This window comes from Rattus rattus, chromosome 2, assembly GCF_011064425.1.
Source record: "Rattus rattus isolate New Zealand chromosome 2, Rrattus_CSIRO_v1, whole genome shotgun sequence".
In the NCBI taxonomy this organism is placed as follows: Eukaryota; Metazoa; Chordata; class Mammalia; order Rodentia; family Muridae; genus Rattus; species Rattus rattus.
In genome coordinates this window covers 79,789,203-80,077,560 of record NC_046155.1, presented here as the reverse complement: position 1 = coordinate 80,077,560, position 288,358 = coordinate 79,789,203, and the positions used below count along the sequence as shown (strand labels likewise).

The 288,358-nt window shown below is 46.9% G+C and overlaps 4 protein-coding genes across 5 annotated transcripts; 2 read left to right on the top strand and 2 right to left on the bottom strand.

The window, feature by feature from the left end:
• Nucleotides 1-10,000: 10,000 nt before the first annotated feature.
• Nucleotides 10,001-43,482, top strand: Scnn1g (sodium channel epithelial 1 subunit gamma). The gene is made up of 13 exons (XM_032895635.1): nt 10,001-10,014; nt 13,345-13,693; nt 15,407-15,710; nt 17,097-17,287; nt 18,470-18,573; nt 21,449-21,612; nt 35,594-35,692; nt 37,676-37,793; nt 38,622-38,700; nt 38,783-38,840; nt 39,027-39,088; nt 41,828-41,903; nt 42,237-43,482. Exons 2-13 carry the CDS (start codon nt 13,377-13,379, stop codon nt 42,615-42,617), a joined length of 1,953 nt encoding a protein of 650 aa, XP_032751526.1. The 5' UTR covers nt 10,001-10,014; nt 13,345-13,376; the 3' UTR covers nt 42,618-43,482.
• A 76,622-nt stretch (nt 43,483-120,104) lies between these two features.
• Nucleotides 120,105-180,060, top strand: Scnn1b (sodium channel epithelial 1 subunit beta). The gene is made up of 13 exons (XM_032892746.1): nt 120,105-120,187; nt 157,235-157,553; nt 161,209-161,476; nt 163,742-163,932; nt 171,752-171,855; nt 173,538-173,701; nt 173,977-174,084; nt 175,708-175,825; nt 176,817-176,892; nt 177,287-177,344; nt 178,072-178,133; nt 179,042-179,117; nt 179,221-180,060. Exons 2-13 carry the CDS (start codon nt 157,243-157,245, stop codon nt 179,599-179,601), a joined length of 1,917 nt encoding a protein of 638 aa, XP_032748637.1. The 5' UTR covers nt 120,105-120,187; nt 157,235-157,242; the 3' UTR covers nt 179,602-180,060.
• A 6,361-nt stretch (nt 180,061-186,421) lies between these two features.
• On the bottom strand, nt 186,422-240,651 carry Cog7 (component of oligomeric golgi complex 7). 2 transcript variants are annotated; one of them, XM_032892743.1, is made up of 17 exons: nt 240,357-240,651; nt 236,859-237,007; nt 236,511-236,627; nt 230,742-230,910; nt 225,218-225,300; nt 224,081-224,203; nt 221,016-221,214; nt 216,007-216,134; nt 214,626-214,780; nt 207,232-207,348; nt 204,963-205,028; nt 201,062-201,248; nt 199,744-199,884; nt 194,542-194,625; nt 193,335-193,449; nt 189,113-189,256; nt 186,422-186,991 (listed from the first exon to the last, which is right to left on the bottom strand). In XM_032892743.1, the coding sequence occupies exons 1-17, from the start codon at nt 240,523-240,525 to the stop codon at nt 186,825-186,827; spliced, it is 2,313 nt and encodes a 770-aa protein (XP_032748634.1). In that variant the 5' UTR covers nt 240,526-240,651; the 3' UTR covers nt 186,422-186,824. The 2 variants fall into 2 exon arrangements, with proteins under 2 accessions (XP_032748634.1, XP_032748635.1); XM_032892744.1 differs by lacking the exon at nt 240,357-240,651 and adding an exon at nt 240,016-240,120.
• Nucleotides 240,652-243,217: 2,566 nt separating this feature from the next.
• On the bottom strand, nt 243,218-276,687 carry Gga2 (golgi associated, gamma adaptin ear containing, ARF binding protein 2). The gene is made up of 17 exons (XM_032892742.1): nt 276,567-276,687; nt 267,743-267,827; nt 266,264-266,339; nt 264,237-264,335; nt 263,183-263,306; nt 259,577-259,677; nt 258,412-258,492; nt 257,824-257,961; nt 254,254-254,335; nt 253,026-253,151; nt 252,284-252,373; nt 251,986-252,014; nt 251,570-251,703; nt 249,603-249,760; nt 245,967-246,136; nt 244,825-244,935; nt 243,218-244,252 (listed from the first exon to the last, which is right to left on the bottom strand). Exons 1-17 carry the CDS (start codon nt 276,664-276,666, stop codon nt 244,142-244,144), a joined length of 1,815 nt encoding a protein of 604 aa, XP_032748633.1. The 5' UTR covers nt 276,667-276,687; the 3' UTR covers nt 243,218-244,141.
• Between the last annotated feature and the right edge of the window lie 11,671 nt (nt 276,688-288,358).

Sequence of the window (288,358 nt, the reverse complement as noted above, 5' to 3'; positions counted from 1 at the left end):
AAATGACTGCTATGTAATTGAAGACACATGATTAAATAACACTGTGTTGTGCCCCACCCCCACTAAGCATCTATTCTTGAAATCTATCCAAGTCATTACATGCTTTACTTCCACATTTCATATCGTATTGAAGTTTGGTTAATTATTTACTTACCTGTTGAAAGATGCCTGAAACATCCATGGTTTACTGCTATTAAAGATGCTGCTAACATTGACATTCAGAAATTTGCCTGAATGTAAGTGTACATTTTTCTGCCCGAGGATGTGAATGCTGGATTTTGTGTTAATCAATGTGTAATTTCATAAGGAAATGTCAAACTCTTTTCCAGGGTGGTTGTATGACGCTGCACTGCAATCAGCAATGTATAGCAGATCCAGTCTCTCTGCATCTTTGCCTGGAAATAGTCTTTTAAAATATGTCCATCAGTGCTATAAATTTCCACTATGCATAGCCTAGTGGCACTCCCAGGTGTATTTTTGATTTAGCCACAACTAACCAGAGACAAACAAAGCCTTTTGTTGTTTTGTTTTGTTTTTCAAGAGAAGGTTTCTCTATGTATTCCTGGCTGTCCTGGAACTAGCTTTGAAAACCAGGCTGGCCTTGAGCCCAGAGCCCGCCTCTGTCTCTCAAGTTCTGGGATTAAAAGTGTGCACTTCCACACAAGGCTTAAATGTGGTCTTAAGTGTATCCTGTGCAACATGGAAGGACACTGTGATTTAGACATTGATCTAGGACATTGTGATCTAGGACTTAAGAGAGAACACGAGAGCCCCTATTAACTATCTGGATTTAGTTACAGGGGAAAGGAACTTAACAGGGACGAGCTTAAGGAAACCTGGAAAGTTTCACTTTAACAAAATTATTTCATCCTTTTCTGCCTGTAGCTTGTTCTTGAAGAAATAAAGTTTCATAGTTTCATAGATATGAGAAACAAAGTTGTAAAATCAAGGTTTTGAGAAATACATCTGGTGGTCAGGATGCCTATGACAAACTTGTGTCCTTCCTGAGAGACACATCTGACGTCAGGATGCCCAGTGATGTGATAAAATTTTGGTGATCAAGATGTTAAGGCAGTTCTGACTAAGCTAATTAAGACAAAACAAAAACAACTGTTCTCAGAAAGACACCTCCCTGTGGTAAATTCCTAGAACAACCTCAAGATGTCATCCTGACCCTGCCCGATCACCCAGTTCATCTAAGGGATGTGCCAACTTAGCCCTTTCCCAGTGATTCTCCAAGGCCAGGTGTAGGACTGGATAAGGAAAGTGACTGACTAAGCCAAGAACATCCCCTTGAGCAGGCCAGCCAATACCTGACCAGATCCTTTGTCCTGTGTACCACCAATGAGAATAAGCCAGCTAACCCTGTTGCTGAAGTCTGCCCTCTGTAAGGAATAAAAGTTGTGTGCTTTTTGAGTTCGGGGTTGCCTCTGCCTGCATGGATGAGCAACCCCACGTACGTGAATTAAAAACGTTATACTCTCATGCTATTGCACTTTATCAATCTGTGCTCTGTGGGTTGTGCTCCTGAGGTAAGGGCACTTCGGGGTCTTACAACATTCCCTGGGATTGAGGCCTTGTTTAGTTTTATTTTATATGCATTGGTGTTTTGCTGCATACATGTCTGAATGTCAGACCTCTGGGTGTCATGGGTGTCAGGTCCCCTAGAACTGGAGTTACAGCTAGGTGTGAGCTGCTGTGTGGGTACTGGGTCCTCTGGAGGAGCAGCCAATGCTCTTAACCACTGAGCCATCTCTCCAGTCCTGAGCTTTCCTCCTTCCAGGTTAGCATGTCCATTGATGATGTAGGACTTCCAGGTAGCATCTCTGACATTTCCAGGAGACATAATCTCAAAAAGAATTTTGCAAGACAGGGTTTCTCTGTGTAGCCCTGACTTTTCTGGAACTCACTCTATAAAGCAGGCTGAACTCAGAGATCCACCTGCCTGCCTCCCAAGTGTTGGTAGAGAAGGTATGCACCACCACACCCAGATAAAAAAAATGTATAAAGAAATGTTGCATGAGTGTTAAAAAAAGCAAGACATTTATAAACCCAGCCCGGAGGAGTAGGAAGAGAGAGATGGGTCCCTGAGGCTCAATGTTCTGGTTCAGTAAGAGGCCTTGCCTCAACATTAAGGCAGGGCTGACCGAGGAAGAAATCGACCTCTTGTCTCCACATGCATGTGCACACATATTCACACACATGTGCTCATACATACAGGCACATTACACACACACACACACACACACACACACACACACACCAATAAAGTACATCTTTGCAGATTTCAATAGAAAAACCACATTGTTTGAAAATGAATGAAAAATAAAATTTCAGAAAAATGAGCTTGCTTAGGTAATAAAAGTCTTATTTATATAACAACTTTTAAGTCTGGAGCAATGGATAAAATTGTTAGTAATAAGGTAATTTGTATTGGTGCATATACTAATTAAGCAATACTTTGATTTTGTCTGAATCGTTTAGCATTTTATGATTAATATTATTAAAAATTCAAGTACAGGAGATGGAAAGACAGATGGCTTAAGGTCATTAACACTTGCTGTTCTTGCAGAGGACCTGGGTTTGATTCTCAGCACTCACATGACAGCTCAACCACTTGAAACTCCAGTTCTGACGCCCTCTTCTGGGCTCCATGGATACTGCATGCCTGAGACACACAGACACATTAAGTAAAGTACCCACATACATAAAATATAAATAAATGAAGTATGCAGGAAAGTAGACTTGGGGATACATTTTAAAAATTCGAGTGCATTTCAATTTTTTTAAAAGTTGGAAGCCAGCAATATGGTTTAGTGGTTTAAAATGTCTGCTGCACAGGCCTGACAGCATGAGATCCTTGGTCTCCAGAACCCACATAAAGGTGGAAAGAAAGAATTGACTCCACAAGGTTGACATCTACACATATCCTATGGCATGTGCCCCTCCACACAAATTAAAATGAAAAAAAAACGAAGCCTAAAAGAGAGATGGTTGAAAAAAATCATTAATACTGATTAGAATAGCAAAACTCTCTTTTGATAATCTGGATTAATAGCTCTCTAAGAGATCACCTCAGAACATGACAAAGCTCAGTTGCTTGTGAAACCATAGAGACCCATCAGCTTCATTGGGAGACAAATAGCAGGCCAGGGATTGCATATATGATGTCATTTATGTTATGCATGCACATACTATGTATAATATGACACATATATGGCCAACTAGTCAACACCCCCCAGTGCCAACCAACCAAATCACTTGCAATTGAATGAGTGTTAGCCGACATTGTTTTCCCTTCAGAGCCAGAACTTTCTAGGCTACATTCTCACTCTGATCCTTAGAGCAATTAGCCACTTTTCTTTCCACTAAAATGCATCTCCCAGCCCCAGCCTCCTGTATGCCAGCATCTCCCCACATCCCCTATCCTCCCACCTCTCTCCCAACCACAACCTTTCCCTTAACCTCCATTTTCTCCATCTTCCTGTCCCGCTTTCTGCTGCTCCTACTTGCTCCCTGTTTCATCCTCCTTTCAACAGCACCCCACCTCTTTCTATTCAGCTGTACCTTTTCTTTCCAAACTGTAACTACAGTCTAATGCAGTGCAGTATGGCCTCAGATTTACTACCTGGCCAGACCAAGTCTTTAACACTCAGGTCTTTGTTGGCATCGACCCAAACCACAGGAGTCGTTCTCTAATCACAAGGGAATGAAAGCGGAAATTCAAAGAAGGGAATCCGGGAATGCCACAAATATAGAATAAAAAGCTTTCCCCCAAACAATGTAGATCAAAAGACAAACCACATGGGAAAATTGAGAGTGGTGAAAATGAGCCCACAGAACATCGAACGTAATGAGATGTGCTCAGTTATTAGAAGAAGACTTAACACTGTGAGAGCCTACATTAAAGAAAAGACTGGAAACGAATAATGTAACCATCTACCCTAAGACACAAGAAGAAAGGAAAGCCCAACAAGATGTGTAGGCTATTGTAAACCCTGACTATCTTCTCTCTCCTCAAACCTGGAAGGGAAAAAGTCTGAGAAGAGGAACAGGTCCAGCTGGTTTAAGGCAGTGGTTCTCAACCTGTGGGTCTCTACCCCTGTAGGGGGTTTAAGCGACCCTTTCACATGGGTTGCATATCAGATATTTACTCGATGATTCAGAACAGTAGCAAAGTTACAGTAGTGAGGTAACAGTGAACTAATTTATGGTAGAGGACCACCATGGGGAACCACACTGAAGGGCCACAGCATTAGGAAGGTTGAGAACCACTGGTTTAAAGGAAACTAAATGAGAACCAGAAAGGTGAGCCTGAGGAACTGAATTTGATCCCTGGAACCCACATGGTGGAAAAAGAGAGAACCTACCCCCTGCAAGTTGCTCTCTGACCTCTACGAATGCACAACACCACGTATGACCGCCACTCTGGTATCGACACACTAGCACAAACACAGACACCAAACAAAAAGTATTTGGAAAGAAACTAGATGGTAAAATCAATACTCATTATCCACAACTTCCATATTTGCAAATTCTTTGAATCACTGACATGTAGCTCTAAACTCAGTTCTGAGGTACTCACAGGGAGATGCACAGAGAGGCGTGCATTCCCCTGACAGGGATCAAAAGTGAGGACATCTTGTCATCGACTCTCATACTACATGCAAATGCTAATTTTATAGTCCCAGTAAGACCACTGTTTTCTGATTTTCACCCACACACTTGCTGCTTGCAATCCCCACCCCTGTGAAAAGGTGGCATTGAAGTTGAAGTGCATCTAGAAGATGTTGCTTACCAAGAAAATATCTTATGCAAACTCTATTCAGGGGTGAGTTATGTTCCTGTTTGTTTTGAGTTCAGTGTGAACAAATCAACTGTTTATAGTCAGGTATGGATTAGTTGATGAGAATGTTGCAGCAGAGGCTTTCAACAACAGAGCTCTCTACAGTTCACCTTGTGGAGATCATTCAGTATTGGCAACTCTATAGGTCATTAAATAGCACAGAGAGTTAAGAGCTGATCACATAGCCAGGTGGTGCTGGTGCACACCTTTAACCCTAGCATTCAGCAGGCAAAGGCAGACGGATCTCTGAGTTTGAGGACAGCCTGGTCTATGGAGTGAGTTCCAGGACATCAAGGGCTACACAGAGAAACCCTGCCTCAAAACAAACAGACAGACCGACCAAGCAAAAGAACTGATTGCACATTTCTAGTTATAAAGACGGCTTAACTGTGGCTGACTTTGTCTATGTTGACTTGATAGGTTGGCTAGGGGATGTCAGCTCAGCCCCTTCATCCTTCTCATCGAATCCATGTTCAGATTGTGAATGGCGTTTTGTGGTGACCAGCAACCCTTTATAGACCTCCTGCATAAAAGTCCCAGAAGCTGGGAAGCGCCTTGGTTGCTGTCCACGGTGCTGATTGCCTAAAGCCTGTTTCCTGCCAGTGAAGCCGCATCCACATAAGTGAATCTAAAGACCTTACTCCAGAGCAGGTGAGACAGCTCAGCATGTAAAGGTCCCTATGGCCAAACCTGACGACCTGAGTCTAGTCCCTGGGGTCCACATGGCAAAAGGAGAGAATCTATTCTGAAAATTGTAATCTGACCTCCTCACATGTACCACATAGCACTTAAGTGTCCCCACAGACAAAAATAAATAAGGGGTTAGAGAGATATCTCGGTGGCTAAGAGAACTTGTCACTCTTCCAGAGGACCTGAGTTTGAGTCCCAGCATTCATGTGGTGGCTTACAACTGTCTGTAACTTTAGTTCCAGGGGATCTGATGCCCTCCTCATCTGACCTCCACGGTACCAGCTACACACATGGTTACAGGCATACTTGCAGGCAATACACTCATATACGTAAAATAAAATAAAGAATAAAGAAAAACATATTTTAAAAATCAAAGACCCTGATTCTGACTCCCCAGTAATCAGTGTCTTAAAGAGACTTAGTTAAAGGTCAAGATTGGACAGATAAACTTGCTGTCGTCCTACCGGCACAAGATGATGTCCGCAAGAACCAAAGGCCGTTGTTCTAGAGCCAGGAAGAAGCCAGCTTGGGAGCAAGCTTCTTTATCCAGCAGGGTTCCCTCACTTGTGTCTAGGTCGATGTCTTCTAAACTACCTCACACACCTTTAAGTTGCTTCTGATTCTCCAGAAGCTTTGATTTCCCGATAGCTCTTGTAATCTCTAGAGACCCTGAACTCCTATACTTACCTCAAACCTCTATCTTTTGTAGAAAACAGTTTCAGGTAGTATTGACTTTAGAGAAGGAGACCCATGAGATCAGAGAAGCCAGGGGAATGGAGGATCTAGTGAGATTGTTGATTTTTGCGAGTACCAAAGGAAATGGGACTCAGCAGCTAAGGCATTTGCTGCCAAAATTGATGATCTGAGTTCAATTCCGCATAGTGGAGGGAGAGAATCTATTTCTGAAAGCTGTCCTCTGACTCCCATTTCTGCACGGTGGCTAGCATATGCCTGCCTGACTGCCTGTGCATGCGCACAGACTTATGTATTTGAATACTTAGTCCCCAGAATTTGGAAAGGATTAGGGGGCGTGGCCTTGTTGGTAGAGGTGTGTCACGGGGTGGGCTTTGCGGTTTCAAAGGCCCATTCCATCCCCAGTTAGCTCTCTGTGCCTCCTGGTGGTGGTTTTCTGAAGATGTGAGCTCTTGGCTACTGCTCCAGTGCCATGCTTTCCTGCCTGCGTTGGCCCTCCCTACTGTGATGGTCATGAACTCACCTCGGAAAGTGTATGCCCAATAAGCTACTTTTTTTCTGTAAGTTGCCTTGACCATGGTATTTTATTCCAGCAAAAAGAAAGTAGCTCAAACATCCTTTCATTGCAGCCTTTAATTTTTAAAATTAATTTATTCCTTTGTTTTGTTTCTGACCTGGAACTTGCTCTGTAGTTCCAGGCGGCCTTAGATTCATGGCTATTTTCTTGCCTTAGCCTCCCAAATACTGGTTACAGGTGTGACCCTCTCTGCCTTGTCAACACATATTCCTTTTAACAAAACAAAATAACACAGATGGATTGAAACACTTGTAAACCTATGTTGAGAAATAACCTCTTTTGAACATATATATTCTTTAATACATGTATGTTTTAACACATACTTACATGACAATTAAACACCATCTACTACTATTATTATGGTGCATATCCTATTTTACATCTCTACTCTTTTAACTATCCCTTTTGGTATGTGAATTACACTGATTGAGTACATTAACATGGGGAAAATCCCATTGGCAGGAGTTTATTCTGACATAATTAGATATATGCACGATTTTATACAAAGAATAATTTATATTAGTAAATACTTAGAGATAATATACCTAGCATAATAAACTGAGCAAGTGAGTCATTCGATGAAGCCACATGTGCACAGTGGCTAGGAAAGCTACACCTCAGGAGATGAGACCCACAGCCTCATGATATGAGAACAGATCGTGTGATGTCATTTTTTAAAAAATCTCAATGCATTTAGAAACAGTATATATATATACACATAACATTCAGACTGGAGAGATGGCTCAGTATTTAAGGGCATGCACTGCTCATGTAGAAGACCCAAGTTTGATTCCCAGCATCTACATCAGGTAGTTTCCAACTGCTTGTAACTCCAAGGGATTCAATGCCTTTCCTGGCTTCTGTAGGCACCTGAACTCATGTGAACATGCTTCTCTCTCTCTCTCTCTCTCTCTCTCTCTCTCTCTCTCTCTCTCTCTCTCTCTCCTCCCCCTCCCCATCTCACTCTCTCACACACACATGCAGACACACAATTTAAAAATCTAAATTAAAAAAACAAACCCCTCATCTTATGCAAGATATAAATGGTATTAAAGTTCTTCCCCACTGAAAACCTCTTGGACCAGCAGGCCTACACAATTCAAATGACCCTCAGCACAGTTGTCTCCCATATTCCTACTAGGTTGGCCTATTAAGCCCCACTTAAAGCATTCCATGACTTTCCAAATCCAAAGTCCCAAAATCCACATTCTTCCAAACAAAAGCATGGTCGGGCCTATCATAGCAATACCCCAGTCCCTAGTACCAACTTCTGTCTTAGGGTTTTACTGTTGTGAACAGATACCATGACCAAGGCAAGTCTTATAAGGACAGCATTTAATTGGGGCTGGCTTACAGGTCAGAGTTTCAGTCCAGTAGCATCAAGGTGGGAGTATAGCAGAATCCAGGCAGGCATGGTGCAGGAGAAGCTGAGAGTTCTACATCTTCATCTGGAGGCTGTTAGCAGAATACTTGTTTCCAGGCTGCTAAGATGAGGGTCTTAAAGCCCATACCCACAGTGACACATCTACAAGGCCACACCTACTTCAACAAGGCCATACCTGCTCTGACAAGACTACATCTCCAAATAATGCCACTCCCTGGACCAAGCATATATAAACCGTCACACACACGTGTGTGTATGTATATATTCCAAATTATAATTGTCTTAAGGTTTCTAGTATGACAAAACACCATGACAAAAAGCAACTTGGAGAGAAAAGGGTTTATTTAAGCTTACACTACCAGATAACAGTTTATCACTAAGGGATATCAGGGCAGAAATTCAAGCAGGGAAGGAACGTGGAGTCAAGAACTGAAGCAGAGGCCATGGAGGAGTGCTTTTTATTGGCTTACTCCTCACGGCTTGCTCCCTTGTTTTCTTATAGCACCCAGGACGACCAATCCAGGGTGGTACCACCCACAGTGAGCGGGACCCTCCCATCAGTCATCAACTAAGAAAATACTGCACAAGCTTGCCCACAGGCAAATCTTACAGAGGCTCTTGGGAGAGTCTCTCTTTCCAAATGAGCTAACATGTTAACAACAAACTAGCCAGTACAATGATTTTACTAATGTTTATTTAGGGAGGGACATGGGTTATTATGTTAATTCTTCACATGGGTTATTATGTCAGTTCTTCACCATGAGCATTTGTTGCAAAAAATTATAGGGATTTTAGGGGATTTTTCTTTACATTGTTCTTCAATAATGCTTGACATGTTTCTACCCACCAAAAGTGTGATCTTTGGTTGGGCAAAAGAAGCATCTCATGGGAAGCCAGAGGTCCATGCCACCCTGTTGACTCAGAGGGCAGCTGGTCTCAAATTCACTAGTAGCTGAGGATGACCTTGAGCCTCTGAGTCTCTTGTCTTACCCTAAACCCCAGATCTAGCACCATAAGTACCACAACATTCGGTTTATGTAATAGTGGGGATGAGCCCCAGGGCTTCAGTTACATTAAACAAGCTCTCTACCAACTGACCTACATCCTCAACTCAAGAATCTGCATTTTAACAAGGTCTGTAGGTGGATCTAAACACATTTGAGACTAAGATGTTTTAATATTTATTAACACCCTTTCTTTTGTGGGGCCATGTTTCTTCCCAGATCAAAGGGATTGTAACTTGGACACTTGTCTTGGATCCCTCACGGTTTCAGCGTTCTAAACTTGCTTCTAATAGTTAATTTGTGCGAGTCCTTAAAGAAAGACAGCTGACAGGCCCAAAGAATGAGTGGTCTGGTTAAATAGCTCCTGTTGCCCACAGTGGAACTCTAGAAGATGCAGAAGCAGCAGTAAGAGAGCTCCTGTGATCTGAGCGAGAGTGCGATGTGGACGCTGCAAAGTATCTTGGAGCTGTGACCCGCGGGAATGCAGCTTGCCGAGTGGCCTCTGGGAGGCAGCAAGCACGCACGGTGCCACCGCAAGACTGCGCAGCCCGGGTTGAGGCGCGGAGCTGATTCAGGACGGCAGGTGGCACTGCGGGGTCGCGGCTTACTCGGGGCTGAGACAAGTCGGGGGTGGCCTGGGGAAAACACCTGGGCAGGTGTGGGCGGAGTCTGAGTGAGGAGGAAACTCTAGGGGCGGGGCTTGAGCCTGACCCACGGGCGCTTCTGGCCGTGCCACTTGGAGATGCTTGGCTTTATGAGGCCAGAAGAGGAGCGTCTCCAGACTGTACACACGCCAGCCGTGACCCTTCGGATCAGAGAGGTAAGCCCAGCCGCGTCGGGTCAGTTCGATCCCGGGGTTCCAGGTACTTGAGCAGCCACAGGGCGTGGTGACTTCCAAGAAAAAAGATTATTCTGTCCACGGGTGGCGGGATGCTGAAACATTTCCAAGAGCTTGGCTCGGGATACAGAAGCTGAGCTGTCGCGTTTTCTGAGCCGGTGTGAGTGGGAGGAGCGCATCTCGGCTCTTCTCTGCCCAGCTCAACCGGCTTCCCAGCCTTGAAGAGCATGCATTGACCGCGACTGTTCTTTCCGCCGCGGGAAAGCTTTTCTTTAGAGGTGCCTGCTGCAGAAAGAAACAAGCACTTGAAGTGGGCTAGTTGAGGAGCCCGAGACTGCAGCGGCGCGATAGCTGGCACGAAGCAGATGGCTTTTGCCGCAAAACTGCGCCAGGTCGCTTCCCAAAATGCAGGGAGTCAGTGGGGTAGCTCTGTCCCAGGGCTTGAGGTTCTGAGGCTCAAGTTATTTCTGAATAGCACCGTGGCATGGCGGGAATCAAAACATTGCCTGATCCCGGGCTTTTGTGCCCAAAACTCTAGAATGAACAGAGCCTCGCAAACATGTCACCCCTCGCCAAGCTTCAGTTTCCTGAAGGGGACAGAGGCAAGGATGGGGGGCGGGTGAGAGGGAAGGGAGCAAGTGTGGTGAGGAAAATGGAGACCTGGAATTTCAAAGAATTCTTTCGTTCTTTCATACTGTGTGGCCTTGGGCAGATTACCTAACCTTTTTACACCTGTGTTTGCATCTCTGTGGGATGCGGATAGAAATGACACATCGTCTTGTCTGTAGTGAGAGTTAAATTAGGTGGAAACGTTGGAATAGGAATCCTGGGCACGGCTGTAACTGATATCTGCCATTATTGCTGCTGCAGCAGTTGTCACCTGCGACCACTATCATTAAGCAATGACATAACTAGTATGTGGTCTTGGGTTCAAATCCTAGCCCGGACACTTTCTATTATGACCTTGGGCACACTACTTAGTCTATCTGTGTGCCTCCGTTTCATTTGTGTAGTGGGGAAATTACAATATCTACCGGAGAAGACCATTGAGAGTATTCTGTGAGTTAACTCTTGAGATGAGTTCTGAGTGTATTAGCTTCAAAGTCCTCTACCAAAGAACCAGTTGAATCAAGTCCCACAATCTACTAGAGCGACAGCCTTGCTTTGCCTTAGAGTTGAAATATTTATGTGAACAATCTGGAGTCCCCTCTAGCATGACTGGCTGATCCCCTGCGGAAAAGGTGAATGGGAACCCCAAGAATCCAGAGTTCAGCTTTTGACAAACATCCAGCAGAGGGAATCATCTCCCCCCTCCCTCCTCTCCTTTTCTTTTTCCTTTTGCTTTTTGACAGAGTCTTATTACATAGCCCTGGATGGTCAGAACTTGATAGCTTAATATATAGACCAAGGTGACTTAAACTTACAGAGATTCTCTTACCTCTTTCTGCCTTCTGAGTGCTGGGATTTAAGGCATGTGCCACCATGATCCACAGCATTTTTTTTTTAAAGGATGACAACATGTAAAGCAAGGTAAATCACACTGCTTGCCAAGGGACTAAAGATTTTTGTCAATAAGAGATAGTTTTTCTCAACCTAGAAAAATCCCATAGGTCCGTAGGTGGGGCAGGTTATTGGGGTCGGTCTGGCTGCCTCTGAACGTCTTACCCCTGGTCTCCAATACCTTTCTTTCATACTATAATCCCCAAGCCACAAGCATTGTAAACTTGAGAGTCTTGCCTCCCAACTCCCCCCCCCCCAATCTTGGACCACATTCCAGTAATTCAGGATGGGAGGAAACTAATTCTGGTGGCCCAGAATCCTGTCTAGAGAACATGACACTGGACATCATTATGTTAAGCAAACTAAGCCATTCTCAGGAAGATGTTTTCTCTCGTATGTAGAACTTAGATTTAAGTGGAAGGGTGAGAGGGATTGGAAGGGGGACCATGAGTGAGTAGACAGAGATTGTGAGGGGAGTGAGGTGGAGGTCGAGGAACAGAATACATGCTGCATGAGAGCAGAATGGGGGGTTGTTTGGGAGGAGGAAAGGGCCCAGCAGGTGCAATGAGGGAGAGGACAGATTGCAACAAAGTATAATGACACATATGTATGAAAGTGGGGCAAAAAATCACCCCCACTATTTTTTATTGGATATTTTTATTTACATTTCAAATGTTACCCCCTTTCCCCTACCCACACCCCACCCCACCCCCATTATTTTATGCACCATCTTGAAAAAGACAAAGAAAAGAACATGATGGGGCCATCAAAGTCCCCGACTTGGTTGCAGACCCCGCGTAGACACAGGAGCCATGCCATGTATCTTGAGCAAGTGACTCCACCTCTCTGATACGGAGATAATAGCGGTATATCTACCTAACGTAGTTGTTGAAATATATAAACTACTGTATATTTATATACAGAGATTACATAATCATGAGGCTTGGTGATTGTATCCATGGTACGGTGATCTGATGTACAATGTACTGTACATTGCCAAAATGAACTCATGGCGTGCTATTTCTGCCGCTGAGATGCAACATACACAGGTGAATGTGTTCATTCATATCCCAATACTCACCCCAGAGGCTGCCACTGAATCAAGGTGCCTTCTCTAAATTAGGTAAAATCAGGTCAAATGACCTGGGCCCCGTAAATATGGAGAGGCCAGCAGTCATGGGGCTGATGTGACACCAGCTGCTATTGACCTCGGTAAGGAGAAGAAATGAAACAGAAATCATTTCACTTAGAAGAAAGCAACATGGAAGAGGGGCGGGGGGGGGGAACATGGTCAGAACAGAATCTACAAGCTGCTGGGAAATTGTGGGAGATTTCATCAGACAGTGACACCTTGCCTGACATGTGCTCTGTGCAGGAGGGACATTTCACTAGGCACCAGGAGACATTGTAAAACAGGAGGGCTGCTCTCAACAAGTGGCCAGTGGAAGCGATAAGGCACGGGTTATAGTGCCTCTCTGCCTGATAAGAGAAGTCTGGCTGGGTTGCTTTGAGGGCGCCTGCCCCAGGAACTCCAGGGAAAGGTCCTTCAGCCAGTCCAGCCAGTATGTACAGGTTACACCTTGCCCTGCACCCACAAGGCTAGGCCTGGGGGCCCTAAGAGGAGGAGGCAGTTGTGGTGGCCCAAAGCAAATATCCTGGAGAAGGGGCCAAGGGCTCAGAATGTAGCCTGTCCAGCCCATAGAAGAAAAAGGCCTCTAAGAACACATGGGTTTGGTGTTTCCCAGTCGCAGGCTCCAGAGATGGGCTGACAGGTCTGTGCTTGCAAACTCACTAACTCCTCTGTCCCTTCAGAACTCTACAGGCAGCAAAGTCCTGTCCTTACCATGGCGCCTGGAGAGAAGATCAAAGCCAAAATCAAAAAGAATCTGCCGGTTCGAGGTCCCCAGGCACCAACCATTAAGGACCTGATGCATTGGTACTGCATGAACACCAACACCCACGGCTGCCGCCGCATCGTGGTGTCCCGAGGCCGCCTTCGGCGCCTGCTGTGGATCGCGTTCACGCTAACCGCAGTGGCCCTCATTATCTGGCAGTGCGCCCTCCTCGTCTTCTCTTTCTACACCGTCTCTGTCTCCATCAAAGTCCACTTCCAGAAACTGGATTTCCCTGCCGTCACTATCTGCAATATCAACCCTTACAAGTAAGAGACTGCCCCGGCATACGGGAGAGGGAAGTCCGGCCTCTCATGGATGTCAAAGCCCCTCCCCCAGTGTGGCGGCACGAGCGCCACACCAGCCTGCAGACACAGGTTTTAGCGACTCGATTTGATCGCCAAGATCGATTTCAGACCTGCATGTTTTCAGTTCAATGTCTATGTCTGTGGCAAGTAGGCAGGGGAGGCTGCCTCACCAATTCTGTTTGGTGACTGGGCCTGAAATGAGGTTAGCACTCTGCACCCCTCGCGACTCCCCGCCCCCACATATGTAACCCAACTGAGTCTTCCCAAGTTCACTCTCTTACTCTCCCCCAAAGCCAGGCTGACTCAGAAGTGACACCCAGGTGACTTCCGGAAGCATCCTTGCTGCCCTGACCCCTCATCTCAGTGAGCTGAGCTCAGTAATTGAGCTCCCTGGGCTCTGAACAGGATCAACCCTTGGTGCTGCCCTGTTGTCAGTGGCAGGACCTGTTCTAAATGGGTCATCTGAGTCCTCGGAATTATGGGAAACTGATCTAAGAGAGCAGTCAGAAATGCAGCAGACTTCTTCAGAGCTGGGTGCAGAGAGTGGGGTGTAGAGTGGGAAGAGCAGAAGGAGCGAGACCGGCCGGAAGCTTGATTTGTTCAGAGGCAAGTATTTGAGGGCAAAGGTCAAAGCCAAAATCAGGCCCCAGACTCATGCTCTACCTTGAAAGTCTCCTCAGTCTTCCTTCTTTCCTCTCCCCATTCCCAGCTTTTCCTTCATCTTCCCCCACCGATATTCAAAGCATAATCATTTACTCAGCTTTTGCAACTTGTCAGACGTTTTCCTGGCTTCTGGGTCACAGCACAGAATAATCCTAACACATTCTTTGCCCCAGGGGACCTTATACTATGAGGGAGTAAAGTATTAACAAATATATTTATGCTACTACAAATAATAATAGTGGCCCTTTAATTGCCTCCGCACATATATATTTCTTTGAAAATTTTAACATTATTTGTATACTTGGAGACAGAGCCAGGCTATGCAGCTCACACTGGCCTCAAATTTTGATCTTCCTGCTTCAGCCTCCCAAGTGCTTGCACCGTAGCTATGTGCCGCCATCCCCAGATTTATTTCTTACACTTGTAATAAACAAGCCCTCCCCCCCTTTTTTTTTAACAATTTAAAAATTGCAAAAAGCTTCATCTTACAAATAAGCAGGCTGGGAAATTGAGACACAGAAAAGCTAAGAAACTTGTCTGAGGTCACAGTGGGCATTGGGAGGGAAAGCTTGAACAAGGCAAGAAGTTGGACTCTGAAACTGATATCCTTAGCTTCTATGCCGTCATGACCTCTACAGAAAGCAAGAGGCGGAGGGAAGAGAGAGTCACGAGAGAGGCTGGGACCATGTGGTATAGTGACACATTAAAAAAAAATCATTATACTTCATGGTTTTTGTTTGTTTGTTTGTTTTTTGTGAGCTTGGGTGTTGCCAAGGTGACAGTCCAATCTCTTGCATCCCAGCACTGGTTGGAGGAATAGATAGACATGGCAAAGGTGGAGAGTCAGTGGTCATTTTAAATGGGTCAAGTGATGAAAGCCCTCCTCCCCTTGGCCAAGGGACTGGTCAGGAGACATAGGGGTGACACGCCAAGATGGTCGACAACGTGAAGAAGCTACAGCACTGTGCTAGGGTCTTTCTTCTCCATGACATCGTGTTTCCACTTTGGTAGGTACAGTGCCGTGAGTGACCTTCTGACTGACCTGGACAGTGAGACAAAACAGGCCTTGCTGTCCTTGTATGGGGTCAAGGAATCTCGGAAACGCCGGGAAGCAGGATCCATGCCGTCCACCTCGGAAGGCACACCACCCAGATTCTTCAAACTGATCCCACTGCTGGTCTTCAATGAGAATGAGAAGGGAAAGGCCAGGGACTTCTTCACTGGCCGGAAGCGGAAAATCAGCGGGAAAATCATTCACAAGGCTTCTAATGTCATGCACGTTCATGAGTCGAAGAAACTGGTGGGATTTCAATTGGTAAGACTCACTTCCTCACAGTTCATGGGTGTGGGGGAGCTCGGGGAGCTGGTGGGCTCACAGTCTCTTCTTGATCATTACAGTCAATAGGCCAACTGTAAGATTTATACCTTGATGGGGTGAGTTGGTGGCAAGTAACTGAAACCAGCTCAAGCAGGCTTCAGCATGGGAAAGGTCTTAGGAAAGAGCCAGTGACTCACAAGGGCTTTTTAAAGGACAGAAATTTGGGGAGACCTAGTGATCAGAGGAACAAGAAATGCTGGGATTCATTCAGATACTGATGCCATTTTTACTTTTTCTGTTAATCCCTAAGATGCAGATTCAATCTTGGGATTCTACTTAGACGAGCTTGGGGAGTACCTGAGAGATTAGGGGAGGGGTGGGGAGCTCAAAGGAAAGAAAAACGATGCACAGATATCAGAAAGGGGAAAATAATTGATAGCAAATGCACTAGGGCTCCCAGGAGTACTTGCCTCCATGAGATGCCATGGCTAGACTTCTACTCTCCCTCCAACCCCCGTCCCATTCAAGCAACAACAGGAAGCAGCTATTCACTGAAAATGAACTCCATTTCCCTCCTGGCCAAAGTCTGTCATCACTGTGTCTCTCCATGCCACCACTAGAGCACGGACTAGGACTTTTCTTCACCTTAATAGCTTCAATGATGAGACTTTTGAATCTAGCAATGTTTTCTATCAATCTAAACAAATTTTCAACAAAGAAAAGGAGCCTTATCAAAACTACTAGGACTTCAACATCCTCCGGGTTCCATTCAAAGGATAGTCACGTGATTCTCTTGATACCAAATTCTTTGGACATTTGTCCCACCAGGTGACTTTCCAAGCCCAGGGTGATGAAAATGCCTGGAATGTTCCATGGCTTCTCTCTAGAGCCCTCAGAATTAAGTATTTCAAGCACGAGCCCTTCCAACTGCTTGCTATGTGTGGCTGGGTAGTTTGGTATTTCCAGCTAACATTCCTTCAGTGACATAGGCCATACATTAGTGCCTTGTCTGAGATCCTGCAAAGAAGTAACGTCAGAGTCTGGGCTAGAACCCAGATTTCTAAACTATGTCTATGATAAGAAATGAGAGCGTTCAATAGGAAGACAATGGCACTAATCGGCTAAACCCTAAATATATGAGAACCCTAAAAACTGATTGTGCTTCTTGTCCAATGCAGACAGTAGTAGGGAATCATAGGAACTGACCTCAGTGTCCTGCTTTGCTCTCTCTTTTATCCTTGAACTTGAAGTTGACCTCCTCAAGCTCCCAGAAGTGAGAGGAAACCAATCTTGTTCCCAAGGACCTACCCTGGCATCTGTAACTCACGTCAGCCCTTCTGATAGCGCCAAGACTGACAGGCTGGTGTTCCCTCTTCTTCACAGTGCTCAAATGACACCTCTGACTGTGCCACCTACACCTTCAGCTCAGGAATCAATGCCATCCAGGAGTGGTACAAGCTTCACTACATGAATATCATGGCACAGGTGCCTCTAGAGAAGAAAATCAACATGAGCTATTCTGCCGAAGAACTGCTGGTGACCTGCTTCTTTGATGGGATGTCCTGTGATGCCAGGTCAGGAGGGGACACTCTCTGAGAACCAGAGGCTCCAAGCTCAGGACCTTTCCATGCCTCTGGAGCTCACCTGTAGGCCTTGAGAACACTCACTCTACCCTTTGGAAAATCACTTACAAGGGAGCTAGGTTTCAGGAACACTTGAAAAATGTACCTGACATGGAATCATAATATTTTTAAACCCATTAAATCTCCTGTCCACAATACAGGGTAGGCAATAGCATGCATGTAGCTTTGTATATTACTGTGATATATACCTATGTCTGAGATCCATCACTCTGATACAGAAGAAAAAGAAAAGAAGGGAGGGAGGGACAGAGAGATGGGGGAAGGAAGACAGCCAAGTGTTCATATTGTGCTCATTCTGCTTTAAATATAATAATCAGACTCCTGGTGGTGACTATGAAGTCGATGGGACATTACGAGGTGATCCCTCCAGCACGAAGGGTTTAACTATCTTCTTTTTTTAAATTCTAAGCCCTTCTGGCCCTTCTATATGTTAATATGCATATTATTCTGTGCAAATGTTGAGTGATTAGGATCATCTCACCCTGGGGGTAAAGGTTCTGAAATTACATGATGGCTATAGGGTGGGACTCCTTCTCTGATAATCATTCTCATAGGGTTGAGCGTTTGAAAAGCTCCAAGTGTTGGCTTAGAAATTCAAGGGTAGAGGGATTTCCGTATGGGCATGTGACATGAAGAATATTATGTCAGGGCTGAGGATAGAGTTCCACTGATTGAGAGTTTGCTTACCATGCACAAAGCCCCAGGTCCCACCCCTGGTATGGTGATGCACATCTCTACTCCCAGCACTCAGGGGATGAAAGCAGGAGTATTGGATGTTCAGTGTTATTCTTGGCTACACGAGGAATTTGAAGTGAGCCTGAGACACATGAGACCCCATTTCAAAGACAAAATAATATCAAATCAAAATAGAGACAGTGGAGAAAGGATTAAGAGGGAGAATAAAAGCATAGTCTTAATTCTACACCAAGGCTTGCCAACCCAATTAAGGGCCTGTTCTTTTCATCTGAGGGAAAATGGGACCAGTGAGCCACATGCTCATCCATTATCCCAAAGGGAAGCTTTTCCCATCAACACAATGCTTCCTGACTTCAACTGAATACACAAGGGCAAGCCCCAGCCCAGCTCTTTCTGAACCTTTCTCTTCCTCCATAGGAACTTCACACTTTTCCACCATCCAATGTATGGGAACTGCTACACATTTAACAACAAAGAAAATGCCACCATCCTCAGCACCTCCATGGGAGGCAGTGAGTACGGTAAGGAGGCCTGCAAGGAAGGAACCATGAAACACGAGTAGCTATCTTGACAGCAGCAGTGCAAGTGGGGACGCTTGCGCCTCCCACCCTCTCCACCTAGCCCTAAAGCAAAGGCATTCTTTCCCTCTCCTGGTGCACACCCCAGCATCTGTGGCCATTCTTTTCTTCGTGATGGGCGTTTTCTTTTCTGACTTCTTTATCTTTGGGAGAGCTACAGGGACACTGCTGGGCTTCCTTCAGCTGACAAACCACTCTTGCTGGGGTGACTAATTCTGGGCAGGTGGCGTCTAACCAGGGCTAAACCCAGATGGGCTGAGAGGAGATTAGGCGGGCAGACACACCTTTAGCTTAGCTAAGATGACAGATTCTGGAGCCAAACCCCAGCTCTGCCTCGCACTGTGTGACCTTGGTTGCTGTCCTTAGACTATAAACTGAGAATAATAGCAGTAACTCCCATACATGCTGTTCAGAGCCCCTAGAATAAGATCTGGGATACACTCACACTACCATAACGAAATGCTATCGTTTGGGTGGCATCATCAATAGACAGTAATTTCTCAGAATGCTAAAGGTCGGATGTTCAAGGTCAAGGTCCTGGCGCTTGTGGGTTCAGATGAGACTTCTTTCTCTTTTTGGTCACAGATGGCTGTCTTCTGCGTGTATCCTCACATGGCCCTTCCTCTGTCTCTCCTTTTTATAAGGACACCAACCCTATCCGATTAGAGCTAGGACCTTAGGACCTCATTGAACCTTAGTTAATGTCCTATCTGTTGTGATGTCTCTCCTTTTTATACGGACACCAACCCTATCCGATTAGAGCTAAGACCTTAGGACCTCATTGAACCTTAGTTAATGTCCTATCTCCAAGTGCATTTACACGGGAGGCTGGCACTTCACCCTGTGAATCTGGTCTAGGAAGGGTACACACGCCAGCCACACACACACTGTGCAAACAGCCGTCACTGACATTGCTGTTGCCGTCACCACGATCCCTTTATGACACTTCTATTTTTTTGGTAAGGAAGGTAAGAATGTGGCTTGGTTTCCTCATGAAAAGATATCCTCTGGTCCTTTTCCGTGCTGCTGAGCATCCAACCAAGAGCCTTGCACGTGGTGAGCAAAGCACTCTGCTGCCACACTATGCTCCCAGTTCAGAGATAGTCTCACTGGAGAGCCCAGGATGGCCTCAAACTTGTGAGCTTCCTACCTTGCCTCCTGAGTACTGACAGTTCAGGCATGTGTGCAGCACCATGCCAGGCCAAAGGGAATTCTTGAAAAGTTTAATGCAAATAGCACTTGATTTGTTACACAGATATGCTTTCCTCAGGAATAGCCAAGCTCCATTATAGGGGAAATCTGCACTCAGAATGCTGATTTCAATAACTGTGAAGCCTGTCCCCTTTCCAAGACCATAAGAAGCTATGACCCAGAGAGCATACTGAGGTGGCAAGAGGCTGGCTGGGAACTGAGTAAAGAGGGGGCAGAGTCTTGGCTCTGCTGTGTGGCTTCCAGTTCACCACATCCCTCTCTGGGCTCAGTTCCCTTATTTACAAATAGAAGAGGTTGGGATTGCTCTGACACTCTCATCTTTCAAGTCACACAAACCACTCATCCACTGGGTCATTAACCAAACATATATTGTTTGCTATTTGCTGGCTCCAGTTTGAGGAGTTAGAGATAGAGTGGGGAACAAGAGAGTTGTCATTCCTGCTTTCAGGGAGCTTGGGTTTCTGTGGAAAGAGAAACTGGGAAATGATAAAGCATGCAGGGAAACGATCTAATTATAATACCAATGAGAGGTAGGAGGGGGAGGAAGCAGCAAAGGCAGAGAGTGGCTGGGCTCAGGAGAGGGGTGTAAGCTGGGAAAGAGGGGCTCAGAAATACAGAAGCAGTCTGGGACCTGGAGAAGAAAATGAATCCACGGTGTTCTAGAAAGTTAAGTAAGGTGTGTAAGTTACTTTTCTGCCGCTGTGATAAAGCAACATGGCCAAGACAGCTTACGAAAGAAAGCATTTAATTGGGTGCTTACAGTTCCAGTAGGTTGGAGTCCATGGTAAGGCATTGTGGAGGCAACAGCTGAGAGCTCCTATCTTGAACTGTAAGCAGGAGGGAGAGAGTTTATTAGAGACGGCAGGAGGTATTTGAAAGCTTAACCCTGCACCACCTCCTTCAACAAGACCACACATCCTAATCCTTCCCAAACAGTTCCACCAGCTGAGGCAATGGATCAAGCATATGAGCCTATGAGGAACGTTCTTATGCAAGCTACCACAGAAGAGCAGTGTGTTTGGAGCTGATGCAGAAAGGGAGGGGGTGGGATAAGTTGAGGGTAGAGGCTCAGATTGGGCTACAACTTCATAGCCTTGAGAGTGACAGGCAGGGCAGTCAATGGCATCCCCCTTATCCAGAGAGATGAAGCTAAAGGGCTTCAAGCAGTGATCTGATGTCTTGCATAGAGAGTAAGAGTAGGGGAAGGAAAGGGGTTAAACCAGCAACCAGATACACCATCACATCTTAGATCTTCCCCAGCTCCCCTCTATGAGCAACCACAGCACTGCAGGTACCTTTGGATGCCCAGCAGAACTTCCTCTGCCAACAACCACACACTTACGTGTCTCAGCCAGTTCCTTTACATTGAATAGGAACTTACTCTTAGCCAGCACTGTGACTGTGATTTGTGTTTGAACCACTGCTTTGAACTTGCGATTAGCAGATTGAACACAACTCCTACTGTCCTGGAGATTCCAGCCTGGTATTCACCTATCTAGTATGCTCTGAAAGTCCCTGGATCCTGGATTGGAACCCCCGCCCCCATCCCCTGGGGACTGCTTTTTTTCCCTAGCCTTTGACCACAACAAAATGCTCTATCTCCCAGGGCTGCAAGTCATCTTATACATAAACGAAGATGAATACAACCCCTTCCTGGTGTCCTCCACTGGAGCCAAGGTGCTTATCCATCAGCAAAATGAATACCCCTTCATCGAAGACGTGGGGATGGAGATCGAGACAGCAATGTCCACTTCCATAGGAATGCACCTGGTAAGCTTGTGTTTAGAGAAAAGGACCACTTCTTGTTTTGAATGATGGCTAAGGAGGTGCTGCTAACGGAAAAGGATACTGCCTTCCACAAGAGCAGGAATCTGTGCTTGCCAGTGGCTACCCCACTGGTCATTCCAGGAGTCACGTTCAAGTTCTTGTTTCCATCTTCTATGCACGTTAGCAAGCAAAGGATGACACCTAGGGGAAGAACCTAGGGAGATTCTCTTATTAAAAACCAAACAAAGCAGCAGCCATTATGGAACCAAAGTATTAGGCACTCACTACAGATTTGTCAGTCATGTAAAGAGAGCAGATCACATCCTAGGATACAGACAGACACATGAAGGGCACAGCAGCAACCGCTTACAGGCCGATATAAAGTCACGGGGTTTTCAAGGGTCTGCAGCCCATGACACTCCCAGCAATTTCACCTCATCTACCAAGAACCCTTTCTACCCTCAAGCCTTTGATCTTCTGTAACCTGGAACCAGGCATGTCCTGGAACCCATGCACCCATCAAAAGAAGCATACATGGACCCCAGACACCAACCAACATAGCTTATTATTTCACTCTTAATCTTGGCCATTCTGACAAGAAGACATTATATCCACTGTAGTTTTTCTTACATTTTTCCTTGGTGGAGTTTTTTTTTTTAAAGCCTGTGAGTGTGCTGGAAAAACTAGATGATCTATTTGTGTCTTTATTTGTATCTATGCCTAACGGTTCACTGTAAGCTCCCAGCCCTGGTGCCTCATAAACTTAGTCTCCAGAACAATGGTTCCCCAATCCATTTGGCTGTCAGGGCCAGATTTTCTAAACTAGGATCTTAGGATGGTCATGAGTCAGTGCTATTAGGAAATGTGGCTTAGAAATGTACATGATTCTCAGCCAGGGGTTAGAGGTGATGTGGTCGCCATCCGAGATTTGATTGATACCTGTCATTAATTCATCTAACAGTTATTTTCTGAGTACTTTCACAAGTGCTACATACAGGGGAATCCAGAGGAGAGAATCAACAGTGAGTAACTATGCAGAGACAAACTATAATCACTATGTGCTATTAAGGCGGAAAGAGGATGGGCATAGCAGTCTGGGTCTAAACCTTAGAACATCGATTGGAAGCCAAGGCTGAGAAGTTCCAGGCCTGCCTAGGCTTCATGGAAAGGCATTACCTCCAAAAACAAAACAAAAGGCAGGTAGTAGGAGAGTTTTGGAAGAGCATATCCAGGGTGTCTTGGTCAGTGTTCTTTTCAAATGCCTAAAACTGGATTGTTTCTAAATAGAGACTTCTGTCTGGCTTGTAATTTGAAGCTGGAAAGTCTGACACGGCCACTGATAAAGAGTCTTCATGCTGCACTGTAATAGAGCAGAGGTCTCACAGAGTGAGCTCTCTCGCTCAGGTTGTTCTTCCTTTTCTTATAAAACTACTAATGCCGTCATAGGGACCCACCTTCATGTTCTTATATCCTAATGATCTCCAAAGATCCAAGCCCCAAATGTTAATAACATGTGGGTTTTGGAATTACACTTCTAACACATATATTTGAAGATATATATTGGAACTTTAGGATTGGGGAAGGTGAAGTTCAGGGTATGCTACTCTGAGGAAATGGGATCTAAGATTCATGAGGAAGTAGGATGGCAGTGGTACCCAGGACATCTGTTGCTTCAATGTGATGATAAGAAAACCATTCTGAGAGACGTCTAGGGATACCGATTCTCTCAGATTCACATCGCTTAGGACCTTTGTTCCAATGTACAGCTTAGGTTACGTGAATGCCGATTTCCCAAGGAGACACAAACATACTTGACTGTTCAGCAAGCTCAAGTGAGGAACTGAAAGACCTGGTGTACCACTAATTCGTTCACCAATAAGCTGAAAGCTCCCAACAACAGTGACCACTTCCATCCAACCTTCCCCATGCTGTTTTCTGTACACCCTGAAAACCACCTGCTCTTTGCCTCTTGCCTGCCTCTCTCTCTCTCTCTCTCTCTCTCTCTCTCTCTCTCTCTCTCTTTCTCTCTCTCTCTCATAGTGTCTGCAAACAGTTACATTAAGCAAGCTTGCAGAAGTTCAAAAACAAATGGATTTCACCCACCCTCTGGGTCTCTGTTTTGAGCTTGGAAACACCCACCATACTGTTAAGCAAACACGCTCTATACCGATGGTGGGTAAACAAGGATCTGGTTGAGTTTTCTGCTACACCTGTAGAAAATCAAAGCCATACAGCAGGGCCAGTCAGCCAGAGTATGATTGATGACCATGCGGAAGAACAACAACAACAACAACAACAAAGACAAGGATTACTGAGAGGTCAGCAGGGAGTCACTAAGAATAAATCCAAACGAACTGGACTTCCTTTTCCATTTTTCACGTTTATTTGTTTGTTTACTTATTATTTGTTATGGCTGGGTGTGCTAAGCTGATAGACAGACTTAGGGAATTGGTCAACAAACTTTTTCTTGTTTTTTAAAGGCCTATAGGACTTAGCATGTCTAAGACTCTGAATACCAAAAGATGAACCTAATCTTTAAGACAGGAAGACAAGGGGTTGGGGATTTAGCTCAGTGGTAGAGTGCTTGCCTAGGAAGTGCAAGGCCCTCGGTTCGGTCCCCAGCTCCGAAAAAAAAAACCAAAAAAAAAAAAAAAAAGACAGGAAGACAAAAATCAACACACCTGAGCTTGGAGGCAGCTTGCTGGTGGAGCGTTTGCCTGGTGTGCACAATGTTCTGGGTTCTAGCAACACACAGACACAAAGACACACACACACACACACACACACACACACAAATGATTGATCAATCAACATGCATCTGCTACATAGTGCTTATGTTTGGGGAAACCTGGACCCTGTCTGTCTCATACCCAGTCTCAGATCTTGGAACATAACATATCCACAGTAATTCCTGGGTAGATGAGTGGATGGAAGGAAGGAAGGAAGAAATAGTGGGTGGATGGATGGATGGATGGATGGATGGATGGATGGATGGATGGATGGATGGATGGGTGGGCAACTGGAGGAGTGGATAGCCAAACAGAGGCTATTGAAAAAGCTTCCCAAACAATGAATTTTTGAAGAGAAATGATGGCAAATGATGTCAGGAAGGGCTAGTCCAAATAGAGAGCAGGGCAATTACAACAGGGTCATGGGTAGGATGTTAAGCCACACAGTAAAGCTTTGGATTTTTTTCTTCTTCTTTTTTATTGGATAGTTTATGTATTTACATTTTTAACCTTGAAAGCTGGACACAGTGGCACATACCTGTAATTCTAGAATTCAGGAAGCTGCAACAGAAAGAGTAGGAGTTTGAGGCCAGCCTGGCCTCCATAGTGAGACTTTGTTTTTTAAAAAGATCACTTTGGTTAAAGTGCAATCATTATGCTGGAGACAGCACATTCACAGCAGTCCCAGAGAGAAAACTCTAAGGACCTTCACTCAGTAGGACCATCGCTGTGAAGGTGAGGGGACTGAAATGTACAGGCACTGTTAAACCAGAAGTGTTTGACAATTGACAGATACCAGAAAAGCTGGGGGAGACTATATGGATATTGGGGTCCTGGGTGGTCTGTGGGACGGGTTAATGTCAGACTCAGAATTGAGGAATAAAATAGGAAGTGTGGAGAAGATGCAAGACTTGCCCATCTTACTGCGTCTCGAGGACAAAAATAAATGAAATTAAAATGCCCAGTAAGGAGGCTGGAGAGATGGCTCAGTGGTTAGAAGCACCAGCTGCTCTTCCAGAGGACTCGAGTTTATTTCCCAGCAACCCACATGGCAGCTCACAACTGTCTGTAACAGTTCCAGGACATCCGGCATCCTCACACCCACATACATGCAAGCAAAACACAAATGCCCATAAGATAAAAATAAATAAATTATTAAAAAATATCCAGTAAATAGATGCTTTCTTTGAACCTGGAGCTCAGAAGAAAATTTAGGGGATAATCCTAGATTCGGAAATAAATGCCATCATCCAAGACCTGAAACAGAACCCTGAACATGAACTGTTTAGTAGCTGAACAGAAAAGAAGAATAGAGAGGCAGACGCCAGGAAGAATCTGTGTCAGGTAAATAGGAGGGAGCACCAGGAAGGTCTGCCAAGTGCACCTGAGAGGCATTCTCTGAGTTTGGAGACCAAGAGGGCATTGGCGCTCTTTGCCAGGAGAGCCTGCAGAGGAAGAAGCAGAACAGAAACTGGAGTACAATAGGTTAGCTGGTGAATGGGAGTTGAGGAAGTGAACGAGGGTGGATTATTCACACCATGAAGCTGTAGGGTTGAATCATGAAGCAGAGAGATAACTTCACTATGTTGCAAACCCAACCATAATTTCAACTTCATCTTCAAGTTGCCCATAAATTCTTTTCACAGGGCTATGTGTCTCAGGGACTTAGGATTCACAGGGTCTGGCTTTACACTTTTGTGATCTAATCTGTGTACCTCAGTGACCTCACCTGTAACGGGATGTGAGAAAGCTGCTGCTTTGGGACTGGTGAGAGTTCAGTGAGTTCATGTCTGCTAGGCACTTGAATTACGTGCACTACATGCTTGGCAAATAACAAATGCTCGGAAAAACACACTAGCATTACTGTGCATGTTTTAAGAGAAAAGGTGTGGCCAGGCATGGTAATGAGTGCTTGCAATCCCAGCACTCAGGAAGTGGAAGCAGTAACAGATTCGGTACCATTCTGGGATACATGTGGAGACTTGTTTGAGGGGCTGCAGAGATCTTAGGGAAGGCTTATCTTTATAACAACCCCTTCTTTTATGAGATAAATACACAAGATGATATATGTCTGTATTACTATAAGCAATATATCATTGTATCATATATGAAGGATATTAATTTTGCATATATAAAATTAGTTGTATATGTTGAAAACACATTTCCTAGTTTGTGTTTCCATTGAGTTTCTTACAGGATTTTTGAATGAAAACCACCGACTGTTACACAGGCGCGGCCTCTGTTTCCTTTCCTTTGTCAGTATGTTTATTGAGGATTTTCCCTCTTCGATATCAGATACTGAAGTGAATGTTCTTCCGGTTACTTTACCACTTCATTTAATACTTTACCTACTTTGGTTTTTTTTCTGCAGGATGTAAAGTAGAAACTGAGTATTTTTCTTTCTCTAAAATTTTTTTTAATGTCTTAGATTCATATTTTGAGCAATTTGTTTCCACCATTAATTGGGAGTACAAATTGTTTTGCAACACAAAGAAACATTTAAACATGTCACAAAATACAAAGAGTTTCCTTTCTTTAACCTGTTTCAATTACGTTTCTCATTGAGACAAAAAGCACAACATAAAGACAAAAGCAATATAAAGAAGGAAGGAGTTAACTGGGCCTCACGGTTTGAAGATCCAATCTGTGGTGCAGAGCAGAGCAGGAAGTAGCTGGTTACAGAGCTAGGAAGCAGAGAGATGAATGCTAGTGCTTAGCTCACTTTTTATCTGTCTCCTTTATCCAGTCTGGGACCCCAGCCTAGGGGATGGTGCTGCCCACATTCGAGATGGGTTTCCCCATTTCAGCTAAAGCTCTTTAGAAACATTTTCACAGATACCCACAGAGGTGTGTCTCCTAGGTAATTCTAAAGGCACTCAAGGTGACAGTCAATATTCTCCATCTTGCCACCCATAGTTGCAAGTAGAGAAAAGCCCTGCAATTGTCTTTTCCAATTTTTAAATTTGTTGATTTATGTTATTAAAATGAATATTTTTTTCCTGAACATACTCTCCTGTAACCTGTTTTTATTTCCCCAAAACTCAAAATACATCATCGGCATTTTCCGTGGCACTAGATAGTCCTCCACTTTTAATGACAACATTAAATTTTGTTGTATAAATGTTGACATCATGGTATTATAAGTTTCTATGATATTTAGTTGTCCTGTAGCATTGGAAAAAAAATTGCTTCTAAGGCTCTTTACTGATACCAAAATCCATGGCACAGTATTTGCATACATTTCCCTATATGCTTTAAATCATGTCTAGATTACTTATAATATTCAATATCATATAAAACTATGTAAATCATTGAAAAATCTATAGATTTTTGTTATAAATGCATAGTCTTACTTGGGGTTTCTACTGCTGCTATAAAATAACATGACGAAAGATAATTTGGGGGAAAGGGTTTACCTCATTTTTTTAGCTTCACACAGGGAAGTCAGGGCAGGAAGTGGAAGGTAAAAGCTAATGCAGAGGCCACGGAGGAATGCTACTTCCTGTTTTTTCTTTTCATGGCTTACTCAGCCTGCTTTCTTTAGCACCCAAGACCACCTGCTCATGGTGGCAACACACACAAAGCCTGGGCCCTCCCACATCAATCAGCAATTAATAAAATGCACCACAGACTCGTATTTAGGCCAAACTTATGGGGCACATTCTCAATTAAAATTCCCTCTTCCCAGATATGTCTCTAGCTCTGTCAGTTAATATAAAAACCAGCCAGCAATGCATTTCTTCAAATATTTCATACTCTTAATTGACTCAATCCTTTGGTGATCAATCTGGTCCCTATATAGAATGAGGTCACATTTGCATAGGGCCTACACCCTCTAAATATGAATACTATGTAGATATTATATTCATGGTTGTGCTGTATTATTTAAAGAATAATGACAAAGGATCAGCATATGCAACAGAGATACAGTTTTATTTATTTTTAAAGATTTGTTTACTTGTGTGTATATATGCGTGTGCATGTGTGTGTGTGTGTGTGTGTGTGTGTATGTGTGCATATACAGGTGTCTATGGAGGCCAGAAAGTGTCAGGTCCCTTGGAGCTGGTGTTTCAGGCATCTATGAACTGTCCAGTGTAAGTGCTTGGATGTGAGCTAAGGTCCTAAGACAGTATGAGCTCTTAATAACTGAGCCGTCTCTCCAGTCCTAAGATAAAGTTTTAAATCACATTTTCAACTGACTATATATGTTACTGTTTTGTTCTGTCTGTCTGTCTGCCTGCCTCTATCTATCTGTCTGTCTATCTATCTATCTATCTATCTATCTATCTATCTATCTATCTATCTCTCTATCTATCTACTGTATTGGTGTTCTAGGCAAATTCTCTACCAGTAAAGCCACATCCCCATGTCTTTATTACTATCATCACTCTTACATTTATTTTGAGACAAGCTCTCACTGTGTGGCCCAGTTCAGCCTTGAACCCACCAATCCCTGCCTCAACCTAAGTACCATCAAGGGTAGCCCATACCCAGGCCCACTGTGCATTTTACGGTAACAAGTTCAAAGGCTGCATTCTCTGTAATGGAAGGCCCCCTGCTGTTGCAGTAAGTCCCATCTATGGACTGAAGTGAATCAAGAGGCAGGTCGAATTTGAAAGGTGAGCTGAGGCCAGGGAAGGAATGCTTGAGTCACCAGGCAGTGAGGACACCGATGGGACAAGATCTGTAATTTAGACAGGTGAATGCAGGGTGGTGGAGGAGGAAGAGAAAGTGGGGTCAGGAGAACAAATGGGTGGCTCTCAATACTCCCAATGAGGTAGGAAGATGTCAGGTCAGATAGGAATAAGAACGATGAAGACTCAGCTGACTTGAAGATGCCTCTCTGTATCTCCTGATGACAGAAAGCAATGAAGGAGAAGGTTTTAAAATGGAACTTAGGTTTCTAGCTTGAATGACTGGACAGACTAGAATGCCATTAGCTAAGGTGAGGTTTTAGGGGGTGGGAAGATTCTGAGCTCAGATTTAGTATCACTTAACTTTTGCTTCTTATGGTCCATCTACAAAGCCAGTGGCTCCAAACAACCACCCAGTATTAGGTCAGTCTGTGGGGTGGACAGTGCACTGGGTTCATCTGGGAAGTTTCTTTGATCCAGACCAGACTGTGTTGACCTCAACCTGTGATGTTCGTAGCATGTAGGGTCCAGTGCTAGGTCTGCTGGGTCACCTTGTGTCTCCTCCCTGTGGCCTCTCCTTACCAGATGACTGGCTTTGACATGTTCACATGGGTGGCACAGTCTTCAAGGTCAGCAAGAGAAGGCTAATTCTGATGTGCATGCACTTTTCAAGTATCTGCTTGTGTCAGAATTGTTCATAACCATCGGCCAAAGTGTGAGTCATGTGACCTACTCAGATTCAACCTGTGGAAAGCAAACTATCTCTTTATGAGATGGCAAGACTTGGCTAATTTGTTGCAAGCTCCCACAGACATGGTATATTTAAGATATTGGGGGGAGGAGGCTATGATTGGATTGTAAAGTGAATAAACAAATAAATAAATAAATGTAATAAGGGGGAAACCTATAAAAAGGAGCTCTTGTTAGCATATATAAGCTGTGAGAGAAAACCTAAAGTTGTTGCAGTTTGCTCATTGTGGGAAAAATGTATTTGTGGACCACTGGGGCAAAGATTACCAGTGGTCAATTAGGTCTCCGCAGACAATATATCTGGCGAAGGTAACTTAAGGATAAATGGGTTTATTTTGGCTGGAGGTCAGCTTTGGGGACACCAGTCACTTGTGCTGCTGTGCTGGGAGAGAATGAGTCATGAAGGGACTGCACACATACTCTAATAATTAAAACTGACCTTTGTGTCGAAGCTCTGGACTAAGCACTTTCTTAGCACTACCAGTAAGCAGGGGCAGAGAACAAAGAGGAAGGACCCTTGACTGGAACCACAGCCCTCTCTTAGCAGCCATATGTGAAGCTCTCTGAGATTGCGATATTGAGTTTTCCCTGGCAAAATCTCACGTGTTCCATTTCTAAAGGGAAAAAAAAAAAAAACCCTCAGGTCAAATACATTTCCCATCACAGAACAGGGCTTGGCACCGGTACCAAAACCCTTCTTCAGAGTAAAATTAAGTAAATAAACAATTTGACTCACAAAAAGTCCTGAGAGCTAGGAAAGCTATACCCTGAGTCACCAGGTAGGGGACACACATCTGCAATTCTGGCACTCAGGGGGCCAAAGCAGTAGGATTACAGGTTTTAGGCATTCCCAGGCTGCATAGTGAGACCTTGTCTCCAAACTAAAATGAAAGGAAATGGTGAGTAGGGGACAGGAAGGCAGGAGTTTGCTATTCACAATCCCTGTCTCTCCAGTTAAGAATTTGGAACCCACTGTGATGTCATGTGCTACCTGAGACAGGCTGTTCTTCCTCTCCAGCAGCCTGTGCAATGCACTATGAGGAAGGTGTTTTCTTTGGGACTAAGCAACATCTTATTGTACTTTGTTTTATTAGAAAGTCAATTTTATTAGATGTTCAATGATTTGGCATGATATCTTCCTTACTTTTCTCCTTGCTGTGGCAAAATACTGACCTCATCTGCTCCACCTCCGGGCACTGCCTCTTGGGGAGGCGGAACATGGGGAGTTTGACTGCACTTACACCACACAGGGGCGGGTGCTTGGCTGTGGGGAAGCACCAAGACACTGTTTGGGGGTGGAAAAGCACAGTCTGAGATGTGGGAAAACCAGAGCTGGTTTGGGCATCCCCAAGGCTGGGACGGGCCAAGAGGACCGTAGGGTTCTCAGACTCTTGGACTCCAGGCACCACTGGGAGTCTCAGAAAAAGCAGAGAACGGAGTTGGGCCCACTGGTGAGGGACAGTGTCTAGCTACGAGCTGTGGGGGATGGGAAGCTCGTGCTTTCCTATCGGTGATTGTCCTTAGCTTGGCAGAGCCAGGTTTGGTGTTTATTGTGGCTGGGAGCACAGGGGCCCTCACAGAGAATTAAGCTGCGGCTCTGTAGGTGAATACCTTTTTCATGGCTCCCCACGGAGGATCTCGATGAAAATGACAGTCTATGGTTCTAAACAGTTTATTGATTGTTCATGGTGGAAAATGGATGCATAATGTACCACACCCATTTCTCAGGGTAGCTTGAGATTAAATACCTTTTGCAGGGAGGAATGTCTGGAAAGGGAAGCTTATTGGCTAAGCCCTCTGGGCCTCTAGGTACCTCATTAGCATGGAGAACTGTTTTGCGCCTACGTGACCATAGGACACATTTCTTTTATGTGTGGGAGCATGGCAGGTGTTCCAAGCCAAGAGTCCTGCAGGAGTGAGGAGTCACCTAAGCGTCAGATGTGTGACCACTGAGTCTCTGCTCTACTGTACCAAACTTCCTGGCATGGTTTTACATCCCACAACCAAAGAAGGCAATGTAAGAATGAAACAGTTTATTTGGGCTCCCAGTTTGAAGATACAGTCTGTGACGGAGGCAGGAATGCCAGGTCCCATTCTGTCCTCTGTCAGGAGACACAGAGATGAACAGAGCGAATGGTGTGGCTATATTCAGATGGTCTTTCCTCCTTAGTTAAACACCCCTGGAAATATTCTCACAGACGTACCCAGAGATGTGTTTTCTAGAGGATTCTACATACTGTCAGGCTGACCATTAAAATTAACTATGCAGCACAGGTAAGAGATTACCGTAAGCAAATTGTAAATTATTCTTAAAAAAAAAAAAAAAAAGGGAAACCAAATAATTCAGTCAGGTAGCATGGTTGAGATCTGAATTCAGATTTACTCCAACCCCGAGGCCCCCTATTTCTAACTGTATAGCTAGTGAGCTTGTCCCTGCAGTTTGCTTAGGGGTGATTTGCCATCGGTCATCATGTGATTGCTGCAGAGTCCCCAGGAGGGCTCAGAGTCCTACACCTTCATAGAAGATGCCAGAGGCAGGGTTGGGTCTTGGATGCTGCTTCTCTGAATGCCATTTCAGACACATCCTCCTGGGAAGAGGTGGGCTGAGGGCATTCCTTCTATAAAAGAGAACATCTTTTGTCCCCAAGAAGTCCAGTTCTAAAATGTACGTGGTAGAAACCGATCGCAGTCTTGCTTTGGGTGGGCTGGGAGACGCTTGCTTACAGCTCACCCTTCTGTAGGGCCCTGTGACAGACGTAGGCGTTGCACGGTTTTGACACAGGCAGCAGGAGACACAGCTCCACCCTGTGCAGCCTGGGTGAAGCCAGGAGCTTGACTTTCAACACAGAGCAGGATCTCAGGACCAGTCGGTATGAATCAGATTTGGGGGTGTGGCAGGGCACGCCTGGCAAAGCTCTTCAGGTGAGTCTCTGCAAGAAAGACCTCCACCCATTAGAAATGAGGGAGGAGAAAGCCCTGAACTACCCAAGGCTCCCCAGGGGATAAGCAGCATTACAAATTAAGACCACCGGGTCCTGAGACATCATTTGGATTCTACGACGTCTATGCTTTCTGAGGACTCGTGGATTGCCCGAGTCCCAGCCACCTTTGCTGACCTCACTCAGTTCACCTAAGCACAGACCCCCTTACCTGGATGCGAGATGGTGTTCTTGTTGTAGCACGCAAGTAGAGCCTATAGCAGACTGGTTCTGTGGACACTGCCCTCCAAGATTCTAAGGAACTTGCAGCTTGGAACACCCCGCAGGGTGACAGGGACTAAAGCAGTATTTGGACAAAGCTACTGTTTGGATTCTCTGTACCTTATTTCCCAGCCCAGCCTGGCCAAACACTAGAATCTCTGCATGGATTTGCCATTTGGTTTTTAAGCCCATGGATTCTGCACTGACTGGAAACAAGCCCATTTGTTACTAGTGTATTAGTGAAAAGAGCAGGTCGCAGAACCTGCATGTCCGTCCATCTGTCTGTCTGTCTGTTTGTCTGTCCATCGGGGTAAAGCAGTCACTTTTTCCTTTGCTTGCTTCTGCTGTTCCAAAGTTTCAGAGTGAGCGTGGCCAATTGCCTTTCGGGAACTCACAGTTAATTGAGGGAGACTAACGGGTCAGCAGATGAATTACAAAACAACCACAGGGGAAGAGCACCCTGTGGACGGGGCCTCCGGCCTGTTTCTGTCTATGAGCCATCCCGTGCCTCTTTATCCCTGATCTACAACAACGTGCATGGGTGTGTGGGTGCACACACTCTTTCTCACAGACTGTAGACCCTCGCTCTAGGCTGGCTACAATTTCTGTATAGTTCTTGTTCCCCTTCAGAGATGTTCTCTCTCCCCATCCTTATGTTTTTGTCCATTTGGTGGTGTTTTTTTTTTTTTATTTGTTTTGTATTTGTATTTGAGGGTTTTTTTTTCTCCTTTTTTGTTGTGTCTGGGTTGTTTATTTGCCTTGGGACAATTAAGCTGGAGGCAAACTTGGTTGGATAAGGTCTTTGACTTTTGAGTGGGAGTGCTGCCACTACCGTTATGATCAGGCTGGCATTCCGTTTTCCTTAATTCTTCTAAGAAACTCAACATCCAGAACCAGAAGGCAGGGAAATGGGCCCTGCCATGGGGACAGGAACCTCGGGCATCTCACACCCTCCACACTTCTGCCTGACCTTCCAGTCCCCCTTCCAACAGATAAACAGATGGCTCCTTACCATTCAGAAAGCTGGATCCAGGTTTCTTAGCAGGGTGGTGGTTTTGCCTTAACTCCTTCTCTGATTTGTCTATCCCTGACGCCTGTGCTGGGAATTGAACTCACACAGGCTAGACAAGAGCTCTACTACTGAGCTACATTCTCAGACCCAGAGATTTCTCTTGCTTGCCATGTTCTAGGCACCATGGCCCTTCTTACCTCAGTCTTTGCTGCTCCCTCTGCCTGGCACTCAGCCCCCACTTCTGCACAAGGCCAGCTCCCTTCTACCATTTTATATTGAGTTAACCTAACAAAGGTGCCTTAGGGAGCCCTGTAGGGAAAGCTGGTGACATGGTCCATGTTTCCAGTGTCAGTCTGTTGCTTCGAAAACAAACAAAACAAAACAAACCTACCCTGAGCAGAAGCAGCTGGTGAAAGGAAAGGCTTATTTGGCTCCTAACTCCAAGCTGTAGTCTATTATTTCAAAGAAATGGAGGAACCCGAGCATGAGTCACATGACATCCAGTCAGGAGCGGTGAAGAGGGCACGCACCCTACAGCCTGCTCGCTGCTCAGTCTCCCTCTCCACTCTTCTGCTGTCCTGCGGCCCCAGTCAGGAATGGTACCACGTACATTGAGGGTTAGTCTTCTTACTTCAAGCAATGATCAAGACTCCACCTCCCCACCCTCATAGCCACAGACCCACCGGATAAAGACAATTGCTCGCTTGAGATTCTCTTCCCTGGTGCTGTGAAGCTATGGCAAGTTGATATTTAAAGCCAACCATCACAGGCCATAAAAGAATTTACCAAGGCATAAAAGCAGAGAAAGAGAACTCTTTCTCTGAAATACTTTGCAAAAGTACAGTGAGTAAGGTCCCAGAGAGGGCCCACATCACTCAGAAGAGGTAGGGGCTTTTATAGCAGACAAGTGGGAAGTTATTTCATTTACACCATAAGTTACCAAAGGACTCTTTCTTAGAGACCTTACTAATCAGTCTAAAAGGTTGAATGTCTCACCCTCCCAAGTCTCTCTACCCAGTGTCCTTGAGCATTATCCAAAATTATCTCATTTTAAGAATTGGAGTGCACGTGTGTACAAGTGTGTGTGTGTGTGTGTGTGTGTGTGTGTGTGTGTGTGTGTTTGCATGCACGTGTACTCGAGTGTTGATGAACATGCCACAGGACACAAGTAGAGGTCAAAGACAACCTCAGGGATTTGTCATCTCCCAGGTAGATGCACCACAAGCTTCCAGAGAGTCTTCTGTCTGCCTCCCATTTCCTGGTCAGGGTGCTAGGATTACGGACACAGGCTCTACTGTGTCCAGCTTTCTGTGGATTCTCAACTCAGGGATTTAAGCTCAGGTCTTCACACATATGAGCCAAACACTTTACCCACTAAGCCTCATATCTCCACCCCATTTCATCGATGAGTAAGCTAGTAAGACAAGGTGTCTCACTGGTGCTCTAGCTGTCTACCCTTCCTGCATATATGCTCAGTGAGAGCAGGGTACTTGTCAACGTTTCCCATTGTGGATTTCCCGGGGTCTACAATTGCACCAGACACGTACTAGGTAATTGATAAACTTAGGTGAGGAACTAAACAATTACTTAGCTTCAGGGGAATCCTCCCATCTGGGTCCCTAGGATGACATAGATGACTGTGTGCTCTTACCATTGCAGACAGAATCCTTCAAGCTGAGCGAACCTTACAGCCAGTGCACAGAGGACGGCAGTGATGTGCCCGTCACAAACATCTACAATGCTGCCTACTCCCTCCAGGTATGGCATGACAGGGCCCCTCATCTCTGACTTGTGGCCTGGATCCAAAAGATGAAGTTATATCTAGGCCAAGGTGTGCCTGGGACCAGGAACTAGGGTGAAGATATCTGGGGTTGGTCCAAAGACCTCAGGTACAAACGACGCCAGCTGATTCCAGTCTTCTTCGGTCCTCTGTAACCAGAGCTTAATTGATTCACTGAGGTTTGTGTGGAACACAATGTACGAGGCAGACAGGTCTGATGCTAAATGGGCGTTGGCAAAGGACAGGCGGAAGGGAAACCTTCAGCAGGAGACACTGGGTGAGGGGTCAAAAGATTGGTTTCCAGGTACATTTGTGCCCTATGACTTGGAGGAGTCGTACCCCTTGACAGTCAATGCTGGGATCAGTGTGAGCTGATTGGGAGCTCCTGGACTCCTCCAGGTTGCATGCTGATTGTTCCAGTCAGAATGATATTAAAAAAACTAGGAAATGCCATAACAAAACTCCATATTTCTAGCTTCTCCTAAAGAAGGAGGGAAGGAGGAGGAGGAGGAGGAGGAGGAGGAGGAGGAGGAGGAGGAGGAGGAGGAGGAGGAGGAGGAGAAGTAGTAGTAGTAGTGATCTGGGATCTGGGAGTCCATATCTCAGCAGGACAGACCACAGGAGGAGCCATCACATTGAACAAGCTATAGATTGGCTGATAGACACAGATCTGCCCCACCCCCACCTAGCATAAGACATCACTGGCTCTAATAGCATTGCAGTTTTCAACCCTTAAGTCCAATGAGTGGTGGACTGTTACAGCTACTCTCAGAGACTGGAACTCTGAAGTCGGCCTCCTATCAGGATACTAGAATGCCCATAGATATCATCTTGGCAGAATAAAAGGACCAAAGCAGGGGATGTGGGGGTGAGTGGGAGAGGAGGCTAGAAAGATGGCTTAGGCAGTAAAGCACTTGCCTCAGAAAGTCTCAGACCTGGATTCAGAGTCTCAGAACCCACCCAAAAAGGCAGATAAGTGCTTGTAATCCTACCAGTGACAAGATGGGACATGGAGACAGGTGGGTCCCTAGAAGCTCACTTGGCCTATGTAGCAAATGAAGTTTCAGGCCATTTTCTCCCATGCGAGTGCTGCATGGAGGTGAATGGGGAAAGCAGAGCAACTCCTAATGCACACAGTCCTAACAATCCAGTCAGCACTCACGTTCCAAGTCCTCCACACTGGACTCTCAGGATTATGACCACGATGCCCAGGAAGCTTCTAGTATAGGGGAGGGGCTTCAAAGCCAAGGTGTTCAGATTTAAATCTCAGGGTTTTTGGAGTTTTGTTCTTTTTGTTTTTGTTTTTTTTGTTTTGTTTTGTTTCGTTTCATTTTGTTTTTCTTCCCTGAGACAGGATCTTATTTTGTAGCTCAATGTATCTTTGAACATACTATGTAGTTCAGGCTGGCCCACCAAGTTGCTATGCTCCTGCCTCTGCTTTCTGAGTGCTGGGATTATAGGTGTCATTACCGCACCTGGCCCAAATGTCAATTTATATCTCTATTGGGTGTAACCTCAGGCAAATTACTTAAATCTCTGTCTTTTTCCCTTTTTTGGAGAAGTACAATATTACTTACTGCACGAGATTGTGCATGAAAGACATGAACACGTTAAAATGTGTGTCCTTGTCACTCAACTTTACCCAGGGCATCTTTCTTATGAACTCATTATGAGGGGACAGGGTAAAGTCCACCTGATTATAGCAGGGATCCTTGTCAACAAACCCTTTCACACTCACACTTGTGAGTATTACCTCTTGGCTCAGTTCTGATGGAGGGTAAAAGGTTCCACGCTGGAAAAAACATGGTCTTTACATTTTTTTAACCTTTTCTTTAATTTTGTATGTATATGTTGTGGACAGTGTGGTCAGAAAGGGTTTTGGAATGAGAGATGAGCAGGCAGGGAGTTCCCGGCCTCTACCTGCAAGGAGGTTAAACTCATTCCTTGGTATTCTCTTTCAGATCTGCCTTTATTCATGCTTCCAAACAAAGATGGTGGAAAAATGTGGCTGCGCCCAGTACAGCCAGCCTCTGCCTCCAGCAGCCAATTACTGCAATTACCAGCAACACCCCAACTGGAGTAAGTGATCTCTCCTCCAGCCTTGCACACCCCAGGATGGGAATCAGCTTGGCCACGCAATGGCTTGCCCTGTCAATGAATGGCTTGCCCTATGATGCTCTTGAGCCCCTGTCTCTATTGCCTTTTGCCTGAAAAGGTGTTAAAGGCCCTTTACATCACCAAGCCTGGCTTGGATTGTACTTTTCAATTCTGTACTGAGTGCTACATCCCAGTCTGTGCTAATAGCTTGCCCACATAGTCAACTCTAAAAGGCACTATTGATAGTACTCTTTCACAGAACAGAGAGCCAAGGTTCAGAAAGATTAAGTCACTTACCTGAGGACACACAGACAGGAAGTCACAGAACTGAATCTAAGGGCTGCCTAACCTCCCCTACCCCTCATGGTGTTTCTTTGTGTGGTTGGTTGGTTGGTTTTGGTTTTGGTTTTGGTTTTGGTTTTGGTTTTTTGAGACAGGGTTTGTCTGTGTAGAACTCACCATCCTAGAACTCTGTAGACCAGGCTGGCCTTGAACTCAGAGATCAGTCTGCTTTTACTTCCTGAGTGCTGGGATTAAAGGCATTCACCTCCACACCCAGCTCCCAACTCATATTTTTCACCAGGAAATGATACCATTTCCTGACATCACAAACCAGCACTAGTCCCTTCCCAACCACCCCATCCCCCGCTCCCACTTGCTGAAAAACAAAAACAGCCCATAGCATCTGTAAAAGGTGTAAACATAAATATAAAACATAAACATAAAACAAGATGGTGGAGGTTCCACAGGTGACCCTAAGAAGGGCGCTTTGTCCCCAAAGTTCATACCACCTTCTACTCTGTCCCCCAGTGTATTGCTACTACCAGTTGTACCAGGCCTTTGTCCGGGAAGAACTGGGCTGCCAATCAGTGTGCAAGCAATCCTGCAGGTGAGTAGACCTGGAGCACTGGGGCAGGTAGGACTTTGCTAGGCCAGTGGCTTGTCCTCACTCCGTGCCTTTCTCCCCGCAGCTTTAAGGAATGGACACTGACCACCAGCTTGGCACAATGGCCGTCTGAGGCTTCCGAGGTAAGCTCTATTTCCATTCCCTGACACCCCCTGGAGCCCTTGGTGTCCTCATCCATTCTACAATGGGGGGTGCATAGTTCCTGGGTGGATACAGCAACACAGCCAAGGCCAGAGACAGGTTGTGTATGTGGCTGAAGAAGAGGGCAGTGGGTAGCCTTAAGCCCGGTCTTTCTTTCTCCATCGCAGAAATGGTTGCTGAATGTTCTCACCTGGGACCAAAGCCAGCAAATAAACACAAAGCTCAACAAGTAAGTTTACCTCCACCCAGCTCCCTCTGCCTCTGTCTGCCACAGACTCTGGGCCCTGAGCTTGCTTCCTCATTGCCGAGCCTTCAGCTTTTCGTTCATTCGATCATTTAATCAACAAATATTTACTAAGCTCCTATCGTGAACCAGGCCCTGCTCTGACTTTTGTTTGACCACGATCCACCATACGAAATACGTCTTGCATTGTGGCCCATGGGTCCATAGCTGGAATGAGGCAACAGTATTTCCTTGTGATGTACAAAGCACTTGGGCTGATTTTCAGATGGCACACAATGCTGTGGCCAAAGCTACTGTTTATAGTTCTCTTCCCATACCCTCCAGGGATCTGTTCCACATCTCCCCATGAGTACCCACATCCCTGAATGCCCAAGTCCTGCATGTGAAATGGTACATGTTTGCATATGACCCACCACATCCTCTCATCCGCTTAAGTCATCTCTAGAGTACCTGTGATGCCCAATGAGATGTAAACACGATGGAAATATAGCTATTAGGTTGTTCAGGGAACCTGAAGAAACAAGTCTGTGCCTGCTCAATCTAGGTGTAATTATTTCTCCTCTCCAAAAAATTCCCCTCCATGGTTGGTTGAACATATGTGTGCAGAACCAACAGACACAGAGGGAGGGTGGGTTTCCATCCTAATTGATCACCATACGCCAATCTGATGGGTTTGTGCCCATACCATCTCAACTGGCAAACATGTTGGATATGCCTTTCCATATATTCTGCTGTTTCTTTGTCTTTTTTCTTGACCTTTTTGTTTTTGTTCTGTTCTGTTCTGTTTTGTTCTGTTCTGTTCTGTTTTTGACAAGATCTTATGTAGCCCAAGTTGGTTTCAGTGAATGACCTTGAACTTCTAATCCTCCTGCCTCTACCTACCATGAGCAATCATGATCATGCCCAGCTTCACCTAGTCTACTCAGTTATGTAGCAGTTACCACCACAGCCCATTAAAACTTGCTTTGTGACCTGCTGGTGTGTCCCACCTTACATAAATAATCCTTTTACCTTTCTATCTTCTAATCCTACTTGGACCTTTTTCACAAAGAAATCCATTTCTGAGATTATCTAGGCTAGAAATCAGGAATCTCAGCAGATGGGGACAACGATGGGAAAGACTGGATTCACCTCTGTAACCCACACCATATAAATCCACACTATGGCCATTACTATGTTCTCCCTTAGGGTTTTTGCCCAGTAAAAGCCAATCCGGTCTCCAACCCAGAACATCCCCTTAAAGCCAGGTGGTGTGTGAGTTGTTGGGAGAGTGTGTGGCCATCCAGGTGACCAAGCACTTGGTCCCCCATGGGACTTGCAGTGTAAAGGTAAAGATAGAATTAGCCCATCAGTAATCCCAGAACTTTGGAGCCAAGGCAGGAGGGTTGAGAGAGTTCATGGCGAGCTTAGGCTATTCCTTGGGAAGCTGTCTCAAATAAACATAACTAAAGAAACAACAACCTAGAGCAAGACTGAGCATTTGCAGCCAGTGCAGATGGGTGAGCCCTAGCCAAATCTAGCTCCATAAAAGCCATCCTTTATTTTCAGCTTTCCCTGAGAGATGAAATGTGCAATGAACATGTAGCGTTCATTCTCTCATCACATCAGATGGCTACGTAAGAGGAAGGGCTGTGAATGGGCATGAACTTTCCAGTTCTCCACTGCCCTATCGGGAGAGAGTTTAAAATGGTAGTTTAGGGCATGGCCTTGAAGCCGAGTGGGTCCGGCTTTGAACCTGCTCATTCAACAGCTAAGCAGAGAATGAACCCAATCTGGGTCTCTTTATCCTCATTGGTGTAGCAGGGAGATGATTAAAGCACAGCTCTGTACCTCAGAGCGACATTATGAGAACTGCATTCATTCACTCATGGGTATTCCACCAGTGTTTGGCGACACTGCAAATGCTAATAGGCGTTAGATGCTATTGCACTTATGATCACTGGAGTCCGCCTACATCTCTCACTTGCACCACCTACTAGTCTCCTATATGATTCTGCAATTACAACCAAACAATTACCAGTGTCAAAATCTGATGCAAGGGTGGCTATGTGAACTGGCTTCCTCTAGGGGTTGAGAAACAGTTTTTTTGTTTGTTTGTTTTTTAGTGAATAGATGCCCTGAGATCCAGGTCTGTCCTAGTGTTTTCTATTGCTTTGAAAAACACAATGACCCAAAATCAAGTTGGGGAGGAAAGGGTTTATTTGGCTTATAATTCCATACTGCTGTTCATCCCTGAAGGAAGTCAGGACAGGAACTTCAACAGGGCAGGAACCTGGAGGCAGGAGCTTATGCAGGGGCCACGGAGGGGTGATGCTTGCTGGCTTGCTTTGCCTGCTTTCTTATTCAATCAAGAACTACCAGTCCAGGGATGGTACCACCCATCATGGGCTAGGTCCTCCCCGCTTGATCATTAATTGAAAAAATACCTTACAGTTGGACCTCATGGAGACATTTCCTCAATGGAGGTTCCTCCTTCTCTGATGACTCTAGCTTGTGTCAAGTTGACGCATTAAACCAGTCAGTACAAGGACCAAGTAGGACACGCACCCTGGGATATAGAAAGAGACCTGGGGACCAGGTTCTAATAGTCTGAGGAAGTTACGAGCACAGGTCATGATAGAGGCTTGGGCAGGAGGGGAATGACAGCCATGCTGGGAGCTAGCCACCTGGCAGGAAGCCAAGCCTTCCCACCCACCTGAGCCCCACCTGTTGGAATTTCTGCAGGACTGACCTGGCCAAGCTCTTGATATTCTACAAAGACCTCAACCAAAGATCCATCATGGAGAGCCCAGCCAACAGTGTGAGTAGTCTGTTTATCCAGTCACAGGTCCACCAATATGCCTGTCTACCTGGTCTAAGGGTACAGTCAATTTGTAAGGATCTAACCTGATGTAGTTTTGCTGCCAGAGGGCAATCAGGCCTCAGAGAGGAAGTCCCAAGTGAAAGGAGACAGGCCTGTAGCTGAGACCAATTGTGAAAGCCCTCTCCTGTTTTCTAAGACAGGGTCTCACTAGGTGAGACTGTCCTTGAACTGGCAATCATCCTTCTGCCCTTGCTCCCTGAGTGCAGGATTATCACATGTGCCATACCTGGGAAAGTCCATCTTGGTGTTACATCATGGTTTCCCTTGCAGATCGAGATGCTCCTGTCCAACTTTGGTGGACAGCTCGGCCTGTGGATGAGCTGTTCGGTCGTCTGTGTCATTGAAATCATTGAAGTCTTCTTCATTGACTTCTTCTCTATCATCGCCCGCCGTCAGTGGCACAAAGCCAAGGATTGGTGGGCCCGTAGGCAGACACCGCCCTCCACTGAGACTCCCTTCAGCCGGCAAGGCCAGGATAATCCAGCTCTGGATACAGACGATGACCTGCCCACTTTTACCTCTGCTATGCGCCTGCCTCCAGCCCCGGGGGCCACGGTGCCTGGCACACCACCCCCCAGATACAATACCTTGCGCTTGGATAGAGCCTTTTCATCCCAGCTCACAGACACTCAGTTGACCAATGAGTTGTAAGACAGGATTGGGAAACAATCACAGTTTGAGGAGGCTCTCTTCCTGACACAGATGGCCCTCCTATCCTTGCTCTGTCTTTCGATACATGACTAACAGCCTGCTGTGAACCAGATAGGGCATGAGAATCCACAGAAGAACCTGATGGGACCTGCCCCAACACTCATAACTTCCAGAATGAGCTATATGCTACAACCTGGACTTGGCACTTATGAGCTAAAGAGCTAGCGGTAATGGCCTGGGCCAACAGTGGGCTCTTCACAGATTCCTGAGAGAGAATCATGCTTCAGAGCCCCAAAATCAGGAGTTTACCCACGCTAACCCTGACTTAGCCTGTGGCTCAAGCACATGATCTTGGGTAGCAAGGCCAGCCAGCTATTGCCTGACGTGTGTGATAGAAGAAATTAGCACCATCCTTGGATCCTAACAGTTGGTTGCTGACCTCAGCCATTGACATTGGGACAAGGTGTTCTCTGTGGCCTCAGACAGACAGTTGGCCCAGAGCCTGGGGATCATGTTTGGAGAGGGCACAGTAGGGTGTGGTAGGATGTCCCCACTCTGAGAGCAGGGTGGGGCAGTAGAGAAGAGCCAGTTAAAGGGCATAGCTGGACACTCCTGCCAAATGGTATTCCCACAATCTCAGTCAAGTGGTATACTTTGAGTTGTACCAAGCACTTACATAAGTTACTCTAGGGCATACCAAACACCAGCCTATAGGCCCAATCCTTTATTTTGTCTTTGAACTGAGAGTATGTGTATGTGTGAGAGTGTGTGTATGAATGTGTGTATATATTTCTGTATGTGTTTATAATTTTTATATAGCTAATATATACATTTATCAAAAAGATAATATTTTGTGACTTGTGAAAATTATATGAGATGCGAATGTTACTGTTTATAAATAAAGTTTTGTGGATAGGCAATCGTGCCAATTTATTTATACTTTGGCTGCTATGAAAGCTGAATTAGCATAGTTGGGTAATTAAAACATTGGCCAGCTCCCAGGCTAGTCCAATAAGGGTGTATAGCAACTAGGGCAGGTTATTTGCTCAAGATGACTTAGCCAGGAAGTTGCAGATATGGGGTTTGAACCCAAGAAGCCTGCCATGTTGTGATGAGCACCCTCATCCCCATCCTGAATGCAGTTCCTGTATGCATTAAATGTGAAGCTGATGTCACTTGGGGTGGAAAAAGGAGGAGGCTTAGCACCCAGGACCTAGACTAGAAGGAGTTCCTTCATGCACAGATCAGAAAGACTTGGAGACTCAGTGTCACACAGGGACAGAGACTGGTAGATTCCAGAGTCCTCATGAAAGAGGTCTGTGGGGACTCTACAAGACACGGGTTCCACCCCTCCCCATGCCTGTGCCTATAGTCACCACCTCTACCACTGGTTCTCAGGGTCAGCTAGCAGGAGAGAGGTCGTGATGAGGCTAGGTGACATGGCACTCCCCTGGGGAAGTGAGCTGATGCAGCCAAGCATCCAGGGCATAAGCCTGTCCTGGTGGCCACAACTGGTGCTGACAGGGAACATGCAGCAGACGCTCCCTGGGGCATTGCTCAAAGGAGAGCTGGGGACTGTGTCCTGAGATTTGTGGAGCTGGCCGGCTCCATCTGGCATGATGTCACCAGCAGGAGCATTTCCAGCAAGGCTGGAGTTACTGCTGGGTGTGTCAAAGGTAAGGCCGACAGCATCTGGCTTAATTGTCCTCTAGTAGATGGGCACGCACACTTCTTGGCTGCAGCCATCTCCACGCCTGCTTGACTCCCACAATGTTGCCTTTTCTCCTTTTGCATTCACCCTTCCAGGACAGGTGCAACTGTCACCACCTCTGCCAAGCTTTCCCTTGTCCCGAGAGGTGGAAGCTTTTAACATCACACACCATTCACCCCCTGATAGAAGCTTTCATCCACTCATGTCTGTCATTAGATCATGAACTGTATGAAGGCAGGAATATCGTCTGCATACCCGGACTCAACATGGTGTTGACATTTAATTGTATGAAGCTCATGAGAAAAATGACAATTGGGCTGGCAAGGTGGCTCGGTGTTGTTAAGGGAGCTTGCTGCCAGGCTCAATGACCTGAACTTGACCTCCAGAATACACATGTGGAGGGAGAGAAAGGAATTGCTCAAACTTCATCTGACCCCCACACGTTCACCTCGGCATGTGTGTCCATACAAAACAAATACATGCAATTTAAAAAACAATAAGAATGACATGGTTTTATTTGCTGGAGACTCTGCACAGCGCCTCGCACACATCAGCCTCTGTCGTGCTGGCCGACGGATGCCCTTGCAAATAAACGGATGCCCAGAGATTTCTCTCCCAACCACACATCTAGGGATTCATGAGCCCCACACAAGGGTGCCTGAGCCTTGGCCACCCGCCACCCTGTCAACCGCCTTTCACTCAGAAGCTGCCTCTGAAGAAACCATCACTGGTCTCTGGCTTTAGGTCCAGGGGCCTTCTGGCCAGATCATAGTGGGAGGACAAGTCCATGACCCATAGAGCATCTCCAAGTGATTCAGAGATTCCCTGGGAACCTGCACCCCAAAGGTCGACATTAAATAAAGACTCAGGTTTTCCCAGACTGGAAATATAGCTCAGTTGTTAGACAGCTTGCCTAGCACGTAAGAGTCCCTGGGTTCAAACACCAATGAAGCCAGGCATGGAGGCACATACAGCCCCAGCCACACTCAGCCACAGAGTAAATTCAAGGCCAGCCTGGGATATATGAGACCTTGTCTCAAAGAAAGAAAATTTAAGACCCAGGCTTGTCAGATAAAAAGTCAGAAGAGAGGTAGGAGTCAGACACAGAAGGCTTGACAGATGTGAGAGTTAAGAGTGTGGACTGGTTCACCATGGAGGGAAATAGTCAACTTCCTCAGTCAGAAGAGGAAGAGAAGCAGCAGCTGCAGCAGGCGCAGTTTCAAGAACAAACAGCAAAGCAGCGTAGGGCTCCCTACCCACCAAATCTCTCCTTTCCATGCTTACTCCAGGACATGCAGGGGGGTGTCTCCAAGAGACAAAGGCGGCGCATGGTGCTTCCCACTCAGATATTTCCCCACCACTCTGGCTACTTTTCTGTACTGTATCTAGGACAAGAACGTTAAGTGGCAGGACGGCTTCACCGCCATGCCTGCCACACACTGTTCTCCACTCAATTATCCATCCGTCAAGACTAGCTACAGATATATCTACCCTTGACCTAGCAATCTGGACTCTCACAAGGTATTGACTAGCAGAATAAACATTCCATTTGCAACTGCGCAGAAAACGAATCCCGTTCTGGGAAAATGGTCTTCAACTTTATGCTGTTGATCACTTCCTTCATGCGAACGTGTGTGTGTGTGTGTGTGTGTGTGTGTGTGTGTGTGTGTGTGTGTGTGTGTGTGTGTGTGTGAGAGGGGGGGGGGGAGTGGGGTGCACATGTAGGAGGCCCAGAGTTTGATGGTCAAGTGAATTCCTCAGTTGCTTTCTACCTAATTTTGAGAAAGGATCCAGAAGGCATAAGCGGAAAAAAAATGTCACACACACACACACACACACACACACACACACACACACACACACACACACACACACACACACACACGATGGGATTCTACTCAGTCACAAGGAAAAATGAAATCTGTAGGAAAATGGATGGACCTAAAAAAAATCAGATTGAGTGTGGTAATTTGGGCTTAGAAAGACCAACACAGTGGTCCATCTCATGTGGGGATCTCACTTCTAACTGTTAGATCAGCACCTTTAGGTGGGTAGGTGGACAAATGCTCCTTGGGACTGGAGAGAAAGGGGCTAAAAGGAGGAGTCAGGGAAGGCAAACCAACAAAGTAAAAAGGGGATGAAGGGAGCGGAGAGATCACGTGGAAACCTGTGACTTCACAGGCTCACAAGCTTCATCCCAGAAGTAAGAACCCACTTTGGTTCATGATTAGGGCACCTGTGCCATCATGAGGTGTGGTGAATGCCTATCATCCCAGGGCTGGGATTGAGGGCTGCCTATCCAGACTCTGCCTCCAAGAACAGAAACAAAGAGAAGCCATCAGGGTAAGGGACAGTGAGCAGCAGAGCTGTGGGAAGAGAGACCACCCCCAGGTGCTGTGTGGGACGGGCAGGCCCAGGTACTGCCACAACCAGGAGAAGGTGTTGGCTAAGGGAAACAGTTTATTGGAGGAAAGATATATTTTCACTCACAGTTTCAGAGGGTTCCTTCCAAGGTTGACTGGATCCGTTGCTTTGGGCCTGAGGTGAGGCAGAACATAGAAGCCTGCAAGACAGACAAGAAACGGAGAAAGGGAGGTGCTTGGGACAAGAGACTTTTCAAACGCTTACTCCTATAACCTACTTTTGCCAATCGGGCCCCACCCCCTATAATTTTCACCTTTTACCCATGTCCTGTCACCAGCTGGATACCAAGCTCTCACTCAACACATGAGCCTATGGAGGACAATTTATCTTCAGAGTAGAGCAGCCAAGGAGTCATTCATGCAGATAGATTTATCCTGGAGAGGAATGTCTTGGGCAGAACGAAACACCAGTACTGTCAAAATTACTTTTTTTAAATAAGAGAATATCATCCATTCATTAAAAAGGAATGAAGAGGGGCCAGCAAATTGGGTCAGCAGGTGAAGAACTTGACAACAAGCCTAAAGACCCGTGTTCAATTCCCAGCACCCCAGACAAGGAGAGAACTGTCTCCAGCAAGCTGTCCTCTGACTTCCATGCTGATGGCCCTTCCTCACATAAATGTTATTTGCAAGAAAGTACTTACATATGGGTGAATTTCAAAACTATCATCACAGCTGTAAAAGCCAGCAGACATAACTGTTTGTAGCCATTTAAAAACAGACTCAAAAACAGGCAAATTCAAGAGAGTCAGAACAAATTGACAGCTACCCAGAAGAAATGGGTGCTTATGGCTTAGTGGACTTGGGGTTCCCACAAGGGGATGTAAAACATTTTGAAACTACACAGAGGCAGTGTTTGTAGAGCATCGTGGTTGTGTGGGATGCCTCTGAACTTCAAAAGGGTTGACTTTATAGAACACGACTTTTACCCTAGTCAGATACTCAAAGGAAATTTAAGAAGGGACATGAACACACATCTATAATCTTAGCTCTTGGGAGGCAGGAGGATCACAAAGTTGGAGAGAAGGTTGGGCCATATAGCAAAGCTCTGCCTCGTATGCATGCATGTATGTGTGCATGCATGCATTCATTATGCATCTGTATGCATGTATGTATATGTGTATGTATGCATTTATGTATGCACGCAGGTACGTACATATACATGATGTATACATGTATGTAACTGTATATTTTAAAAGTGAGCTGACTTAAACAAATACTACAAATGAGAGAGTAAACAGAACAATATGCCCTGATTACAGAAGCCTAGAGAGTAGAAACTTCTGGGTGACTGAGGGGTGCAGAGGTGTTCAGAGACACAGAGGGCATGTGGATACTGGCGGGTGAGTGGCTGTTTCTCATCCTGAATGGCATCACATGTAGGTGCATGCTCTCCTGTTAGATGCCACAGAAATCTTCTATGCATTCTGCTACAGAGCATGGATTTGCACAACCTCAGAGGTCTCGGGGGCTGTAGGCACAGCTCAGTCTATAGAGTGTGTGCCTTACAGCCATGAGGATGGAGTTTAACTCCCAGAACTCATGTAAAAAAGCCAAACATGGTGGCTCATGCTTGTAACCTCAGCTTGTAACCTAGGGAGGCAGAGATGACAGGCAGATCCCTGGGACTCACTGCTGGTTAGGCTAATGTACTTGGAGAGCTCTAGGCTAGTGAGACACCCTGTCTCAACAAACAAACAAGGTAGATGACTCTAACAGAATGACACCTAAGGTTGGTCCTCTGGCCTCAGGTGTGCATGACCACATACACACACACACACACACACACACACACACACACACACACACACAAGGCACAGAGAGAGGGAGGGAGAACAACCCACATATTCATCTCAGAAAAGAAAGAAAATTTTGTGGATGGATATGCAGGCAGGCATTATGTAGGCCCTAAAAGCAGCTGGCAGTCAATGAAGAACGCTAGAGACAAGCACCCCCACCCGCTGCTTTGTCCCCTCCTCCTCCAGAAAAGCAGTCCTGAGAAATAGCTGTATATCCGTTCTCTGGGCCCTGGGAGCATCTCCTGCCTGTCGGAGCTCTGGCTCATACAGCCTCCAGTATATCCCAGCAAACTGAAAAACTGTTCCAGCCCCTTCTGTCCCAAGGCAAGGCCAGCCCAGGGTGGAGAGTGGCCTGGACCAGCAGGATTCCTGAGACACGTGCTGTAATTGCAGGCTACCAGCTAAAGGAACCTCATTGTGTCTAGCTGGAATCGAGCAGGAAGAGCAGATAAAACCGACCCGATTGTTCCTTTCCTTCTTTACCTTCTCCTTGCTTCTGGAAAATTCCCAGGGGATAATTCCAACCTCCTCTCCTAATATCTCCAGCCAAACCTGCTAAGCGTTTGTTTGGCAAACTCTGTAATCCTGCAGCTCTGCTTGCTGACTGCCTGCCCCGACTCAAGGATGGACAGCGGTCTTTTGTTCTTTTTTTTCCAGGGTGGATTTTTTTTCCAGTTTTTAAAAACATCATTATTAATTACCTTGTTTATCTGCTTTAAATCCCAATAAGTCTTCCATGGATATCAACCAGGCTTGGTGTATCAAGTTGCAGGAAGACTGGGTGCATCATCTTCTATGGGGGCTAGACAAGACAGCCCAGTTAGGGAAAAGGGGTGCAAAGGCGGGCACCATAGTCAGACAGCCCTGCTTCCACTTAGGAGTCCTACATGAAGACCCAGCTACACAACTCTTACATGTAGGGGCCTAGGTCCATCCCAAGTATGCTCTCTGGTTGGCAATTCAGTCCCCGTGAGCCCCTATGCCTTTTGTTTGTCTTAATAACATTATTAAAAATATTTTACTTGTATCTACACAAAAATAATAAATGTTTTAGTAGATACCTGTTCTGGAAAAATTATAAGAACCTAATTTAGCTTGAATTAACAAGGCAATCAATGGTATAATTTTTGGCTTTCATCACTGGAAAGCCCAATGATGTCTAGCATCAGGTACTGCTGGATGCAGAGCGTCAGACGTGAGCTCAGAACTTCACTTCCCTCTTCTTGCCTGTTTTCCTTTCTTCACCTTAGCTCCATCCTCAGGCATATTCTCCCACACAGCGTGTCAAGACGATGTCATAGTACTCGCATGTGGCCACCTTAGCACCCCCAAAGAAAAGCAGATTCTCCCCTTAAACAGTTTCAAAACCCAGACTTACTGAGTGAGCTGTATTCGTGCATTTGTGTCACTGGCCCTTTCCTGAGTCAAACAGAACAGCTCAGGGATGAAACCATGATGGGTCAGGCCTGGTTTCTGCACTTACTCTGAATAGGAAGAGGGGAGACCCTGAGCTTTAAAGGAAACATGGGAAGAGGGTAGGTTAAGGAGTGATTTTTCTAAGAGCCTCCAGTGTTTGGCACAGGTAACAGATACACGGGACAGATAGAGAATGGGAAAAGGAACAAAGCCAGAAGTAGAAAACACAGGCTACTGTTACTCCATGGTACTCCACAGGTCCCCATAATAAGTCATGTCGGTCATCTTTTCATACCACTCTAGCTTGGAGGAGCTCTCAATCCAAGAACATGAAAGCAATTGAAGTGCAGACCTGAGAAAGCAGAGCAGGGACATTGGCCTGAGAAAATGCCAGCCTTGTAACACCACTAGGTCTCCATCAACCTCAGAGCAAACTTCTAAGGTTTTTTTTCTTTTTTTTTTTTTTCTTTTTTTCCGGGGCTGGGGATCGAACCCAGGACCTTGCGCTTCCTAGGCAAGCGCTCTACCACTGAGCCAAATCCTCAACCCCAACTTCTAAGGTTTTTAACCTGCAGCTACTCATCTATAATCTATATACCCATCCTCCCTCCTCCTACCCATCTATCCATCAATGCATCCATCCATCCATCCATACATCCACTCACCCATTCAACTATCCATCCACTCAACCATCTATATATCCATCCTTACATCCATCCATACATACATACACACACATACACATCAATACACCTTATACACTTACCCAACTATCTACCTATCCAATAATTATCTTTTAAGTCCTGAAGTTGTGCTATCTGGTTCAAATCCAAGTTGTAACGCTTATAACTATGTGACTTGGGCAAGCTATTGGATAAGTACATGGCTCCAACTGTGGTACATAAGATTACTTTGAGCCAGGTCTAGTGGCTCAGGCCTCTAATGCTCCCTGAACAAGAGGCTAAGCAGAGAAGTGCAATTTCGGGAATTGCCTGCACTACAAAGTGAGGTTTAAGGTCAATTTAGCTAACATCAATGTCCTGTATTTAGAAAAGAGAGGAAGGGAGTGAGGGATGAAGCGGGGTAGGGAGGGAGGAAGGGAGGGAAGAAAATAAAAAAGATTGGAAATACATCATAGTGATAGAGCACTTGCCCAGCAAGCATGAAACATAAGGTCCACTCCCAGCATCTCAAAGCACAATAATGAATAAAAACACATACTTATATACAATAAAAGAAAGAAGGCAGTTACTAAGTTCTTTGCTGAGGGCAGGGCTCATGAAAGATCACTGGATGAGTTTTCTTTGTGTGTATGGGAGAGGAGTAGGTCTGGGTGTGTTTGCAGGTTGGTGCATGCTCGAGTAAAGGTACATGTGTACACACGTCCACAAAAAAGTCAGAGGTCAGCCTTCAGTATTGTTCCTCAGGGGTCACCCATCCTATTTTTTTTGATACAGTTGTGTCTCATTGACCTGGGGCTCACTGATTAGCCTAGGCTGTCTGGTCAGAGAGCCCTAGAGATCCACCTTCCTCTGCCTCCCATTACTGGGATTATGTACCACCATGCTTGAATTTTTACTTCTATTTTTATTTGTGTGTGTGTGTGTGTGTGTGTGTGTGTGTGTGTGTAATATGCATATGTATGTGTGCAATAGTGTTCAGGCTCACCTGCCTGTGCTTGTGTGTGAAAGCCAGAAGAGAATATTAGATATTTTCCTCTATGGTTTTCTACATAACCTTTCAGACAGGGTTTCTCAATGACCTTTGACTCACCTATTGGCAGTCTTGTTGACCAGTGAGTTCCAAGATCTTCCTGCCTCAACCCTCCCCTCAAATCCCAGGGTTACAGAGCCATACCACCACACCCAGCTCACTACATAGATGATAGAGATCTGAACATAGGTCCTCCCGCTTGTGCAGCAAACGCTGACAGACAGTCATCTCCCCAGCTCCATGCCTGGGTGTCTGTATGGAGCTGCAGACTGAACTTGGGTCCTCATGCTCAGTGACAAGCACGCGACCAATTGAATCATCTCCCAGCCCTTGGCAGAACTTTTTAGTGTTGAGTTTCTGTTGTTAACAGACACCTTAACACACACCAGATGTTGGTAAAGCAACTTACAGGTTGTTTTAGGCAGACCACTATTTTCTTTCTGTATTGCTTCAGGCAGATTTCAGGCACAAGAACTGTTGGGATCACAGTATATTCTGAGACTTTCTGATTTGAGAATTGGGTGGATGGAGGAGAGGAAGAAGAAGGAAACAATATTTAATTATTTTTAACTTAAAACAAAATACTAAAGGCATTTCTGCTGGTGATTATGTCCTGTTGTTAGCTTGATAGTTCTAGTGTTGATTTGTTATCACTAAACTAAATCTCTGAATATCTGCACATCACATTAGTTGAAAATCTAAGGAATGGGCAGAAAATGTCCTTCCTCACTGATGGGAAGTTTGTGGAAACTGATGATCTTACAGAGCCTCTCGGGAGCAAAGACAGTGTCTGCCTTATCTCCCTCCTCATGAGGAGAAACTAGGGACACGGGAGCATTTAATGGTTGGTTGATAGTTGATCTCCAGATGGAAAATACAATTTGGCTTTCTGGACCATGACCTGAAGTCTTGGCCTTTGAGAGTGATGCCTACAGATTATCAGGTCAGAGAAGATAGCAGATACTCAGACATGGCTTCGACATGACCTTAGGTCTGAAGAGAGGGACAGGATCAGAGATAGACCAGGGGCTTGAGTCCAGGATCATCTGTGATGGAGGAGTACCTAGCCCAGACAGTACCAGAGCTCAGCCCAGGCCTTACTAGTGTCTGGGTGCCTGCTTCAGCTGGCTTCTGATGAAGGTTCTCTACCTGTAAGCCTTCCTCTTGGTAGCTTTTGACACTCTCTCAGAACCTCTCACACCCCCCAATTCTGCTATTTGAACCCCTTGGCCTTTGATTCTTGCCCACACCCCCTTCATCCACGTCCACACCCACACCCATCCCCCATCAACCAGGACCCAGGTTCCCTGAGGACTCTAGCCCTTACCTCCAACTTTCCCCTTAGTATTAAGCTTCTCAGGGGGCAAGAGACCCCAGTCTATACTAGCTTTGGTAAATAAACACAGAGGAAGATGTGGTCAGTTAACTTAAATCTGCAGACATGTCCAGCTCTAAGAGTCATAAGGACCAGGTGTTTGCTGAGCCGTGGTATAGCATGGGGTGATTTCCCGGTTTCTCTGACTTTGCCTTTTAGTCTGTCTCAGACCACATCTCTCCACAGGGTGGAAAAGCCTGCCCACACCCCAGCCTATGGTGCTTTCATAATTCATACATGTCAAAGAAAGTGTGATCCTTCCTCCCAGCATGTGTTTATCAGACTCACCAAGAGATTCTAACTGGTCCAGCTGGGTCATGTGCCTTGCTGTGAACCCATCACAGTGGTCAGAGGATGGAATAGTGTGATTGGCCATGTCCCTGCTATATTCCCTTTCTTGTTGTGGGTGAGTTTCACCCAAGTCACATGGATCCCCCAAAGAATAGTGGCTGAGCAAACAAGTCCAAGTTCTCATCTTGAGCAAACTGTACTTGAACTTTCAATGACCCACTCAACCAGGAGACCTCACAAGTCTGCATTCCTCAGCTTTCTGTGACTTTCACCCTCATTCCTCAGTAAGTATCTACCTCCAAGGCATTCCTTGGAATGTGAGACGCCTCCCATCTCATCTCCTTCTGCATTCTTTTCTCCCCTCTATCCTTGTGCCCACTCTAAATCTCAGCTGTGTTAGCCTTCCTGTTCACCAGCTCTCTTCCTTGACTTCTTCCTGCTCCAGACCCAGAGTCGAAAGACTTCGGCTCTTCTCTCAATACTTCCTTGCCTTTCCCTACAACCCAGATCACTATAAGCAAGACTTTACCTTCCCACTAATGTCTTCATCAGCTACTGGGAACAGTCATATAACGGTACCAATCAACCAAGTACTTATTCTGGCAAGAGCAGTGACTTAGCATAAGGCTTTTCAAACTTTGATGTGGGTCAAACCTGAAACGCAGGTTCTAATCTATTAGATGAGAAGAGAGATGTTCGGTTCTAGCCAAATTCTGAGTGCAGTCTAGGCTGTTGTCCTTAGAGATGCTTGGAGCAATTGGGGCTTGGCATTCCTTCAGCTCAGTACTCTTTGAGCAATCCTCAAAGTACAACCCACCAGAGGTATGGCTCTCTGCAAAGACTATCAGTGTTCTTCTGCGGGCTTTCTTTTTCAGTCGATGTATTGGAGGCTAACAGGATGATGCATAATTTTAACAAGTCTGAAATGATTCTTACCTTTTGGGATGGTTGGAAAATAATGCTTTCTCATGTCATTTGGTTTATGGGACTCACCAGCATCCAGAGTTCTCAGGTGTCCACCTCTCTAACCTCTCCTAGTCTCTAACTCTCAGAAGGTAAGTTGACTCCACCCTGTGGGACAAACTCAAAGTGATTTGCATGAAACAGATAAGCCTGCCTGTAACATTGCTGATAAGCCTTCTTGTCCTTTTCCATGTCCTTCCTGTACTGGAGAAAGAGACTTCTTGTCTACCTGGATTCATCCTGTCTGCTTCTCTCTCTGATAGCTCTGTTTCTTTTGGGGTCTTCCGCCCTCCTATAATTGAGGATCTAAGTTCAAATTCCTAGCACCAATGTAAAAAGCCAGACAAAGCTACAAGCTCACACACCCTCACTCACACACACACACACACACACACACACACACACACACACACACGCATTTCTGTTCTGAAATCATTTGAGATTATTAATGAAAACAGTATAGAGGATTTTTATACTTACTATAGTCAGTTTATACTAATTGTTACTATCTCCTGAAACTTATTAGATGTTAATTCAAACTAATAAATGAACACTGATAAAAACCCTGTAGACTGAACTACAGAAATGAACATTGATGGACTACTAGACACTGAATATTTTACTGTTTTCTCCACTAATGTCTTAAAGGGATATGTTTTTAATTCTAGCATGATTGTATTCAACCATTCAACAATTAGAAAGTGGAAATGTAAAAAGAGATAAAAGTCATGGGAACCAAAGAACATTGCCTAAGGCTGCAAGATGAATTAGCTGATGAACCTTTTGGCCAACAAGATTGAGTTCTTCCTCTGGATCTATATGATAGAAAGAGGGAATTGACTCTCCCAAGTTGTCCTCTGACCTCCATATACATACATGACATGGGAGTGTGTGTGTGTGTGTGTGTGTGTGTGTGTGTGTGTGTGCGCGCGCGCCTGAGTTTGGTTTCCAACATTCCTGGACACTCACAGCCACCTCTAACTCCAGATCTAGAGGGTTTCCTATAGCCTCTGAGGACTCACACACACACACACACACACACACACACACACACACACACACACAGAGAGAGAGAGAGAGAGAGAGAGAGAGAGAGACTCACAAACACACAGGCCACTAACACATATACACATACACACATGCACACACACATTCATAAACATGCAGATATACTAACACTCCCACACATATGCACACATGCACACACACACACACTCAGACACACAGCGACACACAGACACATGCAAACACACAGGCACACTAATACAGACACACATACACACATATGCACACACATAAAAATAAATCTTTTAAAAAATGTAACCTTCAAATAGATAATAGAGTTAGTTTTAGGATTCAATATTTAAAAGGTAGACAAGGGAACTTAGCAAAAATCTTTCTCCTACACCTATTTTCTGCTCACTCAATCCTCTCCTATACTATTACAAAGACTAGAAGTTGTTAATGGTGGCACCTCTCTAGAATCCCCAATACTAAGGATTCCAAGTTCAAAACCAGCCTAAGTATGTAGTAAGATAATTCCTCAAACAAACAACTAAACAAAACAAAATGTTAAAAGCAATTGGCAAATTTGGGAATAAAGTAGTAATTCTGATCTGCTGGTCCTTGATTTCTGAACTGTTGAGCTGTTAAATGGGACTGGTTTAGTGCGCAGTATGCGTCCTCTCTTGTCCTTCACTGATTATTTTCTTAGAGTAAGTGCCTCAGAGTCTGTCGAAGAGTGCAGAGTTCCAGCACTGCGGACCTTAGATTTCAAACTTCTCTCCATAGAGACTGCACATTCCTTCCATGCACCCATACCCGCTCGGGTTATCAGATTTTAGCAGGCACATAAAACATGGGATTATCATTTCAATCTGCATTGCTTTGGTAACCAGAGAGGTTGAGGTAAATTTATTCCATATGTCTTATAGACAATTTTCATGGGAAATGACCATATACCCCTCCTTCTCTTTTTCGCCCCCACTAGCTTTTCAACTCCTCATAGTGTAGTCTTCACCCAGTTAATCTCACACCAGGACTCCACAGCAAGAGCTGCCACAGAAGCTCACAGGCAGCTGGGCTCCTGCCAGTCACACCTTATTGAATTCCCTGCCTCTGAGCATCATTAACCACACTGTGGCCGTCTCCCGAGCATGGCAGACCAGACCGGCCTGCTTGAAGACTTTTTATGGCTGTTAGATTGAATCTGTTTCTGTTAAATCTAGCTCTGCTTTTTAAAAAATCAAACAACAGCAACAAGAAGACAAGACCAGGTTCTCACTATGTAGCCCCGACTGGCCTAGAACTCACAATATAGACTAGCTTGGCTTCCAGTTCACAGAGACCCACCTGCCTCTGCCTGCCAGTTGCTGACATTAAAGGTGTGTACCACCATGCTCAGGTCAAAATTTAAAATTCCTTATAAAGCAAATGGAATTGTCTTTATTAGTCCTCTCCTTCTTTAGCCACCAAATTTTGTGTCTTTTTTTAAAAATAATTCTTCAAAACAAGCTACCCAAATATTCCTGGATGTTCGATCTTCTTCTGGAAGGTGGTCATCTGACAAACATGGTCATGGAGGAGAGTAGAGGGGCAGAAAAGAAGGAGTGATGGGAACAAGGGAGGCTACTGTAGCTTATCTTCTCTCATATTCGGAATCTACACTTACATTTAAGGGAGCTTAAGTTTGGCTTCTCAGCAGTCACAGAAAAACGGTGTGGTGCCACCCATCAGTAACCTCAGTGCTGGAGGGTGGAGACAGGTGAGTCCCCAGGGCTTGCTAGTCTAGCCAGTCTAGCTGAAAGGTTAGCCCAAGGTTGAGTAGGAGACCCTGCCTCAAAAAGCAAGGCGGAGGGAGATAGAGGAAGACTCCCACAGTCGACATTTGGCCTCCACATACATGAATGGACACAAAGACATGTAAAGGCACCCACACCTGTGCATGTACTTCAATATAACACACACACACACACACACACACACACACACACACACACACTAAAAAAGTATAAACTTAAATTATATGAATACGTTATCCACATATGTCTTAGTGTTTGTTCTATTGATGTGAAGAGACGCCATGACCATGGCAACTCTGATAAAGGAAAACATTTCATTGGGGCTGGCTGAGAGTTTTGGAGGTTTAGCCCATTATTGTCATGGCAGTAGATATGGTGGCACAGGGGCAGACATAATGCTGGAAAAGTAGCTGAGAGCTCTACATCTGGATCCTCAGGCAGCAGGAAGAGAGAGAGAGATGGGCTGGGCTTGAACATTTGAAACCTCAGAACCCAGCCCCAGTGGTCCACTTCCTCCTCAAGGCCACACCTCCTAATCCCTGTCAAGTAGTGCCCTTTCCCTAAGGACCAAGCATTCAAATATATGAGCCTATGGAGGCCATTCCTATTCAAACCACCACGTATAATTTATATTTTATAAATCATGTTGAAATTGAAAGATTATTTGGTGGAGGGAGGGGACAAGAAGGAGGGTGGAAAGACCCAAGAGAAAGTAATTGGGGAGGCTATTAGCAGAGTGCAATGACCTGAATGTATGAAGATGTCATGAGGCCCATCATGTTGAATGATAACTAAAAAGTAGCAAGAAGAAACAGTCACCAATCTCTTTCTCTTCATGGAAGAAGCTTCTTCTCCCCAGAGCTCCCTGAGTCTCTGTGGCAGTTCTTCCTGCCCTCCATCCTGGGAAAGCATTCATTTATTTTAAGCCTGCAATTCTGCCCTTCCTAAACTATTTATAAATGAAATCATGTGGGCGATTTTTAAATCAATGGCTTTTTTTTTTTTTTACCTAGTATGATATATTGAAGGGTCTCCATGAGTTGTACAGGCTGGACTTGAATTCACTCTGCAACCCAGGCAGGCTCAGCTTGCAATCCTCCTGCTTCTGCCTCCCAGGTAGCTGAGATGAGAGGCCTGTGCCTCCATTCCAGTCCCCTAGTGGAGGACATTTGTTTCCAGTCTCTGGTCCTGACAGTATCCTTGAACAAACTCTTTTTTTTCCTTTTTCTTTTTTAATGAATACACTGTAGCTGTCTTCAGACACATCAGGAGAAGGCATCCAGATACAGATGGTTGTGAGCCACCATGTGGTTGCTGGGAATTGAACTCAGGACCTCTGGAAGAGCAGTCAGTACCCTTAATCTCTGAGCCATCTCTCCAGCCCAGAACAAACTCTTTATACACATGTGTAAGCATTTCTGCTCAGTAGATTCCTAGAAGGGGAGTTCTGGGGCCAAGGGGTGTGTGCCTTTACCCTTGTAGAAAACCCACTTCCCCATATCTTCTCCTACACTGTGCTAAACTTTTCCACTCTTGCCAACTTGGTAGGTCTTTTGGAAAAGTGGCCTGAGTGGGTTGAGAGCTTACATCTGCACAAAAAACAACACAAGGATATTTATAATAGTTTTATTCATAATTGCCAAGCTGGAAGCAAAATTGAAAACAATCAAGATACCCTTCCCTAGTTGAGAGGATAAATAAGCCACACAATGGAGCAGTGTTCAGAGCTGGAAAGGAATGCACTTTCGAGCCACGGAAAGACATAGAGGAAACTCGGTTGCCTACAGCTAAGTCAAAGAGGCAGCCACTCAACACTGCAACTGTGCTTGCTGGAAAAGGCAAAACTATGTCAACAGGAAGAGATAGATGTTGCCAGGGAGCCTTGGGGAAGGGGATGGGAGGGATACCAGAGCACAGAGGCTTTAACAGTAGTGAGATGACAACTGTTGTTCTGCCACTGGAAACAGACAGGCGAGAGTCCAAGGCTGACTGTAGGCTTTGGATGGTAATGATGACCAGCATATTTCACCAACCGCAGCAACCGTGCTGGTGGATGAGGCACTGGAGTGAGGGGGCCTGTACATGTATGAGGGACAGGATGCGTGTGACAAATCCATGTTCTCTCCACTTCTTTGCGAACTCAAAGCTAAAAATTATTTTCAAAAAGTGGTACCTCTTATGCCAGGAGGTGGTGGCACACATCTTTATTCCCAGTCTCAGGAGGCAGAGTCTGAATCTCTAAATTCAAGGCTGGCCTGGTTTATTGATTGAATTCCAGGGCAGCCACAGCTACCAAGAGAAACCGTGTCACAGAAACAACAAAACAAACAAGCAAAAAAAAAAAAAAAAACCCACAAACAAGCAAAACAAAACACAAACAAAAGAACCAAAGCAAGATACTGGTACTTCTTTGATTTTGTTTGCTGCTGTTCTCTGAGTATTTGTTTTTTTACTGTTTGTTTTATTTTTCTCCACTAAAATTATTAAAAGGGAAATATTGAAAACAGCCCCATCTTTCCATTCACTTAAAGCTTATTTTACAAACTTATCTTAAAAACTCACTACACTGGTCTGCATCGGGACATTTTTACCCATGTATATCATGTATTTTGAACACATTCCCCCTAAAAACCACAGGAAGTACCTCTTTATTGATCTCTTTATTTTGTCTGTTATGGATGAGGCTGGGCACAGTTTCAGTATTTAAAATTCAGTGGAATTTCCAGTGTATTGAGAGCTTCCTTGGGGTAGCTTCCTGATCTCGCTCATCTTTTTCTGGTTATGTTTCCTTCTCTACGTCTTTCCTGCTTTCCCCTCTATGCCCGCCCCCAAAGGCAATAATTCTGTGGTTTGATCTTCAGTGCCCTGCACTCTGCATTCCTGACTCAATTCTCATTCTGCATCTTTAAGTAACTCTTAGGGAGCCTCAGCTCCACATCTCTTCTGAAGATGTCTTAAACTACTCTCTACCCTTGACTTGATATCTCCTACCGCTCACTACTGCTATCTGACAGCCTCCGTAACTATCAGCCAGTCACCTCCCCCTCATTCTCCCAGTGAGTAAAGCAGAAAACCTGGGAATCATTCTAGCCTCATTGTTATAATTTAGATCTCTCTGTTCCCCACAAAAGATCAACTTGCTAAAGGCTTGATCCCCATAAGGATGTTTCTAGGTGGTGACAGAGCCTTTGGGAGTGAGGCTTTGGGGAGATCTTTGATGGTATATCATTGAAGGGGATTGTGGGACCCCACTCCATTCTTTTTTTTCCTCCTGGCCATAAAGCGAATGGATTTCCTTGGCTGTGAGCTCCTGCTGCAATGGGCTGTCTCACTGCAAACCAAAAACAGTGAGGCCATCAGAGCCTGCAGTTTTGCCTCCAAAACCATGAGCCGAAATAATTCTTTTTTTTCTTTATAAGTTGATTGCTCCAGGTGTTTCAATGTAGTAATAGAAAGTTGGGCAACATAGTTGCCAACCCCTGAAAACTGAGCAGCTTCTAAAAGAGTTGGCCCTGTCAATTGGACAAAGGCCCTAGCTAGACCCTGATCAATTGAACAAAGGCCCTAGCTAAACACCAGGTCTAGAGAAAGATGCCTCAAATTGCTTGTAAGTGGTTTGAAAGAACTCTAGCCCCTCTTTTGCCCTAGAATCTGCTCAACTTGGTCCCCAAGGATAGCTACTTATTAGCTAAGCCTAGGTTTGTGTTTAGAAGAATATCCAAAAGATGTCTGCTGCAGATCGTGAGAAAGAAAAGGGACTTGGATTTTATGAGTAAATCAAGCCTTAGTCTTTGAGTAAATCAAGTCCTTTTCTTTGCTGTCAGACAGGTAGCAATTCTCTGTCTGTGTTTCCCATGACATTCAGGTCTGGAGAATGAGATCGATTGCTTTGGAAAAACAACAGGAACAAACAACAAAGAACTCAAACAAAAATAATTTGTAAGTAGTTATTGTTTTTTAAGACAAACAGCAGTGAAATTACTTGTCATGTGTTGCAGGTTTGATGATGGTAGGTTTGTTGGTCTTGGGGTGTTGTTTTGGAACAGTGTTTCCCACAAGGTAATACAAGCTGGCCTTAAATTTACAATAGGCATGTGTACATTCAGTCTCATGGTGCATTTAATAAAAGCATTTGTGAACGAGCAAAACTATCCAGGAACCACCTGTTACTTTTTTGCAATTAGAAAAGACTCATTGCCACTTAAGTTTCTTTCATTTTTCACTGGAATAGCACCCTTGAGCCTCATCTCCAGTCATGACATGCTGGAGAAGATACAGCTGCAATGAGGCACAGGGATATCTGGGAAAGAATTGGAAGAAGCTTGCAATGTGCTGTTATTGGCTGGTGCATGCCAGGGGCTGGGAGAATGACTGTGTATGTGCCTCCAAAGTGGAGCAGAAGTTTTGCTCTTCTCAGTTCTGAGATGAGTTAGTGTCAGCATTCATTAAAACTTGACTGTAGTGCAGGACATGTCAGCTATACTCAGCACCACACTCAGTCCTCCCCTTGGTTCTGTCATGTAGGTACTGATCTTAATACCATTGTACTGGAAAAAAAAGAAAGGAAGGAAGGAAAGAAGGAAGGAATGAAGGAAAGAAGGAAGGAAGGAAGGAAGGGAGGAAGGAAGGGCCTCTAACAACTTCAGTACCTTTATGTGCTGCAGACCAACCACGAAATATGGCGACTTATCACTCCAGTACACTTGGCAGTGACTCATCTGCGCCAAGCTCCAGGCATATAGCATCCAGCCATGGACAAAGTGCTTTCCAGTGCCCAACTGAGATTTCTCAGCATAAGCAAAAATCACACCAGGCATGGTGGCACTCAGGACCCAGAGATAGGCATGTCCATTCATTCTAGATGAGCTTGGTCTACACAGAGAGCTCCAGGCCCTCCAGAGTTGCATGGCAAGATCGTACCTCAGAAACAACAACAACAAAAATCAGAGAGTCTGCTGGGTGTTATGGCACACACCTTTAATCCCAACACTCAGGAGGCACAGCTGGGTGGACCTCCATGAGTTCAAGGCCAGCCTGATCTACAAAGAAAGTTCCAGGACAACCAGGGCTGTTACACAGAGAAACCCTGTCTCAGAAAAACAAAAACAAATAAAGACAAAAAACGATAGTTTGGCCATTACCTGTCTCTGGCTCACTCCTTGCCCTTGGCCTTGTATGCAGGAGTGACTCCCTGGTGGCTCCCAGTGACTCCCAGTGGCTCCCAGTGGCCAGCTTCAGGACACCAGCTCTAATTAAGAAAGCATAGGAAATTCATGTTACTGTATCATTCCCTGGGCCTATGGCAATGTCCCATTCCCCTCGGGTCCCAATATCCTTTTCTCTTCATCAGCTACCTCTGAGAGGGTGGTGTCCTGAAGTTGGCTGTATGTATTCACTAATAGTCTATGACAGGACTGGAGAGGTAGCTTAGTTATAGAGTACTTACCTAGCATGCATGAAGCCCTGAGTTCAGTTGTTGGCACCTCATAAACCAGGGTGGTACATACTTATAATCCCAGCACTGGGGAGGTGGAAACAAGAGTGTCAGAAGCTCAAGGTCATCCTTCACTACATAGTGAGTTCAAGGCCAGCCTGGGCAGGAAGTAAAAACACTCAGAACTGTCTTTGACTCTCCATACCTATATTGTGAATGAGTGGATGAATAAATGGATGGATGGATGGATGGATGGATGGATGGATGGATGGATGATGGTTGGATAGATGATAGATAGATGATGGATGGATGGATGGATGAATGGATGGATGGAATGGATGGATGATGGACGGTGGGTGGACACTGCCTGTGCTCTGTAGTTTATAGTCTAGAAGACAAGTCAGGAGAAATCCAGATGATGAGCTCTAACATAAGCCAACGCATACCTCCAAGAGGACACCATTGGGTTTTATAATAAGGGGAATCTTCCTGGAACACTTCCTGGAGGAAGAAGGCTAGAGCTGGAGCCTGAGGCTAAGAAAGGAAAAATGAGGACACAGCAACAGCAGGATTCTGAAGAGAGGAAGGCCTCCACCTTGCAATGGGGTTAACAGGGCTTACAACAGTCTAGAAAACACAGGAGTCCCTACAAGGCACATAAACTTAGCTCAGACTGGGAGCAGAGGCTGCCAAGCCATGATTTACTGTAGCAAATAAATCCAGTATAAGAAGTAAAGGCTGGGCATAGAAGTTCATGCTTGTAATCCCAGTGCTGGGGGGATGGGGTCAGGAGATGTGAGGTCAAGGCCAGCCTGGTTTATATAGTTACAAAAAAGAAATAAATAAAAAGAAGGGAGGCAAAGAAGAAAGTAAAGGAGAAGGGAAGGAGTATGAGAGCCTGGGAACATGGTTCAGTCAGGCTCTGAGTTCATGAGTTCAAATCCCCAGCACCCACATGAAAAGCTGGGTGTGGTGTGAACACTTGTAACATGGGAGGAAGGCAGAAGGATCCCTGGGGCTTGATGGCCTGCTGACCCAGCAAGTGTCCCCTCTCAAACAGTAAGACAGAGAGTGGTGGAAGAATAGATTCTATTTCCTTCTCCAGTATATGCGTGCATACATTTGCACACAACTGTGAAAATATACTATACATCTACACACAGAGTATCAAGAAAAGCCACAGAGGAAGACACCAAGGTTGATTACACACTACACAGGCACGAGAGGTGCACGCATGTGCACAAAACACAACACACACACACACACACACACACACATATACAGTGGGGGGAGAGAGAGAGAGAGAGAGAGAGAGAGAGAGAGAGAGAGAAGAGAGAAGAGAGGAGGAGGAGGAGGAGGAGGAGGAGGAGGAGGAGGAGGAGGAGGAGGAGGAGGAGGAGGAGGAGGAGGAGGAGAAGCAATCGATGAGATCTCCTCTCCCGGGGGAACAGATTGCTGGTGCAGCCTATGGGAAAAATAAAGCTTAGGCCTTTTCAAGCCGGGAGCCAAGGCAGGCAAGTAGGACCAACAGAAGCATGGTTCCAATAAGGACAGCTGGGTGTGTTAAGGAAGGTGTCCTTGTTCCAGCTAAATCTGAGTCCTTCAACAATAACGAAGATAAAAAAAGAACATTTGTCACAAAGGGAAAGGCCTCGCCGTGTCTGCCCGGAGCCCCCCCCCCTTCACAGCTTGCTGACTCTTTAATAGGGCAGAGCGAAAGTGTAGAGCATGAACCTTTCCCTCATTCCTCTGCAGGGCAAAAAAATATTTAAACAGAGTTTAACCCATCTTAACAGCCAGCATTGAACAAACACGGGCCTCCTTCTGTAAAGACGAGCAAACAGAGAAGGAGGATCAGATAATTTACAGAGCAGGCCAAAGGACATGGGACAAAAGAATTAGAGCAAATGTACCTGGAACATCATCCCACTGCCCAGGAGACAGCATTTAAGGGAGGTTCTCTAAACTGTAGTCTTCACAGATTGGAGGCCCCTGAATCCCTAAAGCCATTCTTAACAAGAAAAGACCCAGCTAGTTGTGGTGTATGCCTTTAACCCCACACTCAGGAGACAGCAGCAGATGGGTCTCTGTGAATATGAGGTCAGCCTAGTCTACAAAGCAGGTTTCAGACCAGACAGAGCTACACGGTGAGACCCTGTCTCAAAAACAGTCCACAGAGCATGAGAACATTCTGGAAATGTAGCTTGAGAAGCCCCAGAAGCTACAGGGATCGTTAGTAGAATACGAACTATACAATACAGGCAAGTTGGCAAGCTTAATGGATAGATTTAAATTTTTCCTAAAGTCTGGATGAAAAAGATAAAGGAGAGAAAAATAGAAACAGATTGGAGGAGGAAATGTGCTATCATTTGTCCCTAAAAGACTAGAACAGGAGCTTAGTAATGGCTTACATGATTGCACATGGCTGCACGCTGGGAAACCCTGATCATCCGTCTGCGCTGGGGGACAGCTGGGGCTACAGTTTCAGTCCAAGCCCATGAAGAACTGATACTATAGGTTCTACTCTACGTCTGAAGATTCAGAGCCAGCACATTCACCCAGTGAATCCGGTCCAAGGACAAGGGAAGAGCAACACCTCATCTCAAAAAGGCAGAGAGGCCAAAGTCTCCCTTTTCTCTCCTCTTAGCTTTCTGTACCAGGGTCCTCAGTAGAGTAGCTTGCAGCAACAAACACGTGTGAGGGTGGGCATTGTGCTCTCTGGGGCCCATCATCTAAATGCTAACCTCATCTGGAATCTCTTCCATCCACACAAACATATCCAAAAATAATATTTCACCAATATCTGGGCATCCCATGGCCCAGAAAGCTGATGCATGAATAAAACATGGCACATGTGCCCTCATTTTCAGTGGCTGATTGGGGCTATAGATTGAACCTATCCATATGAAAGAATGCAGTAGAATTACACCAGAGCACAAACATAGAAAGACAAGACTCTACAGGGGCCATCTTAGAGGCTAGTTGTAACAGACCCAAACCTAGCCTTAACCCTACCCCTAGGGCTACATCTGTCTAATGAAGAAAAGAAGTGTGTGAGTGTGTTTGTGTGTTTGAATCTGTGTGGTGTGACTGTTAGTATATGTGTGTGGTGTGTTTTAGTGTGCTTGTAGTACATGGTGGTATGTGTGGTGTGTTAGTGTATGGTATATGTTGGTAGGAGTGTGGTGTGTGTGGTATGTGTGATGTTCATGTGTTACATGTGGTATGTGATGTACATGTGTTGATATGTGCATTGTGTGATGGTATATGTGGTGTGTGTATGAGGTATGTGTGGTATGTATGTGGTATATTGTGTTGGGGTGTATATGTGGGGGTGCATTTTATGTAACTGAAAAGGCCAGAGAAAGAGGTCCAGGTACATCTTGATCCAGGGACTGACTCTCTCTCTCTCTCTCTCTCTCTCTCTCTCTCTCTCTCTCTCTCTCTCTCTCTCTAGTTCAGAAAGCCTGAAAACTGAGTCCTCCACAGCTAAGCATTCATTCAGCTCTAAAACCATTCCCACAGCAGGGAGGTAGGAAGCTCCACCTGATTTCCCACGTCTCTGTGTGAACATTTTAACTATAGAAATGGTATCACCAATGTATATACATATTTTAAAACAGTCCACCAGTCTTTGATCCTCCTTCCTTTGAAAGCTGGGTATGTCTTCCTCTTTCCTAGCCATGGACCAAGCTTACAAACTCATTCATAACCAATCAGATGTGGAAGAAGTGTCAGGGGTGCAGCTTCTAAGCCTACATTTATATCATAAAAGACATTCCCACCTCTGCTTTGCACTCTGGGGAGCGCTCACTCTGAGGGTGCTGGGCCAGGATCCTGAGGACTCTCAACTGGTCCTGAGGACTTTGATAAAGGAATGAACTCAGAGCTCCAACATGGCTGCACATGAACAGGACCCCTTGGAAATGGTTCCTCCAGCCTCAGGCTCATCTTCAATGACCACATTGTTACTTCATGAGCCTGAACCTCCCAGCTGTCTCCCAACTCACACAGACTCTGAAGAAGATAAACACTTATTGCTGCCACTAACTTTGAGGGTCCTTTGTTATGCATCCCGCAGGCCTGTGTTCTGTATCATGCTTCTCCCTTCCAGTGTTATGGATCTTAACTCTCTCATATTGACCTGGTAAATGAGGTCATTTACTCTGCCTTCCACAATCAGTCTATCAATTTACCCTGATTGCTAGATAACTAGGCTGTCTCCCTATATTGGTTTCTGATGTTATTACAAAGTGCTTGATTGAGACAATGGAAGGTGAAGGTTTCAAAATCATGTCCTGAGTCACCTGCTTCCTAGAGCCAGACCACATTACCAATTTCCACCACATCCCAATAATGCCAGTAAATTAAGAACCCATCAATGGATACATCCATTGATTAAGTCAGAGCCCTCTGATCTGAAGTCTTTCAGTAACGTCACCAATCTAGAGACCAAGCCTTCCAAACATAGGCCTTCTCTGGGGACACTTCATATCCAAATGGTAGCACTCCAACTCTGCTTTGATTACGAGGGCTGTGCTGAAATGAGCAAGCGTGTAGCATGTATATGTCCCTATGTGCATATGAGATGTATGCAGTACACACTAATGTTTTTCCGGATAGTGATACCTTGTCCCTTAGGTCAAACACTGAAAGACAGCCCATGAGCCCTGCTTGGCAGGGTCTCCCACATCTCTGAAAGCATCCACACTGTCAGACTTTCATCCCGGACTTCTGAAGCATGGAGGGTACTTCATGTGAACTTTATTTGTGACATGTCATGAGTATTTTTCTGTCAGCAGACATCCAGGGCCCTCAGCGACTCTGAGCACAAACATCCTTGGCTCACCACCCAGGTCTTTCCTCTCCCAAGGGGTTTCCCATGATCTTCCGCCCCTAAGCAAATTCAATTTTCCATCACTTGCCAGATGGAATACCTAGAAATACCTCTGTCAACCAGCTGCTTCCTGGAAGAATGTGGGCTCCGGAGAGCATGCTGCCCTCACCTTCCCTCTCTCTCTCTCCCCCTGCCTTCAGGAAGTGTGACAGACAGCCAATAGGGAGCTTAGCCAGAGTACAGAACCTTCCACTAAGGGCACCTAAGAATCCAGCCCTTTGGAGAAAGGCCCAGTGGGACAAAGGGGAACAAGGCAGAAGAGATAGACTCAGCCTTGGACCAGCTTCAGACCCTGGGCAAGACCCACACACCCTGTTCACAGCCCTGAAACAGAGGGACAGGAACTAGCCTGGGTTTCCCTCAGAGCTGGGCTTCCCTCAAAGGCCCTGGGCTCAGCTGAGGCCTAAGTAGGAAATATCTGCTGTCAGCCTAAACTACACAGTGCTGTGCCATCATGCAGCATTATGGGCTGGAAGCCAACGGTTCCCAAAGCCTCGAGTGTTGAAGACTCTCTCCTGCAGCAGTGGTCAGAGGTGACTGGGTCAGAAGGACATTTAACTCATCAATGGGGACTCCATTGATGAATGGGCTCCTAGAGTGTGGGGCCTGATTAGAAAAAGTAGGTGGGGGAGGAGGGGAATTTCCCTAAGAGTCATAACCTGATCTGACCCTTTCTCTTTCTTCTTCCTGGTTGTCACAAGCTGAGCAGGTTTCCACCATAACGTTCTGCCTGACCACAGGTCTAAGAGCAGAACAGCTGACTGAGGAGACCGTGGACGCCTTGAGCCAAATGCATTTTTCCTCTTTTAAGCTGATCTTCTTAGCTGTTTTGTCACAGTTCCACAAGGCAAACACTCTTGGGGATAGGGCCTCAGACTTGTGTGGTACAGTGTTTATCAGTGTTTTTTTAATGAGCGAAGCCCCTTCACATGATTCTGTCATATCCACAAGCTTGGACAGAATTCCTTAATGCTGTAAACATCTACTGATAGATATTTCTCATTTTCAACACAGTTGCAAATTTATAAAAACAAAACTATTTCATCACCACCCAGCATCAGTTGTCAAAAAAACCAAAAGAGACGTAGATTAGGATAAAAATGAACAGTGTTAGTAAGTGATGTTCAATGCCGCCATCTTTCCGTGGAAGGAGGAGGAACAGCAGCCAGAGTGTAGATGTGTCAGAGGCCTCTTCAGCGCCTAACCCAGTTTCTCTCTGGTCCAATATTGTTCTGTGATGATAGCTTCTGCATGAAGGAAGTCAGTAGCTTTTCTCCAAAATCTATTCTCATTTTTCATAGCCACAGTAAAGCTGTACGGTGAGTGGGACCTCATTCTCAGCCCCCATGGTGGGTTAGCGTGACTGAGGTTGTTCTGAAAAGAATGTGAATGCCTGTTACTTTGTATGCTAGAGCTCCAAAACACCAGGCCCTGCTTCCTGTCTCTGCCAGGGCAGATTTGTGGCAGGTTTGCACCTCTCCCACCCCACAGTCTGCAGGAAATCTGCTGTAACCAAGGACACAGGAAGTGCAGGGACAAAAATGGAGCAGAGACTGGAAGAAAGGCCACCCAGTGACTGACCCCAACTTGGGATCCATCCCATGCGTGCACACCAAATCCTGACACTATTGCTGAGGCCATATTGTGTGTGCGAACAGGAGCCTGGCACGGCTGTCCTCAGAGACGCTCTGCCAGCAACTGACTGAGACAAATGCAGATGCTTACAGCCAACCACTGGATTGAGGTCGGGGACCAATATGGAGGAGTTAGAGGAAGGACTGAAGGATCTGAAGAGGATGGCATCCCCATAGGAAGAACAACAGTGTCAGCTAACGTGGACCCCTCAGAGCTACCAGTGATTAAGTCAAAAACCAAGGAGAATAAATGGGCTGGTTTGTGGCCTCTGGCACGTGTGTAGCAGAGGACTGCCTTGTCTGGCCTCAGTGAGAGAGGATGCACTTAATCCTGTGGAAACTTGATGCCCCAGGGAAGGGGGATGCTGGTGAGGGTGAGGTAGGGATGGGTGGTCAGGTGGGGGAGCACCCTCTCAGAGGTGGGGCTGGGAGTGGGGAAGAAGTGGGTAGGAGGTGAAGAACTCAGGGAGGGAGGACCAGGAAGGGAGCAACTTTTGGAATATGAATAAATAAAATAATTCAACTTTAAAAAAAAATACCAGGTCCTCTTGAAATTCACATGCTAGTGAAGTAGAATAGCCCATGTGCCGATGCACAGCATGGACAGCTGCCCCCACCCCCAAACAGCTAAGGAGATTAATTAAGCACGAATGCACTTTCATTTCACCATTGCATGCCTGGGTCTATTTGTTACAGCTACTCAACCTGCTGTAACATACTTTCCTCCCAGTGATACTCAGTTCTGCTTGCAGGGTTTATAATAATAGCAGGGATCCAGAGTCAAGAGATCTGGCTGCGAGCCCCGGCTTTGCCAACTGCCGTAAGTATAAACGTGGGGTGATTGATGACCCTTTCTGAGCCTTGCTACAGTGGGTCTCACCCCCATGCACTCAAACAGACGGTGTGAAAGTTCGATGAGAAACGTGCTACATATTTACCTCATGGCTCAGGCAAGGATTTGTGCTGTCTTGGTTCAGTTCACGATACTGTGAGTGTTATATGTGCATGTTAGCGTGTGCAGGTGTGTGCATGCTCGTGTGTGTGTGAGTGTGTAACTGTGTGTATGCATGTTAGTGTGTGCAATACATGTGTGCATGTGTATGCATGTGTGTGCAGGTGCATATGTGTGCATGTGTGTGTGTTTACATGTGTATGTGTACAGGTGCATGCATGGGTGTGTGTGTAGGTTCATATATGTATGCCTCATATAGAAATTAAAGGATAACCTCAGGTGTTCTGAATCCTGGTTTTCTGTTCTTTGTTGCTTGAGATAAAGTTTCTCATTGGCTTGGAGCTTGCCAGTTTGGAAAGGAAGACTGGCCAGGGCAGGCAAGGAGTCTGCCTGTCTCCTCCCCAGTACTGGGGCTCCAGGTACATACACCACTGTGACTGGTATCTTTGCATGCATTTCAGGGGGTCAGGTTCGGGTCGCCTCCTCCTTACGACATGCATTCTAGAGACTGAGCCACCTCCCAGCCCCGGGCCCTGGTTTGTTTTTACGTTTTACCATTTTTGAAATTCAGTATTTAACTGATGAGTGTATCAACCGTGGTAATTACTGGGTTTTGTTTTTGGGGTTTTTCCAGTTTTTTTTTCTTCTTTTTCTGGGAAGCACTTGTATTCACATGGTGTGTGTGGACGGTATCTTGGAGCTGAGGAAAGAACATTAGATAAGTCACAGTCGAGACTCAAGAATGAGCAGCCACAACCAACTAAACAGAGGTTGCAATCGCTGGGTCATCTCTCAAGGCCCCAGCCAGTTCGTTTGAATAAAGTGCCCAAAACAAAAAACTAACAGACTTCCTAGCCCCATAGCCTTTTAAAAAAATTATTAAATCTGACTTCACTGGCCTTCGTCCCTCTTGGGCAGTCACCAGCCAAAACCAGCACGAGGCTGCCTTTAGTGGAAACCACTTTCCCACCTTCTGGAAGACCTGCTGTCTACCCATCACCCCTGCAGCCTTCATGGCATTCCACTGTGAGATCACTGCATGAATAAGGATGGGGTGACTGTCGTGTGTGTCTGCCCTTTTCTCTAAGTTGCAAGCCCGTCTGGTGAGCGGAGGAGCAGCGCTGGATGGTGCTGTGGCCTTCCTGCACACAGCAATGCATCTGAAGAGAGCATTTGTGAGCTGGTACAGAGGGCAGTGTGAGCCTATGGCGGCGAGGGGAGCCGCCCAGACCTGGCGAGGCTGTCTCCCTCTCTGTGATGCTGCTTGGTGGACAGCCAGAAGTTCTTCACTTTAAGATATCCCAATGTGTCCCATGCTTGTGTTTTGATCTGCCGGGGTAATTTTAATTTCCAGCTAAAACGATTGGCCTGTGACTGGTCCTTGTCTTTCTTCTCTCTGCGTCGATGCAAGTTGGCTGTACGGAGCTGCAGCAACCATGAGGCACAGTCCAAGACCGACGCAATGTCTTAAGCAACAGCGAGCAGCTCCTCCATACCAGTGCCCACTAGTTCTCGACTTGTTGCAGTGTGACAATAATGACTTCCTGCGTGTGGCTTTCTATGACTTGGAGTCATTTTCTTCTTCCCTCCTATAAGTCTCATTACATTTGCTGGGCTCATCTTCCTGTGACCTAAGTAGACACACGGGCCCCCCTACTGGATGCTTACAACACCTTCTGTCCCGGCTTTTTAACAGAGCATTTCTTTCTTAGATTTATATATTCTATCTTGGGTGTGTGGTGTTTGCTTGCATATCTGTCTATGCACCACATGCACGCCTGACACCCACAGAGGTCAGAAAAGGCCATCAGAGCCTCTGGACTTGGAGTTACAGATGGTTATGAGTTACCATGTGGGTGCTGGGAGCTGAACCTGGGTTTTCTGCAAGAATAGCAGTGCTTGGCCAATGAGCCATCTCTCCAGCCTTTCTCTCCTAGTTTTTAGAGCCTCCAAAATGTGAGCAGAGCTTCTGTCTCCATTCATTTCTTTAAAATTTGCACTGATACATATTAACCACATATTTATTGTATGTAATATGTTTCAAGTACAGTAGATGCAGTATATATATATATACACATATATATGCATTGTGTAATGTTTGCATATAAGTTGTTTTTCCCTTTGTGGTGTTTGTGTGTGTGGTGTTTGTGTGTGTGTGTGTGTGTGTGTGTGTGTGTGTGTCATTGCTCTACCACCTTATTGAATAATGCACTCAACCCAACCCAGGGCTCACCGACACGGCTAGTCTAGATAGCTAGCTTGCTCTGAGGATCCCTTCTCCCTGCCTTCTGTGGTTGGAATCACAGGTAGGGCTCCACACCCATCCAGCATTTACTGGGTTCTGGGGATGTGAACTCTGGTCCTTGTGCTTACACTGGCAAGTGTTCTAACCACGGCCCATCAGCTGTTGGACATAAGCAACAGTTCTATTTTATTTGGCATGAGCTGTCAGTGGCATTGCCAGGAATCGGATGTGCCTAACACATCCATCACCCCAAACATTTAACCATTTCTCTGTTGTAAGAACTTTGAAACTCCATTCGCACATTCTGAACATTTAAAATTCCACTTACTTCTGAGTCACGTCATTCGTCCCTCTACTCCTCCTTAGCCTGCTTACCTCCCTGCCAGGAATGCCAGGAGGCGTGTCCGTGTATTGCTGGATTCTACATGAGATATAATATGATTCACACATAAAGAGAACTGAAAGACATTCTCGAACATGGAAGGACTCATTTACCAGAGTGCTGCCACGCATTCTGGGAAAATCCACTTGCGGACATAACATAGCCATCTGGCAAGTGAACGCACGTAGAGAGACAGTGAACAGAGAAGACCTAACACGACAGGACTTCTGTGCCCCAGCAAAGGAAGGATGTGCTTGATAACCACAGAGGCCAAAAGAAAGATAAAGAGACTGGGGAGACCACGAGGAGAGGAAGGTGTGGAGAGACCGTGAGGAGTCTCCTGAGCAGGTTGCCAAGGGAGTCTCCATGAGAACACACATGAGCCAGAGTGAGCCAGGGCAAGACTCGGACTGAAGGAAAAGACCACGTGGCTGGGAAATAGGCAGCCATAGAGGGTTAGAATAGCTCAGAGCTTGTCCAGCTTAGCTTTAGCTCCACTCAGGAGTTAAAATGGGCTAGAGCCAATATAGACATGCCGGCAGTTATTTGAGAACACAAGGGCATAGAAACATCCCCCCAAGAATTACTTATACAATAAAGGGAATAAATTATCACAAATACCAAAAAAATCCTCATAATACTGACTGCCGCTTCCTTCTGGAACACCAAGTAAGAGAGGATTTAACAAAATAGGCAAATCACCTACATCCCAGCAGCCAGTGATCACCGAGATGGGCAGACACATGTAACAAAACCTGCAAAGCCATGAACAGCCACTCCAGAAGAACTTAGCATACGTATTTAACTAACCAATAGTTTATTATACCAATAATATATAATATACAAATAATATATACATACATATTGACGGCAGGGTCATTCATCCATTGGAGTACAGAAGACAACCTAATAATATCTGGTGTTGGAGAGAGTGAAGGGGAAGCTCTCTAATGGGCTGTTGGTGTGTCTATAAAAGGGTCCAACCTGTGCGCTGTGATCCACACTGCCTTTATTTTAAAGTATGATATACGCAACAAGAGGCTTTCCAGATGTCATCCCCAGATTGTGCTTTTTGGGAGGCAGGGTGGGTTTCGGAATGGCCTTGAACTCAAAATCCTCCTGTCAAGGCTTCCTACAGACTGAGATTATAAGTTCGAGCATTTCTGAAAGTGCTCAACGTATAAGAACAACAGTCTGGAACTTTCTCAGGGAACTGGCAGACCAGTCTGCCCTGTGCCCCTCTGGCTCTCCAAAAGATGCTTAGCAGGTCCACTGGATGTCACCAGCCAGTGCCAGGGGCATATCTTGTTCAGAACGGCTACACTCAGCACTCTCCTGAAGTCTTCTCAATATGCTAACCCCGGACCCCAGCCTAAGTCTGACCTTGACCTTGACTATCAAGACATAGTGAGCTTGATGGTGACTATCAAGACATCTGAACCCTTGAGGGAAAGAAATCCAGCACAGAAGTTGGTTGGCAATGTTCCTCTTGTGCCTGGGGAACAAGCTGAACTCCAAACTCAGGGACCTTCTGCCTCCCAACAAGTCTCACAGGGTGGTGAAAGCCCAGCCCACTAAAGACTTGCAGATATTGACCTGTGTAGAGGACACATCTTGCCAGAGTGCACAGTCCAATGTCTGTATCTTTATGATGATGATGTCCTGCCTTGTGATCAGAAAAGTGACATACACACATGCTAAAACTATTGGAGGGGGATCTGTCCAATAATGTTAGGTGGATCCAACTAACAGTCTGAGCTCTGGTGCCCAGAACAAGCAAGCCAAGGAAGGAACACCCATCCTGGAGTACATCTTGTTCCTTTCTGGGTGTGCCACATGTTATAGGCACTCATTAAATGTTTGTAGAATGAATAAATTAATGTTGTTCCCCCATCACCGTGGGAGATAAAGTTCCAGAGCATTTGAATGGACTCCAAGTCTCCGTGTCCAGTGTTAATGCCATCATTCCCGCTAGTCAAGCTGACGTACTCTGTGGGTATTTGAATTCACCATCTCTTCCCCTTTTCACCAGTGAGAGGAACCAGTCTCTGGCCTGCCTGAGATGACACTGGCTTCTTCTCTGGGCCTTCCCCGCTCACTCTTTACCCCATCTCATTTTATACTTTAGTTCTTTTTCTTTTTTTTCTTTTTCTTTTCCTTTTCTTTTTTTCAGAGCTGGGGACCGAACCCAGGGCCTTGGGCTTGCTAGGCAAGCGCTCTACCACTGAGCTAAATCCCCAACCCCTTTAGTTCTTTTTCTTAAAAAGCAAATAAATGAACAAAAAACAAAGCCAATGAATTTTTGTACATGGATGTGTGTGAGTGCTGCGTGTGAGAAAAGCCCATCTTCAGCTCATTTCTTTGTAGCTGGTAATCCATAAATAGGTATTGATTTCTAATTTCAATATCCTTTCCCTTCTGTTCAGGAATCGTCTATTAGACTCTGTCTTGGGCTTGGTTCCTCAGATACACATCTAGAGAGATAGATTTGTGTGAAGGGATGTGAGAGCACCCCTAAGGAAAATTGATGGAAGAGTGGCAAGAGGGGTGTGGAAGGCAAGAAGATGAACTGGGTGTGGTCACGAGGGCAGCGTAAATTACAGGGAGCAACTGGTGTGCGATCCTGTGCTGGGTATGGAACCCAGCGCCTTCTGTATCCTAGGCATATTTCTACCATGAACTACACCCGCTTGGAACTATACATTGATACACAAATATCCACCCTTAGAGGATACTGGGGACCCAACCCTCCAGGTGAATTGTACAAACAGCATAGATCAGACCCTAGTGTTGTCCCACTAGGGCCCCGAGTTTCATAGCCACTGAGAATCAGTCACTGATTGAAGGATGTCCCTAAGAACACAGGAGCCTCTAGGTATTGTACTTCTGGGACAAGCAGAAAAAGCAGGTCCTAGCAGCCTGAGGACAACCCTTCAGGGAAGGGAAGGGCATACTGGATTAGGATACAAAAGCCCACACTAAACAAAAAGGCTAAATTCAGGAGAAAAGGTGGAGTGGATCCGCCCAGTCCCTCTCATTTCAGTAACATTAACTCAGTGCCTTACACTGCAGACACACCATGGAACTTGCTGATACAGCTTAGCCTTCCAGGGTCCAGGCCTGATGTCCTGAAAGAGACAACTGCATAGGATTATGTCCTATCCACGGGGAGAGGTCCAGCAGCAGTGATGGGTGGGAGCCCAGAGAAGACTAGAATCAACTGCACCACGTGCCTCCTGAGTGTGACGTGGGCTTTTAAAGGATGAGTAAGGGGAAGAGGGAATTCCTAGCAAAAGAACAGCATGTGCGTAGGCAGAGAGACAGAAGTACACGTTTGTTTGGAGTTGGGGAGTAGCTTGCTGTAAACAGAACACAGGGTGTGGGAGAGAGGAGGTGAACTGGGACTGAGGTCATAAAGTCAGTCTGGGATGGGGAAGAGCCTTTGACACCTGTGAAGAGATAGCAACACTTCGAAAGGAGTCTCGCTGTGATTAAAGGACTATTTTAGGAATGGGGGGACCATATAAATCGTGTACTGGGTACCAGATGTTCTGAAAGCCCAGCACCCATGATTGGTTCCCGGATAAGCAGGTTACCAAGATAGAGGAAGGAGAATTGGGTTTGGCCTGTTGGACTTCAGGAGAAGTCTGCTAAATGTACACACTCAGCGGGGAAGGCCTGAGGGATGGGGATAAGACTCAATGGTAGCGCGTTTGCCTAGTGTGCGAGCCCTGGGTTCCGTCCCCAGCACTGCATAAAACCAGATGTAGTGGCACGGTACTGTTAGCACTGCACTCAGGAGGGGGAGCCTCAGAAATCTAAAGTCAGCATAGGCTATATAACACATCGTCTGGGCTATGCGAAACAGAGAGAGGGGGGAGGGGAGGGGGAGGGGGAAAAGGAGATGGAGAGGGAGAGAGAGGAGAAGGAGGAGGAGGAGGAGAGGGAGAGGGAGAGGGAGGAAGGGGGAGGGAGGGAGAGAGAGAGGAGAAGGAGGAGACAGAGAGACACAGAGACACAGAAAGAGAGAGACAGAGATAGAAAGACAGAGACAGACAGACAGAGGCTGAGAATATGGAGGCATGAAGTGTGGCCTCTTGGGACCCGAGTTCAGTACTAAGTCCATCGGGACACAGCAGCATCCGTGTTCCTTATGTGACTCTGAATGAGTTAATTCTAGTAGCATACCTAGTTATGCACCGTCGCTTTAACTCACATCCTATTATTTTAAAGACAGCGAGTCCTGCAGTATGGCTGAGTGCAAGTCTTGCTTAGTGTGGCGACTTAAGGTTATAGTCCCAGCATCCAGAAGGCGGTGGTGGAGGATCCCTAGGGCCAGCCTGGGCTACATGGTATGATGCTGTCTCAAAAACCAAACCAAAACAACAACAAGCTGACAAATGTTTTCAACCCAAATGCAAAAGGAGCCTTCCAGATATGCAAGTACAGCACTTCATAGTAGAGGGTAAATTACATCTATGGTTAAAAGATCTTGATAGCACACAACAGCAACAGAAAGTTCTGAAGAACATCGGCAATTCACAGCAAGTGGAAAAACAATGTCTGTTACCACACATACCCCTTTCTCTGCTCCATGTAAATCACCCTGTACAGGGAGGACCATTCCCCTCTCTGGGTCAGGAGCTGGAGCACAGCTAAGCTTTGGGGAAAGAAGGGGAGCTTTGGTGCTCTCTCTCACTGAAGTCCATCAAGAATGTCTGGAGAAGAGAAGGTCCCAGAAAAGCTATTCTGAACTCCATGTACCTCCATTAAGGCACGGTGTCTGGAACCCCAGGGGCTTTGGGAACATGAGTCAGTAAAGCCTGCAAAGTCAGAGCTGGCCCTGGATACAGCAGGTTGTCTGGGAAAGAAGACCTTACCAGCCATGTGTCAGAGAAAAATGCTAACCCTTAAGCAACCGTGTTAAGCAAGCAAGTTCTGAAGGAAACAGACTATTCATTCAACTCAAGGAGAAGGGGACACAAAAGCAAATCAAAGGGAAGCAGATGCCCCATGGGAAGGGAGCTTCCTGTAGCAGGAGGCCCTGAATTTAGATCCCCAGTTGGGGTGAGAGGCAGGAGGTTGGAAGATGGATGGGGCTTGCTGGCCAGCAGCCCTAGCCAAACGTTCAAGCTCCAGGCTCAGTGAGAGGCCTTCTTAAGAGGACAAGATGAGCACTGCGAGATGGCTCTGTAGTTAAGAGAGAGCACTGACTGCTCTGCCAGAGGATCCAGGTTCAATTCCCAGCATCTCCACGGTGACTCACAATGGTCTGTAACTCCATTTCCAGGGGACTGGACATCTTCACACAGACATACATACAGGCAAAACACCAATGCACATAAAACAAAAATAATTTTAAAAAAAGAAGTGGAGAGAGATAGAGCAGGACACTGGAAGTCTGTTCTGCTCCAAGGCCTAGGTATGCACTGGCATTCATACCCACACATACATGTGCATATAAGGCCATATAACACAGAGAGAGAGAGAGAGAGAGAGAGAGAGAGAGAGAGAGTAAGCAAAAAGAGAAAAACATAAAAGTACAAATAGACACCAAGAAAGGGAAAGTGAGAGATGGAAAAATCTTAAATGCAATCTATGTATTGAAAGGACTAGTTAATGTAACTCATGCATGCAAATGTGTGTGTTTGTGCTTGCACACGCGTTTGAGTACATGTGTATGTGCATGCATGTGCATATATGTCAGGATTTAGGTTTCTACTGACAACTACAGTAGGCACCTTTCTGACCTGAGACCTCAAGAAAGTGTGCCACGGGACAACAGAGCTGAATCTCATAATTCACTCGATGGGGAGCCGGAGAGTTCGGTAAGAGAACACTCATAGGAAGACACCCACCTGAAGGACATAGTCAGCGGGGGGAAGAGGGTGTCCAATTGACTCCTCTCTGAGTAGGCGCACGTAAGACTGCAGTGCTGATCTGATAGTTGTAAGGGTTTTGAAACAATGAATCACCTAGCCCAGGGGAGTTGATTAAAAGCCCAGGGTTTGGGAAAGGATGACATGTGTCTGCATAAGCATGGGTCTTTGCTCATGAATCCGGGTGCCACAGAGGCTAGAGGCATTGGAAGCTGTCTTAGTTAGGGTTTTACTGCTGTGAATAGACACCATGACCAGGAAGACTCTTAGAGAGCATTTAACTGGGGCTTGCTTACAAGTTCAGAGGTTCAGTCCATTATTATCAAGGTGATATAGCATGGCAGCCTCCAGGCCGACTTGGAGCTGGAGAGGCTGAGAGTCCCACCTCTTATTCTGAAGGCAGCTAGGAGAAGCTAATTCCAGGAAGCTAGGACAAGGGTCTTAAAGCTCACACCTACAGTGACACACCTACTCCAACATGACTACACTTCCTAATAGTGCCACTCCCTGGGCCAAGCATATAAAAATCGTCACAGATGCCCCGGAGAGGATGGAGAGATGTCTAACATGGCTGCTATGAATTGAACTCTGGTCCTCTGGAGGAGCAGAAAGTGCTCTTAACAACTGAGCCACCCTTCCCAGCCCCTGGTTGCTCTTTCTAATGAAGCCAGCCCCTTGATTCTATTGGATTCTAACTCGTCTTCCTCCCTTTTCCGCACTGAGAACACTTGTAACTGGATTGGCTCCACCTGGATAATTCTGGATAATTCTCTATCTCAAGGGCAATTGATTGAGTCCCCTCTACAGCCTTCATTCTTACATGTAATACGACAAGTTTCTAAACCCCAGGGATTGGCATCTAGATGTTTTGGGGTACTGTTATTCTGCCTACCACACAAACCAATTGTCATACAGAGTGGGACATGAATACCACATGGTGTTCATCATCAAGAGTCAAGTACAAATTCTCCTTCTTCTCTATCCTAAGCTTTTAGGTTGAGAAAAAAACTGTACATCCTGAGGGATGCCCAGCATGCAGCAAAGGGAGCCTAGCAGGTCTGGTCGCAATGATCTACTTCCATTTTCTGGTTCTGCACCTGGGCCGGAGGCAGATACTCATGGAGTAAGGGTTGGGGAGAAAGGAGAGGTGCAAAAGTTCTGGTTTCATAAAATGTCATGGAACCCACCTGGTACTTTCCCACCACACCTGCCTTCCTAAAAGCAAGGACGGTGAGCAAAGTCCTAGTGTGACCTTCCTCTTCCCAACACCTCCTCTTCCCTCCCCTACCGGGCAAATCTATCCTTTGTCTCCCACAGTGGACAAAACAACATATAACACAAAAAGCAGGTGGAAGCTTAAGAAACATCCTATGTTGGGGACAACGAAATCCTGAGGGTTAAAAGCATCGGTTTCAAGGTGACAGGCTTCAGGAGAATGACGTCTCAGTCCCTTGCTCTCCAGGTCTCACTGTGGTACTGAGAGGTCTGAGTGTTTTCCACCGTTACCCTCCACTGACTACATCTTCCAGCTGTATTTTCAATAGGAGGTTTCTGGTTATGCAATAAGCATCCCAGGATGTGGAAACAGATCAGGCATCAGCCAAAGTCATCGTGAGGTCATCTTCACGGTCAGACAGGTTGTAGATGACTTCCCGAGCTGTCTGGTCCACACTGGAGCACCAGAAATTTAAAAATGAGGGTGCTTAAAAGACTTATTTTTAATCATGTGTATGTGTATGTATGTATGTATGTATGTATGTATGTATGTATGTATGTATGTCATTAGAGGATGGGGTGCCTGTGGAGACCAGAAGTGTCAGATCCTCTGGAAATGGAATATCAGGAGGTTGTGAGCCACCTGATTTGGGTGCTGAGAATTGAACTTGGGTCCTCTGTAAGAATAATACATCTTCTTAACAGTTGAGTCTCTTTAAAGAATTTATTTTATTATTTTACTTGAGTATGTGTATGTGTAGTATGTGTGTGTGGTATGTGGTGTGTGGTGTGGTGTGTGTGTGTATAGTATGTGTATAGTGTGTGTGTGTATGTGTATAGTATGTGTATAGTGTGTATGTGTGTGTGGTATGTGTGTGTGTAGTATGTGTGTATATTGTGTGTATGTGTGTGTGGTGTATATGTGTATAGTGTGTGTAGAAAGAAAAGCTCATGTGTATGTATGCAGAGACTTGAACTCAATGCTTGTTATCTCTCTCGATCACTCTCTACCTTTTTTTTTCAGCCGGCATCTCTCTGAACCTTTGGCCAGACTGTCTGCCCAGGAAATACCCAGGATCCACTTGTCTCCACACCTCAGTACTGGGGTTATATGCCCCACCATACCCAACTCAGTGTTCCACAGTATGCCTGTGTCTCAGCTAGGGTTTCTATTGCTGTGAAGAGATAACCTAACCAAGGCAACTCTTACAAAAGACATTTAATTGGGGCTGGCTCACAGGTTCAGAGGTTGAGTCCATTATCTTCTTGGAAGGAAACATGGCAGCGTGCAGACAGACAGGGTGCTGGAGGAGCCTAGAGTTCTGCATCTTGAAGAAAGACTGGTCCAGGCAGCTAGGAGGAGAGTCTCAAAGCCCACCCCACCTAATCATGGCAGTTCCAACAAGGCCACACCTACTCCAACAAGGCCACACCTACTCCAACAAGGCCACATCTAATAGTGCCATTTCCTGGGCCAAGCACATTCAAACCACCCCCAGGTCAACACCAAGATCTCCTGCTTTAGGGACCTGAACATCCCCAGTGTCTGTTTTGCTTCTGTACTCCTCAACAGTGCCATCTGCAACTTGAATTAATCATCCTCTTATAAGTGGCCCCATACTCCTCTGGCTTGGCCCAACACTCTTAGGCACACAGAGCTGATCATCATGGCCTCTGGACCCTCAGTCTCTGAATCTGGAAACCTGTACAACATTGAATGGAAAGTTAAGATAGCATCTGAATCCATGACAGCTTCTTTTTCTTGTCACTGGTCCCTAAACAACCATTTACACTGTAGTATTATAAGCACCATGGAATGGTTTAAGTGTACAGAAGAATGTCTGTAGGTTATATGCAAATGTCACACCATTTTATATAAGGGAATTAAACAACCCTGGGAGTTTGGTATCCAGACTAGGGTACTAATATCCATCCCATTTGTGTAATGAAAAATGACTGTAGACCTTTCTACTACATTCAGTGCAGAGACTCAAACCCTCACATGACCCTTTATATCTTGGCCTCTTTCTGCTCCTTTCTCTGCACTTCATCCACAGAGGTATCCTACAACAAGGTATCTGCCCGTCTCTCACCCCAACTGCTCTGGACACTTGTCTGCCAACTCCTAACCACCAGCACTTGCTTTATTTAGTTGGGGAGATTCCTCTAGCGTTTTAAGCTGCTTATCTAGCCCTCCTCTTTTCCCTACTCCGGAAACAAAGGCTAAGAAGGGTAGATGTATTATATGCTGGCTCCATAACCTCCCATGGGTGGATCATCCCAATGTGTGTCCAAGGCTCCCACGGCATTGAAACCCAGTAGCCCACAGTGGTCACTGTTTTGACAGCTGTGACAGTTAATTTTATGTGTCTGCTGGGTTAGGCTGTAGCACCCAGTTGTTCAATCAAACACTGGGTGTGACCGCGAAGGTATGGGATGGATGCAGATCACATCTACAAACCACTGACTTAGTGAAAGGAAACTGCTCTCTTCAGCTTGGGAGCTTCAGCCCGTTAAAGGCAAAACCTGAGGTCCCCCTAAGAAGAACAGCTGACTTGGGATTGCCTGCTCTCCTGCCCCAGTTTATAATCTTGCTAGGCTGCTCCATTCATAGTGGGCTTGCCAGTCACCAGAATCATCTCATATGGGCTAACTCTTTAATATACATAAATATGACTATGCCCATCTCTTTTCATACAAGGGCCAATAATTGTAGATAATAGATTCTTTCAAGCATGCAAAGGTAAAGATGGATAAAAACTAACTAAGCCATAGAGATGGCTTATAGCAGTAGCCAGCCTTATGTTTTGAGCTTTGCAGAAAGCACCTACACAATGGAGATGCTACAATATTGCTAAGCAATAACATCTTAAAGTCCAGTGACTGAGCATTGGGAAATCACGGGTGACTTTATACACTGTATCTTTCAGATTCTGTTTCTCACTTACAAGATGGCATCATTTATCCACTCCTTTCTCTTCCCTGTACCATTTCCTACCTCCTACTTGTTAACTCCCATAACAGTAAAGACCTTTTCAGGGTCTGCCTCTGAAGAACTCACTCTAAGGACCTTCAGGGTCTCCAAAGTGCCACAAATGTTGCCATTCTGTAGTAGGGTAGGTTGGGTTGCATGGTTTCAGTAGTTTCAAAATAGCGGGCTCTACATGCCAGGTGCTTCGCCCTGAGATGCTTACAGAGGAATTTTGCATCCTAGGGTTAGTCCAGAGGGAAGAGCGTGGTTCTAGGTTAGATGGTTTGCAAGTCAAAGATGCTCATGCACCTGAAGCCCCAGAGAGGGACTCCTGAGCCAGGTGTCCAAGAGGCCAAAACATCAGAACACATAAGAATACACATCCCATTCAATGCTGCACAAGGATTCGGCCTCCATGGAAGCATACAATGAAGGTGTCACACTCATGGTTTTCAGGGACAGTAAAAGACTTCTCAATGTTCCTGCCTTTTAGTGGCTGTCCTGTAGAGGGTACTTATAATGTGAGTGGAGCTGTGAAGCAAAAATAAGGAAAAAAAAGAGAGAATTCATGGGCACAATTAAAGTAGGAGTCAAACTAATGCATTAGAATTAACAGTGCTAAAACAGGCTGTGAGATGTCACAGGGGGATTCTGGGGAGGTCGCATGGGGAATTTTCCACTAACTTCTCCTGAGCCCTAACTATTCCACAGTAATAACTTATAATAAATATGGTTATATGCTATATTAGCTGTTTGTATCCTTGCTGTGGCAAAATAACTAACTGGAATGACTTAAGCTTTGAAGGGAGGCTTTACTGTAGCTCACAGTTCCAAGGAACACAGTCCATCGTGATGGGAAATGCACTGCTCCTGCTGGTCCCATTGCATCCAGTCATGAGGCAAAGAGCAATGGATTCTTGGGCTCAGCTTCTTTTCCCCCTTTTATTCAGTCTAAGACACCAGTCCATGAAATGCTACCATCCATATTTAGGATGATCGCCTATCTGTTAGCCTAATCTCACAGTCTCACCCAGAGATTTGTTTCCATTGTGATTCTAAATCCCAACAAGTTGTCAGTAAAAGTTAACAAACATATAAGCCTACATCCCAGTGATTCCTAACTCAGTACATATTATATATATGAAACATAATATGTAATACATTATCTATATTAAATGCAATATGTTTATTTATATAGAAATATATACTTGTACTATATTTTCATATTATATATTGATTTATATATAAGCTAACATACACATGTGTAATATATAATATATAATCATATATATTTTTTTTCCACTTGGCGAGCCTTTAAAAACATACACTGGTAACATTTACTTCCAGAAAAGTGGAGTAGAAATTCTTTCTATTCCTAAGCACAGTTCACAATCTAAGACACTGTGTATAACACCATTCTAGTTCGCTTTCTGTTGCTGTGCTAAACACCATGACGCAAAGTAACTTGGGAGTTTATTTGGTTTACAGGCTACAGTTCATCATCAAGGGAAGCCAAGGCAGGATTGAAGCAAACATCACGGAGTGTTCCTTACAGGCACGTTCCATGGCTAGCCCAGCTTGCTTTCTTATATAATGCAGGCCCACTTGCCCAGGGCTAGGCCCTCCCAACTCAACCATCAGTCAAGAAAATGGACCCACAGTCCAGCCCGATAAAGGTGATTCCTCAATTGAGGTTTGCTTTTTCCAGGTGGTTCTAGTTTAAGTCAAGGTGACAAAAAGTAACCAGACAAACGTGAAGGTTGGAAATCTCTGTCGAGAGAAGAGCAGGCAGGCTGGAGACATCGGACGCACAGAATCCCAGTACAGCACACCTGGCTTTGCTTTTGCCTCATTCGACCACACTAGAGGCTGAAGAGCCTGAACCCTATCGTAGACCAAAGGAGCCACCATCGAAAGTTTGTTCCTCTAGACAGAGAAACAGGAAGCGGTGGCATGGAACGTAGGAAACAGGTAACAACTGAGTTATCCCAGCAGAAAGCCGAAGACTAACCCATCCCATTCCAGAGAAGCCCAGGGGATAATGCAAGGCCCCCATCATCACCCGAGGACTTCTACTGGAAAAGAGGGATTTTATCATTGTTTGGTGGTATCAAATCACCCGCTGCTGATCAGCAGAGACTGTGTGGAGACCCAGAGCTCACACTCCCACATCTATCAGAGCAGGCAAGCAAGCAGCAATAGGGGCCGCCTTAGCCTCCCTCTGCATCACTGGGGTCTACATCAGAACGTCTACATGGATTCACACCCTGACCTGGCAAAGGCAAGGCAGTGCATACCCTCTGCCCTCTGAATCACCGTCAATAAAACAGAGGGTTTAGGTAAGATCCAGCTGGGCAGTGCTCACATTCAGAGACCCAGGCATTCAGAGACCCAGGCAGGCAGATTGTAAATTTGAGGCCAGCCTGGGCAACATAATGAGGCCCTGTCTCAAAAATGAGTAAGACTCAAAGCCTCATAATATAATATGTGAAAATATGCATATAGTCAAACTCACCCTTCATCCATAATCAAGAGTATCTAAAAGGATAATCAATTGACAAGATGATTGACAAGGATTATCAATTTTGACAAGATGTCAAAATCTTCTGATATTTTAAAGCAGCTATAGTAAAAAAGTGTTTGAATAATTACTACGTGCATAGTTGAAACAAAGGAATAAAAGTCCTTGCCAAGGAATTAAAAGACACGAAGGGTACCTTCAGGGTCATGTTTGCGCTAGCTAGTTTTATGTCAACTTGGCACAAGCTAAAGTCAACTGAGGGGAAGGAACCTCAACTGAGAAAATACCTCTGTAAGGTCTGGCTGTAGGCAAGCCTGTGAGGTATTTCCTTAATAGTGATGGATGGGGGAATACCTAGCCCATGGTGGGCGGGGCCACCCCTGGGCTGGTGGTCATGCATTCTATAAGAAAGCAGACTGAGGGGGTTGGGGATTTAGCTCAGCGGTAGAGCGCTTGCCTAGCGAGCGCAAGGCCCTGGGTTCGGTCCCCAGCTCCAAAAAAAAAACAAAAACAAAGAAAGCAGACTGAGGAAGCCACAGGGAGTGAGCCAGTTAGCAGAGCCCCTCCAAGGCCTTTGCCTCAGCTCCTGCCTCCATGTTCCCACCCAGTTTGAGTTCCTGTTGTAGCTTTCCTCAATGCACTGTGATTGAGTATATAAAACAAACAAACAAACAAACCCTTTCCTCCCCAACTTGCTTTTGGTTATAGTGTTTCATCACAGGAACAGTAACCCTGACTGATACTGTATTACAACTAAAAATAAACAGCAACTGAAATGATGAGCTCAGCAGCTGGAAGGTCAGAGGACAGTGTCACCTTAGTGGAAGACAGCCTGAAAATTATCCCCTCTGAGAGATGAGAGTGGAGCTCAGAAGCAGAGAACCTGTCTAGTATATATGAGGACCTGTGTTCCATCTTCAGCGCCATAGAACAGAGGAAAAGCCCTACAGAGGTTGTAAGAACATAGGTCAGTACATTTCAACATGTACATAATTAGTGGGAACAAATTAGTGCCCCCCCAGGGTAAATGACAGGAGTTGGGGCATTGACTTGAGATGGGACAGACACTGTAAGGATTATACAAGGAATCTTCTTCATGGTGCTAGTGCTTCTCATCGTGACTGAACCCAGGCCATTATCCTGTTGAAGACATTGCATTGCAGTTTTGCAAGATGTTACTACTGGGGGGGAAACTGGAATTTTTGTGATGCTTAGTGTTAACTGTCAGTTTGACAGGACCTGGAATCACCTAGGAGATGAGTCTTCAGACACAGCTGTGAGAGATGTTCTTATTAGTTAACTGAGGTGGGAAGAACCTCCCTGAACGTGGGTGGCATCATTCTGTGGACCAGATGTTGGACTGAGTAAAAAGGAAGAAAGAATCTGGGTGAGCACAGCCTTCATCTCACCCTGCTGCCTGACTGTGGATACAATGTGCCCAGCCACCTCAAGCTCATCTGCCCTGATTCTCACCTTGATAGACGGCATCCTGGAACTGTGAGCCTTTTATCATGGCTATGAGAAAAGTAACCAAGTCTGTATCATTTTATACAACTGCATGTGGATCTATAATTGTCTCCAAGTCAAATTTTAATTTAACTTGAAAGGATTCAAGCGCCTGGGTCCCAGATCAGACCAATATAATTAGAATCTTTAGCCCTGGGCCTTGGGAATCAGCATTGCAAAAGGTTCCCCCAGGGGATTCTCATGTACTGAGAATCACTGACTAAGCAACACATGATCAATATTTTCCCAGGTCAAATAATTCTGCCCCACGGTTTTCAGTGGCAGTGTCACATTTCAGCATTTGAGTGCGCCAGGATCCGTTTTAACAATGCCCTACTATTTGACAAGTTGTTTTCAGTGTACTGCAGTTATAAATAAATATACTTCAAGATTAATGTTTGGACACATCTATCATTATATCCTTTATTAGAGCATGAATATGTTTGAGGTTCTCAATCTATCGTGCCAAGCTGGCACTGGAGAAGGTTGGGCAATCCCAGCAGTTCCTGTGTATTGTTTCCCCAACACAGGATACTGGAAGCCAGCATCATGCCGAATGCCTATGCCAGTTTTGTGGAGGAATTTTTCTCTTTCATGCTTTGGTTTACATTTTTGAGAGAGGTTTTTTTTTCCCCATGTGTGAATTGGCTACTTGTATTTACTTCTCAGTGAATTTATATAACATTCCCAACTTTCTAACAGTGTGGGCTTTTTTCCTCTAAGAGTGCTTTCAAAGACTCAGTAAAGGAGGTTCACTCTGTTCTGTACGAGGTAAGGATTTCCCATAGGTTTTCTTTTCCTTTCCTTTCCTTTCCTTTCCTTTCCTTCCCTTTCCTTTCCTTTCCTTTCCTTTTCTTTCCTTTCCTTTCCTTTTTGAGGCTGTCTCAAGCCTAACCTCCAACTCAGTTGGTAACCAAGGACAATCTAGAATTCTGGATCCCCTGCCTGCTAGAGTTACATGCAGATGCCTCCGTGCCTATTGTCATGCCTTGCTAGGGCTCTAACCTAGGGCTTTGTGCATGATGTGAGTACTCTACCAATGATCTCAAGCCCCAAAATTTTTACACACGAGCACACATGCACCACTATTTTTGGGTTGATTCTTTCCACCACATGGGGTGTTCAGAATTGAACTCAGGTCTTCAGGAACATACAAACAAAATAATTAAATGATTTTTTGTTGCTGTTACTTAGTTTAGAAAGTTATTTACAGGGCTTTTCTTTGCCAGATGTTATTAGCTGTAGCAGTTAAGTAATGTGACATTGGTAGACAGCGAATAAATGCTGTGTAAAGACATCTCAGAAATAGATACAATCCTCCCAAAAACTCATCATACTTTTTATAAAGCTGGCATTAATGACCAGAGGAAAGTAGGACTCACTTAATATGTTATATTGGATAAGCTGGTCATTCAAAAGAAAACAGTACCTTTTATAAAATAAGTCCCAGACTGAGTAAATAAAACCACAAAACAACTTCCAAAAAGTATAGGGAAATATATTTCATCTTAAACTGAGGGAAATCTTTCTAAAAATATCAGCAAAGGGGAGATTGGTGGATTCTGCTGTAAGGATGGGGACTGGAGAAATGGCTCAGTCATGCTTGCCTTGACTACCTGAGCTCAAACCCATGTCAAAAAAGAGCGAGGCAAGGTAGCTTAGCCTTGCAAGCCTAGCACTGGGGAGGTGCAGACAAAACAGTGACCCTAGCCTAGTCAGTGAGTCCTGCATCAGTACGAGACCCTATCCACAAGATAGAACAAAGACAGAAGGTGGATAGAACCTGAAGAACAATGCCTAGTATTGTCCTTTGATTTCCACATGGTGTATATGCATGACAGCACACATACACACACACACACACACACACACACACACACACACACACATAGACACACAGAGAGATACAGACACACACACACACAAATACACAAATACACAGGTACACACATACACATACACACATACACATACACACATGCATACAAGCACGTGCATACATACATATGCACAGACATGCAAATATACAGGCACACACATACATACACAAACACATATATACACACAGACAAACATACACACATACATATACATACTACATATACATGCATGCATACACACACATACATACACACACACACACACACACACACGTACACACATCTATACTCAAGTCAAGTAACCTAAAAAAAGTGCAAGAAAAACGCATCACGAGCTGTTCTGACTGGCATGTGATTTGAACATGTCTCCCAGGCAGCTCAATGTAATGCTATTAGAACATGCTGGAACCTTTAAGGGGTGGGGCTTACGCTGGAGAGATGGCTCAATGTTAAGAGAGCGTACTGCTCTTGCAGAGGACCAGTGTTTGGCTTCCAGCATCCATGGCTGGAGGCTCAAAACCACCTGTCATTCAAACTCCAGTTCTGAGGGAACGCCTTCTTCTGCCTTCTGAAGGCAGCTGTTCTCACATGCACATAGCTACACACAGACACATATATGTGCATGTAACTTCAAAACAAAATCATGTTTTGTTTTGTTTTGTTTTAAAAAAGAGGTGGTGCTTAGTGTGAGGTGATAGGTCCTTGGGAACAGTATCCTAGGGCAGGACTAACAATGTCATCTGAGGTGAATCATTGTCATGAGAATGGATCAAAGCAAAAGAGCCGGCCTGACTTACCCATCTCTCTGGCTTGCCATTTGGATTCTTCCTTTTGTGTTCCCACCATCTTGACACCATCCACCATGAGACTTTCACCATGGTGGACAGAGTAGAGGTCAGCACCATGCTCTTGGACCGGCAGAGGTGTGAGCTAAGTAAACCTCTTTCTTTGTAAAGTACCTGGCCTGGGACGTTTTGTAATAACACAGAAATGTACTGATACATAAATACATGGCAGATGTTTTCCAGGTATATGAGAGCAAGGGGTTTTCATATTTGCTCTATAAAGGCTGTCAAAAAGCTAATAAGGGGGTCAGCAAGATGGTTCAGTGGGCAAAAAAGCAAAAAGATCATTTGCCACCGGAACGTGATTTCTGGGACTCACATGATGGAAGGAGAGATCCAACTCCTGCAAATGGTCCCTTGACCTTCACATGTGTCCCTTGTCACGAATGTGCCCACCGAGATAAATGCATGTTTTAAAAAATCTTACGCTGGTTTGGGAGCAGGTAGGTAGGACTTGTAACATGGCACACACATGAACACAAACAAATGAACAGATAAATAAACACACAAATATAAAAATGTAAACACCAATAAGGAAAAGAAAAATAATCTATTAGAATAGAATTTAAAGGAAGCATCAAGCCCACAAGATGAAAAGGAGTATTAACTTAATTACAAAATGTTCAACCACAAGAAATACAAATTAAAAAAATAAAGTATTTTCAACTTGAATAGCAAACATTGGCACAACTTCAGGGGAGCAAATTAGTAAAAAAAAGTAGTTAACATTTGCTGAGCCCCACGAGCCAGAAAATCCTCATACAGTGGTAGTACACATTTTCATCTTTCTGGCAAATATTTGGAAAAATTAAGCAAATTTTTTATTTAATGTTTTTGTACCAAGACATTCTATCATAGTACTTGTATTTTTACAACTTAGACATCATATTGATATATAATTATCATAGATGGGAACTATAGGCTACACATTAGCAAACATTCTATAAGGGCGTGAAGAATTCTAAAGAAACAATGAACAAAATCTAAATCCTTTTTCACGTAGGTTTTAGACATCAGGAGGTAGGCGGATCATGAATTTGAGGACAGTCTAGGCTACAGACCGAGACAAAGATGACAGAACGCCCAATGAACTGGGTTTTAGAACATGCATCAACTCAAGGAACGCTCATAAAATCCTGTCACTAAGTTTTTGGCTCACAGAGAGTCAATAGACATTTGTAAAGAAAACTATAAACACGGAAAAAGAAAAGTTTGGTACGCACACCAAAACATTCACAGTTGCCTCTGGAAAGGGAGAGGCAAGTGGTTTTCATTTCTTCTGTGCAGTTTTCTGTATCTGTAGTTGTCTACAACAAACATGGGTTTGCCGTAAAAAGCCTTATTTTTTTAAGGGACTAATAGTACAAATGGGGACTAGAAATATACTAGACAGTGTCATGATTTTCTATGATTATCTACTTTCAAATGTTTTCAGAGGCTGTAGTTTGTGCAACAATATTTGTCTGTCACTGTCAGAAAATGCAAATGCCACTTAAACACAGACGGAACTTCTGGGCTGGCATCAGGATGTGGCAACTTGCATGTGGGTTTTGGCCAATCTAAACTCCTCCCGGTTTAAAACCCTGGAGAATCCGAGGAAGCCTATGTGATCATGGGTGTCTGAGCATGGGATATACTGAGCGTCCTGCACTGCCTTAGTCCCTAGATCTGTAGCTGGGGTGAGTCCACCAACGCAGAGGAGAAACCAAGGCACAGATAAACTGTCCACGATAACCAGATGGCTGGACTCCCGGAGTGGATCGTTTCCATGACAACGGACCCTGACAAAAGAACAAACCTGATCCAGGGATCCACACAGCACCTGCTGTAACAATACAAAGTAGCAGTTGTTAGTAATTATTGGGCTTTGTGCTAAGTGCTACATGCGCCCAACCCTCGTGTGAGGTCGTGAGCTCGATTATCTGTTTGTATAACTGAAGAATCTGAGACCCAGAGAGGTGTAGGGCGCCTCCCACATCCCCACAGCTCGCGGTCGGTGGTATAGCACTTCTGACATGCTGGGTGGATCTAAGATCTCTGCGCACTTGGCCAGATTTCCTACTGCAGGGGTCCTCGGAAAGGCTTTCACTGGGGGCCAGCCAGGGCCACAAAGAACTAAAGAACCAGTAGAGATTAAGATGGACGTCTGTATGTGTGAGCCAAGTCAAGCCAGAGTGGAGAGAGGGGTAGGTGGAGAGGTGAGGCCTTCAGCTGAGAGAGAGGTGGGGTGGGTTCATGTGGAGAGATCCTGACTCTGGAAGTCCCAGACTTGGGTTGTGACCAAAAAAAAAAAAAATCAAAGATTAAAACAGAGACTGAAGGGACACCCATTCAGAGCCTGCCCCACATGTGGCCCATATATATACAGCCACCCAATTAGACAAGATGGATGAAGCAAAGAAGTGCAGAAGTGTAGATCTCTCCTGAGAGACACAGCCAGAATACAGCAAATACAGAGGCGAATGCCAGCAGCAAACCACTGAACTGAGAACGGGACCCCGTTGAAGGAATCAGAGAAAGAACTGGAAGAGCTTGAAGGGGCTTGAGACCCCATATGTACAACAATGCCAAGCAACCAGAGCTTCCAGGGACTAAGCCACTACCTAAAAGACTATACATGGACTGACCCTGGACTCTGACCTCATAGGTAGCAATGAATATCCTAGTAAGAGCACCAGTGGAAGGGGAAGCCCTGGGTCCTGCTAAGACTGAACCCCAGTGAACTAGACTGTCGGGGAGGGCGGCAATGGGGGAGGTGGGGAGGGGAACACCCATAAGGAAGGGGGGGGGGAAGGGATGTTTGCCGGAAACCGGAAAGGAATAACACTCGAAATGTACATAAGAAATACTCAAGTTAATTAAAAAAATAAATAAATAAATAAATAAATAAATAAATAAATAAATAAATCACTGTGTAGAGAATTGTCATCAGTATAAAAACAGAGGTGGCATGACAGAGTGGCTCTGTGGTGGTGGGTTTTCATCATCAACTCGAATGGATTTAGAGCCACCGTGGAAACTCCCCTGTGGGCACGACTATGAGGGTGTGAAGAGTTGTCCTGAGTGTGAGTGGTGCACTCCTTAGGCTGGAGCCCTTGGGATAAAGGGGAGAAAATGAACAGAGCGCCACATTCGTCTCTTCCTGACTACAGATGTGATGGACCAGCCCCCCCCCCCACTCCGCCATGCCAGCCTGAATCCCCTGAACTGTGGCCCAGAGTAAACCCCTGCTCTCGGAATTGCTTCTTAATGGGTATTTATTTAGTAACATTGAGGGAAAAAATGTTACTCAACACAGCTATGTTTGTGGACTCTAGAATCAAACTGACAGGATTTAGAGTGTGGCTTCACATCTATCCCCTGATGAACCTTCCATGCCATTAACTTGTCTTTCTGAGCCTCAGTTTTCTCATCTATAAAATGGGAACAAAAATAGCATCTACTTCCTTGGATCACTGGAGAAAATAAACGCATTATGGAAAGTAATGGACAGTGTCTGATAAACAACAATTGCCCGGTTGGTCTGAGTTCAGATAGTTTGTTGAATGCTGACAGTAGTAGAGTTCCCACCTACATGTATATAGACCAGGTTTTCTCCTTAACATTGAAATAAAAAGATTGTTAAAAATTGTATTTACATTTTTGGTGTGGGGGTGTTTGGGCACATGCATTTTGTGGAGGCCAGAGGACAACTTTTGAAAGTCAGTTCTCTCCTTCCATGGTATGGATGTTGGGGATTGAACTCAGGTCATCAGGCTTGGTTGCAAGCACCTTGACTTACTAAGCCATATCATTTTCCCCAAGATGCATTACAACTTTTAAGGTCAGCTAGGCCTGGTGACACAAGCCTGCAGTCCTATTTGAGGAGCTGAGGCAGGAGGATCATACCGTATTCTCAAAGCTTGCCTTGGCTTCTTACTAAGTCTAATGCCAACCTGGCAACCTAGTGAGAGACCCTGTCTCAAAATAGAAATTAAAAAGGGCTGCAGACGTTGGGGATTTAGCTTAGTGGTAGAGCGCTTGCCTAGGAAGTACAAGGCCCTGGGTTCCGTCCCCAGTTCCAAAAAAAAAGGGCTGCAGATGTGGCCTAATGGTAGAGCACTTGCATAGTGCAAGGACCTGGGTTCAATCCCCAAACTTTCTAAACAAACAAGCAAGCAAACAAATAAAGCAGTTACTGTTATTATCTATAGCCATTATAGTAAAAATTACTAGTAAAACTTAAATGTAGATGAGGAACTTCCAGGTCAGTACAGAAGGGGAAGTCAGAAAAAGAATAAAACCAAGCCCATGGAGTTTGTGAACTGCAAGCCTCCGCCGTCTCATGTTCAACAAGGACTCCTGGCTCCCAGTGTGGAGCTAAACTCTTTGCAGACTCAGCCTCGCTCCTCTTTATGCCCCCCTGGCAAGCTCTGAGGAAGGCATTGCTGTCCACCTTGCACAGAAGAGGAAGAAGTTAGGGCAAGGGGTTATCCCGCAGTGGGGAGATAACCATCTGGCCAGCCTTCTGGAGCCTGGCTTTCCAAATTGCTATGGTTTGCTTGTGTTTTTCCTCATCCACCACCCAAGGTAAACACTTCGATGAAGGCTGGGCTCCCGCCTTGTTTGGTAGGCCCTCTGGCGTGGAAACTTTCTCCCTGCTGTGTAGACATTCGTGAGGAATTGTACATACAAGTGGAGTCGCCTGTGTGCTCTAGAGAGATGACTTCTCAGTGACTTGGCCTGCTGCCCTCTGCCTCTTTTCTCTTCCCTGTGTCCCTCCCTGGAACCTACCGCACAAATCAGAGGAGTGGCCTTTGAATATTTTCCTCCATTTTAATATAATCATATTATTACCCATTCCCCCAAAATCCCCTCTCTCATTACTTACACATATGCAAGTTATTTGTAACTTTGTCTTTTCATTTTTAAATATTCTTAATTTAAAATTATGTGTATGTGGGGGCATGAGTGTTTGCATGTGAGCATTTGCATGTGTGTGAGTGCAGTGTCTCCGGTGGCCAGAAGAGGGCGTCAGATGCCCTGGAGCTGGATATGCAGGCAGGCAGTTGTAAGCCATCCCATGTGGGTGCAAGGAACTGAACCCGGCTCCTCTGGGAGCGTAGGAAGCACTCTTAGCTGCTGAACCATCTCTGCAACCCCACTTTGTCTCTATCATCATCTTCCTCTTTAGTGCGGGGCTCAGAGCGGAGGCCGCACACAGTTGGGCATGTTCTGTCTACAGCTCAGCCGCATACCCGGTCCAGAACGCTTCCTTGCGTCGGTCAACGAAACCTTTGAAAATCAATTGTCTCATCTTCCGTGACTTTAGCTTACTATTCGTGGAGACTCTGCCATCCTGCACTGGTGGGCAGTTGCTATCTCAGGTGTCATGCTCAGGTGACAAGGACTACCTTAGACACCAACACACCCCTGGTTACCAGCTAGTGCATTTCTTCCTATGCGGCAGAGTCTAAAGACTGGAGTGTCTCGACTCATACGGGCTTTAATTGGTGCTTTTGAAATGTGGCTATGGAAAAGAGATCCAAGCATAAGTGTCAATATCTCCGTTCCAAATTTTAGCTTCTTACCCCTGCTGGGACAAATCAGGACGAGCCCTCTAGGCCTTTGTGGTTTGAATGAGCACGAGCTTATTCCATTATGGTTTTGTAAATCAGAAGTCCTGCAAGTGAGGTGTGAGAACCACTCTGTGCTCTCTGGAGTCTCTCCTCGGGGAACCTCTATTTCCTTCCATTTGAAACTCCTCTGGCTGCCTGAGGGCCTTAGCCTACAGCACACATCCTTAGTGACGCTTCAGTCCCTGCATCCTGCTTCCAATGCAGCATCCGCCTCCCTCCTCTGGTCCTCTGCCTCTTTGCTTCCCAGACTCTCCAGATCACGTGTCATCTAGATAATTCAGGCTGATCTCGTTCCTGGCTCCTTGGTTTAGTTACGTCTGCCTCATCCCTTTAGAAGAGCTAGAAAATGGATACCTTGGGGAGAGGAACATTATTTGTTGGCGATACCGTTCAAAGGTGTAAGAAATACATCTCTCACACTGACTACTCCCAGAACTCTATGCCACACTCTCATTTCCTGTCTCTCACGTGTTCGTCTAAAGCTGGTTTTTAGGAGCAGAGAAAGGCTCAGTCCTCAGCACTTGTTGTGCAAGCATGTGGACTTGAGTCTGGATTCCCAGAACCCACATAAAGTCAGACTCATGCATCGGTTACCCCAGCACCCTGATCTACAGGTAGAGATGTGACTTACAAACAGCAGACAGCCCACCCAGCCACTGGGAAGCAACTGGGATCCTGGCAGGTGGGTGGAGGCCCAGACTGGGAACACCGGCAACACTGGGAATTCCAGCAGGTGGATCGGCTGGCTGCAGGAACTGTGTCATCAGCTCCCGGGTTTCACAGGCGGGACTGGGTGTTCAGAGAGAAAGGGACCATTGCTGAGAGGTAAGAGGAATTCAGTCCTGGGCAGGTTACCAAAACAGGCACTCAGAACCAGAGAGTACAGCAACCACAAAAACAATTCCACAAATATTTGCTCAGCGGCTGCTACAGGCCAGGTGTGAGTGAATGCTGTTGAGGTGAAGCAGCCCTGAGCCTTAGCCTTCCACAGCTCAGTCAGGTGAGTCGACAACTGGAGAGGCTCTTGCTATACAGTGTCCCCACCGTGGTGGGGAGGAAGGGCTTCATTACAAGAATAGGGCGACAGTGCCAGGTGTTGCACATGCCTTTAATGCCAATACTCAGGAGGCAAAGGCAGGGGAATTTCTGTGAGTTTGAAGACTACCTGATGTGCATAGCAAGTTCCAGACCAGTCAAGACAACATAGAGAGACCCTCTCTTTAAGAAAAACAAAAACAAACAACATACATTCATACATACATATATATATTCATACATACATACATACATACATACATACATAAAACTGAGTAAACACAGAAAAGGAAAAGAGGTAAGAAAGAGTGGGAATGAATCTAGATGTATTTGTCAAGGTAGGCTGATTGCTGGGACAACCTTCAAATCTCACAATATTTAATACCACAAAGTTTCTTACATTAAAATCTCATGCCAGACTGGGCATGGTGGCACATTCATTTAATCTCAGTGCTCAAGAGGCTGAGTTAGGAGGGCTTTGGTGAGTTTAGGGCTAGCCAGAGATAAACAAGCCCCTGTCTTAAAGGGGGGGTGGGAAGGGAAGGGAAGGAACGAATGAACTAATGGACGAAAGAGGAGGAGGAAGAGGGGAAGAGGAGGAGGATTCACCCTCATCTTCTGGGCTCAGTAGGGGAAGGCAGTTGCTACCAAGCTTGACCACCTGTCTTTGATCCCCAGAACTTGAATGGTGGAAAAGAAAATTCCTATAAGTTGTCTTCTGACCTGTACCCATGAGCTATGACATGCCCTCTATCTAAAGAAAAAGACATTAATCTCATGCTGCTGGTTGGGAAACAGGCAGATGGGATTTGGCTTCATATCATCACACAGGGACCCAGGCTTATTCTATGTGTCCCTTGGCTGCAGTGTCCTTCTCAAGGGTAACTGTGAAGGATGGCAGGAGAGGGTCGCATAGATCAGGGACCTGGAGTCAGAGTCTGCTGGCTTCCCATCAGCCAGAACTCAGCTTCATGCACCATGTGTGAGAAAGGAGAGTCCTGCTGTGCACCCAAAAGTCAAAGAAGCAAGCATTGGTAAATTCACAGTAGCCGGGGTTGCATGAGACCTGGGGAGGAGGGAAATGCCTTTTGTAGGAGAGAGACTTCACTGGAGGTCATGTGGGAGGTAGTTGCAGGATGGGAGAGGCGTCAGGAAGAGCTGGCAGACTGGACAGCTACAGGAAGGACACAAACCATCCACAATCTTGGGGTGCTGAAAAGAAGGGAGTTCTACCTTTTTCTAGAGGGCAGAGGCAAACCAGGATACCAGTACAACCCCAGGGCTGCCTCTGGAAGGCAACAGTCAACTGGGCTAAAGAATTTATCTCAGCAGAATGTAATACCAGCCATTGGGAGGCTGAGGCAGGAGAATTGCCATGATTTCAAGTTCAGTATGAGCTACATAAGTGAGTTCCAGGCCAGTCTGAGCTATACAATGTGACTCTGTCTCAAGATAGATAGATAGATAGATAGATAGATAGATAGATAGATAGATAGATAGATAGATAGATAGATCCAAAGCCACAGAAACTTCAAAATTAGGACCAAATTTGTCTTTTCAATAGAATTCTGAGGCCAGGTAGCATGAGGTGATTGGCACAGGCCTTTAATCCCAGCACTAGGGAGGCAGAGGCAGATCTCTGTAAGTTCATGGACAGCAAGGGCTCAGTAGAGAGACCATATCTTGGAGGAAAAGAGGGGGAGGGGGAATTCAATCTGCTGTATTGAAAAGAAATAAGGGAAGCTGGAGAAGATGTCAGGCAACTGACTGTTGAGAAAAATTATAGTCTGAACCACGAGAGTGGCAGACACCAGGAAATAGAATGTGTAGGATCCCTGAATTGGATGCCCAGCAACATGGAGATATCCTGAAGGAGTCACCTGAGTCCTTGATCATTCGCTACTTACGGGCAGATAGAGTTTCCCTTTGCGCTGGATGAGTTTGTACAACCTCCTGAACAGTTGGAGAAAGCACACAGTTATGAACGGGTCTGGAATCAAATGAAAATTTAGCCTGATGACAGTCATGAGAGCCCATGAGCTCACTGCAGGGAGAGGAGGAAGGATAGAAGAGGGTCAAGAACAGATCACTATGGAATGTCCGTGTAGTGGTCACTGAGGTAGGGAAAGAGGGTAGGCTGCAGGTACCCAACACACAGTGCCAGCACTTAAGGACAGAAGCAAATGGGGCTGTGACGTCATAGAAACACGTGTCAACTCACTTTCTGGTGTTACAGCAAAATGCCAGACACTGGGTAATTTGTAAAGACCAGAAGTTTATCGGTTTCATGACTGGAGTCTCGGAAGTCAAAGTCATGGCTCTGGCATCTGCCAACATCTGGGGAAGGACTCCTTGCTGCATCAGAACCTGGCAGAAGTATTGTTTGGTGACAGACAGGACAAGAAGTGTAACTTGGGCCTCCCTTCCTCTTTGTCCACGCCACCACAGCCCCACCTTCATGACCTCATCTAATCCTAATTACCTCCCCAAAGCCCCACCTCTAAATACCATTGACATATGATCTGGGGGTTCCATTTCTAATTCATGAGCTCTGAGGGATGAACATTCTGACCACACAGCATCACGGAAGTTCAACTGTGTAAAACAGAGAGGCAAAGAAAACGCAGGACTGTAAATTACCTGTCACTTTTGGTATCAAGGAAGTCAAGAACTGACCTCAAATTCAGGACAGAAAGGGGAGGCGAGGACAGAAGCATGAGCAGCCTAATTGAAAGTGCGGCTCTATGACATGTGACGCCATTCGGGACAGTCGCGGGGCATGGAGGATGTCAAAGGACGGTTGGGATCTGAGGAGCTTCTCCAGTTTGCTTTTATGTGTGTAAGAGGAAATATTCGTGTGTGTGTGTGTGTGTGTGTGTGTGTGTGTGTGTGTGTGTGTGTCTAGTGTCCCTACACGTGCATATGTTTCCATGTAGGTGTGCATCTATGGGCAGACATGTGCATACATGTGTGAAGACCAGAGGTCAATAATGTCTGAGTTCTTCCTCAGTCACCTTCCCCATTTTTTTATTTATTTATTTATTTATTTATTTATTTTGGAGACAGGGTGTCTCACTGGACCTTAGCTCACAGTTTCGGCAAGTTAGCTGGCCAGCAAACCCTAGGGATCCCCCTGTCTCCACCTCCCCAGCACTGGGGTTCCAGGTGCACGTCACCCCACCCAGTTTTTTGTGTGGGTGCTAGAGATTCAAACTCGGGTTCTCGGGATTACACAACAATCACCTTACCAACTGAACCATCTCCCCAGTTCCTGATTTGAGGTTTTGAGACAGGTTCTTTCTGCATAACCCAAGCCGGCCTCAAACTCATGCTCCTCCTGTCTTAGCCTCTCAAATGCTGGAATTTACAGACCCGCACCACCACATGAGCTAAAGAATGGGAGATCCAAATCCATGACTTTATCAAATGCTTATCAATCACCACCTAAGCAGCAGGCAAACGCCTGCCCTGGCTAAGGCAAGTGAGGACACGGTAGTGCCTCCAGATATCAGGAAGTCCTCACATAGTGACTTAAATTCTAGGAGGGGAGGTGGCAGGGAAGTGCACTGGAAGCATGTTGAATAGAGATAACAGTGGTCTGAAGAAAAGCTATTGGAGAAGCAGACAAAGAAGCATATGGGGGAAGGGAGGTGCAACTGAAAAGGTTCACCTGGTTAGGGGGCATTTAGTCAAAGACTTGAATGAAGCTAAGCAAACCACTTAGCTATCTCTGTGCAAAAATGTTCCAGAAAGAACATGAGAACAAAAATTTTAAGGAGGTGTGGACTGGAGAGATGGCTCAGCGGTTACGAGCCACCCATTACTCTTTCAAAGGGCCCAGGTTCTATTTACAGGAGGAATACAGTGTTCACACCATCCATAACTCCAGTTCCAGGGATTCGGGGAATTCTTGTGACCTATGCTGGCACCTGGAACCCACATGTTATACATCTATTCATGCAAGCAAAACACTCATACACATAAAATAAATTGTTAAAATATTCATGTATTTTGATATTAAAGATGCCAGCCTAAGTAGCCAGATGACACAGGATAAAGGGACCATGAAAGGACAGGGCTGGAGTCCTAGAGACACCATGGGGTGTGTTTGATGGTGGGTGAGATGTTTGTGGGCACTGGAGCAGTTCCAGCAGGGAAGGCGAGGGCGTGGCTTGGGTTCCTCCATCTGGATTCTGGGTGGAGGCAGAATTAATGCAGAAAGTCTTGGAGGCAGATGGGGGACAGAAGGTGCAAGGCACACTGGCTGGGGGAGAACTCTGAACATGGAGCATTGCTGTGGGAGCACGGGGACCTACATTCCATCCTCAGCACCCGTGTCACAAGCTGCGTGCCACAACACACACCTGTCACTCCAGCGCTGGGGCACAGAGACATGTACTCCCACACGTGTGTACACAGATCGTGTGCAAGGGCACACACAAATGCACACGTACACAAATGTAATAATCCAGATGAGAGTGGATGAATAACGACCAGGCATCAGCAGCAGAGAGGGAGAGAAGTGACTCCATTGTGAAAATACCTTGAAGACAGAGCCAGCTGGACTAGCTGGCTGTTGGCTGTGAGATATAAAAGACAGGCATCCGGCTTGCCTCCAGAGTGATTCAACTAACATAGAACAAAGCGCTGGACGTGCCACAGCACGCTCGCACCTCAAAACATCTTGCCAAGTAGAAGTCAGATGCAGAAGGCCACACAGAAGAGCCTCTCCTCAGTGAAACACTCAGACAGAGACAGATTGCACAGTTATGGGTCACCAGGAGTCTATGAGCTACACAGAGGGCAAATGCTTCAGGTGACAGGAAAATGCTAGAGGTCATGTTTATGCAAGATGGTGGCCGAATGCAGTGCCACTGAACTGTGCCTTTGAAGTGGTTGAGGGCTGAGGAGATGGCTCACTGGGTGAAGTGCTTACTTGTTGTGTAAGCGGGAAGACCTGAGCTGGGATCCACAGCACCCATGTAAAAGCCGGGCGTGGTGAGCATCTGTAACCCAGCGCTGGGCACAAAGCAGGGCAGGCACAGGTAAATCCCTAGACTTGTGTGGCCAGCCAGGCTGAACCAGCAAACTTCAAGTTCAACAAGAGACCCTGTCTCAAAGAAGAAGAAGAAGAAGAAGAAGAAGAGGAGGAAGAGGAGGAGGAGGAGGGGGAGGAGGAGGAGGAGGAGGAGGAGGAGGAGTGGGGGAGGGGGCGAGGAGGGTGTACAGGCTGAAGCATTAGCTCCATGATTAAGAGCACTGGATGCTCTTGCAGAACACAGGTTCAATTCCCAGCACCCACATGACAGCTCAAAACAGTTTATAACTCCAGTCCCAGGGGATCTGATAGGCTCTTCTGGCTTCCTCAAGCACAAAACACACGCATGGTATGCAGACATACACGCAGGAAAAACACTCATGAACACAGAATAGTAAAACAAAATAACCTTTAAAATGTTTTTAAAAGGAGGAGAGTGGTTGAGGAAATGACCTGAAGTCAGTTTCCAACCTACGTACACACATGCGTGCATACACATGTGCACACGCAAGCACACGTACACATCACACACACGTGCAGGCAGGGGCACATAAAAATTTGTTGGTTTCACGTTCTGACTTTAACTTCCTTTACTTTCGCTTTTTTGAAACAGGGTCTCTCTCTACGTAGCCCAGTCTGGCCTCGAACTCAAATCTCCTTGCCTCAGGCTCCCTCGTGCTGGGTTTACAGCTGTGTAGCACCACAACCTTCTTTTTTACACTTTGGTGTGGACAGTAAGACTGGAATTAATTCTCTGTGGTGTGGAGGGAAGGATGAAAGAAGGAGGACGGAAAGGGCAGCAGGCTTGGGAGAAAATTCTGGAGCGGTGCCGGGTCATCAGCAAGGACCTCGGGCAAGCATCCCAGCAGCCAGCCACATACGGATACTCAGGGATTTCAAGGAAAACATCAGGGCTCCTCAGAAGCTCATCTTTACACTTCCTGGGGGAAATGGACAGAAATAGAATGACATCGTTAGAGAGAAACAAACAGTTTTACGTGTGGCTCGGCGGAGTTTGTGGACTGACAGATAACACTTTCTACATTAGAAAGTGCTGCAGCTCTTTAAAACTATCCAGGCGTGACAGACCTGGAGCCAGGCAGGGCTGGGCACATCAGACGGCCAGAGGGTTGACAAGAGCAGGGTAACCAGGGTTCCCTCTGCCTCCCCCCGCCCAAACCCAAGCCCCTGGAAGCCAGAGCTCTGAGCTCTCTTTGGTCTTCTAACAGATCTGTTGTCTGGGTCCCTCAGTGCCGATTTGATCTGCTGAGACTTGTTGGCTTGAAGCACCACAACTGTTGGCGAGCAGAACTTGCCAAAGAGGACCTCGGTATTTAGAACAATCCTGTGCTGCTGGTGTTCATGGAGAATCGATATCCTCCGTCAACAAATAACAGTTAATGAGCCCTGATCTCCTGCCAGGGCGTTGACATTCCACATCCATGTCTGCTCTCACGTGAAGATTTTATGTAGGCACTATGAACCCATCTGAACAAGCACAGAGGGGTTAAGTGATCTGCCAAAGGACACACAGCAAGAAAATAATGAAGCAAGAAGCAGGCTCAAATAGGTCCTAATGGAAAGCCTTCTGTTTTAGAGGAGTACACAGACACTTCCCCTCAGGTCACTGTATACTTTGTAGCTTAAGAACTTGTGATCCAGGACCCTTCAAATGGCCAGGTGTCTCCTGACCAGTCCGTACTCCTGGGGTTCGTATGTAATTGGTACATAATTGGTGCCCAGATTTGCTGAAGGGCAGAATTGAATGAATGAAAAAGCACGCAAAGGGATGTTTCGCATAGACCACGTGGTATCGTGCTTAGTAACCAGCCAGCCTTTCTCTCCTGCTATGAGCTAACGGAGGGGAAGACATTTACATACATACACTTTAACAATGAAGTTTACCTTTGAAAAATGTTCAGAATAGTGGTTAAGATACATGGAATCTGGGGTTCCAATCATGCCTTCTCTTATCCACTGGCTGTGTGGTTTTGAACAAATCATTCGACCTCTCTGGGCTCTGACATTTTATTTGAAAACTAGAGGAGTTAATACACTCATCAAAGATGTTTCTCAAGATTAAAGTAAAATAAGACTGAGCCACGCCATGGGCAATCGACAGAAAGTAGCTGTGTTTCTACGGAGCAACCTCGACAAAAGCCCTGCTGCCCCTGGTAGTATCAGAGACGGTTTGTCCTTGCAGCTAGAATAGCCTATCTGAGCTATTTCCCTGAAGAGGAAACTGAGGCAAATGATCAGGGGTATATTGTATTCAGTCAGAGTCCTGACTGTTAGGCCAGGAAGATGAAAATGCTCTAGGCATTTTAAGCAGGAGGCATTCAACTTAAAAGGGGAGGATTGACTATGCAAAGAATACAGCAGCTTGGGAGCCAATAAGAAACAGAGAAGCAACTCAGAGCTAGCCACAGCCAGAAGCCGCTCCTGCTGCTAGGGGTAGGGTGTAGGGTGTCTGGGTACCCAGAGCATATCTGTGCAGAAGGAGCTAGAACTAGGATATGGCTGTCCTGGAGGGAGCTGCAGGACAGAGGAGATGCAGCCTGTTGGGCGTGTATGCGGAGAGGGGATGGGGACCATGGTGAGGATGTAGGAGGGAGCCTGGTCTCTTCCTGGGCCTTCCAGCCAGTCTCCTGTTGGTATTTTGGAGTTCAGTTTGACCGAAATCCTATTGGCCAGCTTGCAGAAACGCAGGGAAATATAGTCTGCTGAGGAAGAGTAAAGAATGGAGCTAAGGCAGCAGGTGGGGGCAGGGAGGGGAAGATGGAAAGGAGAGGACAGGGCACACACACACACACACACACACACACACACACACACACACACACACACTGAGGTCTGTGTTCTTAGCCCAGAAACAATAGGGTCAGATGCCTCGAGAATCCAGGCCGTTTCTACTAATGCCTGGAGCAAACTGGTTATAAGGAGGAACAAGGAACCCCATCTGTCCAACTGGGGCAACCTTGCTAAGCAGCAGTGAGAGTCAGCCAGAAGGCATAGAGTTCAAAGCTATCCGGTTGTTCTGGTGGACGCTGTTTGAAATCCCAGCACTTGAGAGGCACAAGCAGGAGGGTTACAAGTTCAAGGCCAGCCTGGCCTACACGGTGAGAACTTGCCTAAAAACTAACATGAAATAAAATAAAATAAAGCTGATGTCAAGGGCCCTGACTTCTCAGGAGACCTGGAAAAGCTTGATTGACAGGGGTTTGGGAGATGGTTTGGTCAGTAAAACCCTTGTCTGTGCAAACGTGAGGACCTGAGTTGGGATCCCCAGCATCACATAAGAATCAGAGTCTGGAGCACAATCCTGGATTCTGGAGCAGTGATGGTAGCAACAGGAGGATCCCTGGGGTTTACTTGCCAGGTCAATCTAGCTGAGTTGATAAGCTCCAGGTTCAGCAAGGGACCCTGTTATCTCAAACACCAAGGTGGAGGGCCTACAAGATGGCTCAGAGTGTAAAGGGGCTTGCTGTCAAGAAGCCTGATAACCTGAGTTCGATCCCTGGATCCACATGGTGGAAGGAGAGAACTGACTTCCTCAAGTTCTCCTGTGGCACACACTATGGCATGTACACACACACACACACACACACACACACACACACACACAAATAAGGTGGAGAATGATTGGGAGGAACTCTGGACTCCACACCTGTGTACATACATTTACACACATGTACATACATGTACACACACAGGCACTCAGACATGTTCATAGGTCACATACACACAAGAAAGAAAACCTTGATTGTCCAATGACCTCCTCCACCTTTTAAATATTGGTGAAGTGGTGGATCTAACTGGAAACATTCGAAAGTCAAATCAGAGGGATGTAGGACATCTCATTGGGCTAGAGAGCAAAGAAACTTACCAGAGCTGACTGGAGTTCATGGCCATGTCAACAGCACATAGCTGGTCTGACAGTCCCACTGGCAGAAGACGGACCTCACTTGAGTATCAGAAGTAAAGAAACAGGCTGTGGGCATATCTCTGTAGTGCAGGTGCTTTCCAAGCACGCAACAGGCTGTGGGTAGGATCCCAAGCACCCCAGAAAAAAGTGAAGGCTGATAGTAAGACCAATGCCGTGCCCTTAGTTTTGTCAAACATACATGTTACTATAAGACATAAACATGACAGTAATTTGACAAAGGCAGGCAAACTCTTTTTTTCTGTTTGTCCATCTTAAGAGATTGTGTTTTGTTTTAAGCTTAGTTGTTTTTACTTTTATTGCTCTCTTTCGTGTGTGTGTGTGTGTGTGTGTGTGTGTGTGTGTATGTGTGTATGTGTGTGTACATGGGAGCCCATGGAGTCCAGCATGGATCCCTTGCCTTGAAGCTAGAGTTAGGTGGTTGTGGGCAGCCTGATATGAGTGCTAGGAGCCCAAACTTTGATCCTCTGAGAAAGCAGTCAGGACTCCTAAGCACTGAAAGACTTCTCTGACTCTATTTTTAAACATCAGTGCATAGTCACGACAAAGACCAGTAAGAGATAAAGAATAAACTTTTCACCGGTGTTAGCAGCCATTGCATCCAGTCCTGGCTCAGAACATAGTAGGAATTGAACGGAATTCCACTCCAGTCAACGAAGGGAAAGGTTCTCTGCTAAATGATTACCTATGAAGTTGGAGGAAGACAAGCGTAAAGATTTTGCAACCAGGAATGAAACAACTGAGTCAGGCAAGGATCACAGATGGCTGTGGAGACACGAGGTGAAAGGTTCAGGAAAGGCTGGCTGGGTAGTCACCACTGCCAAATGATTGGCTCCCAGAGGACTGACTGGTTATAAGAAAAGCAATGGCCTGACAACGGAGGGATCAGGTTGTCAACCACAGGAACTCACAGATTAATCTCAGCTGCCTTGTGTAACAGCCAGTTACTCTACCCTGGCGTAGGATGCAACTCACAATGCTTCCTAGGAAGAATTATGACTAGCAGCATTTCGTTAGATGTGATCAAACCATGGGATGAATCTCACTTACAGGAAGCACAGCTAAGAGGGGGACCAGAGCCACCAACCAAAGAGCATACATGGTCTGGACGGAGGCCCTCAGCACACATGAAGCAAATGTGCAGCTCAACCTTCATGTGGATCCCCTAACAGCTAGACCAGGGCTGTCCCTAAAGCTGTTGCCTGTCTATGGAATCCATTCCCCTAGCCGAGCTGCCTCATCTGGCCTCAGTGGGAAAGGATGCACCTAACCCTGAAAAGACTTGATGAGCCAGGGTGGGGAGATACTCAGGGTGGGTAGCCCACCACCTCAGAGAAGGGGAGGGCGGAAGCATTGATTGGGATATAAAATGAATGAATGAATGAGTGAATGAATGAATGAGTAAATAAATAAATTTTAAAAATAGAAAAAGAAATAGACCCCCCCCAGAAGAGAAGAAAAATAAAGTTTATTCTACCATCAAGACAATGTCCCTGGTGGCTGTAACAACTTAATGACCTGGGAGCTTTCAGACCTCTACAAGTATAGCCATACACGACCAACCAATTAATCAAGCAACCAACAACCCTTAAAGACCTTTTAGGAGCTGTTGGGAAAACATCAAAATGGAGGGATTAGATATTAATAAAGATTTGGGGTTCTGCATGTTAGGGGTTACAGTGACATGGTAACTGAATAAAGTGTCTCTCTTGGTTAAGGATACCTGGTGACTATAAGTACTATAAAATAATTGAGCCAAAGCCAAAGTAAATGAAACCAGTGTAGCAAAATGGCCCAGTGGTTGCCGGTGGTTGGTAGGTAGGGACTGTGATGGTTAACTTCCACTGACACCATAACTGGGTTCGGAAGCCCCTAGGACATGCACCTCTGACTGTGTTTTCAGAGTTTTACTGAGGTGGAAAGATACACCTTGAATGTGGGCAGCTCCATCCCGTGGGCTAGGGCAAACTGAGGACCAGCATCCATCTCTCTCTGCTTCCCGGCTTTGGATACAATGTGACCAGCCACTCCTGTTCCTGCCACAATGTCTCACTCACCCCGGTGTGCTGTGTCCTCAAGCCAAGAAGCAAAATAAACCCTTTCTTTAAGTTGATTTTGTCGATTATAGAAACGAGGAGATGGGGTGCTAGCAGCATACATATCAGTAAGACAAGTCACTCTGCTTCTCTGCATCTTTGGAATATCCACAAGGAAGATTGAGTCTGTGTAGACGAACAAGCACTTGCCTATTGTAAGACTATTTTACAGGTCCCTACTATGGACCAGGCACTGAGCTGAGCATTGGTTTATAACAGTCGAAGGTGGAGCCGGGGAAGTGGTCCGTGCTTGCCATGCAAGAATGAGGACCGTGTTTAAAAGCCCAGCATGAGAGAGTAAGAGAGTCTGGAACACTCAGTCCTAAATGGGATGGTCTTCATCAAACATCTTCCCTCCAGGCTCAGGGATCCGAGTGGAGGAGGAGGCAGAAAGATTGTGAATTGTAAAAACCACATTGATAGTGGAAATTAGACACAGACTCCCACTCCTAATTGAGAAGCTGTCTCATTGGGAAAGGGAAAATCAGTTTCTCTAATGACATATCACTGGGCACATCAACCTCACTGAACAGTAGGCCCCATTCCTAGGAATCATTTCCCAATGCAAAACGAACTCCATGGGTTTTGTGGTGCTTGTTTTGGTTTTGTGGGGGTTTTGGGTTATTCTCTTTTGGAGTTTTTTTTTCCTTATTGATCTTTTGGGTGTTTTGATTGTCATTTTTGTGTGGAGTTTGTATGTGTGTTTCTTGGGGTTTATTTGTTTGTTGTGCCTGTGTATGACAGACAGACAGATACACACACACACACAGAGACAGAGAGAGAGAGAGAGAGAGAGAGAGAGAGAGAGAGAGAGAGAGAGAGAGAGAATAAAGTTGTATAGGAAGGTGTCATGGTTTGAATACGCTTGGCTCAGGGAATAGCACTATTTGGAGGTATGGCCTTGTTGGAGTAGGTGTGTAACTATGGGTGTGGACTTTAAGACACTCATCGTACCTGCCTGGAAGTCAGTCTTCTCCTACTTGACTCCAGAAAAAGATGTAGAACTCTCAGCTCTGCCAGCACCATGCCTGCCTGGATGCTGCCATACTCTTACTTTGATGATAGTGGACTGACCCCCTGAACCTGTAAGCCAGCCCCAATTAAATGCTGTCCTTATAAGAGTTGCCTTGGTCATGGTATCTGTTCATAGCCGTAAAGCCCTAAGAAGGGAAGGGAGGAGGATCTGGGAGGAGCTATGGGGAGGCTGAAAATATATTATTTGAGCTGAGAGTGATGGCACTCCCCTTTAATCCCAGCACTGGGAAGCAGAGAAAGGAATCTGTCCATGAGTTCAAGGCCAGCCCAATCTACATAGTGAGTTCTAGGCCAGTGCTACACTACATAGTGAGAACCTAACTAAAATTCTCTCTCTCTCTCTCTCTCTCTCTCTCTCTCTCTCTCTCTCTCTCTCTCTCTGTGTGTGTGTGTGTGTGTGTGTGTGTGTGTGTGTGTGTGTGTGTGTGTTATAAGTTCTTTGAGATATACACTGTGAAAACACCAAGAAAATACTGGGGAAAAGCTAGGCATGGGTGCTGGAGAGATGACTTGCTGTGCTTCTAGGAGACCTGGGTTCAGTTCCCAGCCCTCACATGTCAGCTCACAGTCACCTATAACTCCAGTCCCAGGAAATACAACGCCCTCTTCTGGCTTCCTCTGGCACTCAATACTACACCCAGGCATAGAAAATAATGGAGCGACACCCAGAGACCTGCCCTTCTCATCCACACGGGTGGGCTGTAGACACCTAGAGGCACACTGGCCACAAGCTCTGGTGAAGGAAGGACGAAGGAGGCCCCACAGCTGAGGATCACCTGCAGCAGGAGCTACTACAGTGTGCAAGTATGTGGTGGACAAGCAAGTCAGCCCTGAGGGCATGAAAGTGGGAGTGCTGGCGCCACCTCTTCTCTGCCAGGAGGTGGCACAGCTGAGGTGATGCCCTCCTTCCCCCTCCCCACCTGCCACAGTTGGGTGAGTTGACCCCGGGGTCATAAGATTGAGAGAACTGGCCTTCTGTGAGGGTGTTGGCCTCCCTAGTTGCAGTACTTGGGAGAGTGGGCCCTGGCACCTCGACTGGGCTGCACAGTGAGGCTGGGTCTGGAGGCATGGGTGCAGATGAGCTGGCCCAAGGGCATGAGAACAGGAGAGCTCGCCCTAGCTTGTGTATTGTGTGGCCTAGCCAGAGCAGTGCTGGAGAGCTTGCTCTGACAGGCCGACCAGCTGGCTAGCTCAGCTACCCACCCAGGCCCAGATCCAGGGCTTTGAGTTGGCCCACCCCAAAAATCTACACCATCTGTGAACTGTTGGAGTGATCGATCCTGCAGCAGGTTGGTCCTACTGATCCACAGGGCAACAACAGGATAAGCTGAAGGAGTCCCAGTGAACCCAATATTGATAGTGTAACAGAAGCCAGAGATCCAGAACCAGACCAGTGATCACTACAATGAACATTTGCAAGTGAAGATGTGTGGACAGAGGGATGCACTGTGGGACACACTGTGACAGACTACAGCTTCCACAATGAGATTTTTTTTTTTTAGTGCTGAATGTGTGTGTGTGTGTGTGTGTGTGTGTGTGTGTGTGTGTGTGTTATTTGTAGGGGGAGGTTGCAAGAATGAAGGATGGATGTGTGGGGACAGGAAGGTAAGTGAGACTGGGGTGCACAACGTGAAACAAAAAATCAATGAAAGCATTTTTAAAAATTTTTTTAAAAATTATTTTTTTAGGGGTTGGGGATTTAGCTTAGTGGTAGAGCGCTTGCCTAGGAAGCGCAAGGCCCTGGGTTCGGTCCCCAGCTCCAAAAAAAAAAAAAAAAAAAGGAATAAAAAATTATTTTTTTAAAGCCAGGAATATCAGCATGTCTATAACCCTAGCACTTAGGAAGAGACAGGAAGATCCCTGAAGCTTGCGAACCAGCCAGTCTAGTCAATCAGTGGGTGCTGAATTCAGTGAGAGATCCTGTCTCATAAAATTAGATGGAAAGTCATAAAAGAGGAATCCTGATATCAACCTCCAGTTCCAGACACACACACACACACACACACACACACGCACACATACACGTACAAAAACAAAGGTCCTGAGCTTACTGTGAATGTTCGATTACATCTAGACACCCCATCTGATTCAGGTGGACATCTCGCTTGAGGATTTTGATTTGGGAGTTTTTCTTGGGATTACGGTTTTCTTTCTGCCAAGAACACCCTCAGAGGATGAGAGCGCCTCCACAGGAGAGCTCCACAAGCACCGTGTCTGCTTGCTCTTCAGAACGCATCGACAGACCTGATCACCGCCCAGGTCCGTCGCCCAGGTCCGTCAAGTCACTGAGGTTGCACAGGATTGAGATGTGAGGTTGGTCTTGTACTGGGTGAGCTCTATCTCTAAAGGAAACTCCATGATTCCCATGGTACAGACATTTGACTCTTTCCCTTTGTCTACACGTTGGGCCCTCTGAGTTCAGCCCTGCATTGTATCTGTCACCTACTAATGCATGACAAAGAGTCATACTTAGTGTCTCAAAATGAGTGTGTGTTACATGATAGATTCTATGAGTCATAAATCCCAGCAAGGGGGCTGGGATATGGCTTAGGGGCGGAACCCATGTGTAGAGTATACAGAGCCCTGGATTTTATCCCAGCACAAGTCAGGAAAGAAAAAAAAAAGCTTCCCACTCAGATTTGGCTCTAGACTTTCACAGCATCAGGCTTCCTGAAGTCCTGACCAGGAGCTCAGGAATGGGTCGTGCTGGTCAGGCTTCAGTTAAAAAGTGTTTGACTAGAGGATCTCAATTCCTATGCTTGTTGCCTGGAAGCCACTGTCAGTTCTGTAGAGATAATCGCTTGTGTGCTGTGTGGGAGCGTCATCTGTCAGTAAAAAGCCTATGGTCTACAGGAAAAGGTAAATTAGGAGTGACATCCAGGAGAGAGAGAGAGAGAGAGAGAGAGAGAGAGAGAGAGAGAGAGAGAGAGAGAGAGAGAGAGAGAGAAACACTCTGGGAAAGAGTCTGGTGGGAAGATTTGACATTCAGAGTTGGAAGAAGACGGACGTGTGAAACTGAGGAGAGGTAACCTAACCAGTCATGTGACAGACATGGAATACTAGAAATGGGTTAATATAAGTTACAAGCTAGTCAGAGAACAAGCCAAAGTTTATGGCCTAGGCATTTTAAAATATATAATAAGCCTCTGAGTCATTATTTGAGAACTGAGAAAAGCCCAAAGTTACACAGTTCCTTGCTAGGTGACCCTCCCAACTTGGCAACTTGTTCATTCAAAGCCAGAGAAGGCCAGGAGCAAACCATTGAGGCCATCCACGTGAGGGGAGGACCTCACTTGGTTGCTAACAATGGAAGGTAGAGTGCCAGGCAGCCATTTGGTGACTCCGAAGATGACCAATGAGACTTATTTTGGAAGATCTTTTTATTATTTCTTAGGACAATAAAAGTTGTTCTTGGGACCAGCAAGATGGCTGAGCTGGTAAAGATGCCTGTGGCCAACTCCTGATGGCCTGGGTTCAATTCCCCAGGACCCTGCATCATGAAAGGAGAAAACCAATTCTCAAAAGTTGTCCTTTGATGGCCATATACAAGCCATGACACACGAATACGTGTACACAGACACACACACACACACACACACAGAGAGAGAGAGAGAGAGAGAGAGAGAGAGAGAGAGAGAGAGAGAGAGAGAGAATAAGTAAGCAAACATTAAAACGTGTTTTTAAGTTGTCCTTACTGTTACGTATCAACTATATCCTATAGGCCAGGAGTAAAGGTGAAACCAGCCAAGCTGCTGCAACTGTCATTCCACAATGAACATTTCAACTTGACCCAGATCTCACAAACTAAGCCTTAAAGAGGTCTGGAAGATAAAGGGCAATTCACTAGCTCTCCAGAGAGCGACCAGCAGGACTCTTCTCTCCATGCCCGCTCCGCTGAAATTAGAATGCTCCCATCTACACCCTGGGCTAAGGAGACACGCACACAGCACATCCAGAAGGCCTAGCGGTAGCAGCTGGTACAGGAAGCACTGTTCTCTCTCCCTGCAGGCAGTCAAAGCTACCCTTTAAATCCAGTGGCAGCAATGCTTCTGTGACTCCCATCTAAATCCCCACAACTGCAGACTTCTCCGAGGCTGTGTGGCCTAGCATGAGCTCTGAGTCCTTAGCCCACTAGAAAATGTCTCTCTTGCAGCATACGGAACCTGGTGATCTCAAACCACTGAGACATGGAACAGCTCCTCTTCCTTCTGACCCTCTCCAAGCACACTGGTCTCCTCCTCCTGTTCAGGCTCAAGCACTGCCCCATTGCAAAGTTATTGTGCTTGCTCCTCTCAGCCCGGGCCACTCTTCTCCCGGACTTCTGCAGGACCAGCTTCCTTCCACCCATTAGCACCTTACCCCAGGATCTCCTCTGAATTTAAAGCCAGCCCTCCCACTGTCTCTTCTGGCCTGTATTCATTTTTCTCCTTATCGGTTTCTACTTTCTGGAAGCTTCCTTATCTTACTCTCTTGTGTGTATCTAATGGGTGCTCAACTGTTGACTGAATCAGCCCCGTGTCACCTGCGTTTCCAACACAGCTGAACTGTGGCTCCAGCTCCTTTCATCCCACACTCGGTGTTCATTAGGTTGGAAACCACAGAACCAGGCAGGCAAGATGGCTCAGCTAGAAAAGGTGCTTGCTACCAAGCCTGCCTATCTGAATTAGATCTCACCTGGCAGAAGCAGAGAACAAGTTCCTCTACCTATGTGGTCTTCTGACTTATGGTACACGTGGTCCTCCATAAATAATAAATACAAAAGAAATTGTAAAAAGAAAACCAAAGAATATATTGTTCCTTTTGTCTCATCCCCACCCTCACCCCACACCCCACACCCCCACTCCATACCCCATACCCCACCCCCACCCCCACCCTCGATGTAAGACCTCAGGTAAAACCATCTCTGTACTGTCCCAGAGCCTTTTCAAGGTCTCCAAAGCCCAGCCTGGTCTTTCTCGAGGTTCCCAGAAGCGACCAAAGCCTTCCAGAGTGACATTGCTGAGCCTTGTGCTCAGAGCGTCCTCTTTCCTAGGCCAAGGTCTGGGAGCCCCGCCAGTGGCCAGAGAGAAAAGGGATGCTATGTGCTGAGTGGTCAGGTAAGCACCAGCGCCAGTCTGGCTATGGCCTGTGTGATCTTGGGGCTTCTGGTTGCATTTCTGAGAACCAGGGACGGGGGAGGACTGCTGGGCTTGGCAGGGACTGGAGGCTTTCGAGGCCATTGCTAGGAAAGAGAAAGAAAGAAAAAAAAATCAGAGGAAGCTGAGCATTCTAACGCCCCCGGGGCACTAACAAGAGATTATCCTGGGTTAAGAGGACACTGAGCGCATGCCAAGCTTTTGTATCATATTTCTTGAGTTTTAAACAGTGGTTCTAAAGCAACAATGACAACAGGCGATCTGACAAAATACCTGAGACCTGGACCTCTCTCAACCCCATGCTCCTTAGGACTTCAGGCTGCGTCTCCACTCAGTACCGAACTCTTGGACTTCAGTTCTATTCTGGGGGTTTCGTCATTGTGTGGGGGGTAGGGTGGGGGATGAAGTGGAGTTCTTTACACTTTCGAGTCCACTTCTTCATCTGGAAATAAAAACCAAAATATAACGCAACCTCAGAAGATTCTTTGGATAAAGGAGACTTAGAACACGGCACTGCATGCCAACGCTGGTAGGAATGGGCTCATGAGCAGAGGGCCTAGGGGATAGAGAGGGTGAAGGAGGATAATAAAGGAATGTGGGTAACACATGGTAACACATAGCATCTGCTGGTGTGATAAGGTCAGAGGCAAGGGAAACTAAAGATTGTCCTGGCATTACCCAGGGACCTGCCTGCAGCCAGAAGTATGAGTGCCCCGCTGCAGACACCGCGGTGGAGCCTCCAGACCTGCAGGTGGCGCTGTATCGCTGGGAGGCCCTTCTCCAAAGTCAGGTCTTGAAACTCCATGTTCTGGCCAGCACCAGCACCATTATTTGGGGCCAAACCTTAAAGTTTGTCACGATTCTACAAATATGTGTCTTTAAAAAAATGAAATAAAATCTTAGCTTCACTTCTGCCTTTCTTTTTCTGTAGTTTGAAAAAAAAAACAAGCAAACAAGCAAATAAATAAAATATCTAACATCATAATCAGGAGGTTTTGGGTTGCAAGCAACAGAATTTCCAAGGTATCCCGACTCAAAGGTACATGGCTTCGTGGGTTTGAAATGCCCAGAGGGCAGAGTTAACTTGTGATATGGCCATGGATCGAACGTTAATACCGCAACCTTGCTTCCCTTTGCTCCTTTCTGGTTAGAATCTCCCTTTTGTCTGGACTTTGTTTTGAGGTGATGGGGCTTGAACCCCAGGTTTTGTGCTTGCTAGACAAGTGTTCTAGGGCTAAGTCACACCCAAACCCCGATGTATTCTTATATTTCATATACATGTAGTATTTATATATTTGTGAGTGGGGCACCCACATCCCAGCATGTGCTTAGAGGTCTGAGAACAACTAATGTGCGTCAGTTCTCTCCTTCTGTCACGTGGGTTCCGGGGAATGAACTTGGGTCATCAGGCTTGGTGGCAAGTGCCTTTACGTACTAAGCCATCTTGTGAGCCCCAGCCAAGCTAAATCAGGTGCTGTTACCTAAAGCTGAATGAGCAGGTTCTAGAGCCACCTCCCCCTCACAGAAAGAATATTTACCTTGTCTCCGAGGCAAAACAAATTGTGTCTGATGAGGGAACCAGGGATTCAGTACTGAACACTGCAGTGATTACCATGATCGACTTAGTTAATCTTGGATCCGTTCCTATTACAATCATCTCCTTGAATTATGCTATCCCTTTTAAAGCAGGAGGGCTAGCCTTCTACAATAGTATTAAGTGTTCACTTGAACTTCTACTGGCAGAAATCCACCTCCCAGAACCTGTCATGGTTCCATCCAGAAGTGAAGTCACTCCACAATTCAACCCACAGACATTCCTCTAGAGGAAAAAAAAAAAAAGGTATTCTAAACAAACAAAGACTAGCCACTAGATCCATAAATACCTGACTCCAATCTTACAATGTAGGCGGTGCTCTGTCCTCAGAGCAGCATCCCTATCAGAGAAGCGGAGGGAGGCAGGTTTGGTCAAGCTGTCTTTGAGAACACAGTGCTCTTTGTTCTCAGTGACTTAAATCACAGCCTTAAATTCTATTGGGCTTGCTGCTATTGTAATCCCACACTAGAGACGGGAAGGCAGGAGGATCAATAGTTCAAAGTCACCCTGGATGTGTAGTGGTTTTGAGGCCAGCCTGGGCTACATGATACCCTGTCTCAAAAAGAAAATTTAAAAAACCATCATCAACAACAACAAAATGTCAGCCCAGATGACTGAGAAATGGCTAAGTCAGCAAAGTGACTGTCATGCAATCGTGAAGACTTGAGTTTGGATTCTTAGCCCCTATGCACCTTGACAGCATCCGTCCTTCATTCTGGAACTGGAGATGGAGACAAGTGAGTGTTTTTGTTTGCTTCCTGTCACTAATGATAAGCACTACCATCAAAATGAAATTTGGGAAGGAATGGATTTATTGCATCTTACAAGTTAGAGTCCCTCATCAAGGGAAGCCAGGATAGGAGCTCAAGCAGGAACCAGGAGGCAGGAACTGAAACAGAGAGCACAGAGAAAAAAATGCTGCCGGCTTGCTCTCCAGGCTCACATCAGTCTTACATCACCCAGGACCACCTGCCCAAGGGTGCACTGCCTACAGTGGGCTGTGCCCTGTCACATCAATCATTAAACAAGCAAATGCCCCTACAGGCTTGCCTACAGGCCAATCTGATGGAGGCATTTTCGCAACTGAGGTTCCCACTTCCTGGATGACCCTAGCTTGCATCAGGTTGCCAAAAAAAGAAAAAAAAGTAAGCAGCTCAGTGAGGAATCCCTAGAGGCCACTGGCTAGCTAGCAAGCTCAGTCGCTGGACTCCAGGTTCAGTGAGAGATCCTGTTTCAAAAACTAAGGTCAAGAGTGAGAGGCAGACACCTGGTGCCAATCTCTGGCTTCCATACACATTCGTTCACATGTACATCTGCACGATCACAGACTCTCTCTCTCTCCCTCCCTCTCTCTCTCTCTCTCTCTCTCTCTCTCTCTCTCTCTCTCTCTCTCTCTCTCTCTCTCTCTCAATCTGCCATCAGGCAATCCAGAGTTTTTTGATATCTCCCATTCCCCCTCATGAGAAATCATGACAGCAAAGGAAAGTGAGCTGTACAGATCTGTGCACAACAGCCCAGGTCCACTCATTCTAACCCACGGAGCTCATTCTAACACCTATAACATCTATAACACAGCCCAGCCAAAAGAAGTCTTCACAATAGCACACGTTGGGTTGAACCATATGAAGTGGCCATTGTTGTAGGCATGTGACAGCACTAGTAACGGTTTCCCTCCTGAAGATGCTGGAGCAGTCGTTTTTAAAGACCCTTCCAAAGAGAATAAAAAGTCCAACTTCACCTTCATAATGACACCAGGGCATCACGTGTCTTTTCAACCAAGCAAATGGCTGCATTCAAAGCGCAAAGCCGTTGGGCTGATTCTGCTGGCGATCATGCTTGACACTAAACCTGATGACTAGCGTTCCATCCCCAGGACACTGGTGGTGAAAGGACAGAACAGACTCCTGCAAGTTGTTCTACATGTGCATGCATGCATGTATGTACCCACAATACACACACACACACTAAATAAATGGATACATAAATACACAAATGAATAAATACAATTTAGAAACAAAGTGCAAAAGCAATAGTCAGTGCCTTAATTGGTTTTCTGTTGCTATGATACAGTTCTAGACCAGGGTCGAGGCGCTCAACTGGCCTTCTTGCTGACAGAATCCTAAGGTGATCCAGGGTATCACAGCAAAGGAAGGACAGACTCTGTGTACCCAGATACTATGGTCTCTCTCCTGTGGGCTGGCTGGCTGACTGGCTGGCTGGCTGGCTGCCTGCCTGCCTGCCTGCTTGCTTGCTTGCTTGCTTGCTTTTGAGACAGGATATCACTAATAGCCCAGGCTGGCCTCAAACTCATACTCTTCTTGCCTCAGCATCTGGGTGCCAGGATTACAGGTATGATCACTAAGCCCAGCCCTTTCTCTTTCTCATAAAGCCACCAGTACTCAATCATAGTGCTCCACCCTGATGACTTAGTGCCAGTCACCTCCCAAAGGCCCCACCTCTAAATGCAATGGTTTGATTAAAAAGTTGGAACAGCATCCTGTCCACACCTTACAATGGGGATCCAAATCCAGCGTGAATCTCCTATAGGGACAGGCTGTCTTTAAGGCATGCCAAAGCTGGGATTCTCTCATCGTTTTGCACTGAAATAACACAGGGCAATAGACCAGATGCAGAAGCACACAGGACAGTCTGAGGGCCTGTTAGAGAGCCAGGCAAAAAAAAAAGAGAGTCAGTGAAATGCTAACAGTGCCCTGCCAGAAGCCTCCATTCCAGAAAGATATATTTTGTAAGAGCATTATATTTATGTCAGGGCATAAGTAATTTATTGCTACTGTGTGATGGCAAAATATTTTATTTTATGGGGGAGGAAGGGTGTGTGTGTGTGTGTGTGTGTGTGTGTGTGTGTGTGTGCGCGCAGGAATGAGCATGCTGGTGTACTTGACTTAGAATGCATATCTGGAGGTCAGAGGTAGACTTCAGGGCTCCAGGTATTTCTTCTATCAGTTGCCACCATCTTTTAAAAAAGAGACAGGGTCTCTTACTGAATCTGGAAGTTGCCATTTTGGCTAAACTGGCTAGGCAGGAAGCCCCCAGGATCCACCTGTCAAGCCTTCCGTTACTGAGACCGCAAACACATGCTACCATTCCACATAGATGGATGCTGGGGATACAAACAGTTTCCATGATTACATACCAAGCACTTTACCCCCTGAGCCATATCACCTTTGAAAATACTTTTATAATATCAGTGTTGATTTAACTTTTAGTCATTCGTTTATCGTTTATTCACTTATTTCATTTTATTTTGACAAGGTCTCACTGTGCAGACCAGGCTTACCTCATCCTTACTATGTAGCCCAGGCTAACCTCAGACTCTGGGTCTTCCTGCCTTTCTGCCCAAATGCTAAGACTGAGGGCATGCACCAGTGTGTTACTTTTCTCACCTAGAAAATAGCAATGGGGAATAACTCTTGGTGCTGCCTGGTTTTTTGTTTGTTTGTTTGTTTTTTGTGTTTTTTGGGTTTTGGGTTTTTGTTGTTGTTGTTTGTTTGTTTTTGTCAACATGTCACAAGCTTGGGTCTTCTGGGAAGAGCAAAACTCAATTGAGAAAACGTCTCCATCAGATTGGCCTGTCAGCAAGATTGTGGGCATTCTTGATTAATTATTGATGTGGGAGGACCCAGCCCACTGTGGGAGCTGCCACCCCCTGGCAGGTGGTCCTGGGTTGTATAAGAAAGCAGGCTGAGCAAATCATGGGGCACAAGCCAGTAAGCGCTGGTGTACCGCGGCCTCTGCTTCAGCTCTGACTTCCAGAGCTGCTTATGTTCCTACCTTGGCGTCCTTTCTAGTATTTATCACAGCATAGAAAACAAACTAGGACAGCCATGCACATGAAGACTCTGGAGTCTTCAAAGATTTTTAAAAGTATTATAGGTACCTGTGATGCAGTCTTCAAGAACTCATATATTAGAAGCATCTGTGGAAAGATACACAGGAAATGGAACCATGGTTACAGGAAAGAAAGCTGAATGGACAGAGGGTAGCTTTGATCTGAGGAGAGGAGACAGCGGAGGGGAGGGGAGGGAGTGATGAGTACAGGTGCCCTTAGTCTATTCTGTGGTAAATACCACGATATGGATACGTTCAAAAGAAAAGTTTGTTTGGGCTCCCGGCTCTGGACCAAGGTCACTAGGTCCTGCACCTGGTGATGCCCTTCTTGTTGGCAGAGCCCCAGAGTCAAGTTGGGTGCTCCTGGGAGATCTAGTCAAGTTGGCTGCAAAGACGAGATTACCATTGATCTGTTACCCAAATAGATGAGTTAATCTGTTAACTGAGTAGATGAGCTATCCCACTCCTAAGGGGTCTCCTAATCACCCCTTAAAGTGCCACCTCTTCTCCTCTTAAAACGGAGGCTCGGGGTTGGGGATTTAGCTCAGTGGTGAGCGCTTGCCTAGCAAGTGCAAGGCCCCTGGGTTCGGTCCCCAGCTCCGAAAAAAAAAAAACACAAAACAAACAAAAAAAAAAAAAAAAAAAAAAACACGGAGGCTCAACTTCAATTTGGAAAGGACAAGCCAGATGCAGCCCCTAGCCCAGGAGTAACAGTGATTATTTGAAGTTACACCATAAGTGTAGCGGGTAGGTTCACTGGAAAGGAGTCTACTTGCCAGACTTCTGGGTGGCCTGTCGTTATCTACCGCAGAAGTGGAGGGTATGTCTCATGATCGGCCATGAGCAAGAATGTTCTGGGAAGATCAACAGCAGAGCGTCCCTGAAACCACCTTGGGAAGTGAAATCTCTACGTTAATAGAATGGGGCTGTGAGGTGATGTGTCACCGTGTATGTGATGCGCTGAAGCATGCGTGGCTTACGCTGGTTATGGAGTAAGGATACACGGAGGAAGGCTTTTCTGCACCAATGTAGGGCATGGAGTCCCCTGTCGTTGCTTTCCCCTAACCCCCACCCCCACCTTGTGTATAGAGAATGGGACTGGGAGGTGAGAAATGGCCTGTGGGGACTACAGAGGATACTGACCTGGAGCCTGTCAACTGGAACAAAGTGGCCTGGGAGCCTGACGGTGCAGGTAGCCGGACTAACCCAGGAAGGCAGGCTCCTCCCGCAGGCCCTCCCGGTTGGTCCCCGCCCTCCGCGCTCCCTCCGCCTACAGCGTCCCCGGCTCTACAGGTGACCCAGCTCCACAGCCACTCGGACGGACGCCACCACCTTAGCTGCCATCACTGCACACTGGAGCAGCTTTCTAAACAGGTATGACAGCGACCTCCGCGCGCGCGCTCGCACCCGGGCAATGACCGCAGTTCCGTCCCTGACAGCGTCTGAGAGCCGGCTACCCAGCCTCAGTTTCCCACAGGAGGACGTAGGGTGCCTGGCCATCACCAAACTCGCTACTGTGGGGACAGTGGGACTGGACCTGCTGAGAACGCAGGAAGACAGGGGAAAAGACTCGCTCAGCAAGAGATCCAGCGAGGGTCGCACGTCTGTCGCTGCTAGAGGGAAGGGCTGTGGTCAAGTCCTCATGCGGAGTGGGCGGGGCAAGCTGTAGTTCAAAAGGTGACAATAGCAAAACTTGGGAGTATCATGCGTCGCTGCGAAGCAATGCCTGCCGAATGTTCTCTCGGGGTCCCCTTTCACAGTAAAGAAACTGAGGATTAGTGAGGGGGAGGGTGGATGCGCACAGGCCAGTCATTTCTGGGGAGCACCATTGTAAGAGGCAGTATGGGGGGAGGAGCCCAGATCCAAGTCCCAACCTGTGCTGTTTCTCCACCATTCCGGGAGTTTTAGCACAAAGTTAATGTCAAGAGAATGTCACATAGCATAGATGTGCTGAACACAGGACATAAAGGACAGAGAACAGAACAAAGGGGAAGAAACGAGACATGGGGTTCAGCAAGGAAGCTACAGAGTTTTCCCCACGCACCAGAAATCTCCATCAGGGAGGGTCTTGGAACAGCTCAGTCCATCCAGCTCTGACGTGGTCCCTGGATGAGCACCTGGAAAGTCCCATAATGGGACATCTGCCAGCAAGCAAATAGAAGGGTCCTCTCAAACTTTCCGAGTCTGATGTCCCTGTTCCCTAAAAGTAACCATCATCTCCAAATAAAATATTTCTTCTAGACCTTTCTCAACACCTGTACATGTACAAGCCCATAGGAAGTATGTAAAAATGTAAAGTTGGGGCAGATACAAATGCTATTTGTATAATCCATCCACACCATTGGGCAATGGTGGCTTACCCTCAACTCCACTTACTCCTTCTAGAACCATCTATGTTGCTGCATGGTCATGGGACTGACTTATAAATTACCATTTCAGGGTCAGGTTCCAGATTCTTGTTCTTTGATGAAAACTAACTTCACAGGATATGAATTTTGGGAACAAAGGTCCCTTCTTTTTCATTGCACACACAGAAGACATATATGTGCATATATGTATAGACAGTAAATACAAGTACACACGGACAAAAGACAGGCTCCAAAGCACACGGACAGGCAAGCCCACCTCTGTGCTAACTATCTGTGGTCAAGGACAAATTCATTTCCCCTCTACCTCCAATTTCCACTGAGCTCAAGGGTCAGGAACGAGCCAGTCCTCAAGCCTGTCTGTGCCCAGCAGGCGGAGATGACACCAAAAGCCTCACTGAGGGGCTGTCTGTGACAGTAGGCAATGTCCTTCTCACCATCCAATAGGAGACAGGATGATTAAGAACTGTGGGCTGGGGTGGAGAACTGGGGAGCTAGCAGTGGTTACTGCTCTTCCAGAGGACTCAAATCCGGTTCCCAGCACCCATGCCAACCCCGCTCACGACCACCTATAACTCTAGTTTAAGGAGATCTGACATCCTCTTCCAGCCTCTGAGAATACCACCACACAGGATGCAAACACAGAGAGACACATAAATTTAAGAATCATGGGCAGACAAACCTGGGTGCCCAGTCTCCTGGTGTGCCCCGCACCTCTGTGTCCAGATAATAGTTCAAGAAGATTATCACCATCCTCAAAGGTCTAATAGGACCATCGGAGTTAGCTGGAGCATGGCAGGGTGGCACATGCCAGTAATCCCAGTACTCAAGAGGCACAGGTGGACTGCAGGTTCAAGGCTAGTCATGGCTGCATAGCAAATGCTAAGCCACGGAGCTTCATAGTGAGACCTTGTTTCAAAAGCCCGAAACAAATAAATAAGTGTGTTAGAATGCTTGATCACAGCCAGGTTAGCAAAATGCCAAAGTTAGAGAGATTCCAGTTCAATCCGGCTTCGCCCCTTCTCAGGTCAGGCAGAGTCCTGTCTCTGAGCCACAGTTTCACAGTTGTGGAATGGGCTTAAAGACAATAGCCTTTCCAAACTGTTGAGTGCCCACTAGGATGATGCAAATACAACTCAGGGGAGACACTAAAACTGCCCTTGGTGGAGGCAGTGCCGAGCTACCACTTGGGAACTCTTCCACACCTCCAGGACAACCAAAGTCCCGAGCAGTGGAAGGAGCCAAGGCCAGCTCACATCAGAGTCTAAGCACGCCGTGGTACTAAAAAGGACCTAGTGTGGTAGTTAGAGAGGCCCTGAGCTAAGACGCAGAAACGATTTCTGGTGTACATCTCTGGAATACAGGAGACAGCTGAAACGGCAGAAGCCCAGGGTAAGAGGGCGAGGAAGGACGGTCCAGCGGTTAAGACTCAATTTCATCACCTATGCGGTGGCTCACACCCATCTCTAACTCCAGTTCCAGGGGATTCGACGCCCTCTTCTGGTCTCTGTGAACACCAGGCACACATCTGGTACATACACATAAAATTAAATAAATAGAAAAAAATTAATTTAAAAAGAGCCAGGCAGTGGTGGTGGACATTCTTTAGTTTCAGCACTCAGGAGGCAGAGAGATCTCTGTGAGTTCCAGGACAGCCAGGGCTCCACAGTGTCATTCATAGATAGATAGATAGATAGATAGATAGATAGATAGATAGATAGATAGATAGATAGATAGAAGATAGATATTCCTCCCTCCCTCCCTCCCTCCCTCTCTCCCTCTCTCCCTCCCTCTCTCCTCCCTCTCTCTCTGTCTCTCTCTCTCTCCCTCTCCCTCTCCCTCTCCCTCTCCTTCTCCCTCTCCCTCTCTCTCTCCCTCTCTCTCCCTCTCTCTCTCTGTTAACATGCTTTTCTGTGTGGTTTGTATGCTTGTGTTTGTGTGTGAAGCCAGAGGCTGGTATCACACATCTTCCACCAGCCTTTGCATCTCTCACTGAACCTGGATCTCTCGTCGATCTGGCTAGTTTAGGTCGTGAGCTTGCCCCTGGATTCTGCTCCTTCCCTGAGCATGGGGATTACCCATGGCCTCCACACCCTCCTAGTTTGTATGTAGGACTCTGACGTTGTAACCTCCGGCCTCCCCCTTGCACAGCAAGTGCTTTATCCACTTAACCATCTCCCCAGCCCTACATTTCCTTTTAAAAGTGTGGGTTAGCTGGTCTGGATATGGCTCAGCTGCTAAAGGCGTGTGTTGTCCTTTCAGAGTACCTGACTTTGATCTGACACCTCTGGTCTCTTTGGGCATCTGTATTCACATGCACATACCCTACACGGACACAGACACACACAATTTTAAAATATAAATCTTCAACATTGTAGGTTAGTCCTGAGATTTTAAACAGTGGTAGCTTCCCCTTAGACCAGGCAGGAACTTCCAAGACCCCATAGTTCCCCGGAGGCCACCCTTATTCTCCAAGCACAATACTATAGAAAGTAACAACCAGACTCCAAAGCTATTTCTGTCTCCCAGGTGTGATGTTTCAGGTCTCTATTTTGGCTCTGTTGTGATGATTTCCTTGTGGGGGAAACAAGTGATACACAGTGCCTGCCTTGAAGGGTTATTTCAGGTATTAAATGAGTCAATCCACTTGAAATGTTCCACTACAGCCTGGATGACCGTAAACAGGATCTCGGTATTCTGGTAATGGCAGTGTTAACTGGCCAGACCCTGTTACAACACTTCAAGAAAAGGTTCAAAGAGGAGGGAAAGCTCTATGGTCGGTTTTGAAGGATGTACGGTTCTTCTGGGGACAGAACGAGAAAGGAAGTCCACACTTAGGAAATGGCCTTTAAAAAGCCAGGAGGCAGCCCAGCATGGTGGCTCAGTCCTTTAATCCCAGCACTCTGGAAGCAGAGGCAGGAGGATCTCTATGAGTTTGAGACCAGTCTGGTCCATTTAGTGAGTTCCGGGCCAGCTTTTACAAACTCAGAGGATCTGAGCTCAGAACCTCGAGCTTGTGCAGAAAGCACTTAGCCCACTGAGCTACCTCTCTGGTCCTATGGATTAGGTTTTAAATGAGAATTTGGTTTTCAAAGCAGGGGCCATGATGACAAAAGAGCAAAAACTGTATGAGGTCACATAGATGAGGTCATCAAGGGGAGGGCAGGAAAGGGGTGTGGGCTGTGTTTCATGGTCCCGTCATCGAGTTAGTGGTGAAAGACTGGGAATGGACATCAGTGGCAGCTATGGGATGGCAGAAGTGTGCCGTCACACTAAACTGTGCGCTTTAAAATGGCTTATAATTTATCTTTGCCGCAAAAAAGAAAAAGAAAGAGAAAAGGAAGGAAGGAAGGAAGGAATGAAGGAAGGAACGAAGGAACGAAGGAAGGAAGGCAGGCAGGAAGGAAGGAAGGAAATGCACTTAGGGAACTAGGTATATGTAGCTCCATGGTAGAACACTTGCCTGGCATGTGCAAGACCCTAGATTTGATCCTCAGCAGTACACACTTGCACACGCGCGCACACACACACACACACACACACACACACACACACACGCTCATGCACGCACACATGCATGCATGTACATGCATGCACATACAGTGGTAGTGGGGATCAAGTCTGTATTTTCCATTACTGACTCTGAACAAATTAGAAATTATTATTTTCTAATGCAAAATGCAATCTGTGGAGTCAGATAAACTCTGGCCAGCTGGTAAGAAACACAGAAAGATGCTGTACTTCTCAAGCCTGGTTTGTTATCCCCACAGATAATGGAGATTCAAATCCAGCAAGTCCCTTAACCTGTCTGGGCCTCAGTTTTCCTGTCTGTAATTCAGAAATAATGATTCTCCCCTCCAGATGAACACTCTGGGAGTTAAGGAACGAAGTGTTTGCCGCAGTGCTCGGCCCACAGTAAACCCTGAACGCACGGGTGTTATGTAACTAGATTTGGAGTGAACAGAAAGCCTAAGCTGTGTGTTGAGAGGTGTTATTGTTTGTTTCCGTTTATTGCAGCTCTGCATTTGCTTTGGCGGTGTGTGTACAGGTACAAATACGCCATCACGGGTGTGTAGAGGTCAGAGGGCAAGTTGCAGGAGTCAGCTGTCTCCTGCCGTGTGAGTCCTGGGTACGGACTCAGGCCCTTCTTTGTTTGAGTTTATGAAGCAAACTCTCACTGTGCTATTCAGACTACCCTGAGCCCTGGGATCGAAGGTGAAAGCTACCACAGAGAGATTATTTTATTTATTTTGACACTAAAGATCCTTGTCTAGCCATGACTGAGTTTTAGAAGGTCATTTGTGACCAGACAGTTTTCGGAACCCTGGAGGCTCTAAGAGGTCCCCAAACTGTCCAAGGCCACACAGTAAAAACAATCTGAGTCCAACCTTCTCCTTCCCTTACCCCAGCACCCCCAGACTAGGAAAATCTTAGTTGTAGTGGGTGTGGGGAATTGGAAATACCTGAGCAAGCATGGATGTTTCCTTCCTGGCTGACCTTGGGATGCGGACCTCAAGGACAAAGCCAAGCAGGCTTGTTTGCTTTCCCTCTGTGTGGGGGGGGCTCACTCCCAAGTGAAGGCTGTGCGCTTTCTCTGGAACTCGTATTGATCTGGTTCCTCTTAACACTTCCAGCAGAGATGCAACTCGTGCAAACGGTCTCATATTGCTTGGGATTGCTGCCATTTCTAGACTGATGAGTGTGTCTGTGCATGTGTGTGTGTGTTCGTGTGTGTGTGTGTGTGTGTGTGTGTGTGTGTGTGTGTGTCCTCACACACAGTGGGGAACACCTCTACCCTCTATTCACACCATAGTGAGAAGCCCGTGGTCTTGGCCTTGGAGGATTGTGTTAGAGAAAGAAACTACAGAAACCTGTTAGGTCTGAGACTGTAAATTTAGGGCAGCCTTTGAAGAACTGTTTAGAGACTGGGGGTGGCATGTGTCAGACAGGAAGAGCATGCCTGGCACCTGGTAGTGAGTGCTCATTCAAGGGGGGCAAAGGAGAAAAGGACAAGAGGGGGATCAGTGAGGAGGAAGAGGAGGAGACAGAAAAGAGGGGAGGCAAAGGGGAAGGCCAGAAGTGTGAGACACAGCCCTGAGCCTGCTGGGGCAGAGGGCCTGACTGCAGTCCCCAACCCTCTGCATTTGAGGGAGAAGCTGGCACTAGGAGCTGCTGAGCCTAGAAAGGAAGACTTCAGGAAGGAGTTCACTCTCTTGGAGACAGGGCCTCTACCTGCTGGGGGGCAAAAAGGGTCTGGGGGCATTCCTACTTATCCTGCTCCTGCCCTTTAGGCATCAAGGCTAAGGCCTAGTAAAACTTGCCCAGCTCCTTATTCCTGCCTCCGGAGCCAGGCAGTTTGTGTAAGGCCCAGAGGCACCGTGGGGTTTCCCACCTGGGGATCTGGACCATGGTGCCTATGTGAACAGGTTTGTGCAGAGCACGCCGTCCAGATTGTCCTGGGGCTGACGTTGACTTCTCAGGGAGAGCATGAGGATGGGACAAAGCCAAAACACTGTCACCTTTTCCTGGAATGCTGAAAGATCAAGTTAGGGCTCCGTGTGCTGGGGAGGGTGCCAATTCCCCACCCCACCCCCACCCCCACCCCACCCTGGCTCTGGTCCACCGGCTGCAGAGGACAGCTAGGGGTTCACAGGATTATGAGCCAGTGGCAGAACCTGGGTCTCTGTGGGAAGAGGCACTCAGAAGCTGGAGGCATCCCAAGCAGGAAGCAGGGATTCCTCACAGGCTGGGCGTTATAACCTACTTCGTAGAAATTTAAACCAGGGTAAAGTGGTGGTGTTTGGTTCACTGGAGGAGCTGAGTTCGAGCTTCCAAGCTGATACTCAGCGAGCATCTGGGGAGTAAGAATGATGGAAGGAAGGGAAGGAGGTGTGGAGGGAGACGGGCACCTGCCCAGGTTATGGTAGACACTGAAAATACAGCTGGGACATAAGCCATGGCTCAGCTCCCAGGAGCCTCCTCGGCCCTCACCTGGAGATCCCCAACCCATCCTCATCCCAATCCTATAACTCCCAAAAACAGGGCCTTCCAGTAGGGCTAGCCTGAGGTGCCGGCAGTATTGCTCCTGGTGGAGCTGGCAGTGTAATAGCCCAAAGCTCTTCTCTGAAGACCCCTCCAAGAGGCATCTCAGTTCCTCCCAGAGCCCGTACCTTGCTGCTCTGGAAAGGGTTGTTCTACTGACTTTCACTGATACTTTCAACAATGATACAAATGCAGCCCGTGACTTTTTTTCCCCCAGCAATCCAAGAGGTATTTCTTATACATTTTTGAGTGTTAGGCAAACATCCCCTCCCCCCCCCTTTGTGGGAGCCCTCCCATCCTCCCCCCTTGCCGCCTCCCCCAACAATCTAGTTCACTGGGGAAAGGGACCCAGGGCTTCCCCTTCACTGATGCTCCTAGGATATTCATTGCTACCTATGAGTTCAGAGTCCAGGGTCAGTCCATGTATAGTCTTTAGGTAGTGGCTTAGTCCCTGGAAGCTCTGGTTGCTTGGCATTGTTGTACATATGGGGTCTCGAGCCCCTTCAAGCTCTTCCAGTTCTTTCTCTGATTCCTTCAACGGGGGTCCTATAGCAAGAGGTTTTACTCTTTCTTGTTTTGAATGCCGGGAATAGGACCCTGGATTTTGCACTCACTGAAGCATGTGCTCCACCCCCATCCCCAGGGCAGTGCTATCTACTACTTGCAAGCACTTGCTTTATCTCACTGAATTCTTTTAGCCACCATAAAGGTAGGTAGTGTAACTGTCCCCATTTACCCCAGGGAGAAAGTGAGTTTTCTCCCTGCAAGAATGAATTGCCACTTCAGGGTAGTCCTGTGAAAGGGATGGCAGAGTTGTACATTTTTTGGCAGATAATAAATGGAATCAGAGAGGTTAAGTCACTTACCGAAGGTCACTGATGGCAACATGACAAAGTTGGGACAGTGACCTGGGCAGTTTGGCTGCAGGGTGCACTATTTGCCCAGCCTGCCCTCTGGGTGTCACTTAAGCAACCAGAGTGGATAAAAAGTGGAGTGTCTCCCCCTGGGAGGTGGCTCTCGATGCCTTTGGGCCACCCACAGCCAAATGAAAGGTTTCAGCTTCCGGCTCAGCTGGGAATCAACCCGTGTCATTGTGTGGGTTAAGATCTTGGTATCACCTAACAAAGAGGCTGGCAAGTATTAGCATGTGACCGCCATTCTAGAGTCCCTCTAATCTGAGGCACCAGCATCAGCCTCCAAACTTCCTAACCGTAACAACTTCCTCTGAAATAATGGCTCCAACAGAGAGGCAGGCAAAAGACTAGCAGCTGGGCCTACCTCCCAAGAAGTCAGCCACTGGGCCAGCCTGCCCCTGGCACAAGATAGGGAATGTATGGCCTAGACTCAATGCAGGGAAAGAGAGAAGCTAGACTCTAGTAGGATGCTCGGAAGTCCACAGAGGGGACAATGGTGCTGTCTTTTCTGGGTCGTCGTTGTTTTCTGCAGCACTAGGACCAGAACCTGGGACTGTGCACATGCTAGGCAAGCGCTCTGACACTGAGCCACACCTCCAGCCCCTTCCCTCTTCCTCCTTCTTGTCTCTGATCTCAGGTTGGAGGGGGAGGTATCTAGTAAACCCTGATGCAACAGGACCAGCTCTGGAGGTCTTCCCTGAGAAGTCAGGGAACACATACAGAGCTGACAGACAGTATGGGTTGTCTGCATTTCCTCTGTTGAGTTTGCTCACAATAACCATTCAGGGAGATGTAAACCACCAGTACCGCCCCCTCAGCACCTCCAACCCCCATCATCGTCACCCCTAAGCATCACTCCTACATATTACCATCTTTATTACGCCCATCATCACCACAATCACCCTCTTCAGCAACAGCAGCATGACCCACAAGGATTCTCAGACCCAAGGTCAGGGCAGAGACTGCTAGCAGACCTACTCAGAGGGCGTGATGCTTCTCGTTCCCAGGAAAGATAAGGAAGAATTTGGGCCTCACCAGTACAAATGACACTGGTTCAATCCCTAGCTCTTTCACTTTCTAACGGTGTGGCTTCGGGGAATTGACCCAGTCTCTGAACTTCAGAGATCTGATCTATAAGACGGAATGATTGCAATTCCTGCCTCTCGGGCTCAGGGGAAGGGACACATAAGCCCATTCAGGTGCAGCCCTGGCACGGGGCCTGACTTGGATTGTAAAAGTAAAACAAATACAGGAAAACACACAGGCCAGGGGAACAGTAGTTAAGGGCATAGCTCGAGGCTCCGGCCATGAGTCAGTTCCCATCAGCTCTGGATTTCCTGAGGCAGGTGGAGCCCAAGGGAAAAACTGGCCTGGAATAGGATGGCTTGAAGGCAGCCCAGCAGAGACCACTCAGGGCTGAGAGGGAGAGGAGAGAGCTCCTGCCCAGACTGGGGCGGAGATTCACACTGAAGTTGCAATCTGCTCAGTTTGAGACAAGCAGGGTAGGGCGGGAAGGGCGCATCTCCAGCTGGAGGCAGAGATCCCAGGAAGAATCGAGTACTTCCTGCTCCCAATGCAAGCAGGTCTCTAAAGCATGAGCACATACCCCATCCCCCATCACACACGGAGGCATTTCCTTCTGGGCTGTTCTCCTTTTGATGGTTTATTTCTGAACGGCAATAAAGACAGACACCCAGGGCGGCTCCTACGCCTGTGTATCCTGACTATCTTACCTCCAGCGTCCGGGGCTGCTGCACCCAGCTGTACGGGCTGTGCACCGCACAACTTCAGGATGTCATTCGATCAACTCCATCACGACGGTGGCCCTGGAGTTATTAGGTACACAACCTGCACAAACAAACAGGGCAGGGCAGGTCTGCCAGCCTCCTTCTCCTGAGTTGTATAGAATTGATCTTATCAGTTCCCAATACAGGCTCGAAGCGGAGGAAGGTTGGAGGAAGGTCTAGATGCCAATCAAGACCCAAAGAGCCCAGGTTTGCTGCTCAAGCAGACCAAGCAGGTTTGCAGCTGACCTTGAGAAGTTGGTGCGTGGGCGTTGTGGTGGCCGGGGTGCTGGCCGGATACATGAGATGGTCATTAAGATAGATGGTGAGGAAGCACTGAACACAGCGGTCACAAAAGCAGGCTCTGCAGTTAGGTGTGGGTTCAAGTCCCCGGGTTGAATATCCAGCACTGCCAAAAGGAAAACCCTTCTAGGCCTTCTGTGTGACTTGGGGCAAATCACTTCACCTCTCTGTGCCTATTTTCATCTAAGATATTATATTATTAATATGATTAACATTACAGATATATTGTTATAATAATTCTCATGGAGGTGAGCTAAAGAAGGAAAGGAGCACGCTTGGCAGTGAACCTCCAATCATCACGTTTGCGTCACAGAATATTTACTTCAAGGTTTGGCTATGTCCCAGAGAGAGAGGTAAGGTTTTAGTCAACTAAAACCTTGTCTAGACGTCAGTAAAGTCTTAAAGTAGACAAAAGAACCAGGGCCCAGCCTTGGTACCTACAGCCCAGAATCCAACGGAGTCAGCCAATATTAGATTGTCTTTTCAGTGTGATTTGGTCATAATTCGGAGCTGCCAGGAGAGCTGAGGTGCAGCAGAGGGAGCCTGGGCAGGCGACTGTCCGAAGGAGGAGCCAGCCAGCAGGCTGGGCCGCAAGTTCCCTGGACTGCATGCAGGTCAGCACCCGAGCCCAGCAATGTGTGAACAAGGGCTCTCCAGCCCAGCTGGGTCTCCCCTCTAACTGTGTGTAGCATGTGAGCCAAGCATGGCCAGTACATGGTAGAAATGACATCAAGAACCCTGCACGGTAGCCTAGGCCTGTCATCCCAGCACAGGAGGCTAATCCAGGAAAGACGGAGCTCAAGGCCAGTCTCAATGAGACTCAGTCTCAAAGTTGAAAAAATGCTTACCTAGTAAAACACAAATTCCTAGGTTCAGTCCTTAGCATCTTACACACATATAATAATAACAGTAACGATCATAATTAATAATAATAATGATAATATGTTGCCTGGACCTTTACTAAAAGTGTATCATCCTTGTTTCTATCTCTTGCACAAACTCTGCTTCAGGTTCTTGTTGTCTGGGGAATTTTGTCAATGCAGGCTAACACCACACTCCAGACAAGCAAATTGGGAGCTCTGAGGGCAGAGCCAGACATCGGTGTTGTTTAAACACCTGCAGGTGACTGGAAAGTTCTTTCCCTGGCTCTTCTGCCCAGAAGCAATACCCATTTCCACAGTCAGAAAGCCACCCCAGGGGCTGGGGAGATAGTGTGGCCAGTGAATCACTGGCTGAGTGATCGAGTGCGATCTAAGTTCGATCCTCAGAGCCCATGAAAGAGTCCCAGGCATAGTGCCACATGATTACAGTCCCAGCTCTGGGGAGGCAAAGACAGGAGGATCTCCTGGAGCAGCTTGGCTACCAAAGTTAGCTTAATTACTAAGTTCCTGGTCAATGAGAGAGCCTGTCTCAAAGCGGGTGGTTGATGTCCCTAAGGCTGAAAACCCAGGTTGACCTCCACATGCACACACCTACATCCACATGTACCCACACACACAAGAAAATGCACACTCCCACACCACACCACACACACATACATACACACATACACATACACACACATATACACATACACACACATATACACATACACACACATACACACATGCATTGAGAGAGAAAAATGAGAGAGAGAGAGAGAGAGAGAGAGAGAGAGAGAGAGAGAGAGAGAGAGAGAGAGAGAGAGAGAGCGCAGATCAGTCACAGCGTTCTTGTCCCTTAAGGCCTCTATCACTGTCTCTGGCTTTGACACATCCTTGTGGACAGGATCACAAACTGATGTTTCCAGAGGCCTGACTGTGATTCACATAGCATTTGTCCCTGGAATGGAGGATGTTGGGGAAGGAGCTGAAGGTCTCTGAGCATGCTAAGCATATACCCTACCACCAAACTGTGTCCTCAGCTACAGTCATTTTGGTTTTCATCAAATTTCATTCACATCTGGCTTTCAGATTCTCTCTAAACATCTAATTCCCAGACTCCAATGGTCCCAATTTCCTAAGTCTGATGTGGCTTTGTTTTGTGACATCATCTTCTGTGAGAGCTCGAGACCCACGAGAAAGGGAAAGGAACTAAGGCCCACCCGGTGCTCCAATTCTAACAAGCACACAAGTCTCCTGGAATCTGGTTCCAATGCATGTTCTGGCTGGGGTACATCTCTGTGGTGGGACACTTCCTGGCATGTTCAAGGCCCTGGGTATTTCCAGCATGGCAAAGAATTGGAAGAAAAAGTCTCCATGTTGTTGGGTAACATCAGGCTTGGGTTTTGTCTCTGTGTGAAGTCGTCCCATTGCCAGGCACTATGGCTGCTTTGCCTTTTTTCTTGTTTTGTTTGTTTTGTTTTGTTTTCTGACAGGGAGTCTCACGAGAATGACTTCCAACTTACTTGAGCCTCAGGCTGAACTCTCCATCCTCCTGCCTCAGACTCTGGAGAGGCTGGAATTTATGGGCATGTGCTACTACAGCCCACTCTGGTGCCGTCCTTTAAGCAGAGAGACGTTGGGCCAGTGGTTCCTAAGCTTGAGTGTGACCCAGAACTCCAGAAGGTGGTTGAACTTGGAGTTTCTGATTCAGGAGGGGTGGGCGGCACCTGAAAATTGGCCTTGACAACAGTGCTCCCAGGGGCTGCAGCTCCTGCCATGAGGAGAACCAGACTTTGAAAATGACCTCTCTTGGTCATACACTGGGCATTTAGCCCAGTGGTTCTCACTGAGATGGGTTCCCCAGAGGCCCCCAGAAGACAACTTTATTCTGTATAAGGCACTCAGGTCTTACAGAAGTTTCAGATCTCAGTTTGCTTCTGTGGCTAAGCTGTGTCTTTGACCAGACCTGAGCAGTTTCTTCAAGTTCAAGCCCACAATTTAAAGACATAATTGCCACTCAGAAGACAGACCTTTTGTGGTCATGCAACCTTCTTCCCCATTCCAGGACGTCTGCTGTGTGCAGCTCACCACAGAGGGGGTCTTGCAGAATATCACAGACGAGCCTGTCAAAGGGCACTTCATTCTCACCTCCGGGGGCCTCAGCTTCAGGCCTAGAGCTATGGAGGGAGAGGCCTGGGCTCACTGCCACACTCCACAACTGCCTTGATCAAGATTGGCCACCCAGCCCCCAACTGGTTCCCTGAGGCCTTGAACTTGAGAAGCTTGACAGGCAGGTCTGAACGAGTGAGTGAGTTATTGGAGATCAGAGAGTAGAAGTGCTGATTTTTTTTTCTTCCTAGATGAGGGAATGGACTATCTTTGTGTGAGGGTGGGGATGACTCCTGTTGCTATGTTAAGCAGAAGGACCAACCAGTCCATGGGTCAGGCTGTCAGTCGAACTGCACCACAGTTCACTTGAGAAGGCAGATGCAGGGGAACCTTTCTCTGGTCACAGCTGGGTGACCCTGAATGGCCTTCTGTGCTAGAGAGGTGACAATTCCTTACAGGCTTGACTCAAGGATTAAATGAGATGGTGTCATGTTCCTGGTGCATACTCGGTGCTCAGCAAATGTTGCTGTTACCATCTCAGGAGGACAGATAGGAACTATGATTTCACTCTGCAAACAACCTAAACACCACTTCCCTATACCGCCTCCCTACACCCTGACCTCACACCCCCGCCCCACCTCCTTCAAGCCTCTGTGGCCTTCTGCTCACAAGAGTTGGCTTCTAATCAAAAAGCACCTATTTGGCCCCAAACATGAGTTCACTGTAGTAACCAACCCATATTTAAGCACTTATTCGTTGTGTAAGCTCAATGCTGTCTGATATTGATATAATAGGATCCACGAAACATAGGAACAATTAAACGCCCTGTGATGTGACCCTGAGGATAGAGTCCAAGGCCTTGGACATACTAACAAGGTGCACTTGCAATGCTGGGACTTGATTTTTGAAACAGGGTCTAACTATAGGAACCCAGGTTGGCTGTGAACTCAAAATCCTCGTGCTTCAGCCTTTCAGTGCTGGGGTTAAAAGTATATGTTACCACACCCAGAAACGTATTTTATTCTCAGTTGTGATTTAAAGAAAAAGAAACAAAAGTTCTGTAACACACAAATGGTCACCTCTTTTAGTTTTAGTGCTGAGAATGGAACCAGGGTCTCGGGTATACAGAGCCAGGCTCCATTTATCCCCAACTCATTATATCTTTTTTTTTTCTTTATCTTTTTGAGACAGGACTTCACTATGTAGTCCTGGCTGGCCCTAAACTCACAGAAATCCACCTGCCTCTGTCTCCCACATGCTAGAATTGAAAGCATTTCCGTCATCCCCAGCAGACCGATTTCAAACATTAATTTCCAAATTGCATTCTTTGTTTTGAAGCGGGCACACATGTGCCACAGCCTATATCAGAAGACACCTTAGGGGAGTTGGCGCTCTCCTTCCACCACACTGAATCCAACAGGCTGCAAGGTTTGGCATCCAGTGCTCTCACCTGCTGAGCCCTTGCCAGCCACTTTAACCCGCTTTTGAGCACACAGTTCTGCAATGTGAGGTATGTTCACACCGGAGTCCAGAACTCTCAGTGTCTTGTCATTCATTTTCACCTCGTGTCGTTGGAGACTGGATTGTGTCTTATATCCATGGCATCATTCCACTCTTCACAGGGTGTTTCTACTTCCCAGTAGCTGCTGTGTAACAGGGACTATCAACATGACTTGTAAGTCCCCTGCTCATGGAGCAAGACTGAGAGGGAGCTGGGCCCTGCCTGCTGGCCACCTTAGGGAGTGAATAGAATCAGGCAATAAGAGAGCAGACCAGAGTCAGGGAAGGCTTGTCTGAGAGGAGGCCTTGGCACAGAGCCCTGAGGTACTATAGGAAGATGTTATAAGGAGGTGGACCTTCCCTCCATCTTGTATTGCTGGTGGTTTTGGCAAAATCCCACCATCTCTCTGACATCAGTAGACTCTTCACCAGATAGGGCAGCGGTAGGCTCTCTCTCAGTTTCACTGCCTTTATTTTCATGAGGTAATGCATGCAGAGAGCCCTTGGCAGTGTGCTGAGCAAATGTTGGCTTTTGTAATTACTGCAGGGAAAGGAAGGCAAAAGCAGTAACTGCTAAGTTTGCACTCTTAGCTACAAGGTTGCCTTGGAAAGCGGGTTCCAGGACGGGACAGGACTGTTTACAAAGAGAAACCATGTCTGAAAAATTAATGAAAGAAAGAAAGAAAGAAAGAAAGAGAGAGAGAGAGAGAGAGAGAGAGAGAGAGAGAGAGAGAAAGGAAGGAAGGAAGGAAGAGGGAGGGAGGGGTGTGAGAGGGAGGGGGAGGGACAGAGGGAGGAAAGAAAAGAAGAGAAAAGAAAAGAAAAGAAAGGAAAAGAAAAGAAAAGAAAAGAAAAGAAAAAAAAGAAGACTGTTACAAATGGATTTTCCCAGCTCTAGAACAGAGTGGTTGGATGTCAGAATAACTCTTCTGAGACTTGACTGCCAAGGAATGTGCTCCTTCCTCCACAAACACCTCAGAAAGCTTCCTACAGCTCCCATTGGCTGCAGAGCGAAGGCCAAATTCTCACAGGCTTTCCTCTAAACACGCATTTTCTGTCCCCTTCGCTTCTTTTCAGAATGAGCCAGTGAGGAACTTGGGTTCAAGTCCCAGCTCTGCCACTTGCTGGTCACCACCTCGTGGAGCTCGCTAATCCTTTCTTTTGTGTAGTTTGCTTTCCCACCCATAAAATGAGGTGGAAGAAATAACCATGCCATTGAGCTGGTAGGAATCTCAGCTTCTACGTATGAAGCTACATAGCATGGCATACGTGGGAGAGAGACAGAGAGGTAGGGGTGGGTGAGGGAGAGAGTTCTAGGGAATTCTGATCGCCCTTTCTTGCTTCTTTTCTTGAATGTCTCCCTCTGAGGAATTCTTGACATCCATCCAGATTCAGCTTTCTATGCCAGCCCTTCTAAGAAGTCTCTCACAAATAACTGGTTGGTCACCTTCCCTCCTTGGTGCCATGACCTTTCTGAGGACCAGCCTCTCCTCTTGTCACTTTCTCCATCCACCTCATAGCATGACTGTCTGGCTGCCCCTATCGCTATCCTAGTGGGAGAGAGGTGAGAGGTGCTGGGTTGAATATAGAAGGTATTCTCTCTCTCTCTCTCTCTCTCTCTCTCTCTCTCTCTCTCTCTCTGTGTGTGTGTGTGTGTGTGTGTGTGTGTGTATTTGTGCCTATGCTACATGTGAATATCAGAAGACAACTTGTGGGAGTTGGTTCTTTCCTCTCCTTCCATTATGTGAGACGCAAGGACCATACTAATCATCAGGTTTGGTGGCAAATGCCCTTAGCTTCTGAGCCACCCCCACCCCCCAACCTTTCCTTCCCCCTTCCCTCTCTCCTATGTTTTCTTGAGAGAGGCGTTCATGTAGTGCAAGATGGCCTTAAACTCACTGAGTACCCAAGAATGACCTTGACTTCCAATCTTCCTGTTTCTATCTCCCGAGTGCTGGGTTCACAGTATGTACGGCATGGTGTCTTTTCTCTTAACATTCTGCACGTTCCCAGCACTTGTGTGTGGAGCTGGGTGTGAAAAGAGAAAGGGAGAAGCTTACCTATTTTCCCTCCAGCCACCTGCCACTTGCAGCTGTGTTATGGGGTGAGTTAAGTCCTTTCAAACTCCTAGGTTGAACGTCTAACCCCCACGGGATGTCTATATTTGCCATGCAGCTTTTAAAGTGGTGATGAAATTTAAAAAGTGAGAAAGCTTACCTCCCCATGAAAGCTGTCCTTGTAAAGGAGGAAGCAGGGAGAGAGAACAGGGTGTCCTGCTCACAGGCAAAGGACAGGCAGGAGGAGCACAGCAGCCACTTGCCAGCCCAAGGGCATCCTCAGTAGAACCAACTCAATGCTGAAACCTTGCCCATGGTCTTCTAGCCTCCAGGCAATGAGAAAATGCATTCCACTGTCTGAGCTATGAAGCTTGGCGCCTTGTTAGGGCAGCCCTGGCTACCTGACTGAAGGAGATGAAGAAGAAGGGACCAGCAGGCAGAGGAGTGTGGGGAAGATGGGTAGAGAGCTGAAGAGCCCTTCCAGGATTGCAATGAGGGGAACAGGGGCCTATTCTTCCCACCCAATGGGAATGAATGACTTCTGCTAGGGCTGATATATTATTTTATTTCAAACAAAGGTTTCCCAAACTCTCTACAGATGCACTCCCATATTAAGCCATTTAGAAATCCTTCCTCATTAACTTGTTTAAAGGCAAAATGGGAGAGGGCAGGTGGCTCAGTGGTGTTTGCTGCCAAGGCTGATGACCCTTCTGTGGCATGCATCTACTCTCCTCACTCCATACAATAATTAATTAATCAGTTAATTAAATGTAAGAAGAAATTAAAGGCAAAAATGTAGCTGGGAGTGCCGATGCCCACCTATGAAACCAGAACTTGGAAGGTAGAAGCACAAAAATTGCCATGAGTTTGAAATCCAGTCTGTGTAACATAGTGAGCCAGGGTCTGCATAGTGAGGCCATAGCTCAAAAAAACCAACTGGGACTGGGAGGATGCCTCAGTGGCTAAAGACACTTGCAGCTAAGCATGACGACCTGAGTTCAATCCCCCGGGGCCCACATGGTAGGAGGAGAGAATCAACTCTTGCAAGTTGTCCTGTAACCTCCGCAAGCACATTGTAGCACGCACACACACACACACACACACACACACACACACAAATAACAAATATATATATATATATATATATATATATATATATATTTCAAGACAGACGGACACAGGTTCCACCTAAGTACATCTGACTTTTTATTGTTATTTGAGACAGGGTCTCACTATGGAGATCAGATTGGCTTTGGACTTTCCATCCCTCTGCCTCAGTCAGTCCAGTTCAAGATTATAAGTATGAACCTACATTTTCACCTCCACTTTTAATAACACAGTCAACCATGAGTGTCTGGGCAGAGAGAGGCTGAAAAGTTGGACCTACCACCATGGGGCCTTGAACTATTAGCAAGTCAGCTTGATTTTCCTGACACTATTCCATGGATTAGCCAACCCCTTCCTCGACACACACACACACACACACACACACACACACACACACACACACACACACACACACACACACACACACACACACACACACACACACACCTCTTTCAGGCTTAGCTGATCTTATCCTCTGCAGTTGCCTCCAGACTGGACAGGAAGGGAGGCAGCAGCAGATCAAAGCAGCCACATTCTTCCCTCCCAGCCTGCCACCAGCACATGACACCTCCTCCCACCTGGACAGGTGTCCACTTGAATGAGTGAGGGCAGGGCCAAGGGCTTGGGTGCTTGCCATGGGTGCCCCCAAGTCATCCATCCATTGGGACCAGATGACAAGGCTCCTGGCTCTGGTCCTGGTAAGGAGGTGTTCTCCCACAGACTGGGAAAGGCCCGGGATAGGACGCCCTGGAGATAGAAGAGAATAAACAACAGGAGATGAAAGACATCAGAGTGGAGAGGGCCACCACAGCCACCTCTTCTGAAAGCCGTCTTTGGCTCTCCCTGTCCTCAGGCATGGCCAGAGTCACCTCCAGAAACTGTAGGAGTAAGTAAGTGTGTGAGCTGGCAGGAGGTCCTGGGTAGGCTCTGCAAGTTGGATGACCACTTCTTTTGTTTGTTTGGTTTCTTTTTAATTGAAAATAAAATTATAAAGTAACAAAAATTGAAGTAAACAGGGACAGATATTAGAACATAAGTGTATGCCTGATTGTATGTTATTTTGTAAACCTGTTTGGCCAAGTAATAGAAACTTGATCCCAAGCAACTGAGTCGCTTGTTAAACCACTCCTGACCGCCTCTCAATTCTAGGAAGACAATGTTAAAAAAATAATAATAATAAAATAAGAGTTTTCTCAGCTTGATGATACATGCTAGAATTCCAGCCAGCACCCAAGAGGCAGAAGGATTGCCATGAGATTGAGGCTAGCGTGGGCTACATAGTGAGTTCTGGAACAACCTGGGCTATATTGTTAGATGTTTTTTCTTAAAAACAACACCATTAACGACAATCAAACTATATTTCCTGCTGTCCTCCCACCATTTCCCACTAACAGTCAATTTTTATGCATATTCTTTCAAATCTACAGAGACTATATCCAGGACCTAAATCCTTGCTGTTCAACCCCTCTTATAAAGTGATTCAGGGGGCACATACTACCTCTGTACATCCCCCTGAAGGCTTGGTCATTTCTAGATTACCTATCATGACCACTATGCTATAGGTGTCTACCGTACTTAGGAAGTGATGATGAGGTCGCTGTACATGTTCAAGACAGACACTACTTTTAAAAACAAGTCTGATCTGAGCTTGCTTGACTCCACAGATGATACAAGAAGCCAATTGTATTTTTATTTATGTTGGTGGGGGGAGGGAGAGAGAGCCATTACATGCCCATGGCTGTCAGAGGGCAACCTCTGGGAGCCTGTTCTCTCCTCTGCCTTCTCTGAGAAAGGCAGTGTTTGTTCCCCCTGCTGTGCATCCCTGTGTATCCTAGGCTAAGCAGCCCAAGCTTCCAGAGGCTTTCTTTGGTCTCTGAGCCATCCGTTTTGTGATGGGGGTGCTAGGGTTGTGGGCATGAGCTTTTTGACGTGGGTTCTGGTCATCAGGTTGGTGTGGCAAGTGTTCTTATTCCTGACCCATATTGCTGGCCCTACTTCATAATCTCAATTTTCCAAGTAGAAATGCTTCCTAGAGCCCTCTCCTACCCTGCTGCAAAACTAAAACGCGCTTATTATATTTTTGGGATATAAACAATATATGTTCACCATGAGAACATTGTAAAACACAGATAAATGTTAAAATATTATCAATATTTTAGGGAAGTACCTCCCTGACCTATAAATATTGATAAATATAAAACATAGATAAAATGTTTAAAAATATTATCCTTAGTCACCCAAGCTCTTGCTTCCAAGACGTAATCACAATAAACACCCTGGGTAATTCCCAGATGATCTTTCTCCTATGTACATAGCTGTATACAATCCTACAGATTGTTTTAATATGGGGATGGGAGGGACTGGGTCTCACCATGTAGCCCAGGCTGGCTTAGAACTCTCCATCAGCCTCCAGAGAACTGGGATTACAAGTGTGTGTCACCATGACCAACTCTACAGATATGTATGCATGTATGTGTGCACGTGAGTGTGTGTAAGTATGTGTGTATGAATGTGTGTGCATGTGTGCATGTGAGTGTGTATGAGTACGTTTGTATATGAGTGTGTGAGTATGAGTGTGAGTATTTGAGTGTGTGTGAGTATGTGTGCAAATGTGTGAGTGTGTGTGTGTGTGTGTGTGTGTGTGTGTGAGCGTGCTTGCATGCATGACATGCTCATAAGAGGACAACCTTGGCTATCACTCCTCAGGTGCCTCTACCTTTTGTTACATGGAACTTTGCCAAGTAGACTTGACTAGCTGGCTGTAGAGTTTCTAGAGACCCAGCTCCTGTTGCAACATCTCAATGGAGGTGACAAGCACTGTCCTCCATATCTGGCTTTTATTCAAGTTTAGGGATCAAATCCCAGTCCTCACACTTGCAAAGGAAATGCTTGCCCAACTAAGCCACCTCCCCAGACCCCACAGATTATTTTACATAATACATAACCACCCTTCCTAATGACCTCCAGAATTCCTGGGTGCCTGGTCCATGCATAGCATGCCAGGAACTTTATTCCTACCTATCACATACTTAGATTTCCTCTCTGTGAGGATCTACATTGTTATAGAAAGGCTTGACAGAGAGGATGGGACTGCCATGGGTGTGGTTACCTTTCTAGAGCCAGTTGTGGAACTTAATCACCAGGTGCCCAAGGAAATGACAGGTGCTTCCTTGAATGGCCATTCAAGGAAGGGCTGGGACATGGCACGGTGATGGAGTGCTTCTACAGCATGCTGAAGGCCCTGGGTTGCCTCACAGCGCCTCCAGAAAACTAAGTTTCCTAAGTTTGAGATGGTGACATATGACCATAATCCTAGTACTTCAGAGTCTGAGGCACAGGAAGATGGCATATCCCATGCCACTCCCTGGGGATGGGGGGAGGTTATTAAAGGGATAAAGATGTAGCCCAGTGGTAAAATACTTGTCTAGCACGACACAAGGCCCTGGGTTTAAGCTCTAGTTCTGGTCTGGACAGGGCAACCAGTTAGTCTTTCTGACAGCTCTGGCCAGCTGAGGTCTTAGAGATTAGAAATTTCAGTCTGGGTTGGCTAGGCACGTGTCAGGCTGTTCCTGGAATGGAGGCCTATGTAATCCTAGGCTGGGTAGCAGAGAAACCTACAAAACAGGTCAGGCTCAGATCCACCAGGCGTGACCACTCAGGGGGCGGGAACAGCACATCAAGCTGTCAGGCAGCAAGGCCTCTTATCTGGGGAGTGAAGAGAGGAGAAGGCTCCTGACGAATGTGTCTGCCTGGGAGAGGGTACTGGTGGCTTTCAGGTAGCACACATGGCACTGTTTCTCATCTCCTTCATAATTGTTTATGTTGAGGCGGATTAGAACACATATATAATTAGTAACATCCAACCTGTGATTTAGTGGATATTGTTGCTTAGGACGAAGCTAAAGTGGGTATTTAAGCAAAACCAGGAGTGAGTCAACTGAAAGAAAGATATTAAGTAAATGACAGTATAATTGGTTCCCAAAGGCAGCTCATGTCATATCATGATGACTGGTCTCAAAGGCATCCTTGTACACGAAGCAGCCAGGGACAGGAAGAGAGGAGGTTGTTGTTGAAGACCCTCTGGACCACTTCTGTCTGCAGAGATAACCTTACGGAATTCTTCAACCATTCTGTGAGCTAAACTCCAGAAGCCAGAAGATTCTAGAAATGAGTAGTCATCACAGATGTGCAGCTCAAAGTGGCCTAGTTTTGTGAATGCAGAACTCCTGCCTCACAACTTGTGTCAAATGCCTCTGAGCTGGGAGCTGGGCTCTCCCTGCACACGCTCTGGCGCTGGCAGAGTTTTGTTTTGTTTGTTTGTTTGGTTGGTTGGTTGGTTGGTTGGTTGGTTGGTTGGTTGGTTGGTTGGGTTGGGGATTTGTTTTGAAATAAGGTCAAACACAATTCTTCTGCCTCAGCCTCCTGAGTGCTAGAACTGTATACATCTGCTGGCACCACATCCATTCGAAGTTGGGAATTTGTTTGGTTTGTTGGAACTCACTAAGTAGCTGAGGCTGGCCCTCCTATCTTCACCTCCCAAGTGCTGGAGTCACAAGTCTATACCTCCATGCCTGTCATTATTTCTCAGGTGGATCTATACATTTAAGATTTTATGTAGAGTTGGACTGTCATGTTGGATCCCAACTGTTGATGGTGACATTGGTCTCATAATATTCTAATGCCCCTGAGCTTTGGACTCTGAGTTCTTGGCTAGAACTAGTAAAAAGTAACTCAGAAAACAGATGGTACATGGCCACCAGAAAGGAGGGTCACAAGATCTGGGGCCCAGAATGTCCTTCATCTGCAGAAAGTGCAGCTTGTCAATCCTGGTCACTTCTCCTGTCATGACTTTCACTGTTGAGCAAAGCGAGCTCCCATTATAATTAATGCGACTCTCTAGTAATGCTGCAATTAGGAAGGCAGCCGGTTGGCACTCTTAGCCATAACTAAGGAAGGACACGGTGAGATAACACGACAGGAGGAAGTTGTTTTAAAGGGGAGGGAAGGAAGACGAGGGGAGAGAAAGAGGGCAAAGGAAAACAGGAATGTGGAGAGGGCAAAAAAGGTTGGATTTGGGGGCCAGACATGGGTATGGTGTTGACTTGGGAATGATTTCCCAATAAAAGCTTAATGCATTTAAAATTTTTAGAGCCAATCTGGCCATTGAATGAAAAGTATCTTAAAAGACTGTGTCAAACTTTGAAATCAGGAAATAGAGATGAGTGACTTCATCCCCTGCCCCTGCAGTGACTGGGGCCTTTGCACCGAGGACAACCCCACGCTGCACTTGGAACTGGACTGTGGCTTGTACCTGTAGGCCAGGCGCCACATCCTGTCAAACACCAAAATTCTCTCTTGCTCTTCACCCAACATCATTTACCTACAGCAACTACTGACTTGCATTCCATTTGTCTCGTTGGCATGATGCCAGACATCCACAAAACCATTGCCCATTTGTAAAATTTGTCTATTTAGTTTGGGTTTTTTGAGAAAGGATCCCAAGTAGCTCAGAATGGTCTTTAAGTTGTCATATGGATGAAGATGACCGTCAACTCCTGATCGTCTGGTTGTGGAATTTTGCACAAACCACCACACCTGACTCTCGTGTCCACTTTAAACAGATGCCATCGTCGTCGTCTTCTTCTTCTTCTTCCTCTCCCTCTTCCTCTTCTTCCCCCTCCCCTCCCCCTCCTCCTCCTCCCCTTCCTCCTTCTCCTTTTGTTTGTTTGTTTGTAAGCCAGTATGGCCTTTCACTTGTCTAAATTCTTGAGAGGATAAAAGCCAGCAGGAACAGATATGCATAGGATGTTGTGAGCCACATACAATTCCAAACACCCTTGAATGAAGACATCCTATTGTCTCCATAGCTCAGATAAAGGGATGGAGAGGCACAGAGACACCATGTAGCTTCCCAGGGTTGCACAGCTTTCCTGTATTCACACCTGAAGCTTGGCTCCAGGAAGAGACTTTGGATAAGCCTTTCTTGAAAGTTCTGTCTTTGTTGTATTCTCTTTCTCCTCCTCCTCCTCCTCCTCCTCCTCTTCCTCCTCCTCCTCTCCCTCCTCCTTCTCCTTCTTCTTGGAACTAAGAGATGGGACTCTTTCTCATTTTTGAAAATACGGCCCTTCTCATTGGAGGAGTGCTGACTGTGTCTCTTGCCAGAAGCCAGTATTTAGCAACAACATTCAGGTTCTACACAGTGTCATAGAGCAGGCAAGAGGAAGTCACCTTCAGTCATAGCTGAGGGCTCACAACTGGGCCAGGAAAGCATGTGCTGGTGCTGAGCTGCCATCCCCTCCCTCCCCACCTTGTGTCTCAGCATGCACTCTGTGTGGGCACTTACGGTACTCAGATGGTTAGGGAGGAAAACAGGTAGAAACACCCATCCCTAGAGGTATTGCATGGTACATACAGTATTGACCAAACCTTGCAAGGAGAGAGGATGTAAAACAACTGGATTCTGCAGTGTCTACTTTCTGTGTGGTGCCAGGGTGGGCGCATGCATGTAGAAGCCTGAGGTTGACATCAGGAATCGTCCTCAAATCACTCTTCCACCTTACTCAATGATGCAGTCTCTTAGTCAAGCCCAGAGCTCATGGATATGGCTACTTCCATAGACAGCTTGCTCTAGGAATCTCCTGTTTCTGCCTTCTGGGGCTGCCCTGCTCAGTTGGTATTTTTGTAGGTTCTGGAAATCCAAATCTCAGTCCTCAGTTTACACGGCCATCACTTAACCACTAAGCCATCTCCCTAGTCCAAGGAAGACAGTTTTGATTTGCCTGGGAGGAAGGGAACGTGCAGGATGTTCTGGAGTTTGGAGAGAGGAGAGTGTGAAGGTTCTCTGACCCTCAACGTATTGTAACCAGCCTTTTACAGGAAACACACACGCTTTGCCAGCTGCACTGTTCTACCCAGGCTGCTGGAATAAAATGCCAGTGTTGGGGGCATACAAGCAGCAAGGGGTTATTACAGTTCTGGAATTTGGGAATGTAAGATCCATGGATCGGCACATCCTGTCTAGGGAGGGTCTCCTCCGTGGTTCACAGGAGTCTTCCTTCTTGCTACCATCCTTCCATGAATGCCTTCCTCAACACCCCAGGGTGATCAGGGACCATCACTCTGACTAATTCAGTTCCTGGTGTGAATGATAAGAACCATATCAGCTACCATCCCTGTCAAAGACACTGTGTGCAAGAGTTCCCATGGGGTGGCTCACTGGGCCCTGACAACAACCCCAAAGGCAGAAAAACTATTATCCCCACTTGTAAAGAAAGTTAAGACCAAAAAGTCTGGGTTAGCTCTCAGCTGCTGATAAAATCCCTGAGACATTTAACAAAGGAAGAGTTTGTTAGACTCATTGCTTCAGAGTGTTCAGTCCACGGCTGCTTGGCCCCTCTGCTTTCAGCCTGGTATAGTCCGGTCTGACAGTAAGGTATGATGGAGAAGGCCTGCTCAGTGTCCAGGAACAAAGAGAGGAAAAGGAAGGGACTGGAGTCCTGGTGTTTCTTTAATGCGGCCCCAGGGACCTAACTTCCTTCCACTGAGCCCCACCTCCTCAAGGTGCTGTCATTTCTCCATAACGCCACAGGCTGGAGACCAAGCCTTCAATATGTGACTCTTTTTTTTTTTTTTCAGAGCTGGGGACTGAACCCAGGGCCTTGTGCTTGCTAGGCAAGCGCTCTACCACTGAGCCAAATCCCCAACCCCCAATATGTGACTCTTAGGGTGCATCCGAGATCTAAACCCATTTTTATCACAGACTGAGCCCTTCTCTAAGGGTGCAGCAAAATCACCCATAACTGGGCTCCAATTGTACCACCTGCCTCTAGATATGGACAGTGGTCATAATGTGGAGTATATCTATGCTATGAATGGAAATATGTGATGCCCTCTGATGGCGCCCCCTGTCATGAAGGATAAGAGGGTGACTCCACTATCACCCCATCACTGGATGAGCCCAGAGAGCACCAATGACATGCTCCTCAGGAGCAATGCCACCCAGAGGCCATCCCAAAGTGTGGGCATTGGGCCCAAAGGACATCCCATATTACTCATTGCCATTGCTCCCGTACTTCCCGAGAGGAGAGGGATCTGTCTGTGACCTGCCACAGAGGACAGAGTGACATCAGCATGTCATTGCCACACATGTTAGAATTCCAGAGCTGGGATGAGTATCCATTAAAGCGCTCCTATGCCAGCACTTGCTGGTTTCTCCCCATCACAGTACACAGAGAATGAAGTAGCAGCAGCATGAGACACAGGGAAGGGTAGGGGCAGGGCTCAGGGCTACACAGCTTGCCTGGCATGCCCAAGGCTGAGGGCTCCATACCCTGCACGGCAGAGAAGCAAAGAGAGAGAAAGTGAGAGTGGGAACCAAAAGAGGCAATGTGCCTCTTTTGTTGGATTAAATTCTGAGCAAAAAGGTAAATAAATAAAGATAAACATATAAACAAAAATAAATAAATGAGCACAAGCCAAAAGATGCTAGTCGCGCTCTCTCTCTCTCTCTCTCTCTCTCTCTCTCTCTCTCTCTCTCTCTCTCTCTCTCTCTCTCCTGCTAAGCATCAAAACCACAGCCTCATACATGGTAGACAAGTACACTACAACTGACCTCAAACTAGTAATCCACCTCAAAGTAGTCATCCTCCTGCCTCTGCTTCTGGAACACTGGGATTACTACTGGCTGACATGCCAGAGCTCCCCCTCTCCCTCCTGTACACTATACAGCAGCTCAGCTGCTGCCAGTGAGTCTCCCCTCCCAGAAGGCAATGCCAGAAGCCACCTTTGCTACCATCTCCACCTGTAAGTGCTGAGCTTGGCTGTCTGAGAGAACACCTAGACATTGGCACACTGCAGGCTTGGGTGAAGGAGGCGCATGTGTGCACACCGAGGCAGCCGCCCATTGCTACATTTGTTACTTCCCCAACACCCACGGGAACAGGTGCAAGGTGTCAGGTGTCCTTTGAGCCTGTGGGTGAGCGATGGCTGGTTTCTATTTCCAGATCTGCTCTGACTCACCGAGACCATTGCACACGCCCCTCTGCATTCTCATTACCTTCTCTGAGAAATGGGCCTAATTATTATCTGGGCCAGCATGCTTAAAAGGATGGCATGTGAACACACACTAACACAGAAGAGAAATGCCTTGGAGGCATCTGGACACATCTCGTGTCCTTGAACAGCAGGCGCGTCAGCCAATGAGAAGCAACGGGAAGGTGAGCTTCTCTTACCTTAAGCTTCTCTTAACTCTTGGAAGTTAAACCCAGAGCATCCCACATGTTAGGCAAGTATTCCACCACTGAGCCACATGGGTGGCCTCTGGCTTTTTACATTTTTTTTTTTTTTTTTGGTTCTTTTTTTCGGAGCTGGGGACCGAACCCAGGGCCTTGCACTTCCTAGGCAAGCGCTCTATCACTGAGCTAAATCCCCAACCCCGGCTTTTTACATTTTTATTTTGAGTCGTGTTCTCACTGAGCCTGCTCTGAAATTTGCTGGGTAGACCTTGGACTCACAGAAATCTGTCTGCCTGTGCCTCCCAAGTGCAGAGGTTAAGAGCACACACAACCATACTTGCCAAGAGGATTTTGAATGGCTCCCAAAATAACCTATTTTTTCAATGGTTGTGGGGTTCCTGGTGCTTCAAACTTGTTATTTCACACATACAATGTCCACTTAGTGTCCACAGCACCTCTCAGGCTGAGGCTACATTGATGTCAGTGACAAAAGTCAGTTCAGTTGGTGTATTCTTACATGTTACACAAACCAGACAGAAATGCTTCAGGGGCTCAGTGGACATGGTGGTGACCTATGGGTGACAGAGGACTCAGAAACCTGAACTGTTACTTGTAGTATCAAACGTAAAGCATTTACAGAAAACCCTCCTATTAAAGGTTCTGTTTTATTTGCTGTGAGCGTGTACACATGACACGGTGTTCTGGCGTGACTCTGAGAGGTCCCATAGGCTCACACTCTGAAGCTCTGAATGCTTGCCCTGCTGCTGGTGATGCTACTGGGGAGGATGGAACCCTGGTGAGGTGGCGCCCACTGGTACAAGCAGCTCTCGCAATGGGCTCCAGCCAGCTACCCCCTCCCAGGTTCCCTCCCTGCTCTTTGGTCCACCGTGGTGCTGCGAGCAGCTGAGCTGCACTCTCCAGCTGCCTCATGATGCTGTGGACCGGATAGAAAGGACCACTGTGATGGACTGGAGCCTCTGAAACTGAGCTCAAACAAACCTTTCCTCCCTTAAGATGCAGCTGTCAAGTAGCTAAACCGCAAACTAAGGTGATGGCAACGTTTTTTCTGTAAAGGGTTAAAGAGTTAGTATCTTGAGTTTTGTGAACTATACACATCTCAATCTTTTCCTTGTAAGACTGTAAAATTAGCATCATGCCAGGTGCTGTGGTTCTTGCCTTTAAATCCCAGCACTGAAAGACAGAGGCAGGTGGATCTCTGTGAGTTCCGGGTGTAGTACATAGTGAAACCCTGCCCCTCCCCCACCATAAATGATTCAAGTGCATCATCGTGGTCAGCTTTTATTTACATGGGTCTCAGAATCCAAACTGGAGTGCTTAACCCCAGGACTTAGGGGTACAGAGATATGTAGGAAGGTCCTGGTGACCAGCCTAAGCCAAAACCAGCAAGCTCTGGGTTCAGTGAAAGACCATGTCTCAAAAATTATTGTGGAGCAATAGAGGAAGATCCCAGATGTCAACCAACCACAGGCACAAACATGGGTGCTCGTACCCACAAACACACACAACACACATACAAGAATGGAGAATACGCTCAGTGAAACAGGCCATGAAGTACACTTTGAGCTGTAATTCCCAGGGTCTTGCTGCAAGTGGGGAATTTATAGCGTGTACTAGATGCCAGGGCCCCATTAATCGATTGAATTTATTTACTGACTTTGCTGATTTACTCACCCCTCCTATTTTTGATGTCCTCATGAACCCATAGAATTTTAATACACAATGTATGTATCTCCATTCAGTGCAAATCTTTCCCCCCACCTTGTAAAGGCACTAAAAGTGCCCCACTGTTGGTGGTGGACGACTTTTCTTAGACAACCTTCTGACCGACACCAACAGACTTTGATATTTCCCTTTCTTTCTAGTGTGATGGTAACTCACGATTACTTTGTATTTCCTACAACAAAGCCGGTATCAATCGTTTGTCTAGGAAGACCTGGTTGCTTCAGTCAGTTGTGGTACACAGACATCAAGAGGCAAGTGCTGGGATGCACATAATACTTGAGGAATCAGAGTGATGCGCAAAGATTCTGATGGCTCCCTCAAACTGTCCTTTAAGCCAAGTGTGGTGCTACACACTGTAATCACAGTGCTCAGCTGGCTGAGATGGGAAGATCCCATGAGCCCAGGAGTTCCGGACCGGCCTGGGGAGCAGAGTGAGACTTCACCTGTTAGAAACAAAGCCTCATCTTCAGCTTCTCTTGTCTAGCACAGTCAACCCCACCCCTGACATTGAGATCGCCTGGTTCTCGAGAACAAAGCCTCAGTCATGTTCTGTGGCATCCCAGCAAAGACACAACCATGGAAACTTTCTCAATAACCAGAGTTAAACCTGCTCAGGTTAATTGTCAATTAAGTATCAAACCCAAGCCTCTTATATTTAATTCCTCAAGTTATCTGAAGTTTCAACACATAAATAAATACAGGGGACTTACATGGAAAATTTTCTGAAATTTGCAGCAATCACAAAGTCAGCCAGTGTAAGGAAAGCAGCTAGTAAGGAAGCTAAGTACTATAGGCTGGGTATAAAACATCTGCAAATGGAATGAGTTAGGGGAAATGGGGGACACTTACAGCAGCTACTGCCTTGCTGGGTTTTCTTTGCAAAGTTAAAAAAAAACTATAGTTTTATTTAATGCAGAATCTCACACAAGTGAAATGACAATGGCATTTTGTCCAAAGTTTACTGAACTATAGTTTACATACAATAAAAAAAGCTAGAGAGATGGCCCAGGGGCTAAGAGCCTTTGCTGCTCCTCCAGACAACCTAGGCTGGATTCCCAGAACCCACATGGCAGCTTACAACTATCAGCAACTCCACTTCTGGGGGATCTGACATCTATATTCATGCAGACATTCATGCACACATGTAGGTAATTTTATAACTTTTAAAAAGCAGTCCTTATAAATACATAGATTAATGCATCCAAATTAGTCACCATCCCAGGGACAATCTAAACAGGTCCATCATCTCCTGAAGATTCTTCAGTGAAACTTTTCTAGCCAGCCCTCTCCTCTCAAAGACACAGTAGTCTCCAGTCTGCTCTCAGTTTGGCCAGGGCTTTCTGAGAGGGAATTTTACAGGGTGTTCTTTTTTGTGACCTTTATTCAGTAGGGTGATTGTGCATAACCATCCATGTTGTAATGTGCATTAATCATTGATTCCTCTTTATTGCTGAATAGTATTCCACTGTGGATATTGCAAATTTTCCTTTATGGATAGATGGAAAACTAAGTAGTTTCCTCTTTGAGACCATCATCAATAAGGCTGCTATGAAGAGGCACAGATGCCTTTGTGTATGCACACACTGTAGGTTCTCTGAGATAAATAAAATTAGAGTTGTTGAATCATGTGAGATGTCATTCAACTTTATTTCTTAAGGAAATTATTTATTTGAATTTCTATCTTTTTGTTTTGGGCATCATGTTGTATATGTGGGGTTCACCATATGGGTTCCAGGAACTAAACTCAGGTTTTCAGGTTTCACAACAGTCACCCTTACCCACTAAACCATCTCCCTAGCCATTTAAATGTATAAGTCTCTCTGCTAGCTAGTTTTATGTCAACTTGAAACAACATGAAGTCCTATAAGAAGAAGGAACCCTAATTATGAAACTGCCTCCAGCCAGGCACAGTGGTGGTGTATGCCTTTAATCCTGGCACTCAGGAGGCAGGGGCAGGCAGACCTCTGTGAGTTCTAAGCCAGCCTGTCTACATAGTGATTTCTAAGACAACCAGAGCTACACAGTAAGACAGAGTCTCAAAAAAGTCTTCATAGATCTGGCTATAGCTGTAGGCAAGCCTATAGGGCTTCTTAATTAGTGATTGATGTGGAAGGGACAGCCCGTTATGGATGTGGCCATCCCTGATCTGGTAGTCCTGGGTTCTATAATAGAGCAGGCTGAGCAAGCCATGGAGAGCAAGCCAGTAAGCAGTACCCCTCCATGGTCTCTGCATCGGCTCCTGTCTCCAGGTTCCTGCCCAATAAACCCTTTCCTCCCCAGCTTGCTTTTGGTCATTGCGTTCCATCACAGCAATAGAAAGACAGTCCCCAACTGTTTTCCAAAGTCATTCTGCCACAGCTTCCATCCTGCATGTTGCTTCTTGGCCTTACCAGCCCAGAGCTGTTGGTCCTCCCATGGCTGGAAAATGTTTTCCTGCTTTATCTTGATTTGGTTTTCCCAGTGAGTAAAGATAGCAAGACATTTTTCTTCTATTCATGATCTTCTTTTTTATAAATATATTTTTTAAGATTTTATTTTATTGTATGAGTACACTGTAGCTGCCTTCAGACACACCAGAAGAAGGCATCAGATCTCATTACAGATGGTTGTGAGCCACCATGTGGTTGCTGGGATTTGAACTCAGGACCTCAGGAAGAGCAGTCGGTGCTCTTAACCACTGAGCCATCTCTCCAGCCCCCCATGATCTTCTTTTATGATGTGTTTTTTAATCTTTTTGACACTTATGCTCTCTTACTAGTGTGTGGGTGTGCACGTGCATGCATGTGTGCATGTGTATGTGTGTGTGCATGTGTGCATATGTGCATATGTGTGTGTGTGTGTCTAGTGTCCCTACTGTGCATTATGCCTCTTTGTGGTCACCCGTGAGGAGGCCAGATGAGGCTGTCAGGTGTCCCTGACACCTTATTCCCATGAGACAGAGTCTCTGGAGCTGAGGTTGACAGCCAACAAGTGCCATCAAACCTCCTGTCTCTACTGTTCACAATAGTGGGGTTAAAGGCACATGTATGGTCTCATTGAGCTTTTTACATGAATGCAGGAAATTCAGACTGACATCCTCAAGTGAAGCAAGTGCTCTTATACACTGAGTCATCACCAGCTTCCTTTTCCCATTTTATTTTTGACTGATTGATTGATTGATTGATTTACTTATTGCTTTTTCAAGGCAGGATCTCACCGTGTAGCCCTGGCTGTTCTGGAACTCATTCTGTAGATCAGGTTGGTCTCCAACTCAGAGACCTGCCTGCCTCTATCTCTCGAGTGCTGGGATTAAAGATATGTGGCACCTTCTCCCATTTGCATGTAATGCCACGGGTTCAATCCCAGGACCACCAGGCAACAAAGAGAGTTGGCTCTGAGAATGGATTTGATTCATTCAAATAATAAAATGGAACTGGCAGTGTTAGCTGTGGTAAATTAGTGGTACTAACTTCATATCGGTGAATTTGGTGTTTTACTATTTTTAGATGTTAGTTGATAGAAAGTCACCCGCATTTTATCAGGGAATGCATGAGATTTTCATCCATGAACACAACAGGTAATGATCAAGGCAACTAGTGTGCCTGTCACCTTAACACTTACCATTTCTTTCTGCTGTAACAGTGACAGTCCTCTCCACCTAGTCTTAATATTCCATTAGTTACCAACCACTATAGGACAGAGAGTGAAAGTTGCTCCTCCTGATCCCTCCTCTTCCCTCTCTCCCTCATCTCTGCCCTTCCCAGCCACTGGCTATGTGCATGCTTTGTCTGCATGCATGGTTGTGCATCACATGCATGCAGTGCCTCGAGGAGCCAGAAGAGGGCATTATGTTCCTTGGAACTCAGTTTACAGGTGCTTATGAGCCACCACATGGGTGCTAGAAACCAATCCAGGTCCCCTGCAAAGCATCGAGTGCTGACCTGGCTCTCCAGCCCAGTTTACATTCTTTTTACACACGCATAATGTTCCCTGCGTTTTCTTTGTTGGTTGGGAGTTTTTGTTTACTCATTTATGTTTTGCTTGGGTTTTGTTTTGAGGTGTCGTCTTAATTCGTTAACCTTGGATTTGCAATCTTTCTGCCTTAGCCTCTTATCCGCTGTGAAGGAGTAGAAATTATACACCTCCTTCTCAAAATCCAGGGACTACAAGTGGCTGGCTACCAGGTTTTCTTTATCTGTTTGCCTGTGGTTGGTTATCTGAGCTGACTCCATGTTCTAGCTTATGTCCTGATTCATAAGGGTCTCCCTGTGTGTCTGTCAGAAATAGATGTCACAAATGTCTTCTCCAATCTCTTGTTCCTTCATTTTCTCAATAGGTACTTTTAGGGGAGGGGCTATAGCACTTAGGATGCCAGACACTAGGCAGGTGATATGGGTATCATGCTTCCTCTTCAACCATTGATCGATTGGTTTGTTTGATGGAGGTAGGAACTTATTAAGTTTCCCAGGCTAGCCCTGACTTGACCTCGAGCTTGAGAGCTTCCTCCTTCAGTCTCCTGAGCAGCTGAGATTATGGATGGAACCCAGCACACCTGCCTCAGCAATGTCTTTTAAAGAGCGAAGACCTGAGGGAGGATGCTCAGCTGATAGGGCACTTGCTGAACAAGAACCAGAGTTCAGTCCCAAGGACTCACATTAAAAAAACCAGGCACAGTGGTTCACACTTGTAATCCCAACACCAGGAAGGCAGAGACTGAAGGAGCCTGGAGCCAGAAAGGCCAGCCAGCCTTACCTACTCAGAGAGCACTAGGTCAGCGGGAGAGCCTGTCTCAAAGAAACAGGATGGACAGTGCCAGAGAAACAATACCCAAGGTTGCCCTCAGGCCTACATGCACGCATGCACTTATGCACGTGCGTGTGCACACACCACACACACACACACACACACACACACACACACTAAATAATTAAATAAATAAATGGGGCTTAAAAATAAAAAAATCCAGTGGCAATGTGCTGTCTGCATGCCTGACAATAATAATAATTAATAATTAATAATGAAGATGATGACAGTGATGATGATGTTGATGGATGAGGATTCAGCTCAGTGACAAAACACTTACCTCACACGTCCTGATTTTGATCCCCAGATCCATAAAAAGTATATTAATTAAACATAACTTAAAAGTCAGGTATAGTGGCATACACTGGAATCCCAGACTACAAATAGTCGAAGCAGAGGGATCAGGAGTTCAAAGCTATCCTCAGGTACATAGGGAGCTCAAGGCCAGCATGAATTACAAACAAGCAAACCCAGTGAAAACACAGTGCAGCTTATTCTAACCCTGTGCTATATGCTAAGCCCAAGGCGCTAGGACCCGTACAGAGCCTGGACCCTCCCTTGACTAAACCGAAGGACTAAACGAGAATGGAAAAGGTCAGGACCCAAGTGATCCCCTTTGTTTCTTTCTGCCTTAACAACTCACTGAGACCCAATGCACTGGTTTCTGTGAGGCCTTGGGGTTCTAGAGTGTTCCAGACAGACACACCTCATTCCCTGTGCACTTACCAGTCATAAGATTAATGTATGAGAGGAAGTGATGTCTGAAGCAGTCGCAAATGGCAGCAAACACTCAGGTGCTGACACTCTTACAGTCGCTATTTGTATCTGTTAGAAGAGCAGAGAATTGGCCAGCTGAGGATCATTGGGGTTGCGGGGATGTTTGAACACTCACCTTATAGCCATGATGGTTTGGGAGGCCATGGGATTTGATTCCCACAGAGAAGGAAGGCCACAGAGGTGGCAAGGTCCCTAGTGCTCTGGTCCCTTCCTGTTACAGAAGGAAAGACAAGAGTGCTACTGTATGCAGACTGGGCGTGAACACACTTGGACAGTGCAGGTGGGGACGCCTGGCTTGTTACATTTGGCTGTTCCGTGGAGAGCTGGGTGCAATGCTGAGTGCTGTTAAAGATTCTAAAGCTACTGCCTTTCACCCCTCCCCCACAGAGCTTGACCTGTTAAGGGAGGAGCCATCGTTGTGAATAACTCTAACACAGGGTAAAGAGAGATGAACTCCTTCTGTTAGTCTTAGAACAGTTGTAAATGACAAACTCCCAGTTTGGGTCAGTATGGGGTCAGCATGTCCCACCACAGCATCCCCAGGAGGAAGCAGCCCTCACAGCGAAGTGAGTGGTGTCATTTCTGCTCAGAGTCAGGACAGCTTCGAGGAAGAGAGAGCCTCTGCTGCTGACCTAAGGTGGACTAAGCAGGACAGGAGGAACCAAGGGCTAGAGGACTTATGGCAGGTGTAGTAAGGTGGTGCTCACATGCTCGGCATGAGCCCTGCCTCCTGTGTCTCTGGGAGACAGATCCAGAAAGGTCTGAGAGTCTTCCCTGACCTCCAGCTACCACCTGATGCTCTAAGCCCACCCACCCCCATTCCAACCTGACCTATGGAGCTGCCGGAGTATTCTTTCCAAATCCAAGACTTAATACCTCACACACACACACACACACACACACACACACACACACACACACACACACACACACACACTCCATGCATACAGCCAGCATTGGGTTTGTCCCTCTGGACCCAATGATTAGCAAAATGAACAAGCTTCCTTACCCCGCTAGGAATACCCAACCTACTGCAAGTTACATACATAAACTGGGAGTGGCAATGAGTCTCAGGCTTGTTCTTTGAGACAGGGTTTCATGTAGTCAAGCTGGCTTTGCACTCATTACATAGCTGGGAATGACCTTGATCCTTTTACTGGGGTTATAGATGAGCATCTCACACACCCAGTCTGTGTGCTGCTGGGTCCCAAACCCGGGGCTTTGTGTGAGCTGGGTAAGCACTCTGCCAGCTGACTGCATCCTGGCCTAATTCTTTTCTTTTATTATTTGTATCTTTTATAGTGTTGGGGATGAGAGTTCAGGATATCAATTCATATTCATACTCATATTCTCTTCTTCTTTCCTCTTCTTCTCTTCCTCTTCCCCTTTCTCCTCCTCCTCCTCCTCCTCCTCCTCCTCCTCCTCCTCCTCCTTCTTCTCTGTCCCACCCCTCTCTTTCTGGTTATGGAGCCCAAAGCCTCCCACAGGTTAGACAAGTGCTCCCCTACTGCCCTAGACCCCGAACCCTTGCATTTTATGAGACAGGGTCTCACTCTGTAGCCCAAGGTGGCCTGGAATTCATGGCAAACCACCTGACTCAGCTTCCCAAATGATGAGATTACAAGCAGGCACCACCATGCCTACTCAGAGACCTCATTTTTAGCCATCACTCTCTCATACCTCTAGGATCTCAGGGTGCAGAGCCCCAGCCTTTGTGCTGCTCCCATTCGGAAGGTCAGCATTTCTGCTGGGTTATTTTATCAGCGTTAGTCCACTATGGTGAGTCAGAACACCACCAGCACCTGCCTCACTTCGGGAGGTCAAGCTGTGGACTTTGCACATTATTTTTTAACCTTCTAGGCAATTCCATAAATTAGCTGTGACAGGGCTTGATATGGAAGTCAGTGACAGAGTATTTGTCTAGCATGCATAGGGCTCCATATTCTGCTCCTCTGAAAGGAAAGGAGGGTGCAGGGGCTGGGAAGACAGCTCAGAAGGTAAGGCACTTGCTCCTGGACCTGATGACCTCAGTTCAATCTCAGATTCACATGGTGGAAGGAAAGAATACATTCCGAAAGTTGTCCATATGCATGCACTCACTGACACACTCAGGCAAACAATGATAGATAGATAGATAGATAGATAGATAGATAGATAGATAGATAGATAGATGATAGATAGATAGATAGATAGATAGATGATAGATAGATAGATGATAGATAGATAGATAGATGATAGATAGATGGATAGATAGATAATAGATAGATGATAGATAAAAATTTTAAGTGTTGATTTTAAATTTTTTTAATGAAATGGGAGAATTAGGTATGCCAACATTTTATATTGAGGTAAAACTGGGCTGAGAAATCTAGTAACTGGCCCATTATGCTGGGCATTCAAAAACTTCAGTCACTAGGATGGGTATGGTGGTGCTTGGCTGTAATCTCAGAGCAGAAGAGGAAAGAAGAGGAGAGGAGAGGAGGGGAGAGGGAATAGGGAGAGGAAAGGACAGAGGAGGGAAGAGAGAGAGGAGAGGAGACGAGACGTGAGGAAAGGTGAGGAGAGGAGAAGAGAGGAGAGGAGAGGAGAGAGGAGAGGAGAGGGAGGAGAGGAGAGGGAGTGTGTTTGATTTTCTCATCGTTGAATCCAGAGACACTAGTTCAATCACACTATGGTCACTCATTAAGTGCTTTACTGTTGGGTGGATAGACGATAGACAGGTGGAAAGTAGACTGAGGTGGGCAAAGGACAGAGGGAAAGAGGGCTGGTCTATGTGACTAATCTCCAGGCCCATGACCTCCTCAACAGGGTCCTGTGTGATGGTGTCCCATGTCCCAGCAGGTGCCACCATGCCAGTGAAGAAGTACCTGCTGAAGTGCCTGCACCGGCTGCAGAAGGGCCCAGGCTACACCTACAAGGAGCTGCTAGTGTGGTACTGCAACAACACCAACACACACGGCCCCAAACGCATCATCTGCGAGGGGCCCAAGAAGAAGGCCATGTGGTTCCTGCTCACGCTGCTCTTCACCTGCCTGGTGTGCTGGCAGTGGGGCGTCTTCATCCAGACCTACCTGAGCTGGGAGGTCAGCGTCTCGCTCTCCGTGGGCTTCAAGACCATGAACTTCCCAGCGGTCACCGTCTGCAATTCCAGCCCTTTCCAGTAGGTGGTCCCCGGCACAAAGCTGGCTCATCTCTCCCCTCTTTTCTGTCTCCCCTTTGTCCTTGTGCCCCCTCCCCACAGTCCTTCTATTCTGTTCCTCTCTTCCTTTTTCTTCCTTTCGTTTCTTTCCCTTTTTGCTCTCGTCCTTTCCAACATGTAAGAATTTAAAAACCCTAAGCTTCCTGAACTTAAAGAAAGCCACAATCCGGCTACATCTATATAGCTTTGGAACGGAGGAGAGGTCAGCCTCAGTGCTGTGCCTCGGCACTGTTCATCTTCTTTTTAAAAATACTGTATTTGATTTCCATATATTATATACCCATATAATTTGGATAATATAAAATGCATTTGGATAAAATCCATTCCCCATTACCTCCCCTCTTCCTTATCGCCCCGCCCCGCCTCTTTTCCCTCCCAACTTCACTGTGCTCTCTGGCTCTCTGGCTCTCTGGCTCTCTCTGGCTCTCTCTCTCTCTCTCTCTCTCTCTCTCTCTCTCTCTCTCTCCTCCCTCCCTCCCCCCTCTCTTTCTTACCTCCCTCCCTCCCCCTCTCTCTCCCTCTCCCCCCTCCCCTTCCCCTCCCCTTCTTCCCTCCCTCTCCCTCCCTCGCTCCCCACTCCCCTCTCATCCTCTGGTGCACTGAGTACACTTAGTGCTGCCTTGTGTGCATAGATGTACCAGCATGCATCAACTGGAGCACAGGCAACCGGCAGACTCTTAGGTTCCAAATTCCTGAAGAAAACCGACCTTCTTCCCCGAGCAACATTAGTATCTGATAGTTCCTCAGCTGGGAGTGAGGCTGCACGAGCCCCTCCCCACCCCAGGCTGGGATCTCAGTTTGATCTTATGCATCTCTTGCTGGGAGTCCATGCGTGCAATTGTGCATGTCGTATCATAGCAGATATTGTTTGGTTACCGACATTGACTCCCTCTGGCTCTTATACCCTCTCCACCCCCTCTTCTGTGCCTTAGTGCCCTGGGCCTCGGTGGGAAGAGGTACAGGGTTTATCAATTTTGATCTGGGCTCACTAATTAAGATAGACTGGTTGGCTACCAATTTCCAGGATCCACCTCTCTCCAGATCCCCAGTCCTGGGGTTACAAATTTGCTCTACCACACCTTTCTGTATAGGTACTGAGGACTAAACTCAGGTCCTCATGCCTGTGTATGAAGCAGTTTTCCAACCGAGCCATCTCTCCAGCCCTGCCCATATTTTAGCTATATCTGTGTCTATAAGCTGCATGCATGACATACACCTAGAACCCCGGCATTCAGAGTCTGAGGCAGGATGGTTCCAGGCCAGCCTGGGTTGTACATCCAGATACACGCAGCAGCTCCTGGTGTGGCATTGCTGCATTTATACATTGCATTGGTGTTCATGGATCATCTACTTTCTGCCAGACTCTGTTCCACATGGCGGAAATTTTATCAACGAACAGAACCAAGTCCCTGCCCTCTACATAACCCTCCAGAGGAAACAGCAATTAGGATTTTTTTTCCAGTTAAGAGCACCAGCTACTCTTCCAGAGGACCTAGGTTCAAATCCCAGCACCCACATGACAGCTCACAGAGGTCTGTAACTCCAGCCTCAGGGAACTCTGTTCCCTCTTCTACCCTCTTCGGGCACCAGGTGTGCACATGGTGAACAGACATACATGCAGGCAGAACGCCCATAGACATAAACCAATGTATTCTTTTAAAAAGGGCGTTGGAAGCTGGAGGGGTGGCTCGGTGGTTAAGGGCAGTTGTCGGTTTTCCAGAGGACACGGGTTTGTTTTTCAGCACCCACATGCAGTTCACGGTCTATAACCCCAGCTCCAGAGAACCTGAAACGGTTTTCTGACTTCCTCGGTCACTAGCAAGTGTGCAGTGTACACACATATACAGGCAAAGAATACATATGCATAAAATAATAATTTTCTTTAAGAAAATTTTAAGACCTACATTTTAAAAGATTTTTCAAAAAATATTGAGTTATTACTTTGGTGGTTAAAAACTCTCTCTCTTGTTCTCTCTCTCTCTCTCTCTCTCTCTCTCACACACACACACACACACACACACACACATACACACACACACCATGCTTGTACTGGTTGTGCTTTGGGGAACAGGTGTAATTCTCAGATGTACAGCCCTCCCAGAGGCAAGCATTCTTATAACAGCCCCAGTTCACTACATACATGCACCACACACATGCACCACACACATGCACCACACACATGCACCACACACATGCACCACACACATGCACCACACACAGGAAATACAGGTTCAAGGGATGAGCACACCTGTTCAACCACACAGGGTGAGAAGCCTAGAATTTGTCCCCAGGCCTGGCCTAACTCCAAAAGAGCTACTTCGTAATCATCCTTCCGTGCTGCCTCTTCCTCACACAATGGGAAGGTTTCAGGGAGTAAAGATAAATAGACCCAGTAAAAACTGTCTCAAGGCGCTAGCAAAAGTTAGCCTGATTTAAGTTGTAAACACAGTGTGCACAAAGGGGTTGGGGTAAAACAGCCTGACAAATTCAAGACCTGCATGACAGAAGATACTCTTGTCTGAAGGAAAGTTCTAGAAGGCAGTTCACACCTTGTGGTCTCTTTCACGATCACCAAAAGTCCCTTTGGCTTTTGTATTTGTGTAACGAGTTTATTTGTGTGTGTGGTACATGTGTGTAGTGCATATGTATGCTGCATGTGTGTAGTGCATATGTATGCTGCATGTGTGTGGTGCATATGTATGCTGCATGCGTGTGTGTGTGTGTGGTGCATATGTGTGCTGCATGTGTGTGGTGCAGGAAGCCCTTTCACAAAGGCTGGCCTCTCTGATCCTGACACATGTATCCCTAACATGGGTAGTTCTCAGTCTTTTTACAAGAACTAGCCACACTTGCAACATGGAGTCCCTGGAGAAGAAAGAAAACACTCCCTCTCCATCCTGAAATTAGTCCTGGTCCGCAGGTCACAGACCTGTCCTTTCTCTCTTTTCCCTTTATCTCTGCTGAGAGAGGGCTTCCTGGGGGATTTTTCAATATGACTTCCCTGCTGCTACTGGACCCCACCAAACCTGAACTCCAATATCAGCCCTGACCCTTATCCCTGGGCTCATCCAAGAAGTCCAAGTGGCTCCCAAGAGTCAGTTGCTTTGTCAGCATGAGGAGGCGATAATTGTGACAAAGGGCAAACCAAAAGAAAGCCCCTTACATCAGACTCATGGCACATGATCAACGCCAATTCCTCACTACAACTGGTTTTCATGGCTGTCCCAGCCACCGTTGCCTGGTATATGGCAGACACTGAATGAGTATTTGGTGACTAAATGAACTGAATGGACAGTGGAGACATATGTGGGTGCAAGGGGAAGGAGGTGGTAACTCAGGGGTGCCCAGGGTACCACACATGCTGACAAGCACTCTTTCGCTAGGACACATCTCTAGCTCTCAAAGAAAGAATGAGGCAGGATGTCTCTACATTGCCCATGGGCTTGAATTTATGCTCCTCCTGCTTCAGCCTCCAGAATAACTGGGGTTCAGGGGTACATCGCCAGGCCCTGCTTTGGTGGCAAGTTCTTAATACGCTGGGTGGAAGAAGACCCCATGTTCCACACTCTTTCTGTGGTGGCTCCCTGCCCACCCGAGCCAACCTCTCCCCACTTAGGTACTCCAAGGTCAAGCACTTGCTGAAGGACTTGGACAAGCTGATGGAGGCTGTCCTGGACAAGATTCTGGCTCCGGAGTCCAGCCACACCAACACCACCGGTACCCTGAACTTTACCATCTGGAACCACACGCCCCTGGTCCTTATTGATGAGCGGAACCCTGACCATCCAGTGGTCCTCAACTTGTTTGGGGACAGCCACAACAGCAGCAACCCAGCCCCAGGAAGCACCTGTAATGCCCAAGGGTGCAAAGTGGCCATGAGGCTGGTAAGTTCCCCAAGCACATGCCAGGACACGACCATCCAGACAGCCTGGCAGCAATCGATTTTTGTTAATAACCTGAGACTTGCTGAGGGGCCCAGCGCCTGTTTTATATATCTGCAAAGGTTGTGGGGGATGTGGGTGTATTTGCACGTATACCTGTCAGAGGTGGGTCAGAGGACAATCTCAGATGTCATTTCTCTTTATTCGAGGCTGGCTGACCAGCAAGCCCAAGGGATCTGCCCATTTCCACCTCCCCAGCTCTGAGATGACAGCTTCCCCTGGATTGTTAATCATTTTTAGATTTACTTTATGTTATGTGTCTGAGTGATTTTACTTGGATGTGTGTCTGTGCACCACGTGTGTGCTTGGTGCCTTATGAGGGTCTGAAGAGGACACTGGATCTTCTCAAACTGGAAGTATGGGTGGTTGTGAGCTGCCGTACGGTGCTGAGACTCAAACCTGAGTCCTCTGGAAGAACAAGTGGGTTTTTTTTTTAATTATTCTTGTTATTTATGTTTATATGTACTTCGTTTCAGATTTTATCTTCATAGTGGCTTTATTCCATCTTTATTAAGTTGGGTATTCCTTATTTACATTTCAAATGTTATTCCCTTTCCAGGTTTCCAGGCCAACATCCCCCTAATCCCTTCCCCTCCCCTTCTATATGGGTAGAACAAGTGCTCTGAGGCTGAGCCGTCTCTCCAGCCCTCACTTGGATTTTTTATGTGAGTTCTGAGGATCCAAGTCAGGTTCTCAGATTGTGCTACAGGCATTTAACCAACTGGACTGCTCCCTGAACCTCAGAAAAAGGCTTTTTAAAATGCACTTTAGAAACAGCTGATGTTTTAGTCAGGACTCTTGGATGAGTGACCCAGCTTAAACTAGCTTATGCAAAGTAGGGAGCCATTGGTGCACAAGAAGGAGCCGTCCAGGATTCTCTAGGTTCAGGCACAGGTTGATACAGGTGCTGGGGTCCTTTTGTGAGGACTACGCTCCCTCCATCTCAGCCCAGCAATCTCTCACCAGAGTCATAAATGCCCTGGATTATCTCACCCTTAAAATAGTCATGGTGGGCTACAGGACAGCCTCCGTGATTGCCCAGTCCTGGATCACATGTTCTAGAGCTGGCAGTGATGTCATTTTCACAAGGACCTGAGAGGGGGTGAGGCGGGGGACACAGTCAGAGGCCAAGTAACCAACACCACACTGAGGCCAAGGTGCTGTCGGCTCATATAGTCCCGTGGGAGAAAGTCCATCTGTCTGGGCTCTCCCAGAGCTCTATCCATACCATGGATACTATCCAGACCAGGCATCATCTCTGGAGACCCCATGGATGTAGTTTAGGGGGTGGTCCTAGAGGCCTCCACTGTCAGCAGCTTCCCTGGTTACCTGAGGGTCAGCTTCAGACAAAGGTGAGAGTGGGATGTGCAGTCTCCAGAGCAGCAAATGTCTGCCTTCCATTGGCACATGGTCCCAGCCTCCAAAACCCGCCTCACTCCCACTCAAACCAGCAAATAGCCTGCTGCCTAGGAGCCACGCTTAGGGTGTGGCCATGGATTACCTATCTGAAAATTCAGCCCAAGCCTGTCTGTCCACTACCCCTGTGTCGGTGTGTGTGTCTGTGTATATGTACCCATGTGTGTTTGTATCTATGCCTGTATATGTCTGTGCATCTGAATGTGTGCTTGTGTGCCCATGTGTTTGTGCCCATGTATGTTTGGGTATATATATATATATATATATATATATATATATATATATATATATATGCATGTGTGTTTCCCCATGTCATATATATGTATGCATGTATATATGTCTGTATGTCTGTGATCTCTGCATGTGTAATGTGTTTGTGTATGTGTCAGAGAGGAGCTATGTATCTGCACATGTGTACTGTGTTCACGCTGAAGAGTTCTAATGGGGGCTGTGTATGACTAGCCTTGAGTTGTCTGAGATGATGTCTCTGAGCATGCATGAGCTAGGATTCTTTTTTTTTTTTTTTTTTTTTTTTTTTTAAAGATTTATTTATTTATTATATATAAGTACACTGTAGCTGTCTTCAGATACACCAGAAGAGGGCATCAGATCTCTTTACAGATGGTTGTGAGCCACCATGTGGTTGCTGGGAATTGGTGAGCCATCTCTCCAGCCCCATGAGCTCCACTACCAGGGTGAAGCCACTGGGTAGATAATACGGTGCTGCCATTCCTTCCTGGGTTCCCCAGGGCAGTGGCCTTCGTGTCTTCAGGAACCTCTTCTATTTCACAGTGCAGTGCCAATGGGACCGTGTGTACCTTCCGAAACTTCACCAGTGCCACCCAGGCCGTGACTGAGTGGTACATCCTGCAGGCCACCAACATCTTCTCACAAGTGCTCCCCCAGGACCTGGTGGGGATGGGCTATGCTCCTGATCGCATAATCCTAGCCTGTCTGTTTGGAACAGAACCCTGCAGCCATCGGTGAGAGCAACTACTGTCCTCTGCCCTGACAGACGGGATGAGTTAGCAGCCTGACCCGCCAGGGTGCAGACCCACCTGGATCTAGAGTAGCTATCTACAGCACACAGGCTGATCTATGCCTCCGTGTCTTGTGGCAGCTTGCTGGAGGCACGTCTGAGACAGCTCATGGAGGGAATTGCTTTGGGAGAAGTCAGCAAGGAAGGCAGATGAGGAAGGAGGATAAGGATCTGTAAGGATTCGATGGCTGTGGGTGAAACCTGGGCAGGACCTGATTCGTGGGAAGACGTGCTGTGGTGCATGAATAGAATCAGAGTTGCCCTCCCTCGGCAGAGGGGCCAGGCCTTTTATAATGTCTCCATCAACCAGACTTGGCTGTTGCCACCTCAGGAACAGGAGCAGCCTTGGGCCATTAGCTTGCAGCTCCCAACAGCTGGGGGATAGATGGTGGTGGTGGTGGTGGTGGTGGTGTGTGTGTGTGTGTGTGTGTGTGAGAGAGAGAGAGAGAGAGAGAGAGAGAGAGAGAGAGAGAGAGAGAGAGAGAAGGAGGGAGGGAGGGAGGGAGGGGGAGGGAGGGAGGGAGAGGGAGAGCAAGGAATTCTTGGCTACACAGGCACAGCCACCTGGTGGCATATATGGGTGGGCACCTGGCATTGCCTGGTTTTTGTTTTCTTTCCTTTTTTTTTTTATTCTTTTTTTCGGAGCTGGGGACCGAACCCAGGGCCTTGCGCTTACTAGGGTTTTTGTTTTCTAAAACAAGACAAGCATTTACCCACCTTTGCCAGTTGCTGTGAAGGGCATATGTTAGGTCTACACTAGCATGTAGAGTGGGGGCTTGAAGTCTTCTTCCCTACAATGCCTTTTCATGTTGAGAGTGGCAGAGCAAGGGTGACGGGGACCCAGAAAGTCTGGGTTACCTTCCAGCTTGTCCACAGAGTCCCAACTCTGTCATCTGGGCATGGTGACTTGTGCATCTCCTGGTCTGAACTCCCACACTTAATTCTCAACTCCGCTGCTGAGCGGGGGCTCCCTCCTAAGGACATAGGACATGCTTCCAGATTCATCTTGTAGGGACTGTAGCCTACATCCTGAACCTTCCAAAGGCTCTGTGGAGAATAGGCTGAGGGCTGCACTCTGTCCTCCCTATGCACAGGTGTGCTGGGCAGGCATTTCGTACATGGTGTCAAGGAGTTGTCAATCAAACCAAATGTGATGGTTCAAGCCTGTGGTCCTAGCGCTCAGGAGGCAGAGACAGGAAGACCAAGAATTCCTTGGCTTCTCTCTCTCTCTCTCTCTCCCTCTCCCTCTCTCTCTCTCTCTCCCTCTCCCTCTCCCATTCCTGTCCTTTCATCAATTCATATGCAATTGTCAGTCAGACGACACTTGCCACAGTAGAGTCCAAGTGGCTGTCTGAACGCACCAGCCCCACAGTCATCAAAGGGCCCCTCCTCCAAGGCAGCTAACTCTGCCAGTCACCCAATAGTGTTTCAGAGCAGCACAGCTTAAGCCTGTTTCTCTTAAGCTCACCCTTGGGAGCAGTGTAAGACACCTTCGTTGTCTTAGTCCAACCTCTAGGTCTCAGCAAGCTGAAGGCTGGACTCCTTTCAGCTGTTGCAGTCAGACCAAGTGCAACACCTTCCATGACTTAGCCTGAACCCTGGCCTCAGCACTCACTTTAGTATCTGAGGACTTGGCCTCCAGTGTCCGAGGACATACGGCTGAACAAGGAGCTGGGACCATGGCATACACCTGTACAAGGAGGCGGGTTATTACAGCCCAACAAGGAGGCAGGCTATTACATACAGCACAACAAGGAGAGAGGTTTAGCTGATCTTGGTAGGAGCAGCCTCTGTAGAGGGGCAGTCTTCAGGCCTGCTTTTCAAGGGGAGAAAGCTATGGTGGACATTGTCTATAAATGACATCGATATTTGCACTTGGACCTGAGGAAGTCTTTCCATCCCTCTGAACTCACACAAGAAGGCTTTGCCACTCCCTTGGGTCTGAGGCACTGGGGTCCTTGGCAGGACCGGAGTTTGAAACTCTGGAGCCCATGTAAAAAGCTAGATACATGCCCATAGCCCCAGCACTAGGGCCTTTCCGGCTCATAGCCTGACTACAGGTTTACTGAGACTATATCAAAGGAATATAAGGCAGAGAGTAAGAGAGGATACCCAACATCCTCCTCTGGCTTCATTCTGTGAGCAAGAGTGCACATGTGTGCACACACATGGACACACATACCTACACACATATAAACTATACACATACACATACACACACCCCACACATATACATGCAAACACATACCCCATACATATAAATACACACACACCACAACACGCATACATGCATGCACATACACACCCATGCACAAACATACACCATGCATATAAAGCACACACCACACACACACACACACACACACACACACACACACACACACACACACTGCCATAAATAGTGCATGGACCTCTTTGACCCCCTGGCAGTGGTCTCTTTTCTTAGTATCCTGCCTCACAAGTGTAATCTGTCAAAACTAAGACAATGAGTGTGACGTAGGTCAGGAGCGGAGCGCCTGCCTAGTGTGTAAGAGTCCTGGGCCAGAACCTAGCACAAAAAAAGCAAATTGCAAAGAATGCAAACTAGCATGTCTCTAGGAAGGAAACAACATGCTTTGTTCTGATTGCATCCGTGTTCCCACATGACGTTTTCCTGTCAAGGACTCTATCCAGGAGCACAGGTAGCATTGACCCTGGATTTTCCTTGATAGGACAATTTCTCAAGCTGCTTTGTTGGGGGTGACCTTGAGTGTCAGAGCACTGGTTCGATGCCTTGTGGGAAGCGCTTGATGTGGGTGGGCCTGTTTGATCTTAGCAGGGGTGATGGCCTCAGGCAAGCCTGCCAAGAGGCCAGCTGACACCTTTAAGGAATCAGAGCTGGTGGCACGTGGTGGCCAGGTTATAGCACCCATGACATCATCTTCCTTGCTTGGGCATTGCCTTCCCTTATGCTGGAAGTGAGCCCCACACTTACTCAAGTGGTCACATGATGTGGGGAAGTAGACTCATAGATGTTAGAAATCTAAACTTGGGTCCTACACTTTACCTACTGAGCCATTTTTCCCACTTCTTCCCCCTCCTCTCCTAGATATGTTGTACAGTCTGGTGTGGAACTCCTAAGCTCAAGTCTCCAGAGTATCTGGCACCACAAGTGAGCAAGGGTGTCCCTGGATCTCTCCCCAGTCATTTCTGAAAGCTTGCTGGCCTCTACTTGCATTCAAGGATCATGTACCAGAAAATATTTATAGAGGGGACCCTCCTTAATATCTAGAGAGTATCGGAGATGGGCACGGCCTCACTGGGTGACAGGCATTACCAACAAATGAAGAGTTGGCATAGGTGACAACCCTCAGCCTGAAGACGGGGATTGGCCACACCCTGGCAGCCTCCTGCTCCCTTCTGGGCTGCATCTACCCAAGACAGTCACTTGGGAACACTATGTCCTCATGGCCTGGGGCGAGGTCTCTCCCTTCAGAGCAGGGCCTGGCTGCAGCCTGTTTGCTCTGCTCTCTGCCTGTGGTCTTAGCTGTGACCCACACAGTATACAGGTGCTTGGTGCCTGCTCAAGCCTTTGCCAGTGCTGTGCCCCCAGCAGGGTATACCCTTTCCTTTCCCATCTACTAGACACCACCACCTCTTCCTCATCCTTCATAGTCTCCTCTCAGGCCTCCCCTTGGCCCAGACACCTTCCTTGACCACCTTAATCCCCACTCTGCCCCAGTCTAGCTCTTCAATGTCCTTATCACATTATTTATTCAACAAATATTTACCAAATGTCTGTATGCTGCTGCATTCTGTGCCAGGCCCTGGAAACAGAGGTGTGGACATTGCTAGCCAAGGGGACACACCACAGGGTATGCTAGGTATCTCATGCCACAGTATGCTAGGCGTCTTGCCCTCGGCTCAGTCCTGGAAGGAAGCAGCTGCTGCTATTGTCCTAACCTAGGGGTGTACTAACATCTGGGGAAAGTGATGCCCAGAGGCACAGGGGACATCATCAAGCTCACTGGGCTAGGAAAGGACAAAGTCAGAAGTCAGGTAAGGACAGACTACTCTGAGCCAGTGTTCTTGACCTCTGGTTGTCACAGATCAAGGTCATGGCTCTCCTTAGGGTCAGGGTCCACAACAGGAGAAGCAGATGGGAAAGCAGATAAAGTGGGGTGACGTCCCAGTCTTGTGCAGAATTGAAGGTAATAAAGAAGTGGAAATCTGAGAGGGGACGTCCATTCCTAACTCCTCGCTATAGTCAGCTGAGCTCCATTGCTTTGCTTGGTGCAGGGGTGGAGACGGAGGAGGTCTTAGGAAACTGAAGGACATGAAGAAACCAGCTGTTTGATGGGCTGGGTAGATAAGGTTCTAGACACAAGGCTCAGCGGTGTGCAGAGGTCTGTGTTTGCAAACATCTGGAGCAGAGCTCACTCGTAGTGAATGAGGGGGCAGAGCCTAGGTAAAGGAGTCTGTGAGCATCACAGACCCTCCGAAGGGTATGAGAAGGGTGTGCCTTGCCTCGTTCACAGATGGGAACAATGGCCCTGACACTGCACAGCAGGACAGGAGGAGCAAAGCTGGGGACAGGGTTTCTGTGAGGACCTTGGCATAAGATGACTGTTGAAGAGCAAAGGTGAAGACGGGGCTTCTGCAGGGATTCTAGTGTGAGATGGCTGTCAGGGAACAGGTGGGACAGGAGTCCTGAGTCGCTTAGACCAGAGACTGAGCCTTAGAATAGACTAGGACAAGCCAGCAAGATGACTCAACGGGTAAATGCTTGCCCCAAGCCTGATAATCTGAGTTCAAGTCCTAAGACCCACACGGTGGAAGATAAATGATGTCTATTTGTTGTCCTGTGGCCTCTCCATGTTTGCCTCTCCTCAAAAAAAAAAAAAGTGTAATTTCTTTTTAAAGTGCATAGGCTGGAGCCATGTTTGAGAACAGATGGGACATAGAGCTATCCCTTGCCTGTGCTGTGGCGTAAGCTGCATTGAGCAGCCCTATCCCGTTTTCCACGCTGCTCCAGCTCAGTGCCCACCTCTAGAAATATTTGTAGGGCCAAGAAAAGCCAATTACTCATCCTCCTTACTGTTTAGGACAACCAAAGCCCAGAGGCTGAGCAGCACAGCCCCATCTGATGTTTTCTGGGAAAGTCGGGGACAGCGCCTAGGTAGGATTTCCGTATCCACTCTGGGCCATGTCAGTCTCCTTATGGCTCAGGGCTGAGGCTGAGGCAGAGGCTGAGAGGACTTTCTCATGAGAGACTGGGAGAATACACTTGGTTAACCTAGGACCAATGAGACAATGTCCTCAGAAACAGTCCAGGCCTGGCCCTGGAAACTGCTCAGTAAACATCATGGACCAGAAGGTTTAAAACCAGAACATCAGTTGAAATTTAAATTTCTCACATTTGGTGGACTTACCCTGTTCCTTCTTGTTTTCAATAAATATAAAAGAACAGTGTAGATCATAGGCAGTTGATGGTTTTGCTTGGGGAGGGAGGGTTCTTTTTGTTTTTATTTTGAAAAAAAAACACTTTAAAAACACTGCATTTATTTATTTATTTATTTATTTATTTATTTATTTATTTATTTATTTATGGTATGAGCCACAGCCTACATGTAAAGGTCAGGAAGCAGCTAATGGGAGCCAGTTCTCGCTCCACATTGTGGGTCCTGGGGACTGAACTCAGCGGTCAGTCTTGTTAGCAAGCACTCTTCCTGGAGAAGCCATCTCCAAACCTCTTGAAACTTTCAATGCTACTTCTGAGGGATATGAGAACGCCCACACCACAGAGCAGACGGAAATGCTCACTCCCCCACCCCCACCGCCTCCAGGGTTACAGGCGTGAGCCACTACAGCCAGCTTGTGGCTTTCCTTTTAATCAATAATCTTTTTTAAAATGGATAGGAGTGTATATACATGCGTGCTGTATGTACTTACGTGTGCCCACATGTACTGATTGTGAGGGATCAATGTGACCATGTCCTGCTGCTACTACACGCAGTGAACAAATCAAGGCCCCTCCGCCTTCCAAAATATTTACCCTTCCTTGGTTTGGAAACCTCACTTCCAGTTTTTGTTGTAGGACTGTTTTGTTTGTTTTTTACTTTGTTTTGTTCTGTGTTTTGAAACAAAGGCTCACTACATAACCCAGGCTGGTCTCAAACTCATGACTCTCCTTCCTCGGCATCCCGAGTGGCTGGATGACGGGCATACCCTACCACGCCAGCCAGTCCCGTTTTCTAGCTTTATGTGAATGTGTCATAAGTTGTCAGGAGCTGCCATCACCCTGCTGTGCTGCCCAGCAGCTGACCTCTCTGTCCCTGAGGGATGGTTCTGCCATCACTCATCCCACAGGGCACTTGCCAGCCTCTGGGGACTCGTCACCCACCCTCCCTCCGTGCCCACTCCCAGCCCCTGCGGTTCCTCCTTTCCAGCCCTTCACCCATCGAGGAAATCCACTCTGTAGCTTGCACACATGAAGTGATCGTGCAATGATCTTATACACTGTGACTTTTGAGTTTCCGTTCATCCATAGATGATTTCCGTTTCTCCCACAATGTATTTTCCAAAGGAACAGGGTTACTAACACTGCCAAGGTCCCCACTGTCTGCAGTTTTGATGACTGTCTGTGGCGTTGTTTAACACGTCCTCCAGACTCTGGTTCTTGTTAACAGTGAAGAATCTGTCCTATGAGATATGGGGTTTGTATAAGGCTACCTCGCCTTTAATTATTACCTAGCCCACATTGGAACTGTATTTTAATTTAATTTTATTGCTATTCGTGTGTGCATATACACAGGCATGCATGACTTCCGTAGTATATCCTTGGAGGTCAGAAGACAACTTTTGGGACTTGGTTTTCTCCTTCCCACCATGGGTCCTGGGAATCAGTCTCAGGTTGTCAGGCTTGTGTGGTGTGAGCTTTTCTTATTAAACCGAGAGGCACAGTCAAACGAGACACAGAGGACTTGCTAACCAAATACGATTAAACAACTACTAAAATTATCTGGGTCTTGATTTAAATAAGCAAATTGAATAAGACAGATTTACTATTTGTGAGACAATGGGCATTGGAACTGCATATTTAATCAATAGCATCGAGAGGTTTTTCTGATAGTTTGAACACGGCAACAGCATCATTTTAGAGAGCTCTTACCTTTAGAGAGATTTAGGAAGCCTTCGCAAATCCAGGCAGAGTAGCACACATCTAGAACCCCAGGATTGCCAGAGGTGGGAGGATCCCTAGTCCCAGGTCAGCCTGGGCTGCACAGTGAGGAAGCCTCAAAGCCAAAAGCAGGAGGGGTCAAGACGAGACCACATCCTTTTGAAGGTGCAGGGACTGAGACAAGCATCTGGGAACATTCCTTCTTCACAAGCCACAAAGGCTAAACCAGCTCCAACCAGGAGCAACTCCTTCCCTTCTTCCTCTCAGCCTTCCAGGGGTCTCCTCGTCAGCTTCCACAGAGGGACGGACAAGAAGGAAGGAGCTGGGGTTCGGGACTTAGCTCAGTGGTAGAGCGCTTGCCTAGCAAGCGCAAGGCCCTGGGTTCTGTCCCCAGCTCCAAAAAAGAAAAAAGAAAAGAAAAGAAAAGAAAAGAAAAGGAAGGAAGGAGCTGAGCTCTGGCTTAGCCTCTCCCTCCTGCCTCCTCTCTGAAGTGTATGAAAGGCAGAAGCTGCTCAGTCCCCTCTCCAGCAGAGCAGGACAATGCCCTGGGGGGCCTTCTTCCCAGCAGAAGATCCCCACCCTCCTGCCTTCCCTATTTCCTTAGGAACTTCACACCTATCTTCTACCCTGATTATGGCAACTGCTACATCTTCAACTGGGGCATGACAGAGAAGGCACTTCCTTCTGCCAACCCTGGGACTGAGTTTGGTGAGTTTTGGTTTGCCAAGGAGCTCTATGAGGGGCTACCACACAGGGCGGAAAGACCCTCTGAGGTATGAGACTGAGGGTTAACCTAAGGTCAGCACTGAGACTCTGGGTCACTGCTGAGCCTCCACTGTAAACCTGGAGGTGCCAAGGCCTTCATGGGTCCTCAGCTATGTGCTAAGAGAAGCCTAGTGGGTGCTCTCTCAGCCAAGGACCCTGGGGTGGAGGCTGGCTTCTTCGACAGGGGGTGGACCAAAAGGTAAGAGCTAGGACTTAGCCTCTCCCTCCTGCTTCCTCTCTGAAGTGGATGACCGGCAGCGGTGGCCTGTCCCCTGTTCAACAGGACAAGACAGATACCCATTCCACTGTGCTATCCTCTACAGGAAGGCTGGTGAGAAGCTGGCTGCCATGGTATATACTCCTGTAATCTCAACACTTGAGTGGCTGAAGTAAGATGATCACAAGTTTAAGACCAGCCTCAGCTGCAAAGAGAGACCTTGGAGAGACAGAGACACCCAAACTTCCACATCGGGGAGGAGGGTAGCACACAGTCTCAAGCTGTAACACTCCTAGCCATCAAAAGGCAGGATGGCCTTCCTCGACTAATGGGCCACTGGCCAAGAGGGGCTCACGGAGCTGACCATCTTCACCCAGTCCTTGTTAGTGAAAAACAGTCAACAAACTGCTGGGCCATTCACTTGAGAGACACAGTGGGCCTGGTTAGAACCCCAGCAAATCCAGTGTGACCTGACAGAGGTCCCTTACCTCCTTGTGTATCAGTTTGCTTACCTGTAAAATGGGGATAAATATAGTATCTCATGGGCTTTTGTGAGCATCCAATACGATATTTTAGAATAAAGCACTTTATAGCCAGATATAAAGCCATAAGCCTGTGATCTCAGCAATCAAGAGGCTGAGACAGGAGTTGGGGATTTAGCTCAGCAGTAGAGTGCTTGCCTATCAAGTGCAAGGCTCTGGGTTCGGTCCCCAGCTCCGAAAAAAAGAAAAGAAAAAAGAAGAGGCTGAGACAGGAGTATCACTTGTTTGAGGCCAGCCTGGGCTACCTAGCCAGATCCCATCCTAAATAAATAAGCACCTCACTAGTACATAGTATGTAGCAAGTGCCCAGTGAGTGATGTCTCAGATTGTCTCAGGCAGAGCCTGATCCCAGGATCCCAGGTTCAGGGTTAGGTGTGAGGGGGCAAGTCTTAGCTTCTAAACCAGGCAGTCTAGCAAGGGGGGGGATGTCTGAGAATAAGACTGAGGTGAGGCAGGCACTGGGAGAGAATGGATGTTCCAGAGCTAGGAGAGGGCACACCGAAGGCTTTGAACAACCAGGAAAGCTTCGGAGGAAGAAAGAGTGGGGCATTCCAGAAGAAAGGAGAGGGCAGGAACATCATTCCAGGGCAAGGGGAAAGCATCTTCAGAGGTGCAGCAGGAAGGAGTAATGTCACTGGATGGGGAGGATGAGGTCACACGTCATGTGGTGTGAGAAGGGAAGGGCAGCATGAGTGGGCAGGTCCTGATGTGCAGACAAGAGACTACAGGTGGGGCACACAAGCCCAGGAGGAGGTTATGGGCCCCAGAGAATGCCTTGGCTGAACAAGGCTTGGACACTTGGGTGATGGCCTCCCTTCCATCTTCGGTATATAAAATAAATAACCCTCGCTGTCCTTCCTCAACAGGTCTCAAGTTGATCCTGGACATTGGTCAGGAGGACTATGTCCCCTTCCTTGCGTCCACAGCAGGGGCTAGACTGATGCTCCACGAGCAGAGGACATACCCCTTCATTAGAGAAGAGGGCATCTATGCCATGGCAGGAACTGAGACTTCTATTGGGGTGCTGGTGGTAAAGACAGGGCCCCTGGAGCAGCTTGAGGGGGAGGTCTGCGGGGAGAAGCTCTTGTGTTCAGGCTGCCTTCCTATGCCCTGAAAACAGCATTCATGATGTCAGCCCACCCTTGCTCTGTACACACCTCAGTACCTGGCAAGGTGCTGACCTCTCTTGTGCCTTCCAGGACTTGCGACTCCCCAGCCCTTTGTAACATCCAGTTGGCTCCATGGGGAGGTACATACATACAGAAGGGGCTGCCAGGGGTCTCCATGAGCCGCCTCTCTCCACAGGACAAGCTGCAGCGCAAGGGGGAGCCATACAGTCCCTGCACCATGAACGGCTCCGATGTTGCCATTCAGAACCTCTACAGTGACTACAACACGACCTATTCCATCCAGGTGGGAAGGTTGTGCAGGCCTGGTGACCGTGGGGCCTGTTCCCTTTACCTTTGAGGGCTGGACTGGCTCTGCTGAATCTTGTCTTTCTTATTTATCTACTTACTTGAGACAAGGTTTCCCCATGGAGCCCAGGCTGACCTGAAATTCTAAGTACTCTTTCCTCGGTCTTTTCGGTAGGGGGATCACAGGCATGCAGCACCAGGTACACAGGGCTGCATTTTCGGAAGTAGTGCATGGGACCATGGTGCTACAGAGGCAAGGCTCTGGGTTCTCACCTGGGGCCCAGGGCCAGCCACTCTTACTTCCCATTGGCTGGTGTCTCTGGGGAAAGGGGGGAAACGGCCAGGATGGGACTGTCATTGTGTGTGAGACTTAGTGCTGATGGTCTGCATGCCTTTCCTCATTTGATCTCTTCAGTCCCTCCTCTGTGATAGCAATATGCCAGCGACAGCAGCATTTATAAATGTACTAACTACAGCAGGTCGGTCATATACTTTAGCAAGTAATTTACATGTGCTATGTCTCTGGGATACACACGGATTTATACACATGCCTCTTGCGTAGGAGGGAGGAAAACTGGGTTTCACAGACCCTGAACTGAATGTGTTTCAGGCACAGGGTCGGGGGTGACACCTGTTTTCCAGATGAGAGGCTGAGGTCTGTGTGAACCACTCACCCAAGCCAGAGCCATCCTAACTCCATACTCCTCTGACCCCCACTCTGTCTCCTCCTGACCGCTCCTCTGAATGGGCTAGCCAGTAGGGACCTCAGTGGTCCCTCTGGGAGAAGAGGTCAGATGTACTGACCTGGAGGAGAGAGCACAGGGGAGAAGGAAAGGAGCAGGCATGGGCTGGGCTAGGAGGCCATTGTAGTCAACACTTGGGACATGCGCAGGAGGGAAGGTCGGGCGTAACAACTGCTTACCAAGCGCCTGACGCTGTCCTGAGTCCTCCAACCTTGGAAGGCAGGTGTGACTAGTATCCTGTTTCTCCATGAGTAAACTGAGGCTCACAAGTTAATCATTTGCTTCAGGACACATTGCTGGTCCGTGAGTGGGCTGGAACCAGATCAGAATGGCCTGAACCCCATAGACATTGGGGCTTTGAAAGTGTCCTCATTACATATCAGTCCTCAGGGCTGGAGACACTTGTGTCCCCGTGACTCCATCTCCCTTCAGCTCTGATCCATTAAGGGTCCCCTCTCTGCCTCCTTTGGGTATCTCACGCCCATCCCCACCCCCAGCCATAGGAGAGCACGTCTGAGCCAGTTTGCTTGCCATCTCTCCAGGTCTCTGTGTGACAGACCTCAGAACGGTGCTGACACCTCACCGGATGAGCTGTAAGCTCTCTCATTTGAGGCAGGCCACCCCTGCCCATGCCATCTACAGGACCCAGCTTTGGATGGAGAGACTGGGGCTTCTGGGATCTGGCCTGAGTCCCTGTTCAGGGGCCAAGAGGCTGCCATGGGGTCCCCATGTGAGAGCAACTGTGACCTGCCAGGAGAGCCTTTAGCTGCAGCTGTCTGCAGGCCACACCTCCTAGTCCCCACCTCTCTCCTGGCTGTAACGTCTCTGGGCTCCAAGGGACCATCCCACCATGTCTGAGATCTGTTCCACATCCGCAGGCCTGCCTTCATTCCTGTTTCCAAGATCACATGATCCATAACTGCAGCTGTGGCCACTACTTGTACCCTTTGCCTGCTGGGGAGAAATACTGCAACAACAGAGACTTCCCAGACTGGGGTGAGTACAGCACAGGAAGTCAGACAACAGTGAGGGGAAAACCGTTAGCCAAGGGGTCCTCTCCCCAGTCCAGGGGGCCTCTCCCCAGTCCAGGGGACCTCTCACCCATCTACAATCCCTCCCCCACACTCCCTTCCCAAAGAACCTTCCTTCTCATCTTGATTCCATGAAGTACCTGCTTGAGACACATATATGGGTATGGGGATGACCTGTCCCTCCAGGCGTATGTGTGCCATGTACATCCCTGTACACACACACACACACACACACACACACACACACACACACACACACACGAGCCACGGAATGGGGCTGCTGGAGAGGGTGCAGCACGTATCTTCAGATGCACACAGGAAAGGTATTGCTGTGTCTCCACACACAGAACTCGGTGCCACAGCAGTACCTGTGTGTGCTCATAAGCAGGGACCTTGCTTCCCGTGTGTGCACATGTGCACATGCACACAAAACCATGGATCCATCCTCAGCAAGTGCATCCATGCATGGTGGGAACTGGGCTGGAAGGGAACACTGAAGAAGCTGGCCCTGTGGAGGTGGCTTCATCACAGGACAAATTCACAATGGGTTTCCCCAGAGACGCAGCCTGGGGGGTTGGAGTGAGTCCAGAGATTTACTTAGGTCCTACCACCAATATAATATACAAATGAGAAACATATATTTATTTGCTTGTTTATTTGTCTGGTTGGTTTTAGTAACTTACCCTTCTGTTTATGACCCCAGAAGCCATCTTCTGGGCTAGGATAAGGAGGGACAAAGGAGAAGACACTCTAACCTACTGAGCTGTATCTAGGATGTTTAGGGATAGCACCCAATGCTGCACTGGGGCAAGATGTCCAGGGGGAGGGTGGGGTATGGAGCAATGATTTTAGTAACAAGGGACTTAGATTGAGTCAACGGGAGCCTTCCCTGGGGGAGGGAAGACCCCTGGAAGCAGCCCTTCTGGCACCTGATCACCCCCCTCTCTCCCATGAAGCCTACTGCTACCTAAGCCTACAGATGAGTGTGGTCCAGAGAGAGACCTGCCTCAGCATGTGCAAGGAGTCCTGCAAGTGAGTGTGTCCCAGGGGGTCTGCGGGTGCCGGCGAGGAGGGCATGGGGTGATGGGGGCCTGCGGGTGCTGGCAAGGAGGGCACGGGGTGATGGGGGTGCGGGTACTGGCAAGGAGGGCACGGGGTGATGGGGGTCTGCGGGTGCTGGCAAGGAGGGCACGGGGTGATGGGGGCCTGCGGGTGCTGGCAAGGAGGGCACGGGGTGATGGGGGTCTGCGGGTGCTGGCAAGGAGGGCACGGGGTGATGGGGGCCTGTGGGTGCCGGTGAGGAGGGCACAGGGTGATGGGGGCCTGCGGGTGCCGGTGAGGAGGGCACGGGGTGATGGGGGCCTGCAGGTGCCGGTGAGGAGGGCACTGGGCTATGGGGCAGCAACAAAGCTGTCTTCTCTTCCAGCGACACCCAGTATAAGATGACCATTTCCATGGCTGACTGGCCATCCGAGGCCTCTGAGGTGAGATGTTGAAAGGCCTAGCCCCCATTCTCCAATCTTTGGGTTGAGAACTAGTCTGGGACTTGAAAGAGGGTCTTCTCCCCCTCTTCCCTCCATCTTTCTTTTCCTATTCGCTTCGATTCCTCTCTCCTTCCCACCCTCCCTTCTTTCCACCCCACCAATGCTCTCCCAGGTTCCATGCTAGGCATAGCCTTCCCTTTACCAAGTCCACAGCCCAGTCAGTGAGGGACAACAAATACATGGAAAGAAGATCATTTCAAAGTCGAGGCAATAGGGACAGAAACAATGGGAGCAAACAGTAAGGGAAAGCATTTTAGAGAGCAGATCAGGGAAGGCCTCTCTAAGGAGCCATAGCCAGAAGCGAGCTGGCAGGGCAGGGAGGATTCTGGGAAGAAGGAACAGCAAGTGCTCTGGCTAGAGAAGGGAATGAGCCCGAGACATTACCTGCCTGGGGACAAGACAGCTGGAGAGTGGAGCCCCTCCTTCCTCTGACCACAGCCAGGCTTTCTGTGCGTGTCCTCTGCTCTTAACTCAAGGCTCAGGTTTCTGGAAGGTAAGAGGCTACTTTCTGTCCTGGCCCAGCAGAGTGGGGGTGGGGGGCTATGTCGTGTGTGTGCGCGCGTGTGCATGTGTGCGAGGGTGTGCATGCATGTGTGTGCGTGTGTATCCACACACATGTGCACGCCTGCACTTGTCCTGTTCTCTCAGCTGTCTTCTTGGGTTCTAGGATTGGATCCTACATGTCCTGTCTCAGGAGCGGGACCAGAGCTCAAATATCACCCTGAGCAGGTGAGGCTGGAGTGTGGCCAGGGCTGGCGAAGGTAGAAAAGGGAGGAACCAGTGCCCTGGGCAGGGTTTGCACGTGGGGCGGCTGTCCAAATTGCTCTTGCTGTTCAAACCCAGTGCAAGATTAGAGGAGGAAGAGGGGGTAAGAGGGAAAGAAAGGCACCGGAGGGCTCAGTGTTTACAGATGGACTCCCCGTTCCATGTGTCTGCACCTGTCACCCGTCTTCCATTCTTAAAAAAAAAACAATTATTTTGTGTGTATTATGTATATGTGTAGGCACACCATACCATGCTGTGCTTGTGAAGGTCAGATGACAATTTTGTGGAATCAGCTCTCTCCTTCCATCTTTATATGGGGCCCTGAGATTGACTCAGGCTACCAGGCTTGTGTGGCAAGCACTTTACAGGCTGAGCTGTCTTCCCCAACTCCCAGCCTTCCGTTTTTCCCCATCCACCCACCTCCCCTCGATCCATTCAGTACAAATGCTCTGAGTGCAGGAAAGGCAAGGGTTATACCACCAGGAACCTCAAGCTGAGATGCGAACCAGCCTTCCAGCTGCCACGTTCTTGGGTGTGTAGTGTATGGACCGGGCTACCCTAGGCCCAGAGAGTGGCTGCAGGGTGACCTCTGGGACTATCTCAGGCTCGAAGGCCCTTTAGGAAAATGGCAGACATGGGGGATAAAGAAGAGACCCATAGGACAGGTGCTGAGCATAGATGCCCTTTATGGGACTGAGGCCCAAAACAAGTGGGAAGGGCAGTAATTCCAGGTCTGGTTTGAATCCCCCCCCCCACTCCTGGGAGCAACTCAGACTGGAGATGAGCAGGGCACCATGCAGTGCCCTTCCCATGGGTGCATGCATGGCACCCATCCTGGGAGGGAAGACAGCCTGCCTTGCTGCCTCCTATAGGAAGGGTATCGTCAAGCTCAATATCTACTTCCAAGAGTTCAACTACCGTACCATCGAGGAATCGCCGGCCAACAATGTAAGTGTGGGTGTGCCTGTCTTGTGGATCCCTGAGACCCTAGGTGGGGGTTATGGTTCCAGTGCTGGGCAGGACTGTGCACTCATCTCCCCGTTTCCTACAGATCGTGTGGCTGCTCTCTAACCTGGGTGGCCAGTTTGGCTTCTGGATGGGGGGCTCGGTGCTGTGCCTCATTGAGTTTGGGGAGATCATTATCGACTTCATTTGGATCACTGTCATCAAGCTAGTGGCCTCCTGCAAAGGCCTGCGCAGGAGGCGGCCGCAGGCACCCTACACTGGCCCGCCGCCCACGGTGGCCGAGCTGGTGGAGGCCCACACCAACTTTGGCTTCCAGCCTGACACAACCAGCTGCAGGCCCAATGCCGAGGTCTACCCTGACCAACAGACTGTGCCCATTCCGGGCACTCCACCTCCCAACTATGACTCCCTGAGGCTGCAGCCGCTGGACACCATGGAGTCTGACAGCGAGGTGGAGGCCATCTAGATCTGCATCCCCACTGGCAACTAGTGAACTCGAAACTGAGGAGTCACAACCATTGTCAGTGCCTCATTTCATTAGCCCTTGTCCAAAGAGCCAGGGCACAGAGCCCATGTCCCTCTGGTCAGCCCCAGGCTGAGGGGTTCATAGGGTCAAGATGCTGGTACCAGAATATTGAACTTGTATCCTTTTCTGGATCTTGCCCACCCTAGCCCAGTCTTTGCTCTCTGTTGACCTAGCAGACAGGCTCCAGAGACCCATAGAGTCCCTCTCCTGGTGATAGGCCACTTCCCTGTCTTGTTACAACCTCAGTCTCCCAGAATCAGTGACCTTGCCCTAGTTGGCATTGGCTGAACCCTGTTAATAGACTTGGGGGTGTGCAGACCATAGGGAGGGAGCATCAGGTAAGAAGGCTTGACAGGGGAGCACATGCTTTGTTAGAAAATAAAGAGAGAAAACACTGGGTGGAGGTTTGTTCTTTATTCCCCTAAGTAGCTAGGGTGCCCTGGAGCATGTCTGGGGTGTAGGATGGGCAAGTGCATTCAAGCAGGCCAGAAATCCTAGACTATCTTGGAAACCACGCACTTCCTTCCATGTTGTTCTCAAAGTCTTGGCCCAGGGTCCTAAACTGACTTCAGCAAAACCAGGCATGGGGATGGAGGGCAGATGCCTGTAATCCCAGGCAGGAAGACCCAAGTTCAAGACCAGCTGGTAGTACACAGTGAGACTGTCTCAAGAAACCAAACCCCACGAAGCAAATAAATGTTCTCAAGCACACCCAAATAATTAAATCTATGCTTCTGGAGGCCTCTTAAGGCCTGCTCCAGGCTGACATGCATTGGTCCCTGACTGGGTCTGTGCCTATCTCTGAATCAATCGGCATGGTCAGTGATAAACTGGATAAACTGCTCAGATTGGCAGACCCAAGTCTACCTGCCCAGACCTGAAGCCACTATAGCACCCAGCAAATCACTGAGTCTGAGGGGAGTGTGGACTAGTGCCTGGGGTTGTCAGACAAAATTCAGGTCACTCAGGTAAACCAATTTCAAGGAGACAACAAATTGGTTTTGTAGTATAATTTCACACATGCAATAGTTGGGATATATATATATATGTGTGTGTGTGTGTGTGTGTGTGTGTGTGTGTGTATACATATACATGTATAATACACACACACACACACACACACACACACACACACACATTCGTTTCTCTCACATTCAAACTTAATGAATGATTATGGGTCCAGCTCAGAGCAGGGTCATCGAGTCTTGTCCAGCCCTGGAAATCTTGTCTCAGAGCAGTAGGCGAGGGACCCTGACTGGGGCCTGCACGTTCGGGCATGTAGTCTCCCCCTCCATCTTTACCCCTCCTTCCCTCTTACAAGCTCGTGCCCAGCAGCATCTGTAATTCTTCCATAGGCAAACGAGGCATCTCCAGCGCTGGCTAATGCCAAGGATGCACCCTCTCCCCAGGCATCCCTGTCCCCTTCCCCAAAGGTTTAAATAGCCTTTGACCCCTCCCCCCAATTAAACAAGCTATCTCACTGAAGCCTGCCTCTGGAAAGTCTGTCTGAGGTCTCATCACCCCCGGCCGTCCCCACCTCCATTTCCCTCTCAAGCCATAGTGAAATCTTGGGCATCATACTGTTACTGGTCGGGGAGCAGAGTGTCAAGGACAAATGGCCTGGACCTTTCACTGTCCAATCCGGCAACTCTGATAACTCCCCATAGAGAAGGCTGGCGGCTGATCCGCGCTATCTGAGGGTCTAGCCTGGTGGGTGGAGATCAGCTGTGCTCATTGGTCTGCCATCAATGACTCACTGCCACACCTATGGGGAAGGCAGTCCCACCTGGGTCCAGCTAGAGGCTGCATAGGGGACACTGGGCCCAGCTGCAGGCTGGAGTCACCTGGTGGGTTTCCATCTTTGTTGCTATGACTACAGCTTCTATTATCAGCAGCCCTCAACACTCACCGTCCCCATAGACTGTCATTAAACAACAGCTACAGTACATCAAGTGCCGAGCGCCGTGCTCCAGACCCCATGCTGAGCATTTTATCACTTTAATAGTAGAATTGGGGGTGGGGGCGCGGGGAGGGGCGTACACATGTTCATGGTCTTGAGAGTGCACAAACATATAAAAGCCGGTGGCCACTGGCAGGACTCTCCCAAGATTGCACTCCACCTTAGAGTTTTGTTTTTGTTTTGAGACAGAACATCTCACTGAATCTGGTCCTCAAAGACTTGCTAGGATGACCAGCCAATGAGTTCCAGGAATCTGCCAGTCGCCAACCTAATGCTGTAGTTATAGACCCAGGCCGCTGTGCCCCTGTCTGTCTGTCTGTCTGTCTGTCTGTGTGCCTGCCTGCCGCCTGCCTGCCTGCCGCCTGCCTGCCTATCTATCTATCTATCCATCTATCTATCTATCTATCTATCATCCATCCTATCTAAAATACTTTGCTGAGTGAAGCATCCCCTGGACCTCATGCTGAACATTGTATAATTCTCATTTCATGTCATCCTCATAACCAGGAAGTAATAATATCTCATTTTAATTTGGTGTGTTTTGTTTTGTTTGTTTTGACACAGGGTCTCACTGTATAGCCTTGGCTGGCCTTAAAGTCGCAGAGATGTATGTGCCTGTCTCTGCCTCTTGAGTGCTGAGGTTAAAGGCAAGGGCCACCACACCTGGCTCATAATATCCTATTTAAAAGGTAGGTAAATTGAGGCTTGAAGTGGCAAAGGTGGTCACAATCACTATTCCAGCACCTGATTCTCACAGCTTGTAAAGCTCCTCTGAAACTCATATTGGAAAACCAATACAATTATATGTTGGGTTGGGAATGTAGCTCAATGGTGGAGTTGCCTGCCCAACACACAGGAGGTTCATTCCCAGTACCAAAGCAAACCAACAAGAAGACCCAGAACATATTCTGTTGGTGGCATTTGGAGGTGTGTCCACTGGGCAGCAGATGGGATTAGAGTTATCAGAGTGGACATTACCGGCTTTATTTTTTAATTTACCTGTGTGTGTGTGTGTATGTGTGTGTGTGTGTGTGTGTGTGTGTGTGCGCGCGCACACACGCTATAGTTACAGTAGAGTCACAGTGAGGACAGTAAGGAACTCAAGTAGAGGTCAGAGGATAATTTGCACCATTACGCTCTCTCCTTCCGCCACGTGGTTTGCAGCAAGCATCTTTGCCCCCTGAGTCACCTCAGGAACAGGAACTACATTAGTGACTTCATAAGAGAGCGAGTCTCACCACTTGATGTTTCTGCCATGTCACAACATATGAATACTGACCCTTCATTGGGATTTACCAACCTCCAGAACCTTGAGCTAAATAAAAATTTTTATTAGGATTTGGGGCATGGGAGTAGGGGGGCTGTTTTATGTGTATGAGCGCTTTGGTATATATATGTGCAGTACCCTCAGAGGCCAAAGACGGCATCAGTTCCCCATGGAACTAGAGACCTGGACAGCTCTGAGATGCCGTGAGTGCTGGGGATTAAACCCAGGTGATCTGGAAGAGCATCCAGTGTTTTTATCTGCTGAGCCTCTCTCCGGGCCTTGTTTGTCTTTTTGAGATGGTGTCTCATGTAGCCCAGGCTGGGACTGTGGCTGGAAAACACTAACTAGCTGTTCTGGGAGAACCCCGGGAGGGAGGGAACCCACTGACTGCAGCAGAGATCCTGCTCCCAGACACCCTGAGCCATCTGAAGGTACGCAACAGGACCACACCAGAACTGGCTTGCTGTCCTCACTCTCGGGGACAGTGAGGGTCAGGTTCCAGGATGGTGGCTTCAACAGTCCCATCATTGAGGTAGCTCAGACCTGGTAAGCCCAGCCACCCACGGTCTAGAAGAGTACTGTGCTATTCCTACCAGGGACCCCATGAGCCTTTTAGCACTGGGAAAGGCAAGTCACACTGAAGGAAGTCACCCGAGACAATCCATGATGTCTGCTTCATCTCCAAAAGGGAAGCTAGGTTAGCATGCTGGGGACTGCTGACCTTGCCATGATGTCCATGAACTTGCCAATGTCCTTGTCCCCACTGTCCCTCAATGGCTCTTCAGGTGGTCTAAGTGAGAGTTGGGAACCATCATGGAGCCCTAGAATCTGCCACAAAGATGGAGAGACTCTCCCAAGGTCACACATCCGGGAGGGAGGTAGCAAAGTCTTGACTCCAGCCCCGGGCCATTCTTCAAAAGTCTGATCTGTCTCATGAACCTCAGTCACCAGAAGTGACTCAGTACCTGTGACCTTCCAGCTCCCAGTCTCTCAGGTTTGGCCCCTGCCAGGGACAGTCTGAGATCAACCCATGAGGAACCAAAGTATTTCTCTTAGGGCAAGGTCACAGCAGATACTGTTGTCCATGCCAAACTAGTTCCCAAGGTATCAGGACCGTCCCATTGAGATGCTAGCCCTGGTAACCTCATGGGTGTGGTGCACCACTCTAAAGGGTGGCACTGGCACAAGCAGGCTGACCTGCTGGGATTAAGTGTCCCTACACTGTGGGCATGTGTCACCTAGGTCATGCACGTCCCACACGGTGTACACAGAAGGCAGCCTGGCTCTGGGTTAGGAGTATAGATACTATGGTCACCAGACTTACTCTAAACTCCACCTTGCCACAAGGCAGTTAGTTGATAGTCCTGGAAAGTCCCCAAACCTCTCTTGATTAGAAATAACAGGCTGTGCCTGCCAAGGCTGTGGTGGGCTTCTATGAGAGACCCCAGCAAGCAGTAAAGCTGTACACTTGGGGTCTTGGGTGAGCTTAATTTTGACAAGCAACCCTCTCAGAGGCACTGCTGCTGTTCCTACCTTCCTGGACAAGAAACAGCCAGTTGTAGGCAGACATGGTTGTGTATGCCCTAACCCAGCACTTGGGAGGCTGAGGCTGGAAGATGGTGAGTTTGGGCTAGAACTGGCTACAGAGTAGAGTGAAAGGAAGTCAGACCCGATAGTGCGAGCCCGCTCACTGAGAGACTGAGGAGGGACAGTCATGACTTCAGGGCTTGTCTGGGTTACAAAGCAAGTTTGGACCGGCCTGGGCAACTCTGTAAGATACTCCCTGAAACTAAAATAAGAAGGGCTAGGACAGAGCTGAGGAAGAGGGCTTGTTATCACTGCTGAGGCTGTGCTTAGATCCCCAGTCCCACGTATAATAACGAACCAGCTTAGTTCAGGGCAGCCATGGCTCAGCCCAGAGTATAAATCCTGGCTGGTCTAACCAGTGTATGTTTCCCTATTGGATTTGCCCTTCCGGGAATCCCTGAAGACAGTTTTGGATGTCACCTTGTAGTGAGAATTTTGGTTTCTTTAGAAGCCCAGTTCTGTTATGTGAATATGTTTTTGTTTTAATCCCAGGTGTGGGGTAAGAGGCTGCTTCAAAGCAGGTGATTATGATTTGCCCCATGCACTATGGTTTTTTGCCAGCTGCAGATAGTTTAATCCTGGGGACTCGAGAGGGTGGAAATGGGAGGGTCCCAGAGGGCAGCTGCTGCTGGTCTGCCTGCTGCTGCATTTACTAATGCTGGATTACTGTTTGGTGATATTCTGACTACAAAGACTGACGCACCCAATGAGCAGGGCACAGCCTAAAGAGGGCTACACCCCTTTTCCATCCACTCTTCTTTCTTTCGTACCTAGTGTTGGGGGGTTGGAAGGGATTAGGGTGGAAGGGAGGTGAAGATATAAGAATCCAGTAAAGGGGCTGGAGAGATGGCCCAGTGGTTAAGAGCACTGACTGCTCTTCCAGAGGTCCTGAGTTCAATTCCCAGCAACCACATGGTGGCTCTCGACCATCTGTAATGGGATCTGATGCCCTCTTCTGGTGTGTCTGAAGATAGCTACAGTGTACTCATATAAATAAATAAATCTTTAAAATAAAGTCCAGTAAAATAGTGCAAAAAAAAATTAGTACCAACATCCCCTAGAGCTGTGCTCCTGGCAGCTCAGCTAGTGAACAGAAGCCGGGCTCATGTAAAGAACAGTTTCCCAACAAAGTTATTTGACTCAAAATGTGGAAAGGACTAAGCTGAGAAATACCGAAGCAGGTCCTGCCCCGCCCCAACACTTTCCCAGCATCCCCTGCAGCTGGGGACATACCTTGTGACCAAGAAGTGGCCAATATGGCTTATAAGTCAGCAGGGGGCTGGTGGAGCACTGCTGATTGCCTGGTAGAACAGAGTCATATCTCTCCAACCCGTCCCATGGTTTCCTCCTGAGCACAGTTATGGCAGTCACACTGCCAGGGTCACCTGCCCTGAGCACTGGCAAAGGCTCCTCCTCTGTCCAGGCCCTAAGTCAGCTCAGTGTTATTTTCTGTTACACATAAGGCGAACACAGCCTTAACAGGTACAGAGGCCTAGACCGAAAGGATAAAAAAGGAGGAGATGAGATTTGCAGGATCCTGTACACTAAAATAAAACAAAAACGGCAAAGTGAAACCGAAGTTCTCAGGACAGCTGTAAGATCCGGCATGATTTGGCTCCATTCCTCTCTAACCCAAATGTCTGCTGCCTTCTTCTCCAGCCACTCTGGCTGAACTTGACCTCTGCACTTGTTCTGTGCTTCTTCCTGGTGGGACTCCCCTCCTGCTCCTTGCTGCAGACCGTCACCCCAGCCTCTGGTGCTCACCTCCTCCCACCTGACAGCCTCTGCCTGGACCTTGGCCTTCTGGTCTACCTGCTCACTGTTCCTCCCTCTGCTCCCTCCGAACTGGTGAAGCCCTGGCCTCCTCTATGACCCTACCCATCTCAGTGTTCTCAGACCCTGCTCAGTGTGTGAGCACTCAGACATCACCAGAGAAGGACACACCCTTTGCCCCATTTCATGGTGTTTATTAAGCCTACTTAAGGTTATTTTTAAAAATCATCTGAAAAATTCTTTCTGATAAATAATACATTATTTCTCATTTACATTTACATTACATTTACTTCTTTTTCTTGTAGAGATTGGGTATCACTCTAGTCCAGGATTATGTCAAACTCACAGTAATCTTCCTGTCCCTGTCTCCCAAGGGACTATAGACATGTACCACCATGCCTGGAGTATAGCCTTTCTTTCAGTTCACACACACACACACACACACACACACACACACACACACACACACACACACACACACACACACACAGCCCCACCACTGGCAGATACTGAGAATGAATCCATTCTGAGAGACACCAGTCCTGACCCTGTCCTGGGTGCTCCTCTCAGGATTGGTCAATAATTCACACCACGCATGGTGGCCACTGTGGCTGCGAGGCGGCGTGGTAGGCCTTTGCTGACTTGTCTATACTCCTCGGGCTTGGCCTTCAAGAGTGTCGCAATGTTCTGGAGGGTGCGTGATGGCTGCAGGCCCAGTGCGTCCATCACGTTGATCAGATAGTCTGTGGGTGAGAAGGAGACAGGCTCAGCAGTGCAGTGCATGGGGATCCCAAGGCCCCTAATGTTGGGTGCTCCCTTGCTCCCCCTACAAGTCCCCTTCACTGGGGACTGTGGGGCCATTTTCCAACAGGTTTAAACTGGACTGTCCATATGACCCAAGCCCTGGAACTGTAATTTAATGAAGAACCATTCAGCATTGCCCCCTTCCACTCCCCTATCCTTTGAACACCAGTGTAAAAGGTAGTTGCTGCCCTCCCCTACAGCCCATCCCCCGTATGTTCACCAGCATGTGGAGAAGCAAGGGGCCTGGGAAACATGGGCTTCTTGAACAACCAAGATTTCCCCTGGGAACCTCACCCTAAACACAAGGCTGGTGTCACAGGTGGTGACCTGGTATCATGTAGGCTCCATTCCCAGCTCACCCCTGACAACTAGTTCATGCAGGCTTATTAGCCCAAGCCCTAATCAAGTTGAACACGACAGTGAAGAGAGACCTAGCTGAGCATGGTTGTATACACCTTTAGCATTCAAAAGGCAGAGGTAGGTGGAGCTCTGTGGGTTCAAGGACAGCCAGCCTACATAGTGAGTTTTAGGTCAGTCAGGACTACACAGTAGGACCCTGTCTCAAGAGAAGGAGAGACAGACAGACCTACAGACAGACGTCTAGGGGTCAATAATTCTAAAATGCAGCACTGGGTTCTAATCACCGGACAGCTCGGGCAGCACTGTCAGAACAGAACACCCAGCTGCAGCCAGGGGTGCCACCTTTACCAACCCTGCGCATGCAGACAGGACCCACCAGGCAGCAGGGATGAGGTGAGAAGGCAAAGAGGCCTCAGAAGTGTCTGCTGTGTTGGAGGGGTCACTGCATGAGCAAGTCACATCTCCTTTCTCCTCTCTCCACCAAGAAGGCCTCGAAGGGGCAGCACCAGTCAGGCCCCCGGAACTCCTGACCTTCTGACTGCTACCTGGGTTCACCTCTTCTTTGTCTAGTTCTGAGCTCCAGGTCAGGACAGGCTTTCCTTGGGTCCAGCTCAGTGCTAAAACCAGGAGGCCCTAGTCTGCCATGACACTGTTTGGCCAGCAATATGTACTTATGTGAATGTCTCCCATTCCTTGCCACAGGTCTCACTGTTCAACATCCTTTCCAGTCCTAACCTCACTTCTTTATGCTTTGTAGGTAAAGAAACACTCTAAGCCCTACTGTGTGCCATTCCCTAGCACTGCAGATGGCACACAGTAGGTGCTCAAACAATGTAGAGTAAGCAGGGAGGGAAGAAGAGGAATGGCATGGACTACTGAACTATAGGGGCAATCCCAGCATCTCATGTACCCCCCCATCACCACCCCGCTCCCAGTGCCTTCTCCATGTTCTTGCCTGTACCAGCCAGGCATACCAAAGGGTATCTGAATTTCCTTACCCACCTCTGAATGCCTGTGCCTAGAAAAATCATTGAAAGGTGGTGGTGCCTCTGGCAAGAGCCAAAGCCAGGCTGATAAAAGGAGAGCAAGGGATTCAGGGCAGGTGGATTGTAGGCTGGCCCCATCACTAACCACTCTGGAACCCCAAGGGCTAAACCTTGCTTCTAATTCTCATCAGTAAAACAAACAGAAGTGGACCTGGCTCAGCCCTACAGTCACCCAGGTCACAGCTGGGATGAGTCTCTGGGGAGCTGATTGTTAAGTTTCCTCCACCCTCTCTCCAGACCACTTAAAACCCTAGGAGGAGGGAGTGGGGAAGCCATGCCCTCTGACCTGGGGCAGGATGGGGACTATAGATGAGCCTAGTATGTGGCCTTGTCACACAACTTTACCTACCTACAGCATTGTGTAACACAATGGGTGCAAGCTTGCTTCAGTGTCTGACATGCTTGGTATGCAGTTAGCACTCCATAAACGTTAGTTAGGTTGGTAATTACTATGTCAGTGAGCAGAAGACCAGGCAGGGCCAGGCTGCCTGCTCATTCCAATGCATCTCCACAGCCTTCCAGAGTCCCTCTACACAGCTTCACCCCACAAACTCCAGAATTACAGTTAGGAGGAGCTTTGGGGGTAACATTCCCGGAGACCAACAGGGAAGTCAAACTTGCTTCTCTCCTCCTGCCTGGCCCCTGGGCACTTACCGATGTCTGTAGCCAGCTGCTTGGTGGAATGCGGGGTCACTTCTGGGATCTGGAGGATCACATCACAATAGGTCTGCATGGTGGCTCTAGCTATAGAGCCCAGCCAGTTGTCAGCCATGTTGTCCAACTCAGGAAGTTCTTCCCCTGAAGGAGAAGAAGGTTACAGATATATATATATAATCTGCCCAGGAAAAGTCACCTCTCAGGGAGTCCTGACTCCCAGGAAATGCTACATACCCTCATGTACCAGGGAACTAACGGGCTCAGTGGGACGTAGGCATGGGAAACTGACGACACAGAGACAAGGAGAGATGAGGAGAGATGAGAAAAGGAGTCATTCTGGTGCAGCTTCCCAAACCCCATACGTCTGGGAACCAAATCAAGCCATAGAGGCCAGGGCTTCTGCAGGCAGAGGGGGACCCTAGAAAGATGAGAGACTCAAAGTGAAGATAGAAGGGCACACTAAGGGAGCCAAGAGGTGACACATAAGACAGGTGCCATGCTGGAACCAAGACTAGGCTCAAAAGGCCACCTCTACAGAGCCAAGGGCCCAGCCTCCCTGAGACCATCTGTACAGAGGGTAACAGGAGCCCTGCCTCCACAGAGCTGTCGTAGGAGCCACAGTTACACATAGAGGCTCCTAAAAAATGTATGCAAACAGGACAGAGGAGTTAGACACCATGGCCGGTGTCTCAGGAGAGAGCTGTGCGAGCAAGAAGACAAGGCCAAAGTGCAGCACCGCCTGAGGACAAGGGGCAGTTTCTTGGGGATCGGACAAGTCTGGATCGACCAGGTCCCTGCTGGTCTGGACAGCTCAAGCTGTCCTGGGTACACTCCAGCCAGGAAAGAAGAGGCTCCAAGCACAGCAGAGCCAGCTTTCCAGAAAAGGACGTTCAGAGACTGGTGCCACACAACAGAATCTAGGCAGTCAGCTCAGGCTTCCCAGAGACAAATGGGCCACTCACCAAATGCACAGGAGGGGAGAGTGTTCTGAACAGAAAGCACAAAACTGTTTTTAAAGTTAGTGTTCAGGAGAGGGCTGGAAAGATGGCTCAGCAGATAAGGGCACTTGCTGCTCTCACTGAGAACTAGACACATGTGGTGTACAGGCAAAACACCCATACACACAAAATAAAAATTAATACATTAAAAAAAAAGTGTTCAGGAGGACTGGGGACTTAGCTCAGTCAGTAGAGGGCCTCACATGTACCAGGCCCTGGGTTTGAACTCCACTATCACTGAAACCACACATGGGCTACATGCCTGTAATCTCAGCACTTGGGAGGGGAAGGCAGGAGGACCAAGAACTCATCAGTAGCTATGTAGTGTGAGGCCTGCCTGTGCTATACAGTACCCAGCCTCAAAGAAACAAGCAAGGGAAATATCCAGGAATGAGACCAATCATTTTCAAAAGGAACAAAATAATGATGATGACTTTAATAGCAGCAACATTAACAAGAACTTTCAAGCAAAACATGGTGTCACATTTGGAATGCTTTAAGAATACCAGACCAGCCAAGATGCTACAGCAAGTCCTTGTCTCAAAAAACTAAACAATGGGCTGGAGAGATACCTTAGTGGTTGAGAGCATTGGCTGCTCTTCCAGAGGTCCTGAGTTCAATTCCCAGCAACCACATGGTGGCTCACAACCATCTGTAATGGAATCCGATGCCCTCTTCTGGTGTTTCTAAAGAGAGCAACAGTGTACTCACACATATAAAATAAATCTTTTTAAAAAAAACAACTAGGGGTTGGGGATTTAGCTCAGTGGTAGAGCACCTGCCCAGCAAGCGCAAGGCCCTGGGTTCTGTTCTCAGCTCCGGAAAAAAAAGAAAAAAGAAAAAAAACAAAACAAAACAACTAAACAAGTAAAAGTGGTAAAGCACGTTCGAGACTGTACTTGGAAAAAGGCTGTGTGTGGCTGCAGGGGAGACAGAGTAGTCCCCAGCAGGCTGAGGGCATTATCTATGGTGGCAAATTGCTCTCACTGCTTGCTGGTTGATATTTTGAGAAAGGGTTAACTACGTAGTCCACACTGGCCTCCATGTGTGTGATGGAGACAGAGAGATCCCAAAGATACTTAAAGTTCAATTTTCTTATATGCAAAGCACTTATAAAAGTGTTCTTATACACTTTTAGCCTTATTGTTTATTATGTATGTGCAGATGCATGCATGCCATGACGTCTATGCAGTGGACAGAAAATACTCTTGGGAGTCAGTTCTTTCTTGTGGGATTTGGGCACTGAATGAGCCCGAGAGCAAGCACTGCTGTCTGCTGCGTCATCTTGGTAACCCTTGCAAAGGCTTTTAAGCCTCCGATGTATTTATTATTTAGGGAAAGCCCTTTTATTGAGGGGTGTGGTCCTACACCTACAATCCCAGCACTTAGTAGGTGTAGGCACAAGGTTCTAAGACAGCCTGGGCTACACAGCAAAAGTACTTCTTAAAACCCTAACAAAAATAAAAAGAACATAGTTAATTACCCAAGGGGAAAGTTCCTAATGGCTGTTCACTGTGGGGATTTTGGTCTGTTTGGAAGCTGGTCCATTGTTACTGATTTGGTTTTTGAGACAGGGTCTGTGTCTTGGAACTTGATATGCAACCCAGACAATCTTGACCTTGTGACCCTCCTGCTTCTCGGATCCTGAGACAATGGGCATCCATCATCAGGTCGGTACCCACACACACACACACACACACACACACACACACACACACACACACACACACACACACACACACACACAGGCTCCACCACCACCACCCACCACCCACCACTACCACCACTACCACCACTAGAAAAGAAAATAGGAAAAAAGAAAAAGGAAGGAAGGAAGGAAGAGAGAGGGAAAATGACAAAACATTGCTGGCACGGTGGTCCATGTCTTTAATCCTAGCACTGGGGAGCTGGAGGTAGGAGGATCAAGAGCTTAAGCCATCCTTGATTACACAGCAAGTGTAAGGCCAGCCTGGGCTACATGAACCCTGTCTCAAAACAAGAAACAAACAAAACCAAAATATCTGGATTAATGCTGTTGACACTGTCATATTTGTAAATACTGCTGACATGTACTTTGTGAAGCCATCCTAGCTGCCACAGTTAGCAAATGATTAGCAAACATCTGTTAAGTGAGCGGGTGATGTGTGGCCATCCCTCTGTGTCCTGGGGACAAACACCATGCTCGCCCTGATGCAGTGCAGCAGGCAGCACACACAGCAGCATGACGTTCCTCCCAAGGGACCCGGAGCAGCCTTCAGTCCTTATCAGCCACACACACGACGCAGCACCCATGAGATGAGACACCTGAAGTTTGACTTAACCTTCCAACGTTGACTCTGTCCTCACTGTGCTACTCCAAAGGAGCAGCTCAATCTTTTACATCCATACTCAAAAAAACAAACTCAATATGAGAAGTTAAGATCATTTTTGATCAGCAAGTAGGCGTCCCCTGCTCAACATTGTCAGGCCTCAACGTTGTAGCAAGTAGACGGAAGCACCTAGCCTATAGCATGTTTGCCTTATCAGTTTGGAGATGGAGGGACATGTGGAAGCAGCTGCAGGCAGAGGCATAGCACAGGACACTGGGAGAGGCTGCTTATGAGGACCGGCACACTGCTGCTATGGGGTGGCAGCTTACCTGCTAGCTCCCAGAGAGCAGGAGGGGTGCACATCCCTGTGAACACATTGTAACCAGTAGTTGCCAAGACCCCAGGATGTTCTTGCCTCTGCCTCCCCAGCTGTGGGTACTGTGGACTCCCTGCAGGACCCTCTGCTGGTTCCCAGTGCACTCTGTGCAGAGCAAAGTAAGACAGCTCTTTCTCTAATCCTGGCCGGACCTCATCCCTGCCATAGTTCTCTAGAGAGGGCACTCAGTCTTAGTTCCCATTACATGGTACATATAGATGTGGTTTTTGTTTGACTTTGTTTTCTTTTGACTATTTTTTGGGAAGAAGATCTTATTTTTCAGTCCAGGTTGACCTGGGACTTACTATGTATCCTAGGCTGGCCTCGTGCTTACAGTCGTCTTCCTGCCTCAGTCTCCCACTCACTGGGTTATAGATGTGAGTCACCTTTTCTGTTCTACATTCGACAACTACAGCGCGGGGAGTTTAGAGAGATTTACGGCTGAAGTGCTGATGGTGGATCTTTTAAACCCTAGATGGCAGGCACTCACTGCTCCCTCTCTGGACAGCAGTGCTATGGCTTCCTGGTCCTCTTACCTTGCTCAGGAGGGAATGGCAGCTTCCCAGCATGCAAGGCCAACTCTAATGCGGAGTCCTCTTGAGTCACAAATGGCTCAAGATTCAGGGGCAGGGACATGATGTACTGCCCAATCTGAAACAAAAGACAGCACTTTCAGCCCAACACTGACAAACCAAGGTAATTGCTCAAAGAGTTCGTTCCTGAGAAACAAAACTGCTAAACCTGGGTTTGCACCAGCGTGAGGTTACTCCTTATGGGACACTTCAGAAGCAAGCACTAAGAGGCAGGGGAGGGCTCACCCAGGAAGCACTGCTGCTTAAATCCGAGGGAACCCAAGTGCTCCCCTTAGCACCCATGTGCAAAAGCCAGGTATAGTGGTGCATGCCTATAATCCCAGGGCCGAGGAAACAGACAGACAGATCTGGAGCCTGTTAACCAGTTAGACTAGCTCAGTCAGGGAGCACCTGGTCTCAGTGAGAGATGGTCTCTAAAACCAAGGGGGCTAGCTGTGTGTACACACACACTCACACACACACACACACACGCACGCACACACGCACACACAGACTATGGAGGCCTGTTCCACCCTGCTGATTCATCCTTCTCTTCATTGGCTGCAATGTCCTAAAATGAGACAGTGCGTACTAAAGACTGAAAGTACTGTGTAATTCGGTTCTCATTGCTGCTCGTAACGGGAAAGTGCTAATGTTGGAAGGACACTCAAGTCTTATCTCTTGGGCTTGCACCTGGTTCTGCTTCTCTCCCTCCAAGATGGCTTAGCCTGGAGAAAGAAGGAACTATATTTGGAAGTTGGCATTCATAACTACAGTCTAGGGAGAAAATTACATTGTAATTTTCACACACTAGAAAACAAAGACGGCAGAGCCTTCTTGGCTGGTGCAGAATCACAAAAGGGAAAGTTGTAAGACAGTCAGGGCAAACCCAAAGCTAATCCAGCATTTGTCGCAAGTGGACGAGACAGGCATGATCCACCTGCGCCCATTTGTGGCACTTCCTTCTATTACAGTTCACAGTGGAAGAGTAGGAGGGTGTGGCAGTGTCCTAGCATCGTGGCTCTGCTTTATTTGCCAGGATCTGAATAAAGACTTTCCCAAACCAGGGCCATGCAGCACAAACCAGGTGAGGCTTCCAGAAGGGAATCAGAGGACAAGGTGAGCTGTGACATGCAGAGACCACCTTGGAGCACACCCAAGGAGCGCTTACGTTGCTGATGTACTCAAGAGGTGTGAGGCTGAAGGCAGGCAGATCGTCTGTCAGGGTTTCGCCAATGCCAGCTGTGTTCCAGCTCTGGAAGGAGACAAGAAGCAGTCAGCAACTTGCTACCAGGAAGCAAGGTGCCCAGAAGGTACCCTGTGAGAGCACACAGAGAGTCGGTAGCCCTTGCTGGCAGAGTCATCCATGGGCAGAGCTGATCTGGAGGCCTAATGCCACTCAGCAGGCCAGGCACATCTCTTTGAATGTCCTGGAAGTCCACCATAAAGTACAAACCTCTCTCTCAGCCTATAGAGGAGCATTCACCTTCTTAGCACAGACAGACACTGCTCCCTTCTGCTTATCTCTCTAGGAACACATACCGAGTTAGACAGCCTTCTGTCTGTGCTTAAATGATGGGGCCGCCATGCAAAACTCCACTGTGGCTTCACTAACCTCAGCCTTTGGAACTCTAAAGTGGCTGGGAACCTCTGTGTTCTTTCTCAGAGAATGCATGAAGACTGGTCCTCTTGGGAGGGAGGCCCCATAAGCCCTATGCTGCACAGTAAACAGCCCAGCCTCACTCAACACAGCCACCCTGTCTCGAGTGAGGATGCACAGCCTTCTCCGTGTACCTCTGGACTAACCCAGGACTTGGAGGAAACCTGAACGACTGTCCTGTCTGTCAGGTGACCCTCTGTAAGGGGATGGCCTCGGCACCCATGCAGCTCTTCCTATTTGAAGTGGGAACATCTCTGACACTGCTGCAGGCACTTCCTGGCAAGCTGAAAGCAGGCACCCCACCAGCACACATGTGCCCACAGCCTCGTCTTGGCGTGCCTTTCAGAGAAACCCAGGTTCTTGATGCCTCCCTGGAGAACAAGCCCTTTCTGGCTGGCATCCAGGAGTAACCCTCGAGGTCACCGTGTGACGGCTCTTAGAAGCCACCTGGTGCCCGACGATCCGGTTGCTTGATCCTTTAAGTAGCATTCCCGGAATGGAATGACAAAGCTACCCCAGGGCTCTTGGCCCAGGCTAGGTTTCAGCAAGCCTCTACTCTAACTGCCAACTCTACCCACTTTCTGTTTCCTTGAAGGGCATTGCTTCTCTTCTTCCCTGCCCTAATCCTTCTCATTTTCTAGATTCCTTGTCCTTGTCCGAGAACCTTTTTATTCAAATAGCTCACTCATCCCAACTAAGTCCCATCCACTTTTGTTTGATTGTTTGTTAGTTTGAGATGGGAGTCTCATAAATCCTAGGCTGGCCTTAAATTCACCAGGTAGCCAAGGGTGACCCTGATCCTCCTGCTCTACCTCCCAAGTACTTGGTTTGTAAATAGCTAGTCACGTGGTGTGGAGACTGAATACAAAGCTCCATCAGCCTCCTACACCCACTGCCCCACTGACTACTGAGTGTCCACTTTACAGGGACACTCTGCCTACCCACACTTACTGTACAAGTTCAGTGAGAATGGCCCTCAACCTCATATATTTGCATATTTAGTCCTGAGTTGGTGTACTGCTTGAGAAGAATTAGAAGGATTAGAAGGTGGGGCTTTGTTGAAGGAAGTGTGTCATTGGGGGTGGATTTTAATGTTTCAAAAGTCAAGGCCGGGCCCAGCAGCTCTGCCTGTTGCCTGTGGATCAGGATGTAAAGCTCTCAGCTACTGCTCCTGAGCCATGCTTGCCTGCCTGCCTCCATACTCCCTACCATGACGACATTGAACCAAACCTCTGAGACCATACGCAAGCCCCAGTCAAATACTTTCCTTTAGAAGAGTTGCCTTGGTCTTCGCAGCAGTAGAATACTGACTATGACGCTTACCTCGTACCCATGATGCTCAGTGTCTCATGCTAGTCTTTGCCCTTGTTCTCAGAAGCTACTGAGGAAGTAAGATGGCTGGATGCCCTGCTCCTCCCTACCCCGTCCTCTCAGCCTGTCCTCTACTCTCTCTTGTGTGTGCCCAGAGACAGGCTGGCACAGAGGGGGCTGTGTGAGGTGCAAGAGTTGAGAGGTACACGAGCTTAAGGAAAGAATGTGCCACAGGGTGTAGGCAAGTGTGAAGCTGCAGAAGTAAGAATGGAAAGAGAATGAACATCTTCGGACGCCAGCCTTGGAACAGGTACCTTAGTCAACAAATAACTTTCTAGGGGAAGATGGGGTGGCCAGGAAGAGGACCACAGGGAAGGAGAAATGAGGGAGGAGGAGAAATGGAAGACAGCCTCACTGTGCAGAGTACTGACTCCTGATCCAAACAGTGTCATCTACACAAACACAGATGAGCGATATTGAGAAAGTGTTTTGGGAGACCAGAGAGATGGCAGCAAGTAAGGTGCTTTCCACCCAAACCAAACCTGAGTTTGAGTCCTGGAACTCACATAAAGGTGGAAGGAAAAAACTGACTCCACAAAGCTATTCTCTGGCCTCAACATAAAGACTGTAGCACGCATGTACCCGCACTTGCACATGCATCACACGCACACAAATAATAATTATAATAACAATATTAATATTTTATTATTAATAAAATCTTTTTTAATAATAATAGTAATAATAATATCCTTCCTAGAGCCCTTATTTTAGATAAAGCAGGGTGCTCCAGAGCTGGTCATCATGGAGATGGAATGAGCTTCCCATCCTCCTCTCTCTACTTTGCATATATAAGAATTTTTGTAATAAAAATCAGACTCTCAAAGTCAGACGTGGTGGCACACACCTTGAATACCAGCAGGGATCTATGGGTCTGAGGCTAGCCTGGTCTACATAATAAGTTCCAGGCCAGTCAGGGCTACATAATGAGATCTTGTCTCAAAAAGTAAATAGTCACACCCCACACACAAAGAGAGATGGGGGGTGGGGTGATGCCCTGGGGAGCATAGGAAGGCTGAGAGAGGATATCAGAGCAATGCTCTGTGAAACTGCACGCAGCCACCTCTCTGAGGGAGAGTGGGGGTGAGCAAAGTGTTAAAAACACTCCAGAGATGGAAACCTGAAGCAGGGGGCTGTGGTCATGAAGGAGGTCCAGAAGTGGCACTGTGGAGCAGGGCGGGGGTGAGAAATGAGACATAGCAAAGACCATCGTCACCACCATCCCTCAAGAGGCCAAGTTCTGTGAGTTGGAGGCCCGAGGAAGGCTTCTGAGAGGAAGCAGAGGGAGCGTAAAGAGAACAGTCAGGCATGGAAGGAGGGGAGTGAGCTGGAAGGTTCCGGAGGGGTCAGTGGGTGACCTGAGTTGGGAAAGGCTCACTGAGGAAGGGCTGCGGAAGTGGTGTGGGTGGTTTCCTAATTGTTGGAGATTTATTTATACTGCACTTCAAAGGGCTCTTCTACTCATCTGTCAGCAGGCAACACAGGGAAACGTCAATAATCTACTGTGAATTGAATATGGTGTTGGTTAATAGTCTTAACATACAAAGGGGCAATACAATTTACCAGCAAACGCTCAACACAAACACCAGTGACCCGGGTTTTACTTTCAAATCCTCCAGTCTGAGTGTTGACCTTTGCAGTGTGCGCTGGACACTGGCCCCCACACAATCCTTCTAACCTCCAGGCGACTCTGCTCTATCCCAGTGCCCCAGCATGAACAAAAGGCAGGGATCCCAGCACCTGGGATGCAGGAATGGAGGCAAAAGGAAGGGAGGGGGACCGTTTCAGAGTGACGGTTAGACAACAGCTGGTGACGTGTGGCCAACATCACAAATGGTGACGAGATAAAGCTGCAAGAGCACAAGCCAGCAGGACGGCTCAGTGGGCCGTGTGCCTGCCGTGAGTGTGGAGCCCGGCCCCACCTTCTCATTCGGGTCCCCTTCACCTTTACTTAGTTAAGGTCAGACAGACTTGGTCTGCATGCTCACCTCATGCTGCTTTTTTTTTTGTTTTGGGGGGTTTTTTGTTTGTTTGTTTGTTTTTTGTTTTGTTTGTTTTTTTTGGTTTTTTTTTTTTTTTTTTTTTTTTAGCTTTTGAGACAAATTTTCACTATATAGCCATGGCTATAGCACATGGATGGAAGCTACTGTATCCACACCGCTCAGGGGAGGCAGAGGAAGCAGGCACTGAAGATGTGCCCACATCCCCTCCAACGCAGCTCTCAGTGCTGGAAGTCCAAATGCCAGCTACAGTGGACCTCACAGAGAGAAACCTGAGTCCCAGGGTGGAATCAACTCCAAAGTGACTCCAAATGACTGTTTGTAAAACAGTCATTTTATGGACAGAGATTTTTTGAACCAGACAGGGTCTGAGACTTGACCAAGATTATACAGGGACTCTTGACATACTTTATAGAGGGCAGCAGAAAACCAAGGCCTTGTAATTATACTGTAAGAGTTCTTGCCCTTAAAGGATCTGTGCCCTATAAGAAGCACATAGCTGGGTCTTTCCCAAACAATTTTCTTCTACAAAAGCAGAACCTAAACAGACTTGGGGAGCTGGGGAGACATCTGACCAGGCTGGCAACCCAAAGCGGGAACAAAGGGGTCTGAACCAAGGACACAGGGAAGTGCAGCAGATGTGACCGCTCTCTGCAAGTCCTCCAAAAGCAACTGGGACAAGCAAAGAAGGAGGCAAGGGCAGTGAGGTAACTCTGAGATGGGCAGGCGGGAAGGTATCAGGAAGCAGAGTGGGGTACCGAGCTTGGTGTGTGGCCTAGAGTTGCAGCACACCAGCACAACAGAGCCCATGTGCGAGCGAGAGGCAAGAGCTCCCTCCAAATCGCATACAGGATCGCACATGAGACACGCTCCTGCTCAAGGGCCACAACTGTCAGGGCATCAGAGCAGCACACAACCTCCCTAGCTCCTTGAAATGGCGGGAAAGGGCCTGCCGATGGGAAAGGTAACATGGAATACTGAGTCTTTGGAAAGCGGATGCGACAGTATAAACCTGACCTGCGATCACAGCACTTGGACACTGAGGTAGGGGGATGGTGAGATTCGGGCCGGCCTGGGCTACCTAGTAAGATGCTGTCTCAAGTAACAGGAACCACCATTGCTATCAGCATCATCTTATGAAATGGTGCTCCACATAGTGCTGAGTAACTACAAGTCAGCCCAGAAACTCACGTCCCGCCAGAGACTGAAAAGTCAAGTGACTCTGCTGCCCTCAACGGCAGGGTTGTTTGCTCCTGCGTCTCATGGCAGGCAGGGACAAGTCCTGGCATGGGCTGAGAACATGAGGGCCCTAGGAGAACAGACACTGCAGTTGGTGGGAACTCACATCCATCCTGGAGACGAGCAGCAGCTGCTGTTTGATGCGCAGGAAGACCGAGTCGAAAGCCAGCTGGTGGGCCTGCTGGTTCAGCCGGGTCAGGGCTGTGCGAGATGCAGACAGCAGGTTATGGTTACTGGACCCCTTCTCCTGAGACAGGGGAAGACAAAGGCAGGTAAGCCCCCAATAAGGTCATCACCTAGTTAAAAGTGTTGACAGACCCCTAAGTGGAGCACACGTCTACAAGAGTGGTCCCCAAACCTGAGCCTGGGAAAAGGCGAGCAGACAGATTCACAAGCTCCAAAATACTGCACCCGTGAGGGCTGACGTCACTTTCCAGGTGACTCTGTTCCAATATGAGTTTATGGATTTGCAATTTGGGAAAACCTAACTTGTGACCATCCCTTGGGGACTGAGGAGGAGGGAAAAGAACCATGGCCTCACATATAAACAGAAGTGATGGACAGAGCTCTGATTCCCAAAGGGGTTGCGTCAGTTGCCCTTGGCTGAAAGCCAGAGTATGTATGACCTGTGTGAGTCCCGGGAATCCACACAGCCTGAGAAAATACAGGATGGAAAATGTAACCTTAGTTCTTGTGATTATAAATGGACCGATTACAACAGACATAAATCAGATTAGCAATAAAGATAAACAGAGTTGGTTTAACTTAACCTCAGAAGCATGGATGAATGAGTTTACAGAATTGCTTTAAGAAGCATGTTTGTCAAGTGCAAATGCAGCTAGTGGTGGGCCAAGGTGCAAAGATGGGGAGAATTTGGGGAAACATCATGAGGGCCTCAATGCACAGTTCACTCCCAGAGCACAGTACCCATCAGGAGATCTGTCGATCTGATGACAGGAATATATCTCCAATGGGAAGGCATTCTGAACCTGATGCCCCGGTCCTCTTACAACCTGTGGGCCCTGCCTAGGAGCTAGGTGACTCACTCCAATTGCTGGGAAGTCCTCTTAGCCCTGGACCCAGGGAGCCTAAAGCTCAAAGGCAAGGTCAGCTTTAAAGACTAGCCAGGAAGGGACCCCCCCCCACTGCCATTGTATCATAGACAAGTTTATCTCTGAACTGAGATACAGGAAACTTGCCTGACAGTTCTCAAGCCTGGTTTTCATCCATTAAAAAGACCCATCCACCCAAGTCCTACAGCCTTATCTCATCGAGTTCCAACCCAGCTCCTTAAAACCTCACATACAGGAGACAGAGGGATGGCGGCAGGGCTGCAAACGGAGCCAGAAAACCTGGCACCAGGGGAGAGTGAGTGACAAGGAAAAGCTTTCATTTGTAAGAATGCCGCTGGTCTGGTCTCATACCTTGAGGGTATAAAGTATTTCCATTAAACTGGCATATTCAGCAGGGTTATCTTTCTGGAGGTAATTATATTCCTGCCATGGGTTCTTGGCAGGGCTCTTCTTGTCTGTCAAGATGCTGTCCTGAAAACCTGCCAGGCTCCGAGGGCTGTAGGAGTCAGACAGATACTTCCCTGCTGTGGACAGGATCCTGAAAGGAAAGTGGCGAGCATCATGCCCTGAGCCAGCTGTCCTGAGCTCTTCCTGAATGTAGGACACCCTCAGGAGGTAAACACAATGCAGGTCTGCTTTGGAAGGAAATGAAGACATCCTTTCTCATTTAGGAACAATCTGGGCCTCAGGTACACAAAAGAAGCCAGGGTTGGCACTGTAGCTCATCTGTGCCACCAAAAGACACTGTTGCTATGGCAGATAGGCTGCCCAAGGGCAGCACTCCACAGGGATGAGCCCCTGGCTAACTGCAAGTCTATTTATCTTCAGCACAAACCTTCCCCACACACTGTGCTACAATGTTGCTATTCACTGTCACACCACAAAGTTTACTTTTGTGGCTTTGATGCTACAGGGAGATCTATTGAGAGAAGTTGGCACTTTTCAGAGTCTTCAAGAAAGGAAAATGCCTCCGGGAGCTTCTCTTCCATAATCCACCTGTTACACTACTTCAGAGTTGAATCTCTACCGACAAGGACTGATGCTACAAACATTCTTCTCCCTCCGTCTCTCTTGTCCTTCAGACTCCATACTTTAATGTGTACAGGATAGTAGGAAAAGAGAAGGCCCCTGACAACCCCAATGCAGCTATCTCCCCCACCTTCCTTTTTGAATGTTTCTTATGAAAGCAATTGCTTTGGACAAGCCAAGTTTTAGATCACACCCATTTATTTAAAAATAAAAAACAAAAACAAAATAACAGGCCCCTGAGCTAAGCAGGGTGGCATACCCCTGAAATCCCAGCAGTCAGAAGGTTAAGGCAGGAGGATTACAAGTTTAAAGCAAGCCTGGACCCTATGTCAAGAAAATGAAACTAAGCCAGGCGTGGCGATGCACACCTTTAATCCCAGCACCTGGAGACAGACCTTGGTGGATCCCTTTGAGTTACAGGCCAGCCAGGGAGATGCAGTGAGACCCTGTCTTGAAAATAAAAGGGAAAGAAAAGAAAAGAAGAGGAGAGGAGAGGAGAGGAGAGAAGAGAAGAGAAGAGAAGAGAAGAGAAGAGAAGAGAAGAGAAGAGAAGAGAAGAGAAGAGAAGAGAAGAGAAAAGAAAAGAGAAGGGAGCAAGCAGGCCGCACAGCTTGCTGAGCCACACTGTAGACGGGAGCTTCCTCAGAAACCCCAGCATACTCAGGCTGCTCCCACTCCACCAGAGGCTCGAGACAGTGTTCCTGTTACTTAAGCCTATCAGCAATATGGTTGGCTCTCCTGTCTGTCTGGGAGACTGTGGTCCACCTTTGACCACCTCCCTTAGACTTCACTGTGGGGTCTGGATTGAAGACGCACTGTCTTCCCTTCCCTTCCCTTCCTCACTCCATCTCACCCACCTAGCTAACAGCAGTTTTTCCAAAAGGCAAGTCTGACTTTTCTTTTCTAGTAGCAACCTCAACTCTCCAGGATAAAACTAAAACACATAGAAGCCGGTAATCAGGGCCAATCCCTTACAACTTCACATACACACACACACACACACACGCCCGCCTCACAGGCTCACTCTCACTCTGTCCTGAGTGCCCCCCTCCCCAGGGCACTTGGCTCTTCGCTGCTAGCAACCTCTTGACCTACCGTGCACCTACCACCTGTCTCCTGCACATGTGATGAGGACAGAACGGAGTGGCTTCATCGCCCAGCCCCAGCACAGTGCCAGGCACACGATAGGGTTTAACAGCTGTTTGTGAAGGATCAGTGGCTGTCCATGGGGAACCCAGCCTCCCTGTGTCAGCTTGCCATCCACGCTAAAACAAACAAGCCATGCTAGACACACTTTCTGCAGCAAAGACTGTAAAGTGTCCAGGTAAACACAATTCCAACGCCGGAGAACTAATGGCACCTAGTCTTAGCCTCATCTCCATGCAGACATCACTAGGCCACCTCGTCCCAGTGGTGTCCTGAGCCTGGGTGAGATGAACACTTGATTTCCCAGCACTGTAGCGGGCTCTGTGGTTCAGCAGGGATACCGAAGAGCTAAACAGCCCTGACTCTCAAGCTCCTCAGCCATGGAGGCCTGTACATTTACAGTGAATTCCTGGAACCCAACTATCCATTGGAACTATTCCACAAGGACCTTAAAAATGGTAGCCAAAGCATCACAAACAGAACATCAGGGACTTTTGTGCCAGTGTTTTAAAGGACCATGTAGAACACCAGGAAGTTAAGGAGAAGCCATAGCACCTCATACAAGTCACTGAGGACAAGAGGTGACACCCAGCTCTGATTTACACAGCCCATAACTCTTTTGCAAAAAGATCTTAAGAGTGACAGCTGATGTCAGTCTTACCCAGAGTGGCTGCTTTGCCTTGCCCCTTGTCTGCCCCTGGGGAGTGGCTCTGCTAGAGTCTGGGTTCTAAGGTAAGACAGATGGGGAGATAAGATAAGCTTTACAGGGTGGTTGCCACACACCAAGCTGTGGCCCAGATGGGAACATAGATGGTGACGATGTTTCCAGAATGACATCACCTCTTTCTTTCAGAAGCTGCATGGTCTCCCAATGAAACAGGGCCAGCCTTCTAGCTTCTCTCTAGGATGCAAACTGCAGCTCCAAGCTCATCCACAGCCATGCACTCCCCATTCACCTTCCCGACCAGAGCCTTCCTGACCCTTTGGAAGGCAAAGGACTAAGGAAAATTACTATGCCCAGAAGAGGAGCGATGTCTAACACATAGACCTAGAACAATGCCAGTGGAAGGACGCTGTGACAGAGGGAAGCATGAGAACAACACTCACAGTCTAGTGACAGATGAAAACAAAGCTAAAATCAATACCCCTCTCAGCTGGGCATGGCCGTGTATCACTTTAATCCCAACCCCAGCACTTGGGAGGTAAAGGCAAGTGGATCTCTGTGAGTTCAAGGCTAGCTTGGTCTACACAGTGAGTTCTAGGCCAGCCTAGGCCTATAACATAGTATGGACCTGTCTAAAATACACACACACACACACACACACACACACACACAGAGTTAATTAACCTCTTCCCCACACACCAGGCTTCTTTTTTTTTTTTTTTTTTTTTTTGGTTTTTTTTCGAGCTGGGGACCAACTCAGGGCCTTGCGCTTCCCTAGGCAAGCGCTCTACCACTGAGCTAAATCCCCAACCCCACACACCAGGCTTCTTAATTCCTACAGGACAGATGAACAAGGAAACCAGGAAGTATGGTAGGGAAATGTCTGAATGGTGCAACCCTGGATCATAAAAAAGCACTGGCAGTGTTAGAAGAGAGGCAGGAGGGGAGAATGGGTTTTTCTTAGAGCAGACCCCCAAATTCTCCTTTGATTCACACTCCTTGGCAGCTCAGAATTTTACCCCAGGACCTGGACTGCAAGGCTGCCTGGGTTAATTTCTATCCTCTGGGCTTGTCTAGGGTCTTAGTCACCACTTGTAACATGCTTTCTGTGGGGAAATTTATTCTGAGCCCAATAACTGACCATAAGTAGAAGCCTAACCCACATATAATAGGGAAACAATGTGTACTATTTCCTCATCTAGACCGATGCCTCCATATCTAACCAGATTTATGTGACTACTGCCAAGTAGGATAAGCCTTGCCCTTTTAGGTGTTCAATAAATGTTTAATGATGACAGTAATGACACCTTGTGTCTAGGTACAGACAGTCCTCAAGCCCTGTGGCTTTCAAATACCTCCCAGCCAAGAGCCCCGGGGAATGATGGGCAAGGAGAATAAGCCATCCCCTCCTACCTGTTTGCCAGCTGCTGCTCAAAGTCCCCACATTGGCGCAAGAGCTCTCCACAGGTGGCTATGATCCTAAACAGAACACAGAGCACTTCAAGCTCAAGTACTACCTGGCATGCCAGCATTTACAGGACAAACACAGTCTCATTCATAAAAATTCTAACTATGTGCTCCTTCGGTGGCACTGGGTTCCAACACCGTCTCTCCAAAATGTTTCACGAAATGTAATGAACGTTAGAGGCGAGCGCAGGTTCCTCCTGCTGATGTCCCCTACCCCCACCATGTTACTAACACTTCTGCCATGAACCACAATCCTACCCAGTGCTCTCTCAAGCAGTTTTACAGCTCCAAAATACCAGGTTTTAACTTTAAAAAATGGCTAGAAGCACCCAGTGTTTAAAATCTGAAATAGAAGAAATGTGTCACTCAATGGCTACTAGACAGCTACTATTTGCATAGAAAACTGTCTTCCTGTCACACATGAAAGGCAGATGAGAACCAACCCATTTGTCTACGAGATAAGCCCGAGTGATTGGTACATCTGCATTTTATAACCTTTGCATTTTGAAGTAATATTTTCCCAGCTCTCAGACTTTAGTTACTGGTCCTTCAACAGCAAACCCATTATGCTGGGACAAATCCAAAGATTCAAAACATCTCAAGCCTCGTTAACTTTTAACTATCTCTGAAAGCGCCTGTCATCACCAGGGTATCTGGGCATTCCATCATGAGAAAGGTTTATGAGAAAGTAAAACATTCCACTCGCCTCAGGTGCACCAGAGCAGCCTTGTGCAGAGGATTTCCCAGTATACCAAGGCATCATGGGAAAGGGGATACAGTTAGCATCACAGTCCATACATATAATGCCCATGAGGCCATGAGATGCCAACCCAAGATGACCCTGGGTGATCCTGGATTCACCCTGACAACCTTCGGTGGCTGGCTGAGCTCTGCCAGCATGTACCATGACGTTGCCATGTGACACACCCAGGCACTGGGGCCAGTGGTCAGGCAAGGCATGTAAGTGGATGAAGGCCAGCTTGCCCCTGGAATGCAGAGGCATAAAAAGAGAGGTTTCTCTAGACGTGCCAGTCAAGGACTTCAGCTGCTAGCCCTATTATCTCTGTGACAGTGCAGGCTGGTTTGTGCCACAGCTTTGAATTTTATAGGCAATTCAAAGATCTAAATTATGTCCGGTTTGCTTCACATGGTGGTAACTAATCCAAAATCCTTTTGAATGCTGTGATGGTAAGTAGTGTCTATGAGTCAAAGACCTTTTACCTGAACATGCCTGGGCCAAATCTTCCCAAGACCCTACTGATTACACTCCTCAGGCCGGGGGGTGTCTGCCTCGTGGCCCAAAAGTCACATGAGCTCCTCAGAGTACAGCCGTTGACAACATGAGAGGGTCAGCTCAATCCCTGCTACTTGACTCCTGCAGGATCCTTTCCAAAGACATTCTTATATGATAAGAATGTGGTTCTTAGACCCAAAACGGGACAGACCGGCTCAGCTGTACTCTCCAAAATACAGCTGTATACTTTAGCTTTGGAAAGGAAACCACAGGTTGGGGAAAGGGGATCTTATACCAAATGTAAAAGAGTTTGTTACTGAAGAAGAAAAGAAATGTGTAAAGAATTTTTTTTAAATATTTCCCAGCGGCTGGAGAGATGGTCAGTAATTAAGAGCCCTTGCTGCTCTTGAAGAGGATAAAAGTTCGGTTCCCAGCACCCATGTAAGGTCTAACAACCATCCTAACGCTGATTCCAGCGGCTCTGACGCTCTCTTCTGGCCTCTTTTGATACTACATGCATATAGTGCACAGACACATACATGCAAACATATACAAAAAAATAAAAACAAATGAATCTTTAAAAATTTAATAAAAACTAGTTTACAAGCTATAGGAAATTGTTAGTATTTTTTGTTGACAGATGCTTAAATTTGTTTGGTTGCTTAAATTTAGGCACTAGCTTAAAAAAAAAGATACTGAGCCAGGATCACACCCACTTTTGAGCTAGCACTTGGGAGGCAGTGGCAAGCCAATTACTGTGATTGAGGCCAGCCTGGTCTACATAGCAAGTTCTAGAACAGGCAGGGCTACACAAAGAGACCCTGCCTCAAAACAGACAAACAGGCAGGCAGGCAGGCAGGCAGGCAGGCAGGCAGGCAGACGTAGGCACATAAAGAAACTAAACACACATATTTTGCAGACCCTTTTATGGCCAAGCTGGTTGCTGCAATGGTGCATACTGCGCTGCAAGGTCCACCTTACCTGACAGAGTTCTGAAAAGCGGTCCAATCCTCCTGGAACAGGGAGTTGGGAGGAATATCATCCAGCTTGCACTTCTTTCGGATCGACTGGAGAGCATTGGTGAAGTGAGACACATACCTAGGGAAGAGGAGGAAAATGACAGCTGGAATTCCACAGCTGTGGACAAACCATGGGCCTTGCACATGTCAGTCAAGAACTCTTAGGGACCTCTGACTACAGAGAACTCTCCAGGCCATAAAGGACAGGGCAGCTTCAGGGGATGCTCAGAATGAGGAAGGAGGGGAAGACCACCAAATGGAATCCACTGACCAATCAGGTAAGAGATGCTGCTGTGAAGTAACCCCTCATCCAAGCACATGCACGTCCTCAGAAACAGGTTCTACAAATACTGTGGAGCACACAGCCCCACCGCGATGCACTTACTGACATCAGGGAACTTTTGCAAGCAGATCTTCAGTCTAGACCAGTCAAGAAGACTAAAGCTCGGCAGGAGGAAAGGGCACCCAGGAGCACAGTGTTAGACTCAAGGTAGACGCCCTCACAGGCTGCACTGAGGAGGCTCGTACACATGCTGCTCCTCTCCCCTACTCCCGCACGTCACTAAATGGCTTACTTAGTGTTTGTTTGCCCCGTGAACAGCGCTGTATTGCTGTTCTAACTGTCAACTTTGTAGAACAGGGTTGCACTCTATGTCATTACTACGTCTCCAGCAACTGGCAATGGTCTGGGCAGAAGACCCTGGGAACAGTTCCCAGATGAGTGACACAGGTGCACTACAACTCAGGGCTTTAGACCTCAGTTTTCTCATCTCTAAAATGGATATAATGATGCCATCTGTATCATTTTACAAATAAAACAGCATACAATCTCTGAAAAGCATGAAATGAAAACCCCTGGTAAGGCATGTTTTTAAAGGAGTAAATTTCCTCCTATGTCCTCAGGAGAATTAGGAAGAGGACAGATAGGGGCTGTGTCCTCTGGAAGTCAAGAATGCGTATAACATCTGTGCATCAAAAGGAGTCTAACTTCCCTCCCTCCCCAAACCAACAGCTCTAAGAGAACAGAGCAGAGGGCTGGGGATTTAGCTCAGTGGTAGAGCGTTTGCCTAGCAAGCGCAAGGCCCTGGGTTCGGTCCCCAGCTCCTAAAAAAAAAAAAAAAAGAAAGAAAAAAGAAAAGAGAACAGAGCAGAATGTGATGTCTGTGGCCTGGAAAGGAATCTGTGCAGTGAAGAGAAAGGCCATACATTCATTCTGAAGTGGAAGAACTGACCCAGACACTGCACAGCTGCAGACACCCCACAGCTGCAGACACCCTACAGCCTGTAGACACTGCACAGCTGTAGACACCCCACAGCTGCAGATACCCCACAGCTGCAGACACCCCACAGCTGCAGACACCCTACAGCCTGTAGATATTCCATAGTTGCAGACACCCCACAGCCTGTAGACACTGCACGGCTGTAGACACTGCACGGCTGTAGACACCCCCACAGCTGCAGACACCCACAGCTGCAGATACCCCACAGCTGCAGACACCCTATGGCCTGTAGATACTCCATTGTTGCAGACACCCTACAGCCTGTAGATACTCCATTGTTGCAGACACTTCACAGCTGCAGACACCCCACAGCTGCAGACACCCTAGAGCCTGTAGATATTCCATTGTTGCAGACATTTCACAGCTTGCAGATACCCCACAGCTATAGACACCGCACAGCTATAGACATTGCACAGCTGCAGACACTCCACAGCTGTAAATACTGCACAGTTGCAGATACTGCACAGCTGCAGACACCCCACAGCTGCAGACACCCCACAGCTGCAGACACTGCACAGCTGTAGACATTCCACAGTTGCAGACACTGCACAGCTGCAGACATCCCACAGCCTGTAGACACTGCACAGCTGCAGACACCCCACAGCCTGTAGACACTGCACAGCTATAGACGCTCTACCGCCTGTAGATACCCCACAGCTGCAGACATCCCACAGCCTGTAGACACTGCACAGCTGTAGACACTCCACCACCTGCAGACATCCCACAGCTGCAGACACCCACAGCTGCAGACACCCACAGCTGCAGATACCCCACAGCTGCAGACACCCTATGGCCTGTAGATATCCATTGTTGCAGACACCCTACAGCCTGTAGATACTCCATTGTTACAGACACTTCACAGCTGCAGACACCCCACAGCTGCAGACACCCTAGAGCCTGTAGATATTCCATTGTTGCAGACACTTCACAGCTTGCAGATACCCCACAGCTATAGACACCGCACAGCTATAGACATTGCACAGCTGCAGACACTCCACAGCTGTAAATACTGCACAGTTGCAGATACTGCACAGCTGCAGACACCCCACAGCTGCAGACACTGCACAGCTGTAGACATTCCACAGTTGCAGACACTGCACAGCTGCAGACATCCCACAGCCTGTAGACACTGCACAGCTATAGATGCTCTACCGCCTGTAGCTACCCCACAGCTGCAGACATCCCACAGCCTGTAGACACTGCACAGCTGTAGACACTCCACCACCTGTAGACATCCCACAGCTGCAGACACCCCACAGCCTGTAGATACTATACAACCACTCAACCTCCTTTACAAAGACCTTCCAGGCTTTAGCTGAGAAAGCTGAAAACCACAATTCCTCAGAGAATAGAGGCCTCAAGAGCAAACTGGCAGCAAAATTGAGGAGATGTAACTGCTTCAGTTGTGAGAAATTAAACAACTGTCAGCAGCCAGATGCTATGACAAGTGTGCCAAGGACAGGCTACTAACAGGAAGCTTCCATGACAGAGCTCCTGGGATGCTGAGCAGGCAGGAAATCTCACTGTCCTTTAGTCCAGAATTCAAAACACAAGTGTAACTTGTATCACTATATACATATATAATATTATATTACACTCTTCAACTGGCTTTCACAACACACAGCTTCAGGTGTCCATCAGCAGAGAGTTACTCACTGTTGGGGATGTCGACTACAATCGCTTCCTTCACAGGCACGGCCATCAAAGCAAAGACACTGAAACTCAGAGGGGAGCAGTGACCAGTACACAGTCCTGCCTCCGAGGTGCCAGGCAGAGGCTAAGCCCAAGTGAGCCCAGGTTGAGCCAACTCCAGCTCGGCATGCTGCCACAGCTGTGAAGCCACTTTTTCACAGCAACTTAGGGGCCAGCTTAGCGTGCAGGACCAGAGCTTGAGTCAGGCCATTTGTGTTGCCCCATTCTCCCCGCCCTGCCCCAAACCCTCCTCTCCCCTGACAGCAGAAGTTCACCCACTTGAACCTGACAAAATTAGCTTTGACTCCATTAAACTCAGTAATACTGATAGTATCCAAATTCTACAAACTCCACTAAACTCAGTAATACTGATAGTATCCAAATTCTACAAACTCCACTAAACTCAGTAATACTGATAGTATCCAAATTCTACAAACTCCACTAAACTCAGTAATACTGATAGTACCCAAATTCTACAAACTCCACTAAACTCAGTAATACTGATAGTATCCAAATTCTACAAACTCCACTAAACTCAGTAATACTGATAGTATCCAAATTCTACAAACTCCACTAAACTCAGTAATACTGATAGTACCCAAATTCTACAAACTCCACTAAACTCAGTAATACTGATAGTATCCAAATTCTACAAACTCCACTAAACTCAGTAATACTGATAGTATCCAAATTCTACAAACTCCACTAAACTCAGTAATACTGATAGTACCCAAATTCTACAAACTCCACTAAACTCAGTAATACGGATAGTATCCAAATTCTACAAACTCCACTAAACTCAGTAATACTGATAGTACCCAAATTCTACAAACTCCACTAAACTCAGTAATACGGATAGTACCCAAATTCTACAAACTCCACTAAACTCAGTAATACTGATAGTACCCAAATTCTACAAACTCCACTAAACTCAGTAATACTGATAGTACCCAAATTCTACAAACTCCACTAAACTCAGTAATACTGATAGTACCCAAATTCTACAAACTCCACTAAACTCAGTAATACTGATAGTACCCAAATTCTACAAACTCCACTAAACTCAGTAATACTGATAGTACCCAAATTCTACAAACTCCACTAAACTCAGTAATACTGATAGTACCCAAATTCTACAAACTCCACTAAACTCAGTAATACTGATAGTATCCAAATTCTACAAACTCCACTAAACTCAGTAATATCATAGTATCCAAATTCTACAAACTCCACTAAACTCAGTAATACTGATAGTATCCAAATTCTACAAACTCCACTAAACTCAGTAATACGGATAGTACCCAAATTCTACAAACTCCACTAAACTTAGTAATATCATAGTATCCAAATTCTACAAACTCCACTAAACTCAGTAATACTGATAGTACCCAAATTCTACAAACTCCACTAAACTCAGTAATACTGATAGTACCCAAATTCTACAAACTCCACTAAACTCAGTAATACTGATAGTACCCAAATTCTACAAACGATGGCCTCGTTGCCCCATATTCTTTCATATACAGTAAATTTGAATACAAATATGAATTATTTTGCAATCATAAAAACAACAGAAGAAAAGTAAATGTAGTCAGTGCTCAGAGGACTAAGAGCTGAAGGGAGAGAGCGCACCCTGAAAGTTCGAGGCCACAGGCAGTGTTTTAGAAGTTGACAAGTCTTCCTTGTTTGCCAAGAGTCAGAAAACCTGAACCGAAGCGTTCCAACACGCTGCTTTTGTGGAAAGGACTAAAATCGGACAGAAGGGATGCATATTTTTACCTTTCTTATTAGGGAGAATTATGTCTAAAAGCATAATAGACTTTAGATATAAAAAAAAAGAGGGGATGGGGTAACCCTGGAAGCCTGGCTCAATGATTAAGAGCACAAGCTGCTCTTGCAGGGGACCTGAGTTCAGTTCCCTGCACCTACATGGCAGCTCACAACCATAAGTAACTCCAGGTCCCCAGAATCCAATGCTGCTTTCTGACCTCCGTGGACAAGCAGACATGCAATTGAGGCCAGTCTGGTCTACATAGTGAGTTACAGGACAGTCAAAGCTACACAGAAAAACCTGTCTCAAAAAATAAAAACAAAAAATAAAAACAGATATGCAGGTAAAACATTCATACACACAAAATAAATAAGCCTAAAAAATAAAAATAAATAAGTAAACACTATACTCAGTATTAATGCTTCTCTTACTAGAAGCACATGTGGGTTCAAACCTCTAACCCTATGGCCTCAACAGGGTTGCCTAGGGCGGGGCTAATGGCCACAGCCAAGAACACTGGGCTCACAAGGTGAGTCTGGTATTTCTGGAATGATAAGAGCTCCCTAATATCCTGAGCAAAACAGCATTCAATTCAGTAAAGGAGTCTGGAAATGCAGGGCAACTTAATGGAGAAACAAATGACCACAGGGAAGCTTGGAGAACATCACAATTTATCTGCAACTTGTCAAATTCACAGGTGGATAAGACCATGATGATCTTTCTCCCTATAGCCCCAGACACTGTGCACAGAACCTTCCAGCACTGTGAAAGCCTCCAGTAGGGAGCTTCCCAGTTAGAACCAGCTTGGTTTCTCCATGTGCTGTGATTCAAATATGTGATGTTCTCAGCAGTAGAGTCTTACTATCTATTTTAAAGGGTAACCAAGAGCAATGGTAATAATTCATATTGTTTGGAAGAGTCTGGAACTCCACTGACCAACAAATCAATAAGACGCAACACATACCAAACGCTGTTGGGTTTGCTTTGCTTTGTTTTTATTTGATAGTGAATGGTGTCAGAGCAAGATATGCCCACTAGTGTTACGTGAATATTATGGGAGCAATCAAGCGCTTTCTAAGTGGATTTAAGACCTGATCTGTAAGGTGGAAGCCGTGTACTGCCTTGTATTGTTAGCAAAGGCAAACACCTGTGGTTGGCTAGGGCACAGGTTCACGTAAATGGACAGAGTAGTAAACTGTCCTCTAAACTGTCATCTTTATATGCATGGTTATGCACCTCTCAGTCCTCACCATAGAAGCTTCTTTTTACTGTAGATGGAGATTAGCAGAGAGACTCATAGTTAGCCACTGTGCAAAGAGTAAGAGACTGTAAGGCACTCCACTCTGAATGAAACAGCTTCTCACATCCCACCCAAGACCCAGGGGTCATCAGGGAGGAGGACATGGAAAGACTGTAAGAGCCACGGGTAGCGGACATCTGCAGAGAAATACTATGTGCTGGACATGAGAGTACAATTGCACAGTGAACTCACTGCGACTGCACGTATGATTCCAGCACAAGATCAAGACTGCCAAAATCCAAGCACAGGTGGGGGGGGGGCAAGGATGAGGTTCTGGCCCTAGCTGAGGAGCTGTTGGTGACTGAGGGCTGCTGGGAAAAGGACAGCTAGCGTCTTCAGAGGTGCAGCCCCCAAGAGGCTGCCCGTGCACCAGTACATGGCCCAATACACGTGTACACTGGCAGTACTAGGCAGACCCTGGGTATAAAAAGGAAAGAGTGCACATGGGAAAGTGGTGGGGTAGAGAGGGAAGGAATTGAGGGGACAGAGATGGGGGTTGGGGGGGCCAGATCTGGTCCAAAGTCATTACATAAACACTGGAGCACGTTGCCCCCGGGACCCTCATGCCTCAGCCCTATATTTCTTCCTTATTCTTCTAACAAAAGTGTGACTAAACTTCTCCTTTTCTCTTTTTCTTTCTTTCAAAAACAAGTGTTTAGTTTTACTTTTTGAGTATTGGGCATTTAACCAAAATCCTCATAAATGAAAATCACACGCTGCCTCAGATGACAACCCAACCTTTTCAGTAACAGTCACCTCCATCTCTCCTAGGTTTTCCCAGGCAACAGGAACCTGTTCTGGTTTTCTCTATGAATTTGACGGCTGGGGCATTTCAGACAGATGGATGATGTTTTTTATAAGTAGCTTTTACCTAAAGGCTATTTATATCACTTTTTAATTTTTAATTAATTTGTGTATGTGTGTGTGTTTATGCTTTTGCTTTTTAAGACAGGGTCTCTCCACATAGCCCTGTCTAGCCTTAAACTATGGAGATCTGATTGGCCTCAAACTCACAGATATCTGCCTGCCTCTGCCTCTATGCTGGGATTAAAGGCATGTGACACCACACCTGGCTCACCTGATATTTTCAATTATGTATTTAGTCACAGCCCAATGAATGGACAGGTTCCAGTGCCCCACCTATGCAAATGATGCTCCACTGAGCATCCTTAAGAATATGCTCGTGGGCTCAGGTACAGACGTTTCCCAAGGGTTCACAGGAGGAACACAGAACACACTCTTAATTGGAACAGACAGGACCCTCCATTGTGCCTGGCCTGCCTCCCCCTGACCCCCAGCTCCCTCAGTCTTACTTGGTAAAGAGGGACTTCAAGGCTGTCAGCAGTCCACAGGTCCCAAGGCCATTGGTGAATTTGGCACATCTGTCAACAGCTGCAGATGCCAAGCCAAAGAGCTTGTGCACAGATTGGCTCAGCTCCTGAACGCAGTCAATCACTTCCCCGTGTTCCTGAGCAGTAGATATAGATAAGCAAAAGCTTCATCAGGCTGGAGAATGCTGGCCGAGCTAGCACTAACACAGAGGACCTAGCAACATTAACATGGGAAGAGCGGCAATGTCACTCATCTGTGGGTAAACCACCTAAGAAACCAAATACACACACACACACACACACACACACACAGAGAGAGAGAGAGAGAGAGAGAGAGAGAGAGAGAGAGAGAGAGAGAGAACACTGCACAGAAATTAACTTCTGCCATTAAAATATAACCAAAGTTTAGCTCATTGTAGAGGTTTGAATGGGTGCCCCCCCCGCCCCCAGAAACTCATGTGTGTGAATGTTTCGCCCATAGAAAGTGACACTATACATAGGTGTGGTCTTATTGGAGGAAGTAGCCACTGTGGGAGTGGGCTTTGAGGTTTCATATGCTCAAACGATATTCAGTGTGGCAGACAGTTGCTTCTGTTGACCCTGGATCAAGATGTAGAGCTCTTAGTTCCTTTTCCACAACCACGCCTGCCTGCAAGCTGCCATGCTTCCTGCCATGACGATAATAAATTAAACCTCTGAAACTGTAAGCCAGCCTCAACTAAATGTTTTCCTTTATAAGAGTTGCCATGGTCACGTTGTCTCTTCACAGCAATAGAAACCCTAGCTAAGACACTCATTCTCACTCATGTTCTTCATTTCTTTTCTCTTTTTCTATGATTAATAAATTGGTACTTCTGATAGTCTTACATCTGGGATAAATCTCCCTGTATTAGACACTCCAAAGGAGTGTGACAGAGGGGCACACTTCCTGCAGAGCAGGGACAGAACCGAGGCAGAGTACACATTCTAGGTAGGTTACTTAGATATGGCAGACTTCAATACTGTCCATTGCGGCTCACCTCATGCTGGACACCTCAGACAACCTGAGAACAAGCGCTATCTGATGCAGAGATGTCCGTGACCAACCTAAGGCAAAATCACTAAGTAGATGAGACGGATTTATGATTTAAGTCTCTCTGGTTTGTTTAGCTTTATCTTTTGACTGTTGATCTGAAACAAAAATGGAAACTTTGCTTGGACTGTGTGAGTACCTGAGGCATTTATTACAAGACAGCCAGCCTTCCTTCTTCCCTTTTATAAACACTCAGTCTCACCCCAACCCTCCACTATGCACAGCCAAGAGCAGCTCACAGAATGCTTGATACGTGGCCAGTAGCCTAACTGCAGTGTAATCAGACATTACCAGAGGCACAGCGCTGATCTGTATGAGAAGGTTGCTCTCCTCCAGATCACCGTACTTCAGCTGGTAGGGTTTATACGGACCATATACAGCATCCACCAGCTCAACAACTTTCACCAGGTTGTGGTCCTCTGTAAGAAACAAGAAATTAAAATATAGTAATAATCTAAACTGGCTGCTAGAAACAATAGGGCGAAGATATTCTGCTGGAACGTTCCCTAATGTGCCTATGTCACATTAATCTGCTTTCTCAGTCACGGAAGCCTCTGTGATCCACAAAGCCGAACTCTGTTACAACGAGTGTTACAGAAGCCACCCCAGAGCTTCTGTGCCCATCGCAGTAAGATCCCAGATTCAAGTGAAAACTCCTAGGCCTGGAGTGTGATGCATGTCCACGTCAGAGCTGTCATGGAGGCATTCCAGGTCATCTTCTGCTACACAGCCTAGGCTACACGAGACTATCTCAAAACACCAAACCCGGGGATGGAAAGGTGATTTGGCAGCTGAGAACATGTTCTGCTCTTTCAAAGGACCTGATTTTGTTCCCCAGCACCCTAGCACCAACCAAATGAGGTGGCTCACGGTCACCTTTAACTCAGGTTCAAAGAGATCTGGTGCCTCTGGCCTCCATGGGCACCCGGGCTCTCATGCACATAACCACACACATAACTGCTGTGCTCCTGCTATGGTGCGGCAGGATTCTCTGTTAGTATCAGTACAGTGTATGATGCCAACATGTTTGATATAAAGCTAACCATAAGAGGAAAAGACAGCATTCTAGGGTGTGGGGAATTCTACAAGAATTTTCGAAGATATCAATGTCACGAAAAGACAAAGATGAACTGACTGTTAGATTAGGGGCATCAAGAGGTCCAATGTACACTAATGTAGCTCTCAGAGAGAGGCAGAGAAGGGAACAACTAGAAAGACCTCTGCAGAGCTGGCAAAGCTGAAGATAAACTATATACTAGATATTAAACATGTGGGTATGATAATGGTAGCAAAACATTCTACTGTAAACGTATCTAGAAGCCAGGCACAGTGGTGCCTATCTGTACCTGTATTTGCAGTACCTGAGAAGGATCAGGAGTTCATGGTCGCTCTCTGCCACATAGTGTGTTAAAGGACAGCCTGAACTATGAGACCTTGTCTCAAAAAGCCAAAAATACAAATTTAGTATGTATACAAATGCACAGTTAAACACACAAATGCTACTCCTGGATGGAAAGGAAGATGGCCATTTCCTTGTCTCGATTCTGTGTAATAAATGCATATGGTGTAATGATCCTGAAACCAGCCTAAGGCTGGAGGTGGCTCAGTGGTGATTGCTCTGCTCTTTCAGAGGACCTAGGCTCAGTTCCCAGCACCTACACAGTGGCTCACACCATCTGTAAATCTAGTTCGAAGGGACCCAACACCCTCCTCTGTCCACTATAAGCACCCGGCACGTCCTTGACACATATACATATAACATCAGGCAAAACACTCATACACCAAAAGACAAAAGCAAGAAATGCATGAACCTAAACTGTTTTTTAAACTTGCTTTCTATTCAAGTCTTTCACTTGTTTTAAATTGGATCATGTATATGTATTAACTATTAAATAATAAAGAAGTTAAAGATGTAACATATCTGAAAAATAACTGGGGAAAGCCCACCATATAAGAATCTTTTAGAAACATATACTAAATTTTCAACAGTGGCATTAGAGGAAATTTCCATCTGTATTACAGATTCTTTGCCAGGAATTTTTTACATATTTTATTGCTTTTTATAAATGTATTCAATAATATATTGCTTTAAATGAATTGCTCTAAAAAATTAATGAGAAATAGATTAAGTCCCCAAACAGATGAATATATAAAGAATAAGTAATCAGGAGGAAAGAATTAGAACTTTTATAATATAATTTTTAAACATTAACAACCAAAGTAAAAAATTTAAAGTAATACATCTTTAAACATCTAAGAGCCAGGAAATGATGGAAGAAAGAAAGAACACAGTGCTGGAGAGGGCGGGGATGGGAGTGAGGGTGGGGGTGGGGGTGTACCACTAACCTTGATGGACAGCATAAGACACAAGTGTGACAGGCACCTTTCAATGTTCCCAGAAGGGCAACTGCAACCCTAAACTTCTCCTAGAGCCTCAGGGTTGGGTCAGAAAGTTTCTTGAGACAGTTTATAAGGGTTTTACTCAAATAGTAGCTAAAAATACGTAAGCCATAGGGTTAAGAATGCTGGTGTGTGTCTTTAATCCTAGCACTCAGGAGGCAATGCAGGAGGATCTCTGTGAGTTCAAGGCCAGCCTGGTCTATATATAGTGAGTTCCAGGACAGACAGTACTATGTAGAGACCCTGTCTCAAAACAAACAAGTAATCAAATATGTAAAAAGGGTGTCGTAGTCATGAAGCAATCATTAGAATCCATGTTTTATGATAATAATCTAAGAAAATATCCACTCTATTTTCCTTCTTTAAATGTGGGTGTACTTGTCCACATGTGTAGAGGCCAGAGGTCAATGGTGGGCATCATTCTTGGGAACATCATCCACCTCCTTTGTGGCAGGGTCTTTCATTGGCCTGGAGCTCACCAAGTAGGCTAAGCAAGCTGCCCAGGGAGCCCAGGGAGCCCAGAGAGTCCAGGGAGCCCAGGGAGCCCAGAGAGCCCAGGGAGCCCAGGGAGCCCAGGGAGCCAGGGAGCCCAGGGAGCCTTCTGCCTCTGTCTTCCCAGTCACAAGCATGGGATGACATGCCTAGCTTTTCGCATGAGTGCTGGGGCTAAACTCAGGACCTCTCACTTAGAGGCAGGGGCTTTGCTAACTGAACACACACACACACACACACACACACACACACACACAGCACAGAGCACACGTGCACATGCACATGCACACACACTATATTATTTTAAAATAAAAAAAAATGTAAAATTATCTACAACCAATATTTTAAAATATTTTGCCAGCCATGGTGGCTCATGCCTTTAATCTTAGCACTTGTGAAACAGAGTCAAGTGGATCCTTGTGAGTTTAAGGCCAGCCTGGTCTATATAGTGAGCTCTAAACAGGCCAGCCAGAGCTAGACATTGAAACCAAGCCTCAATAAATAGAAAAACATTTATATACTATGTGCATTATTATGGTATAGCATATAATATAGACATATAGTGCATAAATGTTTCATGAAATAATATAGTAGTTATACATTATATAGTATATGTTAAATATTTATAAAGTATGTTAAATATATTATCTATAGTACATATTAATATTTACATGAATGCTTGCAAACACTGAGTTTTCTGAGATAGGATTTCACTACATAGTTCAGACTAGCTTTGAATTTACTATACACCCCCCTAGGCTCAAATTCACAATCCTCCTGCCTCAGCCTACCAAGGAGCAGGCACACGGGCATGCACCAGCATATCCAACTTCAGTGTGTATTTACATAAGAATCACTATAAGGAATAGAACAGAACACTATCTCTCTCTTTCTCTCTGTCTCTCTCTCTCTCTCTCTCTCTCTCTCTCTCTCTCTCTCTCTCTCTCTCTCTCTCTCTCTCTCTCTCTGTCTCTCTGATAAAGTTGTGGATCACTGTCATGCTCTTTCTCTCTTATCAGGATTATTTTATTTTGCATTGTTTTTCAATGCAGGGTTTCTCAGTGAATCCCTCGGTGTCCTGGAACTCACTCAGTAGACCAGGCTAACCTCAGACACAGAGATCCTCCTGCCTCTGTCTCTGGAATGCTGAGGTTAAAGTTGTGTATCACTGCACTGGCTCAGTTATCATTTTGAGATGTAGCCCAGAGTGGATTTGAACACAATATATTTTTGAGTGCTGAAATGTATACACCACCACGTCCATCCTTCCAAAAGCATTTTTGATTTAAAACAATACAAACAATGGTTTGAAGCCCTCGGCTGGAATGGCTGGGGATCTAAGCTTTCTCACTGACTTCAGAGGGTGGTTCTCATGTCTTTAAGAAAGTTCATTTGTGGGGTTGGGGATTTAGCTCATTGGGAGAGCACTTGCCTAGGAAAGGAAAGGCCCTGGGTTCGGCCCCCAGTACAGAAAAAAAGAACCAAAAAAAAAAAAAGAAAGTTCATTTGTGGGGAGGAGTGCAACCTGCTCCCTGCCCTCCCCTGAGCAGCCTGCTCCAGCAGGGTGCCCAGTCTAAGCACTCTGTAGCCACTTGGGCCAGGGCATCACAGTTCTCAGGAAACCACCCACATGACTGTGCACCTCCCACAAGTGAGGTCTGACCAGTGAGTGTGCCACAACACCCATGAATCACCAGGAACCTGAACAATAAACACACTCCCTGGAATGTACAGGCAATTAAACACAGTGTAATTAAAGAGAATAACTATTAAATAAACCAAGACTGTGACACACAGCAGCCACATGGCAGAATGAGGCCTTCTTGAAGCAGTTTCCTGAGTTGACAGCAGCATGTGTCACGAGGTCTATGTTTATGATGCTTTTTACACAGGTGGAAATCAGCTGGAAAGCTCGGCATCCCACACAGCACGTCCCCAAGCGGGATGAGCTGTGCTCTGCCTAACCGCCTGCCAGGATGCCTATCCTTCCCCACAGTCACTTCAGGCCTGGTCTGGCCCCCGGGCAGCTGCTGCTGCTGCCCTTCCAAGTCCCCCTCTCTAGCCCATGTGCTCTCCCAAACTTACTGCTTACGTTAAACTGTCTGAGGTTCTGACTTAAAAAGAAGACGATCCTCCCACTGAAACCTGTTGCCAGCTCACTGCCACTCATGCCTCCACAGTGAACCTCTTACACTGTCAGGGACAGCAGAAGTGTCTGTCACTGCCTTGGAGTATGTGAAGCTCCTGGTCAGCACTGACTGAGCCCGCTTCCATGTTGTCGATATTTTCATGGGAACGCTTCCCCGTGACCCTTTCTCTTCCACAGCTACTAGAAACAGTAAACGAATCCAGGCCTCAAACACAAGGCAAGACCAGCCAGAAGTAAGGCAGGAAGTAGGAGTGCTTACGGAGATGGGGGAGCAGCGCCATTTCCAGCCCCTTGGCAAAGTGGGCAGTAGTGTCATAAAACTCCAGTAGTCTGGTGAGCTCCAGCTCTGGTCCCGCTCTCTCCACACCCTCACTGAGGCACATAGGCAGGGAGGGCACCAAAGCCCCCAGGGTCTGAATCAGCAGCACTGTCACCACCTCGTAGGGGTTCTTGAAAACCTGCAGTGGGGGAGAGGGGTGAGCATTAGCGCATCGAACAGCTGTCTCCTGATGGTTCCAAGGTGAGCCCTAGGAGTGCTGAAAACGGGTGATCAGGAATCCCAAGTTCCCCTTACTGGGCAAACTGGGCAGGGACAGGACAGAAGGTGGCAGAAGCTAAACTCTGAACGAAAGGCACTTCCATCTCTGACCCATGTGCCTGCTTACTGAACTGGTCATCAGTGAGGACTTGGGTGACACCAGAGAGACTGGAAGGATGAGCAGGAGCACAGCACAGAGCCTGGCCTCACGGCGCTTTTCTTCTCTGCACAGATCTAGGGCCACACACATTCTCTTCAGGACCAACAGAGACCGTGGACCTGGACAGTTTAGCTGACTCAAGTCTCTGATGGCCTTTTCACACTCTATGTTCCTTAGGTCTCTTAAGAAAACTTGAAAAATGTGCCAAGTCCACTTAGGAAATATTCTCACCCTCCTGTGCTCCTATAACCTAAGTAGGTGCAAACAAGGGATGAGATAAGAGAACTGAAATGGAAAACTAGGTCTGGAGAGATGGCTCAGTTTCACGTAGAATACTAGGGAGGAGTGAGAATATAGCTCAGTTTATAGAGTGCTCACACAAAGCCTGGGCAACGTCCCCAGGAACACACAAAACAGACATGACAGGATATCCACCCAGGGGATGGAGGCAGGAGGATTAGACTCTGCCCCTTACCCCCTCCCCCCAAAAACAATAAAAACAACAGCAACAACAAAAGTAGGTGTGCTGATGTATGACTATAATCCCAGCACTGGGGAAGCTGAGGCAGGAGAATTGCTATGAATTAGAGGCCAGAGTAAATTTCATGTTTTTAAGACAGTGTCTCTGTTGGGGTAGTCTTTTTATGCACCATGTAAAGGCTATCTTTGTATTATTCAAATGTTGATTTCTGTACATGCAGAGAGGTGAGTACTGGCCAGACTTTGGTATTGTTATTTTTATTGATCATTACTAGCCTTAGTATTTTGTAGACATACACCTCCATCACTGGCTAATAAAGAGCTGGTGGCCAATAGCTGAGGCTCAGGGAAAGGCTTGGCAGAGACAGGAGCTGTGGGAAGTTTAGAGACACCAGATTCACCAGCACAACATGGAGGTGGAACAGGTGTGGGGACTGGCCGACTGAGTGAGAGGTAACAGGCCACGTGGCAGACGTGGAATAGAATAGTCAGGTTAATTTCAGTTAGACAAGCTAGCTGGGAGGCAGCCAGCTGAGGCCTGAGTTATAACAAATAATAAGTCTCTGTCATTATTTGGTGGGTGCAGGGCAGAGTCTGATGACAGGCCTCACTGTGTAGCCCAGGCTGGCCTGAAACCTGATATGTAGACCAGGCTGGCTTCAAACATATAGAGATCCACCTGCCTCTGTCTCTACTACCATGCCTGTCTACACAGTGGCTTTCAGGCCAGCCTGGACTACGGAGTAAGACCTTGTCTCAAAATAGTAACAAAATAAATTGTAAAATCCATTTTTAAAAAGAAAAAAGGGAAATCTGAATCTAGTACGGGCCTACAATTATATCTGCTTAGGAAGAACAAGGCAGAAAGATTAAAAGTTCAAGGCCAGCCTGAGAAAACCTGTTTCCACATAAAATAACAAAGATGACCCAGAGTACAGCTCAGTGGAAATGTTCTGGCCTAACGTGTAAAACTGCAGATCTGATCCCAAAACCCACTAAAATGAAAGGAAACAATAGGAGGAAATGGGAGGGTATAACGACATTTTACCCTGTGTCTCTGGCCTTACTTTGCACTAGCCTGAGCTTCAGCAGACATTTGACTGTCAAACCCATCTCCAGTAAAAAAAAAAGGGGGGGGGGGCATGAGCCAAAGGCACAAATGAACATGCCTTCCAAAACTGAGGCTGAGAAACCCCGGGGTCTTCTTAGATGACACAGGACATTTCCCCGTATAGATGTGAGTTGTTCTTACCCTTGAGCTATGAGACCTGTACAAAAGACAAGGATGTGTGAGTGAATGTGGACAGACAGGCACACTGGAAATGGGACGTAGAGCCTAAATCGGAGGAATTAGGTTAGTTCAAACAACGATAACAAGGATGGGGCACTGGAGGCTGAGGAAGGAGGATAACATGTATCTGAGGCCAGGCTTGGCTATCTAGCAAGATCTGTCTGAGTGGGCAGGATGGAAAGAAGGAAACAAAACAAAATGCTTTAGCCAATGTGAATGGCATAAGCCCACGCAAGGGATTCTCCCCAGTTACAGTAGATAGAGTTCATTCCAGCCAGTGACAGGTGATTACCTAAGGAGTCGTGACTATCTGTGAAAACAGGTCACCAGCCCTGACCCACCAGCACTCCCAAGTAAGATGGGCCTTTCCCTCCCTGAAGAGCTGTGTGCCTCTGACATCATACAGGGAAGGGTGGCTCATACCCTGTGGCTACCAACGCCTGTGGACTGAGAGAGAATATGACGGGAGGCTTCCACTCAAAACCTCGGCCTCACCCCACCCGGCTCACAGGGCACCTCTAAAACGAGACTATTCTTCCAACTCTGGGTAAGAGACGGGAACTTGGCCTGAACTTTAAAATGAACACAGTCTGCTCTTTCCACCACCTGACTAGGGGCCTCTGGCTTTCAGCAACACCAGAGGCTCCCAGCAAACACTGGGGACACCGTCTCATTAGATTCTATTTAAGATACAGAGGAGAGTGATAAGAAGAGTTTCCTTGGAGACCTAAAGGGCTCACTGACGTGGGTTTATAAGTCTAAGTATTAACCCCTTGGGTGACAACAGCGCTTGATCCAGAGCAGTGCCCATTCCCATGCCACTGTAGGCTTTGTTCTCCAATGATGAGCTGTTACCTGTGTGGCCCACTGGGTTTGCGTGTGCCATGCCCCAAGCAAGGCATGGTAGAGGCCAGTGAGCTGCCGGTCCAGCGGAAGGTCCCTCTGACACAGCTCTTGCCAGGTTGCTAAAAGCTGCACCTGCAGAGGCACAGCAAAGGGGGTATTTTACTAGGTACCCCAAAACACGCCACTCTAGAACTGCCTACCATCCTGAGCACATAAGTACCCGGCTGAGACTCATCTACTTGAGAAAGACCAGAAAGCAAATGGGCAAGACTTAGGCTCCTGCCGGGGTCACCATCTAACACCTGAATCTATCGACCTCCAAGCAATGCTGTCTCCTCTGACCCCACCCAAAGCACAACACTGAGCTTCCTCGGGGCCCACTGCACTCCCCTGAAGAGCTTTTAGAGTAGCCATAGTGTGTGCTGATGCTTCATGCCCTGAACCATATGATTTAAACACACGCAAGGGCCAGCAAGGGCCACACTGCATAAAGAGCTCCCTGGGGCCCTGGCAACCCTGGAGCCCACATAAAGGTGGAAGGGAAGCAGATTCTCTAACACTGTCCTCTTACCCACACGTGCAGCATGGCTTGCTTGTGCCTGCACACATCTACCCCTCCTCCTCCTCTTCTTCCTTACCCTCCTCCTCATCATCATCATCAATAATAATAATAATAATAATAATAATAATAATAATAATAAAAAACTAAAACAACAATAACAACAACAACAATAATAATAATCAACTAAAACAAACAAAAACTATGAGTATTGTGCTTGAAGGAATTAAGGTTAGCCCAGCAAGTTGTATGTTGGTAGCCTAGCCCTTGAAAATATAAAATTCTTATGGCTTGCTGAGGACAAAATGAAGCCTATGACATGATTTGCCTTTAAAAATCGAAAATCGAAACAAATTAAAACAATGTTTTAAGTCTGTGAATGAATCCAGGCTGAAAACCCATGGCCTTGTTCCAAGTTACAGTTAAGGGCATCTACTGAGTGGATCGAGAGCACCCCCTACTGGCTTCCAGTAAAAGGAAAGTGACTGAAGGGCAGAGTCTAATTTTGCCTTTGCCTGTGAAAGATTTGGGCCCAGCGGTGGGGCCCTCCACAATCACACTTACTCCACTCACTCCCAGCAGTTTACCTTGTGACACTTGTAGTAGTATGCAAGGAGCTGGGGCATCCGGTCGATTTCAGTGAACACCTTCACGAATACTTTAGACTGATCTAAAGAACACAAAATGTGCACACTGTTACCAGGTCTCCCAGGGCTGCCAAGGCAAGCAACTCATGATAAATTCACATACATGTCAGCTAGATTCAGAAGTTTCTACTGAGACAGCTGCTTTAATTCAAACAAGAGAATCATAGGCAAAAGAAATAAGGGTAGACTATAGCTACCTAAGCTCATTAAACCAATGCACCAAGCACCATTAATACAGTACTAAGATTAGCTGGGCATGGTGGCACATGCCTGAGTCCTAACACCCAGGAGGCTGAGACAGGAGGATGACAGCCTGGACTAAAAGCAACACACACAGAGACTAGAGAGATGGTCTGGAAGAGCACTAGCTGCTCCTCAGACGACCTCAGTTCGATTCCTAGCACTACATGGCGACCTGCAACCGTCTGCATGCAACTCTAGGTCGAGAGGATCCAAAGCCTCTAGAACTTCTGGCCTCTGTGGGCGCCATGCACAAACATGGTACCCAGAGCAAGCAAATACACATACACATAAAATAATTAATGTATTTTACTTTTGAAAAGCCACAGAAGGCCTGGGCAATGGTGGCACACACCTTTCATCCCAGCACTCTGGAGGCAGAGGCAGATGGATCTGAGTTTGAGGTCAACTGCTCTACAGAGTGAGTTCCAGGACAGCCCGGGCTACATGGAGAAACCCTGTCTCTAAAAACAAACAAACACAACAGGAGAGTGTGCTGTGCGCTGTGCATGTGGCTGCTGGTGGTACACAGAAGACAGGATGCGTAGCAAAGCTGGAATGCAACATCTCAGGAGGCTCTGAGCCTCAGGCTCCTACTTCCTACTGCCCTCCTGCACACCTACGTCCCTGCCCCAAACATGGACTGTCACCGACAGTGTATAAAATAAGTCATCTCAGCCATCAGCCTCATTTTGTAGTGAGGAAACGGCACCTCCAGCTTCAGTTAGTGGTTCGACGGGAAACCATGGTGAGCTACACGTGGTGCTGACTTTTGGTTGTTTTGATGCACAAAAACAGCCACTAAATCTGACACTGTGAGTATTTATATGAACTGAAGAACAGACAGCAAGTAAGCCTTCCATCAGACGCCGAGAACAAAGCACACTCCTGGCTGCTGTGGGCCTTGCTGATCAAGCACAGCCTCCTGGGTCCTCACCAGTCACCCTGCACTAGCATCCCCTGCCCTGTGTCACTATCTTGCTAGACTAACAAACGAGTTGCTGGAAGTGCACGGAATTGTCCTGAAAGGATCACTTAGGTAGCATTGCCAGGGGGAGGGAAAGGGCAGGGGACTGAGAATGCAAGGCCGCTTAGGGCTGCACAGTGATCGAGTGAGGCTCTACCTCAGATAAACCAAAGAAGGACAAATTAGGTCAGCTGGTCCCAAGCTTAATGGAGAGAGAATGAGTAAAGGTGCACAGTGAGACGATACTTCTGAAAGGATTAAGTACTTGGACCATGATAAACAACACATCAGAGGTCCTGGAGAAAAATGATAAATCCCTCCACACAAACTACCAAAACTGAGTGAATCCCCAAGACATTGGACTGCGAGTGTGAGACCAGCCTGATCGACATAGCAAGTTTCTGACCAGACAGTGCTACATAGCAAGACCCTGTCTGGGAAAAAAAAATTGAACCAAAAAGAGGGGACAGAAGGAAGGGGCTTGATCCCAAGCACAGCATAAAACGGTGTACACTTGAAATAACAGCACTCAGGAGGTAGGAACAGGAGAATCAGAAGTTCACGGTCAAGGCTGGGGGATCTCAGTGGCTACTCTTTGAGAGGACCCAGGCTCAATTTTCAGCAACCACGTGGACGCTCACAACTGCAGCTCCAGTTCCAGGGGATCTGACACCCACACAGGCACACCTGCAAGTAAACCACCAGCGTGCGCAAAGAAAGGAAAAGGAGAAGTGTTCACGCTCAGGCCAGGAAGCTGGCTCGGCGAGCAAAAGGCCTTGTCACGCAAGTTTGATCCTCTGGTTTAACCTGAACCAGGTACAAAGCTGTACATCGGTGGAGACAGATAAGAGAATGGCTCCAGCCAGTCAGCCTGGAGTACGCAGAACAGGAACAGGAGACTGTCCAGCAGAGAAGAACAGATGGACAATCAAACGCTGTCCTCTGACTCAGCACACACAAAGTGGCACGCTCACACACAGACAAGAAGTGAAGCTCAAGGTTCTCCTCACCACATAACCAGTTTGAGGACAGCCTGGGCTACACTATTCTGGGTTGTACTACACATTCTTAAAAAAAAGAAAAAAGAAAGAAAAAAACTCAAAAAAAAAAAATCCAACAAGTCAAATTCAGCAGCACATTAAAAGAATCATACCCTCAAAAAAATTAATAGAACCTTACGTAATTCAGTGTGTACATTAACAAAACGAGGGGAGGTAATAACTAAAGACCATTTCAACTGATAGAGAAAAGTATCAAATAAAACTCAACAACTTTAAAAAAAACTTATCATTTTAATTTATGCGTGTCTGTGCACATGTGTGTGGGAGCCTGCGTAGGACAAGAGGTCATCGGGTCATGGGGCTGGAGCTGCAGGAGTGTGAGCTGCCTCCTAAGGACTCTGGGAACTGAACGCCAGTCCCCTGCAGAGCAACAGTTCCTCCCAACCTCAGCCAGACTCAATGCTCTCTCAGGATGAAAGCACTCGGCCATCTAGGACTGGAAGGAAACTGCCTTATCAGATCCAAGCCACCACAGACAAAAGACTCAGCTGTAAAGATAAAGAACAGGCACTGTAGAGAAGGCTGGGAGCTGAATGAATTTGTTGCTCCCGTGGAGGGCCGACTGGGGTTTGGTTCCAGCACCTCCATGGTGGCCTGCAGCCATCCATAATTAAAGCTCAAGGGATACAATGTCTTCTGACCTCTGTGGGCACTGGGAATGAACACAGTGCAAACACATACGTGCAGGCAAAACACTCATGCATATAAACTAAATAAATCTAAAATACTTTTTTTAAAGGCAAGGAACAAGACGAGTCTACTTTCTCTAGTTATATCCAACATGATACTGGAAGTCCGAATCAGAGTGGCTAGGTACCAAAAATAAAAGCCATTCAGATGGAAAAAGAGTAAAATAGTCTATGCCAACATGCTTTTGCATATAAAAACCCAGATTCCACACACACTAACTCTACTACACCTAATAAATTAAGTAAACATGTTTGTTGGGTTTGTTTTGTTTTGTTTGTTTTTGTTTTTTGTCTTGGTAGTGCTAGGCTAAGGCCAAGGCATTGTATACATTAGGTGAGAGCTCTACAGATGAGTTACACCCCCTGTGGAGCCCCAACTTTGATGTGGCTTCAACAACAGACTAAGGGAGGCCCAACTTTCTTGGGCCCTGACTATGAAGAGATGAGCAAGAGGAGAGCATTTCAGGAAGGAAAGCGATGTCACTAGAGGTGGGAGGTTAAGGTACCTCCCCTCACACTGAGCACTTGGCTATCCATGGAGCTCCGGTCCAGCTTAGTTACTAAAAGAACTCTCCTAGGGACAGGATGGAGCCCACTGCTAGAGGGCCTGCCTGGCATGAACAAGGCCCTGGGTCCAATCCCCATCAATCTGGGGTCATGTGGAGGGCAACCTCACTCCCTTCAGCCTTCAAACAGAAAGAAAGATTGCCATTTGCATATCTTACATAGAAGAACTTGGGAGGCCCCATGCCAGAGCTGAGAGGGAGAGCAAGTCTGACCACATCTATACATGGAATCTCAACAGCTGAGCTTAAAGAAACAAAGGAAAATGGGGGCTGCCAGGGAGGGGATGGGAAATAGAAGACCTCAGCTATGACAGCTAATAATAATGTATTAGAGACTTGAGATTTGCTCAGAGTAGATCATTAGTGTTCTTACCACAAAAAACAAAAGGGACAACTGTGTGTGCTGGGTATGATCCCTTGATCATAGTAATTATAGTGTGTATTAAACCAGCATGTTATACACTCTAAGTACACACCTCCCCTGCCCCCCTCTCTCTGGTTTTTCAAGACAAGATTTCCTGTGTAGCCCTGGCTGTCCTGAACTCACTATGTAGATCAGGCTGGCCTCCAACCCACAGATATCACACTGCCTCTGCCTCCCAAGTGCTGGGATTAAAGGTGTGCACCACCACTGTTCAGCTCACAAATTCTTTTTAAAAGCTAGGAAAAAGTTTTATTTTACTCTCAATGATGTCCTTATTTAATAAGAATAAAAATTATATGGTCAAACTGAATACACTGAAATTTTATACTTATACATGTGACAAGGGCTCATATGTGCAGATGTCTGCCCATTCATGTTTATAATTGTGTAGCTTATTAATATAACTTCCAAAGAAAAAATGCTAAAGGCTGATGTAGTTTACCTAAAGCAAACTGAAGAAACAGAGCTCTTAAACCAGCCTCAGTGCATCATAGAAACACGCCAGGATTAGTAACAGAATTAATGCTGCATCTAGGAAGCTAAGAGGAAATGTTTGCAGAACAAGAGAGAAAATGCAAAATATCACCGTCAACTGTGGATGGCTTCAAAGATAGAGAAATGCAGGCTGATGCCAGGCCTTCAAGTCTGCCGATGAAATGGCTGCTGAGGGCTTCGACAGGATGAGGTCAAGAGAACACGGAACTCAGAAGAGAAGGCCTCACATAACACACACGCAGCAGCAGTGAGCGCAGCTGTGAAGCCCAGTAAGCACTGCATGGTTCCACACACATTTCGTCTCAGCACTTGGAAGCCGAGGCGGCTGAATCACTTTAGCTAGAGACCAGCCTGGTCTACATATCACGTTCCAGCCGAGCCACAGCCACAAAGTGGGGGCTGATTCAAGGGTGGAAAAAGGACAGCTTCACTGCTGCCACTCTTTGATTGGCTGATATTTTTGTGGATGAAGTATGTAGGACTGAGGTATGCTGATGTCTGCAATTTACTTTGGAAAGGTTCCAGGGGGAGGTGGGAGAAGTTCTGGAAGTGCAGTTCAGAAGTAAGGTGAATGCTTTGTGTGCACAAAGTCCTGGGTCTCACTACAATACCAGGACTCCTCACACAAAAGACCCGGGGCTGTAGTCAGTGGCAGCGCTGCCGAATCAACGACAACAACAGTAATAGTGAGAAAGAGCAGCGGATGTGTGATAAAACAAGCGTAAGGTTAGCATGAAGCTTAGTGCCAAGCCTTTGCTAGGTCCGGGTTCCATCCCTAGCACGGGGAGGTGGCACGAGGAAAGTAACAATGTCGAGACCTAGAGGCCATCTTCATGGTAACTGTTCCAACTATTCGGTACGTCAGGAAACTTTGTATAAAAGTTAAAACATGGAAGCATCAGGAGGTTACATTTATCTATAATCTACATAATTTAATCAGCACAACGCTATTCTAAAAACCCATGAGCCAAGCCTTATATTTACACAGAGAGGTACCCACAGTCGAAACTTGCCACACTCACCCACGGACTGAGAGGTGAACGCTGCTACAATCTGGGGGCTGGCCAGGGCCTCCAGTCTGTTCTTCAGAGCCTCCAGGTGCACGCACTTTTCTGAGTAGTCTGGGGTATCCACAAGCATCATCAAGCTGCTCTGCATGCCAGTCAGCTTTGCAGAGATCACAGCTATGTCCTATAAAAAGACAAAACACAAGATGCTTATTTTAAAAGACTCTATACCTCAACAGGAAATAGGGAAAATAAACCAGAAGGCAACTCTTGGGCTAGAGAGACAGACGGTTCAGCAGTAAAAGTGCTTACAACAAGCGCAATACTCTGAGTTCGACCCTGCAGGACTTCACATGATGGACAGGAAGAACTGACTCTCACAACTGTCCTGTAACCACCACAAGTGTACACTGACTGACCCAAGTGCTTGTGCATACACATGTGCACATACACACAATCTAATTTAAAAAAAAACAGTTTTCAGTTAAGTCATAAGAATAAAAGAGGTACATAAAAATTATGTTTAACATTATTAGTACCAAAACAAACAAAAATTAAAACAAGGAAGTACCATTTTCTTCTAGTTGGGAAAGTACCAAAGTACCTATTTTTGGTAAGGATGCAAAAAAAAAAATCTGTCTGGTACCATAATATATAATGTCTGGGGTTAATGAAGTGACTCCATAGTTAGTAGGGCTTGTTGCTCAGTAGAGAACCCAAGTTCAGATCCCAGCACCCATACTGAGAGGCTCACAATAGCCTTTGGCGCAGCACCTCGTTTCTGACATATTCTTCTGACCTCCACACCTACAAACACACCCACTTACACAGACACACATAGTATATAAATAACAATGAAATGGCTTTAAATGTGTATTGTCTTACTGTAAGGCAACTTAACAAGGGGTCAAGAGTCTTAAAATTATTCACAGGTTGGGGGTGAAGGTAGGCAGGTAATGGCAGTTGCCCTGCAAGCCTGCCGCCATGAACTTGATCTCTGGAACCTACAGTGAATAAAGAGAACTCTGTTCTGAAAGTAGCCTGCAGTCCTCCAAATATGGATGCTATGGCCTGTGCACAGGGGCACTCACTCACATATCATACATGTGTACACGCATACATGTGCACGCGCGCATACACACACACACACACACACACACATACGTAAATTAAAAAGATCACAGGGCTAGAGGTGTATCTCGGTGGTAGCGTGCTTTCCTAGCGCGTTCTAAGGTCCTGGTTTCCATTTCCAACGTTAACAGAAACAAGAAATCACATCCTTTAAATTGGTATTTTCTTCTCTACAAATTTGTCCTAAAGAATAATCTGAGGCCAGGCAGTGATGGTACAACTTTAAACCCAGAACTCAGGAGGCAGAGGCAGGCGGAGCTCTATGAGTTAGAGGCCAGCCTGGTCTACATAATGAGTTACAGGCCAACCAGGATTACACACTGAGACCCTGTCTCAAAAAACAAAATAAACTAAAAATAAAAGAATCTGAGGACTTCTGGGGTCAGGTGGTACAAGTCCACAATGCAAGCAGGTAGAGGCAGAAGGCTCAACTCAAGGTCAGCCTGGGCTACATGAAATCTTGTCTAAAAGACAAAAAAAAAAAAATACCTGCTGGGACCTGAAGAGAGAGACAGGAAGTTCTCAAAAGACAGGGGAAAATAGCTAAGAAATAGCTCAAAAATGTTTAGTAATTAGGAAAATGCAAATGAAAAGAACTGTGAGCTTTCATCTCATACCAGTCAGAACGGCAAAGATCAACAAGACAAAGGACAACGCATGCGAGGATGTGGGGAAAGGGGTCCTCACTCACAGTTGATGGGACTGCAGATGCTGCAGCCACTGTGGAAATCAGCCTGGAGAATTCAAAGTGCTAGAACCAAGTCAATCAGACAATCCCTCACACCACTCCTTGGCATAATGGCCGAAAGACTTCATATCCTATTGCACAGGTACCCGCACAGCCATGTTCACAGCTGCTGTATTCCCAACAGTCAAAAAATGGAAACATCCTAAATGCCCTTCAATTATGAATGGATAATGAAAACCTGGTACATATACACTATAGGACACTACTGTTCCTTTACAGCGGTAAAGAAAACTGAAATCAGCAGCTTTGCAGGTAAATGGATGGAACTAGGAAGATGTTGATGGAGTAACCCGGACTCAGAAAGACACTCCTTGCATCTCAGTTCCCAGTGCGAGGTCCTCAGGCGCGAGTACGCGTGCTAGGGGGGCACAGCCACACCCACTGCAAACGGTGAAAGTCACGAAGGCAGCACAGCTGTCTGACAGTCCTAGCAAAGCTGAGCTGAGCGCTGTGATCACTCATTCCGTCTCTCACGGTTAGGTTTTGGTCTCTGCGTGTTGCATTCTTGGGGATCTTCTGCCTTATGATTCATTTTATGTCATTTCCTGAGAAAATTATGTCTGAGTCTTTTTAGGAAAGTCTTAAACTGACTCCCTTCTGCTTTTGGGGAAAAATCTTTATCTGGGCCTACTTGGAAGTGATCCTTGTGCCCCAGAGATCCTTGTGCCCCGGAGAAATTTCGTTATGAGGCCTTGACTCCAGGGTATCCGCCCCTAAGCAAACTCAAACAGTATAACTGGTGCTGGGTTTACTTTGCAAACTCTGACTGACCAGGAGAATTGACAACAGATTCAAGGCCTCTTTTTATGATATTCTTAGAGCTCTCTGAACGTAGTTTAAAGATAGGAGGGGTCATATAAGATACATCCCAGAGGAGCAGAACCCAATAAATAAGAGACTAACATAACTTTTCCTACTTTGTACCGTAGGTGATGAAAAGATACAGTAAAGGAGTTAGCTATTAGAGTTTGCTATTCAAGCTGGAGAGATGGCTCAGCGGTTAGAGCACTGACTGCTCTTCCAGAGGACTTGAGTTCAAACCCAACAACCACATGGTGGTTCACAACCATCCATAATGGGATCCAATGCCCTCTTCTGATGTGTGTGAAGACAAAATTTGCTATTATAAAAAGCCTGGTTCAGATATTTTCTGTTTGTCTGGAGTGCCAGCCTAAAAGCAGGTTGTCATACAATGAATGTGTTGGCTTTGGCAGAAATATTCTTTAGATTCTTTGAATTGGAGTTATAGGGCTATCAATAAAAATAAAATCTGATCTATTTGGACTTTCTAATCATGCTAAGTTGCAACCCCAGACATTTAATGAAAAATCAAACACATGTCCAGAGACAAAATGACATAATCTGTCTTTGTTCTGTGAAATCTGTGTAAATAAAGAAACAACCTGATTGGTACTCAGTCAGAGCCGCAAGAGTCCCCTGACCACCGCGCCTGACATGTTCCTCCCTCGCTGACTCCCTACCTTCTCTTGGGCCACTATCAGCCACTGAAGAAGACAGGAGAGTAAAAAGGGAGCATTAGGAGTGGGTGGGAGAAGCAATAGAGAAGGAAATAGCAGAGTTCAAGTGATCTGAAGGGGAAATCAGAAAAAACGGGAACGTGTCTCTAGTTACAGAGGGGAGGGAATATAAATATAGGTTAGATAAATATAGAAGAAGAAAAGAGAAGGGTAAAAAACAGTCAAGATGTCTGAAAAGACATCAAACTATTAACTACATAAAAATACCCACAATATAAATAAGTCGAAGTCGGCGTGTGTGCGTGTGCATGCATGAGTGTGTGTAGAGAAAGGATGAATAAGTGAAATCTTTCCGTCAGGGCTGACAATGCTCCCTCCAGAGCCATACACCATCTAACGAACGCCCAACACCAGGCATGAAAAGCCCTCTTTGAGTTGTTGGTCAGGGTTGTTGTCCAAGAGACAACGTTATAGGCCATTGCTGTTGCCCTTAGCTGCCCTCAAGTGGTGGATGGTAGTCCCTGCTGCTGAGGACACCATGCACTTCAGACACAGGGCCCAGAGGAGCCAGCTGGGAGTGACCCGAAAGCCCGCTCCCTGAGGACTACCTTTCATAGTATCAGAAGTTACAAGTCTCCAGGGAAAGAGGCAAACAACAGTCCTACCCAGCTATGACACCTAGAACCACAGCGACAACCAGCACGGCTTGACAGCCCTAAGTGGGGGCATGAGTGGTAAGAATACATTGGTGGCAACCAACACCTCACTAAGGGGACTTAAGAGAATAGCCATGCCGGGCACTGGTAACCTAGCCAACTACCCAAGGCTGGTGAAGTCAAGGATCTTAGAAGAGAACCTACAAGCACCACTTAACTAAACCAGAATCATCCCTGACTACATTCTCAGTATTTGTACCTACAGAGCAGTGTATGCAGAAGGCAAAAAGGAGTTGTGCACACAGACAAGTGCTGGAGAAGCCAGGAAAGTTAAACACACAGCTGATCTCCCCAAAGGGAGACAATATCTAGCCATTTCTCCCAGAATGCTGGGGATACTGTGTTTGTTTTTCAGAGACAGCCCCCTAAAACTCGAAGCTTTAATTCTAGGCCAGAAAACTCACCCTTGTAAGAGATGCCATTTGTACTTTACAATGACCTACGTGACTTCTGGGCTATGCTAGGACCAGGTATTATGTCTAACCCAGTCATTCTCCCTACACCCTTATCTTGAGCACTATTTCTAAGTCAACAAGATCCCATCTGACAGATGAAGCCACATGGCCTTTGTAAAGAGCTTCAATGTAAATACATCTTAACCTGTGTTGTACTCAAGGGGCTGAGTTCATTGTGATCTGAATACTTCTTCTAAAACTGTGCTGTGTTTAAATATGGCTAATGTAAAATGATCTGGGGCAGACTCCAAGAAGTCTTGGTCCAGCACCAGTTACTGAAACCGGGCTGGTCTGAGTTTTATTCTTACCTGATCTATTTTTCCTCCTGCTGTAGAGCCTGCAGGGACCCTCCCACAAGGGTGGTCCTCATAGTGATACTGACAGGACTATACACGTTCCCGGTTTTACAGACAGAAAGGAAGATGATCCAGAACTACAGTCTAAACATCTGTTCTAACGCCCACAGGTCCTCACCCCCGTCAAGGAAGCTTCTCTGCAACAGACAGAAACTGCTATGGAAAACCATAACCAGCCAAACTACAGTGTGGAGCCCAGTCCCAGCTGATACATCTACAACACAGCTCCACCAGCAATGCTCTCTTTCAGCCTCTGAGGGACTAGGCAAGCACCCAGTGCACAGACATACATGCAGGCAACAAACAAACAAACAAACAAAAACATGCACATAAAATAAATAATTTCTTTTAAATATCAGAAAAAAAAAAGAAAAAGAAAAAAAAAAAGAAAGAAATCTCCAATACTTGGAAGACCTCAGGGCCAGCCACAGTTACTAGGGAGTTTCAGAGAGAGAGAGACTGGAAGGGAGGAGGGGGTAACTGGCACTCAGACCATGCATGGTGCTGTTTGTGGACAAGGTTGAGGGACATCTGGAGGAACACCTGGGTAAGTGTCTACAGAAGAGAAGTCAGGGGCATGGAGAGTTGGGGTTGTAGTTTGTTTTGCTTTCTGAGAGTTCTTCAAACCACATCACTTCACTGCATGCTGGCAAGCAGGTTTCAAAGTTATTAGTGTTTCCACTTTGGCAGCCCCTGAGAAGTGAAGTAATTTGCCAAAGCTGCACTCAGGCCATCTTCTATGCCTGTGCACGTCTCATGGGCTTCAGTCAAGCAAAAGAGGCAAACTTGAGAGGGTGGATGTGCTCAGGGCTGGCCTCCCCCTAGGATAGCCCAATGCTTCTGTCTACCCCAAGTTGCTCTGCAAATGCCCGGCACAGTGTGCCCTGTAAAGGGACATACTTGCGTTTTGAAGGTCTCCTCAATATCAGCACTCAGCGTGCTCCACTTGTCAGCTTCCTGAAGAGATTCTGCAGCAAGCTGCATCCTGGACTTCACCTGGTCAATCTCTACCAGTACCTGAAAGACAGGCCATGTGCTCAGTAAAGCAACCATCCCTTTTCTCTGCCCTCGCCGACCTGAAGCTGTGTTTCGTGAGTGTTCTTACCCTTCACCCCACCGATTGGTTGAGAAGATAAGTTAGGTGCAAAGGCGGCCTGAGTTCCTGGGAGAGTTCTGAGTTCTAAATCCCCATGAGCCAGATCATCTGCAGGACAGAAAGGCCCACATCGAGGGCAGAAGCCAAAGTACCTGCATGGACTGTGAAGTGTCCTGCTCAAATTTTTTAATGTCCTCTTTGACAAGAATCATTTGTTCTTTCAGGAAAGACGCCTCCTGTTTCAGGGCTTCCACATCACGGAGCACTTTGGGCATGTTCTGAAGGGCCTGGAGACTTGTTTCTGCAGCAAAAATTCAAGAATGGCAATGTGTACAAGCAGTGGAAACTGGAGCTAGAACAGTGGGAGAGCATCACTCATGTGAGAACAGAAAGGAAACTTTCCCTATAACATTATCATCAGCTTTAAGAAACTGCAGGGAATATGTGACAGAGCCAGTGTCAGCAAGGTGACCTTAGCCAGACCATGCCCACATAGAAGGATGAGTGATACTGTGTGCATGAGAAACAAGCAACCAACATCAACTTGACCCAAGACCAACAAAAATGTGCCATATCGTGTGCCTGCAATCCCAACCCTGAAGAAGCTGAGGCAGGAGGATTACTGGGAAAAGTGGGCTCCAAGTTCAACACACACACACACACACACACACACACACACACACACACACACACACACACACACACACACACACAAGAAAATAAATGTTAAAACAAACAAAACCCAAGAGCCAGGGCTGTAGCTCTGAGGCAGTGCTCAGTGGCAGTGCCCCGTGGCACTATGTGACTTTAACTCCCATTTGCTTGCCACGGTCTTCTCTCATTTTTCATACTTTTATTCTGTTGGACTTTTTCTGGGGTACTCTTCCTCTAATTCCAAACTTGTCAGGAATAGACTCAGCTTTCCTAATTATAAAAAGCTTCCTGGGCTGGAGAGATGGTTCAGTGGGTAAGAGCACTGACTGCTCTTCCAGAGGTCCTGAGTTCAATCCCTAGAAACCACATGGTGGCTTACAACCAACTGTAATGGGATCTGATGCCCTCTTCTGGTGTGCACGAAGATAGCTGCAGTGTCCTCATACACTAAAATAAATAAATAAATCTTAAAAAAAAAAAAAAAGAAGTTTCCCGAGGGTTGGGCTTACAGGCACATGCTACCATGCCCATGGTTACCATACCTGTGTCCTTTATTCTTTTTTGTAGCCTGTAGGTCCTGGGTCAGGTTGATTTTGATGGCTGACTTCTGGAGCACAGTGTCACTCATCATTCTATAGGGGGCATGACTCTGGCCCAGGTCACCTGACACCTGTTTTACCAGACATTCCCTGCTACTTAAAATCATTCTGGGTTCAGTGTATAAAAAAGGTGTATTTGTCAAGTGACCTTGAACTATGGCTTTAACTCTTCAATGAACTAGGTTTCAGACATCTTTAACAGGGGTTCATCCAAAATAAGTTGCTGCTATGAGTCTCTACAGACTACGGACTGTCAGTGACGCTGCAAATGAACATTTTAACTATCCACAGAGCATTTGAAATGAAAGACTAAGTACTCTAGCCAGAGCTGACTGTCTGGTAAGATTCTTCCAAGTGGAACCACAGACAGGGTACGGGGACATGCCTGAGCTACCAACGAAAGCAACTGTCTCACGTTTTCCCTTAATACACGTGTAAACTTTTGGGAACTCCTAAGGTAAATGCCATTCTCCCTGGGTACTCTGGCTGCCATAGTGATGAACACGAAAACTGAATCACACACAAAGCCCAGGTGCTGGACAAGATGTATGGATACAAAATGGCCCTGGCTGCTGAACTTGGAGCCCACTGCAACAGACTGGAGGTATGAACACCACGGTCTCTAGTTAGTCCTGTGTTCTTAGGCCTGAGCATGTTTTAGCATTAGCTAGCCTCTTATGTGGTAGGTGTAGCTCAGGGTCCAAGGCTGCACCCTAGCACCTCTGAACACAAGGATGTGGGTTCCAGGAGCCACTGAGAACCACTAACCTACGCCTTCACTGCTCCCACACACATGCAGACCGAGGGACCATAGACCCTGGAAACCAAGCTGCAGCACCATAACCCAGGCTATGTGAGACTGTGTCCTCAGCACAGTGAAGCAGCAAGGAAGGGCATTGACTCATGCCTATATTCATTCTCTCTCTCTCTCTCTCTCTCTCTCTCTCTCTCTCTCTCTCTCTCTCTCTGTGTGTGTGTGTGTGTGTGTGTGTCCCTCTGTTTCTCTGTCTGTGTGTGCCTGTCTGTTTCTGTGTGTGTGTGTCTCTGTCTCTGTGGGTATGTCTCTGTGTCTCTGTGTCTCTGTGTCTCTGTCTCTCTCTCTTTGTCTCTATCTCTGTGTGTGTGTGTCCCTCTGTTTCTCTGTCTGTGTATGTGTGTCTGTCTCTCTGTTTCTGTGTGGGGGTGGTTAAGTATGTCTCTGTATCTCTGTCTCTGTAGTTGTGCCTCTGTCTGTCTGTCTGTCTCTCTCTCTCTCTCTCTCACACACACACACACACACACACACACACACACACAGTTAAGTCTTCATTCAGGATGGCTCATCTTCCTTAGCTTACAAAGATATATTATAGGGGAGGGAGGGACAAAAAAAAAAAAAAGATATATTATAATGGACTAGGACCAGTTAACTATTTAATACTCTCAAAAGTGGTTCTTTATGCCAGGCATAATGGAACATGTCTATAATCCCAGAACTTCAGAGTCAAAGGCTTGAAGATCAAGAGTTCAAGGTCATCCTCCATCGTACAACAAATTCAAGGCCAGTATGAGATTCTATCTATCCCACAACCTCCAAAAGGACTTCTTTCAAGATTTATTTTTTTTAATTACATACATCCATGTATGTCTGTGCATCAATGTGTGCATGTGAGTGTTCATGCCCAAAGAGGCCACTGAATCCCATGGAACTTGACTTACGGGCAATTGTAAGCCACTTGATGTGGGTACTGGGAATTAAACTCAGGTCCTCTACAAGTGGTCCTTTAACCACTGAGCCATTATTCCAAACACCAAAGCGGTTTGTTTGGGTTTGCTTGTTGGCTGGGTGAGGGACACATATCTGCAATGCCAGAATTAAGGAAGCTGAGGCAGATCGAGAATTACTATGAGTTTGAGGTGAACCTAGGTGACAGAGTGAGACTGTAAATAAGAAGGAAGGAAGGAAGGAAGGAAGGAAGGAGGGGAGGAAGGAAGGAAGGAGGGAAGGAAGGAAGGAAAAAGAGAGGGAGAACGAGAGCTAGAGCGCTCCTATAACCTAGGCTGGGCTCAAACTCACTTTGAAACTGAAGTTGGTTTTGAATTCCTGATCCTCAGCACCACCTCCCCAGTGCAGAAATAACAGGCGGTCGCTACCACGACCAGCTTGCTTGCTTGCCTTTCTTTTTTGTTTTCTTTTTTTTTTTTCTTTTTTTTTTCTTTTTTTTTTTTTTTTTTTAAGGTGTTTAGGTTTTTAGGTTTTAAAGGAAGTGTTACGGCACTGTCAGAGGTGAACACCAAAGCCCAGACCTAACTCAGACTACTGCAGGACTCGCTTTCCCACCAAAGAAGAGGCTTGGCCCCTGGGCCCCGTACTGTAGTCGGTGCCGGGACAGTCAGGTGGGCGACTGCGTGGCTCACCCTCCACGGCGTGGTTCACCTCCTGGATGAACAACTGCAGCTTCATCACTAGGGTGGCTGCGTGGCCGTCCGCCTTCCCCGCCGCCCCGTCTTTAGGGCCGGCTCTGAAGGCCGCATTGATCCAGTCCTTCACGTCGAAGTCATCGGCCAGGAACTTGGAGAAGTCCATGGCGCTCGGCCTCCGAGTTGGTGCCGAGCGATACCGCCTTTGGGGCTCCTATCGGAACCCACCTCGCCTGTAATTTGCCGACCCGTCAGCGCGCTCGCGCCGAATCTGAATGTCCCTCCTCGCGCGCCGTACTTCTTCCGGAAGTCAGTGAACGTTACCATAGTGACTGTTCCTGTTGGGGCTGCGGACTTCGCGCAGTTCCAATTGGTACGACAGTTCCTTTTCTGCTAATGTTTGTCGAGCAGTAAACTAAGTAAACTAGTGTTTTCTCTAACCTAGAATAACTTGACGCCTGAAAAGGGAGCAGCTGAGAAATATAAACTCTGTATGTATGAGTATGTATGTATGTATGTATGTATGAGTAATGTTAGTCCTCACTAAATGCATAGAGCGGTTATTTCATATGGATGAGTGTTTTACCTGTATGTATGTGTGTGAACCACTTGCCTGTCTGGTGCCGGCAGAGGCCAGATGAGAATGAAAGATATCCTGGAAGTGGGATGTTATATGAGGTTATGAATGCTGGGGGTCCTCTGGAAGAGTAGCCAGTACTATTAACCACTGGACCATCTCGCCTTTTAAATTTCTATAGATTTGATAATGGTATCCCCTAATTCTTTCTGGTCTAATTTCAGTAATCTTAAAAAAAAAAAAAAAAAAAAAACCACAACTTTTCCCTTAATTCTTCCATTTATTTTCCATCATTTTCTACATTAATTAGGTCCTTACTTTCTCCGGGTTTTGTTTGCTCTTATAGTATGGTAAAGTAGAGGATTTAAAAAAAAAAAAAAAAAAAAAACCAGGGTCAGTTCCTCTATCCTGAAACTCAAGCGCAAGCCTCCCATATGCTGGGATTTCTGGCTTAAGCCACCACACCATGTTCTAGTGTTGATTTCTAATTTAATTCCCTGTACTTGGAAACCATACTCATTGTGACTTAAACTGTTCTAAATGTACAGAGATTTGCTATGGCCTTAATACTGGTCTGTTGTGGAGAAGGGTCTATGTGCATTTGAAAATATGCACAGCACACAAAAGGGAGACATGACATTGTGGGAAATGCATACAACTAAAAGTGATAAGCAAAAGAAGCCAGAAGACAACGTCTATGTTTTCTCTCACTTTTGGATCCAGATTTTATAGACACCTAAAAGAGTTATCTGACATGAGAGCAGGGGAGAGATACCAAAAGAAAAAAAGAATGGAAGGTGGGGGTGGGAAAGAGGGAGGATATGCAGAAGGGAACATGGGTACATAGTACTCATGCATAGTACAGTTAAATAGATTGTCTTTATGAAACCCAGCACTATGTATATGAACATTTGATGGAGGAAGCAGAGAAGGGAGGAAGAAAAAGATATGTCTAATGAGTGTGGTGACACATGCCTGTAATCCCAGCATTAGGGAGGCAGAAAGAGGAAGATTGAGTTTGAGATCACTCAGGCCTATATAGCAAGACCCTGTCTCATAAAAACCTACCAAAACCAAAGCAAATAGCAAAAAATATCTGCAGTCACTAGGTAAGTCTTCCATGTATTTTAGTAAAGATGATGGTTAGTGGTGTTCAAAACGTATATCCTTGATCATCTTCTGAGTTGTCCCACCAATTACTGAAAGACTTTATATTTCCAATTCATTATTAGTCAGGTGCAGTGGCTGGCACAGACCTTTAATCTCAACACTCAGGAGGCAGAGGCAGGACAAGGGGGACTCAGTGTGAATTCCAGAACAGCCAGTGGCTATGTAGAGAGACTCTGTCCCAAAAAACAGACAGATGAAATGACCCACCAATGAAATTCGTATTGCTGTTCTGCCCACTTTTCTGCCCAGCTGTGTTTATTTTTGCTTCAGGTTCTTCAGGGCTCTGATATTAGGTACATGAGCACTTGTAACCTTTCTCTTCCTTAAGTATTAGCCTAATATCATCACCAAATACACCTTTATCTCTAGTCTACTTGGCTATTTTTGAGTCTATTTTCCCTGTGCTGTGTCCACTGGTGTCATTGAGGCACAGGCTATTTTTGGTTGTTTTTTTTTTTTTAAGATTTAATTGTATATATACATTTGTATATCTGTGTGGGTTTGGTCACTTGTAAGTGGATGTACCCAGAGTCCAGAAGATGATACTGGATCCCCTAGAACTGAAGTTACAGGCAGCTGTGGGCCACACAATATGGATGCTGGGAACCAAACCTGGGTACTTGCAAGAGCAGTAAAAGAACAGTATAACAGCTCAAAACTGCTATTATACTGTTTCCTTTCCATAGCATTCCACATCCACAAAGCTTTGATGCTTTCAACTGATTCTTGTGTTGGGTGGGTGTGGTTAGTGCTGTCAGCTTGACAGGATCTAAAATCACTTGAAGATGGGCCCCCCGGGCATGCCTATGAGAAAATTATTTCCTCACTACCCATTTCAGGCCTCAGGGTGCCTTCCCCCACAGACCAGCCAAGCAGAACTTGCTGAAGCATGCATGCCAAAGTACCCAGCACGTAGTAGGTGCTCTCAAAGTATAGGTCGACCATTAGCTTGAGTTCCCTTTCTGAGGTACCTGAGGCAAACACCCACCCCTCTTCTCCAGCTCCCTCAGCTCCTCAGAACAGTACTTTATCATGTCCTCACTTGACAGAAGACCTCTCCCTTCCAGGCTGTTCCCTTTAAACGCATCCCCTATGGACTCAACACCAGGCAGATTTGGACACAGTATTTATTCAATGATGTTCCGTACTTAGTCACCACATGGCTCTCTACCTGCATCGCAGCTCCCCACCTTGGATTGTGAGGGCCACAAGGCCGGCCCCCAGCTGTGATTTACAACAATGAACACAGGGTCACAATGAAAGAGCTCTGAGATGTTTGTGAACAGAAAGAATGAAGATGATATTGTGGGTCCTGAGTAAGGGCCCAGACAGGCTGCCCAACCCACAGAACCCAAGGCCTGAAAAAGGCCTCAGAGGGTCCATCTAAGGGAAAATCTAAGGCACTGTAGTGAAGGACATGATTGGCCCACCAAGTGTGGTCTCCTGGTCTCATGGCAAGTCCCTTGCCGGAACCAGTACAACAAACATTCCATTTAGAAGGTCTTACTGAATATCTGCAAGCAGCATTTGCTAATGAAAAATGAAGACAAGGCCATTCTTGGAAGAGTGTGCCCCAGAAGACACACTCTGTCACAAGACCAACCAGGTCCCTTTCTAAGGTCCCTGAGAATAGCAGCCTGGGAGCAACTAAGACTTTCAAAGGCTGACAAGGCACAGAGTGGATGAATGAAAAGATTAACAATACATGGAAAAAACTTTGGCTTATAAAACTCCAACTTGAGGCAGGGGCAACAGTGTCAACCAACATGCAGAAGCAGACGTGAGTGCAGCAGAGATGATCTCAGAGGTTGTCAGCAGCCCCCACACTGCCCAAATCCCAAGCCCAGCTCTCCCTCCTCCCCACACCCCAGTAACACACACGCACACGCACATACATGATCAACGGACAGATTGGCAATCAAGGCCTAATATCAGGAGAGAACTCTTGGCACTCTGCACGACATTACAAGGAGTCCCGACCAGACAGTAAAAGAAGCGCTGGCCTAAGCTTGACTGAAGAGTCTTGGTTGAGAAGTCAGGCGGTGCTCAAGACGGCCAGGTCTGGAAAGTCTTTCACCTCTCCTACTTCACTGAACGGCTGCCCGCCTTGGTTGAAAGTCAGCTTGTACCGCAACCGGATAGGTTCCTGGGACAGAAGAGAGGCTAAGATGGTAAAGCAATCGGTAGGAACAGAGAGTGTGGCCTACAGTTAAAGCGACTCTCCAAGGAACAGCTGACAGCTACTGTGTAGCCTAGGCTGGCCTGGAACTTGCTGTGTAAATCAGGCCTGTCTCCTCCTCTATTGTTGTGCACCAATACACTTGGCTCAGTTTGTTTATATAATTCCCCCTAATGAAGACTTAAGAGTCACGAAATGGCATAGATAACCTGACTTAGTCTCTTTAGAACTACAAATACAAAGAAAGCCATGATGTATCCTGGAAGCCCTGCCCACCTCTTCAGTCCCAAAGGGTAATTTAGAGACCTACAGGGAGATAGGACACCTCCTCCAGAAGAGTCTAGCTAGGTATGAATCCACATGTCTCTTCTTTGGTTCCAAGCTCTGACAAACCATTACAGATCTTCTAACAAGTCCCGAAGCAAATCAGGCCCAGGCAAGAGCTGTTCCACCCCAAATTCAACTTGGAGCTCCCCAGACTTGACAGCAAAGCCTCAGTTCAGGGTCTACTCCATGCTACCAAAGACCCCGGAACATACTTTGTGTGGGTTGTCGAGCAACAGCATCTGAGAGATCACGGCTGGAGGCGTCAAAGGACTGAATGCCGGGAGCTTGGAACTGGATGCTGGCTGCAGCTTCACTCGCATCGACTATGTGGGGAAAAGGCAACATGTTAATCCAGAAAGCCACCGCTTTAGTAAGGACACTCAGGCCAACAACAGCTTAATCTCCCTCAAGAAAATCACCTCAGGAGACCCATAGAGTCCCACATACACGTTGCTTATGAGTGGCTATAGGACCCACAGAAGACTTTCCTTCTGCCCACAGGAATATACTTGAACTGTGGTCTGCAGTTGGCCTCTGAGAGGCAGCATAAAACGCCAGAGAAAATCTTAGGCTGAGCTCTCAATCTGCCTCTTACTAGCTCCACGCCCTTAGATCAAGCTTTGGCTTAACAACAGTGTAAAGCAGTGACAGGCTACCCCATGGTGAGAGAACACACATACCTATTTCTGTCTTTGCCTGCTTGCTTTTAAGACCAAGTAATAAAAAGAGAGCTGTGCAACCCTGGATACTAGTGGTTACGTTCATGCTCTACAGGGCCCAGGCCAGCCCCAAGAGAAAAGTCGAGTCAACCACCTTCATCTAGGTGAGGTGTGGTAACACATGACTATACTCCCAACACTCAAGAGGTGCAGGCAGGAAAAGTAAGTTGAGGCCAAGTTTGGCTAAAATCAAGTTCCAGGCCAGCCTGACCTACACACTGTGACCCTGTAACAAAAAACCAAACACTGAGGGGCAGCTGGGAGGCAGCAACTGGGAGGCAGAGGCAGGCAGATCTTTGTAGGACAGCCTGGTCTACATAATGAGTTCCAGGCTAACCAGGGCTACATATGAGATCCTGCCTCAAAAACAAACAAAAACCAACCAAACAAAACCCCACAAACAAGATTTTTAAGGAATTAACTTAAAAACTTACCCGGGGAGATCCTTATCTGAAGTCAAATACACAGGAATACCCCGGTAAGTAAGCTGCTGAAATCCACAGTTTTATGTTTAGCCAGTCTGAGTGAAGGGTCTGCCTCATCTGCCTCTCACACCTAACTAACAATGTCTCAGCGAATGTGCAGAAACGAGTCACTGTGAAAAGGTCAGAGCTGGCGAGCAGCAGATCACTCACCTTTGGGACAGCCACCTGAAACATGACGTCCCAGACAGGCTGGGTGGCAGTGCTCATCATGGTCAACAGCAACACCTGCACATCCGGGTGGCCAGGGGCCCCCGTCTGGGAGAAGTGCAGCAGAATTCGGAAGCCGTTCCGGTCATACACGATGATGGGCGGCAGGCTGCCTGGCAGACAGGGAGCCAACAAGGGTCAGCACTCACACTTGATACCATGCCATCTGCACCCTGAACCCCAAATTCACACTGCCCTCCTCTAATCCAAAATGACTCCTTACCACCACCCACGCATCCTCATCACACTACCTGACTTAGGAAATGGTCATTGGATGTGATCATGACTAAAGTTATGCAGGAACACTATAGACAGCACGGAATTTCACAAAAAAATAAAATTAAAAACCCACCACCCACAAATATAAAGCCAACCATGGTGGACCATACCTTCAAACCCAGCACACAGGAAGGAGAAGCAGGCAGATCTCTGTGAGTCCTAGGCCAGCCTGGTCTACATACTGAGACCCTGCCTCAAATACACACGCACGCACGCACGCACGCACGCACGCACGCACGCACGCACACAACACTTGCACTGGAAACAAGCATTACAAACACTGTTTTGTTCTGATCTCTCTCAAATGACCTCATACACACAGCCACATTGTAGTCTGAATGAGAATGGACCCACAGTCTCATATGTTCCAATGCTTAGTCCTCAACTGGTGAAACCATTTGGAAAGGATTAGGAAGTGTGACCTTGTTTGAAGAAGGTGTGTCAAGGGTGGCCTTTGAGGTTTCAAAGCCTGATGCCAGGCCTAGTCTGTGTTTTCTCTGCCTACGTGCAGATCAAACATGAGCTCTCAGCTACTGCTCCAGCACCAAGTCTGCCCATCTGCCCTGCCTGCCCACCTGCCTGCCTGCCCACCTGCCCACCTGCCTGCCTGCCCACCTGCCCACCTGCCTGCCTGCCCGCCTGCCTGCCTGCCTGCCCATCTGCCTGCCTGCCCATGCCCACCTGCCCCACCTGCCTGCCTGCCCACCTGCCCACCTGCCTGCCTGCCCCCCTGCCTGCCTGCGCGCCTGCCTCCCTACTTGCCTGCCTGCCTGCCTGCCTGCCTGCTTTCCCGCCCACCTGCCTGCCTGCCCACCTGCCTGCCCGCCCACCTGCCTGCCTGCCCACCTGCCTGCCTGCCCACCTGCCTGCCCGCCTGCCTGCCTGCCTGCCTTCCAACATGCTTCCTGCCATAACGATCATGGGCTCACTCTCTGAAACTGTGAGCAAGGTCCCAGCTAAATGCTTTCCTCTGAAAGCTGCCTTGGCCATGGTGTCTCCTCACTGGAGTAGAGCAGTGGCCAGGACGCACATCCTCCCTGTACTTTACAGTATGATAAAGATTTCAGATGTGGATGAGGGCCCAGTAAGATGTTCTGCTGGTAAAGGAGACTGATCTGATTTCCCCACGAAATGATACTAACAGTAATTTGTGAAGAAAATGGATTGAGTCCTCGTGCCTAACACAAAGGCACAAGCCTGTGATCTGAGTACTTCAGAGGCAGAAGCAAAGGCAAGAGGACCAGAAATTAAAGCCATCCTCAGCTACATAGTGAGTTCAGAGCTGACTTTGACACAGGAAAAATTAATGCTCCGGGCTCGTACTGTAATTATAAATATGACATTAGACATTAAATAGTCTAGAGAATGTGGTGCTGTTTTATTAAAACCACACTTACTGAACTGGACAGATGGCTCAGACTGGCTGTGCAATCATGAGGCTCAAAATTTGAACCCCAGCAGCCCACACAAGTGACGTATCCTGTGGTGGCCCATTAACCCCTATTCTGATGTGAGTGCTGGTTAAAGATCTCAGGGAGAGACCCTTCCTCAGAGTGATAGAAGACGCTCAACACCCTTTTTTGGTCTCCCTGAATGCATGCAGGTGACACACACTGAGCACACAGATGTACATACACTTGCACAAACACGGATACATACACAAATCTTTTTAAAAAGGGATTATAGAGATAGCTTAGTAGCTAAGAGCACTGGTTACTCTTCCAAGGACCTGTTTGATTCCCAGCACCCACATCAAGGTTTCCAAGGGTCTCTACAGTTCCAAGGAGTGTGACACCCTCTTTTGACTTCTGTGGGCACCAGGCACGTGCGCGTGCACACACACACACACACACACACACACACACACACACACACGCACACACACACACACGCACATGCACACAGAGAGAGAGAGAGAGAGAGAGAGAGAGAGAGAGAGAGAGAGAGAGAGAGAGAGAGAGAAACTGGGACTATTAACAACATTAATCCTAACACTGTAGGGATTCTTTAGGGAGGCAAAGGCAAGTTAGTTCTGTGAGTTCAAGGACAGCCTGCTCTACACAGTAAATTCCAGGCCAGCCACAAGTGTATAGACAGAGCCTGTCTCAAAACAGAAAATAAAAGGACTAGAGTCGAATCCCGGTAGGTTCCGGCCTAGCATGTGAGAGGTGCTGGGTGGGGTCCCTAATGCCACTGGTGTGGTGGCAAACACCTATAACCCACAGAAGCGGGAAAATCTGGGTCACGATCACTTTTGGTTCTGCAGTTAGTTCCAGGCCAGCATGGAATACATAAGACTGCCTCCAATTCAGAAGGAAGGGAGAGGAGGAGGGACGGAATGCAGGAGGAAGGGAGACAGTTCAGTAGGACAGTGCTTACCTAGACTGTGCAAGGTCTCAGGGTTGACACCCAGAACCACAACATAAAGGACCTCGGCAGAGCGCCTGCCTCTGGCCAGCTGTCAGAGCTGTTACCCTTCTGCTTCATGTCTCGTCTCTACACTGAGAATGTTACTGTAGCTTTTATCCCTATGGTTAATCTCTGTACTGTAATTATTTAACACTTATGAACAGTTACACAGCAAACCCAAACGACTCTCCTAAGCTCATTACCCACCTTCCCAAATGTTGACACCCTACATAGCTGTGGCGTGATTATCACAGCCGAGAAATTAACACTGGACATGTAACATTGTTTCACTCAAAACTTAGTAAAACAAAATAAGCAGCGTGTCTGCTAATTATTACCAAGTACATTTAAACAAGCTCACTGCCCGGCCTCCAGGGCCCCTGCACTCCAGCTCCCCACACCTTGCCTCCATACATGACTCTGGGCTGTAGAAGGGCAGAGAGAGCCCTGGCACTCCAGGCTGTTTTCTGCAGCACACAGTAGACCACGGCATATCGCCTTAGCTGGCAGAGCACTCTGGTCTCCTTCCCTCTGTGGCTGAGGCAAGACCCACTTTCCTCTATGAGGACCCACAGAGAAGCAGCAGCATTAGCCAAATTCTTCCTTCAATTCCCACTGACCTTTCTTGGTCACTTCCAGGCACATCACTCCTTGAATCCCAGATGAACGAACATCATGTCCCTAAGTAGATTTCACCCTCCTCATTAAACTCAACCTACGAATATCCCTCACAGGTCACAGTCCTAATACAGAGAAGACTAAGAAAAATATCAGCTCAGTAAGCCAAACCGCTCTCCTCCCCCGGCCCGGCCTTACACCACCCGCGCCTATCAGTGTGGAGCAGTTTGTTGTCATTAGAGGTCTAACAAAGAAGGGGTACAAACTACTTACTGGGCTTCACAGACTCCAAAGGGACAAACACGTGAGCCAGAGGTGTATTCTGTGAGGCTGGGGAAGAAGCCAATGGCCCAGCCTCCCAGGACCAACCTGGAGAGGCCTTGGTACCTGGTGGCACCTCCTTGGGGATGCTTTTTTGTGGAACGTAATTCCTACAAAGAAGTAAAAATGACCAATGACTAACAAAAACTAGACGACTTCAGGAACCAACTTCAGGAACTGTCACAGTTTTTGATTTCCGTTTCTCTGAATAACAACAAGACATGCATGCAAGCATGCCCACCCCCGCCAGAGGAAAATGATTAACACAGTCATACCAACCATAATGTAACTGTTAGAGAGAATGAGGGTTACTTATATATAAACTCACATAAAAATGTCTCAAAGATGTAACAGGACACCAAAACAGCTCTGTGAGGATAGAGAGAGGGCTCAGGACAAGGCAGCTGGGGCCAGGCCTGATGACCTGCGTTTGGCCCTACACTATGCACAGAACTGACTCCCAAATTGTCCTTTAACCTCCACATGTATGATGTGGGTGCCTGTGGACACACATGTACTCACACATGCATACTCAAGCACTAAGTAAATAAATGTAATAAAAAAAAATTTAAGGGGCTGGAAAGACAGCTCAGTGGTCCAAAGTGCTTGCTTGCTGTTCTTACAGAGGCATGAGTTTCCCAGAACCCATGTCAGGTAGCTCAAAAGCCACTTATAATTCTAGCAGGGGATTTGATGCCCTCTTCTGGAACCGGAATATGGATACGCTTTTTTTTTTTTTTAAAAGAAAGTGTGACTGGGCATGGTGGTACACACCTTTAATCACAGCACTCAGGAATAATAGGTAGTGGATCTCTATATCAAGGACAGCCAGGGCTGCATAGTGAGACTGAAGGGCAGGAGAGGGAGTTTGCTGGAGAGATGAATTAGTAATTAAGAGCACACAGAGGGCCCACATTTGGTTCCCAGTGCCAACATTAGGCAGAACTAAACCCTTTGTAACTCTAGCTTCAGGGGATCCAACACCCTCTTCTGGCCTCCAAGAGTACTTGAGTGCATGTGGCATGCATATACACAGAAACACATATAAATAAGAAGAAATCTTTAAAAAAGAGAAATGAAAAAGTCATGTTGGAATGTGGCTTCATAAAAAGAAGCTACACTAATGCCCCATCACATGTATAACAAAAGCAAAGGCTGGAGAAGGAAGACTTCCAGGGTAGTCTGCACTGCAGTGAGACTCTTATCTGGGGGTCAAAGGGGAGAAAGAAAGTAAAGAAAGAAATAGAATCAAGAGTCAGAAGAAATCCTCTTTGAAAAGAAGAACGAACTTTCAACCCAGATTTTAGGGAATGGTATATAGGACCTACACTACTTTTCTCTAGTCTTAAATAATTTCAAACACAGCAGTCAGGAAAGAGAAATAAGCATTACAATTATGTGAGCCAGACGTCGGGAGGTCGTGTGGGGCACTGCTGCGATCACTGTACTTAGAGGTAGGAGCCAGAAGTTTAAGGTCATCCCTGGCTTCTAACGGTTTTGAAGGCAACGTAGACAGAAGACTGTCTCGCGAAACAAAACAGGCCAGCAAGATGGGTCAGGGCAGGTAAAGACACTTGCTGTAAGTAAGTTCGAGCTCCGGAACCCACATAAAGGCAAGACAGAAGCACCTCACAAAATTATACTCTGACCTCTGCATGCTGACCTACTTACACACACACATACATACACACACACACACACACACACACACACACACACACACACACACACACACACACAATCATCTGTCACCAATTTCTTTCTGTTTAACTTCTTTCTGGTCCTATCTGAGTTAGGATCGGGTAAGATAAGACAGTCAAGGGGAAGCAGCACCATGCAGTTGTGATACAAAGAGCACATCCTTTAGCACAAAGGGGTGGGGAAGCTGCAGGCAGAAGCCATCGGCCCAGAACACTCACAGTGGTCCTGGAGACGGCTGTGGCGAGAAGAGATCCAGCAAGTTCCGGTCTGCAGAAAGACTCTGGATTCCACCCCCCATGAGTGTGATGGCACCAGGCTGCTTCTTGTCCTTACAGCAACTTGGAATGACAACCTGCCAAAGCAAAACCGTGTCTTTGGTGGCAGGAGAAGAAGGGGCGTGACAGAAGACCCCTGCACAGACCTTCAGGAAGCAGAAACCGGTAGAAGGGAAGAGTTAGGGTAGAAGGGAAAGAGATGCCCTTCCAAGTAGTACAGATGAAGCCAAGCCCACAGGATGAGCTGCGAATCCCAAAGAATGGTGCAGTAGTGATCGCTCTCCGGGCAAGCAGCGCAGCCCACGGTAGGACTGGGTGACCCTTCCCATAACTCCCCACTCGAGGAAGAGCTTTCCTACCTGGTTCCTAGTGGGAACATCGTTGATCCCTATGAGAAAGAAGCAGAGGGAGAAACATCATCAGTACAGCACCAGACTGTCGATGGGGCTGGGCAGCATGCTCACCCACCCATTCTAGGGTAACAGTAACACCTAGACTAGGGACCTGCCCTAAGCCAATCCTCGACCCAAAGACGCTTATCCATAGTGCCCGGTATGCCAGAGTACCCCCCACAGGAGCAGGCCCGTGCTGCCTGAGGGAAACGAACCCACTCATCCGTCTACTTGGTGCCTGTGCTTCAATAATGTCCTCTCTCACCTAAGGCTGCCAGGTCCTGATGAAGCAAAGATGGCGCCTCCAGGTCAATGAGGGGGCAGTTCTTCCCACAGGGTTCTGGACTCGGGAACACTACAAACAGATGGGGTTAAAAGACGCAAACATTTAATCCCTACCTATATCCTCCTCCCAGAAGTCACCATGCCGCTCCCCAACAACCTTCTGCCTCAGCTGGGTGCCGGAACAGCCGGCAATAGACCCACATGTTGGGTGGCCAAAGGACTCACAGCCACCACCACCCCCACCAGTCACTGAGGTCTTTCTTTTGCCCCGCCCGGCCCCTCTCATCACAGGGTTGGGCTTCTTCTTCAGCTTAGACACCTTCTTGGGTTTCTGATCAAATTCATCTATAGTACTCAGAGATTCTCAGGCCGAGCTCCAAGCAATCCTAACTTAGAAGGTATAGATCAGAGGCCTTGGGGGCAGTATTGAGACGTAATCGTGGGTCTTGTGAATGCTGGGCAAACATCTACGACTGAACCACTGACCACTTCCTTGATCTCAGGCTCCTAGGAGCACTGGAGAGGGATTAAAACCTAGCACAATATAGCCCTCTGCTTGCATGATCAGCCATGGGGGGATCTAACCTGCCATGGGTGTGTGGTGGCTCCTGTGGCAGGGGCCTGTTACCTGCAACCTATTTCTACAGAAAAGGGGACAGAGGCAAGCTCTCTCATTCTTGTGACTTACACCCTGCCCCGAAACAGAAGGCTTTAGCACACACCTCTGGAAGCAGGAATGGCTCCCACTGCGGCGGGCACTGCATTCCCGGCATTGACTCGGCCTTCCACCACCTGTTTGTACAGCAGAACCCCCTGGGTGAGAAGGTCATTTGCTTGAAGAATCTCCGCTGAGGAAAAAAAAAGCGGATTCAGAACTCCTCAGTGTAGCAGCCAACCACATGGCTCTACCAGGCTTGGCACACTCGGGACCCCAGACCCTGGTCATGTGACCAGCTTCCTACCATCCTCCGTCGCTTAGCTTTAGCTCTGTGTCCCACTGTCCACACCGTTACCTGGCAGCAGTTCACACTCCAACACTGCTCTTTCAACCAGGAATTTGGGGGGATATTTTTAGTTGAGACAAGTAGATGTGGATGTCATACTACAAAAATTCCTTTCTACTTGGTTCAGTTATTGAAAGCGTCCCAAATCTGGAGAATGGGTACAGAAATCAGCTTTGTAGCCTGTACACTTTACCCGTCTGCAAATATAGATCTGGTATTTCTAATAAAAATTTGGCATCCTAACAGAAGCATACTTAATAATAAATAACCACATCTGGCTATAGTATAGTCTTAGTCTCTCAATTATACCTGAGTTATCTCTCAATTGCAGTATCAGTAATAGAAAAACGTCACCCCAGGAGAACACAGTCAGTGAAACATTCAGAGACCCTTACAAGTCAGGGACTGTTTCTCACGAAAGGGAAGAATCAGGAAGGAAGGAAGGAGAAAGGAAGGAAAGAAAAGGAAGAAAGGAAGGAGAAAGGAAGGAAAGAAAAGGAAGAAAGGAAGGAGAAAGGAAGGAAAGAAAAGGGAGAAAGGAAGGAAAGAAAGGAAAGGAAGGAAAGAAAGGAAAGGAAGGAAAGAAAAGAAAAGGAAGAAAGGAAGGAGAAAGGAAGGAAAGAAGAAGAAAGGAAGAGGAAGGAAGGAGGGAGGGAAGGAAGGAAGGAAGGAAGGAAGGAAGGAAGGAAGGAAGGAAGGAAGGAAGGAAGGAGAGAAGAGGCAGGGCACTGTTTCCTGGACTTCCATGGAACGGTCACACAATGTCTCTTGTAGGTATCTACAGGCTTCTGATCTTCACATTTCTTACCCAAACCCAGAGTCTTCAGAAGATGTAAGCCATCAGCCCATATCAAATCTATCTGTCTTGTCTATGGCCCCCCAGCAGCACACCCACATCTGTTTTACACTTAGGGTGCAGCTAGAGCCAGAGAAGCAGAGCCATTACCCAGTGCATCGTCGTCATCAGTGGTGTCGCTTGCAAGCCGGAACAGGGTGGGCCGAAGCTTCTCACATCTTTCATAGACAACCTGGGAAAACAGAGCCAGATTCACATCCTCACACCCAGGGCCCCACCCAAGTCCTTGCATGTCTCCCTCAGCTGCCTCAGAGTATAGGTGTCCTCCTTAGGCTGTGTCAGATCCCTGACTACAGTTCTGAGTTAACATGACAGAATCAGAAAACATTAGAGGCCTGGGGCTACAGCTCAGTAGAGCTCTTGCCTCTCATGCGTGGGCTCCAAGTCCAACACACACACACACACGCACGCACGCACTCACGCACGCAGGGAAGAACATCTGGGTTAGTTAGAAGTGCTGGTGCAGGCCTGTATCTCAGCATGAGACCCCATTCCTAGTTCAGCTGCAACACCTGTCTGTCACCATGAAGAGCTTCCCTGCTTCGTCACCAACACCATTCGGAGAATCTCCCATCTCAACCATGCTGATGGCTCAAGCCCTTTACAACAATTGCCTGATATTCTCCACAGGATCCCATTCCCCTCCACCGCACCCTGCACCCCAAAGCTCCTTTCTTCGCATTGGGAAGAGGAGAGAGGCTTTGAACAGCTCTGCAGCTTCACATCCCCTCCCTCAGCTAACTCCCTTCCTCTGGCCACCTCTCTGCCTACTACCTGCTTTATTCACTGTCCAGGTCTTTCCTGGGCTCACATGCCAGCTGGTGGTGTCGTCCTCTACAGGACAAGACACACACTGGATTTGAATGAAATCAGAAAGCTCAGTCTCAAAAGAACAAATAACAACAAAAACTCACATGGAACTGGGAAGACAGTCCAGGCAATAAAGTCTTACAAGACCTAAGTTTGGTCCCAAAGCCCATGTAGAAAAATCTTTGTACTGTCTGTTTTAGGGAGGTGCAGACAGGAGGCTCCCAGAGCACACTGGCCAGCCAACCTGGAGTGCTTGCTAAGCTCCAGGCCAATAAGAGAACGTGTCTCAAAATCAAGGTAGATAGCAACTGAGGAATGACTCCTGAAGTTGACTCCTGAAGTTGACCCCTGACTCCCACAAACATGCACACGTGTGTACCTGCACACACGAGAACTGACATGAATAAGCATACAAATTTTTCGCCTCAGGAGAAGCTATCAAGCCAGGGGAAAGATAGCCTAAGGGTTGAAGTGTACAGTCTGAGAAGGAACTTGGGTCTGGAATACATATAAAAAACTGTTCTCAGCAGGGGTTCTCAGCCTGGGGTTGGGACCCTTCTGGGGGGTCAAACAGCCCTTTCACAGTGGTCACCTAGGACTGTCCTGCATATCACATATTTATACATATGTTTATTTACATATATTTATATACAATTCATGACAGTAGCAAAAATACAGTTACAAAGAAGCAACAGAAATAATTTTATGGTTGGGAGTCACCACAACATGAGGAACTGTGCTAAAGGTTCCCAGCATTAGGGAGGTTGAGAACCAGTGCCCTGAAGCCAGGTGTAGAGGCTCACACCTCTAATCCCAGCACTCAGGAGGTAGGGGTAGGTGCATATGACACCTTATCTACATACTAAGTTCTAGAGCAGTCAGCCTGTCTGAAAACCAAACAAAAACAAAACAATAAGCTTAAGACAACCCAGGGAATGGGCAAACCATTTGGGCAGACATCCTCTACAGAAGCAACAAAAGTGGCCAATAAGCACATGGAACGTGAAACACAGGCCACCAAAGAAACAGTCACAGGAGAAGCATGCAACAGCCAGGATAGTAGTCATGAAAGAGACAGGTGACAGTAAATGACGGCAGCAGGGACAGACAGAGTCCTTGCATGTCGCTCATGAGGCTGTAAAATGGTACAGCTACTTTAAAACCCATGTCAGGCAGCTCACAACCTGTCGGGAACTGAAGCTCCAGGGGGTCCAGCGCCCCCTCCTGGCCTCTGTGGACACCCACAATATGTAGGTTGATGTCATTATGCAGGTGAGGGCTGGCACAAGTTAGATCAAGGCCATGATTGGACAGTAAAAGAATAAGGCGGGGACAAAGTTTTTCTAAGGCGGGAGGGAAGGAGAAAGAGGAAGAATAAAAATGAAGACAGATGGGGTTGGGATTTAGCTCAGTGGTAGAGCGCTTGCCTAGGAAGCGCAAGGCCCTGGGTTGGTCCCCAGCTCCAAAAAAAAAAAAAAAAAAAAAAAAAAAAAATGAAGACAGAGAAGGATGACTCAGATCGGGGGTGGTCCTGAATTGCCAAGGTAGCTGGGATGGATTTCTATAGGCAAATTTATCTTATCAAGGTGGGCAGTTTATATCCTTATCAATTGGTTGTAAGTTTATTGTATGGATGTACTGTGGGTTGAGATATTAACATGTAAATCTAATTGCTAAATTACAAGTTTCTGTAACTTTGATTTACCGGGCTAAAGAGGACAGTGTGTGAAAGAAATGGCTGAGAGGCAGTTGGAGCGTGCAGATCTGGTTCTGTTGCCTGCACGGAGTAAGACTGAGCAAGGGCCGGCAAAGCAGGGTGTGTGTGTGTGTGTGTGTGTGTGTGTGTGTGTGTGTGTGTGTGTGTGTGTGTGTGTGTGTGTGTGTGTGTGTGTGTGTGTGTGTGTGTGTGTGTGTGTGTGTGTGTGTGTGTGTGTCTGTGTGTGTGTGTGTGTGTGTGTGTGTGTGTATGTGTGTGTGTGTGTGTGTGTGTGTGTGTGTGTGTGTGTGTCTGTCTGTGTGTGTGTGTGTGTGTGTGTGTGGTAACTACCACCTAGGGGACAACAGCCAGGAGTGGGCAGTTTGCAGACCAAGTGGTAGAGTAGCAGCCAGAGTGAGAGGATCCAGCTCAAGAGAACTGACAGAAAATGTTCCTTTTTAATTTTTACCGCAACAACAATACATCTTTAAAAAGTAATAAATAATAAATGTTGCTCAATGCAAACACAGGATTTTTCTGTAGTGGAGGTGGCATTGCTCTAAAAAATTAGATAGTGGTGATAATTATCATTACAACGTTAATCATAGAAGGGTGTTATCAAAAAGAAACACTATTCTGAGCAGAAATCAGAATCAAAGGAAGTGGATTACCCACTGCCATAAGGATCGTGAAGTAGTACACTTAGGAAAACACTCTTGCAGCTTCCTAATGAGTTAATTGTTCATTTACTCAGCAATCCCATGCCTAGGCATCTCAAGAAAAATGTAGGTGTATGGTCATTCAGTATTCTGAACACTATTTACATAGCAGATTAATTTCTAATCATCACGGTCTGAAACCACCGAAATATTCATCAGTCGAGGACTTGCATACATATTGTGGTGCATCCATGCAAAAGACTACCCAACGCTGTGCATGCTAACCTAAAAATTAATTCAAACAGAACTAAGAGGTAGAGAGTGCCATTCTACTTATAAAATAAAAGATAAATAACGTGTCACTGGCTGGTGAGAATGGATGACAAAGGAATAGGGGAAACTTGACTCTCAGGACCGCAATGACGCAGGAACACACAGGTACAATACATCATACTTAAAACAATAGGTGCAGTCTTAGGTCCCAGCTAGCATTACCTGCAGGGCCTGCTGGTCAGGCAGGGCATGGCCTGGCCTTCGGTACATGCTCAGCATCTCCCGCAGCACTCTCACGTGGCTGCGGACTTCCTCTACCGCACTGACTCGCCTGGACACCTTTTCTGACTTTTCTTGTTCCTTTGAGGGAAACCAAACGGATAGAAGTAAGAGAAGTCACCTGGGTAACTCCTAACTAAATACCAAAAAGGGAGAGGCAGTGCATGCTGGGAGTTCAGGAAGTCATGAACACTTAAGCAGTGAGGGTGCTCGCCCAGAATTCCTGCAGATGACTATACCGTCTGGGGACCTGGGGTCACTTCAGCTGTCCATTTCGTCTCAATCCTTCTGGAACAGATTCCCAAACCTAACTCTACCGTCAGCAAATGCTTTGTCCTATGGATAAAAGGAGCTGGGAAGCTGGGCAAGGAGCCTCGAATCTAATCTAATCACCGTCCTGCTGGTCCCATTCAGGATGAGGAAAACATCTCTTCTCCACCCTCGCTGTTCTTCACCCCCTTACACACAGCCACACCCACTATCAGCCCTGTCAAATGCCAGATCTATGGCGCCAGGTGTGGAAATGCCCACCTCCTTGACCAAATTCTTGATCAGCCGGTTTGCAGCCTGAAGATCCTCGGGGTGGTTGCTCTTGAGAAGTCTTGTCAGAAGCTGAGGAGTGAACAAGAGTGGGTAAAGCTGTAACTGTCCCCAGCCAAGTGGGAGCACAGCAATTAGCAGGACCAATAGCCCCATACAGGGGCTATTATACCTTATCCTACCAACACAGTGACACTGGGACGTAAGTGCCGGGACTATCTGGAAAGACGGCTTGGCTTCTCAAGGGATGGAAGATGGGAGGATTAAATCCCCTAAAGGATATCTGGGGATGTCATTTGTAATCATCATGGTCTGAAACCACAAAAATACTTATTAATAAGTGACATCCGTGCAGCAAACTACCCATCGCTTAATATGTTAGAACTAGAAAATTAATTAAAACAAAGCTAAGTGGGTAGACTGCCATTCTACTTACAGAACAGAAGTCAAAGAGTAATGAGCTGCCTGTGGGACTGAGGGTAACAGAGGAAGAGAAGGGAGACCTTTTCGAATGCCACAGCTGAAGAGGGTACTAATTGCACATAGTGAGCAGAAGCCAGGGACACTGAGAGATTCTCTGGAGTACAAAGTGTCTCCACGGCAGAGAACTACCTAACTCAAAAGGCCAAGCGTGGGGCGAGGAGCGTGCTCAGTTACAGGGCACCTGACGAGCACACACAGTCCTAGGTTCCATGCCAGCGGTGTAAAACATATAAATAAACGTTGGGAGTACTGAGGAAGACCCGGCCACATGCTCGAAGACCAAAGTCTTATCTCCCCTTTAGTTCCGTACTGAGCAATGCACCTGGCACACAGAGTCCCTCCCAACTGGGACAGCTACCATTCCCGGAAGTCCTCCGGGAAAGGTCAAAGGGCTGGGTCAGGCTTATAGGAACTAAACATGCATCCACACCAACATGCACCCCTTTGCTACTCCCTTCCCAATTCCACACGTATGGACTCTCTCACCCCAAAAGGAATACTGATAAAGGATGGTGCTCAGCACGGCATTACTATGTGGCCCACCCACAGGAATATCAGACTTCCAGCCACCTCATATCTAAAAGCCTGGAAGCTCTCCCCGATCGATCCTGGTTCCCAAACCAGAGGACGGTCAGGCTGCACATGAGCCACCAAGTCAGGAGGAGAGCCTTACCTTTGACTTTTCCTCATCAGCATCAAAGATGCTCTTCGGCCAGGGGGACGGTGGCGGCAGGATCTTATCCATCGGTAGTTTAGGGTCTTGCTTTATGATTCCTAAAATACGCAATTCATGAGCTAAGACGCTGACATCGAAGGAGTCCAGGATGAAATCTACCAATCTCTGATCCCTAACAACTCTATCAAGCAGCAAGTCAGGCATTAGCAAGGCTGAGGGCCACCGAGGATGGGCCTTGTCCATCATTAGCTCTGGCTCCATCGCCCATTTCCCCGGTGACTTCCTTTTAAACATGTATCATGGGAGAGGCATGTGCACACAGCGGCATACATGTGGCGATCAGGAGTCTGTGGGAGTCAGTTCTCTTTCTACAATGTGGGTTCCAGGGATTGAACTCAGGTCATCGGTCTTGGCAACGAACGGCCTAACCCACTGACCCAACTCACCAGCCCCCAACACTTTAATTTTGAGGAAAAACAACCCAACCAAACCACTACTGCTGTCCTCCTTAGAACAGGAAATGCTGTGAGGGGCAGGGGGAGGTAGCCAAGCTTGGCTGACGCCTACTTAAGGGAGGTTACCTATTGTCTCTGGGTAAACAAAACTATTTTATATATCTGCTGTCCTTTAATTCTTTTCATCTGTCACATTAATTTTGGTCGAAGGAATAGGGGCTGAGTCATACTTATAGCTCTGATGGAGATATGATATTTGAAACTGTTCAAAACATTGTAAGATCACAAAGGCATGCTATTGTTCCCTCCTTTAAAAGTTAATCCTGAGAAGGGAGGGATGGCTCAGTGGTTAGCACTGGTGCTCCTCTAGAAGACTGGGGTTCAATGCCCAGCACCCACACAACAGCTCACAACTGTCTGTGACTCCAGTTCCAGGAGATCCGTCATACCAGACATGCATGTGGTGTACATATACATGCATGTAGGCAAAATACCTACAAACATAAAATAAATAAATCTTTTTTTTAAAAGTGAATCTAAATAGATAACTGTCAATCACCAGGATAGGAAACTGCCTTTCAAAAAGGTGTAACTTCAAGAAACATGATACACATGAAGGCACGTTAAAGCATTGGGAAGAGGAACACAGTTCTTTTAATGAGCCGTCTACCCCAGAAGAACCACACAGTTCTTTTAACGAGCTATCTACCCCAGAAGAACCACCTTCCATGCAGATCCTCACTGCTATGTTTGCCTACTTTTCTGAGTTCTAACTTGGTTTTCGGTTTTATTTTTTGCATTTGTAATGTCTGTGCATGCTCACATGCATATGGGCATGTTTGCATGCATGTAGGCGGAAGCCTAAAGCTGATATCAGTTCACCCATCACTTCAAGTCTAGCTAGTTGGCTTGCCCAGGAAATCCTGTTACTCTGTCCTGAGTGTGGGGTTCACAGGTAGTCACCATGAGACTTCTATGTGAGCTCTGGGGATCTGAACTCCAGTCCTCAGCCACGCACAGCAAGTGCTTTATCTACCGAGCTATCTTCATATCTTGAGTTCTAACTTTAAAGGCCTTTGTGTGCCCTCTCAAAAGGCAAGGGAAACTTTAGGAATTGTGATCAATTATTTTCCACCTTATTCTGTTTTGGGGGTTTTTTGTTTTTTGTTTGCTTTTTAATGATTTACTTATTTTTATTTCATGTGTATTGGCATTCTGGCTGTATATACGTCTGTGTGAGGGTATTAGATCTCTTAGAACTGGAGTTACAGGCAGGTCCAAGTCAACTCATGGGTGCTGGGAACTGAACCAGAGTCCTCTGGAAGAGCAGCCTGTACTCTCAACCACCAAGCCATCTCTCTAGCCCTTTTGAAAATCTATAAGGCAGGCTGACCTTGAACTTGTGATCTTCCTGCCTCTATCTACTTCAGCAAATCCTTTGGTGTGCACCTACCATAACTGGCCCTTATTCTCTTATGAAGTCTGTAATTGAATTTGAGCTATGCTGACAGCCAGCAAGCCTTAGCAATTCTCTTTATCTCTCTCCTCCACAGGGCTGCACACGTGTCAAGCCCAGCATTTTACTGGGGATTCGAATTCACATCTTCATGCTTGCACACAAGCACTGTTACTCCCTAAGCCACCGATCAAACTTCAGGCATCATTGTAAGCCCCTCCCACCCCATCTCCACTGCTGTGGGGTGTGCCTGCGGCTTCCTTAGAACTTTCTGCCTTCCTTCTTTCCATGTTCCTCCTTCCCTGCAGCTGCTGGGATTCATAGCTTGCCCACAGCTCTGTTGTTTTTTTTTTTCTCTCTCCAAATCCAATAAAACTGTCTTCGTGTTTCCTTTTGAGTCTATTTTACCTAGAAGAGAAAGACCTAGCAAAAGGGACCCTGATTCCCCAGTAACAATTTCACTAAACATCAACAGCCTTCAAGAAACACACTTGAGATGTAGCTTGCTGGTAGAGAGCCTGCCTAGCTTATGCAAGTACCACCTAGAATAAAATACCTCTACAGATGGAAACAAACAAACGAACCCCCCAAAACAGCATGTACACAGGCTCTGATTAAGGTTTTATATCACCTCAGCACTTCCAGAACTACCACAAAAATCAGGCCAGAACCTGACTGTCCTAAGTCCTGTACTCTGTGGTGTAATGGAGCACCATGGCTCCCCAGGGCCCAGAGATGACTGCAAGACCTCTGACACCGCTCCCTGAATGCTGAGTGTATGCAGCAAGGGGAAAACATCAAATGCCAAACCCAGTTCCTTCTTGCAAAGAGCCTGGCATGAAACGAATCCAAGAACCAGGCAGCCCACACAAAGATAGATGGCTCTAACTCCTGTACTGACAATAATCCCAAACCACTGGACAACTTGCAATTTAATGACTCTTCTTAAAGCCACACATTGAAGACATGCCAACAACCACTTTAGCTAAAAACCTAAGGGAAGACTGGTGATTACAAGAAGCAATGGGAAGCAAACAGTAAACAGAGCTCTCTACCGGGTATCATCCCCGCACTGGGAAGCTGAGGCAGGAGAATCTTGAATTGAAGGCCAGCCTGAGCTATGCATGCACTATATTTTTACACTTACTTTTTAACTTATTTATTGGAAGGAGGGCACACAAGTGGAGAAAACAACTTGGAAGACTTGGTGTGAATGGTTTGTATATGCTTGGCCCGGGGAGTGGCAGTATCAGGAGGTGTGGCCTTGTTGGAGTAGATGTGGCACTGTGGGCGTGGGCTTTAAGACCTTAACCCTAGCGCTGGGAAGTCAGTATTCCGCCAGCAGCCTTCTCAGCTCTGCCTGCACCGTGCCTGCCTGGAGGCTGCCATGTTCCTGCCTTAATGATAATGGATTGAACCTCTGAACGTGTAAGCCAGCCCCAATTAAATGTTGTCCTTACAAGAGTTGCCTTGGTCTGTTCGCAGGAGTCAAGCACATTTACCTGCTCAGCCATCTTGCCACCTCCAGCCTGAGATAAAGGGGATCTTAGGTAACACAGCACTGGCCTCCTATGCATGAAGCCTGGGATTCAATCCCTAGCACTGCATTAAAAAAGTTCCAGCCTAGGCCATATGAGACCCTGTACCCCGAAACAACACAACATGATGAGGACAAGAACGCTATGGCCAAACCTTGCTTCTTCAGCATCTGATAAGCATCTCGGATCTTGATGTCTTCCGGAAACCAGACTGTCCAGCTAAAGAGGATTTCAATAACTCTTCCTTTAACCTTCTCCGTAGCCCAGGCCCCTAGGTACTAAAGTAAACAGAAGAATGAGAGAGCTGAGGGACTCAGGCTAGCTGGCCAACGCCCACCACACCTCCCACCCAAGAGATGCTACTGAAGTTCAGAGTGAGCTGTCCACAGTGGACTGGACCAGAGGGCAAGTTCTCTGGCACTAGATCTCAAAGCCTCCTCTGGATGCAATGTGATCCAGTCGGCACCACTAACACAAAAGCTCGTCATGGAGCAGAGCGGAGCACAGCGGCTCATTCTCAACCTTTGCACATGGTCTTAGGTGACTCCTGTGAAAGGGTTGTTTGGCCCCCAAAACGGTTGCAACCCACAAGTTGAAAGAACCACTGCTAAAGTCGCAGTAGCTAAGACACCAAGGCAGGAGAACTGCCCTAAGTTTGAAGTCAGCCTGGGTCAGAACTCAACTATAGGGTGCACACTAGGTGCCAGTGGCATGTGAGTGACATAGCTTAAGACAAATGTCAGGAATAAAGGTGCAGCAGACGAGGCAAGAGGCAGCCTGAAACTTAACGGTCACACCCGGCTGTCACTAAGAAACCTGGACCTCGGGGTTGGGGATTTAGCTCAGTGGTAGAGCACTTGTCTAGCAAGCGCAAGGCCCTGGGTTCGGTCCCCAGCTCCGAAAAAAAGAGAAAAAAAAAAAAAGAAAAGAAACCTGGACCTCACGTTACAGTCTCTCACCTCCTGTAGGCCACACTGCCCACCAGCAGATGAGGCCACTTTCAAGGAAAAACCAAGCTGCTAATGGGACAGGACAGGGGTCAGGTAAGAACCTGAGAGCTCTTTCAGACACTGGCAAGGAGACAGCTTTTGGACACAGGGCCCCTGCTCCCGACAGGTAGGTAGGTAGGTAGGTTCTGCCAACATGCAGGGTGATAAAGTTTGGGGCACAGGTGCAGCATAGTGGGCAGGCCAACTCCAGGTACTCACCTTTGGGGACAATACTTTGATCAGTTCATTCAGGAAGCGAAACTTGGCCACTTCATTGTGGAACTTCTCCCCGCAGTGGTTCATGCATATCTCCAACACCTGTAGGCAAGCAAGGTCCCCGTGAGGGAAAGCCAGTACTCTGGGCTTGCCTTGAAGCACAACAGGCTGGCCTAGAGGCTTACTGACCTCAGCTGCTGATGGGTAGGATCATAGCTAACTATCCCTCACGTCCCTTCTCAAGTCCCCTGGCCTTAGAAAGAAGGCCATGCTGGGCTGGGCTCCGGCTCAGCGGGTAGTCTTTGATAGCATGCTTGGAGCCCTACGTTCCAGCCCCAGCAGCATCCTAAGTGGGTGTACACAACTGTATTCCCATCACTTGGTAAGCAGACAGCAGGATGAGTTGTTGAAATTTATCCTTAGATACTTTACTGAGTTCAAAGCTAGCCTGGTCTGCATGAACTCCTTCCTATATGAAAAAACAAACAAAGATGGAGCTGGGGAGATAACACAGCAGTTAATACTGGCTGCCTTCCAGAGGACCTGAGTTCAGTTCTCAGCACCCACGCTGTACTACACAACCATCTGTAACTCTAGTTCTAGATCTGACACCCTTTTCTGGCCTCCCTAGGCATCGTACACACATGTGGAGTGCATACATACATGTGTGCAGAAAAAACACTGATATGTATAAAGTAAATATTAAAACAAAAACAATGTCCAGATGTGGTGGTGCACACCTTTATTCTCAGCAGACCCAGGTGGATCTGACAGTCTGGTCCAGAAGAAGCTCAGTGGGGTGTTTAGGTGACGCTGAGCAAGTGAAACAGCCCAAGTGTCTCCCCGTCCCCAGCAGCAGAAACCCAGTACACAGCACCTAAGAACTGCTTGTTCCACCACCCCTGGCATCCACAGGCAAACTGGGACTGCATTCCTGAGCCCAGACTAGTTTTCTCTTTTCTTTTTTCTTTCTTTCCCTTTTTTGGAGACGGGGTCTCTCTACTGTGCCACCCCAACTCAATATGTAGACCAGGATAATCTCAAACATAAAGATCTGCCAACCTCCCAAAAGCTGAGATTAGAGGCATAAACCACCATGCCCAGCCCACAGTGATTATTTTTTAACATATCAAATGAGTCTTTGTTTTTGAGCAGAGCCTCGTTTCAAAGCCCTGGCTGACCTAGAACTCTTTATCTAGTTCAGTCCAGTCTCAAACGTACAGCTGTCCCTTTGTCTCTGCCTCTAGAATGCTGGAATTACACAGGCCTGTACCACCGCAATTTCCCCCCAGGTAGATCTCTAACTAGGATCCTCCTGCCTTAACCTCCCAAGTGCTGGAATTTCACAGCCAGCCCCCAACCTTCTTTTAAAGATAGTAAGCAGCCTTATTTTTCAATTCTACAAATAGGAAACAATACATTAAAAGAGGGGAGGGAGTGTTAGAGTGGTGGCTCAGTGGTTGAGAAGACCTGCTCCTCTTGCTGAGGACCCAGGTTCAAGTCCCAGCACCAACATGGTGGTTTACAACTTCAGGACCAGGGGAACCTGCATCTTCTTGGGCCTCTATGGGCACCAGGCCCGCATCCTGTGCACATATTTACACGCAGGCAAAACGCTCATACACATAAAAGTAAACCTTTTTTAAAAAAAAAAAGTATCTGCCAATATATACATAGTGAAAGAATTCATATTAAAATCTAGACTTCTGAGTTCTTTGGGGAATGGGAAAGTTCCAAAAACACTGGTCCAAACTCAGGCTTAGCAACCACGAACAAAGCTTGCACAGCCGCTGCCCGGTACACACGGTGCACAATTGCTCCACCAGCCACATCTGTTAGTGATCCCAGTTAGGGAAGCAATTGGAAGTGGATTCCTCCTCTCCTTCTCCTGAAGCCGCTCAGTGCTGTCTCAGTAAGTATCTGGGAATTCCCCGAGCCTGCTGTCAGTGCCTTGAAAGGAGAACCTGTCTGGTGACCTCAGTGTTCTTTCTGGAGTTGAATATGTGGGCTGAGTGGCCAGCCAAACTCACCGTCAGGGCGTAAAGAGCTTCCCTCTCCTGTGGAGACTGGATCTTGTGGGCCAGTAGCCAGGGCGCATGTGTTGGGCTGAAGGAAAACCAGAACAGACCTGGATTCTGGGTAGGGTGAACATTCTAGGCAGTCTAGTAGCACACGCTCATCCCACGCTTACCCTCTTTCAGAAAGGTGTCCCAAAGCAGAGGACGGCACACCTGGCAGAGCGCAGGCACAAACCCATGAGACACTGAGGTCCTCCCACCCTACTCTGCCTATAACACTTGGGGCCAGCTTCTGCCCCAGCCACTCTGAGGACTCACAGCCAGCCAGTCAGAGCTCAGAGCAGCACAGACCCCATCCATCCCGTGACAACTCAGGGAACATTAGAGCAGGAAGAGTGAAAGCTTGACAAACATCTGACTGTGTGGCACCATGTAGGTCAACACTGGGTGAATGACTAGTTCTCATTTCCTTTACAAGGGCTTTGGAAATGCATTCAACGAAACCTTGCTCTAACTGGAGACATGATTCAGTGGTAGAGCACACACTTAACATGCATAAGGCCCTGAGTACAATGCCCATCACTGCAACAATAAAACGAAATAAAATAAAAGCCCTGCCCTTCTTTCTCCTACATAAAATAGTATATTTAGAGCATAATGAATAAGGGGCTAGGAGACGGATCAGCAGTTGAGAGCACTTGGTGTGAACGCAGAGGACCTCGGTTCAGTTCCTACATGGCAGCTCACCACCATCCTCAGGACTCTAGCTCAGGGATCTGACCTCTTCTAGTCTTTGTAGGCATCAGGCATGCATGCGGTGCATTTACACACGTGCAGACAAAATGCACATGCATTTAAATAAATCTTTTTAAACTTTTTAAATCATAGCTAATAGTTTGTCACTGGGAAACCTAGCTCCATTTGTGTTTTATAACTTAAAACATATAACAATCAGAAAAAAAAAATCTTAGTTTAAAAAAAAAAGTCAGGGGGCTGGAGAGTTGGCTCAGTGATTAAGAGCACCGACTGCTCTTCTAGAGGTCCTGGGTTCAATTCCCAGCAACCACATGATGGCTCACAACCATCTGTAATGGGATCTGATGCCCTCTTCTGGTGTGTGTCTGAGACAGTGACTGTGTATTCGAATACATAAAATAAACATTTCTTTAAAAAAAAAAGTCTGTCTTGGCATAGCATGCCTTTAATCCCAACATTCAGGAGGCAGAGGCAGGAAAATCTCTGTGAGTTCAAGGCCAGGGCTATGTAGAAAGACACTGTCTCAATAAACAAACAAACAAATAAAATTTTATATATATTTATATTTATATATTTTATTTTATATATATAAAATAATTATATAATTATATATATATATATATAAACAAACTACCACAGAGTGAAATGAGTCCCAGCTACAGTCAGTCCCTGGAGACAAGGGTCGGGGTTCTGTCCCCTGCTCTCAAAGTCAAGTGTGTCTTTAAAGGAGCTTACCCACTGGGGTCGGTGTTCACCTGCTCACAGAACTTCTGGATGGCTGACCAATCCTGCTCTGCCATACTTGGGTCTGTGGCTTTGTCTGTCAAGGAATCAACAATAAAGTTAAAGAAAACATAACCAAAGAAATGCTGTGACGTCACAACACTAGAGGTCAGAGGGGTGGGCAGACAGCTGAAAGGGGCAGGGACGATGCCTGTGTTGTTTACCACAGTCAAGTACCACATGCCAGAAATGTTATGCCTTTACTGTAGATAACGCTCGGTGCGTAAATGAGGAAATTAACTGGCAGGCGTACGGCCATTTCTCGAGCCAAAGTTGGTCCGTGTGCCTTCTTGCCAGTGTCAGAAGCACCTACCCTGGCTTTGCCACGTGGTTGGCTTGAGTAGCAGCCGCCCTCCACAGCAGCAAGACAACAGCCTGCTGCAGGAAGTCTCTGGTTTTGGGTCCAGCATTTCCAATAAAATTCTTGGCTCTGGCTTGTCCACCCTTGTCCTGGCCACAAAGATCTATTCTCAGGGGTGAAATACGATATTATTATTCCTCTCCCCTAAAATTTTTTCCTCCTCTCAAAGGCCTACCCACTCTTCAAACCTCAGGTGGCCAGTGAGACAGCTCAGTGGGTAAAGGTGCTTGCCATCGAGCTCGATGACTTGAGCTGAGCATAATGGTGGAGGGAAAGAATTGACTCCAAAAACTTCTGCTCTGAGTTTCCCTGTGCACGGTATTTGAGGCAAACATACTACCACCACCACGCCCCATGCACACACCACTTAAAATATAATTTAAAATTTTTTTAAAAATCTTTAAAGACTTATCAGAATTTCTACCGCAGAAAATTCCTCCCCATCCCACTCCAGTACCAAGTCTCCCCCGCTTGATTGCAAGGGGCACCATCCTCAACCTAAAGTCAACTTAGTGCTTCCTACTGTGGTCACATTCCTGTCACGTGATGCTCATGTGAGACTCAAAGGGCATATCTATCTATGGACTTCATCCTAAATACAATGAGAATGGAACTTTTGTCAGCTCCCTCACAGCATACACACACACAGGACCCTGCCTGGCAGGACCCTATCTGCCAATCACACCCACCCTCTCCAAGACTTGAGAGCTGGTGTGGAGCTCAGGTGTACAGCACTTGCCTAGGATAAAAGCCCTGGTTCCCACCCTGGTACCACAAAAGTAAAATTAAAAGAAAAAAGATTTCCTTCTTCATCTTTTTCTCTCCCACCAACACAAAATAGACGATAGCTTACTCCTGGAAACTTTCTCTCTTGCTTTTCTGACAGGGACTCACTATTTTGCCTAGGCTGGATCCCAACTCCCAGGCTTCAACTTCAACAGCAGGAGCCATTTTAGCCCCATTCCCCTCCAACTGCCATGGTGGTGATCTCTAAGTCTTCCCTAAATAATCACAGCCATCAATTAATGTCCTCGAACTCTCTGAATTCAATCCAATTATAAAATAAAGGAATATAGTATTCTCCTCGTGGGACTGTCATACGACTTAGGGAGGATGTGTCTAAAGTGCCAGCACACAGTAAGCAATCAATAATTATTTAATTCTCAATACTCTCCACTTTTTCCCATAAAAACCATGTGCACCCTTATTGTGCCTAAAGTGATTAAAACCCTTGAAGACAGACGCCACATCGTTCCTATAGTGCTTAGCAATAGTGCTTAGCAGAGGTTATGACACTCCCGGACTAACCATTAAGTGACTTCCCACTAAGACTGGCCCAATTAACTTTATTTACACTCCAAGATCTGTAAGTTGATGGCTGGTGAGATGGCTGAGCTGGTAAAGGCACCTGCCACCAAGCCTGACAACCTGAGTTTGGTCCCCAGGGCCCACATGGTGGAGGAAGAACTGAGTCCAACACATGCACACTCATACATACACAAAAGAAGTAAAATTGAATAGGTGCTGGAGAGACGGCTCGGTGTGTAGGAGTGTATACTACTCTTGCAGAGGACCTGAGTTCAGTTCCCAGCACTCATACTGGGTGGCTCAAAAGTACCTGAAACTCCAGCTTCAGGAGATCCAATGCCATCTTCTGGCTTTCTGAGGTACCTATAGTGGCTTGCCCACAGAGGCTAAAATAAATAAATAAAAATAAAGTGTAATAACTTTTTAAATTGTAAGTCTGGTGGGGGGAGGGGGCGCTGAAGGGATGGCTTGGTGGTTAATAGCCTGTGGTAAATTCAGAGGACCCTGAGTTCAGTTCCCAACACCCATGTTAGGCCACTCATCGCTACCCCTAATTCCAGATCCCAGGGATCTTGGTACCCTCTTTTGGTTTCCACAAGCACCAATATAACCTTGTCAAACTCACATACCCGAAATTTAAAAAGAAAAATAAATCTTAAAAGAATAAACCAAGTTGCCTAGCTGTTCTAAGCCGGGGCCATCGGTAGCTATTTCAATAAACTAACACGGTGATTCTCCACTCAGTGCCTGAATCACCTAAGAGTGATTCACCATTTAAGTCTCAGCTTCAGAACACGAGGTCAAGGTGGGCACCTCAGAGGAATTTAGACCTGGAAGGAAAGAAAGGACTGGCAGAGCCCAGTGTGAAGAATCCAGTCTTCTCCTTCCTCCCTGTCTGTGGGGTACCTGGGGAGGAAGGGGGTCCACTGTGGCAGAGAAAGTTAGAAAGCTCCCAAACCCTTAACAAGGGAGCAGCAAAGACTCCACAAGACCTAAGAGGGTTGTCTTTATCTGCTAGATTTTGGGTGAGCATTCATTCAAGGGTTGCTATGGCCCCTAAGTAATGGCTGTCACCTCTATTGTTTCTCTAGCTGCTAGCTAAGCAGGACACCATGCCAAAGTCCTCAGAAGGACCAACAGCAATGTTATCATTTTACCCTTCACAGCTGAGGAGACTCTGTTCCAGGCACAGAGCAAGAAAACTGTACAAACTAAAGTTAGGGACCAGGTCAGCCTAGCCCCAAGTCCTGGTGGGAAGGTTTGGATCCTTGACATAGGCAGGGCAGGGTTTCAGGAGAAGTTTGACTCCCCCAAAGCAGGAATGAGGTAATTCTCACCTTTACCTACCCAGGCACCAGATGTCTCTGCACAGATAAGCACTTAGAGACAGAGTGAATCACCTGATGTGCAGGGCTGGCCTGGCTGGCCAGAGGGTGGCAATTTCAGTTCTGATATACCCTGGCCTCTGAACACATAATCCCTGACTGTCTAAGCTATTTTGGAGGTCTCAGGCAGCCACAGAGAAAATGGCCCCAGGAGACCCGACAACTGGGTCTGACTTGTGAGAACAGCTGCTGAGGCAAATCTGATTTAGATAGGAGCTGGGGGGTGGGGGGAAGCATAGGGAACAGCCAGTAAGACCCTCAAAGGACCTTTTTATCACTTTGTGACTGTCACAGTCCCTAGGGCAGTGAGAATGGACATTCAGGACCCTTCCTGAGGCTAACCCTAGAAGGGACAAGGAGAATCCAAGAAATAATAACGTTGTCGCATATTTGCTTAAAAAAGGTGTTCCTAAGATTTACTGCAAACCATTCCTGTTCTGCTCGAGTCACAGGTATTAAGACAGCAGCAGAAGAGTCTGGCTGTGGGTGAAATGACTCCTAGAGTGACCAGTTGAGAAGCCAAATTATCTCAGCTGGATGACAACCAATTGTCATGGTCATCATGACAGTGCTTGGTCACTAGAGTGGGTGTGTGATTTCGAGAGGAGCCTGGAGGTTGGACCAACTTCCCCCTCAAGGAGCCCAATTCACTTCTCCAGCAGTGCTGACTTCACAAGAATCTTTCCCTGGGGCAAAACCGAGGGTTCTACAGTCAGTCAGTTATTCAATTATCCAATACAGCACACTGGGGAAACCTGTCGGGGCCTGTCTGAAGGCTGTAAGCTGGCCTGCAGGCTAGGAGAGCAGCTCAGCTCTAGATTTTGAAATCTAGGCAGGCTGCAATCCAGAGCTCCAGGGGCAGGAAGGAAGACAGACTACCACCTGGGAGCAAGAATGAGGAGAGCCACTTAACGCTTCATTTTTCACTAGACCAGAGTTCGAATCCAGAGTCAGAGACCAAGGTGACCACATGCCCTGAAAAACAGCACAATACTGGTAATATTTGAGGATCCTGCCCTGCCTCTACAAGGAGCCAACTAACTAGATTACACTACACTCATATTAGCGCCCAAAGTTCCTCATTAGCAATCTGGAGGGCAATGCTATATGTGGTCACATGGAACAATGATAAACACACTAGCTGGCATGGTGTTAATTTGAATCCCAGTTCTCAGGAGGCTGAGGCAGGAGGATTGTCACGAGTTCAAGACCACATTGAGTTAAATACGTGGCCAACCCAGGCTGCATAGCAAGACCATGCAAAAACCAAAAAAACAGCAAACAAACAAACACTGGGCAGGAGCCATGGTTGGGTATATAAAGGCTCTTACCACCAGTTCCCCAGGACCTACATGGCAGAAGGACCTGTGTATACGCAAATAATAAATAAATAAATAAATAAATAAATAAATAAATAAATAAATAAATAAATAAAAGAATATTTTTCTTGACACAAGGTTTCTCTGTGTAGCCCTGGCTGTCCTGGAACTCACTCTGTAGACCAGGCTAGCCTCAAACTCAGAGATCTGCCTGCCTCTGCCTCGTTGAGTGCTGGGATGAAAGGCATGTGCCACACCCAGCTTTCTGGGGGTGCATAGCAGCTGTCCTTTGTATGTTTCGGTGACAGCTTCCTCACGCTTCTTTGGGGAACTATCCCTTCTCAAACCGAAGTCCAAAGTTCAGCTAGGTTTCATCACTGCCCTCTTCTACCCCACTCCTCTGGTCATCTTCCTGTGTCATTCACTAGGTCATCCAGACCCAAGATCATAATCAAAGCCATTGTATCCACAAACAGAACAGTAACTTTTGGAAATCACGGCGAAATTAGACATTTCTGTGATGAATGCAGCAAGGAGCACAGACCTGAGCAAATCCAAGAAACAAAACCTCAATGGCAGTACGGAACAGTAAGGAGTTAGGCCCATACCTACGCTGAGCTTTTCTTTCTTTCCAAAGTTCAGTTTATTGAGCACTTACTATACACTATAATAAGGCCCTATTTTAAGAATTTTATAAAATTGCGTAGCTCGGTGTGGTGGCACAGGCCTTTAATCATCAACTTGGGAAGCAAGAGGCAGGCTGATCTCTGAGTTCGAAGCCAGCCTGGTCTACAGAGGGAGTTCCAGAACAGCAAGGGCTGCACAGAGAAACCCTGCCTAACAAACAACAACAACAAAAACAAAACAAACCACTTTTATAAATATGTATTAACATTTTTATCCTGCCGACAACTCTAAGGAGAAGGTAGAGGTTAACATCTGTCAATGGCTTTCTTTCCATCCCGCTTAGACCCACGCTACATCCTCCTCAATGACACACCTACCTGAGCATGCCACAAACTCCTCCAAGTCTTGTCCCTACATGTGCACATGCACACATGCACCCACACACGCACGCACGCACGCACGCACGCACACAGCATGCCTGTGTAGATATTTGTGGAAGGTCTCGCTTCGAACCTGAAGCTCTCTGGTTTGCCTAGCCTGGCTAGCTGGAGCAAGCCCCTGAGATCTGCCTGTCTCAGCCCTCAGCCCTCTGTAACTTACAGATGTGCATAGTTAGTCATGCCTGCCTTTTTATGTGATTGCTTCGGATCTAAATCCAGGCAGTCACGCCTGTGCAATCAGCACTTGCCAAGTCCCCAGCCCCTGTGATGCACATTTCTGAAGAGCAATCAACAATCCCAACATCCCAACCAAGAGGGGGCATGGGGATGGACAAGCAGAGGAGGCTTCTGATCCAGCCCTCCCCCGTCCTGAGAAGTTGGACGTATCCGGAGGCACCTTGAGCTGTCAGGACTGACAAGGTCAGGTGTATAACCGGCATCTAATGGGTGGAGGCTAAGATGAACTTAAATGTCCAGTGATGGATAGCGTAGCCTACCATAGCACAGCCTACCACATTCAGGCCTAAGATGTCAGTTACAGAGGCTGAAACTCCGTTCTCCGACACTATGCAGGCCAGCTGTGCACCTGGGTGCCATGTTTTGATTTTCTTCCAGCACTCATGAACTTCCTCACCTTCCTCAAGCCCACTGCAGTGAGAAGGGCCTACTAGTTTGCATGTGCAACCACCTTTATCTCCTTCCCCAGACAAGCACCTGGTCAGGCGGCTCTTCCCCTCTGCAGGCCACACCCTGACCCGACACTTCCCATTTAGACACCCACGGGCTCTAACACCTGAAAGCCCCTGTGCAGTGGCTAAACACGGGCCTTAGAATCCAAGAAGGAGAGTTCCCCATAGGAACCACACAGAGGTTCCTGTGCCCTCTCCATTATTCTCAAATTCCCACTGGATGACCATCTCCTGCTCCTCACAGCTGAGCACAGGAAAAAGACGGATCATTTTCACTCCTTCCCTATACAGATCATCCCGCTGTGCTTCAACACCTCTTTGAAAGTAGTTGCCACCTTTGAAAAATTCCTGGAATGTGACAATCAAGGATTAACTCCAGGGCAGTGGTGGCAGCACAGGCTTTTACTCCCAGCACTAGGGAGGCAGAGGCAGGCAGATCTCTATGAGTTCAAGGAGGTCAGCCTGGTCCAGGACAGCCAGGGCTACACTGAGAAACCCAAGTCCTTGCATAGCCTGGGTTGCAGGCAGGCTTTCTTAAATATCCACTAGCAGCTGCTGGCTCTTACCGAACTCAGCATACACTTCCCATCCCCCGCCCCCCAACTCCAATCCAAGCTCGATGTTCTCCACCAGTTCACAAGCCTTCTGTTTCCACCATTTTCCTCAAAGCTCTCTCAATAACCTTTTCCCAGATTCAAAGTGCCCCCCAACCCCCCGTCTCCATTTTGAAAGCAACTGTTAGCCACACCCCTCTCTGTGGCTCTTCCCAGAACAGCTTTCCCCATCTGCTTCTGAACCTTCAGGCTACTGGTGACACCTGCCTGGGACATACCTTCTTGTCCCAGCTCCAAAGCTCTGCTCTACACACCCACAGCAGCCTGGCTCTCAAGACCACCTACCCCTACCCTCCTGGAGCCCACTGAATGCCCACAGAGCCTCTTCCTAACTGCAAGAACTACAAACTTCGAACTTCGTGACACAATCGGTCCTCCACAACGGTGGGGCCTCCCTGACACTGCGGATCCTCCGGAGTCCGTCTGTGCACCCTGAAGGAAGGGTGTGTGGGTGATGCTATTCCTTTCCGGGTTTGGTTCATTGTCTTCTTGTTGTTATCTGCTTTTTGTCTGTTTGGGTGGTTTGGTTTTGTTTTTTCTAGACAGGGTCTCACTATGCAGCTCTAGCTGTCCTGGAATTCACTATGTAGGCCAAGCTGGCCTTGAACTCACAGAGATCCACTGGCTTCTCCCTCACAAGTGTGAACTAGTGTGCCCTGCTACAGCCCAGCGCCAAGTCTTTTTTTAATCAAAGCAATGCACACGGCACGTGTGCTTACATTAAACTCTGCTGATGGGCTCGGCTAATCCTTTCTACTCCTGATCCCCACTGCCTTCATTCCTACTGTACCACCCTCACCCCACCCCACCCCTCCCCAGCTATCTAAAGACCTTGTATCTACTCCAAGTCTGAAGTCTCACCCTCAACCAGCTCACCATGTAGACTGCATGTGGTACTTTCTTTCAATGAAGGCTAAGCTGTCTCCAACAGCTTCTCCTACACGTTGAAATAGAAAGCTATGGGCCAGCAATGACTCAAAAGATAAAGGTGCCTGTGACCAAGCCTTGTAGCCTGAGTTCAAGCCCTGGAACCCACAGAAGAGCCTAAGGAGAGAAACAAGACCCTGACCCCCTTCCCCAGTTGTTCTCTGATCTCCACCAGCCAGGAGCAGCACACCCCACCCCAAATACACAAAATGTAATAAATAAAAAAGTTAAATAGTACAACCCCTTCTGCGGTGCCCATGCTCTTCTTACTTCCATTAGTAAATTAGCCTGGGGTCTCTTTTCTGGGTTCTCTGCTCTTTAAGCTTAGCACTCCCGGCCAATGGGCCTACTCGCTCCCAGAATGTTCTACATTCTCATCCTGAGTTTTTGCAGTTTCCTGTTTGGAATATGGCCTCCTCCATTGTCCACACAAACACTGTATATCAGCTATGACAAGCCCCAGGTAAACAAAACAGCCCCTAGCATGTTCAACAAGCGCCCCTCCTCCAGCTTCTGTTAATGAGGTGCAGTTCTGGTAGCCAGTAGCCAATGAACATGTCTTTGTGAGCAATGTCCCAGTGTTACCATCTCAGTGCACCCAGCACGCAGTGGAGCCCACACAAGGGGTGGATTCTTTATCCTCTCTGAACCTCAATTCCTCAGATAAAGCGAGAGCCTTTAGAACCGCACCCCCAGGGACCACCCTTAAGCTAGGAAAAAGGAACAATTAAGTCTGGCCAGAGTAAACACGCACTGAGGCACAAAGGCTGGTTTTGCCCTTAAAGGTAGCAGCCACATGAGCTCTTAAGACTCAATGATCTGCAAATAAGCTGCACAACCCGCACGGGTCTCGATTTAGTAAACGCAGGTACTCTCTTGGTCTGCGATCAGACTAACAATGGCTGAAACGCTTTCTGGACAGTGCTTAACACAAGAGATCGCTAAGCATTCGCGCTCCAGCTGTTTAGTGGTGTCGCTGGGCCACTGAGCCGTAGGGTGGTCTGAGGTCCCCAGAATCCCCGGGACCAGCCTAGAGGCCCCCTCCCGCCGCGGAGGACAACCCGGGCGGCGGGAAGCAGGATCACGTGTGGCGCGATGCTACTCACTGAGCCACAGCTCCAGTGCCGCCGCTGAGCCAGGGGCGCCCTCCGCCGACTCGGTCCCTGCCGGGGATCCGGTCCCCGCCGCCACAGCCGTCGCTGCCATCTGCCCTGCCCAGCGCTGCGGCCGCAGTCACCCCTGCTCAAAAGCTGCAGCCACCGACGCCGCCTAGCTCTCCAGCTGCCGACGCGGCAGACACAGAGAGGCACGTGACGGGGCGGGGCCTGCTGGGCACGCCCATTCCTGGGTCCCGCCCCGCCCCCATGCACCTCCTCCCAGTCGCCTCCAACTCTTGAGGTCTTTTTTTGTGCAAGACCACTTGAAAGGTCAAAAACCAAGCTAACAAGGTATTGTCCCCTCTTCTTCTGAAGCAGGGTTCCCAGATAAGATACTGGACGCCTGGCTAAATCTGAATTTCAGATAAAGAATCATCCTTTCAGCGTTTTTATTTATTAGGGTCCTCCCATTGTATCTTCCATTCTGATTTCTTCCACACTTATTTGTTATGACATATTACACCATAATTCATAAAACGCGTATTTTATTAAAGGATACTTTTCTCAAAAAACAGGTCACGATTCTCATACCCTAAGAAGTGAGGACATTAAATTTGTATAAACATACTTTTTTCTGACTGTTTTGAGTTAAGATCTCAGGTAACCAGCTGGCTTTGATTACTGCATAACTGAGAAGGACCCAGAACTCTTGGTCACCCTGTACTGTGGTACAAACTTGACTGCAAGCATGTGATACCACTACAGCTTTGCTATGGTTTCTGGTTTTGCTCTTGAGAAAGGGTCTCTTACACTCATTAGTCCAAGACAGTTTTGAATGATGTAAGCTAAGCTATTCTAAAAACCTATAGTAAAATCCTTTTGCCTCAACCTCCCAAAAGCTGGAACTACAGGTGTGAGGTACCATCCCTGTCTAACATGAAATATTTTATTTAACTCTCAAACTTAAATGAAGGAATCAAGAAGATGGTGTATTAATATGTCCACAAGAAAAGCCAAAGGGAAAATCTACATAAAATAAAGGACTGTTGAAACAAACATGCAAATGGGCATAAAACTGGTTCCAGCCAGTGGAGAAAGAGGTCTGTCCAGTGGACAGGGTTAATACGCATGTCTAGAGGCCAGAATAATTTTGCCACTGCTGTCAATGATCTACTACTAACCGGTCTGCTAAGGCCGAAGGAGGCCTCAGCTTGGATGGCGGTCAAGACAATGCACAAGGTTCCTCTGAAGCACCAATTCTCCCCTACTGCCCCTGTCATTCTCCACCCTCAATGCCACACCCCCAATACACACACACACACACACACGCACACACACACACACTTGGAAGGACTTTAATTTGCATAGATCTGGGTCACCAGCACATCGAATAGTGCTTGGCATACCAATGCCAATAAGTATCTGTTGAATGGACACATAAATAGTGGGAACAGCAAGAGGTAACTCGAGGCTGTTAGGCATACACAATCCCAAATACACATTTATTTTTAAGTTTTTATTTTTATGTGTATGGCAGATGTGTGTGTGTGTGTGTGTGTGTGTGTGTGTGTGTGTGTGCACCACATGTGAGCCTGGTGCCCGAAGAGGCCAGAGAGTGTGTCAGATTCCCTGTAATTGGAATTTTAGACAGTTGTGAGCTGCCATATGGGTGCTAGGAATTGAACCAGGGTCCTTCGGAGGAGCAGTGCACACTCTGAGCCGTCTCCATGGCCCTATTTTTATTTTTTTTTTTTTTTTCGGAGCTGGGGACCGAACCCAGGGCCTAGCAAGCGCTCTACCACTGAGCTAAATCCCCAACCCCTATTTTTAATTTTTTAAACATTATGTGTGTGGGTGTGTCTACGTGTGATACGCATGTGTTGGTACAGGCACACACAACGCCACAGTGTGCTTGTGGAGCTCAGAGAACAGTGTTGTGGAATTGGTTTTCTCCTCTCACCCTTACATGAATTCTCAAGATGAATTCATACCATTATGTGCTTATAGGCCAATCACTTTTACCTACCAAGCCCTGAGAGGCCTCCAAATATTTATGTTTAAATGGACATTTGCTCTTCTGGCCATGACGGTACACACTTGTAAACCTAGCACTTGGGAGGCTGAGGCAAGACTGAGTCAGACTGCACAGTGAAACCCTGTATCAAGTAAGTAACAAAGAAGCTGCTCACAGGGGTTCTTACCATAATCACAGCATTAGGAAGGATGAGGCAGGAGGATCCTGAGTTTGAGGCCAATCTAGGCCTATATCTGTGAGACCCCCCATATCAAAAACAAACAAACAAACAAACAAACCAAAAACCAAGGACACTTGGTGTGATGTAGCTCAGTTTCTAATTAACTCTATCCACAAAGCTGACAGGCTGGTATCCTTAGCAATCTTTAACGCTAGCATCATGAAACTCCACACGTGCACACGTGACGAGAGACTTTCTCTGTGTGCAGGTTCTATGCTCACCTAGTTGTTCTTCTTAGACAACTCAAGCTGCTGCAATAAAACGGCCCACACTGGTGTCTCTAACAATGGACACTTATTTGTCTCTGTTGACTGGAAGGAAGCTCGATGCCTCTGGCGTCAGGGAGTCTGGAGAAGGCCCCCTTCTTGCTGCTGCAGATGTTCTGGATTCTGCCTGCACTGCGTCCTCCCTTGTGGAGAAGAGATAGAAAACAGCCCTCCAGTCGTGTTTGTTGAGTTTCTGGGATTTGAGATAGGATCTCACTACCCCTGCAATCCTCTATCCCTCCAAGTGCAGGAATTACAGGCTTGAGCCGCTACAGCAGCAGCAGAACTGTCGGATTATAATCTCACGGGAGTGGGGGCACCTCGCCCCTCAGAACTTCACGTAAACCTGGTCACCTCACCAGCCTCTAAGATCACAATGGGGGTTAGGGCTTCAGCACAGGCAAGGAGTGAGGGTCTATTTCACTACAGTACCCAGGTAAGGAAATTTTTATTCTTAAAACAAAATTGTGTTGCCGTTATCCTATCTATCTTGTTACCTGACGGGTCTTTTGGGAATCCTTTCACATCTCTGCAAATTGTTGATAATTGAAAACAATGGGGAATTATTCTTATCCATAGACTTGCAAATGAATACTGTCCAGACAACACACAAGCCCCTTCCTGTGGAAAAACCAGTTCTACGTCCATTTGCATATTTTTAGTCTGGAGACTGTTCTTTGGATTCTCCTTTGAAGTAGTTTTAAAAATCTCACCAGTTTCTTCATCATCTTTCTTTTTTAAAGGACAGGATTCCTGTAGTCTAGGCTAGACTCAAATGTGACCTGTAATGGAGGATACAAGGGTACACTACCATGCCTGGTTTATACAGTGCAAGGGATCAAACCCAGCCAGGGCTTTGTGTATGGTGGCCAAGCACTGTCCTAGCTGAGCCCCAGTCCCCATCATTACATTTTTAAAAAAACTCTTCCCCTCATTATTCCTAACAGTTCATCTCTTGAAAATTCTAGGACTGGGTACATACCCTTGATCCCAGCACCTGGAGGCAGAGGCAGGAGGATCTCTGTGAGTTCAAGACCAGCCTGGTCTACAAGAGTTCCAGAACAACCAGGGCTGCTAGGGAGACCTGTCTCAAAAAGGAAAGGGAGGAATAGAAGAAAGGAGGAAGGAAGGAAGGGAAGAAGGAAAGGAAGAGAGAAAGAAAGGAAGAAAGAATGAAAGAAAAGAAATTCTAGCTGGGCAGTGGTGGTGCACATTTTTATTCTCAGCACTCAGGAGACAGAATATGGTGGATCTTTGAGTTAAGGCCAGCCTGGTCTACAGAGAGAGTTTCAGGACAGCTACACAAAGAAACCTTGTCTCAAAAAACCAAAAGAAAAGAAAGGAAGTTCTAGGTTTGGGCATGTAGCTCAGTAGTAGAGTGTTTGCCTAGCATGCATAAGAACCTGGCTTCAAGCTCAGGCATACAAAACAGAGGTAGTGGTGATAAGGATCACAGGAAAGAGCTCTTTAATGTCCAAGGCTAGCACAATTTGAGCAGCAAAATGCAAGGCAGGCTTAGTGTTGTATGGCTTTAGTCCTAGCACTTGAGAGGCAGAGGTAGGCAGACCTTTAAATTCAAAGCCAGTGGTCTTCATAGAGAGCACCAGGTCAGCCAAGGCTACCTAGATAGTCCTTGTCTCAAACAGGAAAAAAAAAAGAGTTATATTGGATTATAACCTTTAAGATAAGATAAATATGCACAAGTCGATCCTGATCTAAATGGATCTAAATTGAATGCATGGAGGGAGGTGACTTACTTCTCCTGAAGAGACTTCCATGTAATTCCTATAATTTCTGCAACTACGCCCCTCAAGAAGGCAAATAGCAGCTGTCTTCCCAAGAGGACTGGTTCTTTTTTCTACCACCCTATTCCACCCTCCCAACCCCCAACACTAGATAGGAGAGAAAGAAGGCTAGAGGGGAAAGGGGCTGTCTATATCATTAGACTATGTCCTGCTGATTAGTGATGCTGAGTTCCTTGGGGTTAAGTTTGATCTTTGCTGGCAGGATATCTAATTTCTTCTTGTTGTTGTTGTCTCTTTTTGGTGGACTACTCAACAAACCTCAACGAACCTCAACAAACCACAGCCAACCAGCAGCTCCCCTATCAGGCCTCTAGCATTTATATATCCTCTGTAAAGTCCCCAGAATTCCAAACATCACACACTGGCAAAAACTATCTGCAGCTGGCCAAACCACCATGCCCTTGCTAGAGCACAAGGCAAATCATAGTCACCTGTTGTGGACAATCAGAAGCAGCCCCCATATCCCACACCTGGGATTAAAAAGAAAACCAATTCTTACAAATATTTCTGCTTTAAAAAAAAAAAAAAAAGCAAGCAGGCTGGAGAGATGGCTCAGTGGTTAAGAGCCCCGACTGCTCTTCCAGAGGTCCTGAGTTCAATTCCCAGCAACCACATGGTGGCTCACAACCATCTGTAATGGGATCTGATGCCCTCTTCTGGTGTGTCTCAAAAGAGCAACAGTGCATTCATATACGTAAGATAAATAAATAAATCTTTAAAAATATAAATAAAAGCAAAATTCTCGCTATATACCAGAGCTCTGTAAAAGGATAAGGTAATTGCATTCGTGGTTTGTTAAAACCCCAAAAGCATTCGAGCCTGGCCCTGTGGAGACAAGCCTGGGGCACTAGTATGTGGTGTCATGGAGCAGGATATGGGAAGAGGAGACTTTCAGTAAAAACCAGGGAGCTGGTTGTGGTAACACATGTCTGCAATCCCAGCACCAAGGCATCTGGATTGGGGCTTCCTGGTTAGCCTGGGTGCCAGGGTCTTACTCTTTAAAAAAAAAAATAAAAAAAAGGTAAAACAAAGGGAATCCAATAAATAGACTTCAGCTAATGAAATGTACAGTACTAGTTCTTTCCTTGTGACAAATATACCACACTAATGGTTGGGTATGGTAAAGTGAGTGTCTGGTGTGTGTGACACTCTCCATTTTTCTTCCCAACACAAATCCTAGTGATAATGGGAAATGGATCAGGAGCCAGGTGTGTGGCTCACGTTACTCCAACAGTCTGCTACCCTCTTTTCTTGGCTTCCTGGAATTATAGGCTCCCCGCTTTACCCATTCCTCAGACAGTGTAGGCCAGGCTGGCTCCAACTTCATTGTGACCTTTCTGAGCTGCTAGGGTGACAGGGTTGTCCCATTACATACAGCTCAGGCCTCTATTTCTTTTTTATCTTTACTATTATTGCTGTGTGTGTGCAGGAACACCTGTTGTCCAAGTTGGTCAGAGGAAGACATCAGTTCCTCTAGAACTGGAGTTACAGAGAGTTGTGAGCCACCACGTGGGTGCTGGGAGACATGTCCTCTGTGAGAGCAGCACGACTCATAACCCTGGAGTCATCTCTCCAGCCCTAGCTTTTTCACTTTTAAAAGCGTTAACAGCTGGGCATGATGGTGTATACTTTTAATCCCAGCACTCAGGAGGCAGAGGCAGAAGCAGAGGATCTATGTGAGTTAGAGGCCAGCCTCGTCTACATAGCCAGCTAAGATAAAGGGAACTACACAGAGAGACCCTGTCTTACAAACAAACAAACAAACAGGACAATTGATAACAATTATCAATCATGAAGGCTAACAGTGGATGTGGTGGTGAGCATATATGTAGAATTCCAACACTTGCAAGAAAGTAGGAAAAGGGAGAGTTCAAGGCTCCCTCGGGCTACAAAGAAGCCCAGTTTCAGAAATACATAATAAATAAGGTGACAAACCTAGGTGGGTGGTACCCATAGTTAAGGTCCTGTCTTATTTTCCCTCAACACCCTCAGACTTAACCTCTGAACCTGGCACCCAATGTTTGTTCCACAAATGAGTGAGGACAAGATTAGACCCAGCCAAAGGAGGTGAGGTGTTCTCCAGGCAGAAAAGATCCTTTGTCGGGGCTATGCTATGCTATAGCAGCCAGCATGGGAGAACAGAGGTAGGGGGTGGAGTTTACGGTCCAGGTTTAGAATGAATGGCTGGCACCCTAACAATTTGCCCAGATCTGAAGGTAAAGTTGGAAATTCCAAGATCTTATAAAATACCTAATCTGTTCTGCTGTCTAAATTTAAAAACCTGGCAGTCATGTTCATATCACATATCTATTAACAAAAATAGTAACCACAATGATACGAAGCTCTCAGGCACTGTGAACCATATTCTAATTAAACATAACGACTAACCTCGATTACCACTCTTGACACCTGATCCAGTCAGACGTATGTCTAGGATTTCTTTCCGTTATTTTTATTTTATATGTAAATGGGTGTTTTGCCCGCATGTATGTCTGTATGTGTTCAGAGGCCGGAAGGGGCACTGGATCCCTTGGAACTAGACTTACAGATGCTTGAGCTGCCATGTGAGTGCTGGGAATTGAACCTGAGTCTTCTGAAGAGCAGCCAGTGCTTCTAACCACTGTACCATTCATCTCTCCAGTCCCTCTCTTTTCTCCAGCTCCTTTGTTTTTCTTCACCTACTGGACATGTACCACCAAGGCTTAGTGAGTAAGGTTGATTACTGCTAAGCCTGGGCATGACAGGATCAACAGATGCTAGACAAGCGTCCCCAGCCTTTGTATCTGGGCCTTCACTCGTACCTTTTGATCACCTGCTCTGAGTAGGTGCTTACTGACTACCTACTGGGTGAACAGTTACATTCTCAGCACTGGGTGTAGTGTTGGACAAGGCAGATGAACCTCCTGCACTTGTAGACCTCACAATCTGACTCCAACAAGTGGCTGCAGACCTAATTATTCAGTCATTTCCATAATCAAGTCCAGCTGTATACTATAGAGAACCAGGTGAGGGTTTACAAGGAGGCTCTCAAAGTCAGTGGCTTCCTGTTGTTGACATTGGAGTTATGATCAGAAGGTTAAGAATGAGGAGTCAAGGTGGGGTTGAACAGCATGAGCAAAGGCAGGAAGGAAGCAGGAATGCCCAAGAGTCTAAAGAAGGCTGATGTGTCCAAAGATCAGAGAAAAAGAGGATGGGGCAAGCCAGGAATGAGGTCAGAAAAGCAGACAGGCAGATCTATCAGGCCCTTACATGGCTATTATTTTTTTTTTTTTTGGTTCTTTTTTTCGGAGCTGGGGACCGAACCCAGGGCCTTGCGCTTCCTAGGCAAGCGCTCTATCACTGAGCTAAATCCCCAACCCCCTATTACCGAATCTTATGTTAAGGGCCATAGTAGCTAGTTAGAAATTCCTGGGTGTGTCTATGAGGGTGTTTCTTGAGGATTAGAACTGGAATTGGGAGATTAAGAAAGTCAGATGACCAAAATGCAAGTTAGGGAGGAAAGGTTTATTTAGCTTATACATAAATACTGCTGTACATCATCAATGGAAGCCAGGACAGGAATCTCAGGCAGGGTTGGAGTCTGAAGGTAGGAACTGAGGCAGAGACCATGGAGGGATACAGCTTGTTTGCTCAGCCTGCCTTCTTACAGAATCCAGGACTACTAGACCAGGGACCACCCACAATGGGCTGGGCCCTCTGCCTCCCCTCCACTGATCACTAACTGAGAAAACACCATACAGCTGGACCTCATGGATGGAGGCATTTCCTCTGATACTCCTTTCTCTGTGATGACTCTAGCTTGTGTCAAGTTGACACACAAAACTAGTCAGAACACTACCTTATACCAAGTTTCTTTTTACAGAACCATGTCCACCTGGTTCTGTTTCTCTGAGAATTCTAATACAGGCCCTCCTAGCCCACAAAGAGAAAACTCAGTTGTCTCACCAAGAACCCACCTCATTCATGCCCAATTAGTACCCTGGAGTCATGTTCTAATATCTTCTTAGCATGCTGCCAGGGATAACCTTCCCAAAGCAAAGTTGATCATGTCACTTCTCTGCTTTAAACATTTCAAGGCTTTTTACCTACCCCAGAACACCCATACCTTTGTCTTCACTAAACCAATCCAGACTTGGTTTGGGTGCAGACCCAGTTGAACAGACCCTATTCCATCTCCGAGTCTGACTGATGTATGGGAATGCTCTCTTCTCTAGTAGTGATGGGCACAAAAATAGGAAGTTGAGTTGGGGGAGGATGCCGGTAGATGTGGCTTTGCTTTCAGGGCAGTCACAGAAAACCACTCTCCCCAGCAGATGAGAAGGAAGTGGCAGCTGACTGAGCAGAGGCTGCTCAAGATCTAGGGCCAGGAGAGCAGTAGTGGAATGACCCTGGCCCTTGCTGATGTCACTAAGCCAACAGTCCCACAACCTAGTTTACCACTGACCTTTCAGCTATGTGAGAAAAAGAAATCCTGTTTAAGCATGTTAGAACCTGGATTTGTCTATCTAAAAGCTAGCACTCAGATATAATCTCCTTGATATAATGAGCCCTAAAGTTTGAAGTTATAACTCAGGTCTCCCTACAGATCGAACCATCCCTCCTAGACATACTTCACTTTAGTCTTTCACAAAGTCATTTCCTTCTAGATATCAGGACTCAAAAACCATGGGCATTGGGCCAGACAGCTATCTGCAACAGATCTCGCAAGTGAGAATTTTTTCCTGGATAGGAGGAAGTGATGTTGGGAGACTTCAGATTTAACAGTTAAGCCAGTTGATGATATTGATTCTTTTGAAAGAACTGGTCTGACAGATGAAGGTTTCAAACACTTTATTCATGAGATATAATTTAATTTCCTATTGTGTATTAAGCAATGTACCAGGTACTGTGTTTATAACCAAGAATAACAGACTTCCTGTCAGCCGAAATCTTCATATTTTAAAATAGTAAATGTAAATTTCACACACAAGTACTATGAAGAAAACATCTTGTTTTTGTGGTGCTGGGGATCAAACCCAGGACTGTATATTCTAGCCAACTGCCAGTCTGCAACCCAGACACGACCCTAGTTCTGAGACAAAAGGTAACTTAGATAAAGGCAGTATGAATGAAATTGCAAACTTGGGGGGTTGGGGATTTAGCTCAGTGGTAGAGCGCTTGCCTAGCAAGCACAAGGCCCTGGGTTCGATCCCCAGCTCCGAAAAAGAAGAAAAGGAAAAAAAAAAAAAAAGAAATTGCAAACTTGGCTACTCAAACAGGCAGTCTCCAATTCCATGAACAGAATCCTTAAAAGAGGAAGCGCTCTTCTCTCATTACAGTGGGTGTCCTGTACATAGCATTACCTGTCTGTTCCACTGACAGGACCGGGGCAGAACAGCTGACTAAGCTGACTAGATGCTCTCCTGGGAATTTGGACACAACCTCGGGAACCAATTGCAGCTGCCTGAGGTCCCAGGGAATTTCAGGTAGATTTTGCATCACTCTAGTGGTTGGAAGTCCTGACCTTTGAGACTGTGAGTCCTAGAGTTTTCAACACATTCCCTGGTGGACTATTGCCTTTATTTATTCAGTCAGCTTTATTCTTTGCAACCAATAATTGTTGGCTTCTAAGAAGATTAGCAGTGCTGATGATGATCTGGGTAACTGAGGATTGCAGCTAACATTTATTAAAACAGAAACAACGTAGCCGACAGGAAACAATTCCCCACTTCCTCTACTTTGGCCTGAGAGCCACTGTTCTGCTTTGTCTCCTCATCCTTTTGTGATTTTGACATAAAGTTCATCAGTGTTACAACATTTATCAGAATCAACTTAGCCTTGTTTCGCCACTGGATCTCAAAAAGCTCAAGATGGTCTCAAATTCATTACGGAGGCAAGATGGCTCATTGAGGTAGTTTGTTTTTCTGGGGCAGAGAGACAAGGTCTCCTCATGCTGCCCTGGGTGGTCTGGAACTTGGCTCAGTGAGGAAAAGTACTTGTGTTAAAGGTCTGGTAACCTGAATTTAATGCCTGGAACCTCCGCTGAAGATTAGAACTGACTCCTAAAAGTTGACCCCTGACCTCACATGTACACCTGCATATTACAGATAATTAAAAAATTAAATGACTTTATGTGGAGCTGAGGATGGGAGATGACCTGGAACTGCTAATCCTCAGCTGGCATTACATGTCCAAGACACTATACCAGGTCTACCAGCATTTCTATAACTTCGGGAACATTCACATTCCCAGAGCCTATGTTTCTCTATGTTTCTATTTCTCTATCCCTTTACCTTCCTTCTCCTTCCTTTTTGGCTTTCGTAGCTTATGATCTTGAGCTTACTTTCTGTCTCAGCTCCACCTCCACCCCAGATGGGGTTTCTCTGTGTAGCCCCAATGTCTTGAAGAGGCTGTTCTTGAAATCAGGAGATCCACCTGTCTCTGCGCCTAGAGCTCTGGGATTAAAGGCATGTGCCACTATACCCAGTTTGCCTCAGCCTTTTGAAGGCTAGGATCATTGGCATGTGCTATCACACCGGAAACAACCATTTCCTGTTTCAAGAGCAGTAGTTCTGATGTCACTTAACTAAGAGTTGGGAGGGGAACTGGAAAGATGGTTCAGTACACTGGCTACTCTAACAGAGGACCCAGGTTCAATTCATAGCACCCACATGGCGGCTCATAGCTGCCTATAGTCCCAGTCCCGGAGGTCTAATGCCCTCTTCTGACCTCTGTGGGAACCAGGCATAAATATGGCAAAAAGATAATACCTTAAAAAAAAAAAATCCCTCTTCCCAAGCTGGGCATGGTGGTACATGCCTTTGATCCTAGAACTCAGGAGGCAAAGGCAGGCGGACCTCTGGGAGTTTGAGGCCAACTTGGGGAACATACCAAGTACCAGCCAGGACTACACAGACTTTTGTCTCAAAAAAGATTGTTTCTCAGATATGTCTAAATTTATGTCAAGTTAACAAAAACTAACCAGCACACCAATTTCTCTAAGACATGGTTTTGTTCTATGATTTTTTCTAGAGATTTCTTTTTTCTTTTTTGTTGTCTCTACCAAATTTCAAAAATTCAGCTTGATCTTCTTGCAAATAAAGAACTTTTTTTCTCTCTAAAAAAAGATTCAAAAGTTCTTTAATCCTTTAATCTTTCCCATACTCACCTGGGCAAGGAGAGAATAACAGTTATCTACCTCTAGGTAAAAATAATTCCCAAAGCAAGTGGCTTTAAACAAACATTTGTTGCCTCACAATCCTGGGTCTGAAGTTTCAGTGTTCTGAGTGTTGTGGCTCTGGGTGTCTCAGAAGGTGCTTGGCTGGGGCTAAAAGTACAGCTTCCAATATAATTCACTTATACGAAGCAGGAGGTTCTGATGTCACATGGACCTCTCAAGACACAAGGGCTTGAGTTTCTTCATGACCTAGAAGCTGGCTTTCCCAGGTGTAGATTTAAAAGAACCAGAAAGAAGCTACAAGGTCCTTTATGATCAA

Bases quoted from the DNA above. Each gene is read 5' to 3' on its own strand.
- Scnn1g (XM_032895635.1), top strand. From the start codon at position 13,377: ATGGCGCCTGGAGAGAAGATCAAAGCCAAAATCAAAAAGAATCTGCCG. The intron at 15,711-17,096 runs GTAAGACTCACT...TCTTCTTCACAG, and splicing joins AACTGGTGGGATTTCAATTG to TGCTCAAATGACACCTCTGA. The intron at 17,288-18,469 runs GTCAGGAGGGGA...CTTCCTCCATAG, and splicing joins GGGATGTCCTGTGATGCCAG to GAACTTCACACTTTTCCACC.
- Scnn1b (XM_032892746.1), top strand. From the start codon at position 157,243: ATGCCAGTGAAGAAGTACCTGCTGAAGTGCCTGCACCGGCTGCAGAAG. The intron at 163,933-171,751 runs GTGAGAGCAACT...CTATTTCCTTAG, and splicing joins ACAGAACCCTGCAGCCATCG to GAACTTCACACCTATCTTCT. The intron at 177,345-178,071 runs GTGAGATGTTGA...CTTGGGTTCTAG, and splicing joins GGCCATCCGAGGCCTCTGAG to GATTGGATCCTACATGTCCT.
- Cog7 (XM_032892743.1), bottom strand. From the start codon at position 240,525: ATGGACTTCTCCAAGTTCCTGGCCGATGACTTCGACGTGAAGGACTGG. The intron at 221,215-224,080 runs GTAACAGCTCAT...CCCCCACTGCAG, and splicing joins AAACCCAGTGGGCCACACAG to GTTTTCAAGAACCCCTACGA. The intron at 199,885-201,061 runs GTATGAGACCAG...CCCCTGTCTCAG, and splicing joins AAATACTTTATACCCTCAAG to GAGAAGGGGTCCAGTAACCA.
- Gga2 (XM_032892742.1), bottom strand. From the start codon at position 276,666: ATGGCAGCGACGGCTGTGGCGGCGGGGACCGGATCCCCGGCAGGGACC. The intron at 267,828-276,566 runs GTGAGTAGCATC...ATTCCTTGACAG, and splicing joins GGCACTGGAGCTGTGGCTCA to ACAAAGCCACAGACCCAAGT. The intron at 266,340-267,742 runs GTAAGCTCCTTT...GTTTTCCTTCAG, and splicing joins GTGAACACCGACCCCAGTGG to CCCAACACATGCGCCCTGGC.